The following is a 288,358-nucleotide window of genomic DNA, read 5'->3' on the forward strand; positions in this document are numbered from 1 at the left end:
TTGGGTCAGTTTATTTGTTTTATTTGTGGAATGGAAGTAGTTTCTGCTAAGTTTTCTCTTACATAGGCTTTTTGTCTTTGTAAATAATAAAAGGGCCTTATTTTTAGTTGCTAATTTTAGAATCTCATCCTGTTAGCCAATTTAAAGGACTGGAATCATTCCCTCTAGCTGTTATTATTTTTTATTCTCGTTTTTATAAAAATTATCTAGAGGGCTGCCAGGGGCCACCAGAGGTATACAACTGTGGTCCACCCCAACGACTGTTGTCTCTTTTCAGTGAGGCCTCACTCACTCCCCACAGCACTCCAAAGGTTCTCTCCTTGCCCCACAGAGGAGAATGAACTGCGACAGGGATGGCGCCCCTCTCATAGGAGCTTCTGTGTTTTTCTTGTATTATGTCTCAACATCTGTGAGAATTTTCCTAGTAAGGAGCTGTCTCATCTCCTTAGTGTTAACCCTGTATCTCCATCTTGGATTTTAATCTCCCAAGGAGGTTTCCTTCCTCCTGAATAAGTGTCATTAGTTTTTAGTGACCCAATTTTGCCTCTCTTCTTTCAAAAATATGGTCTGCTGATTTGTTAGTCACCTTCTTGTGACTCTGCCACTCTCTCCATAGCTGTCATCATCTTTATCTATTTACTGCTAAATTTCTAGAATAACTGATTTCTATTAAATCCCCTGTTAAATGCCTCTATTTTCTTATCATTCACTGTTTTCTTGTTTGTAAATGTCTTAATTTTTGTTGTTTAATGAATGTCTCCTATTATTTTTCCAATGACTGAATTCAATAGCCCTACCTTTCCATTATTCTGACACTATTTTGTGCTTTCTTGGAAATTTCAGTATCTTATGCTCATTTTCCTCTTTGAAATACGACTCCTCTTTGGATTCGATTTCTCCTACTGCTCCTAAATTTCAGTCATTCTTCTATGCTTCAGGACTGTGTTTTCCTTTGTTATATACTAACCCTTCAGAGAACTTCCTCATAGTCTTGATTTTGAGTGTTGTTTCTATGTTGATTTTAACTCCTAACAACCTATCCTTAGTCCTGTCCTCTACCCTGAATGGCAGGTCTAATGCATCCAGCACAGATACATACATGGTAAGCATGACCCTAGGACGAATTAGGTGACTTATAAAGATAAATACAGCATGGATTTTTATATAAATATTTGTTAGAAAGGCAAATTTTAGTGCCTAATCTGAGAAATTTTAGTAAAAGAATTACATTATAAATTAAATTAAAGGTCAACTTCATTTGGGAACTTTGTCAGAGAATAGGACAAAGGGCCACCCACTTTGACTTGAGTCAGAAATTTCTAAGTTACAATGAAATAGCTTCAAGTTCATCTTGTATTAGTTCCAGGATGGGTAAGGATATCAGAGGGAGTAGTACTCCAATTATTTTTTTTTAGAGTCTGGCTCTGTCACCCAGGCTGGAGTGCAGTGGCGTGATCTTGGCTCACTGCAACCTCTACCTCTACCTCCGGGTTCAAGAGATTCTCCTGCCTCAGCTTCCTGAGTAGGTGAGATTACAGGCATGCACCACCATGCCCGGCTAATTTTTTTTTTTTTTTGTATTTTAAGTAGAGACAGGGTTTCACCACATTGGTTATGCTGGTCTCGAACTCCTGACCTAGTGATCCACCCACCTCAGCGTCCCAAAGTGCTGGGATTACAGGCGTGAGCCACTGCGCCTGGTCTCCAATTTTTTTTTTAAATAAGGCATTTTTAAAATTTCCATCAAAGAAATCAGATTTCAAAATATCTTCCCAGAAATGTGAAGATAGGGGTGCTATCTTTTGATGTTTACATTTCAAAGAGATATCTCCAAGTACCAAGAATACTAATTTTTTTATAGTGATATTGACTCTAAAGAGTTAATGTTTATATTGTGTTAAATGTGAAAAGTCATACAAGTAATGGCAAGAATGTATACTTTAAAAATACTAGCAAGTTTTAAACTTTAGGGTTTTTCCTTGGTTTTAGGCATTCTGGGGTTTTACTATGATGTCTCTAGGTGTTGATTTATTTTTATTTATCGTGCTAATGTTTCTTTAGCCTGAGGACTCATGTGTTGGGGGAGTCGTTTTCCCATGAGCTTTTTACTTATTAAATGTGAGCCCATCTTTAGTGTGACTTGCTTTCTTCTGTGAAAATGTCTTGTGGCCTGCATTTTGGAAGCTTCTCTCCAGAATGGCCCTTCATATGCTCTGCCAAGCACCCCAGGGATAGCATCAGTTTTTACCTTAATTTTTCAGTTTAGAATTTTCTGTACCTCTGAGGAACTGTACATTTGGCCTCTAGATCCGTGTGAGGTACAGGGCTGGGCTTTCAATTTCCCACCAGAGTCTGTCTTTTTCTTTCCCAGAGAGAAGCTCATTATTTCCTTGCCTGCTTTGTTAGAATTTTTTTAGTGCCCCTTTCATGGTAGTAATAGTTCTTGGTGTGTCTTGGCTTACAGCCATGGTGTCAGCTGCAACAGCTGCAACATTCCTCTTCACATCCTTATCTCTTCATTCTTCCCCTAGAAGCATGGATGTTAACGCTCAGCCCCTAGTGACCACTGGATTTAATCTCTATCTCTACCCCTCACACTGGGAGTTTAGGATCTCCCTGAGTATTTTGGTAAAGGGAATATCAGGGAGAGACAGTATCATGCAATGGAGGTTTATTATTTCACTCTTTAAAATAACAGATCTCTTTAAACACAGGGGACAGGTGATCATTCTGTTGATCTAAACTAGTGTAGGAACCCAAATGTTGAATACAAATTTTTTATGTGGGCAGCAAGACATCAAAGCACAAGACAGTTATTCATGAGCTTCTCTAACTTCCTTCCTTTCTCACTTTCAGGCTGAAAGAAGTACAGGCCCAGAAGAGAAGAATTAATAGTCTAAGCATTCAAAATCTAATCTATTTTAGTAGTTCCATAAACTATAAACATACCAAAAGACAACCCTATGCCAGTTTCCTTGGTAGGAATAAAATCTGACTTAGAAAAAACAGGAACAATTAGAAAAAGTATGCATTCCATAGGTGGAGTGATAAACATAGGGGTTTGGTTCATAAGTAGCACTATAGCATTACTGTTGAAGTCATTGGCTCAGGAACAAGATGCCTAGATTTAAATTTTTATCCCACATTTCAAAAATGGTATGACTTTAGGTAATTAACTTCTCTGTGCCTTAGCAACTCATCCATAAAAGGGAGATTATAATATGACCTGCCCAAGAGTAGTTGTGAGAATTGTTATTGGATGAGAAGTACTAGGAATACCTGATACAAAGCAGGCATATGTAGTATTAGCTATTATATTGATGACAATAAGGGGGTTGATGATGTCCTAAAGCAGGAATGGTAAATGTAAAGGCATTCAACTTCAAATGCTTTTAAAACACAGTGGAGGCAAACCAAACACCTCTGTGGACTTGTATTAGTCAATGTTTATGACCTGACTAGTTTATGACTTCCATTAAGCATAGACATACACAATTAATCTAGAGCCATTATAGAGGATGATTGTTCAATTAAAGCAAAATAAGACAAAGCAAGCAAATATAGGAGTAATGGCACCCTTAAAATAGCGTGTCTATGAATCAATAGATATTAATTGAGTAACATGTACCTATTATTTATTTGAGTTAATTATTCATAGAGCTAATGAAACAAAAATGGTCAATTCAGTTGCTCATGTGGGTTACTTCATTCCTTTTTGGGGTCCCAAACTGGTCACAACCACATGCTACTTGGAGGGTTTGTCCATGGTTCTTACCATACTTTGGGGAAATAGAAGTAGAAACAAATTCTTTTCCCAACCCAGAATTCTCTCCATAAAGACAGAAGAGAAAGAAGACACTTTCATGATTGAACAAGCACTAAAGCAGAACATGATGCACATCACAGGCAAAAGATTGCAAAGGCAGAAAAAAAACTTCAGTCTTTTATATAGTCAAGTAAATACAACCTGTTACATATGTGTTTTAAAGATAAACAATAACTTATTCTAAAGTAGGAGGACTTGAAAGCATCATTTTTTTATACATAGTTCATCCTCAGTTTACCTGGTAATTGGGGTGACCACCTGTGTTAGCTAATTAATTGGCTTTACCCAGGGGAAAAACAAACTTCCCATATCTTTATGGCAGAAGGTAGTTTTGCAACTGGAGCAAGGAACTAACAATAGTTAGGCTCTTACCCTCCCACAGAAATGGGAAGATAGGGGTGCTATCTTTTGATGTTTACATTTCAAAGAGTTATCTCCAAGGTCCTTGAAAAGACATTCCTTGGTTATAGAACTGACAAATGGCCTATCTAGTTTTTAAAGGATTTTTATGCATTTCCAAGAGAGGATAAAGTAATTACAATTACAAATGTAAATTAAATGCTCAGAGAAAAAGGAGGGAAGGAAAATCTCCTTTTTTTGAAATACGAAGACTTAATTTTCTTATTTTTAGTTTGTATTTGTTCTTACACATACACCTGACATGGATCACCTGAACATGGTTAATCTCCATTTCACGGCTGAGTTTCTGAGGCACAGATAAGTAAATTACCTAATCAACAGTTGATGGTTCAAATTAAGGTTTTATACATTTTTAAAGCTGGCAATTCATGGTGTATCTCAGAAAAGAAATGAGTATACTCCAGATAACCTTTCATATTAGTTAGCATTCTTTCTTTATTACAAGAACCTTGGGGAGAAACTCTTGACTGCTTTAATTTAAAAAGAATTGCTTATTAATTTTTTCAATACGCAGACCATTTACTATGTTAAATCAGCCTGATGTTAGAAATGTTTAATTGTTAACCACAATCGGATTGGTAGTATGCCATTCTATCAGGAAGTTTTTCAAATATTCTCACCAAATGTGAATTTTAGATCAACTAAATAAACTGGAGGAAAATAAAAAGGAAAAGAAAAAGGCAGAGGAAGTAGATCTTGTGATAAATTCTCTTTATGTGCTTGATAGGAGCCTGAGGCTGCAGATGAGGAATAAAGGATTTCCATACTGGTAGCAATGATGGTGGTAGGAAGTGAGTGGTGTGATGAGGAGGATTTCTGCGGGACTTAACACTTGACATTCTTTTTGCCCTTATTTCATATTTTCAGTTGTGAGGGAGTATCTGCTTTTAGTTTCTGCTAAGACGCAATGAGGTTGTTGAGTTCAGTTGACTGATTTATGGAATCAAAGTTCAAATAAAGCTCCCTGATTACTCTCTTTTTTTAGTCTGACATTTTATTACATGGGCAGTAACCTTGCTCTGTGTGCTGTTTTAATTCACGGCCTTATCTCACAGAAACCTTTGCTGTGGACAAAGTGAAAACATTTATTTGGAATAAACAGTTTTCTCTTCTGCTCCAGTTTTTTTTTAAAAAAATATATATAGCTTTTATGACATTTTAAAGGCATTATTCTTTACAGACATCAGGCAGTTCAATTCAAAAGTGGCCGTAGTGACTCACAGACATGCTTTGCATCATTGCTGAGCTTAGGGTAGTGGAGCCTCCTGGCTTAGCAGATGTTCTTGCATCTTGAATAGGTCTGGTCAGAAAATTGGGAACTCTGGATCTATTTTTATAGCTTAAAACATTTGATGACCTTCTGAGGTGTATCCTTCTGAAAAAAATGTAAAGATTAGTGATTCCAAAGTGTAAAACTGAAAACTTGAATTATACGTTATTTAATTTAGATTAGAAGTGTGTTAGAGAACATAATTATTTATCTTGTGGCCAAGTGAGAGAGAAAGAAGAGCAGCAGCAGCTTTTTTAGTTTTGAAGTTGGAATGGAGCATGCAGCTTGGATCCAAAGACGCAATATGATGCCTCCTACTTTTTCCCTTGCTTCTAAGTCTAGGTCTTGTGACCCTCTTCCTTGGAAAGCTAGGTTAATTCCATGTGGAAAAACAAATGAGGAGTTGGAGTTGAAATTGTTTACTTTGACTTTGTTTCTTTTAGGGGGAGTTATGGAGGTGGAGGGGAAGACTCTTTAGAAGCCTAAGGAGTGAGAAGACAAGTGCCTTTCTTACTATAAAAATAATTAAAAGCAGAACACTTGTAGAGGAAACTGAACACACAATCTAAAACGCTTGAGACTTGCAGGGTTTGTATGACATACTACCTTTCTCGTTGAAAAATATTCCATCAAATTTAGGTTGAATAAAAATTGGTTAGGATTTGAGTTAATAAGTTTAGCTGTTCTTTGGTCATTTCTTATTTCTGTCACCATTATTAATTGTCCTTCAGTAGCCACAATGTCAAAGGCACGCCTCTGTTTCTTGCTGACCTCCGTGCGAAGAATGGCAAATTTACTTATATGTCTTACTCCTTATGTACAGAATTTATTTGAAGAATTGTATATTTCAAAGAGAAAAGTGGCACTAAATATGTACCTTGGTTTTTATGGTTGACAAATGTAAAAAACAGTATTTGCAATCCTTTGAGAATCAGCAGTGGTCAAGCTATGATGCAAGGCAGTATAAATTAGTTTTTCAGCCCTATTGCAGACATGAAAACAGTGCTCCTTGTTACTGTCTTTTTCCTCTGATTTTTTTTTTATTATACTTTAAGTTCTAGGGTACATGTGCACATCATGCAGGTTTGTTACATATGTACACATATGCCATGTTGGTGTGCTGCATCCATTAACTCATCATTTACATTAAGTATATCTCCTAATGCTATCCCTCCCCACTCCCCCCACCTCATGACAGGCCCCTGTGTGTGATGTTCCCCTTCCTGTGTCCGTGTGTCCTCATCGTTCAATTCTCACCTATGAGTGAGAACATGTGGTGTTTGGTTTTTGTCCTTGAGATAATTTGCTGAGAATGATGGTTTCCAGCTTCATCCATGTCCCTACAAAGGACATGAACTCACCCTTTTTTATGGCTGCATACTATTTCATGGGGTATATGTGCCATATTTTCTTAATCCAATCTATCATTAATGGACATTTGGGTTGGTTCCAAGTCTTTGCTATTGTGAATAGTGCTGCAATAAACATATGTGCGCATGTGTCTTTATAGCAGCATGATTTATAATCCTTTGGGTATATAACCAGTAATGGGACAGCTGGGTCAAATGGTATTTCTAGTTCTAGATCCTTGAGGAATCACCACACTGTCTTCCACAATGGTTGAACTAGTTTACAGTCCCACCAACAGTGTAAAAGTGTTCCTATTTCTCCACATCCTCTCCAGCACCTGTTGTTTCCTGACTTTTTAATGATTGCCATTCTAACTGGTGTGAGATGGTATCTCATTATGGTTTTGATTTGCATTTCTCTGATGGCCAGTGATGATGAGCATTTTTTCATGTGTCTGTTGGCTGTAGAAATGTCTTCTTTTGAGAATTATCTGTTCATATCCTTTGCCCACTTTTTGATGGGGTTGTTTGTTTTTTTCTTGTAAATTTGTTTGAGTTCTTTGTAGATTCTGGATACTAGCCGTTTGTCAGATAAGTAGATTGCAAACATTTTCTCCCATTCTGTAGGTTGCCTGTTCACTCTGATGGTAGTTTCTTTTGCTATGCAGAAGCTCTTTAGTTTAATTAGATCCCATTTGTCAATTTTGACTTTTGTTGCCATTGGTGTTTTAGACATGAAGTCCTTGCCCATGCCTATGTCCTGAATGGTATTGCCTAGGTTTTCTTCTAGGGTTTTTATGGTCTTAGGTGTAACACTTAAGTCTTTAATCCATCTTGAATTAATTTTTATATAAGGTGTAAGGAAGGGACCCAGTTTCAGCTTTGTACATATGGCTAGCCAGTTTTCCCAGCACCATTTATTAAATAGGGAATCCTTTCCCCATTTCTTGTTTTTGTCAGGTTTGTCACAGATCAGATGGTTGTAGATGTGTGGTATTATTTCTGAGGGCTCTGTTCTGTTCCCTTGGTCTATATCTGTGTTTGGGTACTGTTTTTTTTTAAACCAAAACAAAAACAAAACACAGACATCCCAATGTCCAATTCTGGGTCATGTTGATGACTTCAAGATCGGAGACTGGGGATATGGGGAAAAGTAGCCAGATCAAAGAAGATAGGAAGCTGGCTAATCCAAAATGAACACCTAGTTATGTGCAAATTTATTTTTCCATTTCCAGAAAATAATAGTCCATTCACCCACTTAGTTGTATTTTTATTCCCTAAATATTAAATCACATATAGACAGTTGTAGAAATAATAGATGAATCAACTAGCCACCTAACTAGTGTAAACTCAAGGATTTGACAACATTTCTCCTGCCTAGAATACTGGAACAACCTAAGGCTAATATTGAGTTGTTTTTCCTAAGATTTTCCTGTTGCAAAAATGAAAATGCACTTCGGACAAGCAATTTCCTTGGAGCATCACAAATTTAGAACTTGTTCTAAATAAATTTATTAGGCAATGCCCTGAAAAACTTGTTTTGATGGAATGGAGACAGAAACAATTTGAGGCCACCGTGGGTATCTAGAACAGAGGCTGACGGGTATCTAGAACAGATGGCTAAGTTTGTAGGACTGTAACCATCCAATGGATTCACCTTGCTCACTGCCTAGACAGAGCTGATTTATCAAGACAGGGGAATTGCAATAGAGAAAGAGTAATTCACACAGAACCTGCTGTGTGGGAGATCAGAGTTTTATTATTACTCAAATCAGTCTCTCTGAACATTCAGGGATCAGTGTTTTTAAGGACAACTTGGTGGGTGGGTGGAAGCCAGTGAGCCAGAAGTGCTGATTGGTTAGGTAGAAGATGAAATCATGGAAGCTTGAAGCTCTCGTGCTGAATCAGTTCCTGGGTGGGGCAACAAGATCAGATGAGCCATTTTATCGATCTGGTCAGTGCCAGCTCATCCATCAAGTGCAGAGTCTGCAAAATATCTCAAGCACTGAATTTAGGAGCAGTTTAGGGAGGATCAGAATCTTGTGGCCTCCAGCTGCATGACTCCTAAACCATAATTTCTAACTTGTGGTTAATTTCTTGTCCTACAAAGGCAGCCTAGTCTCCAAGCAAGAAGGAGGTTTGTTTTGGAAAAGGGCTGTTATGGTCTTTGTTTTAAACTATAAACTATAAACTAAATTCCTCCCAAAGTTAGTTCAGCCTACACCCGGGAATAAACAAGGACAGCTTGGAGGTTAGAAGCAAGATGGAGTCAGTTAGGTTGGATCTCTTTCACTGTCTCATAATTTTGCAAAGGTGATTTCAGGACAGAAATGACTGGAGATATAACTGAACTTTTCCACTATTTTATAAAGGACTATTTTTGTCCTCACAACTTTAACATATGCCAAATATTTAGCCATGCCAACATGAGTTTTCATGCTGATATTTATTACTTTGGCGCATCAAAGCAATGTGGTAATGTTATATAGATAGGGAAAGAAAAGTTCATATTAGTTTAGCCTGTTATACAGGTTAGCAAAGAAATGATTGGCAAGGGGGTGCTTTTGTATACTATCTGTCCCATAATCCTGTGGAGTGCTACATTGAAAAAAATTGATTCATATTTCCTTTTACAAAATAATAAATAAAAAGTACTAGGTGAGGAGTGGGATGTACGCCTCATATTTTATTTAGTGCTTAGATAGCATTTTTGATGTGTTCTGCAGTGAGCAGGTCTATACAAACCTACTCCTGAAGGCGGAGGAAACTGAGAGGCTGAAGGAAGAAGGTGACCAATTCAGTTTCTCAGAAATAAACATTTAATAGGATTTTATGAGCAGAAGCCACTTCTTGGCAGCCATGGGAGAAGATGCTGGATCCGCAGGCAGTTACCCCCACCCCCACCAAACCTAGGGCTTATATACCATAGGAAATTTGCCTAAGGGTGGGATTTATGGTAATTATGTGTTTATGATATCATCAAGGTTGTTTTGACCCAAGGGGCGTATTTACAGTATGTATGTGAAAGTAGAAGTCTTAGAGGCATTCCCAGAACAGGGGTTAATCAGAAGTCAGCATGGTGGATTAGAATCCAAGATGAAGTCGCTTTTGCCTCTGCAATATGCAATTCAAACAAATTAGTGGATAAATATTTTAAGTGAGCTCATAAAACAAGAAAACATTTTAATGAGTATTTAAATCCAATAAGTCCCAAACTTTTCATGTCATGACACACACAGAAAATTATAATATTTGGGGTAACTGGAGTAAAGGGAATAGACATTTAGGGGTCAAACGGAGTTGATAAACATCTCAGCCCCTAAAACCCATTTCAATGTCAGCTGCAGAAACTCTGCCTCAACAGTTGAGTAGAATAATATTGCTATATTTCAATCACACAATTTATAATGGTTTCCAATATTGTATCAAGTGACAATGATGCTTAGAAATTAAATAATAAATCTATTTCCATAAGATCAGAACTGTGAAACTAGAACAAAGCTAATATATTGTTTAGTTTATAAACTTTACCTTTAAAATTGTGCTTAAACAGGTTATCAGAATGAATGATTACCTTCTTTATGTACAAACAAATGATCTCTTTCAGACTATTGCATTACTACCTGGAAGTAGGTGGCTCAAACTTAATATGTCTAAAATTGAACTCCATCATCTCTGCGGATCCTGCGACTCCTGTGTTTTCAGTTTCTGTAAATAGCTCCACAATCTTTCCATTTAACCTAGTCACTCATCTGGCTACATGCTTTTATTTTTTGCACCCCTATATAGAATTTGTAATATAACAGGTCCTATTGATGTTCTACTTATTAAATTACAAAAACAAATACTTTAAAAAATAATAAATTTAAACTTTTCAGAGTGCGTAAAGTAAAAAAGGGAAAGTTTCTGGCTTGTCCCTTTGTTCCCTGTAAGATTCTGAGGGGCCATATGAAATGTGTCTCAAAACTGCATGCCACACGGAAGGGAGCTTAGGTGTACCCAGTATGGGCTGAAGTGAGGCATGTTCACCTTGCACCCGGGCAAGGCTGGTCAAAGTCTGCGGAACTGGCCAAGGCAGCAGTGTTTGTAAGAAGTGGGGTTGAGGCCACTGAAGGTAGCAAAAGAGGTGTCTAATAATATATCCTTATATAATTTTATCTGCATTCTGTACATATACAATCATGCATTTCTTTTAAACAAAATACTGAATTACATCTTTGTTCTACATCTTAAAAAATAACAAAAATATGGCTGGCAACTTTTCATGTCAATATTTATAGAATTATCTCATTCTTTTAAAGTTTTTTTTGGAGGGGATCTATTGCATTGATGTATAACAATGTTGAAACTGCCTTTTCAAAAATCATAACTGAGAACAGTATTAAAATGAAAGAGAGCTGCCTTAACCTACTCCATCTTGCTTCTAACCTCCAAGCTGTCCTTGTTCATGTCTGGATGTAGACTGAACTAACTTTGGGAGGAATTTAGTTTATAGTTTAACTTTGAAACAAAGATGATAACAATCCTTTTCAAAAACAAACCGCCTTCCTGCCTGGGAACTATACTGCCTTTGTAGAACTAATAAATTAGTCACAAGATTAGAAATTATGGTTTAGGAGTCATGCAGCTGGAGGCTGTAAGATTCTGACCCTCTCCAATAGCTCCTGGGAATAGCATCAGTATTGTAAAACCTAAGATCAGTGCTTGAGACAACCAATCAGCAAACATGACTCACTGGCACCTACCCACCAAATTATGCTTAAAAACCCCTGATCCCTGAGTTTTCAGGGAGACTAATTTGAGTAATAATAAAACTCCGGTCTCCCATACAGGTGGCTCTGTGTGAATTACTCTTTCTCCACGGCAATTCCCCTGTCTTGATAAATTGGCTCTGTCTGGGCAGTGGGCAAGGTGAACCCAATATGGTAAAATAGAATTTTTCTGCTGATGGAAACTGGTTTCCAATTTATTTTATTTTATTTTTTTGTTATTGCAAACATCAATACAATAAACATCCTTAAACATATATTTTTGCTTTTGTGTTATTTATTAGATTTTTAAAATATCTGTCTGTACATTTTTATAGTTTTTTTCATATAGTCTTGTATATCGTCTTACAAATAAACCAACAAAATGAGGACCTGATATGAGAACACTCACTATGGATACTGTAGAAAATCAAATGCCTCCATGACTGTTTTTGGTAAAAGAGCCCAGCAGTCTCAAGGTCTTCAAATTTGCCCTCTAAAGTCTCTTGTGGGTGTATCTGGTAAAAGCTAGTCATAAGTTTGTATACTAGGAGAAAGGATGCTGGGAAATATAAATTTTGGATTCAACCTGGAAAAAGTGGTAAAACTATCAAAATGGAGAATGTCCAAAAGTCTTTGGATAACCACAAATGACAGATTTCCATCACACCCAGTCTGCCATTTTGTGTAAAGCTTCATTTTTTTCTTTAAAAATTTCAAATATTCTGATATTTGTGTATTCATTCATTCAGTACACATTTATTGAGAGTCTATTATGTGCCAATCATTGTGGTTTTTAGTGGAAATATGATGGTGGTCCTGCATTCCTGGAGTTTTTAGTTTAGTAGAGGAGACAGACATTAATTACCGCAGAAATAAATTTAGCATCACAAATGTGATCATTGTGAAAAAGGTGAGGAAGTGGTGTGCTGAGAGGATATATCAGGGATAATTGATCCACTAAGAAAGGTCATCTAAGAATTTGCTCATGAAGTGGTGCTTGAACTGAGATTTGGAGGATGATTAAGCATTGATTCAATTCAGGCATTGAGGGAAGAGTGTTACAGGCAGCGCAGATAACATTTTCAAAGCCTGGAAGCAGGAGCGCACCTGCTAAATATGAAGATTTGAAAAAACATTATGGTGATTGAAGTATACAGAGCGAGAGAAAATGTAGTTCTGAATGCTCCTGGAAAGTTAGGTAGAGGCCAGACCATGAAAGGCCCGTGGCTAAGATTAGCATTTTGGTCTTTGGCAAGTCTCAGCCTCAGGATTTAGTGTGGAAAATAGTTTGGAAGATTTGAGTTACCTTGGATGTACAAATTTGGAGGTGATCACAGTTATTCAGGGAGGAAATACCCAGTGCTCAACCCAAAGAAATGTTTGACATATGTTGGCTGAATAAATGAAGGAACTAAATGCCAAAGGCAATACTGTACATTTTCTAAGCAATAATAAAGAAAAAATAAAGGTAGCTGGAGGGAATTCTGCAAAATTTGATGAACACATCCAATATAGAGTAGAGAATAAAGAGGCTATCTGATACAGATTAGCCAGGCATGAGATTTCTACTAACTGAAAATACCAAGTTATAACACAGAGAACATCTAGGCTGCATATAATTATTGTGTTTAGTTCAGGTTATTCATTTTGAGAATTTAACATTTTCATTGTCTGGCTGATGAGATTTCCTAGTAATAACATGTAAACAGCTCAGTAGAAATCTATTAATTTAGATCTTCAGGTTGTGTAGAAGCTTCCTTAAGAAAACACTCAGAGCCTACCAAATGTACTGTTAACTATGCTGGTTAATAAAGTCATTTGTAGAAAGGAAATAATCTGTCACGCCTTGAGTTTACAGGTTAATGGCCACTGAGGAGTCAGAAAGGAATTTAGTAGTGTAAACTGTAAATGTTTTTGTATGTCCCCAATATCTCAAAATGCTATGAATGTCAGTATAAATAATAACCTTGAATCAAAAGCTACCATAACAGCTACCAGCACGTAAATGCAACATTTATAAACATAGCAAAGAAAATATCTCTCACAAACTCCAAGTTCTCTTCATCAGCCACACAAACAAATTCAACACAAACCAAATGTTGTTACCTAATTTATTTGTAATTCTTCCTTGAAATACCATGCAGAGAGCCTTATGCTAGAGCCTAGAGGCAATTGACAAGATACAGCAAGTCTTATAGCTGAAAAAAATTCTGTTCTATAAATTCTTGTTCATTTTCTTTTTCTTTCTTTTTTTGTTTTTTAGTAAACTTTAATCCTTTTGCCCTCAAATTTTTCTTGTCAAAAGTAACATCATCCTCTAGTTTAACATCCCATTTTGTCCTTGTTTACTTACAAAAAAATGACTCTTAAGTCATAGTTTCTCATTCCCATTGAGTGGGCTAGATCCTCCTTGACGGAAAGAAAGGGTTAAGTCAGCACTCAAAGCAACAAACTCCCTTGGTTTTCAACAAGTCATGTCAGAATGAGTTCCTTCAAGTTAGTGATAAAGAGGAGAAGTGACATGGGTTTAGGATTTATCTGCATTTGATCACAGACATATTTGTGAAAGAGCATATATCTTCATTACTCAAAATTCCCCTAACTTACTGGGTTCTGCAACCCAGCCTGTTTCCTAGGCCTTCCACCACAATTTAGCTAAACCTCATATTTTCCCATTATTTCTATTTACCTCATTTGCATCTTAATATAATTAATGGAAGAGAGTAGTCTGTAAGCAGAACAGTAGGGAATAAAGCTTGTTTACAAGCTTTACTCATATTCATTAATATGTCTTTCTCCTGTCCTTCCAGTCACCTTGGAAATCTCCCACCTCATCTTCCTTAAAGTTGGGCAAATTAATTACCACAAATGGGTTGTGACTGGAGGTGATTTGAGCTGCTTTTGGGCCAAGGCATTGAATTTTCCAAGCAAGAGACTTCAGCTGTCTTTTTCCCTGCCACGTTGATCATGAAGACACAAGATCAAAGCAGCCTAATTGCTGAGCTGCCAGAGGGACGACACAGCCTTGAAAGTCACAGGGATTGATGGAAGACTTTCTGTGGGACATAAACATTTACTATATTATATCACTGAGATGGTGTGGAATTATTCATTCCTGCAGCATAACCTTGCCCATCCTCACCATTACACTGAAACGTCTAACCTAATTAAACACAACATTCTTGACTCACCTAGTTCTTTTAATTTACTTATTTTTAAAAATTTAGTGATCACATAGTAAGTGTATATATTTATAGGGTACATGATATGTTTTGATACAGGTGTGCAATTTGAAATAAACACATCACAGAAAATGAAATGTCCATCCCCTCAAGCATTTATCCATTGAGTTACAAACAATCCGATTACATTAAGTTATTTTAAAATATACAATTAAATTATTATTGACTATAGTCCCCCTATTGTGCTATCAAATAATAAGTCTTATTCATTATTTGTATTTTTTTGGTATCCATTAACCATCCTCACTTTCCCCCATCCATCCCCATACCATTCCCAGCCTCCAACCATTCATTCTTCTACTCTCTATGTCCATGAGTTCAATTGATTTGCATTTTAGATCCCACAAATAAGTGAGAACATTAGATGTTTTCACTTTTGTGTCTGGCTTATTTCACTTAAAATAATGATCTCCAGTTCCGTTCATGTTGTTGAAAATGACTGGATTTCATTCTTTTTATGGCTGAATAGTACTCCATTTTATATGTGTACCACATTTTCTTTATCCACACATCTGTTGATGGACACTTAGGTTGCTTTCAAATCTTAGCTATTGTAAACAGTGCTGCAACAAACAGGAGTGCAGAGATCTCTTCAACATACCAATTTCTGTTCTTTTGGGTATATGCCCACCAGTGGGATTGCTAAATCATATTATAGCTCCATTTTTAGCTTTTGGAGGAACCTCCAAACTGTTCTCCATAGTGGTTGTACTAATTTACATTCCCACCAAGTGTTCAAGGGTTCTTTTTTCCCCACATCCTCAACAGCTTTTGTTATTACCTGTCTTTTGGATATAAGCCATTTTAACTAGGGTGAGATGATATTTCATTGTAGTTTTGATTTGCATTTCTCTGATGATCAATGATGTTGAGGTCTGATGGGTTTTGGCGCTGGTCCCCACCAAAATCTTATCTCGAATTATAATCCCCACGTGTTGGGAGAGGGGCCTGGTGGAAGGTGATTGAATCTTGGAAGCTGACTTCTCGCTTGCTGTTCTTGTGATAGTGAGTGAGTTCTCATGCGAGCTGGTTGTTTGAAAGTGTGTGGCATGTCCCCCTTCACTCTCCTGCTCTGCCATGGTAAAGACATGGTTACTTCCTCTTCACCTTCCACAGTGATTGTAAGTTTGCTGAAGCCTCCCAGCCATGCTTACTGTATAACCTGCAGAACTGTGAGTCAGTTAAACTGCTTTTCTTCATAAATTACTCAGTCTCACGTAGTTCTTTATAGCAGAGTGAGAACAGACTAATACAAGTACCTTTCATATGTCTGTTTGCCATTTTTATGTCTACTTTTGAGAAATGTCTATTTGAGTCTTTTGCCCATTTGCTAATTGGATTATGAGACTATTTCCTATGGAGTTGTTTGAGCTCCTTAAATATTCTGGTTATTAATACCTTGTCAAAGGAGTAGTTTGCAAATACTATCTCCCATTTTGTGGGTCTTTTCACTTTGTTTCTTATATCTTTTTCTGTGCAGGAGCTTTTTAACTTGATGTGATCTTATTTGTCCATGTTTGCTTTGGTTGCCTGTGCTTGTGAGGTATTGCCCAAGAAATCTTTTTCCAGATTAATGTCCTGGAGAGTTTCCCCAATGTTTTATTGTAGTCATTTAATAATTTGAAGTCTTAGATGTAAGTCTGTAGCCAATTTTGATTTGATTTTTGTATATATAGAGAGATAGGGGTTGTTTTGATCTGATTTATTTATTTATTTACTTATTTACTTATTTATTATTATTATTTTTTTTTAAGATGGAGTCTTGCTCTGTCACCCAGACTGGAGTGCAGTGGCATGTTCTTGGCTCACTGCAACCTCTGCCTCCTGGGTTCAAGTGATTCTCCTGCCTCAGCCTCCCAAGTAGCTGGGATTACAAACGTGTGCCAACACGCCCGGCTAATTTTTGTATTTTTGCTAGAGATGGGTTTCATTATGTTGGCCAGGCTAATCTCGAACTCCCAACCTCAGGTGATCTGCCTGCCTCGGCCTCCCAAAGTGCTGGAATTACAGGCAGGAGCCACTGCACCTGGCCCTAGTTTCATTCTTTTGCATATGGATATCCACTTTCCCCAAGATCATTTATTGATGAAACTGTCTTTCCCCCAGAATATGTTCTTGGCATCTTTGTCAAAAATGAGTTCACTATAGGTGTGTGGATTTGTTTCTGGGTTCTCTATTTTGTTCCATTGGTCTATGTGTCTCTTTTTATACCAGTACCGTGCTGTTTTCATTACTGTATCTCTGGGTTCTGTAACCCAGCCTGTTTCCTAGGCCTTCAAATATAATTTGAAGTGAGGTAATGTGTCCTTTCATTTTGTTCTTTTTGCTTAGGATAGCTTTAGCTATACCAGGTCTTTTGTGGTTCCATATAAATTTTATAATTTCTTCTATTTCTGTGAAACATGTCATTGGTATTTTAATAAGGATTGTATTGAATTTGTAGATTGCTTTTGATAGTATGGACATTTTAACAATATTGATTTTGCCAATCCATGAACATAAATTAATTTTTCAATTTTTTTGTTGTTCTGTTCAATTTATAGTTTTCATTATGAAAACTTTCACTTCTTTGGTTAATTCCTAGGTATTTAACTTTATGTGTGGCTATTGTAAATGAGATTTTTAAAAATTTCTTTTTCACATTGTTCACTGTTGGCGTACAGAAATGCTCCTGATTTTTGTATGTTGATCTTGTATCCTGCAACTTTACTGAATATTTATCAGTTATAATAGTTTTCTTGAGCAGTCTTTAGGTTTTTCCAAAGATAAGATCATATCATCAGCAAACAAAAATAATTTGACATATTCTTTTCCAATTTGGATGACTTTTTTTTGTTTGTTTTTTGTCTGATTGCTCTAGCTAGGACTTCCAGTAACATGTTGAATAATGGTGGTGACAGTAGGCATCCTTATCATGTGCGAGATCTTACAAAAAAGGCTGTCAGTTTTTCCCCATTCCATATGATACTACATGTGGGTCTGTCATATATGGTTTTTATTATGATGAGCTATGTTCCTTCTATACAGCTTTTTGAGAGTTTTTATTATGAAGGGGTGTTGAATTTTATCAAACGCTTTTTCAGCATCAATTGAAATGATCATATAATTTTTGTCTTTCATTCTGTTGATATGATGTGTCATGTTGATTGGTTTGCATATGTTGAACCATTCTTGCATCTCCTTTATTGAGAATTTTTGCATGAATATTCAACCAAGATATTGGCCTGTAGTTTTCATTTCTTTTTCTTTCTTTGTTTCTTCTTTTTTTTGATGTGTCTTTGTCAAGGTTTGGTATCAGGGTAAAATTGGCCACATAGAATGAGTTTGGAAGTATTCTTTACTCCTTTATTTTTTGGAATAGTTTAAATAAGACTGATATTAGTTATTTAAGTGTTTGGTAGAATTTAGCAGTGAAGTCATCAGGTCCTGGGCTTTTCTTTACCGGGGTAGTTTTTATTATGGCTTTGATCTGGTTACTTGTTATTGGTCTGTTCAGGCTTTGGATTTCTTCCTGCTTAAATCTTGGTAGGTTGTGTATATCTAGAAACTTGTCCATTTCTTCTAGATTTTCCAATTTATTGGCATATAGCTGCTCATAGTAGCCACTAACAATTCTTTGAATTGCGGCAGTACCACTTATCATATTTCCTGTTGCATTTCTAATTTTATTTATTTTGATTCTCTTAGTCTGGCTGAAGATTTGTCAATTTTGTTTTTTTAAAAAACAACTTTTTGCTTCATTAATCTTTTGTATTGTATTTTTATTTCAATTTTATTTATTTCTGCTCTTATTTTTATTATTTCTTTTCTTCTACTAATTTTGGGTTTGGTTTGCTTTTATTTGAAATATTTCTTCTTTTTTGATGTAGGCACTTATAACTGGATACGTCCCTCTGAGCACTGCTTTTGCCGTATCCCACAGGTTTTGGGATGTGTTTGCATTATCACTTGTTTCAATACAATTTTTCAATTTCCTTCTTAATTTGTTCATTGACACACTGGTGATTCAGGAGCATATTGTTTAATTGTCATGTATTTGTATGGTTTCCAAAATTCTTATTATTGATTTCTGGTTTTATTCCATTGTGGTCAGAGAAGATGCTTGATATTATTATTTTTTTGAATGTTGTTAAGACTTGTTTCATGACCTTACATATGGTCTATTCTTGAGAATGATTCATGTGCTGAGGAAAAGAATGTGTATTCTGTAGCCCTTGGATGAAATGTTGTGTAAATATCTATTAGATCCATTTGGTCTGTAGTGTAGATTAAGTCTGATGTTTCTTTGTTGATTTCTGTCTATAAGACCTGTCCAATGCTGAAAGTGAGGTGTCATAGTCTCCAGTTATTATTGTATTGGGGCCTATCTCTCTCTTTAACTCTAATAATATTTCCTTTATATATCTGGATGCTCCAGTGTTGAGTGATATATGTTGAAAATTGTTATATCATCTTCCTGAATTGACCCCTTTATCATTATATAGTGACCTTCTTTGTCTCTTCTTATAGCTTTTGTCTTGAAATCTATGTCTAAGTATAGCAACTCCTGCTCTTTTTGGGTTTTTATTCGCACGGATTGTCTTTTTCCATCCTTTTCTTTTCAGTCTATGTGCATCTTCATAGGTGAAGTGTGTTTCTTGTAGGCAACAGATGAATGGGTCTTTTTTTTTTTTTTTAATCTATTCAGCCAGGCTATGTCTTTTGATAGTAGATTTTAGTTCATTTACATTAAATGTTATTATTGATAAGTAACGACTTAACTCCTGTCATTTTGTTATTTGTTTTCTGCTGTTTTGTGGTCTCTCTTTCTTTCCTTTCTGTCTTCCTCTAGTGAAGATGATTTTCTCTTGCGATATGATTTAACTTCTTGTTTCTTATTTTTTTCTGTATCCATTGTATGTTTTTTGATTTGAGTTTACCATGAGGCTTGCAAATGCTATCTTGCAACCCAGTATTTTTATTATTATTATTTTTTTGAGATGGAGTCTCACTGTTGCCCAGGCTGGAGTGCAGTGGCGCAATCTCTGCTCACTGCAGGCTCCACCCCCCGGAGTTTACGCCATTCTCCTGCCTCAGCCTCCCGAGTAGCTGGGACTACAGGCGCCCACCACCTCGCCTGGCTAATTTTTTGTACTTTTAGTAGAGACGGGGTTTCACCGTGTTAGTCAGGATGGTCTCTATCTCCTGACCTCGTGATCCGCTGCTTCGGCCTCCCAAAGTGCTGGGATTACAGGCGTGAGCCACCGCACCCAGCCGCAATGCAGTATTTTAACCTTATAACAGCTTAACAGTATTTGCATAAACTAATACAAATTCGCTTTAACTTTGTTCTCCAGCTTTTAAAATTTTTGTTTTTTCTATTTATATCTTATTGTACTGGCTATGTCTTGAAAAGCTGTTGTAGTTCTTATATTTGATTGGTTCATCATTTAGTCTTTCTACTTAAGAGTAGTTTGTACACCACATTCACAGTGTTTTGATATTCTGTGTAGTTACTACTACCAGTGAGTTTTGTACCTTCAAATGATTTCTTATTGCTCATTAACATCCTTTCTTTTTCACTGAAGTACCCTCTTTAGCATTTCTTGTAGGACAGGTCTGGTGTTGATAAAATCCTTCAGCTTTTGTTTGTCTAGAAAAGTCTTTCTTTATTCTTATGTTTAAAGAATATTTTCATGGGATATACTATTCTAGCGTAAACTTTTTTTTCCTTCAGCACTTTAAATATGTCATGCCACTCTCTCCTGGCCTGTAGGGTTTCCACTGAAAAGTCTGGTGCCAGATGTATTGGAGCTCCATTGTATGTTATTTGTTTCTTTTCTCCTGCTGCTTTTAGGATCTTCTCTTCATTCTTGACCTTTGGGAGTTTGATTATTAAACGCCTTGAGATAGTCTTCTTCAGATTAAATATGGTTGGTGTTCTATAACCTTTTTGTACTTGGATGTTGATATCTTTAGATTTGAGAAGTACTCTGTTACTATTCCTTTGAATAAACTTTCTATCCCTGTCTCTTTTTCTACCTCCTTTTTAAGGTCCATAACTCTCAGTTTTGCCCTTTTGAGGCTATTTTCTATTTCCTCTACGTGTGCTTCATTGTCTTTTTAAATTCCTTTTTTTAATCTCCTCTTGCTGTGTATTTGCAAGTAGCTTGTCTTCAAGCTCACCTATTCTTTCTTCTGCTTGATCTACTCTGCTATTAAAGGACTCTGATGTATTCTTTAGTGTGCCAATTGAATTTTTCAGCTCCAGAATTTCTGCTTGATTCATTGTAATTATTTCAATCTCTTTGTTAAATTTATCCAATAGAATTCTGAATTCCTTGTCTGTGTTATTTTGAATTTCTTTGAGTTTACTCAACACAATTATTTTGCGTTTTCTGCCTGAAAAGTTACATATCTCTGTTTCTCCAGGATTGGTCCCTGGTGCCTTATTTAGTTTAGTCGGTGAAGTCGTGGTTTCCTGTATGGTGTTGGTACTAGTAGATGTTCTTTGGTGTCTGGGCATTGAAGAATTAGGTATTTATTATAGGCTTCACTGCCTTGGCTTATCTGTAGCTGTCCTTCTTGGGAAGGCTTTCCAGATATTTGAAAGGACTTGCGTGTTGTGATCTAAACTGTTTCTGCTTTGGGGGCACCCCAAGCCCAGTAACACTGTTGTTCTTGCAGACTCCTAGAGATAACACCTTGATGGTCTTGGGCAAGATCTGGGAGAATTCTCTAGATTACCAGGCAGAGACTCTTGTTCTCTTCCCTCACTTTCTACAAAACATATAGGGTCTCTTTCTCTGTTCTGAGCTACCAAAAGCTGGGGGTGGGATGACACGAACATCCTTGTGTTTACCACCACTACAACTGGGCTGCGTTAGACCTGAAGCCAGCATAGTGCTGGGTCTCACCCAAGGCCTGTTGTACCCACTCCCTAGTTAATGCCTGTGTTCGCTTAAGGCCCTGGGGCTCTGCAATCAGTAGGTGGTAAAGCCATCCAGGTCTCTGTCCTTCCCTTCAGGGAAGTGAGGTCTGCCAGGCCCCAGGTGGGTCCAGAAGTGTCATCCGGGAGTCAGGGACTAGAGTACAAAATCTTAGAAGTATACCTGGTATTCTATTGTATTGCAGCTCAGCTGGCACTTAAACTACATGATGCAGTTCTTCCCACTGTTTCCTCCCCTTTCCAAAAAGAGAGGAGTATCACCCTATAGCCCCTGCCAACCCTGGCCACAAGCAGAACTCCCAGACTACCACTGATGTTCCCTTAAGGCCCACGGTCTCTTAAGTTAGCTTGTAGTGAATGCTGCCTGGCTTGGGACTCACCCTTCAGGGCAGTGAGTTCTCCTCTGACTTAGGGCAGGTCCAGAACTGCTGTCCAAGAGTCAAACCCTGGAACCGGGGACCCCAAGAGTCTGCTTAGTGCTCTACTGTGGTGGTGTTGGTACCTAAGGTGCAAGATGTCTCATTTACTTTTCCCTCTGCTTTTCTCAAGCAGGAGGAGTTTTGCCCCGTAGCCACCACACCCTATATTGTGCTGGGTCTCACCTGAAGCCAGCAAGTCTCAGAGGCTCACCAACGCCCTCGATCTAGTACTTGGGATGTTGCTGTTGGTTATTCAGGGCCCAAGGGCTCTTCAGTTAGCAGGTGATGCATACTGGCAGGAATGGGTTCTTTCCTTCGAGGTAGCTGGTTCCCTTCTGGCCCAAGATGTGTCTAGAAATGTCATCTGGGAGTTAGGGCCTGGAATGGGAGCCTCCTGACTCTGACTGATGCCCTATACTGCTGTAGCTGAGCTTGTATCCAAGATGCAGGACAGTCCTCCCTACTCTTGCCTTTTCTTTCTTTGAGTGGAGGGAAGGGTCTCTTTTGGAGCTGTGAACTGTGCAGCCTGGGGTTAGGGGATGGCATTTTGGCTCTCTGTGGCAATGTTTGCACACACTGAAGTTCAGACCACTGGGATTGGTGATTCCCCTCTGGGTAGGGGTGGTTTAAAGGCTCCCTTTGTGGGTGGGCATTAACTGAGTTTGGTCCAGTTTTCCCTTCTGCTCTAACAAGACAGCACTGAGTTCAATGCCTTATAATTGCTGTGTTCTCCCTCTCCTAGTGCCCAGAGATGCTCTCTGCACCTTGCCTCCACTGCTGGGGGTGGGGAGGGATGGCATGAGTGATTCAAGGCTATTTTTGCTATCTCTTCAGTGTCTCTTTCAGCGATATGAATTTAAAACCAGGTACCATGAGTGCTCACCTAATTTTTGGTTATTATGAAGGTATTTTGTGTGTGTGTGTGTAGATAGTTGTTGACCTGGTGTTTTTGCCCCAGGGGGACAATTGGTGGAGTTTTCTCTTCTGACATCTTGCTGGAGCAAGATGAAAATGTTGACTCAATTAGTTCTTAAGGTCACAGGAATATAAACCCTCTGCATGGGACTTGTTTCACTATCTGGTTTGTGTTCCCAATGTCCTGCCGAATGGCACATGCTTTCTAAAAATAGACAACACATTTTATTGCTGCTAAATAGACATAAACCCAAAAGTTAACAGTTACAAAATTTCTTCTACAAAATCTATTATCAAATACATGTTAAAAACTTGTTTCCCAATCTTATGTATTTTTTTTTATGCAATAGATTTTTTCTTTTAATCAAAACTGCCTACCAGTCATTAAAATTCTAAAACCTTTAAGGATACATAGAAATGTTTTGTCAACTATAAAGTTTGTATGCTACAGTGATAAATTAGTTATATTATTCATGTTTGTTTATAATTTTCATAGTACCCTGCAGATATGAGTGGCAAGTTATAGGAAAGATTTACATCTAATACCTCAGAATTTCCTAATAGAAGTTGATTGGTTAATCTGGCAGTATTAAGTAGCTGCCATGATCTCCTTCAGCTTCTTGTCCTCCCCAGCTCCATTTGATTAGGCTCCCAGCAGGGATAGAAGCACAGTGGTCATAGAGTAGGGATAGCAGTCACAGCAGTCTCCCTTCCTTTCTCAGGGAGAAGGAAGCTGCTCCTGGAGGATAATTATCAGAACTGATATTTGCATGGCTTTTGGCAAGTGTAAAGTATATATCCCACATTATCTTTAGAATAAACATAGCAGGTAAGTTGGGATGGTTGTTATTTTTGTCCTTGCTGATGCTAGTATTATTGTTATTCTTTATTACTTCTGATAGAGATAGAAATTGAGATACAGACAAAAAAGAAAACTATTTTAGAAAACTTACATGGGTTGCCCAGTGTCCCATACATAGTAAGTGGCAAAGCATAGACTTGAATCTTGATCTTTGAACTCTAAACCCTTTTATCTTTTCTATTGGCAAACCTGAATGCCCACTTAAGGCTAGGCATTAGACTAGTCCCCTTACCATAATTAACTGATAATTGTGAATTTGTGACATATTTCCAGTTTTTCAGAGTTAAAGCATGTTGAGTATCTTCCTATTCTTGATGCTTGAATAATAGCTTCAGTTGTAGCACAATCCACGGTACAATCTTATACTGCATATCTCCAGGTTTCTTTTTTCTTTCTTAGCTTTTATTCATCCTGATGGGCAAATTCCTATGTTAATCTTTCTCTCTTAGTGTTCTTTGTTGAGAAGTATTTTCACTGTGGGACATCCTCTCTCACTACTTTATAGGCAGCTTCTTTTTTCTCAGTAGTGAACACACTGTGCTAAGGGATGTGTCAAGTTTGTTTTATCTTCTTCAGGCATTTGAAGTTCTAGTAAAAAGACTGACTACCCAAGGGCATCACCCTTTCTGGTAGGGTTCTGTGTTGCTAGCTTAGATGTATGAGGCCCATTTAAAACCATCTTTACGGGGCTTCTCATGAAACGACTCTTACAATATTAAAGGTTCTAAAATTTTATTTTAAAACTCTCTTTTTGAAATCATTAAAGTTTTATTTTTATCAGAGAAATATATGTCTATATTACAAAGTAAGAAAGACAGAATAGTTTTAAATACATAATGAGTTTTTTTTGTCCTCACTCCATCCTATTCTCACACCTACTTACCACGGGCAACCTATTATTTTAATTGTATCTGTTTCTAGTTATTCTAGTCATTACCTTTATCACTGTAAATACTATGATAATTCCTTTATTTTTTGATTTATGATCACTAGAGAAGAACTGCTGATATTACCTGCATTCCTAAGGAATGCATTTGTCTCCCTTGCATAATTTCCACCACTTTGCCCCATTTTCCTTCTTTCCATTTCTTCTAATTTATAAAATTTCCTATTGGTTCCCATTCTAACTTCCAGTAATATCCATATATATTTATTATTTGACATTCACTTTATTTTATTTTATTTTTTGAGACAGGGTCTTGCTCTGTCACCTAGGCTGGAGTATAGTGGTGTGGTCACAGCCTCGACTTCCTTGACTCAGGTGATTCTCTCACCTCAGCCTCTTGAGTAGATGGGACTAAATGTGCACGCCACCATGCCTGGCTATTTTTTTTTTTTTTTTTTTTTTTGTATTTTTGTAGAGATGGGGTCTCTCCATGTTGTCCAGGCTGGTCTTGAACTCCTAGGCTCAAACGATCCTCCTGCCTTGGCCTCCCAAAGTGCTGGGATTACAGGCGTGAGCCACTGTGCCTGGCCAATTTTACATCCACTTTCAATATTCTCCTTTGAATCCCTGATATGTAAGATGGATGTTTTAGAGTCACTAACTTTTCCACACAACTGTCTTTCCATCACTCAACTTCTAGCAGTTATAACTCTACATTTGTCAAATTGAAAACATTTGCAATTTATTTTGTAATCATAATTAATCTTGTGCATTTCTATAGGCTAATTCTTAAATCTGAAAATTAATAAAAAGTGTTTACATCATTATATCAAAATTGTAATAAGTTACAAACTTATTACATCGTAATAAGTTTTTATTTCTGTCTCCTCCCCCATGCCACGTGGGGAAGAGTGTGGCATCAAGGCCAAATAAAGCATTTTTTCTTACACTTCAACATTTTCTCATAATCTTGCACATTTTAGTTAGCAACATTTTAGAGTCATGACTCTTCTGCATAGTTTTCATTTTCCTGGGTTTTTTTGGTTGCTTTTTCTTTCTTCAAGATTTTCTCCTTGTCTTTGATTTTCTGCATTTGAATATGACATGTTTATTGTCAAATTTTTAGTATTCATTCTGCTTGATGTTCTTTGCACTTTGTAGATTTGTGGTTTGGTGTCTGTCATTAATTCTGGAAAATTCTCAGCCATTATAACTTTAAATATTTCTTCCTTTTCTCTCTCTCTTTTCCTTCTGCAATTCTCATTATGCAATTTACACCTCTTGTAATTGGACCACAGTTCTTGGACATTTGATTTCATCTATTTTTCTTTTTTCTTTTAAGTTTGGGCTCTTTTACTGGCGTATCTTTAAGCTCCTTGATTCTTTCTTCAGTCATATTCAGTCTACTGATGATCTCATAGAAGGCTGTCTTTATTTCTGTTACAGTGTTTTTATTTCTAGCATTTCCTTTTGATTCTTTCTTAATTTCCATCTCTTTGCTTATGTTACCCATCTGTTCTTGCATGTTGTCCCCTTTTTCCCATTAGAACTCTTAGCAAGTTAATCATAGTTATTTTAAATCCCTAGTCTGATAATTCTAAAATCTCTGCCATATCTAAATCTGGTTCTAATGTTTGCTCTGTTTCTTCAAGCTGTGATTTTTTTTTTTCATTTTAGCATGCTTTGTAATTTTTTTTTGTTGAAAGCCAGACATGATGTATTGGGTAAAAGTAACTGAGGTAAGTTTTATGTTTATCTGGCTGGGAGTTAGGCTGTGAGTAGAAAAAAAAAACTTTAACATTTCTTGCATGTATAAAAATGCCATCTTACCATTCCCTTCCCTGATGGATAATTTGGGTATTCTAAGTTTAAAATAATTTTCAGTGTGGCTGATGAAGTCTGAGGCCAATATGATTATAATTTCTTTAGAGACGTAACTTTTTAAACTATGATGAATTTTTAGAACCTTCATTTTTACTATGGGTATTCTGAAATTTTACAAATAAGTCTTTAGGTGTGGGCTTTTCATTCATTTGCTCAGGGACCAAGGAGATCTTCCAATCTGAAAATCGTTTATCTCCAACTCTAGTAAGTTTTTATTCTTTCTTTGATAACTTCAAATCCTTTACTCTTCTGAAACTTGATTATTTTTTCATGATTAAGAATAAAGGGCACAGTTTGATTAAGCTAGTAGTCAATGTACATTTTCTTCTACTGTTGTGTAAGCAGAAGTGTTTTTTCTATGTTTCTCATCTAAATGAGAAGTCCGTGTTTGTGGGCAGAACTTGTTGACGGGCAGCTTTCTTTTCAGACTATGTAAGCAGAGGTGAGCAAGGGATTTTCTTTTTTTTTTTTTTTTTTGAGACAGAGTCTTACTGTGTCGCCCAGGCTGGAGTGCAGTGGCAATCTTGGCTCACTGCAACCTTTGCCTTCTGGGCTCAAGCAATTCTTCTGCCTCAGCCTCCCAAGTAGCTGTGACTACAGGCGTGCACCACCATACCTGGCTAATTTTTGTATTTTTAGTAGAGATGGGGTTTCACCAGGTTGGCCAGGATGGTCTCGATCTCTTGATCTTGTGATCCACCCACCTTGGCCTCCCAAACAAAGTGCTGGGATTACAGGCGTGAGCCACCGCACCCAGCCCCAAGGGGATCCTTAAGTGCCTAAATAAGTGCTTTCATCTGGGAGTACCAACCTGTACCCTGGAAGCTTATCTGCAGTTAATTGGATTGCCTTAGAGATGACCTCTGCCCTTGCTCTGCACGAAGTATTTTACCTGTGAATAGACACCCAGAAGAAAGCTGTGTGGTTGAGACAGGAACCGGAGACAGTAACCAGCAGAGGTTGCTGCACAGTTAAACCCCTTGTCTTCTGTCCTGTTCCCACTGCTAGCCTCAGTATGTGCTCACTTTCAGCTTCCGGTCTCTGAAGTTCAGTCACTGGGCTCAACTTTCAGCTTCACTACAGCCAGCATTTCCCCTAGTTTTATCCATCGACTTGCTTGAATCCACTGTTTCCTAGAAATTCATTGAAATCCTTTGCGAGCTGATGAGTATGCCTCATTCTTTGCATTGTTATAGTTCTATTCATTTTTTGTGTTTATTGTGTTGTTTCAACAGGCTGGTGAAAAAGAGAGATAAATGTGGATGCTTAGTCCATCTCTTTGAACCCAGAATCTTCTAATTTAAAATTTGTCTTAGTTATCTAAATAATATATGAAAAATTGTTACCGTAAAATTCTAAGAACACAATTATACAGAATAAAAAGTTAAAATCTGCCTTTATCTCTGCCCCACTTTCCCTCCAGCTGCTCATCATCAGTTGACCTTTGCCATATGCAAGCCCCACTTACCCACCTACTTACTTCCTCACATATAACTACTGTTGGTAGTTTGGTATATAACTCAGTAGACTTTTCTCAATGTATTTTGAATCAACTATAATTATAAAGGTTTGTTCCCTGTTATAATAAGTACATTTATACTCCATGTATCGTTTATGTAGCTTGCCATTATTATAGAATGACTACATTTCTTCCTCAAATTAGCTGAAATAAATTTGGATTGAATCCTTTCCCTTAAGATAGCTATTTTGGATATCGAAAGTTTGATATTAAGTCATAATTATCTGATAATCATTTTGTAATTTAGATTTTATTTATTTTTAATTAAATTATTCCTCTTAAGCATTTTTCCCTTTTACTATAAATTATGCAAAAAATAGAAGTTCTAGGCTACTTATAATAAAAGCATTTTGGCTTTTATTAACATCGTTTTTTAAAAGAAGAAATTGCAGTTCAGAAATACTGTGATTTTCACAAGGTCACATGGATAATGATCAGAGGACAAGAGTTTCCTGACTCCTATCACAGTGTTCTCCAGCCAGACAATGTTTCCTTCTAATTGAAAACTCTGCTTCTCCCAGGAGAAAAATAAAACTACTAACAAATATGAGTGAACCTTTCAACTAGAATAAAACAAAGACTCTATAAAAAAAACGTAAGGGGGCATTTGTATGAGAAATATATCCAGTAGCTCTTGGCACACGCACAGTTAAAAATTATCATATAGTAAGCAAAGATAATCTGGAGAGTGTGTGTAAATCTTTTCTGACAATTTTCCTGACAACCTGCCCCATCCTGCCCAGCCCAGATAGTTAAACAGTTAATCTCTCCCTTTTCTAAACTTTATTGTCCTTTTGACTCTGAATTATGACTTGTTTCATGTCCATATCCTCTCTTAGTAGCAAACTCCTTGATTACAGGGACTTTGTCTTATTCATACCTGAACCCCAGCACCTGGGGCAATACATGGAATGTGCAAGGTGCTCACTAAATGTTTCTTGAATGAATAGACACCTTGAATTACTATGCCAAATTCTTTAAATTTGACCCCTAAGGATAACTAACTGTGGGCTGTGACAAATATTAATTCTATGAATAATCTTATAGGAAGGAGATTCTAAGTATTTTTTATGATAGTTATGAGATAAGACAGTGTAATAGCCTCATAATTTAAAGCAAACTAGGAAAGAAGTTTGTATCTATTTTTTTCACTCTGAATTTGTAGACAGAAAACATTACAGTTTTAGAACTTGCACAAAAATAAGCGTATCACCCAATAAAAACATTCAACTATGTTTTAGGCTGACTATATTTTAAAATCTCCCTTGCTAATCAGCACCCCTCACCTATTGCTTAAAGTATGGGCTAAAGTATCTAGCTGAAATTTAATAATGTTTTGCTTTCATTGTTTTTTATTTAATTGCAATAACCTGCCATTTATGGTTAATGACAGCTTTTTATTCATAGTATTGGCATTAAATTTCCCTTTAATGATAAACTAATTTATATTTTAAAGGGGGCCAATTCAAAGAATGACAGTAAGGAAAGGATAGTACAGGGAGTGCCACATGATAATAATTGTGGCAGTTGCATATGAATGGCTAAAGCTTGGGCATACTAGGTTATAGTGTAAGGCCAGATCTGGTGTCTAATTCCAGTAACAGATCAACCAAAGCCAAATTTGTACAGCTAGAGAGTCTGACTCAGTAGCTTTAGTGTGACTCCTAAATGGGTTCTGGATGGAGAACTAGGATTTCTGGCCTAATGTGAATGAATGTGGAGTCTTGCCGAAGTCCTGTGAAGCTTTAGAAGACCAGGGCTGTGAGGGGCAGGCCTAGCTGGAGTCCTGAAGGCCACTTACAGTGGACTTTTTTCTCAATTTCTTCATCTCCCATTCACCTTTTTATGCAGTCCTGTCTGGCATCCACCCATCTCACATTACTCTACCAATACAGCTCTCACATAGTCAGTAATCACCTTCCCAGGGCATTTATCAATCCCCATCTTTCTTAACCTTTCTCTAGCTTTTAATATGTATTTTCTTTCCACCATTCCTTACACATTCGTTTTCCTTGGCTTCACGACACCTCATTCTCCTGGTTGATTTTTAATCATATGGTTTCAGGAAGGCAACCAAAGGGATAGAGTTTAGCTTTGCAAACTCATTCTCACTTGTTAAGCCACTCAGTGTGGGTTTCCTCAAAGCTGGAGCCTAGGCTCTCTTTTTTCCCCTCTGGACTCTTGCTCTGGACATGGAATCCACATTAACATTGAATTCTTACCCGTATGTAAAAGACTCACAAATAAATACTTCCAGCCAGATCTTATCTCTAGGACCTAGACCCATCTACCTAATTGCTATGCTGACAACTTTACATTGATGAGGTGTGAAAATTCTGTCCAAATCAGCTCTTGGATTGCCCTCCTTCTTTCTGCCTGTCTCCATTATCAAACCTAGTCCTTGTCTCCTGTCTTCTATCTCAGTGAACATTGTCATATTCCAGACATTACCAAAGCCAGAAACCTAGAGTCACCCTAATACCTCCTGGAACCTTACATTCTATATCCAAGCCATACCCAAGTTTTGGAAGCTTCACAACTTAAATATCTCTCCCTGTTTTCTCTCTCTGCCTCTAGATCATTATTACTGCCATTTCCCTGTTCAAGCTACCATCTTCTCTCCTGCATGACTACAATGGCTTCTATGTCCCCCTCTCTATTTTTTGTTTTTCATTTTCTTGCTACTTCCCTTCCACATTCTCTATGCTGTGCATTCTCTTCCTTTTTCCTGAGATGCTTCATCTGTTCTCCTCCAACCTTCACATCACACAAATTCAAATGTCCACCAAGGATCACTCTGTCAGAGAAACCTTAGCTCTTCTCCCTGACTACAGCAAATCCTCCCATGATAAACTAACATGACACTGTATGCCTTCCCTTCATGACACTTAATCATGGTAATGGTTTTACCTCTACTGTGTGTTTTTGTTAGTTTATGTCTATCTTCTCTGCTAAATCATGTTAGCTTTTGTTCACTTGAGTATTTGCTTTTTTATTTTTTTTTGAGACGGAGTCTCGCTCTGTCATCCAGGCTGGAGTGCAGTGGTGCGATCTCGGCTCACTGCAAGCTCCGCCTCCCGGATTCACGCCGTTCTTCTGGCTCAGCTTCCCGGGTAGCTGGGACTACAGGCGCCCGCCATCACGCCCGGCTAATTCTTTTGTGTTTTTAGTAGAGACGGGGTTTCACCTGTGTTAGCCAGGATGGTCTCGATCTCCTGACCTCATGATCCACCCGCCTCGGCCTCCCAAAGTGCTGGGATTACAGGTATGAGACACCGCGCCCGGCAGAGTATTTACTTTTTAGGAAAATTTCTGGTACATACTAGATACTTAATAAATAGGTATAGAATAAATGAAGAACCAAGTAAGGCCATGAAGTTGGTGTTGGAAGAGCGCAAAGGTCATGAGATTTGAGCACGCCAAGGGCAAATGGTCTTTTCACTATGTAGCTATGGTGAGCGTGAGTGGCTCTTCTGGCTACTGAATTGGAACTAGAGATACCAGAGAGAGTGAGATTAAGAGTAACTGGCGATATTGCTTCTTTGAATGTTTCTATTCTCTAATTTGCACTTCTCCTCATGGGCTAGGTTTTTGGTGTGAGAGTACATTTATAGGAAATGGTTAATTGTGGGATTTGGAATATAGAAGCTTTGCTGGATTAAAAGTATTTTCAATGGCTGGGAAGATTTTCCTAGGGTGAAAATACTTACTCAAAGGTCGTTTCTATATTCAAATAAATGGTTTTCTGATGGCATAAACTAGATATTTTGTAAGGTACTTGCAAAAAAAATAAATCTTTGTTCATTTAAAAATCATACATTTGTGTGCAAGTAAAATTGCCTGTCATGATTTGAAAGGATTATTTATGGTTTCTAAACATTCATCTCTCCCAACTTGGCTCATATATTGCCTTTACAAAGTGGAAACTGAATTCCATTAGAATGTTCTATTTTTCAATATATACACCTTGTTATATTGTATTGTAATATGATTACTTTCAATTTCCCTACTTGCTATATTAGAAACTGCCAAAGCACATTAAATGATGTTTAAGTTTTTACTATAAATGTACTGATGACTGTGACTAATACTCTTGGTGATCATTTCAAAGGTAATCTTTAGGAACAGTAATGTTTTGCATTGACCCAAGAAGAAAATAGTTCATAGTAATGTAGAAAATAATAATTATGAAAAATGGTTATACAATATACTCTCCAAGACCTTACAAGGTGGAAAGCAGAAGTGTAGCATTTACTTTATGTATTTTACTTTTTTGAGACAGGGTTTCACTCTGTCACCCATGCTGGTGTGCGGTGGCGCAATCAGGACTCGCTGCACCTTCAAACTCCTGGGCTCAAGCGAGTCTCCTGGTTCAGTTTCACAAAGTGCTGGGATTACAGGCATGAGACACCATGCCTGGCCAGAAGTGTAGAGTTTAAATGACATTTCTCCGAATTTGAATTTTAGAAATGATTTCTTTGGCTTACATTGAATTGCATTGTTTGATATTAAACAGGTATCATGTAAATAGAACATTGTATTAATATGATTTTTTGTGACTATAAAGTTCTGGAATTCTTGAACTCTTAAATTATGTTTCTCTGTCTATGAGATGGTGTTGCTTAGGGGTGAGGAACAGACTGAGATCTGACAAAAGAGTCTCAATGATGCCACGTCCCTAAGAAATTATGATAAAGAGAGGCAATCAGACTGAAGAGTACCCATCAGACTTTGGAAATTGTCTCTGTTGTTCTGTTTTGGCCAAATGCTTGCTTCATAGGAGGAGACACCATCTGCTTTAGGCATTATTCACACTGAGGGGGGCATGAGCAGTAATTAAGAGGAGATAGTGCATAGGCTGTTAACCACAGAGGAAGACTTCAGAGGAATTTGGTACTGTGCACAAACATATAATTAGGAAGGACACTCATAGTTAAAAATTTGAAGGGAAATGCACACATTTGGTACTGAAAATGAACTTATTTTTAAAGACCAGTTTGCACTTTTTAGACAAGAGCAGTCTGTATGATTTGAAATGTCTATGTCTTCCCATCTTTTTGTTCTCTTCCTCTACTGAATTTGAGGATAATTACTTTAGTATGTTGGTATGTTCTTTGACCATACTTTCAAATTAGAATATGTATGGTGGTTCTCCGTAGCTACTTCTCAGTGCATGAGCAGGTGCATTGGATGGGGGCTGTATTGTGTCCTGAGCATACACACTCATAAGGGGCTTATAGAGGTCATCGGCTTTACCTGGAATGAAGTCACTGATTGAAACTGTTAAGTTTTGATCCAAGATTTCCATTGAATTGTGACAGCCACACCGTGGAACTAATGTACTGTCATACTCTCTTTGTTTTTGTTGGTAGCTTCAAGAAAAATAATCTCTGCTGTCAGAGAAAAAAGCTTTATTTCCAGGTAAAAGGCACAACCATGGCAAGTGTCGGGATTATTAGAAAACTTGTCAAATCATGGCAGGCTTTATTATGATATTATGGTAATTTATCTTAACTCTCAGGAGATTTTGACAATTATTTCCCAATTTTAGTGACAGAGGAGATGTACAGTGATCAAAAACTTCAAAAGCATTGTTTGGCCTCCTGAGAAACTCATTGTGGTCTGTATATGTGCTTAGGAGATTTATTTTTGTAATAAAATGAAAGAGTTTTATAATCTTTCTTACTCTCTTTTTCTCCTAAACCATAGGGACAATTGGTATGAATGCTTGTATAGTTTTATTTTTGAAAACAGCCTGTGTGTTATGGGAAAGCAATTTATAATTTTAGCTGTTTGATGAGCTATACTTACTCAAGGAAATCAATCATAAATTTATCTTGGGTCATATTTTTTTTTCTAAGAACTAGTCTGTAACCTCAATGACGGCAGGAACTATGACTGTTTCATTCATCTACATAGCCTGGGACATACTGTGTGCTCAGTAAATATATGTTGTTTGGATGGTTAAATGAATAAGAAATAATGGCAGATTGCTGACTAGTATTATTTAGTAGATGGCATATGCAATGAAGACAATTATGGTTTTTCTCTGCATGTTAAGCATCATGTAGTGTGTCATGCAGATTTAAAATAGAGGGTCCTGCTGACCATATTAGACAGGAGAGGGAAGAAAAAAGGTACAATAATGTAACTTATCCATAATGATTGAACTGAAGGAAAATTCATTTCTATTGATGTCAAGTAAAAACTGATGAAAAGATTCTCCAGATGGTTTGCATACAAGTACTTTGCTTTGTGAAATAGATATATTTATGAAAAGTTGTGTTAGTTGATAACATATTTAATGCTGAAGGAGAAATTACTACATAAAACAATTCTTATTGAAGAATTCCTTGTAAATCTTTTGAAATGATGGAATTTATTCTTCATGTAAGTTAAGATTTCATCCTTTGGAAAAGCATAAAATGCGGAACAGTAGTACAAAGGACACACTGTTATTTATAATAAAACTAAAGATTCTTTTTATGCTGCCATACAATGCCTTCCATAAAAGAATTCTAGTAGAGTGCTATCCGAATCACACCTTGCTTTACAAGCAGAATGCAAAATTTGCAACATGAGGCAAAACAGACAAAAATAAGCCTAATGTCATCAGTTTTCTGTAAAATGACTTCTTTGTTTTTTCCATAAGAATCCTGATCTAAAGTCAAGTTGGGTCTACCCATCTACATATAAATATTTATATCTGAAATCTATATTTTACTCTATACCTACATCTACCTATGTATCTACGTATGTATTTATGTATCTTTCTGTCTATTTATTGGCTCATTTATCTATATATCTCTCTATAAAAATCCCTAGAGGTTTTTAAGACAGTGACTGAGCAATAATGAGAACTCTGCTCAATTTCTTATAGACATATGCAAACACTTATTAAAACCATCAATAATCTACCCTCCAAATACCAGGGGTCCTTTTGTGTATCCTACTCTGTCTTACCCACAGGGTCTACACTATGATGCCCACACTGTGATGTCCATACTGTGATGCTTTGGGCCCTTATTACTTAAGTGAGCTAATATGTATAAAGTTTTAAAAAGAGTACCTAGTACATTTTCTAGGTACTATTAAATAAAACAATAAAGAAAAGAATAACTCACTAAAAAAGATAAAATCCCTATGTCAAAATAGGTTTTGGGAGCAGATAGAAAAAAATCACTGTTGATTCAGCTGAAGGGCACTAGAAAGCAAGATATTAGTAAGTGTACATATACAGGATGGAACATAAATAAAATAAAATAAAATAAAATGAAAACCTTTGAAGGCAACTGCAAACCCTCTTACCAGGAAGATTGAGTTCAGAAAGTGATTTGTCAGCATCCATAAAACTGTAGCAGGCTGACTGGTAGCCCAAAGGTAAAGTAAAATCTCAGTCTCTTCACAGTTCTAGGCAGTCATCTCTTTATTTAGTTTATATTCCACAATCTTGATTTTCACTTACTAATATCTTGCTTTCTAGTGCCCTTCAGCTGAATCATCAGTGATTTTTTTCTATCTGCTCCCAAAACCTATTTTGACATAGAGACTTTGTCTTTTTTAGTAAGTTGTTCTCTTCTTTATTGTTTTATTTAATAGTACCTAGGAAATGTTTACATAGATAAACATGTGTCATGGTGGTTTGCTGCACCTACCAACCCATCACCTAGGTATTAAGTCTGACATGCATTAGCTATTTATCCTGATGCTCTCCTCCCACCTCTCTACCCTCTCCCGACAGGCCCCAGTGTGTGTTGTTCCCCTCCCTGTGTTCATGTGTTCTCATTGTTCAGCTCCTACTTATAATTGAGAACATGCAGTGTTTGGTTTTCTGTTCTTGTATTAGTTTGCTGAGGATAATGGCTTCCAGCTTCATCCATGTCCCTGCAAAAGACGTGATCTCATTCATTTTTATGGCTGCATAGTATTCCATGGTGTATATGTACCACACTTTCTTTATCCAGTCTATCATTGAAGGGCATTTGGGTTGATTCCATGTCTTTGCTATTGTGAATAGTGCTGCAATGAACATACATGCACATGTATCATTATAATAGAATAATTTATATTCTCGATTCCATTCTGAACCAAATTCTTCAGTTGCCAGCTGAAAAGCCTGTGAGAGATTCAGTTCAGGTGCACTACGGCTGTAGCACAGCAGAACTATGGCTTCTGGTAACATTTGGTAGCCACCCCCCCCTCCTATTTTTTCATAGTCCTCTCTCACAATTGGTTGGAGATTAGAGCTAGAGATTCAGCACCTTAGTTTTATGTGAAGGATTTTTAAATTTCCTCTTGCTCTCAGCATCTATTGCTTGCTTCACAATTTCTGGAACAGATAATCTGCTTTGACTCCTGTTTACCATTGGCTTTTGTTCCCTGTCAAGTTGGTAGAGATGTCTATCATGTATTTAAACCCATGCCATTTTTCTTTTTATATTTTATCCATCTCTTTGGAGTAAAAAGGATTAATTACTTGCCAAGTCACTGTACCATCTTGAGCAGTTCACACCCTGAGCTGATTTTAGAGCTGTGATTTTAGGCCACGGTCATCTACTCTTATTCTGTTTTGTAATGCCCATCAACAGTTCCATTTCCTAATTTGAGATGATGGTCTTGTGATTGTTGGATCAGCTGTAAGTCCTAGTCATAAGACAGTGCATTGAAACAGTCATTTTATGTTAACATCCAGCTGTAGTGGATTAGGCATGCATGTGCTTTTATAAAAATAATTTAAATAAAAAATACATTCTTACTATACTTCCTCCCACAATTGGAAAGTTTGGTTGTTTTTTATTTTCCATGACTCCAAAATAAAGTACCAACCACATATATTAGATTAAATACTAGGTTATCACATGAGAACACTCCTTAGGAAATAATCTAGAAAATGTTTGTCAATCCCACCCTGTGGCAGAAGGGACTAAGTAATTTTTTGATGTGTCTCACAGTCTTGATCTGTTAAATATGAGACAAAGGCAGAATGTTAACTCTATTTACCACACAAAGTAGATGTTATTTTCTCTGTTCACTTATTACTTTTCAAGGAGATGTTTACCAATGAAAGTTCAGCACCTGGTACAGTACACAGCTCAATAATGAATTCTTGCCTCAGTGAATCACAAGTTCAGTTTAAGACAATTATGGAAAAGGTTGAGAACTACATCAATTACACTTAGTGCACCTGTGGCATTAGTACATATGTTTATTCTAGAAACTATTATTTCATCTAGTTTCCAAAGGTTCATTTTGGCGAATTTCATTTTTTTAAATAAACAATATTTAATACAGCTTTAATAGTATGTTGATGACCTACACTTTGTTGTATGATTATAATGACATGTTTAACTACACATGGCATGTTCATATTTTCTATTTTTAAAATAGACATCAATCATTTACCACAGCCTCAACGAGACATTCTTAGGAACAATGTTGTCAAGGAAACATACTGAAACTGTTACATAAAAGAATGTCTCTGTGAGGAAAATCTTTCAAAATAGTATTTCTATTTTTTCCCAAATTATGTAAAATTATAATTTACAAGCAATTCAATTTAAGTAAATAATTTATAAGCAGTTTATGTAATGGTACAGCTGTGGGAATCTGTCAGGTAAAGATATTTTTTAATTTGAAGGTTAAGTGATTAGATGCCACTAACATAATACAAAGACCTAATCGGGAGGAGATTTTTAAAAGTGGTATGATGCCTGATTCCCATGTTAATTTAAGCATATAAAATTTCAGAGACATCTTTAAGATACAAATGACATAGTTCTTAATAGAATTAATAGATTAAAAAATGTTCCTCTATTTCCATGTTGATAGAGTGAGGGAGAGAAAAAAAAGAATGATTACCTTTGGAGGCATAAATGTCAAAGTCCATGGGAACTTACTAGGAAGTATCATTAAACAGCAAGTATATGTTATTTGTGTGTTCAGGCAGCTATGTTAGAAAATAGTAGTTGGAGACTAGGCTGGTCTCAGACTTCGATCATTAGCACTTGCTTGTTATCTATTTTACATTTATCATTTAGCATTGAAGGATATAAGTTTGAATGAAAAATTTGTAGGAAGATTTCCTGGAATATATATCACATATGTTTTGTTAAAAAGTATAGATTGTCCTACATGACATCATAGAATATTTGAATTTGAAAGAACTACAGAGATTTTTCAAGAGATGAGAAAATGTGCAAAGAAAGGCTATGAAAACTACCTAAAGTTACTTAGGAACAAAGCCAGAAATAGAACCTGGTTTCCTGATTCCTAGTTCAGTGCTATTTCCATGATATTGTTAGCTTAAAGAACTCGGGGTACCACTCCTTTCCTGTGATTCTTTCCCAGTCGTTAACACTACTGATTTTCAACTGAAATGTCAACTACATATAGCATTTTGTATGCTATTTAAATTATTCCTTGTGGGATAGAGGAAAGAATATAAAAAGTAAAAAAAATGTTTCCTTAAACATATAGGAATTCTCAATGGCCTTGATGATATATTAAGAAATAAAAGGCTATCCAGTAAGTGTCAAGGAACTGTAATCATTTAAATACATTCTCATAATCAAAATTAAAAAAAGAATAAGCTTTTGCTGGAGTCAAAGTAAAAAAAGATGTAAGCAGGAAGTTAAAGATTATGCTTTCTCCTTTCATTTATTTTTCATTCATTCTTCTACATTCATACTATAAAATATTACACAGACAAACCCTGTCTAAGATGATATTCTTACCTGGCTTGTCTCTGAGAGCACCAGCATCTTGACTGACATTGTCAAGTAGACTCATCTGGTAGATATCTACAACTGACAGAATGGCATTTATACTGCCGTTTTCAAGGCAGCAAAATGATCATTGAGTGCTAATTATCAATGATCAATTTTGGTTAATAATCCTATCCATTTGAAAAAGCATGTACTCGTTTTTCCTCTGGCTGTTTTATTATGTGTTAATTAAAAATTTTAAAAATCAAATAAATGTTCTCTTTGCTTTTGGTTTTCAGAGATTTACTAGTATATGTCTACATGCGATTTTCTTTGCAATTATCCCTCTTATTCTGTTCATAGCACTTTTTGAATCTGTGACTTAATATATTTTATCAGTTTTGGACACTTCTCAGCCAGTAGCTCTTCAAATACTGTTTCTGCTTCATTTTTTCTTTCTCCTTCTGGGTCTTCAAATACATGTATGTAATACCTTTAAACAATATGCCATTTGTTATTTCTACACTTGTTTCTGTATCTTCCATCCTTTTTTTTCCAGACTGTAGCTTGAATATTCTGTTTTAGATATTTCTTTTTTCTATGTCACTCATTCTGTCTATAGGCATATTTAGTACTATTGATACCAGCATACTGTTTCTAGAATTCCCATTTGGTTTATTTTTGTAATAATTTTGGTTAATTGCTCAATTCTATTTACTCAGTTCTATTAGGCATATTTATTTTAATGCTCTTGTTTCTGAATCCCTGGTGTGACTGTTTTTTATTACTTGTTTCTCTTGGGAGTTTAGATGAACTATCTTGTCTCCTATGTGGCCTAAGTATTTTTGATCAAGTGCTAGATATCACTCATCAAAAATTATGGATATAATTTGACGATCATGATACTGTTACCTTCTATAAGAGAAAATTTTTATTTGTTTCTGGCACAGTTAGGGACACTAACAATTTCAGGCCAAAATTTTCAGTCCATATGAAAATAGTTTTATTTCTAATTCCTACTTGTCCCCAGGATGTCAGTCTTTGTAATCTCAGCCCTGTCTTAGTTGTTGACCCAAGCACCTTCCCTGTCTCTGCCCTTGATTCATCCTTGATTTATCTTTTATTTTCAATCTTGTCCTCTTAGCCTCCTGAGTGTAATGAAGGCTTTCTTCAGCTTCTTTTTGGGCTTTTCTAGTAAAACGGGCAAAGCAGCTCTCAAATTCCAGGTTATGAATCTGTTTTTTTTTTTTCTTTTCTTAGATCTTATCACAATAAATCTTCACTGCCTTAGTAGTTCTTCGGTGCCATTACACAGATTTTGTTTTATTTTGTCCAAACTTTCTATTTTCTTTCAGCAGGAAGATAGTTCCAAAATATCTAGTTTTCTATTACTGGAAGCGAACATCTCAAATTTTATCTTTGAAATTTGTCTCATTTTTATATACTTGTGAAGTTTTAATTTTTCTACCAACAAGATTTTTTTGCGAGGGAGGGAGCTGCTGTGCATTTCTTTTTCTTTTTACTAGTGATACAAAGCTATAACATAGCTAAGAAAAAATTTAACTTAGTATTTTTACTATGCTCCTTTTAAGGTTTGCAGGTACAAATACAGTAGAATTGGTTGGGAGTGGAGGAAATGTAGCATGCTATATCTTCTTAGTCACTCATTTAATACCAACGTTGTTTCCGCTGATAACATATGTTTATTCCAGAAGTTTAAGAGATATTATTTTTATTTCCTGATTGAATGTTTGTATTGTGGAATATAATTAGCAAGTGTAGAGTTTTCTTTTATTGATGTACTATTGATCATTCTATAATGTTAAGGAAAAAGTTATTAAGAATCAACTTTTATGTAATTAAAACATCTCATTTCCAGTTTTCAGAACATTACAAATGAAAGCAAAAGTTGTCTGCTATTGTAAATAATTTTTTTTGCATATGAATATTATGTATACATATATATATCTTTTACTGTACTCTAGGTACACAGAATTGAATTGCTCAGAATATTTGATGCATTGTCCACTTTTTTTATTGATATATCATGGTCCTCTTTTATTTGTTTCATTATTTACTTATTTTTAATGAATTAACCTCCATAAAACCACCACGTGATCAGAAAACTAGACCTGAAAACATTAACAAAAACTTCCATCTGCCTATTTGTTTTCTCCTTTCCGTTTTTCTTTCTTCTTTCTGTCCTGATGTAACCACTTTGTGGGACTTGTGCTCAGTGCCTAAACAATATATTGCTTAATTTTAGTTGTTTTAAAATTTTTGTTTAGAGTCCTGACCTTTTGAAAGTATCAAAGTCTTCCTAAGTGTTTATTGCTAAGCTAGCCAAATAGAAGGCTAATGCCCTAGGCATCTCAGTTCTATTGCTGATTCCTATCCAAGAAAAAGAGAACTTTTACTTCTTGTTAAGGCTCACATCAAAATAGAGCTTAAGCATACATGCTTAATAAGCATTGGTGAGTGGGATAATTGTGCTGCTTTTATTGTATTTTTTAAAGCCAGGTTTATAGATGGTTTGTAAAGACAGCTAAGTCCATGTGGGCTACAAATAACTAGTATGAATTTTATGGCTGGCATACAAATGCAGTGTTTCATCGGTTGCCCCAAATTCCATTCCTATTTATGTTATTCTCAACTACATTCAGCAACAAGGGAGGGAACTGCGGGGGAGCTAACTGCTTAGAATCTCATGAATTGTGCACTCTTCCATCCAACTTCATGGACTCACATGGGTTCTGAAAATAATAATTATGTTAACTCTGACAGTGGTTTTTTTATTTCAGAGAGTCAGATTCTGGTTTTACCCATAGAAGTTGGAAGAACAAATAAAAAAGAGTAGATGCTCTTAGTACACAGTGGATAGTGCAAAAAATCAACAAAATTATTGTGAATCCAAAGCTTAAAATGGCAATTAAAATAGATTGTGCCTCCTACACTCTGTTTCTGGAATAATTTTATTTGGAATTTAAAAGGAATGTCTTGATTTAAAAATATGCTTTGGTTTTATTATTAGAATAAGAATTTTGGGAAGAATGAAAGAAAAATAAAGTAACATAGACAAATTCCATTGGAGTAAGAAAGACTTTTTCTTAGGAGAAATGTTAAAATCTTAGAGGTTTGACTAGCTAGATATGACAAATTAGAGAAAATAAGCCCCAGTTTATCTAGTTTTTAAAGTGGGACTATAAAAGAGGGGATTGTTTTAGTTCTTCTAGAATTAGGGAGGGTAAATGGAGCATAGAAAAACATGGTAGTAGCATAGTAGCAGGGTCAAAGAGAGTGTAGTGTAATTGTTATGTTGAGCAATCCCAGATCTAACAAGTTTTTTTTTTTTTTTAAAAAAAGAACGTTTGAGTAACCTTTATTCTAAACCTAATAATGAGATGTTTTAGGGACAGACTGACAATGTCAGGCTTTGTTTTGTTCTGTTTTCTCTTTCTACTATGTGGATCTAGAAGAAAAATAAAAGCCATTGATATAACTGACTCTACTTTAGGCTAATCCACTTATCAATTTCATTGTAAAAGAGAAAGATTTTTAGAAACTTTACTTAGTCTATAAATATACTTGTCTATAGACACCGTTATTATAGACACAGTTATAGACAGATGTTTCATATTTTGGTAGAATTTGTTTTTTTAGAATCACCTATGAAATTGTGGGCTTAACAGACTCTTGAAAATGTTCCTCTTAAAGTTGTAGATAAGGAGTCTTTAATGAGAACTAACCACACGGCTATAGAATATCTGGACAGATGTGAAAGAGAATGATTGAAATAGCAACCTACATTAAAAGAAGTACTGATGCAAGGTGATACACCTGTTGTAAGTGGGTGGGAAGATATTGTCTCTCTCTCAAGGAGAAGAAATATAAAATAAGGGCTTTAAGGGAAGTGATAGGAGCTACTATATATTGAAAAAGAAAGAAAATAATACATCTAATTCAGCCTGTCTCTGACGAGACAGTGATTGAGATGATTCAACCCAGGAGGTGAAGGTTGAAAATATTTTTTTAAACAGTGGATGTTTTGGGCAGCACCAGAACTCACTCACTATAATGATCTCAAGATAGGGTACCCTACCAGACAAAACCTGGAGAAAATTATGTCATTGAAAACAGACAACTGAGCTTAAAGACAAGGAGAAAGAGAAAGAGAAGCAGCTACTCAGGTCTTACGGATAGTTATGCCTAAGGTAGAGAAGGAAATTAATTCATTTAAGAAGCAAGGCAAACTATTGTGAACCTACTTTGAATAAGAGAATAGCAGACAGAAATAAAGCATTAGAGACCTTCCCTGTTGCAGAAAACTGTTAAGCAAAAAGAGATGTTGCTCAAAGCCTAGAACGTTAGAAAGCTGAGGAAAAGAAGGGCCTGCAGAGGGTGATTCTCCAGCAGAGACCAAGACTGGAGAGAGGGGAATCTTCCCTAGCAGGCAAGTCTCATGCTCTAAGACATTCCAGAGCAAGCAGCAATAGTCCCTGTGAAACAGGCCTGCATCCTGGACAGATCTCACCCTCAACTGCTATCCTGGAATGGGGGCAGCAAATTAGGCTCAAAGGGAAAATGAAATTAACAAGTTTTAAGTATGCTGCATAGGAGAGAAAGAAACTTCAATAAGACCTGCTGACTTGGGGCCATGACTACTGCAAATTTCAAAACTTTGTCAGGAGTTTTTCCCACTCTCTGGTTGAAGAGAGAGAATGCAAAAATGAACTCCTTTCCCCTTGATATTTGTTAAGCATAATTAATCTTATGGCTGACTTCACAATTCACTGATTTTGGACCCTGAACAAGGGACACTGACCGACTGGGAGTCTAGAGTAGCAGAAATCGTTTCTCTGAATTGACTCTCCTTTCATTAGATAACATTGAGCCTTTTATGGTCTTTGGGGACAGTGCATATTGGTTCCTAGTTTCTGGAGATCCTTTTCTAAAAAAATTGGAGATATTCACTTTGGAGCTGCAATTAAGTTGTTTTAAAACTAGGATTCTAATAATTTTCTGTGTTGTGTTAACTCTTTGGACTTTCTTAGTAGAGGAGCCCATGGGGAAAAGAATTTAATTTCTGATGTCTTGTACTATATATATCTGAATTTAAAGCCAGGTGTCTTAACATTGAGGCTTTAATTTCTTCCTGAGAACTTCATAAGGGAGTATATTTATATTCCCATTTCATAATTTTTATGTTGTTGATGCTATTATTGGAGAATAATTATGCCTCTATTTGACTTCATCGTGTAACCTCTGGTGAATTATGATGGAGAGTGAGGCTGGGCACAAATTAGAATGAGAAACAGAATAGGGAGTAAAAATAGAACTTAGTATGAGGGTAGAAGTAGAACTTTGGAATAAGTTTACTTAACATATGATTCTTTGGACACAGTGGAGCATTGGTTGGTATTTGCTGAGAAGCCTCATAAACAGGGCTGTTCTGAAGCTCATCTCTGTCCCTGGGGATGAGCTGAACCCATCATTAGCCATTTGCTTAGCTGTTAAACCAAATATGTGAAGAGAATGGAAACCAGAGGAATATGTATACATGTGTGGGAATCTTATTTACTACTCCTCATATTTCCACAAGTAGAAAATAATATATATTCAATCTCCAAGAAGGAAAATGGGCTAAAATCCTTCTAGACTTCTCTCTACTGACTTTACTCCTAGAAAAAATTCAAATGATGACTTTTGGGATTGATACATTGGGGAAAAGGTACTGAGCATGAATGGTTTTGATCTTTCTGGGTTTCCCTTTCTTTGGAGTCAACTTGACTGAAGCACACACTAGAGGGAAGCTTACCAGGGCAGATTCTGTCTCTGCAGCAGAGCAGTCAGCAGTCTTGGACGGGGTTAAATTCGGATCAAAGTGAAATGTATTAGGAGACCCATTTGGCCACTGATCCAAGCCATGTTCTTCAGTTTAATGTTATCACTAATACAGTTGAATTTTTATATTCATTTCCCTGACTCCCTATTCTATATTTTTACTCTGGGAGGCTATAGGCACAAGAGTGATTATCATTCCTAAAACCCCAGGAGATTTAGAGAAGTACCAACTAATGAAGGAGGCACAGTGAGTGCAAGAGCAGTCAGTGAGCTGGGAGAGCCCGTCACGGGGCACCATGTATTCAAACATAAGAGGAAGATTTGGGTCATCAAAAGCAGAATAAAAACGATGACTTGTGACTATGACCACTTTTTATTTTTTTATTTTTTTTTATTTTTTGAGACGGAGTCTCACTTTGTTGCCCAGACTGGAGCGCAGTGGCGCGATCTTGGCTGACTGCAAGCTCCGCCTCCTGGGTTCACACCATTCTCCTGCCTCAGCCTCCCTAGTGGCTGGGACTACAGGTGCCTGCCACCACGCCCGGCTAATTTTTTTGTATTTTCAGTAGAGACGGGGTTTCACCGTGTTAGCCAGTATGGTCTCGATCTTCTGACCTCATGATCCGCCCGCCTCAGCTTCCCAAAGTGCTGGGATTAACAGGCATGAGCCACCACACCCGGTCAACTATGACCACTTTTTTTTCTGAAGCAATGGTTATGATTTCACATGTCTACAAGGTGAAATGAAAAGTAACAAAGGGCTGGACTTATGTGTTTTTTGTGTGAGCAGAGGTGATGACTGGCAGATGTCTCCTCCAGAGTAGAAGTTCTTGTGTGTGTTAGCAGCCTGTAGCTATGGGGGAATTGTTGGGTCTTCCTATTTTAAAGAAAATGCCGATGTAAGTATTTTTATAAGAAATTCCCTAAGTTTTAAATGTTGGCTTAAATTTATAGGAAAAAATTCTTGGCCAATTAAAACAGGTCTATAGACTTGAAGTGGTTTCGGGACTGTTGTAATAGAAATGATATTTCTTTCAGCATGTTGGGGACCTGCCCCCTAATGCACTTAGATTTGAGTTTCTTTCTTACGAGTTTACTTTATTCCAATTGGCTAAGGCAGTTCAGTTTCCTGTCTGTTTGCTGTATTTATACTTCTGCTCTACCTTTTTTATTACCACTGATTTAAGAATTTATCATATACTGCCCTAGACCAAATGTAAAGTTTATGAGTCCAGTGTTCATGGGACTTGACTGGATCCAAGAAAGCACATATGGGGAAATGTGCCATCTCAACGTTTTGTCAATTATGCCAGTGTACTTGTGCCAGGGAAAGTGATTTCTCTCTCCTAAAGACATATGAGCCAGAAAGAAGTTCTTTGATTTCTTGTTTTATGTGACATTCTGTCTGCAATTAGCAGACTTCCAGATGTTCATGCATTTTATATTCAACTTACACAGTCATTTATGTTTCCCACCAGAAAGCAGAGTGGTTTATGTTCCAGAAACTCAATCGAAAAACATTTCTACTAACTTGAACTTGAAATGACTAAATATTTCATGGTGTAACTTCTAATTATAAATGTTCTGTGAGATTAGAGGACTCTTATTTTTATCTGGGTAAGTTTGAATTTTATCTGCATCCATTGAACAAACATTTGAAAATATTTCCTTCAGTTTGGAGCTGTTTACATCTTTCATTTTTTTCATTGATAGGATCTCTTCTGATAAAGCACTAAGACTTTGTAACTTTTAACCTTATTTTAAAAAATCATAGTTGTTCTGTGTTATAATTGTATATTCTATTTTTCATTAGGCTATGAAGGCCTAGAGAGGCCCTTGCAACACTTCATACAGGACTTTCTTATACTAGGTGCTCAAGAAATTTACTTCATTTGTACTAATTCACTTTCCCTAAGAATTCGGAGAAAAGGTATTTGTAGATCAGTGATTTAACTAAGGGTAGAGCCTTCATCAAGGTGGTCCCCTTTGCCAACCCATGTGGGATATGTGGTATGAACAAGAAATGGACTTTGTTAAGCTGTTATTTCAGGTCTGTCACTACAACATAAGCTAGTCTATTCTGACTAGTTGACTGAGGAAGAAAGGTTAACAGACACTGGCCAGGCAGCTAGCTGGATCTGCCACTTTCTTCCACAGAGCCTGTTTCCACTGAATCCTGCAAAACAGTGGTGGTCTTCACTTCCCTTCTAATTTAATTTTATTGTGGGAAAATTTTAAATAGATACCAAACCAGAGAGAGTGATATAATAACCCAATATACCCATCAACATATGACCAATCTTACCCATTTGTACTCCTCCCCTCTTCTCTCCACTCTGATTATATCAATCAACTCCTAGGCATCACATAATTTTATGTGTAAATATTTATGTATATGTCTCTAAAATAAAGAACATTTATAATTTAATCATAATATTATTTTCACAGCTAAAAATTAACAGTGTCCATAATATCATCAAATAGTGTTCACATTTCACCAATTGTCTTATAGAGGATTTTTTTTTTTACAGTTTATTTGTTCCAGTTGAGATCCAAATAAAGTTTATAATTGTGATTGTCTAACACATCTTTGAATTCTCTGTTAGTCTAAAGATTAGTCTAGATATTTCCCTAGTTCTAAAAATCCTGTCATTTTTTCCTGCAGAGTTTTCTGCAGTCTAGATGTTGCTGTGTGTTCCCATGGCGTCTGTTAAACGGATTCCTCCATTTGTTTTATTTTCTGATTGGATCTAGATCCAACTGGTCTTTAGATCTACACAATTGATCAGATTGCATTTTTTTCATAGAGTGGTATCATGTCCTTTCATCAGGAGACACATGCCTGCTTGTCTCTACCACTCTCCCTCTTGTCCTCTTTTTTAGTGCCTTGAACACCTTAGAGATAGCTTCTGTTTCTGTTAATGGTGATGCATGAAGCTTTCAATAGGATCCTTATTGTATTGGCAGGGCCATCTTCTCATTTTCAGCAAAATTGAGTGTTCTCTCACTTTTTGTTTAAATTCAACTTTCTTGGGGTATAATTTACATAAATAAAAAACATCCATTTTAATTAAATAGTTTCATAAATTTTAACAAATGTATATATTAATGTAACCCCCACCCCCACATTAAGGTATAAGACAATTCTGTTTTCCCCAAATCCTTTGTCTCCTTCCTGAACAATTCCCTCTCCCTGTCTCCAAGCAACCAGTGATAAACTTTTTATCACAATAGATTAGAATTTCATATAGACAATCCAAAGTTTCATGAAAATGAAATTATACAGCATGTACTCTGGTGACTGACGTTTTGCTCAGAAAAATATATGTAAGTTTCATCCATATTGTTGTGTGTATAAGCAACTTGTTCCTTTTTATATCTGAATACAACTCTATTGTATGGATATGCCAATATTTGTGTATTCATTCACAAGTCAATTGACATTTAGATTGTTTTTGGCTTTTGGCTAAGATAAAGTTGCTATGAAAATTTCTGTAAAAGTCTTTGAATATTTGTATGTTTTCATCCTCTAGGGTAAAACCTAGAAGTGAAATGACTGGGTTACAGGATAGGCATATATATAAGTTTGTAAGAAAATGCCAATTTTCCAAAGTTACAATTGGAAATGTTATATATTCATCAGAATGTATGATAGTTTTATTACTTTACACTCTTGTCAACATTTGGTATTGTCAGCCTTTTTAATTTAGCCAATCAAATGGGTGTGTAGTGGTATCTTTTTTTTAATATTTATTTCTCTGATTACTAATGATATTGATCATTTTTTCGAGTGCATATCTGTCAACTTTTTATTTTCTCTCTCATCTATCTATCTATCTATCTATCTATCTATCTATCTATCGTGTATCTATCATCTATCTCTATCATGTGTCTAATCTATCTATCATCTATCCTATTTATCTATCATCTATCTCTCTATCATCATCATCTATTTATTTGTATTGAGAAATAGAGACAGTCTGACCCATTTGTGTTTTTCCTTGATGTCCCAGATGATTCCCAAATGCTCTGCCCTCTGGAGGATTGGAATTTGAGTGTTTCTCTTTTGTTTGAGCTCTGGGAATTGTTCATCTTAAGACTCCTTGGTTATTATTTTCCCTGCCTCTTTTACATGCGCAGATTAGCACTCAGTTCATTTTTAAGGAACTTATGCAGTTTTTTTGATAACTTCCTCTTTCTCCTCCTTTTTCTTTTGTAGCTTCCTTCTCTGTTTCATAACTTCCAGCCACCTGATTGTACTGAAGCCCTAATCTCTGTCTTCTCACATTCTCTAATTTTTTGTGCTCTGCGTGGAGTTCTCTACCCCAGCTTCATGATCCAGAATATTGGATGACATAGAAGCCAAAATGATTGTGAGGCTCACTCATTTGTTTTTTTTATTCTCAGGATCATATGTCTGCACTATTTGTTGTGCAATGTCTGAAAACAATTGTCTGATATATTTTTTTCAATTTCTTATTTTGGTATGAGGCTAAATACATTTGTTGTTACTCCAAATGGTCAATGGCAAAAATCCTATGACTTCTTTTTTATGTATTCTCGAACCCCTTACACTCAGCTGAACCCTCAAAGGTTGGCTTATCAAAATTTACTGACTTTAAATTTGTTGAATCCTTTAAATTTGTTCAATTTCCCTCTGCCTACAGTGGGTGTTCCTAATCTTTACTATTCTCCCTATGCTCCATCTAATCTTTTCTAGATTTGTTTTTGCAGATTTCTAGAGTTTTTCTTCTCTGTGGAAATAGAAAGGATCAATCATAACCTCCCTCAATTTCACTCCAGCATCCCTCCAATGTCTGGTGAGGTATCCTGCTCCTTGCTTTAAAGTGCAGTGCCCAATCAATATTAATAAATTTCACTTTCATATAATTATATTTTCTTTACTCTTTCATTTTCCAAATTGACCTGTACATCAACATTTCTCTCCATCTATTGTTTTATCTTTATCTTGCCACTTGAAATTAATGCATGATCTTCATTCTTAGATTTCTCTCTTGCTATGGGTTGTAAGTTTTCTTCTTTGAGTTAGCACATTTATGAAAAACCCTGAGTGTAACAGTTATTAAGGCTTGATCCAGTTGCCAAGTCTCTTTTCTTATACATTTTTATCACTTAATTTCTTTGAGTATTCCTACAAAAGGGGCTTCTCAGCCTCAGCCTTACTGTCATTTTTATCTAGCTTAGTTGAGGGGGAAGTTTTTCTGTGCATTGCAGGATGTTTAGCAGCATCTGTGACCTCCACCAAGATGCCAATAATATCCATCCCTCCACCCAAGTTGTGACAAAATGTCTCCAGACATTGCCTGGGCAAAATCATCCCCAGTTAAGAACTCGTGACTTAGAACAATTTTCTCTGACCTAGAGATTTCCCTCAACTGTAAAATGAAGATAATGAAACCTATTTGCCAGGGCTATTTTGGGGACTCAACGATGATGTTCAGGAATTTTTAGCATAGTGCCTGTTCAAAAATTGTTTGCTATTATTACAATTATTATTAACTTTTCTGTGAATATACTGACTCCCCACTCTCCTTGCTTCCTAAATCTAATGTATTATGTGTATGTCTATAGTGTGTCTTATTTATTTATTTATTTTTCCAAGATGGAGTCTTGCTCTGTTGTCCCAGCTAGAGTGCAGTGGTGCGATCTTGCCTCACTGCAACCTCTGCCTCCTGGGTTCAAGCAATTCTCCTGCCTCAGCTTCCTGAGTAGTTGGGATTACAGGTGCCCACCACCATACCTGGCTAATTTTTGTATTTTTAGTACAGATGGAGTTTCACCATATTGGCCAGACTATTCTTGAACTCCTGACCTTGTGATCTGCCCACCTTGGCTTCCCAAAGTGCTGGGATTACAGGCGTGAGCCACTGTGCCTGGTCTGTCTTATTTATTATAATATTAATTATAATTTTTTCTGTTTCCTTTTTTTATTTTATGTTATTAAAAATTTTTATTTTTAATTTTTGTGGGTAAGTATTGGTGTATATATTTATGGGGTACATGAGATATTTTGATACAGGCATACAAGGCATAATAATCACATCAGTGTAAATGGGATGTTCATCATTTCAAGCATTTATTCTTTCTTTGTGTTACAAACAGTCCAATTTTACTCTTTTAGTTATTTTAAAATGTACAATAATTATTATTGACTGTAGTCACTCTGTTGTGCTATCACATACTAGATTATATTCATTCTAACTATATTTTTATTCCCATTAACCATCCTTACTCCCCCCCGATCGCCACCATCCTTCCCAGCTTCTGCTAACCATCATTCTACTCTATCTCCATAAGTTCAATTGTTTTAGTTTTTAGCTTCCACAAATAAGTGAGAACATGTGAAGTTTGTCTTTCTGTGCCTGGCTTATTTCACTTAAAATAGTAACCTGGGTTCCATCGATGTTGTTGGAAAAATGAAAGGATCTTATTCTTTTTCATGGCTGAAGAGTACTCCATTGTTTATATGTACCACATTTTCTTCATCTATTCATCTGTTGATGGACAATTAGGTTACATCCAAATATTGGCTACTGTGAATGGTGCTGAAATGAGCCTGGGAGTGCAGCTATCTCTTTGATATACTGATTTCCTTTCTTTTGGGTATACACCTAGCAGTGGGACTGCTAGATCATATAGTAGTCTATTTTTACTTTTTTACTATTCAGCCATAAAAAAGAATAAGATAAAATACAAAACATAAAACATTTTGAGAAACCTCCAAATTTTTCTCCATGGTGGTTGTACTAATTTACATTCCCACAAACAGCATACAAGGGTTTCCTTTTCTCCACATCCTCTCCAGCATTTGTTATTGCCTGTCTTTTAGATAGAAGCCATTTTTATTGGGATGCAATGATTTCTCATTGTAGTTTTGATTTGCATTTCTCTGATGATCAGTGATGTTGAGCATCTTTTCACATGCCTGTTTGCCATTTGTATGTCTTCTTTCGAATATTCTTTATTCAGCTCTTTTGCCAATTTTAAAAATTGGATTAAATTTTTTCCTATATTGTTGTTCATTATTTCTTTTTTATTCTCATTTATTATGGCATATGCATCAAATTTTGCATTTCTTACACTGATAACTTCTCTCTTCCTAAAAGGGTATGGAAGGTATGATTTCATACCTTCCTTAGACAGTTGTCTTTTCTTCTTCTTTTTAGATTAACTTTTAAAACAGTGAACCTGCATTCATTGTTATAAATTCTATTTATATCCTAGTATCTGGCCTCTATCCCAGTCACCTTACTGAAATTGCTCACACAAAGATCAACCATATCTTTTTGTTTAACATTTTGTAGATAGAAATTAAGTATGCAGATAGTTTAGGCAGTTTTCTCAAGGCTTGTAAAGAAACAAAAAACGAAAACAAAAGTTGCCATCCCTTCACCCTTCATCTGGCTCCACCTATCTTCGCTGCCCAGAAATCAAGCGTTCTGTATTCATTTAGATGATTATTCAAGTATTTACCTTCATATTTTTCAGTAACAGGCTGTGATGGCTAATTTTATGTGTCAAATCAACTAGGTCATGGGGTGCCTGAATATTTGGTTAAACATTAATTCTGGGTGGGCTTGTGAAAGTGTTTTGGGAAGAGATTAGCATTTCAGCCCATAGATGTAAAGCAGATCGCCCTCCCCAGTGTGGGTGAGCATCATCCAATGCATTGAGGATTTAAATAGACCAAAAAGGTGAAAGAAGGGGGAATTATCTCTCTCTCTCTGCCTAATGTTTGAGCTGGCACATTAGGCTTCTTCTGCCCTCAGACTGAGACTTAGAACACCAGCTGTCTTGGGTCTCCAGCTCACAGACAGCAGGTTGTGGATCTTTTCAGCTTCCATAATCATGAGAGCCAATGCCTTATAAGAAATCTCTCTATATATAAAATATAAAACATAGATAAACATACACATAATTATAAACATATATATATATATATATGTCTTATTGCTTCTGTTTCTGTGGAGAATCCTGACTACTACACATGCTTATACTGTACTGACAAAATTTCTTTTTTTTGGATTTAGATATTATCTATTGACTTCTTACCCTAGAAAATTGATGTTTACTTTTCTTATTCCCCCATGTGCTGGCATGTGAACACACTCCTTCTTTCTATCCATTCTTGTTACTTACATTATTATTTTTAATGTTTGCATTATGACCACCTAAGCTGAACTGACTAGGGTCTTTTATTGGAAGATTCTGAATTATCAATATTTCAATATTTTTACTTTTATATTGGTCTATTTCCTCCTGGGGGAACCCTCTAATTTCCTGGGAAGATATACACTTTGCTGTATTTCCTTTTTTTTTTGGCTGTATTTCCTCTTGGGGCTAAGTGAAGAGAAAAAGAACAATTGTTTCATCATTCATTGCACAAGAGTTTCACCTTATCCTCTTATTTTCAGTATGATGCACTCATCATCAGCTGGGCCTGTTGTTCTTGAGTCTACATCCCCTCTGTTTCACTTCTCCAAAGGAATAAACCATTCGGCTTCTATTGTATGGAGCAGGAGCAGTTGCCTTTCAGTGTGGAATAAGGGTAGGAATCTCAGAATTGAAGTGATTCTTGTAATCTCCAGCACAAACTACACCACCAGTTTTTAGGAATAGTAGTTCTTTTGATTCCTGAGGTGTTCTGAGATTCTGTGTCATGAATACATTTGCTTCTTGGCTTTTCCTACTTCTAGCTTAGGCTTTGGCTTTACTTGTTTTGCCGATAGTTACTAATCAACTGTCTGCTTTCTAGGTAGGTTCTTAATTTTGTTGCTGTCACTTCCTTTCATGTTACCTTAATCCTAGTATATTTATCCATTTCATCTATCTATTTCTTTCTTTCTTTTTTTTTTTTTTTGAGATGGAGTCTTACTCTGTCACCTAGGCTGGAGTGCAGTGGCATGATCTTGGCTCACTGCAACCTCTGCTGCCTGGGTTCAAGTGATTCTCCTGCCTCAGCCTCCTGAGTAGCTGGGATTACAGGTGGCTGCCACTGCGCCTGGCTAATTTTTGTATTTTTAGTAGAGACAGGGTTTCACCATCTTGGTCAGGCTGGTCTTGAACTCCTGACCTCGTGATCCACGCACCTTGGCCTCCCAAAGTGCTGGGATTACAGGTGTGAGCCACTGCACCCTGCCTTATCTATCTATTTCTTAGTTTTCCCCTTAATCTTATTTTAGTGAAGGTTTGAAGAAGAGCAGTTGCAAACCAAAATGTTCAATCCACGACATTTAACCTGAAGTCCACAGTGATGGCCTCTTTTAATCTTCATTCCTCTTGACGTATTTATAGAATTGATTAGTATTAGCCCTTTTTTGGTAAACTTTCTATTCTCCTGGCTTCTTTGATATTACTTTTATGCAGCAACAAATATTTCTTAGAAAACTACTATGTGCTAGGCATTCTATATTATATGATGGGACGCAAAGATGAATAAAACATAGCCTTTGCAATGTGTGTGACTGATGTGAAAAGAGGTGTTATTGTGTTCAAAGTGTTATAACAGGGTGAAGGTGATTTAATCAAGTTTGAGGAGTTGGAAATAAGTACAAATTCATCAGTTGAAATTATTGAGGAAGATAATCAATAATAACACAAATAACAATGGTTACAAGTATTTAAACTTATCATATGCCAGGAATTGGAGGGATCCAAAGCCTGGGTTTTAAATGACTGAACTATCCTGCCCTGTGTAGAGGGATAGTTTATTTAAAACAGTGACTCATGAAGGTGGTTGGCTGTCAGGACGGTGGTGAGCAGACAGTGGAGCCTCCATATTCATTGTTCCATTATCTATTGAGAATGTAGTGTTTGTTAGGCATTGTTCTAGGTGCTAGGAAAACAACACTTTAATTTCACAGTCCCTGGCCTCAAGTGGTTTAATCTGGGAAGGAGTATTGTAAGATTACCTGAAGAAGAAAGTGCTGCAGATGATGTGGACATGAACTAGAGCAGGTAAGGACTAGTGATAGAGGGATCAGGTAGGAGGGTCAATATAAATTTCTGTGGGAGATGCTGAAGGGTTAAATTAAGGCAATAAAAATGAATATGAAGAGAAGACATTAGATTCCAGAGACTCTTCTGAGATGTAAGTACAGTAATTGATAGGGAATAAAATAAGTCAAGAAAAACTGAAATTTCCAGTGGGAGAATAGATTGATAGTGATACCATTTACAGTGGCAGAGAGGCAATTTCTGAGCAGCTATTAGAGAGTATGTTATGTTTGGAATGCTCATGGATAACAAGGTATACTTGGGAACAGAAATCTGTAGCTCGAGAGGAGACCATCCAGAGAGAAGAAAAAGATCTGGGACTAAGCAGATAAGATGCAGAATTACTTAGAGACTGATGTAGGATTAGTCTAGCATGACAAATGAAAAGAAGACTTAGAATAAAGGAGTAGAGAATTAGGAGAATTAGGAATGTGAGGTACCCAGTGAGCTAAGAGAGAAAGGAATTTAGATAGAGTGGTTACTTTGTCACTTGGTTGAGGGCTGAAGATAACATTTTGATTTTTTTTTTTTTTTTGGAGACGGAGTCTCGCTCTGTCACCCAGGCTGGAGTGCAGTGGCGCTATCTCGGCTCACTGCCAGCTCCACCTCCTGAGTTCACGCCATTCTTCTGCCTCAGCCTCCCGAGTAGCTGGGACTACAGGCATCCGCCACCATGCCTGGCTAATTTTTTGTATTTTTTATTAGAGACGGGGTTTCACCGTGTTAGCCAGGATGGTCTCGATCTCCTGACCTCATGATCCGCCTACCTCGGCCTCCCAAAGTGCTGGGACTACAGGCCTGAGCCACCACACCCAGCCAACATTTTGATTTTTTGGTTAGGAGTCTTTGATGGTCCCAGCAACAGTAGTTTTAGAAGTGGGTTTTGCCAGTGTTCAATCTCTAATATTAATTGTATATTCCACTAGTCTTCAAATGTTCTCTAAAACAATTATATGACAATATCTTCACATTCTTGCAACATCTTGGCAGTATAATTGATCTGTGTTACGGACTTGAACTATATACTCTTTTAATGAAGACAACAAGAGATCATGTTTGTACACAGTTTTCAATTTCACAGCACTGAGTTTCTGGAAGATATAAGTTATGTATATCATTGTAGTCACAATGAACTGGGTAAATAAACAAGGCAAAGTGGTAACAATGCAAGCTCTTTATGATAACTTCCAGAAAAGCAAGCACTGACAGTAGGACAGCAAGGTATTTAGACTGATAGACTGGAAAGTTTATTTGCATTAGGTGTGAGCTCTAAAGGAATGGTGGGCAGGTACCATGCCCAAGAAGAACTCAAGCTCAAAGCAATTTACTTTGATCAATAACTCATATCTTCATTTATCTGATCTCAGATCTCAGTCATCCTCTGCACAAACCACTCCCCGTTCATCCCACCTTCTTATAATGATAAGAATGTCAGCACTATATAGTTTTCTTATTATCAGGACTTAGTCTTCAATTATGAGTGAGGCATTTTTGTTGATTAATTTATGCTATTCTTATTTGTTTTTATTTTTGTTAGCATAACACACCATATATTTCCAAATATATATTCAAAGTCCCTTTTCCAATGAAAGACATATCCTTCTGAGTTGGTGTAATAACCTCTTCTACTAAATTTAATAGATCTTCTTTTGGTCATTAATGATTCATACTCAACACTTCTTGCATTCACATACTGAATCGCACATCCTGGCCTTTGAGCTTCAATTACTTCAGTGTCTTGTTTGTTCTTCCATTTGCAGTTTTGAAGATTGATTCTTTGATAGAGAGGACAAAAGAAAAATAGGACTTGAGAAGTTCTGTGCTTTTTATTGCCATCTGTTAACGTTATACCATCTGCTTTAAATACTGATTTAACCCTCTTTTTCTGTGCTTTTAAAATGAATCTGTTTCTTTTTCTCCCTTGTGTTGTTTGTGATTGTGTTGTCAGAATCTCCCTCCTGCCAGCCTCCCTCCCTCCCTCTCTTCCTCTCTCTTTCTTTTTCTCCTTCCCTCACTCCTTTCCTCCTTTCATTCCTTCCTCCTTCCCTTCCTGAGAAGCTCATTTTCTTGGACTACTGTCTAGTATCTTAGACCAAGTGATTATACCTATTTTTCGTATAAAATGCTTGAAGGTATTTATTTAAAGTCTAGGATACCTGATTGTTATGCTCAGGGTTCTTTTCCTAAACTCCGTGTATGCATGCATATATGTGTGCTTGCTGGTATGGTGAGGTGGGATGGAGAAGGACTGGGCTGGCAGGAAGGCAGAAACCTGATCATCTCTGATTTGTCTTCTAAGTTACATAGCCTTGACTCATGACACTACCATCAGCCTAAAATCTCCAAACAAGAAATTCTCATGCCATCCTAGGCTCTTCCTATTTCTTATTTCTTGCATTCAATTAGTTCCATGTGCCTATTGATTCTACCCAGGGATAGCGTTTCAGATAGACTGCTACCTTTTACTTCACTGCCACCTCACTCCCTTAGTTTAGGCTCTTCTAACCTGGTCAGTTTCACAGCTTCAGGCTGTACAGTCCCCATTTCTCCATCTTCCTTCTCATGCTCGCTAGTCACCTGCCTCATCCCATATTCTCATTAACCTCATGATGACTCGTCATCACTGTTGGAAACTTCGACATCCACCTAGAGGATCTAGCCAGCACAAGGTCTCTCATTTCGTTAAACTCCTAAATTTTAATTTTTGTTTTCTGCATCTTCTTAAACCAACCACTGCCATAATAATCACCAATAACTATCCTGCCTCTATATTTTTGATTTCAAACATTTCATTCTCTTATTATCCCTTCTTAGCCTTTCAGCTTTCTTGGTCTAATATTCTCATTTGAATAATTCCCCAAACTTTATGAAGACTTCCATCTATTGACCTTACCTTTTCTTCACTAGACTTAATTTTTCAACTTTTATTTTTATTTCTGTATTATTATGTTCAGAGATAATTTTTCTAGTTTTATAATTGTAGACAGTAGACAATTTATTTCTTTAGAGTGTGTCTTTACCTACAATCTCAGACTCCCAGATTGCAAAGTTTGGGCAAGTTTTAATATTGCTGTTCCTTTTTGTGAGTCCTGGTGGAGCTGAAAAAAAATGATTTTAAGTCAAGAAAAGAATCTAAATATTACAATTCACTACACCAGCAGGCAAGACTTGGGCCATACTGACTGAAAGAGGCTGAATGGTTATTCTAAAAACGTTTAGGAAGCAGGTGCAATAACAGCAACATGGACCAAGTGTATATGTTTTAGCCTTAAGCTAGATGGTCATTCATACAGACCTCCCTTTCATGAGGTCAGCTGATTTCTGTCTCTTCCTGTTTCAGACAAGTAAGGGTTGTGACTCCCTTGGCAAAATTAATACGCCAAACCTTTTTCAGATACAGTTAAATTTCAGTTATATGCTTAAACTTCAAATGTATTAGTGGCTTCTAACTTCAAACAACTTTAGTACTATTGATGTTTATCTGCTAGCTTTATTAACCAAAGTCTACAAGCTTTAACTACATTAATAGATAATCTGGTGATCAAAGAAAGTTTCCCTGCATTATAGTATTTGCTTGAGGGGCCACTTACCAAGATGGGTCATCATCTTACTTGACTTGCAAGCATCATTTGACAGAAGTGACCCCTCTCTCCTTCTCAGAACACTTGCTTTTTTGTGCTTCTGTAATATCACACTCACTGCATTCCTTGCTACCTCACCAGTCACTTCTTTTAGTCATATTTTCTAACTTACCCTTCTCCACCATATACTGAAGCACCCCTTGACTGTCTTTGTCTTTTTTTCTGCTACCTAATGGGTTCACTAAATGATAACTTCCATAGCCATGACTTTAAATATTATCTATAGGTTGAGGTTCATCCAATTTATATGGTCAATCTTTACCTCTCCCCTGAATCCTAGACTTTTACATCTACTGCCTTATTGGCATCTCTGTTTCAATTTCTGATAGACAATTCAAACCCAGCATGGCCAAATTAGAATGTAGATCTACCTCCCACCCTGTTTTTTCCCTTCAAATTTTCCTCATCTCAGAATAGCAGTACTCTTCACCCAATAGTCTAGGCCAAAATTTTAGGAAACATCCTTGATTTATCTTCTTTCCTCATATCCCCAAACTCATTGATAAATAAGTCTTGTTGGTTTGAATTATGGAAAACAGCATGGAGATTCCTTAAAGAATGAAAAGTAGAACTACTATTTGATCCAGCAATTTCACTACTGGGTATCTATCCAGAGGAAAAGAAGTCATTATATGAAAATGATACTTGCACACACATGTTTATAGCAGCACAGTTTTTGCAAAATCATGGAACAAACACAAATGCCCATCAATCAACGAGTGGATAAAGAAACTGTGATATATATGTATAATCTCCACACACAATGGAATACTACTCAGCCATAAAAAGGAATAAATTAATGGCATTCAAAGCAACCTGGATGGGATTGGAGACTATTATTCTAAGTGAAGTAACTCAGGAATGGAAAGCCAAACATCATATGTTCTCACTCATAAGTGGGAGCTAAGCTATGAGGATGCAAAGGCAGAAGAATAATACAATAGACTTTGGGGCCTGTGGGGGAAAAGGGTGGGAAGCGGGTGAGAGAAGGCTACAAATTTGGTTTAGTGTATACTGCTTGGGTGATAGGTGCACCAAACTCTCACAAATCACCGCTAAAGAACTTACTCATGTAACCAAATGCCACCTGTTCCCCAAAACCTATGGAAATAAAATAAATATTATTTTGAAACTGAATACTTCTTATTACCTTCACCCAAAATATCCTAATTGTAAATGTCTATCATTTCTCAGCTATAATATTTTAATACCCATCTAATTAATCTCTTTGCTTTACTTTTGCCTCTCCAAAAATATCATAAGACATATCATGGCACAAATATTCTTTCCATGTATACGGTGGATTATGGCATTCTTTCTGTTTGAAAATCCTCCAGTGGCTTCCATTGCAACCTGAATAAAATGCAAATAAACTTCTTACCCTGATCTGTATTTTCTGGCCTTCTGCCTACCTTTATGACTTAATTAATCTGCATTCTTCTTATTCGTACACTCTGGCCACAATGCCTAGAAAAGTGCCAAGTTTATCTTTTTTTTTCTTTTTCTTTTTTAACCCTAACCCTAACAAGTATTTTCTTGGCTTGGAAATAGTTTTTTTTTTCTTGAGTGTCTCTATTTCACAACTTAGATATTATTTCACAGATCATGTCCTCCAAGAGAACATCCCTGACTGCTCTAATTATAGCAGGCCTCATCATTTTCTTATGGTTATAGGACTGAGGTTTCCATTTTCCTACTAGCTATTGGCTAGGAACTGCATTCAACTCCTAGCTGTTGACACATCTCCTATAGTTTACAGTATGGATGTTTGCTTTCTTACAGACTAGTCATATTGTGCCTGCCTCTATGCCTTTCTCTTCTGTGACAAGCTGAAGAAAACTTTCTTTTTAAAATTATACTTTAAGTTTTAGGGTACATATGCACAACGTGCAGGTTAGTTACATATGTATACATGTGCCATGTTGGTGTGCTGCACCCAGTAACTCGTCATTTAACATTAGGTATATCTCCAAATGCTATCCCTCTCCCCTCCCCTCACCCCACAACAGTCCCCAGAGTGTGATGTTCCCCTTCCTGTGTCCATGTGTTCTCATTGTTCAATTCCCATCTGTGAGTGAGAACATGCGGTGTTTGGTTTTTTGTCCTTGAGATAGTTTGCTGAGAATGATGGTTTCCAGCTTCATCCATGTGTCTACAAAGGACATGAACTCATCATTTTTTATGGCTGCATAGTATTCCATGGTGTATATGTGCCACATTTTCTTAATCCAGTCTATCATTGTTGGACATTTGGCGTGGTTCCAAGTCTTTGCTATTGTGAATAGTGCCACAATAAACATACGTGTGCATGTGTCTTTATAGCAGCATGATTTATAATCCTTTGGGTATATACCCAGTAATGGGATGGCTGGGTCAAATGGTATTTCTAGTTCTAGATCCCTGAGGAATCGCCACACTGTCTTCCACAATGGTTGAACTAGTTTACAGTCTCACCAACAGTGTAAAAGTGTTCCTATTTCTCCACATCCTCTCCAGCACCTGTTGTTTCCTGAAGTTTTAATGATCGCCATTCTAACTGGTGTGAGATGGTATCTCATTGTGGTTTTGATTTGCATTTCTCTGATGGCCAGTGATGATGAGTATTGAAAACTTTGGTTTTAAATAACTTACCAAATTACTTTTGGTCCATTCAGGATAAACACCATTTTGTCATATCATGTGATATAATCACATGAATGATATTTCATCATATGCACAGGTTCAACTCACGCTCAAGGGCATTATATACAGCATTTACACCAGGGAAAGAAATTTTGGAGATCATATTAGGATTTTGTCTGCCATAGTTCTATATTAAAGGAAATGAATTCAGTGTTAATAAACTTCCAACAACGAAAACTTCAGGCCTAGTTTATTTCACTGGAAAATTCAACCAAACATTTAATGAAGAATGAATTCAAATCCTACGTAAACTTCACCAGTAGAAGAAGATGAAAGTTGTTTACCAACTTATTTTACGAGTACAGCATTACCTTGATACTAAAACCAAAGATATTACAAGAAAATTACAGACCAGTATCCTCATAACCATATTTTCAAAAATCCTTAAGAAATATTATCAAATTAAACCCAACTATATATTAAAATGATAATACATCATGATCAAATGGGATTTATTGCAGGAATTTAAGTCTTGTTAACTTAAATCAAAACATATTTTCAAAAATCCTTAAGAAATATTATCAAATTAAACCCAGCTACATATTAAAATGATAATACACCATGATCAAGTGGGATTTATTGCAGGAATTTAGTCTTGTTTAACTTAAATCAATCTATAAAATTTACCATATCAATAGATGAAAGGTCACATAATCATCTCAATAGATACAGAAAAGTATTTGAAAAAAATCAGCATCCACTCACACTGACAGAGACAAAACAGCACAAAACTCTTAATGTACTAGGAAGTAATGGGAACTTCTTTAAACCAACAAAGGGAGTCTACAAAAAAACCTACTGCCAATATCATACTTTATGGTAAAGGGCTGATTGCATTCTCTTTGGGATCATGTAGATCTTAGTGCACTAAGGCAAGAAAAAGAAATAAAAGGCATACATATTAGAAAGAAAAATACAAAAACATCTCATTTGGAGATGACATTATTATCTACTTGGAAAATACCAAAAAATTCACAAAAAACTAATAAAAATACAATAGTTAATCATGTTTATATATTACAAGATTAATAAAGATAAATTTTATATATATATATATATATATATTTTTTTTTTTGAGATGGATGGAGTCTCGCTCTGTCACCCAGGCTGGAGTGCAGTGGTGAGATCTCGGCTCACTGCAAGCTCCGCCTCCCAGGTTCACGTCATTCTCCTGCCTCAGCCTCCCGAGTAGCTGGGACTACAAGCGCCCGCCACCAGGCCCGGCTAATTTTTTGTATTTTCAGTAGAGACGGGGTTTCACGGTGTTAGCCAGGATGGCCTCGATCTCCTGACCTAGTGATCCACCCGCCTTGCCCTCCCAAAGTGCTGGGATTACAGGCGTGAGTCACCGCGCCCGGCTGATAAATTATATTTTTATATATTGGGAATGAAAGTTTGGAAATTTAAATGTAACTATAATAGGTTCAGAAGGATTAAAAACATGAAAAGCAGGAATAGCTCTCACAAAATATTTAAAATATTTGTATTCTGAAATGACAAAATATTGATTCCAATTATAGAAATCAAAGGAGAATTATATAGATACACCATGGTCATGGATTAAAAGACTCAGTGTTGGAATAAATGTCAATTTTCCCCAAATCTATAGATTCCATGCTATTCTAATTAAAATTCCAGTAAAATTTTGTTTATTGGTTAGGGAATGACCAGCTCATTGTAAGATTCATATAGAAAGGAAAGAACTTAGAATGGCCAAAGAATTTTGAAAAATAGCAAAGTTGGGGGACTCATTACCTATTTCAATTCTTATCTTAAAGGCATAATAATGAAGTCAATGTCATATTGCTTGAAAGACAGACACAACAGATCAATAAATCAGAATAGAGAATAATAGAAATAGAGAAATTCAGGCCAGGCGCGGTGGCTTACGCCTGTAATCTCAGCGCTTTGGGAGGCTGAGGTGGGCGGATCACAAGGTCAGGAGAAAGAGACCATCCTGACTAACACGGTGAAACCCCGTCTCTACTAAAAAAATACAAAAAATTAGCCAGGCATGGTGGTGCGCGTCTGTAGTCCCAGCTACTCCGGAGGCTGAAGCGACAGAATTGCTAGAACCCGGGAGGCGGACGTTGCAGTGAGCCGAGATTGCGCCACTGCACTCCAGCTTGGGTGACAGAGCGAGACTCCGTCTCAAAAAAAAAAAAAAAAAAAAAAAAAAAGAAAAAGAAAAGAAATAGACACATTCAGTTATGGTTAATTTTTCATAAAGATGCCAAAGTAATTCAATGGAGGGTAGTGACAGCCTTTTAACATATAATGCTCAACTAATTAGACATCCATATGCAAAGGAATAAACCCTAAAATTACCTCACTCCATATACAATATTATCTCAAAATGTGTAATATACTCGTATGTAAGAGCTAAAGCTATGAAACTTCTCGAAAAAATGTACAATAAAGTCTTAAGGTATTCAATGAGATAAAGTTTTTAAAAGCAGGACTCAAAAATAGTAAACTATAAAAGGAAATATTGATAAACTTATGTTAATTAAAATAACACCCCTCATTTGCCCTCTGTGTTATCAAATGTTACAAAAATGAAAAGTTAAGACACAGACTTGAATATTTGCACAACATATAACTGACAAAATCAGTAATGTAAAAAACTCTCACAACTCAAAATAAGAGCAAAAAACTCAATTAAAATGAGTAAATGATTTGAATAGACACTTGACCAAAGAAGAAATATAATTGAGAAACAAGTGCATGAAAATATTTTCAAAATCATCATTCAATGTAATTTCAACTTATTCAACATTTTTGGTCATAGGGAAATGCAAACTAAAACAAAGAGAACTCATTTTTACATACTTGTTAGAATAACTAAAAGAAAAATACCTGATTTAGTATGCAGGACAACTAGAATGGTCATTTCTTAGTGGTGTGAATGTGCAATAGTGCAACCACTTTGGAAAATAATTTGGCAGTTTTTATGAAGTTAAAGAAATACTCATACCATATGACCCATCAATCTCATTCCCAGGTATTTGCGTGATAGAAATGAAGGCCTCCGTAGAGACCTTTTCAAAATCTTCTGTACAAATATTTATTTTGTCTTCATTTGTAATTGCCCAACCTGGAAACAACCCAAATATCCTTAAACTGATGCATATGTAAACAAAATTAATGTATAATGGTACAATGGAATATAATAGCAATAAAAGGAGAAAACTACTGATACATGCAACAATATTGATGAATTTTGAACGTATTATGCTAAATAAAAAGCCACACTTGGAAGGCTATGTAGTGTATGATTCCATTTATATAACATTCTGGAAAAGTCAAATTGTAGATAGTAAATAGATCCACAGTTGTCAGAGTGACATTTTCATCTGGTGTATTTATTACCTCAAACATTGTAGTTGTAGTTTTCATCTCTGTTGGTTTCATTTGGGTTTTCTGTGTATCTCATGTTTGTACCTTTTGAATATATAGAATGAAATTATAATAAATGTTTTAATGCTCTTGTCTTTTATTTCTAATGTATGTGTCAGTTCTGGGTCAATTTTGATTGATTTTTTCCTTTTCATTAAAATCATACTTCCTTTTTCCTTTTCATGCCTAGTACTTTTTAAATAAAATTTAGCTATTGTGACTTGCATCATTTCAGGTTTATATTTTAAGCTTTGTTAGGTTGGAAGCTTTGTTAGATAGCAGAGTAAAATTTATTCTGGGGCTAATTATTCTCCGTTATGGAGGCAAGTATACTCTACCCACTGCCCTGTGAATCTTGGGGCTTTTTATTTTGGCTGATATGGAGGCACACTCTCCATAGTCTTGTGTAAATCCTGAACAGTGAGCTTCTAATCATTCTAGGTGACACTTTCCTCAGTCTTCATAGTTTCTTAACACATAAACTGATTAGTGGGGACCCTTTGGAGATGTCTCGTGTTCTCTCACTGTACAGCTATGTTCTCTATCTCATGAACTCTAGCTGCCCTGGCATTCCTGAACCCAACATCTGTCTCCTTGACTTAGGGACTATACTGGCCCTTTTAGTGATTTACTGTGCCTGTGTTTTGGCCTGGAAACTCTCAGGTCAGTAAACAGACAATCTCAAATTTCACCTCACTTGTTTGCTGTATCTCAGGGATTGCCGCCCCTTTATTCTTGCTGTCCATTGTCTTAAAAACATTGTTTTATATATGTTTTACTATTTTTTCCAGTTTCTTTGATTAAGCCAGAAAAAGAAATCTGTTCCCTGTTACTCCGTCTTGGCCAGAAATAGAAGTCTACAGGATATGTTTTTCATACTATTACGGTTCCTTCCTCTGTCTCATCATTGAATGAAGTGAGTTTCAATACACAAGCACTTTTCAGGAAACTCCTTGAGAGGAGAAGATGAAGTTCAAGATAGCCTTCCAGTTTTACTCCTATTTTCAATTTAGAAAATCTTTCTTCTCTGCTGCTAAATAGTGGACTGCTGCATCTAATTGTAGCTGTTTCTTTTTTTTTTTTTACAATGTATTTATATATATATATATATAATTGACAAAAAGTGTATGTACTTTTGTGTATAACATGATGTTTTGAAATATGTATACATTGTGTAATGACTAAATCAAGCTAAAAACACTTAAAATCCACTTTTAGAAATTTTCGAGAATACGATACATTGTTACTAACTATAGTCACTATGCTGTAAATAGAGCTCTTAAACTTATTTCTCCTATTGAACTAAAATTTCATAGTATTTGACAATCTCCTCCATCCCATAACCCCTGATAACCAGCATTCCACTTTCTACTTCTATGCATTCAACTTTTTTTATAGTTCACATAAAAGTGAGATCATGTAGTATTTGTCTTTCTGTGCCTGCCTTATTTTATTTAACATAATGTCCTCCAGGTTTATCCCTATTGTTGCAAATTACAGAATTTCCTTCTTTTTAAAAATTGAATAGTATTACAACCTTTAAAAAGAAGGAATGTGGCCGGGCGTGATGGCTCACACCTGTAATCCCAGTGCTTTGGGAGGCTGAGGCGGGCAGATCACGAGGTCAAGAGATCGAGACCATCCTGGTCAACATGGTGAAACCCTGTCTCTGCTAAAAATGCAAAAAAATTAGCTGGGTGTGGTAGTGTGTGCCTGTAGTCCCAGCTACTCAGGAGACTGAGGCAGGAGGATCGCTTGAACCTGGGAGGCAGAGGTTGCAGTGAGCTGAGATGGCACCACTGCACTCCAGCCTGGTGACAGATCAAGACTCCATCTCAAAAAACATAAAGCAACAACAGCAAAAAGAAGGAATGTGTGTATATATGCCACATTTTAAAAATCTATTCATCTATTGATGAACACTTAGGTTGTTTCCAGAATTTGGGTATCTATTGTGAATAATGCTGCAATGAACATGGGAGGGAAGACATCTCTTTGACATACTGATTTCATTTCCTTTGTATGTTAACTTAGTAATGGGATTATTGGAACATATGATACTTCTATTATGAAGTTTTTGAGGAACTTCCATACTATTTTCCATGAGGGCTGCACCAATTTACATTCCCGCCAATAGTGTACAAAGGTTTCCTTTTCTAAACATCCTGGCTGTCACTTGTTATTTTTTATCTCCTTATTACCAGTCATTCTAACAGATGTGTGGTAATACTTCACTGTGTAGTTTTAATGTGCATTTCTCTGAGGATTACTGGTGTTGAACATTTTTTCATATACTCATTGACCATTTATATGTCTTATCCCTTGCCCATTTTTAATAGGGTTGTTTTCTTACTATTGGTGTTGAGTTCCCAATTTATTTTGAATATTAACCCCTTTTTAGATATGTGATTTGAAAATATTTTCTCCAATTTCATAGCTTGTTTCTTCACTCTGTTTCCTGCTTCCTTGTCTGTGCATAAACTTCCATTTGATGTAATCCTATTTGTCTGTTTTCACTTTTATTGCCTTGAATTTGGGGTCATACCCAAAAAGTCATTGCTCAAACAAATGCTACGTAGTTTTTCTACTGTTTTCTTCTAGTAGTTTTAGAATTTCAGGTCTGACTTTTAAGTCTTTAATTCATTTTGAGGCTCTTTTTATATATGGTGTGAGATAAGGGCCTAATTTTATACTTCTGTATATGGATATTCAGTTGTCCTAACAGCATTTATTGAAGAAACTGTCCTTTCCCCATTGCTTGTTCTTGTCATCTTTGTCATAAAATCAATTGAACATAAATGTGTGGATTTATTTCTGGGTTCTCTATTCTGTTCCATTGGTCCATGAATCTGTTTTTATGCCAGTATCTTGCTATTTTAATTAACATAGCTTTGTAGTATAATTTTTTTTTTTTTTGAGACAGAATCTCGCTTTGTTGCCCAGGTTGGAGTGCAGTGGTATGATCTCGGCTTACTGCAACCTCCGCCTCCCAGGTTCAAGTGATTCTCCTGCCTCAGCCTCCTGAGTAGCTGAGATTACAGGCATGTGCCAGCCCGCCTGGCTAATTTTTGTATCTTTAGTAGAGGAGGGGTTTCACCATGTTGGTCAGGCTGGTCTTGAACTCCTGACTTCATGATCCGCCCACCTCAGCCTCCCAAAGTGGTGGGATTACAGGCATCAGCCACCATGCCCAGCCTGTAGTAGAATTTTAAGTCAGGTAGTGTGTTGTCTCTAGCTTTGTTCTTTTTACTTAATATTGTTTTGGACAATTTGGGGTCTTTTATGGTTTCATACAATTTTAGGATTTTTCATCTATTTCTATGAAAAATTTCATTGGAATTTTGATAAGAATTGTATGGAATGGTGTCTTGCTCTGTTGCCCAGGCTGGAGTGCAGTGGCACCATCTTGGCTCACTGCAACCTCTGCCTCCCAGGTGCAGGTGATTCTCATGCCTCAGCCTACTGACTAGCAGAGACTACAGGTGAGCGCCATCACACCCAGATAACTTTTGTATTTTTAGGACGGGCAGGGTTTCACCATGTTGGCCAGGCTGGTCTCGAACTCTTGGTTGCAGGTAATCTGCCCACCTCGGCCTCCCAAAGAGCTGGGATTACAGGCGTGAGCCACCACACCTTGCCAAGTATTGTATGGAATCCGTAGATCACTTTGGGTAGTATGAACAATATTAATATTAATAATATTTATTCTTTCGATCCACAACAATGAAATATATTTTCATTTATTTCTGCCTTTTTCAATTTTTCATCAATGTTTTATAGTTTTCATGTCTTTCACTTCCTTGGTTAAATTTATTCTTAAATATTTTTATTTTTTGGTAGCTATTGTAAATAAGATTGTTTTCTTCTCATTATTAGTGTATAGAAATGCTACCGACTTTTGTATGTTGATATTGTATCATGCAAATTTACTAAGTCAGTTTATTAGTTCTAATGGTGTTTTAGTAGCATTTTTAGGGTTTTCTATATATGAGATCATGTCATCATTCTGTGAAAAATTTCATTGGAATTTTGATAATAATTGTACGGAAATTTTACAATTTAACTTTTCCAATTTGGATGTCTTTCATTTCTATCTCTTGCCTAATTGCTTTTGCTAGGACTTCTTGTGCTATATTAAATAGAAGTGGTGAGAGGTGTAGACGAATGGGACAGAATAGAGAACCCGGAAATAAAGCCAAATACTTAGCCAACTGATATTCAAAAAAGCAATCAAAAACATGAAGTGGGGAAAGGACACTCTATTCAACGAATGGTGCTGGAATAATTGGCTAGCCACATGTGGAAGAATGAAACTGGATTTTCATATCTCACCTTACACAAAAATCAACTCAAGGTGGATCAAAGACATAAATCTAAGACCTGAAACCATAAAAATTCTACAAGATAACATTGGAAAAACTCTTCTAGACATTGGCCTAGAAAGAGTTCATGACCAAGAACTCCAAAACAAATGCAACAAAAACAGAGATAAATAGATGGGGCTTAATTAAACTAGAAAGCTTCTGCACAGCAAAGGAAATAATCAGCAGAGTCAATACACAGCCCACAGAGTGGGAGAACATCTTTGCAAACTCTTCGTCCAACCAAGGACTAATATCCAGAATCTATAAGGAACTCAAACAAACCAGCAAGATAAAAACAAATAATCTCATCAAAAAGTGGGCTAAGAACATGAAAAGACAATTCTCAAGAGGAGATATACAAATGGCCAACAAACATATGGAAAATATGCTCAACATCACTAATTATCAGGGAAATGCAAATCAGAATCACAATGTTATACTATATTACTCCTGCAAGAATGGCCATAATTAAAAAATAAAATAATACTAGATGTTGGCATGGATGTGGTGAAAGGGAACACTTTTACACTGCTGGTGGGAATGTAAACTAGTACAACTATGGAAAACAGGGTGGCGATTCCTTAAAGAACTAAAAGTAGATCCTGTGTGTGTGTGTGTGTGTGTGTGTGTGTGTGTGTGTGTATACATATCATGGAGTACTACTCAGCCATAAAAAGGAACAAAATAATGGCATTTCCAGTAACCTGGATGGAGTTGGAGACCATTATTCTAAATGAAGTAACTCAGGAATGGAAAACCAAACAATGTATGTTCTCATTTATAAGTGAGCACTAAGCTGTGAGGACACAAAGGCATAAGAATGATACAATGAACTCTGGGGACTTGGGGGAAAAGGTGGGAGGGTGGTGATGGATAAAAGACTACATATTGGGCACAGTGTACACTACTTGGGTGATGGGTGCACCAAAATCTCAGAAGTCGCCACTGAAGAACTTATTCATGTAACCAAACAACACCTGTTCTCCCAAAACTATTGAAATAATAAAAAAATTAAAAAGATTAAAAAAAAGAAGTGGTAGGGGGAGGATTCTTGTCTTGTTCCTGATCTTAGAGGAAAATCTTTCACCTATTCACCGGTATGATGTTAGCTATGTGCTTATCATATATGTTCTTTATTGTATTGAGGTCCATTTCTTCTATGCCTAATATTTTGAGTTTTTTTAAATCATGAAAGGATGTTGAATTTTTTTTCAAATGCTATTTCTCAAACTATTGAGATGATTATATGGTTTTTGTCCTTGATTCTGTTAATGTGGTACACCACATTTATTGATTGAATTCCTGGGATAAATCTCATTTGTCATGATGAATGATTCTTTTAATGTGCTGTTGAATTCAGTTTGTTAGTATTGTGTTGAGGATTTTTGCATCTGTGTTCATCAGGGACATTGCCTGTAATTTTCTTTTCTTGTAATAACTTTGTTTGGTTTTGGTATCAGAGTAATGCTGGGCTCATAATATGAGTTTGGAAGTATACATTCCTTTCAATTTTTTGGAAGAGTGTGAGAAAGATTAGTGTTAGTTTTTCTTTTATGTTTGGTAGAATTCAGCAGTGAAGCCATTATGTCCTGGTCTTTCTTTGATGGGAAACTTTCTATTACAAATTTAATCACCTTTCTTGTTTGTGTTCTGTTTGGGTTTTCTATTTTTCCATGATTCAATCTTGGTAGGTTGTATATATCTAGAAATTTATCTGTTTTTCTAGATTATTCAATTTGTTGGTGTACTCATGTTCCTAGTAGCCTCTTATGATCCTTTGTATTTCTGTGGTATCAGTTGTGATGTCTTCTCTTTTGTTTCTGATTTTGTCTTCTCTCTTTTTTCTTTGTCCAGCTAAATAATTTTTAATTTTTTTTGATGTAGGCATTCATTGCTATAAACTTTCCTCTTAGAACTGCTTTTGCTGTATCTCATTAATTTTGGTGTATATTTTGCTTCTATTTTTCTTTGTCTCAGATTTTTCTAATTTTTTTTTTTTTCATTTCATTGACCCACTGGTTGTTCGGGAGCATGTTTAGTTTTCATGTATTTGTGATTTTTTGAAATTTGTCCTGTTATTGATTTATGGTTTCATATCATAATGGTTGGAAAAAGATACTTGGTATGATTTCAGTCTTCTTAAATTAGTTAAGACTCATTTTATGGATCAACATATAATTTATTCTGGAGAATGTTTCATTTGTGCTTGAGAATATGTGTATTCTGTTGCTGTTGGCTGGAATGTTCTGCATATATCCATTAGGTCCATTTAGCCTAAAATGTGGTTCAAGTTCAATGGTTTTTTAACTAATTTTTCTCTCTGAATAATCTGTCCATTGCTGAAAGTGAAGTATTAAATTATCCAGCTATTGTATTACAGTGTTTCTGTCTCTTCAGATCTATTAATATTTGCTTTATATATTTAGGTGCTCCAATGTTGGGTGCATATATATTTATAAATGTTCTCTCCTTTTCCTGAATTGAGCACTTTTTCATTATATAATGACCTTGTCTATTTTTACAGTTTTTGAGTTAAAGCCTATTTTATCTGGTATAAATACAGCTACACCTGCTCTCTTTTGCTTTCTGTGTGCATAAATATCTTTTTCCATCTCTTCTATGTGTGTCCTTACAGGTGAAGTGAGTCTTTTGGAGGCAGCAGATAGTTGAATTGTGTTTTTTAAATCCATTAAGCCACTTTACGTCTTTTGATTGGGCAATTTAATCCATTAAAATTAAGGTAATTATTGATAGACAATGACTTACTGCTGCCATTTTGTTAATTGGTTTCTGGTAGTTTTATGGAGCCATTGTTTCTTTCTTCCTTTCTTACTGTCCTCTTCTGTGATTAGGTGATTTTCTCTAGTGGTATGCTTTGATTTCTTAATTTTTATCTTTTATGTATCTACTATAGGTTTTTGCTTTGTGGTTACCATAAGGCTTACATAAAACATCGTATCATTTTAAAAGGCTTTTTAAAGCTGATAACAACTTAACTTTGATTGCATATAAAACTCTATATTTTTCCTCCTCTAACTCATCTTATGTTTCTGATGTCACAATTTACTACTTTTATATTGCATATGCCTTAACAAATTATTGAATCTATTATTATTTTTAATAGTTTTGTTTTTCAACCTTCATACTAAAGATATAAGTAACTGATATATCACCATTACAATATTAAAGTGTTCTGAATTTGACTATGCATTTAGTTTTGCTTATAAGCTTTATACTCTCTACGTTTATGTGTTAGTAATTAGCATCCTTTTCTTTCAGGTTTTTTCCAGTATAAAGAACTCTATTTAACATTTCTTGTAAGACAGGTATGGTGTTACTGAACTCTCTCAGCTTTTTTTTGGGAAAACCTTTATCTCTTTTTTATTTCTGAAGGACAGCTTTGCCATGTACAGTATTCTTTTTTGGCAAGTTTTCTCCTTTAGCGTTTTGAATATATTATCCTACTGTCTCCTGGCCTATGAGGTTTCTGCTGAGAAATCTGCTGTTTGCCTTATCAAAACTCCCTTATATATAATTTCCTTTATTTTGTTCCTCTTCCCACTTTCAGGATCCTCTCTTTTTCTTTTATTTTTTGACATTTTGATTATAATAGGTCTTGATGCAATCTTGTTTGGATCGAATTTTGTTGGAGACTTTTAACATTCCTATATCTAGATATTTACATCTTCCCCAAGATTTGGAAAGATCTCTGCTATTATTTCTTTAAATAAGCTTTCTACCACTTTCTTTCTCTCTCTTTTTAAAATCCTGTAACTCAAATATTTTCTCTTTTGTTGCTGTTCTGTAACTTGCATAAACGTTCTTTATTCCTTTCCATTCTTTTTTCTTTTCTAACTGTATATTTTCAAACAACTTGTCTGAATTCACTGTCTTCTACTTGATAAATTCTGCTGTTAATACTCTATTGTGTGTTTCATTTCATATATTGTATTTTTTAGTTCCAAAAACTACTGTTTGATTCTTAAAAAAACATCAGTCTTTCTGTTAACATTTTTATTTTGGTTGTTTATTGTTTTCTTTATAACACTGAATTGTTTCTCTGTATTTTATTCAAGTTTTTTTGAGTTTCCTTAAAACAATTATTTTGAGTTTGAATTACTTGCCAGGTAGTTATTATATCTCTGGCTCTTTTGGGTCAGCTACAGGGAAATTATTGTGTCTTTTTGGTGGTGTTATGTCTTCTTTGGTTTTCATGTTCCTTGATGACATACACTGACGTGTTTGCACTTGGTGGCACAGTCACCTCTGTCAGATTTTATAGGCTAGTTTTGGCATGTAAAGACCTCCCTCCATGGAGGAGCAGTATGAAAGCACTTGTTGGGTATGGTACAGCAGTTTTGGCACCAGTGAGGGTGCAGCTGTGTACTCTCTGTGTAGCTCTGTGAGTTGAGGTGGGTGTTGTCACAGATTGTAGGAATTCTCAGCAGTTAATACAGTGGATGTTTGCAGTGATGGTGAGGATTCTTGGGGTCTCTAGTGATTATGATTGCTAATGTCCTCTTGGTCTCTTTCTCCCACTAGGCAAGTTGGGTTCAGAGCATCTCTCTTGAAACTGGGCCTGGCTTATGGCCTGTTCACAGTGGTGGTAGTGACAGTGTCTGATGAGTCATGCCCAAAGGTGTGATCTTGTGCTGAAGCTTGAAACACAGGCATGTGTGGAGGGACTATAGTTCTGGGATATGAGGTGGTAAAGGTACTGATGTTTTGAGTGCAGGGACTCCTGGTGCTGTATTGGTAACGCTGTGTAAGGTACAGATGCTCGTAAAGTAGCCAGGGAATCAAGAATGGGAACATAGGCATGTGCAGAGTTACAGTGGCTTCAGGGTCATGGCAAGGCCTAGTTCTTTATGGAGGCTGAGCTAGTGCCCAGAGAGCAGGCACGCTCAGAGAGACCTTGTCTTGTGACCCAGATTGCAAACAAGCTCACTATGGCAAAGGCTCCAGTATCTGAGACATGGGTGGTTCGGTGCATCCACGTCGGGAGTATGTGCACTTGTGGTGCAGCCATCACTTGGCCGTCAGGGTGCATGTGAGGTTGTGAGGTGGTAGCTTCTTTCCTGAAACAACTCTATAGTAGCTGCTTCTTGTTGGATGAGAAGAAGGAAGAGGTGTGCAATATGTCTCCTTCTGGAGTTCCCAAACAAGAATGACTGTCACTTACCTCAGTGGTAAAATTTGCCAGTGTCCTCTGTGGAGCAGGCCACTGGGAACCATAATGGTTTGTTTTCTGGATAGCTATCTGCATTTATTTGTGTTGTGGGGGAATAAAGGCTATAGTATCTCCTACTCTGCCATCCTGGTGATATCACCCCAAGGGATATGCTTTTTGATCATCAGTTAGAACCTCTCACTTTTATAAAACACATTTTGATGGAAGTTTTGGGTAGGTGCTGCATTAGTCAAATTTCACCCCAAATTTTTATTCCAAATTTTCCTCTCTATCTACTTCCTTTACCTCAGCTGTTTTGGAAACACTTACGCATATTTTAGAAGTTGGGGATTTTTCTATCTGCATTGAAAATGGCATTTGCTTTATAAATTCTCCTTGTTGCTTTTGGATGATTTATACAAGGAGATGTTGAGATACTGATTTGTAAAACTTGTTCATCCTGGAAGTCTTGCATTTTTAAAAAAACAACTAAAAATTGAAAGTAAGAATTGCTTAATATAAAGGGAACTAATATTTCCAAATAACAGTATAAAAATACTTTGTTGATATGAAAGACATTTATTTAATATTATTGAGTCAAAATTTATGTTACAAAGTGTTTTTTATAGCAGATATTATTATGGAAAAAATAGTATAATATGAAAAGGAAAATGTGGAAGGCTATGCACCAAACTATGGACACATTTTGATGTTTAAATTTGGGTGTTTTAAATTTTCTTCATTTTGATAACCAGCTTTTAATGTTTTTTAAACAAAAAGCACTCATTTATAATGTAGAATTGCCATTTCTTCCAATTATAGTAAGCACAGAATTTATGTTAGAAACAGGGCAATTTAATTTAAAATGTAAACTAAACATTGTATCATCACTCTGTATTGCTATATCCTTCCAAGAATATGAATTCCAAATATACATACATATGAGCTTATACTACAATGTTGACAGCATGACACAATTAAATTAAAAATTAAAAATAGAAATAATTTTCATTTTTACCTTATAACAGGAATCATTCATTTTTACCAGTATAACCAATGAGACCATCCAAATCAGAGCCAGACTTAGTAGGGATCAAACTTCAATGTAGAACTCATTTTGTCCTTTAACCAGCAACTTGAATGGCAAAAAATTCACAATGGAGCTTCAAGGATTGATGTGGATGTAGAATTATGAAATATATTACTCCTATAGATGGCACAGAGACTTATTGTATGATGTATATATGAGTTTCAACTGCTGCAAAAAAGTATATTCTATAGATTAGTTACACTGTTTCACTTTCTCTATTTTGCCATCAGTTGGATTGGCTGTCTGCTTAAGTTATTATTGAGCAAAGAGTATGAATTTTCTCTTCCCTAAGTGCATTTGTAGACTGTAAAAATGGCATTGCACCAAGATTGCAATACTCCATGCCTTGGTTTCCAAGAGTACTGTGAGAACCTGGGAATATCCATTTAGATAGCCCTCTCTATAAAACGCACGCAAGATGATGCTTCTTTGATTTGTAGCAGCATCTGTCTTTGCAGTATCTGTAATATTCACAAATTTGTCATTTTAGAGTTTTATCTGAAGCCTTTGATTTACTATTATGCATTACTGCTATTGATGGCCAGATGCCCAGAACTATGATTTTTAAATTATATATCTTGAGTCTGCCTAATGCTGTTATACTATGTTCAGTTGGTATCTGTATGTCCTGAATTATTTTACAGACTGTAAATTTGAAAATAACCAGTGTCAGCCTTTAAATATGGTCAGGATATCTAGAACTAACTTGAATCTGAGTTTAATTTATTTGTTCAAAAAATTCTTGTGAAATGCCATAAGGTACTGGGAGTAAAGGGATGAATAATCTGTGTCAAATCTGTTCTAAGTCCAACACCATCACGAATATATCTATAGTCAAATGAAGTTAGATTTATTGACTTATGGCTATGAGAGAGACCACACACATGGTGAACCATGAACCTTCATAAGAGGAAAATGTTAAGAATGATTTACTATAGGATTTGTGTTTGTGTTAGGTATTTTTCAGGAGGGTCGAAGGAAATGGAGTTTTCTTTGGATTGGGTACTGTCAGAAAGCAGGGTGATTATTCAATTTAATATTTTAATGAATCTTACCTAGTGGGTGGGAAGAATAAATATGAAGGTAAGTCCATAACTAGCAAAACAGCACTTATTATTCATAATAATGAGGATGTTGGTGATTTTTGCTGTTTCCACTGTTATCTTGTTTTTGTATGTGCTTTGCCAAGGTCACGAAATAGTCTTTTTCTTTTTTTTTTTAATTTCACTTTATTATAGTCATAGAGCTACCCAATCTGGTGTCAATGCTCTGTGAGGTTAATTTTAACAGAAGAATGCCACAGCTTAGCTGAGAGTGCCAGGTCAGCTCCTAATAACACCAATACCTAGCTGTTAGTGTTAGATGAGTTCTTATGTTTCAGTGTATGGTTTTCTTTTTCTTGTCTGTAATTTTCTTGTAATGTCATTTTCTTGTTTGGGTATTGGGGTAATTATGGCATCACAGAATGATTAGGAAGTGCTCCAACTATTTCTGCTTTCTGGAGGAGATTGGGATGAGTTGGTATCATTCTTTCAATGTTTGGTAGAATTCACCAGTGAAAGAAAGCTGGTGCTTTCTTTTTTGGAAGGTTATTAATTACTGCTTTAATTTCTCTAGTAGATATAGAAGTATTTTGGTTATCTATTTCTTCTTGAATGGGTTTTGATAGCTCATGTCTTTCAAGGAATTGGTCCATTTCATCTGAATCATCAAATTTTTGTGAGCATAGAATTTTTCATAGTATTCCTTTGTTAGCTCTTGAATATTCATGAGATCAGTTGCAATGACTCTTCTTTCATTTATGATGCTGATAATTTGTGTCTTTCTTTTTTTTGGTTAGTTTGGGCAGAGATGTTTATCAATTTTTTTGATATTTTCAAAGTATAACTTTTGGTTTCTTTGATTTTTCTCTATTATTTTTCTGTTTTCAATTTTATCACATTTTGCTCTTTTTGTTATTATAAATTTTTTTTCTTTTGCTTGCTTTAGGCTCAAATTCCTTTTTAAAAAATTTTCTAAGGTGAAAACTTAAAGTTTATTGATTTTATATCTTTTCTATTTTCTAATATAAGCCTTACATTTTAATTTAGTTAAAATATTTAGAATTTTTTGAGATTTTTATTTCATGGATTACTTACAGATGCGCTATTTAGTTTCCAAATGTTTGGGGATTTTTCCAAGTATCCTTCTGTTTGCCTTTGTCCCCTTCTGGTATTCCTGTTATGTGTGACACATTTTGTTATTGTCTCTTATTCTTGAATGTTCTGTTTTTTAAAAAACTAGTCTTTTTTTCTCTTGCATTTCAGTTTGGGAAGTTTCTATTGATCTATCTTTAATCTCTCCTCAGCCATATTGGATCTACTAATTCTCTTTCTGATAATTTCAAAAATTATGTCACATCATCTGTGTCTGAGTCTGATGATTGCTTTGTCTCTGCAGACTGCTTTCTCTTGGTTTTGTCTTCATGATCTTTTTTGAAAACCAGATTTGTTGGATAGAGTAACAGAAGCTGAGGTAAATAGGCCTGTAGTGAGAGGCCATATATTATAATATGGTGAAGATCTCATCTGTATTTAATGTCTTCTGTAGCCATAGGAGCCAGATGATTCAAATTTTTTCTAGTTTGTTATTTTTGTCTCCCCTCTTGACTTTGGGCTTGCCTAAGTTCTCCCTGTCAGAGAAAGTCCATGTCTTATAGCTCTCTCAGTTGTAACCCACTATTGTTATACTGGAGCTTTGTGTGTAGTAAGATGCTGGAGAGGGAGAGTATTTTATAATTTTCTGATTAGATTTCTGACTTTTAGTGGGTCTGTGCATCAGGGCTGTGATCTCCCGACTGTTTCTCCAGTGGTAAGGTTCTCCCCTGCTCCCTACCACCTTCCCTGGCTGCAGCATATCCAGCCTGTTCTTTGACACCCTGACCCTTGTTGACCTTTATTCCTCTTAAGGGTAAGAGGGGTTAGAGGGAAATGGAGGGGGAGGAATCCTCTTCTCCCAGCTGTAATAGACTATGGCAATGGGCTTTTCACCTGACCAATAGACCTTGGTTATGGAGGAACCCCTTGTCATATTTCACAATGACTATCCTTCCCCTCCCTTAACAGAGATACAAGGGCCAAAGAGATCTTTCTAGGATTATCACTGTGAGAATCTGGTAAAGTTTCTGGAGGTAAGGTCTAAAATATTGTGAGGATCTCACTAAGATTGTGGCCCCAAGGAGTTTCTTACTCTGGAGCTAGTCCACACACAGCCTCCAGTAAGCCACGAAAATTACTCTAAGTGTTTCTACTAGTTACTGTCTTCAGAGATGTCTTTTCACAGTAAGAAGTTTTTGGATGTGTCTCTTTAATGGGATTATCTCTTCAGATTTCTGGGTGGTGATTTTTCCTGTGACTTCAGCTGCTCCGAATCCAAGAAAAGACATTAATTTCGGATTGTCCAGCTTTTTCTTGTTGTAAAGATGAGGGTTATGACTTGCAGGGTCTTTATATGTCAAAATGAAACTGTAAGTCCTCTTTCAAGCTTTAAAATAAACCAAACATGCCACTAAAAACAGAAATCACAAACTGACTTATTATAAATATTGGCTGGCATAAACTTTTTTGGTATTCAGTAGTTCTGTTTGATAATGCTATAACCATAAAATAATGTCCTTATCAGTATATATTATTTAAAGATGCTGATTTCCTATATTTTAATATTATATCACTATTAGAATGTTTTCCTGGAAGAGTAATGCAACTTTTGTAACTTTTAAAATGAGATAAAATCTGAACTGTGGTTATAAAAATATCCATGTTGGACTCCTTTTTTTTATTTTTTATTTTTTTATTTTTAATTTAAAAAAAAATTTTTTTTTCTTATACTTTAAGTTTTAGGGTACATGTGCACATTGTGCAGGTTAGTTACATATGTATACATGTGCCATGCTGGTGCGCTGCACCCACTAACTCGTCATCTAGCATTAGGTATATCTCCCAATGCTATCCCTCCCCCCTCCCCCCACCCCACAACAGTCCCCAGAGTGTGATATTCCCCTTCTTGTGTCCATGTGATCTCATTGTTCAATTCCCACCTATGAGTGAGAATATGCGGTGTTTGGTTTTTTGTTCTTGCGATAGTTTACTGAGAACGATGATTTCCAATTTCATCCATGTCCCTACAAAGGACATGAACTCATCATTTTTTATGGTGGCATAGTATTCCATGGTGTATATGTGCCACATTTTCTTAATCCAGTCTATCATTGTTGGACATTTGGGTTGGTTCCAAGTCTTTGCTATTGTGAATAATGCCGCAATAAATATACGTGTGCATGTGTCTTTATAGCAGCAAGATTTATATTCCTTTGGGTATATACCCAGTAATGGGATGGCTGGGTCAAATGGTATTTCTAGTTCTAGATCCCTGAGGAATCGCCACACTGACTTCCACAATGGTTGAACTAGTTTACAGTCCCACCAACAGTGTAAAAGTGTTCCTATTTCTCCACATCGTCTCCAGCACCTGTTGTTTCCTGACTTTTTAATGATTGCCATTCTAACTGGTGTGAGATGGTATCTCATTGTGGTTTTGATTTGCATTTCTCTGATGGCCAGTGATGAAGAGCATTTTTTCATGTGTTTTTTGGCTGCATAAATGTCTTCTTTTGAGAAGTGTCTGTTCATGTCCTTCACCCACTTTTTGATGGGGTTGTTTGTTTTTTTCTTGTAAATTTGTTTGAGTTCATTGTAGATTCTGGATATTAGCCCTTCGTCAGATGAGTAGGTTGCGAAAATTTTCTCCCATTTTGTAGGTTGCCTGTTCACTCTGATGGTAGTTTCTTTTGCTGTGCAGAAGCTCTTTAGTTTAATTAGATCCCATTTGTCAATTTTGGCTTTTGTTGCCATTGCTTTTGGTGTTTTAGACATGAAGTCCTTGCCCATGCCTATGTCCTGAATGGTGATGCCAAGGTTTTCTTCTAGGGTTTTTATGGTTTTAGGTCTAATGTTTAAATCTTTAATCTATCTTGAATTGATTTTTGTATAAGGTGTAAGGAAGGGATCCAGTTTCAGCTTTCTACATATGGCTACCCAGTTTTACCAGCACCATTTATTAAATAGGGAATCCTTTCCCCATTGCTTGTTTTTGTCAGGTTTGTCAAAGATCAGATAGTTGTAGATACGTGGCATTATTTCTGAGGGCTCTGTTCTGTTCCATTGATCTATATCTCTGTTTTGGTACCAGTACCATGCTGTTTTGGTTACTGTAGCCTTGTAGTATAGTTTGAAGTCAGGTAGTGTGATGCCTCCAGCTTTGTTCTTTTGGCTTAGGATTGCCTTGGCGATGTGGGCTCTTTTTTGGTTCCATATGAACTTTAAAGTAGTTTTTTCCAATTCTGTGAAGAAAGTCATTGGTAGCTGTATGGGGATGGCATTGAATCTGTAAATTACCTTGGGCAGTATGGCCATTTTCACAATATTGATTCTTCCTACCCATGAGCATGGAATGTTCTTCCATTTGTTTGTATCCTCTTTTATTTCCTTGAGCAGTGGTTTGTAGTTCTCCTTGAAGAGGTCCTTCACATCCCTTGTAAGTTGGATTCCTAGGTATTTTATTCTCTTTGAAGCAATTGTGAATGGGAGTTCACTCATTATTTGGCTTTCTGTTTGTCTGTTATTGGTGTATAAGAATGCTTGTGATTTTTGTACATTGATTTTGTATCCTGAGACTTTGCTGAAGTTGCTTATCAGCTTAAGGAGATTTTGGGCTGAGACAATGGAGTTTTCTAGATATACAATCATGTCGTCTGCAGACAGGGACAATTTGACTTCCTCTTTTCCTAATTGAATACCCTTTATTTCCTTCTCCTGCCTAATTGCCCTGGCCAGAACTTCCAACACTATGTTGAATAGGAGTGGTGAGAGAGGGCATCCTTGTCTTGTGCCAGTTTTCAAACGGAATGCTTCCAGTTTTTGCCCATTCATTATGATATTGGCTGTGGGTTTGTCATAGATAGCTCTTATTATTTTGAGATACGTCCCATCAATACCTAATTTATTGAGAGTTTTTAGCATGAAGGGTTGTTGAATTTTGTCAAAGGCTTTTTCTGCATCTATTGAGATAATCATGTGGTTTTTGTCTTTGGCTCTGTTTATATGCTGGATTACATTTATTGATTTGCATATATTGAACCAGCCTTGCATCCCAGGGATGAAGCCCACTTGATCATGGTGGATAAGCTTTTTGATGTGCTGCTGGATTCGTTTTGCCAGTATTTTATTGAGGATTTTTGCATCAATGTTCATCAAGGATATTGGTCTAAAATTCTCTTTTTTGGTTGTGTCTCTGCCCGGCTTTGGTATCAGAATGATGCTGGCCTCATAAAATGAGTTAGGGAGGATTCCGTCTTTTTCTATTGATTGGAATAGTTTCAGAAGCAATGGTACCAGTTCCTCCTTGTACCTCTGATAGAATTCGGCTGTGAATCCATCTGGTCCTGGACTCTTTTTGGTTGGTAAACTATTGATTATTGCCACAATTTCAGCTCCTGTTATTGGTCTATTCAGAGATTCAACTTCTTCCTGTTTTAGTCTTGGGAGAGTGTATGTGTTGAGGAATTTATCCATTTCTTCTAGATTTTCTAGTTTATTTGCGTAGAGGTGTTTGTAGTATTCTCTGATGGTAGTTTGTATTTCTGTGGGATCGGTGGTGATATCCCCTTTATCATTTTTTATTATGTCTATTTGATTCTTCTCTCTTTTTTTCTTTATTAGTCTTGCTAGCGGTCTATCAATTTTGTTGATCCTTTCAGAAAACCAGCTCCTGGATTCATTAATTTTTTGAAGGGTTTTTTGTGTCTCTATTTCCTTCAGTTCTGCTCTGATTTTAGTTATTTCTTGCCTTCTGCTAGCTTTTGAATGTGTTTGCTCTTGCTTTTCTAGTTCTTTTAATTGTGATGTTATGGTGTCAATTTTGGATCTTTCCTGCTTTCTCTTGTGGGCATTTAGTGCTATAAATTTCCCTCTACACACTGCTTTGAATGTGTCCCAGAGATTCTGGTATGTTGTGTCTTTGTTCTTGTTGGTTTCAAAGAACATCTTTATTTCTGCCTTCATTTCGTTATGTATCTAGTAGTCATGCAGGAGCAGGTTGTTCAGTTTCCATGTAGTTGAGCGGTTTTGAGTGAGATTCTTAATCCTGAGTTCTAGTTTGATTGCACTGTGGTCTGAGAGATAGTTTGTTATAATTTGTGTTCTTTTACATTTGCTAAGGAGAGCTTTACTTCCAAGTATGTGGTCAATTTTGGAATAGGTGTGGTGTGGTGCTGAAAAAAATGTATATTCTGTTGATTTGGGGTGGAGAGTTCTGTAGATGTCTATTAGGTCCGCTTGGCGCAGAGCTGAGTTCAATTCCTGGGTATCCTCGTTGACTTTCTGTCTCGTTGATCTGTCTAATGTTGACAGTGGGGTGTTAAAGTCTCCCATTATTAATGTGTGGGAGTCTAAGTCTCTTTGTAGGCCACTCAGGACTTGCTTTATGAATCTGGGTGCTCCTGTATTGGGTGCATATATATTTAGGATAGTTAGCTCTTCTTGTTGAACTGATCCCTTTACCATTATGTAATGGCCTTCTTTGTCTCTTTTGATCTTTGTTGGTTTAAAGTCTGTTTTATCAGAGGCTAGGATTGCAACCCCTGCCTTTTTTTGTTTTCCATTTGCTTGGTAGATTTTCCTCCATCCTTTTATTTTGAGCCTATGTGTGTCTCTGCACGTGAGATGGGTTTCCTGAATACAACACACTGATGGGTCTTGACTCTTTATCCAATTTGCCAGTCTGTGTCTTTTAATTGGAGCATTTAGTCCATTTACATTTAAAGTTAATATTTTTATGTGTGAATTTGATCCTGTCATTATGATGTTAGCTGGTGATTTTGGTCGTTAGTTGATGCAGTTTCTTCCTATTCTCGATGGTATTTACATTTTGGCATGATTTTGCAGCGGCTGGTACCGGTTGTTCCTTTCCATGTTTAGCACTTCCTTCAGGAGCTCTTTTAGGGCAGGCCTGGTGGTGACAAAATCTCTCAGCATTTGCTTGTCTGTAAAGTATTTTATTCCTCCTTCACTTATGAAGCTTAGTTTGGCTGGATATGAAATTCTGGGTTGAAAATTCTTTCCTTTAGGAATGTTGAATATTGGCCCCCCACTCTCTTCTGGCTTGTAGGGTTTCTGCCGAGAGGTCCACTGTTAGTCTGATGGGCTTCCCTTTGAGGGTAACCCGACCTTTCTCTCTGGCTGCCCTTAACATTTTTTCCTTCATTGCAACTTTGGTGAATCTGACAATTATGTGTCTTGGAGTTGCTCTTCTTGAGGAGTATCTTTGTGGCGTTCTCTGTATTTCCTGAATGTGAATGTTGGCCTGCCTTGCTAGATTGGGGAAGTTCTCCTGGATAATATCCTGCAGAGTGTTTTCCAATTTGGTTCCATTCTCCCCATCACTTTCAGGTACACCAATCAGACGTAGATTTGGTCTTTTCACATAGTCCCATATTTCTTGGAGGCTTTGCTCATTTCTTTTTATTCTTTTTTCTCTAAACTTCCCTTCTCACTTCATTTCATTCATTTCATCTTCCATCGCTGATACCCTTTCTTCCAGTTGATCGCATCGGCTCCTGAGGCTTCTGCATTCTTCACGTCGTTCTCGAGCCTTGGTTTTCAGCTCCATCAGCTCCTTTAAGCACTTCTCTGTATTGGTTATTCTAGTTATACATTCTTCTAAATTTTTTTCAAAGTTTTCAACTTCTTTGCCTTTGGTTTGAATGTCCTCCCGTAGCTCAGAGTAATTTGATCGTCTGAATCCTTCTTCTCTCAGCTCGTCAAAGTCATTCTCCATCCAGCTTTGTTCCATTGCTGGTGAGGAACTGCATTCCTTTGGAGGAGGAGAGGTGCTCTTCGTTTTAGAGTTTCCAGTTTTTCTGTTCTGTTTTTTTCCCCAACTTTGTGGTTTTATCTACTTTTGGTCTTTGATGATGGTGACGTACAGATGGGTTTTTGGTGTGGATGTCCTTTCTGTTTGTTCGTTTTCCTTCTAACAGACAGGACCCTCAGCTGCAGGTCTGTTGGAAAACCCTGCTGTGTGAGGTGACAGTGTGCCCCTGCTCAGGGATGCCTCCCAGTTAGGCTGCTCGGGGGTCAGGGGTCAGGGACCCACTTGAGGAGGCAGTCTGCCGGTTCTCAGATCTCCAGCTGCGTGCTGGGAGAACCACTGCTCTTTTCAAAGCTGTCAGACAGGGACATTTAAGTCTGCAGAGGTTACTGCTGTCTTTTTGTTTGTCTGTGCCCTGCCCCCAGAGGTGGAGCCTACAGAGGCAGGCAGGCAGGCCTCCTTGAGCTGTGGTGGGCTCCACCGAGTTCCAGCTTCCAGGCTGCTTTGTTTACCTAAGCAAGCCCGGGTAATGGCGGGCGCCCCTCCCCCAGCCTCGCTGCTGCCTTTCAGTTTGATCTCAGACTGCTGTGCTAGCAATCAGCGAGAATCCGTGGGCGTAGGACCGTCTGAACCAGGTGCGGGATATAATCTCGTGATGCGCCGTTTTTTAAGCCTGTCCGAAAAGCGCAATATTCGGGTGGGAGTGACCCGATTTTCCAGGTGCGTCCGTCACCCCTTTCTTTGACTCGGAAAGGGAACTCCGTGACCGCTTGCGCTTCCCAAGTGAGGCAATGCCTCGCCCTGCTTCGGCTGGTACACGGTGCGCGCACCCACTGGCCTGCGCCCACTCTCTGGCACCCCTAGTGAGATGAACCCAGTACCTCAGATGGAAATGCAGAAATCACCCGTCATCTGTGTCGCTCACGCTGGGAGCTGTAGACAGGAGCTGTTCCTATTCGGCCATCTTGGCTCCTCCCCTCTAGACTCCTTTAATAAATTTTATCTGTGGTTTTCAAAGCATTTATAGACATTCCCTATTTAACCTTCATTTTCATGATGCAAACAGAATGATGTTATGTATCTTTAGCTATTTTAACCTAAAAAATTGAGACACCAAAAGGTCAAGTAATTATTTAAATGTTAATGTAACATCAATTCCATGTACTTGATATCCTCATGATTCTAGAAAAATTTTGAGCCTGGCTATGAAAATTAGTGAAGTAACTAAAAGTCAGTTAGAATGTTCAGACTTTAAGGTTAGAAGTAAGAGAAGTTTTATATATGAGGACAAACAGAAGAAATTCTCTGGAATTAAATATAAAGCTGCTATCAGAACAGAAACTGTTCATAAGTCAGGCTTGTAAGTATTGGCCAATATAATTTGCAGTGATGCATACATGTTAGTCATCTTCAAAGAGATGTTTTTATTAACCTCACAGCATATGTGCTGTAGTCCTTCTTCCAATAAGCAATAGAAGTGAAATATACAAGTAAGACTATTGGCAAAGATAGGTAACCTTTTTAACTATTATAAATATTGGTGGTTTTCTTTTACTCAGTTGTTTCTCTGCAGCATATTGTGTACCTGTTTGTTTTTGCCTGGTTTGTCATCAACTCTTCAACCAAGGTCTGCTTCTTGATTACTTTACTTAAATTTCAGATCAATTTAGGATAGATAAGCGGGGCACCACCTATCTTGTAGGTAAAATTGTATTTTCAAGGTCACAAAGCAGTAAACATATGTGAGAGACTTATGCATTTTATTGTTCAGTATTTAGTTTTATACATGCTATAGTTAACTATAATTACCTATGGAAGACATCTCAGAGATGTAAAAACTGGAAACTCACCCTGCATCTCCTAGGAAGCTCTTGGGAAGTTTTTAATGAGAACAGTATGAAGAATTCCATGGCACAAGGAAGACAACAGAAGGCTAAGATGAAGCTTGTGATCCTGAGAAAGTGATGGGGAAGCTAGACCCCAGAGATGTACCAAGAAGAAAGGAATGGCTTATTGACTCACTATTAATCATGTCTCTCTCACTGCTCAGTTTGGGCTTAGTTTGCAGGCAGCCATCAATACCCAAGGCCCTCTCATCCATTTATAAATCTGCTTGCCTGGGTCCAGGGAGGTACAACAAATACCCACCCATAGTGTTGAACACAAAGTGATCTGTGGATAAGATAAGAAGGGTGTAAGAGTTAGAATACTCAAATCCCCCAAATGCTGAATGATAGCAAACTCTCCCAGACTTTGATACTTCCGTGGTCTTTTTCACTTTTCTTTTCTTCTCTTCCCCTCTTCCCAAAGCCAGATAATGTTGGATTGTCAAGGAAGTAGTTTGGGAAGGGTAGTGGTCATAGATTAGTGGGAAAAAGGGTCAAGGCATTATTTGCGTGTTTTTCCCAAATTAAACTTTTAATGTACAACTTCTAATGCTTTCCAAACAGCTGTGGTGGATATAAAACTGTTACCTTGCACCAGTGGTTCCCTAATTTTGCTGTACATTTTAAAACACCACCTGAGTATCTTAAAAAATATTTATGCCTAGCTCCCTCCCCAGACATTCTGACTTAATTGCCATTAGCTGTTATCTGTGCACTGGGATTTTCAAAAGCTCCCTAGGTGATTCTAATGTGCGGCAAAGTTTTGGAACCACTACTTTACTCTCTGAAATTTTGGTATAAATTTTATTCTGGCTTTGTAGGAATCAAAGATCCCCGTAGAGATTTTGTCACTATATTTCAGTTTGCTAGTGTACGAACTAATACGATGTTTATTTAGTTGTTATCTTTATATGGGCCCAATGTGACTTCTAAATAGTTATTTCCAATTAGCTAAGAGTTTACTACATATTTTTAATAGTGAGAAATTAGAACAAATTATTGGCACCCCCAACTTCTGATATTGCACAAATAATCTCAGAAGGATGGCAATTGTTCACTCTTTAAATTCTTCAGAGAAGTTACTCAAACAATACTGGTAATAAATTCAAAGAATTAAAAATTGTAAAATTGTTATAATTACTATTTCCTGGCTTCTGGGTTAGAGACAGAAGTTAGCACTTGCTGTATCCCTGGCATTATACTAAAAATCATATTTAAATTAGCTTTAATTTCTACAAAGTTTTGTGTACGTTTATTTCAATTTGCCAAGATGAAAGTGATATGATAGTCCGATCTCTCTCATGAATATTTGAACTTAAAATGTCAGGGAGAAGAAAATTCTAAAGCTTAGAATGGATATCTAATAATGAAACTTCAGGCATCAGGCAGAACAATATTTTTAGAAGAACTGACTTTACATTCTATCTCAATGACATTATCTGTTCTTTCATTTTTCCTGTCCTTATTTTGTCTGCAGCCAATTCTGATCCATCTTTTCTTAGTTTCAAATTTGAAATTATCCCATGTCTTAGTGTCAACGTGTTAACCTGGAGATAAAAACCTAAACAAAGCAAGACTCCTTGGAACACTACTTAGCCATTGCGAAAGCATTTTAAGTTCTGTATAGATGGCAATCATTTTTTTTCAAATGAGGCAGGAACACAACTAAATGAAATGTCTCCTTGAAAAAGGAAATTTGTGCCTTTATGCACGTTTCTGGCTTAGCAGGTAACATGACCTAGAATGGAGAACTGGCATCTCAGATTTTCTCTATCCTGGTTAAACATCACCAGTCACATGGTCACTCAAGTCTGAAGTCTTGAAGTGATTTGACAGTTTTACCTTAGCCCATTTTAATTGGTCACTAAGTCCTATTAGGGCTACGTTTGAAAACCCTTGATTTTATCCTATTTTACTCTTCCCATCTCTCTGCCTTAATTCTTGCCCTAATCTCTTATTTGAATTAAAACAATTGCTTCCTAACTGTTTCACATAGAAAACAGACATTTACCCCAAATATGATATGCACAGTAGCCTAGGTTCATGTGAGCTGTGAGACCTGAAAGTCATATAATATATTCAGGAGCAAAAATTCTGATCAAATAAGAGGAAGAGAAGTTTATGCAAGTTTTTACATTTTTTTTGAAAAAATTTTTTATTATGAAGTATAATCCACATATATAAAAGTGTATACAACAAATTTGCAGCTCAACGAATTACCCTCCCCCCCGCCCCCCCCTACACACACAAACTCATGTAGCCACCAGCCCAAGGAAAGAATATGGGTGGAGAGTTGCCATACTCCAGAAACTCCCCTTCTGGTTCCTCTCAATCAATACTGGTAATAAATTCAAAGAATTTATTTTTCCCTCCCCAGACATAGCCTGTTATCCTGACTTCCACAACAGTTTAGTTGTGCCTGTTTATGAACGATATGTAAATGGAATCATACAGTATGCTACATCTAGAGCCTTTTACTCAACATGTTGTGTGTGTTTCACCATTCTTCCCTTGTCGTGCCATCACGTTCAATGTGGGTATGAACCGGGCTAAGAGTTGCCTTTTCTCAGGCCTGAGAGCATCTCACTCATATGTAATTCCCTGTTCTTTTATTATTCTCTCTCCCATCAGATTCCATGTTGACAGTGAAATTCACAGAAAAAGAGGCTCTTTTTCCTTCCCCTAGGGTTCCAGCAGGGCAGGAGGCAGCCTGATGGAAGGTGCTGAGGAGGGAAGGGTTCTGTGACCTACTTCCCCATGCAGAGCTTCTACCTTCTGAAAGCTTTCACAGATAGGACTCATTACCTGAGCCCTCATTAACTGACTTCTAGGTGCCCTGAAAAGGCAATCACTTGTTGCATTTACTATCATTTTATGTTCATTTAAAAACAAGGTAAAATACTTTTTCCTCACTATAAGATGGCAATATAAAAATAACTTTCATGTCCTTCTAGATAGAAAGAAATTTTCTAGGCCATTTGGGGCATTGTACAGTAGGTGCTCTTATGCATGGTACATTTATTCCTAAAATCAAATAATATTCTGATGAGATATGTAATAGAGGTGTACAGAGATAATAGACAAACGCAAAACCTTCTGCTATATTTGATACTTTTTTTTTCTTTTTTTTTTTTTTTTGAGACGGAGTCTCCCTCTCGCCCAGGCTGGAGTGCAGTGGCGCCATCTCTGCTCACTGCAAGCTCTGCCTCCCAGGTTCACGCCATTCTCTTGCCTTGGCCTCCCAAGTAGCTGGGACTACAGGCACCCGCTACCATGCCAGGGTAATTTTTTTGTATTTTTAGTAGAGACGGAGTTTCACCATGTTAGCCAGGATGGTCTCGATCTCCTGACCTCGTGATCCGCCTGCCTCGGCCTCCCAAAGTGCTGTGATTACAGGCGTGAGCCACTGCGCCTGGCCTATATTTGATATTTTAATTACTATTAAGATGATTTAAGAAAATGCACATAGATTCCTTCTAGTTATGTGCATTTTCTTTTTAAAATCTTCTTTTATTAAAATTTATAATATAAAATTGTATGTTTGCAGCTTCTGTTGCTTACATTTCCTATACCTAGCTACTCCATGTTTCTGTATCTTTTATCCTGCTGTTCCCTTTGCCTGCAGTGCCTTTCCCAGCTTCTCCTTTTCAAGGCCATGTTCAAGTAACGTCTTCCCAGGAAGGCATTCCTAACTCTAGTTTGGGAAGATGACACTCCTTTATGCTCTCATAACACCCTGTCTTGGTCTATCCTATCATTTAATTGTAGTACATTGAAATCCTTTATATTTTCTGTTTCTCTCATGAAACTTAAGCTCTTCAAAATCAGTTACTTTTTGTATTATTTATATATCCCAGCACAATTCCAATCAGAGAGCAGACACTTGATAATTGCTGAAGTAAGTTAGTGAATGTGATGTAGTGCAGAGGTTCTCCCAGTGTGACTCCAGACCAACATTATCACTGTCATCTGGGAACTTGTTTGAAATGCAAATTCTCCAATTCCACTCCAGACTTATTGAATCAGAAACTTTGGGCCCCAGCAATTTGTGGATTAATAAACCTTCCAGGTGATTCTGATATTCAGTAAAGTTTGGGAACTATTGATCTCAGATGGTTTGCTTGACTTTTGGATGATGGGCAGGGTCTAAATTCCTTTTAATATGCCTTCTAATGATAAAATCCACGATCATATGAGAATTCCTGCAACTGCCACTTCCAAAATAACCTCATTTATTCTTCCTATATTTAAGTTTACATTAAGTTTAGGAGGAGAATCACGTAAAAATTGTTTCGTTTTCTTGATTTTGATTAGTTCAGTGATCCAACAAAGTTATTAGGAAGCAGAACATTTATTGGGCATCTTTACTGTAAATACAGATTAGATGTTAAATGAGTATTTCACAGCCAGAGGCAAGGGTCTCCAGTGCCCCTTCTTATCATCTATACCCCATGTTCCTCTAGACAGTTGCAACTTTCAGACTATTTGAAATAGAAACAGTACAACTTCAAAGTCAAGAGACTTAGGCTGAGACAGCTACTTTCTAATTCCCCCGTAAAAACTTGACAGCGCACCAGATTTCCAATAATTTTCTTTATGCTGATTCCTTGAAAAAGCAACTCGCCTGTGAATGTTAATGTGGTTACTTGTCTGTCTTATGATTGTTTTCCCGTGTATTGAAAAAAATCCAATTTAGTGCCAACCATTAATCATATCTTAGGCTATTTGTACCTGAACATGAAAGGTGTACATCTTAAGAAAATGCTTCATGATTACAGTGAAACACAGACAAAAAGCCATGGTGTTAATATGATCAAGGACTTTTTGACTATAAATTTTGAGATCAAAATTATTATATACGACCCTTCAGAAAGCTACATGGTCTCTGAGCACTCTAGCTAATGAACAATTCTATGGTGATATTATGCTGTGTGTGTTTAATAGCATCTAACTTCTTGTTACTTTGGCATATTATTAAAGGTTCCTAGAGACATGCCAACAGTGAAAATGCCACTTTATCATTCTGTATTTTTTCCTCCCTCTACCATTAAAATAAATTATAAATATACATATAGCTTTTATGGTTATGATACTAACTCATCTTTTAAACAATTCTTCTGTTGTAATTTATAATGGCAAACTGTATGTTTACAAACTCTGTTGCCTACCTTTGCTGCTAAGAGGAATTCAGATAATAAACTTTATAAATACAGCAGTCTCCTATTATCTTTAGGGGAGATGTTCCAAGACTCCCAGTGGATGTCTGAAATTGAAGATAATACCGAACCCAATTGCCCTCAGTCAGAACAGGATTCTGTTCATGTTTTCCGCTCACAAATTTAATGACTTTTTCATCGTAAATAAGCACTTATGCACTGTGGGCATTTTGCAGTTTGAAGTGCAACAGCAAAACTAGCACAGATTTTATTTTTCCTTTTCACAATTTCATGGATAGAAGGTTTGTTCTTATTGTACATCTTAGCAACCTTGGCATATGATTTTTCTTTTCTTTCCTTATTAAGTTGAGAACTTTCAGTTTTCACTTAAAGGAAACACCTTATGGCTTCTCTTTGGCGTAGCCAAAATGCCAGCATCATTATTCTTACACTTTGGGGCTATTTTTGAGTAAAATAAGGGTTACTTGAATGGCAGCTTTGCAACATTGTGTCGATCTGATAACCACAAAGGCTACTAAAGGGCAAAGAGCATCTACAGCATGGATCCGCTGGACAAAAGGATGCATGAAGCGGGACAGAGTGAAGTTTTATCATGCTACTCAGAACAGTATGCAATTTAAAACTTATGAATTATTTCTGGAATTTTCTATTTAATATTTTCATACTGTGGTTGACTGCAAGACCACTGTATAAGCAATTTTAGTATGTATTATTTCTGTGGTTATATATGAAAATAAAGCATGCTGTCTTTTATATTCAAAGGAGTCGTTTGTTTAGTTTAACTTAACTAAATTTGCAAAACGCTTTCTATATGTAGGTACTATGAGGACACCGGAAATACTAAGACAGTAAAACCTAGTTCTTGTAAATGGCCATTTTTCTCCCTGTGTTTTTCTTTGATCCTTCTCTGTGCATATCTACATCCCAATCTCCTCTTAATAGGAAGACAGTTATATTGGATTGGGGCCCACCCTGATGTCTTTATTTTAAGTTACCTTTTTTAAAGACCATATCTCCAAATACAGTTATATTCTTATGTACTGAGAGTCATAACTTCAACATGTGAACTTTTGAGCGGACATAATTCAGTTATAACGTTCATAGTTCTATCACGTCTAAAGTCTTCTATTCTGATACACCAAACACTCACTGCCAACTTCTATCTCTTCAGTTCTATCACAAAACATCATGAAGCTCTCCAATGTTGAACTGCTTGTTCTCCAGAGCCATCAATTCTTCATGGCTTTATATATTCTGTACCCACCTGACCTCCATAATGACTTTAACCACTAAAATGACAAGAGCTGTAACATTAAGTTCCAAAGTCTTTTCCAACTACCTACCCTATACATTATTCACTGAGTCACAAATTGGCTTGAAGAAATCACCCAAATATAAAAGTGCTGCTGTCAATTCACAGCCTTAGTTGTAAATATCCAAATTCATTCTATCTCAGTAGACAACTTTGCCTTTTTACATTATTTTTCCAAGAGATGGGGTCTTGCACTGTTGCCAAGGGTTGGTCTCAAGCTCCTGTGCTCAAGTGATCCTCTCACCTCAGCCTCTTGAATTGCTGGGGTTCCAGGCATGTGCCAATGTGCCTGTCTATCTATGCCTCTCTTTAAAATAGAAAATGGGTTGTTGAGTTCCTTAACTTCCTTTCTTTATATGCATATTTCCTTATGTTGCAGAACATTTATTTCTGTAAATAAAATTTATTCATTTATATTTACTCGTATCTCTTACCTCTAAATGCAAAAGAAGACTGTACACTTTAATAGTTTTTTTATTCCCTTCCTATTCTTTCTTTAGCCTTTTCTTTATCAATTAATTACTCATTTAGCTTTTGTTTTCCTACTAATTCTTTTTTTATCAGTATAGAAAGATACCTGACTAGTATAGTCATGTATTGCTTAATGAAAGAGATCTGTTCTGGGCAAGGTATTGTTAGGTAATTTTGTCATTGTGTAAACATCATAGAATATACTTTCAAAAATCTAGATACTATAGCCTACTATACACCCAGGCTATATGGTATAACCTCTTGCTTCTAGGCTACAAACCTGTATAGCATGTTACTATATTGAATACTATAGGCAACTGTAACACAATGGTAAGTATTTGTGTATCTCAACATATCTAAACATAGAAAAGGTACAGTGGGAATATGAAATAAAAGATAAAAAATGGTACACCTACATAGAGCACTTACCATTACAGGTAGTTGGAAAGGCAATGAGCAGGTCAGGGGAGGGCTTTCCCCACACCCACTAGAAATGTCAGGTGCTGGTTTGGCAATTATCACATTGCCTCTCTAACAAGAGTAATTCGGCAGCCAAGGAAAGATAATCTCCTGATGGTCTACACTTGTTAACATTAAAAATGCTAATTGAAAGCAGGCCCCAGGGAGAAGCAACTTCCTGGGCATGCCTGTTAAGAGACAAAAATGGTGAAGTATGATCTTCCCGGTCACATTCCACCGGAAAAGTGAAGAAAGCCTCAGATAGGCATGCATATAAAACTCCCTGAACACACTGTGCTGTGCGTGCTCAATTTCCAAAGGTAAGGAGGGCACTGCGCTATGCAGAAAGCCCATCCTAAGGGAAGAATCATGGGAAAGAAGGGAGTTATAAAGTGCTAGGATCAAGGTTAAAGGTGCTTTTTCTCTGCCCATTTTTTCTCTTGGACCTTCAGATGCCCACTTTAATCTCCTCGCAGGGTGCTTTCCTTTCTCTCCTGTTTAAAGCCTTTTAAATAAACTTCCACTTCTTCTCTGAAACTTGCTTCAGACTCTTTTTCTTCTTTATGCCCCTCAGTCGAATTCTTTCTTTCTTTTTTTTTTTTTTGAGACGGAGGCTTGCTCTGTTGCCCAGGCTAGAGTGCAGTGGTGTGATCTCGGCTCACTGCAACCTCCACCTCCCGGGTTCAAGTGATTCTCCTGTCTCAGCCTCCCAAGTAGCTGGGATTACAGGTGCCTGCCACTGGGCCTGGCTAATTTTTGTATTGTTAGTAGAGACGGGAGTTCACCATGTTGTCCAGGCTGGTCTCGAACTCCTGACCTCGTGATCCACCCACCTCGGCCTCCCAAAGTGCTGGGATTACAGGCGTGAGCCACTGTGCCAGACGAATTTGTTCTTTTGAGGAGGCAAGGATGGAAGTTGCTGTGGACCCAGAAGAATATACCGCTGGTAACTTGGGGTAACTCCTAACTCTGCCACCACTAACATTTCTCTACCACGATGATGCTTCTGCTTCTGCTCATTATTCTTATCAAATGGGAATTTTGTAAGAGTTTCGGTGAGAAATTAGACAGCCTTTACAGTCCTGATTTGGCTCCTTCTGACTTCTCTTTGTTTCCTAATTTTAAATAGTTTTTAAAAGATGCTCATTTTTCTTCAGTTAATAATGTAAAAAATACTACATTGACTTGGTTAAAATTTTGAGACCCTCAGTTCTTTATGGATGGAGCAAATGTCTGGTATCATTACTTAGCAAAATGTTTTGAATTTGATAGAGCTTATGCTGAGAAATAAAATTTATATTTTTAAATTTTATCTTTTGATATTTTTCCACAACCTTTTTGAAGGGCCTTTGTATAATCTTATATAATGTATATATGTATTATACATGTGTATAATGTTTTTTGCCATTTCTGCTGTTGAAGAAATGTTTAGGAGGCATTGTATGTCTAAAATGCTCCCCCAGATAGAATCAACTGGTCATTTTATATTTCTCTGTAATTTGTTTATGCTGTAAATAACTGAATCATATTTTAAAAGTTATATCTATCAACCTCATTTTAGCTTCAAGTGAGAATTTGTATGAAAAATAACACAATACAATATTGTATGGGAAACAATAGCAGTAAAATGTGGCAAAGGTAGCAGAAGATTGGCAATTTGGATAAGCAGCAGTTTTTCTATTCTCCAACACATAACATTATGAAAATAAGCAAGACTAAGCAAACATATGGGAAGGACTGTGAATATTAAATTATTTATCATAAAAGTCAATTCATATGATTGCTTTTCTTTAATAAAATGTTCAGAAACATAATAAAATATGCATAAATACAAAATGAATGCTCCATTTCAAAGAACGTCTATAGGACTTATAGGAATAATGTAACAGATAGACATAATTAATGTGATAGCTGCTGAATAACTTAAACTCAGATATAGCAGATAATGGTAGGGAAAAGGCTTTAGCCCAGTCATGGTTTATGTTTCAAGTGGTGTTTGGAGAAATGAATATTTCACAGTGGAGAGTGAAAAACAGACTCTGACCATGATTAAATAGGTAGAAACGTGAATAAATCCAACCAGCTATCTTCTTCATAAAAACATTTCCTTTAATACTATAAAGAAAGAATGAAACATTTTAAGTTTAGTTATTCTTTATTAACTACATCCTGAAGTATGGCATATTTTTTTCTGCTTTTTAAAAGTATTCTCTTTAATGTGCTATGACATCTAATTTTTTCATTTCATTAAAATTCATTTCTCTTACCTCATATAATTAGAAAATACAAACATATTTTATATTTAAATGTAATTTGTGGTTTTTAAGGAGAAATCCAAGATATAAACTGGACAATTTCATTATTGCCCATAAGATCCATAGATCCTAGTAAAATGGAAGATCATAGATAAAGCAGGGAGCAGAACAGTTAAAGGATTTTCTTGAAGTCAAATAGGATCAGAGTCACAAGCTGATGGAAAGGCATCATTCAGGAGTTTCAATAACAACTAAGCTTCACAAGCTGAACGGTTTTGCATTGGTGGCATGAGCACATTTTAATCATTTCGATTAAACTTGGTAGCTTCTTTAGTGGTAGATTAATCTTGTGGCATGGTGGCAACCTCTGATGTCTCCTCTTATTTACTATCCTAGGAGTTGGAGAATTTTGTGAGGAAATTGTATTTGGAGCTTGGCTACTCTTTTCTGGGCTACTTTCTGTTTAAACTTGCCTATGGTAAATGCGGTTCTAAAAGTCTGAACTTCTGGATTACTGAGGAATCCTCCTTATTATGAGCAAAGAACTAAACTCTATAAGGAGTGAAAGCTTAACAAAAATCATAAAACCAGTTCGAATAAATTCAGCCCCTGCTCTATCTCTTAGAGATGCATGTGTCTTATTTTTCATTCTGCTTTCCCCAGTCTTTATTTTAACCCTAAAAGAAGTTTTTACTTTGGTTTAAGAAGTCAGAAGGAGGTTATAGGGCAGGAACTGGTAAGAAAGATGGCCTGTGTTCTATAACTTTATAGATCCCAGTCCTTTAAAATCCTCATACTTAACATAAACAATGAATCATTCTTTAGGACAGCAACTTCTTTTGTAAAGTTTTATAAGAAGGAAACTTGGCATAATTTTAAGTACATGGGCTGGACATTATATTATGTGTATTGTGCTAATGGTTTCCAGTATTTAATACCCTCCATAAAACCCCTGAGAAGTTGGTAATGATAATGACCTTATAGCACAGTTGGAGCAGCTGAATCTAAATGGGATATATAAACTTGCCTAAGATTTCTTAGCTCTTAAGTGGCAGAATCGGGATCAAACCTAAGTTTGTTTGCTTTCAAAAATCACACCTACTTTTAGACTTCCTGAATCTTGATATCTATGTTCTTTCTCAGATTCTGGAGATTTTTACTCATTATTATTATTTTTAAATAAGCCGTCTTGTCCTTTTTCTTTCTCTTCTCCTTCTGAAATTCCCATAATGTGTACATTGGTCCACATGATAGTGTCCCACATGTCCCTTAAGCTATCATCTTTACCCCCCTTTTTTTCTGTTTTTGAAAATCTGACTGATTAATTTTCAGTAGCTTATCTTTGAGGTCATTGATTATTTCTTCTCCTTGATTTAGACTGCTTTTGAACCCCATCTTTTGGATCTAATTCTTCTATTTGGAACATATTTTCCTGTTTCTTCATTTTTCTTGACTTTCTGTATTGGTGTCTATGAATTAGACAAGATATCTGCTGTTCCCAATCTTCACAAACTGGACTTGTACAGTGGAAGACCCTGATCAATCAACCTGGCCAGAGATCCTGGGCCTCTCAAAACTTTATGCTAGTCCAAACCACCATCTTTGTTATTTGCAGCTCCCATGTGTTCGGTATCCCAAGCCCCATTAGTTCTGAAATACAGGCAAGTTAGAAGCCACATCCTTGGGTATCAGCCAGAAAAGTTGGGGCAGTGAATACGTGGTCAAAACCCTTCACTCCTCAGAAAAAAAACTAAGAAATTCCCTCCTGACCATATGGCCCTGTACCAGGAGTGGGGATTTTGGTGAGAGTATGTCCAAGTTTTTCCTAATGTGGGCAGTTTTGCACTCACTCAAGGTACAGGAGACTCTCAGACAGTTGCTACGTTTCTCATAATGAGAATTAATCTCTGTCGCCATTGGGTCTGTGTGTCCATGGAGGGAAGGAGAGTCCAGAGCCTTCTATTCTACCATCTTGCTAATATTATTCTCCGACCTGTTTTTATTTGTTATTTTATTTTATTTTACTTCTGAGACAGGGTCTTACTCTGTCAGCCAAACTGGAGTGCAGTGCAGTGATGTGATCATGTAGTCTCAACCTCCTGGGCTCAAGTGATTCTCCCACCTCAGCCTCCTGAGTAGCTGGGACTACAGTCATGCACCACCTCATCCAGTTAATTTAAAAAACTTTTTTGTAGAGACAGGGTCTCACTATGTTGCCAGGCTGGTCTTGAACTCCTGGCCTCAAGTGATTCTTCTGCCTTAGCCTCCCAAAGTGCTGGGATTATAGGCATGAGCTGCTGCACCTGGCTTACACCTGTTTTTAATTGCTATGCTGTACTGCATATTAACCTTCACTAAGGTGATTTACACTTTAAATCATTTGAACAGCAGCTCAGATTTACCACTGGATTAAGCAAAGCAAGTGACTCCTTGATTTTCAATGTTCTAGTCTGGAAAATGTGCATAATGGAATCTAACACATAGGGTTATTTTTAGGGTTAAAGTTGTTAATATATATGGAAAGCTATTAATAGTTAAGTCATATCCTAGCTATTAATAGATATACTATTAACAAAGTTCATGCTTAAGAAATGTTAGTTCTCATCTTTCTTTGTCACTTACCTGTCCAATCTATAATGCATATGGGCTGAAATTTTGTGCAATTCAAAGGAGATAAACCAGTAACTGTCATGACTAGTCTTACCCACCCCATTTAAAAAGATAAAACATATTTTATTGAGGATTTTTTATAAAGAAATTCTCAGCATGTCTGAAGACAATCATGAGCAAAGTGTTGTGGATTCATGGAGAAAAAAATGAGCTTTTATCCTTAGAACCAGGAGGCAGAGAAAGAAATTTGGGAAAGTCTCATGGAGGGGATGGCACTTTCATTTAAGCTTTACAAAAAAAAATTCAGGAAAAAAAAAGTGGAGAAGGAAGTAACTGCATTTTTTTTTTGACATAGAAACTGCATTAGCAAAGGCAAACAATACACTGCAGGATTGGTGGATCAGAGGGAAGAACAGCTACGCCTGGGAGTGGTTTCAATGTAAGAGGCAGGGAGGAATGTAACAGGAGATGGTAATCTCATGGTGGGAGAGAACCTGATCTCCGAGCATCTTGAGTGCTTTGAAAATTAGTGTTCCTTGTTTTATTTAAATAATACTGCATAACCACTACAGGTTTTTTCATCTTTATTGCTTTTGAGTAGCGAAACAACTGTTGTGAATTATTTTGGCATTGATCTCACCAATTATAAAGAAATCATTGTTTCATTAAATGTAGCAATGCCTAAATTTATGATCTAATACCAATGGTCTGAAAGACAATGCATGTTGAATGATAATCAATTGGATTAAAAAAAACCCTGGCTGCATATGGCCTTGTTGGGGTCACTTGCTTTTTCATGAAACCAAGAGATTTAATACTGTTATTTGTGTTAATTCCACTGTCTTTTAAAGTTTGGGCATATCAACTTTTTAAGAACAGCATCAAGGAGAACTCTTAGAAGATATTTGGTAAAGTTCCCTATTTCATAACACTTGAAAACTGTTTTGTTAGAACAATTTATCAAAAACCCCTAAAAATACTTGCTGACATTGAGTAAATCATTTGCTTCAAGTGTTGCAATTCATAAAACTATACGTGAATCCACTGCTTTAAAATATTTATTAACTCTATAAAATGCTGGTATACCTTCTAAAGCTTTCTCTTCCTGAGTTAAACGAGAACCATGGGATTCTGTGGTTTATAAGGTCACATATTTGAACTGAAATCTTAGAGGGAGAAAATAAAACATAGATGTTCAGAAAGGATACTTTTGTTTGTCTTTGACAAATACTGCATTATGTAACTAATTAAAATAGTTCATAGATGTTGCATTTCAATAAAAGCAAATGTACACAGTTTATGTATGTTTATGTGTATGCCTTTAAAATGAGAATTACCTTGACTTTCAGGTGTAACTTTTTTCTTTCATTGCTAGAATAAAGGCAAACTGAAGTCTGCTCTCTGTTCTGCAAGCATTCGTAGCTTGGGATATTTAAAGGGTGTTCTTGGGGTCCAGCTTCTTTTGCTGAAGAAATTTGAAATCAGACAAGAGTGTCAATTCAAGTGCCCAGTTTCCAGCTGGCTTCCTTTTAGCCAATGAATTTTCTAGGCCATACAATAATCCATTTTATGCAGCTTTGCATTTATGCAGAATTTTTTCTTTTAATCAAGTTGATGTTGGTAAATTCATTTTATGGGAGTGGGTACTCCTTTATGCTCTATTTTCTTCCTGTTTATTGTCCTGGTACTAACAGAACAGTTGAGTGTTTATTAAATGTCTGATGAAGTGCATTGGAGTGATTATAAACTTATGTTCCTTTCATAAGCACATTATTTATTTATACAAGTTATGGTCTTTATAGTTTGGCTCTCACTTTATAATATGCACCCATTTTTAGTATATATATGTGTGTGTATGTACATATATATATATGTATATATGTGTGTGTGTGTATATATATATATATATATATATATAACACTTTTACCCAGCCCTTCTCCATACCTAGTCAAACTCTTCCCATTATAAATTAAACTATTTTATCTTTATTACATTGAAAAGATGAAAAAATGATTAAAGAAGAAAGATGGTCAAGCCATGAACATATAATATTAACACATATTATCTGACATTCCCTTAGTTTGCCCTTCTTTGTAAAACAAATCCTAGCCTAGAAAAGGTACTTAAAATTTATTTAAATAAAGAGTGCAGAAAAATATTTGGAAATATGCACACCAAATTCTTATTATAGTGATTATGTCTGAGGAGTGGAAGTGGAGGCAGACAATGGGAAAATTCTTTCTCTTTTTCAAATATTCATAACCTACTTTTGGAATGAAAAAAGGCATTAAAATGTGTTATGAGCCAATATTTTCATAAGTATAAATTCATAAGTATAAAAAAAGAAGCATTATGTATACTGAAAACTTTAAAACATTAATGAAAGAAACTGGAGCAGACACAAATAAATGTAAAGATATCATGTGTTCATGTATTAGGATAATTAATATTATTAAAATGTCCATGCCATCCAAAGTGACCTATAGGTTCAATGCAATCTTTATTAAAATTTCAATGTCTTTTTTTTATAGAAATAGAAAAAAATACTAAAATTTACATGGAACCATGAAAGAGCTCAAATAGTCAAGGCAATCGTGCAAAAAGAACAAAGCTGGTGGCATCACACTACCCAATTTCAAACTACAAAGTGATGGTAATTAAAATAGCAGGATACTGGTGTAAAAATCAACTCATCAACAAATGGAACAGAATAGAGAGCCTAGGAATGAACCCAGAGATGTATGATCAGCTGATTTTCAACAAAGGTGTGAAGAATACACAATAGGAAAGGATAGTCTATTCAACAAGTGGTGTTGGGAAAACTGGATGTTCACATGCAGAAGAATGAAATTAAATGTTTATCTCATACCATACACAAAAATCAGGTCAAATATGGATTAAAGATCTAAACATAAGACTTAAAACTGTAAAACTCCTAGAAGAAAACATCGGAGAAAAAACTACAAGACATTGGTCTGGGTAATGATTTTTTAGATTTGACTCCAAGAGCTCAGGCAACAAAACTATAAATAGACAAATGGAATTACATCCAACTAAAAAGCTTCTGCAAAACAAAGGAAAGAACAGAGTGAAGAGACAACCTATAGATTGGGAAAAAATACTTGCAAGCAATACATCTGATAAGGGGTTGATATCCAAAATATATAAGTAATTCAACTCTACAGAAAGAAAATAAACAATCTGATTAAAAGTTAAGTTAGGGATCCAAACAATCATTTCTCAAAAGAAGACATACAAATGGCCAATAGGTATATTAAAAAAATGCTCAACATCACTAATCAACAGGGAAATTCAAATCAAAGCCATAATGAGATATTACTTTCCATTTATCCAAATGGCTATTTTCAAAAAGATGAAAGATAACAAGTGCTGGCAAGGATGTGGAGAAAAGAGAATGCTTGTATACTCTTAGTGGGAATGTAAATTAGTACAGCCATTATGGAAAGCTCTATGGAGGTTCCTCAAAAAACTGAAAATAGGATTACCATATTATTCACAATTGTACTTCTAAGTTAAAGATTTGAAGTCAGTATGTGGAGGAGATATCTGAGCTCCCATGTTCATTGCGGCACTATTCACAACAGCTAAGTTCTGGAATCAACCTAGGCAGCCATCACAGATGAATGGATGAAGAAAATGTGGTGTATATATACACAATAGGATACTATCCAGCCTTAATGAAAGAAAGGAGTTTTGTTAGTTGCAACGACATGGATAAACCTGGAGAATATCATGCTAAATGAAATAAGCCAGACACAAAAAGATAAATATTGCATGATCTCACTTATACGTGAAATCTAAATAAATCAATTTTAAAGAAGCAGAGAGTACAACAGTGGTAACTAGAGTCTGGAGAGGAGGGTAACAGGGGAGATGATGGTACAGGGATACAAAGACTCAAATAGGAGAAATAAATTTGATTATTTTAAGATACATTGCACAGTGTGGTAAATCCAGTAGATTATAATGTACATTATGAAATTTGTAAGAGAGTGAATTTTGAATGTTCTCACCACAAAAAAGAATAAGTTAATTAACTGGATTAAATCTTTCTAATTATATGCATAAATTGTAACATCACATTATACCCCATAGAGATATAAAACTATAATTTGTCCATTTATATTTTAAAAAATAAAAATTTGAATAAAAGAACTAATGGCTAAATAGAAAATATAGTCTACAGAAATTTTCTTTAAGGCCAGATTTGTTGATCTAATTTTTTGCAATAAGAGAATCTTAACAAAGAAAACATTTAGGACGCTCCCAATAATCTGTATTCCAGATGCATTAATATTCTATGCCTCTCTATAATGTTTTAAGTTTGCTGTTTGACTTTGAGCATGTAACAAACTCTGAGCCTTAAAAATGATGAAATTTGAGTGAGATTATTTCTAAGATCTCTTTGAATAATATTATTTCTAGATCTTTTTCTAAGATTTCTAAGCTGATTATTTCTTCAGCTGTAATATTTTATGACCACAAAATTAGTGCATTAGAAACTGATTAAAAATTTAAAAGCAATTAAAAGCATGAATTGTGGATAGGCCAGCAAGTACAACCACACTGGGTTGAGGTAGTCAGAATTCACACAGAATGAGCTGTTTGAATAAAAAAAATTATAACATTAATTATTGAAATATATTAAAGTATTGCAACTGTGTTGAATATTTACTATATGCCAGGAAATATTATACATTTATTATCCCATTTAATCCTCATATCTATTGTATAAAGTAGGGATAATTATTATCCTCTTTAACAGATGAGAAAATTGTTGTAGAGAGAAATTTATCTTCTCAGTAAGTGTACACAGCTAGTAAGTGGTGGGTCAGACTTTGAACTCAGGTGATCAGATTCCAGAACACATACTCTTAATTACTACTTTATTCCCTCATAGTGATTAGTTGGCCAGAAATACCCTTTTTGTCTTCAGTACTGGTGGTTGAAAATCTCCCTAAGATGATTTCACTTTTGTGCCTCAATTTTTTGAGTATAACTCAATTTTGCCTCTACTGAATAATTTTTCATGTGTAAAGTTCATGTCTAGACATCTTTTCTTTTATAGAAGACACATACATAGAAGATTAAGTTGACTTTTTACTTCCATCAGCAGCTATCTTGGCAACTGGATTTTAAAATAAATTTCCTAATACTTTTCCCCTAAAAGTAGAGTTCTTAGGAAAAAAAAATTGAGGATGGTCCTATTTAGATAGGTTCTTGCAAATGTGTTTTGAATTCAATATTATGTGCCCTTCCTAAAAAGGAACTCAAATCACCATCAACAATATATATTTCATAATCTGCTATGGTATGAACATATTGAAATATATATTTGCTTTGGAAGTAGTGGGAAAAATTGGTCAACTGAATGCAACCCAATAAACATTAATTTTTAATTAAATTTCAGAGACTTGTAATCTGGAAATCTCTATAAAAAGAACTGGAGGAATGATATGGAATTTGCAAAATTAGGATAATTACAATTTTGAGGCTACATTCAACTCCCATTGAAATTACTTTTTGGCATATTTCTGGGCTAGATTGCAATGATTTCTTTATTGATTTTAAGTTTACAGTCTAAGACATAAAAATTATGATTGGAAGTTAAGATATAATTGGAAAATTTTACTTTTAAAAGTGGTGAAATATAAAGTTAACGTTTTTTTCTTTTAAGAAAATAAATAGAGACAAGGGTCTTGCTATGTTGCCCAAGCTGGTCTCAAACTCCTGGCCTCTAATTATCATCCAGCCTTGGCCTACCAAAGTGTTGGAATTAAAGGTGTGAGCCACCATTCCCGGCCACATTTAAGTATTTGTAAATTAAATTTAAATAAAGTCTGAAAAACAGTAGGTAAAATTGGAATCCCCAAATTAGAAAAGTGCATGGATTTCAGTGTAGATTAAAATCTTACTCAGATTTTTTTTAGTACACTTTAAGTTTTAGGGTACATGTGCACAACGTGCAGGTTAGTTACATATGTATACATGTGCCATGTTGGTGTGCTGCACCCATTAACTCGTCATCCAACATTAGGTATACCTCCCAAATCTTACACATTCTATGTAGTCACATGCAATAAAAATTGAAAAAGAATCTACTGTATAAATGAGTCTACGGAACATTGAAAAAGCAAAAGGAAAAAAAGAGTAATTGCTGTGCTTGTACTTAAAATGGTTCGTGGAAGTCTTAAGACTATCTTTTTTCTTATAGTACTTCTCATTTTCGAAAAGACTGCCAGTTACACTTGTCGCTGGTGCTCATTATTGTAGTATGTTTTTGTGATATGTTTATACAGCTGTATAAAAGCAGTATAGAAAAAAATCAAAGACTCATATTGAAGGGAAACACCTTAAGTATCACATTAACTGCTTAATTGGTTAATAAATGCAACAGATGCAAGTAATGATTAAATGGCATCTGAATCAAGAATGCTATTGTTAATAATTTAATTAGCCACATTTGTCATCCTGACCACTAATGATTTAAAAGTGAGTTTATGGTTCTCCAGAGCAGTTGCTGAGACAATGAATCCAGACTGGGTCTTTTTGTTTTTACTAGGCATTTGCTTTTTAAATATCATAGCATTTACAGCAGGGAGTGCTTCCTGGTGTAATATATGGAGAATATAATAGATGATTGCAGGATTAACGGCTAGAAATAATTAAAATGACGCTACTAAGCTCTGCCTTTTCAGGGAGAGAACTCCAATTAAGCCACATTTCCTTTCCATTATCACTCTATTGCCAATTAAAGTCTGATGTATTTTGTCAGTTTTATAAAGATGAAGCTTTTAGTCTTTAATATACTCAAGAATTTACATTTTGGCAGGATTATAAAGGGCTCTGTCATTTAACTTTTATATCCCTATAAAAGACTCCACTCAGACCTTCCTTTTCCAACTTTGCAACTTCTCTCATTGTCACCAAAGATATCAAAAAATGCCTTTTGTTGTCACAGCAATATGATGCTTGTTAACATTTAGCATTTACATTTTCTCAGAATGCAATTATGTAACCAAGGAAAATTCAGAATCATTAAAGAGACAGTACATAGCATACCCATAAGATTCTAATTTATATAACCTTTTAGGCATCACGGTTTTGTATAGGACAAGAATAAGGCAGAATTGCCTTTAGGCTACAGTCTTTGAGGCAATGGAAACATAGAAGGATAGATATATTGTTAGGGGTTGAGATAATTGTTTAATGGTCATCTGCAACAATGGTAGAACAGCTTTTGGGGGGAACATATACAGTAGGAAAAATATGAAGAGTGATCTCTTTTAGAATTATATGTAGATTTAACCTACTTAATTGTAGAAAATTGATAGTAGAGAGGTAGCATGGCGTGTTGGAAAGAGGTGAGTTCTGGTACAAAGCAGTCCTGAGTTTGAATCTCAGTTCTATATCTCAGTCAATTGGAGTATTAGTCAATTGTTTATTCTCTGCAAGTATCAGCTTCTTCATCTTTTATATGAAGATGATAATGTGTAGTTAGAATTTCTTTTCAAGAGTTAGAGACTATGCTTGGAAAGCACCAATCATTGTGTGGAATAAATATTCAGATATTTGGTGAGTGCAAATTGTTATTGTTGGGGTTATGGTTGTCATTCTGTGGTTTTATTACCTGAGTTATTCCCAGTCTCAGATGCCCCTATTGTTCCCACCCTTGTCCCTAGAGAAGCAAGCCATATGGGTTCTCAGAAAGACATTTGTATTGGCTTTCACATAAAATGATAAGCTACTCATTAAGAAGGCTCTTGAAAAAAGATAAGCATTATAAAACCAGATAAATGGTTATTTACATCACGGTTTTCCTTTTTCTTTGATTTCTTCCTCTCCCTTAGTCATTGATGTAGATAATGAAAAACTGTGAAAGACAAAATAGAGCACATCAGTTCCATTATTCATTCAGTTTTAAAGAGATTGATAGTGGAGGTGAAATCTGTATGTTGCCTTAATATTGGAAAATGAATGATTTTATCCTTGTGTTAATAAAATGGATACAAATCTTTGAAACTATATATGTCTGGTCTTTTTTGTTGTTGTTATTATTGTTTTTCTCATTATTGTTCTGCAACTAAAACCTTAGTACCTAAAAGTCAGTGGCAGAATATTGTATTTAAGCACACCACGCATATTGGATATTAGGTCACTGGTAAATCTTGTAAATGGTCCTGTTGCTACAGAATATTCATTCCTTTATTCCCATTAGCACATAAACATTTTTATTAACTCGCTTATTTAAAGAGAAACTTTCTCTTGAACCCACAGTTTCCTCCAGCCACTTCTATCTCTATGTCTCTTTAGAACAAGGTTCATCAGAAAAGGTGGTCAATAATTTAACTTCTCCACTTTTCCCTCTTATTGTTCTTTCCTATCTAATTATCTTTTGGCTGTACATCTCCACCAAAATGGCTCTTATAAACATCACCAATGACCTCCACGTTGCCAAATTAGATGTTGTTTCTTAGTTTTCACCTTACTTGACCTATTAAGTTCATTTGACATAGTGATCACTCTCTCCTACTTAAAAATTCTTTCTTCACATAGCCTTCAGGATATCAGTCTCCCTATATTCATTTTACCAGCCATGTCTTTTCAGTCCCCTTTATGGGTTTCTCTGCATCTTCCTAAATAAGGGCTCAGTCCCAGGGCTTCATCTCTTTTCTGTTTCTACTCCTTTCCTGGGTAATCTCTTCTAGGATTGCTGCTGACTCTCCAATGAACATCCATCCTGGAAATCTCTTTGTTTACACAACTGCTTAATTGATGTCACTTGAATACTATTAGATATTCAATTCTACATTCTATGCTTCTCCCGTGCTTTCTCCTTCTTTTACAGTATTCACCATTTTAGAAATGGGAATTCCATCCTTATAGTTACTCAGATCAGAAAACTTAGAGACAATCTTGATTTTTGTCTCTCACACCTCACACCCTATCTATCAGTAAATTCTGTTCATCCTACCTTCAAAATATATGCAGAATCTGACCTCTTCTTGCTATTTGGAGTCAGGTGTAAACCACCATCATCTCTTGCCCTGTGTATTGCAGTAAGCTAACTGGTCTCTCTGCTTCCACAGCTGCTGCTATTCTCTACTTTTAAACACAAGTCAGGTTAAGTGCTTTCCTCATACCCTCCTTCTTCTGCCCTCAAGGAGTGGAGTATCTAAACGCCTTACAGTGCTTCCAGGACCCCAAATGATCTGCAGCTCCCACTCGCCCCCCATCTCTCTGACCTAATTTCCTCTCCCTTGCTTACTCTGCTCCAGCCTCACTAGCTTCCTTGTTATCCTTCAAATAAGCCAAGCAGCCAAGCACTTCACCACCTGAAGGCCATACCAATATGCTCTTCCCATTGCCTGTAACTTCCTTTCCTCAAAACTCATCTTGCTCACTGCTTCATTCTTTCATGTCTCTATTCAAATGTTGTCTTCTCTCTGAGGCTCTCCCTGACACCCTATAAGATAACATCACACCCCAACTTAACACATTCTGTTCCTCTTGTTCTGATTTCTTTCTTGTCCAAGGAACTTATTCCCATTTTATATATATTAATTATTTATTCTTTAGTTTTCTGCCCACTCCATTAATAAGTTCTTGGCGAGCTTAGGCTTTATCTGCATGAACTTATCCTGGAGCCTAGAACAGAGTCTGGTAAGTAGTAAGCCTTCAAATGTTTCTTGCATGAATAAATGATTAAATAAAGTGTAGATTGCTATAATCACTTAAAGACAGGACATAATCCAAATTTAGGGGATCTGGAAAGATTTTTTTTTTAAGTGACTTCTAAGCTGAGACCTGAAATATGAGTAGGTGTTAACCAGCTGAGAAGAAGGAAAAAAGTGCTTCAGGTGGAGGAAAATGACTATGTTAGAAAGAATGGCATGTTTGAAAAGTTAAAGTAGTTGATTGCAACCGGTGTGTAATTTGTATTTGGGACAGGGTGTGTGGGTGGGAAGCGGCAATGGATATGACGTAAGTACAGAATGACTTGCCAAAAAGGCTTTATATACCATGCTAATAACTTTGGAATTTTATCTGAGGAAAATAGCTGCCCCTCAAGGGTTTCAAAGAGAGAAGTGACATACATTTTAGAAAGATCACACCAGCTGCCGCACATAAAATTGATATGAGAGAGGGAAGCGAAGGAGGGAGGACTAGTTAAGGAGACAATTATAGAAATCTAGGTGACTGCCTAAACTGGGAAGTAACTGTGGAGTTGGAGAGTAGTGGGTGAAGTCTGAAATATTTGGGAACTGGTAACTGGTTGGATGGGGGATAAAGAAAATGGAGGGATCCAGAATGTTTTATAATAACTAAATGGCATATTTATATTTAAGCAGATAAAATTGTGGAATTCCCAACGTATCTTTGCATGTCTGAATTTCCTGAGATAAATGTAAAATATGTTCTTGCATTAGCCTTAGCATATTTTCCTCATAGAAATTTATAAAATTATGAAGGACTATTTCATTATAAAGCATTGATGAATTATGATTTATTTAGAATAAAACCCACCAAAATTTACTAAGCCCTTGATTTGTGCAAAGTGTGGTGTTATTAAACTACAAAGATCATAAAACCTTATGTTTTTTCTTATTTTTTTGTTTTTGAGGTATAATTGACAAAAATTATATATACTTACTGTGTATAATGTGATATTTTGATATATGTATACATTATTAAATGATTAACTCAAGCTAATTAACATATCATCACCTCACATATTTATCTTTTTTCGTGGTAAGAACATTTAAGATCTAATCTCTTAGCAATTCTCAAGCATGCAATATGGTATTATTAACTACAGTTACCATGCTATACAATAGCTCTTAAGAATTTATTCATTCTAACTGAAACGAAGTCGTTGTTAAATTTAAATTACATCTCTTTATTCCCCTACCCTCATCCCCGTCAGCCCTTGGCAATTATAGTTCTACTCTCTGCTTCTATGAGTGGACTTTTTAAGACTGCTCACATAAGTGAGATCCCATGACATTTATCTTTATGTGCTTGGCTTATTTCACTTAGCAAAATGTCCTCCAGGTTGATCCATGTCACAAACGACAGGATGTTCTTCTTTTTTTTGAGATGGAGTCTCGTTCTGTAGCCCAGGCTGGAGTACAGTGGCGCGATCTCGGCTCACTGCAACCTCCGCCTCCCGGGTTCACGCCATTCTCCTGCCTCAGCCTGCCGAGTAGCTGGGACTACAGGCATCCGTCACCACGCCTGGCTAATTTTTTGTATTTTTAGTAGAGACGGGGTTTCACCGTGTTAGCCAGGATGGTCTCGATCTCCTGACCTCGTGATCCACCCGCCTCAGCCTCCCAAAGTGCTGGGATTACACGCGTGAGCCAGCGCACCCGACCGGTGTTCTTTTTTAAGACTGAATAGAGTTCTGTTGTGTGCGTAGACATGTGTGTGTATGTATCCACATTTCTTTATCCATTCATCTGTTGATGAAATCGTTAATGAATTTAAATGATAAAATAGTTGTACATTGGATCACTCCTTTCTTAAAGATTTTAGAATTGCAGAATATAACATGGATCTAGTAAGTGCTATCATATTCCTGATTTGGCTAAGAGTGTGTTTCTGGAATTTGAAAAAAACCCCAACAACCCCAGTGTTACTTTAGTAATGGCAGGTGTCATTTATTGAGCTCTATGTGTTAAGCATTCTGCTGAGCACTTCACATGAATATTATTCATTTAATGTTTATTACAATTCCATGAAGGGAAAAAACTATTACTATCCTATTTTTGTGAGTGAAGAAACCGAGGCCCCCAAAGGCTAGGTAACTTGCCTAATGTTACACAATAACCAAATTGTAGATCACAGCCAAATTTTCAGTTTTCTGTTTCTCCAAAGCCTGTGCTCTTCCATTGAGCCTATTGCCTTTCTGTCTGTGTGATTTCCAGGCTTTTTCAGAAAACTTGAAAATATGAATTTGCTGACAGCTCTTAAGAAAAGTTTGGAACTTTGCACGCATCCATCAGATTTTATAATAAGTGTCCTCTTAATGTTTCTAATTATAACTCATCTCACAATTGTGCTCAATAATATTTTTTCATTGAATTTTGTGCCCTTCACAGATTTATGAGTTCATATCAGCTTCCTCAATTGCTGCATAGCTAAGCAATACTAATTTTATTCCTTTAATTTGACAAATGCGTAATGTGGAAATCAGCAATGGTGTGGGGATCCTTAATTTACAATATTCCCTGTGTTCATTCTTTTAAGTCTCCAACTCTTACATTTTCATTGCATTTAATATGCATCATAAAAGTGTCACTTTGGCTAGCTCATTACATATGCTTTTTGATTGCAGTTAGAGCCTTTGGAGCTGCTATTAGGCACAGTGGAAATAATTAAGAGCTTTGGTCCATGCTGATTTTAGAGCAAATAACTGCAGTCAGTTAGGTTCTTAAATAACTTAATTACTGTAAATCAGTGTAGTAATATATACTCTATAGCAATGGAGTGAGTGGATAACAACTGTCCACTCAGCACTCTGTGGGAAGGAATAAATTAATGTCTTTTACAGATCAGAGCTGATAAACATAAACTTTTGATGTGTCTAAAATTTTAAAAAGAAATATAGTAGTGTTATTGGAAAACTTTAAAGGAAATTGTTAAAATTCATTTTTGATCATTCAAAGTTGCTAGATAATATTGATAATATTGGTGAACTGTAAGTGACAAATAGCTTCTATAATCATAAAAGTACCTTGAGGTTTTTTATATTCATTTATTTAAAGCATTTCTTTTTCAAAAACCAGGCATATAACAAATTTAGACAAAGGAAACTGCAAGCATTTCTACCGAATAAACAAAATTTTAAGAATAGATTGGGAGATACATTTGCATACATATAACTGGTAAATGAACAATAGCCATAAAATACAAACTGTTCCTACAAAATGATAAAAAAGCATTAATGATACCATGGAAAATAAATATAAAAACACAATTCATACAAAAGAAAATTACCAGTAAATTTATACTCAGTCTCACTGTGTTCAGGGAAATGAAAATTAAAGTAACAGTGAGCTCTTGTTTTCATCTCCATCAGATTGGCAGATAGTAAAATTAGTGATAATTCTTTCTGCTGGTGTAAATGTTAGGGGAAGTGTACACTCATATAATTGTAGAAACATGAATTGTTATAGACTTTAAATAAGCAATTCAGCAGGATCTGTAAAACTTAAATATATACCTAATCTTCAAGCCAGTGATACAACCCTTGGGAATTTATCCTAAATAAGTTACCTCTCTACCATTTAAAGATGTGTCTAGTGCTATGTAGTTGGTGACAGCAACTAATTAAAAATGAAATTAATGCCAATTAAGGAGGAGGATGACTAAATAAATTGCAGTACCTCAATTACACAGAATGTTATGCATCCATTAGAAGGAGTGGGTTAGAGTTTTACTTGTAGACTAGGATAAACTTTTACCATGCTTTGTTATGTAGGAAGTGCAAGTTGCGGAAAAGTAAGCAATGTCAAAACGCCCTTTGATTTTATTAGATATGCTTGTAAAATATGAAAATAAACACATAGAATTATTAGCATTAGTTATCAATATGTGTTGGTCAGGCAAAGAAAAGAAGGGAGAGGCCAAAAATAAGACTATAAGACATAGAAACTTCAAAAATTAAAAAAATTACATTATATACAATTCAATGTATGAAAATGCAAAAGTATAACCATATGTGTGTAAATGTGTATATACATGTGAAAAGGGGAGAGAGTTTTAAAATTATTGTCACTGTTATGGACTGAATTTTATACTCCCAAAATTCATACAATAAAGCCCTAATCCTTGATGTGACTGTAGCTGAAAATAGAATCTTTAAAAAGGTTAATAAGGTGAAATAAGGTCACAGGGTAAGGCCTGAATCCATTATGACTAGTAAGAAGAGAGACACCAGGAATATGTGTGTACAGGGAAAAGACCACGTGATGATACAGAGAGAAGGTGGCCATGCAAGTCAAGGAAAAAGGCCTCAGGAGAAGCCAAACCTCTGGACCCCTTGATCTTAGACTTCCAGCCTCCAGAACTGTGAGAAATAAATTGATATTGGTTAAGCCACCTGATTTGCAGTATTTTGTTATGGCAGTCCTAGCAAACTAATATTGTTATCAAAATAATGTGAGTCACCTCAGCATTTCAGGTGACTTGGTACTTTTTTCCTTAGATGTGTGCACGCTATATGATCTCTTTTTCAACAAGAATAAATTATTTACAGTCATCATTTAAAAAATATTTTAAGTGATATAAAAAGAAAATGAATGGAAGGTAATAGGCACTGGATATGAAAGGTCATGTAAGTTTAGGACCAGGTTCAGCACAACGGAAAACTAAAGTCATGTATCTTATTGTAGCAGAGAGGAGCAGTGACACCCCAAGGAAATGTATAAATAGGTGTACAAGAGTGAGACGACAGGACAACTGGTCAGAGAGAAGCAGAGATGAAGACTCAATAACCCTGGAGGAAATAAAATAACTTGTTGACTCCTTGTGGATTGGCAATGCCTTATTGCTATTTTTAGATTTTCATAAGATTTCTTATATATTTCCAAGACATTCCTTTTCTGATCCTTCTGATAACTTGAGTTGAATCTCGATGCCTTGGATTCCAGTGTCTTCTAGAAAAATATTCAAGACTTATCTATGTTCAGTGGCAGAGAAATCTGATTATCATTGCTCAAAAAGTTTGGTAGACTTGAGAACCTGGATTGTAGAGCATCGAAAGTGTTTCCAAACCAAAGCGTCTCAGTTCTCTGAAATCTTCATATTAAAGATCTGTACCTTCACTACAACATGGCCACTGTAGGAATCTATCATTATCACCTTCTATTTGGCCTTGAGCTTTGAGCTTGTAGTACAACCAAGGAGGTAGTGACCATCTTAATTGAAAGATAAAGTCAATTTTTATTTTAAAAAAGATTTAATTGAGAAGAGATTTCAGAGCTGATGTTTTCTGTCAAATTTGCAAAATAACTACATTCAGCATATTCAGGGTTTCTTTGATAGACTACAATGAATCAATCAAAGCCTCAGTGGCTTGCTGTCACTGTTATCTAGTTTGTCTCTTAACATCTCTCCTGGTTCCTGCCTCTTTATCACTAATATATCTTGCAGTCTCTACTAATCTGAAGCAGCTTCCTCAAGGTTTTTCCTGCCAAAGACTCTAAATGGCTCATAGTCTTTGGTGTCCCATAATGGGTTTGTCATTTTGTGTTTATCTTATCCATTAGTTCTCCCAACAACTGCTGATGAAATTGTGTCACACTTTGCTATTCCCTTCACATGCCATTAACATTTTGCCTCTACGTATTTTCATGTGTTGTTTAATCCACAGAAGTCTCTTTCCCTCCTGTCCTTTATATACATAAATTATTCCCTGCTTTAGGGTCAGCTTTATGTCTTTTGCTTGCCCTGTAGCATTTTCTGATCACTCAACATCATATTTAAGCCACTCTCCCTTTAATGTTCTCAAGTACTCAGTGTTTATTCACACAGTATAGTCAGATATTTGGTTGTGAAAATAATAGAATCCGATTTATAAGACTGTCGGCGGGGTGGGGGAAACACCTTTAAATCTTGATAAAGGGTCCCCATGCAGACCTATAGTCGCTATTCATTGGTCTCAAAACCACAGCTTTTGACATATTTGAGTAGTCACACAAATATGCTACCCAAATCCTCCAATTCTGTGCTAGAAAGAAGGGAATTGATGATATTCTGACTGCAGACATCTCTTATATTAGATCCTTAAGATGGCTTTGTTATCATATTTTCTTTTTAACAAGACTGTGCCCTCAGGGACATATCATGATTGCATATTACATTGGAATCCGTAAATACTTAAAATGTCCCTTTTTATTTGACAGTCTTAGGGGTAAGAGTGCATGTAGAGTTAATTACCGCCCTTCCCTGAAACCCAACTCTTAAATATAAAATCTGAAAAACAGGGAGGGATTTCTATCCTAATAAAACTAGATAACTGAATCTTAGAGTTTGTGACAAAATTTTGCCAGATACAGAAACATGCCTCAAATTGAAAAGGAGACTGAAAAGTGATTATAAGGCTTCAGTTTTCTAGTACACATATGTTTCTCTGAATATAACTGATAGTGTCCTGAAGGGAGAAGGAAACTGGGAATATGTTAGACAGCTTTGAAGATATATGTGAAAACAAATGAAGAAATATAAATGATCCCATATGTCTGAACTTGCTAACTGCAGGACTTTCCTGTGAGCTATGGGACCACCTACAGATTAGGCAAAGATACATGTAAGTCATATATGACTGTGTATATGAGTCTATGTGCATAGGGCCTATGCAATAACCAAGAGTACACACCTGAAACAGTTATTGACTATTTAATACAAACCATGTGCACACATGCATAAATATATTTAACAAAACCCCAGAAAACAATTTTGTCTTCTGTGTATGATAGGGTGTGTGTGTGTGTGTGTGTGTATGTGTGTGTGTGTGTGCACACACATGTGTGTATAGTGTTGTTGAAGTAGGGAGGGAGGAGGCAACTGGGGAGGCAAGAGTTGAGGAATTGCTGACTGCCTCTTTAAAAAACATACAATAGAAATCCATCACTGCTAAGGTGGTCTGGGAATCAGCATTACGAGTACAGATTCTGGTCTCTTTACAAAAAAGTAGTGAACCCATTTCTGAAATATGTTTTATTTGAGAAACAGTGTCTTTTGTGGTTCTGATATAAAGTGTGACTTAAGCTTACAGCTATGATGTTAAATTCCATGGAATTTTTCCACAGGAGCTTCTTGAGGAAAGCATGTCCCTCAAGAATTTTTTTGTTCAAGAGCCCAAAATGGCCCCTAGTTCCCCTTAATGGCAAATGCCCCTCAATAAGCTTATGCGATAGAAGCAGACAGACATGCACTTGTCAAGGCCCACTTTGAGGTACAAAATTTAGGCTGCTTTGAGGAACAGTTACTGAAGCTAATGGACATCTATGAGTTTGCTCAAGACTACGTAGAAACTTTTTAGACTTAGCAGAACTCTTGCCTTTCTTTCAATTAAAATTAGGTATAGTTCAGTGGTCTTGTTTGAAGATGTTTGTAGGTAATATATATTTACATTATATTTTGCACATATACAGTGTATATATTATAATATTGAACATATATAACCTGTGCTAGCCGGCTGGGTGTGCTGGCTCAAGCCTGTAATCCCAGCGCTTTGGGAGGCCGAGGCAGGCAGATCACGAAGTCGAGATCAAGACCATCCTGGCCAACATGGTGAAACCCCATCTCTACTAAAAATACAAAAATTGGCAGGGCATGGTGGCGTGTGTCTGTAATCCCAGCTACTTGGGAGGCTGAGGCAGGAGAATAGCTTGAACTCGGGAGGTGGAGGTTGCAGTGAGCCCAGATCGCGCCACTGCACTCTAGCCAAACAATTTAAATTGCCTTACCATTTCTTCTTTTTGAATTTCCTGCCTCCTTCCCCAGAATTCTTTTGCCTCTTTTAATATAAATCAGTATATAATCAGGCATAAGAACCACTGGCTTAGATATTCTAAGACAGTGATACCTTTCTGTTGGTTAGGTTGAAGAATAACGGAGATTGTTTTGTGCCAATATGGTGCTTACATATATCACCTTTTAACAAGATCCAGAAGAATGTGTGAAGTGAATGTCCAGCTATGCATTTTTAAGATGGGATCTAAAGTCTGTGATTCCAAACTCTCTCATCACACTCACTCCGACTTTCAAAAAAAAAAAAAGCTCCATTTATTTTTCAAACAACATAAAGCTTTCAGCAGTAAATGAAATAAAACACAACAGATTTTTACTCAAAGGTTGCAGATGCTGTGTGTATTTTTTTAGGTGTTCTTTTTTATTTCAATTTGTAAAAGCTCAACAGTAACTTAAAATCATTTCTTTTGTAAGTATCTTACCATATGGTGATTGGAAGAAGATAAGTTTGTCATAATTTAAATTTATTTATTTATTCATTCAATGATATGTTTTAAGCGCTATGTATCATCCAGGTTTAGGAACAAGTACTAAGGATAGAGTGATAAACACGACAGGCATATAGTTTATTGGTGTATAGAGCTACTGAACAAGAAATTATGAATGCAATGAGAAATGAGTACTATAAAGGTCCCATGGAAACACAGAGGAGTGGATTATGACCTGATCTGGATTTCCAGGGAGAGCTCGTTTGAGTAGTAGTTTGATACTTATATTAGTTTCCTATTGCTGCTGTGACAAATTCCCACAAACTCAGTGTCTTAAAACAAAATAAATCTGTTAATTTATAGTTCTGGAGGTCAGAGTGTTCAAAATAGGGCTTAGGGGGCTAAAATCAAAGTATCGGCAGAGCTGCATTCATTTCTGAAGGCTCTAGGGAAGAGAATGCATTTTCTTGCCTTTCCTAGTGTCTAGAGAGTTCTTGTGATTCCTTGGCTCCTTTTCCCCTTCTGTCTTCAAAGACAGCAGTGGCTGCTTGAGTCTGTCTCACACTGCATCACTCTGACTCTGTCTCTTCTGCCTTTCTGTTTTACATTTATAGGACCCTGGTGATTACACTGGGCTCGCCTGTATAATCCAGGATAGACTCCTTATCTTAATGTCAGCTGATTAGCAACCTTCATTCCTTTTGCTGTGTAACATAACATATTCACAGCTTCTAGGGATTAGGAAGGACATGGACATCTTTGAGGTGGGGGTACTGTCATTTTTTTTTTTTTCCAAATACTTGAAGAATGAATAGGGACTATCTGGACAAAAGAACATGAAGAGGATTTTAGCTTGAGAGAACAATATGCATGAAAGTCCTGAAGTGAGAAAGACCATGCCACACACAATGAGAACCCCTGTGGCAAAGCCTGACAGAAGAAGGAGGTACATTTTCAGTGAGTTCTACACACATCTTGCAATATCAGTAATCTCCATTCAGCTCACAGTTTCTTAGCAGGTGCTCTCTGTCATACCTTGCAAAGTCTTTTCCTAAACATGAGAAGCTAACTTTTTTGGTCAGTGATTCAAGGGGAAACCTAAGCAGTTTCCTGGGGTGCTCCTTCTTTGAATTTCTCCTTCCTTTCTGGTGCCCAGCTCTTCAAATTTTAGCCACTTCAGAAGCTATAGGCATGAGGATACTCCGCAAAAGAGGTACATGCCCTAATGTTTGGAACCTGTGAATATATGACGTTACGTGGCAAAAGATAGTCTGCAAATATAATTAAGGTGGCAGAGTTTACATAGGGAGATGATCTTGCATTGTACAGGTGTATCCAATCTAATCATACAAGCCCTTAAAAACATAGTGCTTTCTCCACTTAGAATCAGAAAGATGTAACAGAAGGGGAAATCAGAGAGATTTGAACGTGAGAAGTGCTTGACATGCCCTTGCAAGCTTTGAAGATGGAAAGGCAATATGATAAGGAATGCTTGTGGCCTTGAGATGAAAGAAGCTCCTAGCTGACAGCCAGCAAAGAAACAGAGACCTTAGCTCTTTAATCTCAAGGAACTAAATTTTACCAAAAACCTGAATGGGTTTGGAAGTGGATTCTTCCTAGAGCCTACAGAAAGTAACGTTGCCCTGCCAACACTTTGGTTTTGGTCTTATGAGACCGTAAGTGGAGAATTGGCTGATTCATGCAGTACCCAGATTTCTGATTCATGGAAACTGTGATACAATAAATGTGTATTGTTTTAAGCCACTAAACTTGTGTGAATTTGTTACAGCAGCAATAGAAAATTAATACAACACTCATAAATTCCAATATCTTTTCCCAGAAAGACTACTGCTTTGTTTAGGCTCCACTTCTCTGTGCCATGGTTTGAAAAGTGCCCCCAGGAAGAATGTGGCTTTTGCCTCATGTTTTTCTTTTCTCTCAAGGATTATAGCTTCATATTACCATTGCCTAATGTCTGAATATAGATACTTCATATACTTTGTTCAATTTTGTAGTTGTTTATAGCAGGATGGTAAGTCTAATTTCACTTACTCCATCATGTCTGAAACTATGAATTCAAATAGATTTCTGATTCATGGTATGGTATTTATTTTTGTTTGTTCTTTGATTTGTTTCTGAGAGCTTGAGAGCTTTTAGAAACTGTCATTTTGTTTTGTTTTGTTTTGTTTTGTTTTACCAGAGGTTTGAAATTTCATGATAACATGAGTTAGTTTCGGTCTTTTCCCATTTGTTGTGCTGTACAAATGCCCATCAACTTAGAAACAAGTTTTTTAATTCTGGGCAATTTATTTAAACTATTTCTTTGACAGTTTCCTTCTCTCTGTACACTCTTCTATTTTTCTTGAATATATGTTGCAGTTGGTCACTATTGTTCAAATCATATAAATCCTTATTGATTTTTTGTTCTTCTATCAATTAAAAAGAGATAGGTGTTAAAATATTCAACTTAATGGATTTCCCTATTTCTTCCTTTAGTTCTGGAAGATGTTTCTTTGAGTATTTTGAAGCTCACTCATTAAGCTCATATACATTTAGAAATGTTACTATTAAGAATTAATATTGCCTATTAAGAAATTTCCCTCTTTATCTCTAGTAATACTCCTCGTCTTGAAGCCTACTTTATCTAGACTCATGTGCTTTAGATGAATTTATTTACTATTTTTTGTAGTGCAGGCTGGCTGATGATGAATTATCTTAGCCTTTATTTAAAAATGTCTTTGTTTTGTACTTCTTGAAAGATAGTGTTATGGGCTGACTGTTTTTTTTCTTTTAGCATATTAAAGGTATTGTTCCATTGTATTTGGTCCTTCATTATTTTTTGATGAGATGCCAGTCATCATTTATATCATTGAGTCCCTAGTAGTGGGTGTGTGGGTTTTTTTTTTCTTGCTGTTTGTTTTTAAGATTTCTCTTCTTTGGTTTTCAGCATTTGACTATGATATCCCTAGGTATGTGTTTCTCTGTACTTTTCTTATTGCTAAGCTTCTTCCATTCATGTGTTTATATTTTCTTCAAATACCTTTTCTGCCTCATTCTCTCTCTCACCTCCTTTCGGCATTTCCATCATGCATATACTAGACTTTAATATTGTTCCAGAGTTCACTGAAATTCTGTTTATTTCAATACTTTTTGTCTCTTTCCTTCAAATTGGATAACTTAAGTTGCTTGAACTTCAAATTTGTTGATGTTTTCTATTGCCATACATAATCTTGTATTAAACTTCTTTAGCAAAATTTACATCCTCAATACACTACTTGTGATTTCTAGAATTTTTATTTTGCTTATTTTCATAATTTCCATTTCTCTGCTGAGATTTCTGATATGTTAATCTTTATTACTATACTTTTCCTGTAAGCCTTTGAACATATAGAATTTTTGATGTTTTAAAATTTTTCCCTGATAATTTCATTATCTGTGTCATCTCATATTCCCTTCTTATTGATTTTTTTCATAATGATAGATCACACATTGATTTTCTAGGGAAAGTCTCCAGGAAAGTGGAAGTGTTTACCAAGCCCCTCTAAGTTGGGTAACTCCAAACCCTGTCTCCCTTGTGGTGAGTAACATCTGGAACCGACACTGAATTCTTTTAGCTGATGTTTAGTTGATGTTACCCACGCAATCCTCTTTCAATCTTCCATGTGGAGATGTAATCCTGGGAATTAGTCAAGATTTGAATTGAGTTATATGTAGACTTAGTTCTCTGCTGTGCTTACCTCCTTTTGAATGTTCTTCTCTTCAATTTTCAGTCTGGGATTCATCTTCTAGCATCTCAAGCTCAATTCTAACCTCTGCATCATGAGCACTGCTGAATGTATTTCAAATTAAAGCCATGTAATCATTCATTTCACTCAGGATGCTTCACTTTCTTCAAAGGTCAAATCCCTCTAGGATCTCTCAGCTTTTGGCTACTCTCTTTTTTATTTTTATTTATTTTTAAAACAAATTTGGGAAAGGGATAGTAGAGTACTAAATGCTGACTTTCACAATAACATTTTTAATTATGATCTAAATGAGTGTCACTAATGTGTTAAAAGTCTTTTGTATATTAATTTTAATTCCTACAACATTGTAGTTGCTTATTCTAAAAGTTTATTCATACATTCTTTGGGTTTCTCCATAGAAAAATATTATATGTGAATAACTATCATTTATTTCATCCTTTTTGTTTTTTAAATGTCTTTTAACAATCTTAATGATTTTAAATGTTTGATCTTAATGCATTGCTAAGAACAGTCACATAAAAGTAGTGATAGTGCATAAATATTGTTTTTGATGTTAAAAGAAACAATTTAAATAGTTCAACATTGTGTTGCTGTAGGTTTTTATAGATATTCTTTAAGCAAGCTTTCTTCTTTTTTATCGTAATGTTAATTATATTTTGTTATCTATAGAATTAATTACTATTTTTCTACTTTTAATCTTGTAAACTGGCAAATTACATTAATTGCTTGCTTAATGTTAAACCAATTTTGCATTCTTGGGAAAATCCCAATTAGTTCACAATATAGTATCTTTTTCATTCATTGCTAAATTAGGTTTGTTATTATATTTTTAGAATTTTTGCATCAGTGTTCCTGAGTGATTGTTCTTTGTAATTTTCTTTTTGTGTTCTCTTTATTAAGCTTTGTTCTCAAGGTTATACTTGCTCCTTACAATGATCTGGAGACTGCTTGCTTTATTTCTATACATTGTCATAGTGTGTATAAAACTGCCATTATTTGGTTTTGGCTTGCATTCACCAGCAAAATTGTCTGGGAAAATATTAAACCATTAGTTCATTATTTCTTAATGTTTATAGGATTTTTGTGGCTTCTCTTTATCTTTGACAAACTTGTTATTTCATCTAAATTTTTGTGTTTATGGACATAAAGTAATCATATCCTCTTATCTGCTTAATATCTGCTGCACTGATTTTTATGTATAGTTTTCTTTTTTATTTCTAATACTGTTCGTTTGTGCCTTGTCTTTTTTTTACTACGGTAAGTTTAGGCATGAGTTAATTAAATTTATTATACAGCTCAAAAGACTAGTTATACATTTCTTATGTTTATCATTTCATTTCTTTTTGGGGGGAGGTCTATTCTTTGTTGTGTGTTAATCTCTTAACTTAAATGCCTAATGTGTAATTTTGAATGTCTCTTATTTCCTATTACAAGCATTTGAAATATACATTTTTTTACAAATATCTGTGATAGCTGTATTCCATGAATTTTTTTATGTACTATTTTTATTATAACTCACTTCTAAAATATTTAGAATTTTAAATTATCATTTTTCTGTGATTCGTAAATTTTAAAAAGTGTTATCTTTGAAATTTTGATTTTTAAATTGATTTTCTTATGAACAGAAAACAACAACAACAAATTGTCTTTATGATACAAATCTTTCCAATTTCTTGAGACTTGCTTCATGACTCAGTGGTCAGTTTTCATAATATTCTATGCATCCTTGAAAATAATGGGTATTTTCCATTTGTTATATGCCATTACTTCACATTTACATCAAGTTGTTTGTCCTCTAATTACTGATTTTGTATTGTTCTAGATCTATAAAAGTTAAAGAAAAATGTATATGAAAATCTAAGCACATTGGGTGATTTTTCAATTCCTTTTTAAAAAGTATTTCTCAGTTTGTTTCATATATTTTGGAGCTAATTTGGATGTATCCAAGTTTAGAAATGGTAAATCTTCCTGACCTATATTTTCTTTACAGATGCTTTTTGACTTAAAGTCTATATATTCTTATATTAATAATGGCATACATGGTTGATTTTGAGTAGCAATTTCCCAATATATATCCTGTATTTTTCTTTATTTTTATATTTAAATAGAAGGCAATCATCAGAATTTTTTTTGGTTGCTATTTTTGTATAGGTATATATTTACTTCAGTCAGGTAAACTTGTCTTTACTTACATTTATTATTAACACTCTTATTTTGGATTTGTTTCTATCATCTTATTTCATACTTTCTATTCATTCTACCTTTACTAAATTTGCTTTTCTATTTTTCTTTTTGTCTTTTGTTTGTATGTGTGTGTTTGTTTTAAACTTTCAAACCCCTGGTCTTATAGAAGCTATATTCTCAATGGGCTTTTTATTTATAGTTAACCTAGACATTTTAATATCCATTCTTTGTGAAATTAAATACTTTAAGCCTAAAGCTGTTGGAACTTTGAACTATTGAGCCTTGAGAAAAATGTGACTATGTGGCCTGAGTCACATAGCATAAGCTCCAGCTTCTGCTTCTACAATTATAGATTAATTCCCTTTCTTATTCTTGTACTGTGGATGATTAGGAAAGACTGAACTGTGCCAGGGGTAAGAGCCCCCTTGAGTCCACTACCCCTCCTTATGGAATGTTAAAGCAATCTTCCTTGGAATGTAGCAAACTGTAACTGATCAAATTGCTGTAATGTATGTATTGGCCTTGTGTGGAAAATGTTGCAACCCTGTTAAGTTTCTCTCTCTTTGCTTATATAAGCGAAGCCTTAACTTCCCTCCTTAGGAGCACTGACTACATTTGTTTGGAGTCTATGTTATCCAGGTAGCCATGATCACATTTTGTAATCTAATAAACTCTATACTTAATCATATTTTCTAATTTTCATTATTTAAGGCTGACATTTTATTTGAAAATCAAAAGTCAGTTAACAATTTTACATTCTTCTTGAATAATTTGAAGGTCTTAGAATCTGTTAACAGTCATAACACTTCTCCACTCTTTTGTGACATTTATTTCTATCCCATTTGTTTTTAACCCCACATAACAGTATTGTTTACATTCAATGTTTGTTTAAATTAATCTTCATATTTCTCTTATTTTCATTTCAGTATTCCTTCATACATTTCAGATGACCATTTTGGATTACTTTCCTTCTGCTTGAAAATTTTTGAATTTCTTGGTTCTATTCATGCCAAACTTAAGTTTGTGTGTGTTTAAAAAATTCATATATTTTACCCTAATTCTTGGAAGTTATTTTCTCTGTGAATACAATTCTAGAATGACAGTTATTTTCTTTAAGGACATTGGAGAGACCATTTATTTGTTGTCTGGTTTTTATTCCTGTTATTGAGAAACCAGCTTTCAGTCTTATTTTTATTCCTATGTAGGAAATTTGTCTTTTAAATTTTTCTTTAGTGTTCTTAAATTCTTCTTTGTCTTTGGTGCTGTGTGGGTTTTTTTGTTTCTGCTATATTATCCAGAGCATGGATTTCTTTTTATTTATTGTGCTCTGCATTAACTAGATTTATTATATCAGCAGGATGATATCTATCAACATATTGGAAAATCTTCAGTAATATTTTCTTGAAAATTGCCCTTTTTTTACTTTGTCTTTTCACCCTTTCTGGAACTCTCATGTGAGAGTTCCTTTCTCATGTCTCTTAAATTCTTTTTTATATTTTGATTTCCTTATCTCTCTGTGCATTACATGCACACACGTAGACATGCAATGGTGATATATATCTAGTATTATATATACCTCTAATATATAATCAATTGTTTAATCAAGTGATGAATTTGTAAAATTTTGATCTTTTTTATTATTATTATACTTTAAGTTTTAGGATACATGCGCACAATGTGCAGGTTTGTTACATATGTATACATGTGCCACGTTGGTGTGCTGCACCCATTAACTCGTCATTTAGCATTAGGTATATCTCCTAATGCTATCCTTGCCCTTTCCCCCCACCCCACAGCAGTCCCTGGTGTGTGATGTTCCCCTTCCTGTGTCCATGTGTTCTCATTGTTCAATTCCCACCTATGAGTAAGAACATGTGATATTTGGCTTTTTATCCTTGTGACAGTTTGTTGAGAATGATGGTTTCCAGCTTCATCCATGTCCTTACAAAGGACATGAACTCATCATTTTTTATGGCTGCATAGTATTCCATGGTGTATATGTGCCACATTTTCTTAATCCAGTCTATCATTGTTGGACATTTGGGTTGGTTCCAAGTCTATGCTATTGTGAATAGTGCCACAATAAACATATGTGTGCATGTGTCTTTATAGCAGCATGATTTATAATCCTTTGGGTATATACCCAGTAATAGGATTGCTGGGTCAAATGGTATTTCCAGTTCTAGATCCCTGAGGAATCGCCACACTGTCTTCCACAATGGTTGGACTAGTTTACAGTCCCACCAACAGTGTAAAAGTGTTCCTATTTTTCCACATCCTCTCCAGCACCTGTTGTTTCCTGACTTTTTAATGATTGCCATTCTAACTGGTGTGAGATGGTATCTCATTGTGGTTTTGATTTGCATTTCTCTGATGGCCAATGATGATGAGCATTTTTTCATGTGTTTTTTGGCTGCATAAATGTCTTTTGAGAAGTGTCTGTTCATATCCTTTGCCCACTTTTTGATGGGGTTGTTTGTTTTTTTCTTGTAAATTTGTTTGAGTTCATTGTAGATTCTGGATATTAGCCCTTTGTCAGATGAGTAGGTTGCAAAAATTTTCTCCCATTCTGTAGGCTGCTTGTTCACTCTGATGGTGGTTTCTTTTGCTGTGCAGAAGCTCTTTAGTTTAATTAGATCCCATTTACCAATTTTGTCCTTTGTTGCCATTGCTTTTGGTGTTTTAGACATGAAGTCCTTGCCCATGCCTATGTCCTGAATGGTATTGTCTAGGTTTTCTTCTAGGGTTTTTGTGGTTTTAGATCTAACATTTAAGTCTTTAATCCAACTTGAATTGATTTTTGTATAAGGTGTAAGGAAGGGATCCAGTTTCAGCTTTCTACATATGGCTAGCCAGTTTTCCCAGCACCATTTATTAAATAGGGAATCCTTTCCCTATTGCTTGTTTTTGTCAGGTTTGTCAAAGATCAGATAGTTGTAGATATGCAGCATTATTTCTGAGGGCTCTGTTCTGTTCCATTGATCTATATCTCTGTTTTGGTACCAGTACCATGCTGTTTTTGTTACTATAGCCTTGTAGTATAGTTTGAAGTCAGGTAGCGTGATGCCTCCAGCTTTGTTCTTTTGGCTTAGGATTGACTTGGCGATGCGGGCTCTTTTTTGGTTCCATATGAACTTTAAAGTATTTTTTTCCAATTCTGTGAAGAAAGTCATTGGTAGCTTGATGGGGATGGCATTGAATTACCTTGGGCAGTATGGCTATTTTCACGATATTGATTCTTCCTACCCATGAGCATGGAATATTCTTCCATTTGTTTGTATCCTCTTTTATTTCATTGAGCAGTGGTTTGTAATTCTCCTTGAAGAGGTCCTTCACATCCCTTGTAAGTTGGATTCCTAGTTATTTTATTCTCTTTGAAGCAATTGTGAATGGGAGTTCACTCATGATTTGGCTGTCTGTCTGTTATTGGTGTATAAGAATGCTTGTGATTTTTGCACATTGATTTTGTATCCTTAAACTTTGCTGAAGTTGCTTATCAGCTTAAGGAGATTTTGGGCTGAGACGATGGGGTTTTCTAGATATACAATCATGTCGTCTGGAAACAGGGACAATTTGACTTCCTCTTTTCCTAATTGACTGCCCTTTATTTCCTTCTCCTGCCTAATTGCCCTGGCCAGAACTTCCAACACTATGGTTATTGCTGTCTTTTTTTTGTCTGTGCCCTACCCCCCAGAGGTGGAGTCTAGAGTCGCAGGCAGGCCTCCTTGAGCTGTGGTGGGCTCCACCCAGTTCGAGCTTCCCTGCGGCTTTGTTTACCTACTCAAGCCTGAGCAATGGCGGCACCCCTCCCCCAGCCTCGCTGCCGCCTTGCAGTTTGATGTCAGACTGCTGTGCTAGCAATAAGCTAGGTTCCGTGGGCGTAGGTCCCTCCAAGCCTTGTGCGGGATATAATCTCCTGGTGTGCCGTTTGTTAAGCCCGTTGGAAAAGTGCAGTATTAGGGTGGGAGTGACCCGATTTTCCAGGTGCCATCTGTCACCCCTTTCTTGGACTAGGAAAGGGAATTCCCTGACCCCTTGCGCTTCCAGGGTGAGGCGATGCCTCCGCCTGCTTTGGCTCATGCATGGTGCACTGTACCCACTGTCCTGCACCCACTGTCCAGCACTCCCCAGTGACATGAACCCAGTACCTCAGTTGGAAATGCAGAAATCACCCGTCTTCTGTGTCACTCACGCTGGGAGCTGTAGACTGGAGCTGTTCCTATTCGGCCATCTTGGCTCCATCCCCAGAATCTAATTTTCAAAATTTTGATCTTAAAATGTTTTTATAAGTTTCATTTACTCATTTTTATGATTTCTTATTTCTCATTCTGTCAGTTTGGACTTTTATTATTTAATATTAATTTTGTTATTTTTCATGTTTGAATATTTTATACTTCATATTTTAAAATATGTCTTACACTATTTCACACATATATTTTAAAGTAAAATTTATGACATGCCATTGTTTTGGGCTGAGCTTGTGCAGTAGGCTCCAACAGACCAGAGCAAAATACAATCACTAGTGTCATATAATCAAACTGAAGCCTTAAAAAAGATATAAAGAAGAATCCTCAACACACCAGCTTTTCCTTAAAACAGGATATTTACAGCAACTAATAAAAAAGGGCCTAATTAACCTGAGCCAGCATGATATGGAAGTCCTCTCTGTTTGAAATCTATCAGGAAAGTGTCTTTAGAGTGACCAACCTTTTTATTCCTTGTTTCTGCTTTTTCAGCTCTTTTCTGCCTGTGAAGCCCACCTCCTCTGCTCTGCTCATCAGAGCACCTTTTCTAAATCCTTAAAATGGATGCTGCCTGACTCATGAACTTCTAGTAAAAGCAATTAGATTTTATAATTAAATTTGTTGAAAATTTTTAAACACTGTATTTCTACAAACTTTATTACTATTATTACTATCTAATAGTTTTTGAGGAACGAGTGGTGTTTGGTTAAATGTATAAATTATTTAGTGGAGATTTCTGAGATTTTGGTGCACCCATCAACCAAGCAATGTGTAGTGTACCCAATGTGTAGTTTTTTATCCCTCACGGCCTCCCCACCTCCCGCTCAAGTCCCCAGAATCTATCATATCATTCTCATGCCTTTGCATTCTCATAGCTTAGCTCTCTCTTAGTAAGTGAGAACATATGATGTTTGGCTTTCCATTCCTGAGTTACTTAACTTAGAATAATGGTCTCAAACTCCATCCATGTTGCTGTGAATGCTATTATTTCATTCCTTTTTATGGCTGAGTAGTATTCCATAGCATATATACTCACCACATTTTCTTTATCCACTCATTGGTTCATGGGCATTTTGGCTGGCTCCATATTTTTGCAGTTGCAAATTGTGTTGCTATAAACATGTGTTTGGAAGTGTCTTTTTCATATAATGACTTCTTTTCCTCTGGGTAGATATCCAGTAGTGGGATTGCTGGGTCAAATTGTAGTTCTACTTTTAGTTCTTTAAGGAATCTCCATACTGTTTTCCATAATGGTTGTACCAGTTTACGTTCTCACCAACAGTGTGAAAGTGTTCCTTTTTCACCACATCCATGCCAACATCTATTTTTTTTAATTTTTTAATTATGCCATTCTTGTAGGAGAAAGGTAGTATTGCATTGTAGTTTTTGACTTGCTTTTCCCTGGTAATTAGTGATGTTGAGCATTTTTTCATGTATTTTTTGGCCATTTGTATATCTTCTTTTGAGAATTGTCTATGTCCTTCACCCACTTTTTGATGGGATTGTTTTTCTCTTACTAATTTGTTTCAGTTCCTTGTAGATTTTGGATATTCGTCCTTTGTCGGATGCATAGCTTGTGAAAATTTTCTTCCACTCTCTGGGTTGTCTGCTAACTCTGCTGATTATCTCTTTTGCTGTGCAAAAGCTTTTTAATTTAATTAAGTCTCATCTATTTATCTTTTTTTTTGTTGCATTTGCTTCTGGGTTCTTGGTCATGAACTTTTTGCCTAAGGTAATATCTAGAAGAGAGTTTCCCATGTTATCTTGTACAATTTTTATGGTTTCAGGTCTTAGATTTAAGTCTTTGATCCATCCTGAGTTGAGTTTTGTAGAAGATGAGAGATGAGGATCCAGTTTCATTCTTCTACATGAGGCTTGCCAGTTATCTCATCATCATTTGTTCAATAGGGTGTTCTTTCCCCACTTTATGTTTTTGTTTGCTTTGTCAAAGATCAGTTGGCTGTAAGTTTTTATCTTTATTTCTGGGTTCTCTATTATGTTCCATTGGTCTATGTGCCTATTTTTATACCCATACTATACTGTTTTGGTGACTATAGCCCTGTAGTATAGTTTGAAGTCAGGTAATGTGATGCCTCCAGGTTTGTTCTTTTAGCTTAGTCTTTCTTTGGCTGTGTAGGCTCTTTTTTGGTCCTGTATGAATTTTAGGATTGTTTTTTCTAGTTCTGTGAAGAATGATGATGATATTTTGATAAGAAATTCAGTGAATTTATAAATGGCTTTTGGCAGTATGGTCATTTTTACAATGTTGATTCTACCCATCCATGAGCATGGGATGTGTTTCTCATTTGTTTATGTCATTTGTGATTTCTTTCAGCAATGTTTTGTTGTATTCACTGTAGAGGTCTTACTCCTCCTTGGTTAGGTATATTCCTAAGTATTTTATTTTAATTTTCAGCTATTGTAAAAGGGGTTGAGTTCTTGATTTGATTCTCAGCTTGCTTGCTGTTGCTGTATAGCAATGCAACTGATTTGTGTATATTAATTTTGTATCCTGAAACTCTACTGAATTCATTTACCAGATCTAGGAGCTTTTAAGATGAGTCTTTAGGGTTTTCTAGGTATACAATCATATCATCAGCAAACAGTGACAGTTTGACTTTCTCTTTACCAATCTGAATGTCCTTCATTTCTTTCTCTTGTCTGATTGCTGTGGCTAGGACTTCCAGTACTATGTTGAATAGAAGTGGTAAAAGTGGGCATCCTTGTCTTGTTTTGGTTCTCAGGGAGAATGCTTTCAACTTTTCCCTTTTCAATATACTTACTGTTGGCTGTGGGTTTGTCATCGATGGCTTTTATTACCTTAAGTTATGTCCCTTCTATGCCAATTTTGCTAAGCGTTTTATTCTTAAAGCAATGCTGGATTATGTCAAATGTCTTTTCTGCATCTATTGAGATGATCGTGTGATTTTTGTTTTTACTTCTGTTTATGTGGTGTATCACATTTATTGACTTGCATATGTTAAACCAACCCTGCATCTCTTGTATAAAACTGACTTGATCATGGAGTATTGTCTTTTTGATATGCTGTTGGATTCAGTTAGCTGGTATTTCACTGAGGATTTTTGCATCTATGATCATCAGGGATCTTGGTCTGTAGTTTTCTTTCTTTTGCTACATTCTTTCCTGGTTTTACTATTAGGGTAATGCTGGCTTAATAGAATGATTTGGGGAGGGTTTCTTCTTTCTCTATTTTTTTGGAATAGTTTAAGTGAGATTGGTACTAATTCTTCTTTGAATGTCTGATAGAATTCAGCTGTGACTCCATCTGGTCCTGGACTTTTTTTTTTGGCAATTTTTAAATTACTGTTTCAATCTCACTACTTGTTATTGGTCTGTTTAGAGTTTCTGTTTCTTCCTGGTTTAGTTGAAGAGGGTTGTATATTTCTAGAAATTTATCCATCTCCTCTAGATTTTCTAGTTTCTGCACATAAAGATATCCATAGTAACCTTGAATGATCTTTTGTATTTCTGTGGTATCAGTTGTGATATCTCCTATTTAGTTTCTGATTGAGCCTATTTCAATCTTCTCTCTTCTTTTCTTGGTTAACTTCTATAAAGGTTTATTGATTTTGTTTATCTTTTCAAAGAACCAGCTTTTTGTTTCATTTATCTTTTGTATTTTTTTGTTTGAATTTTACTATTTCTTTTCTGATCTTTGTTATTCCTTTTCTTCTGCTGGATTTGGTTTGTTCTTGTTTCTATAGTTCCTGGAGGTGTGAGCTTAGATTGTCTATTTGTGCTCCTTCAGACTTTTTGATGAAGGCATTTAATGCTGTGAACTTTCCTCTTAGTACTGCTTTTGCGGTATCTCAGAAGTTTTGATAGGTGTTGTCACTATTATTCAGCTCCAAGAATTTTTAATTTCCATCTTGATTTCATTGTTGACCCAGAGATCATTCAGGAGAAGGTTATTTAATTTTCATGTATTTGTGTAATTTTGATGGTTCCTTTTGGAGTTAATTTCCAATTTTATTTCACTGTGGTTTGTGAGAGTATTTGATATAATTTTAATTTTCTTAAATTTATAGAGACTTGTTTTGTAGCCTGTTATATGGTCTATCTTGGAGAATGTTTCCTGTGTTGATGAAAATAATGTATATTCTGCAGTTATTGGGTAGAATTTTCTTGTAAATATCTGTTAAGTCCGTTTTTCCTAGGGTATAGTTTAAGTCCATTTTCTCTTTGTTGACTTTCTCTCTTGATGACCTGTCTAGTGCTGTCAGTGGAGTACCAAAGTCTCCCACTATTATTGTGTTGCCGTCTATCTCATTTCTTAGTTCTAGTAGTAATTATTTTACAAATCTGGCAACTCCAGTGTTAGGTGCATATATATTTAGGATTATATTTTCCTGTTGTGCTAATCCTTTTATCATTATTTAATGTCTGTCTTTGTCTTTTTTAACTGTTGCTGCCTTAAAGTCTATTTTGTCTGATATGAGAATAGCTACTCCTGCTTCCTTTTGGTTTCTATTTGCATGGAATATCTTTCTTCTACCCCTTTACCTTAAGTTTATGTGAGTCCTTATGTGTTAGGTGAGTCTCTTGAAGACAGCAGATACTTGGTTGGTGGAGTTTTATCTATTCTTCCATTCTGTATCTTTTAATAAGTGGAGTATTTAGGCCATTTATATTCAATATTGGTTTTGAGATGTGAGGTACTGTTCCATTCTTCATGCTAGTTATTGCCTGAATACTTTTTTTTTCCATTTTGTTATTATTTTACAGATCCTGTGAGATTTAAATTTTAAGGAGGTTGTATTTTGGGGTATTTCAAGGTTTTGATTTAAGATTTATAACTTATTTTAGCATTTCTTAAAGTGCTGGCTTGGTAGTTGCACATTTTTTCAGGATTTGTTTTTCTGAAATTTTTCAGCATTTGTTTTTCTGACAAAGACTTCATCTCTCCTTCATTTATAAAGCTTAGTTTGGCTGGATACAAAATTCTTGGCTGATAATTATTTTGCTTAATGAGGCTAAAGATAGGACCCCATTCCCTTCTGGTTTGCACCATTTTTGTGGAGAAATCGACTGTCAATCTGATAGGTTTTTCTTATAAGTTACTTGATACTTTTGCCTCATAGCTCTTAAGATTCTTTCCTTTGTCTTGACTTTAGATAACCTAACTATGGCTATATGCCTAAGTGATGATCTTTTAGGGATGAATTTCCTTGGTGCCTGGCTTAGTTTACCTAACATAATGACCTCCAGTTCCATCCAGATTGTTGCAAATGACAGGATCTCATTTTTTAAAAGGCTGAATAGTATTCCATTTTGTATAAGTACTACATTTTCTTTATTCATTCATCTGTTGACAGACACTTGAGTTGCTTTTAAATTTTGGCTATTGTGAATAGTGTTGTAGTAAACACTGGAGTGCAGTCTATGAGCTTCTTGTATTTGGATGTCTACATCTCTAGCAAGACCAAGGAAGTTTTCCCCAATTATTCCCTCAAATAAGTTTTCCAAACTTTTACATTTTTCTTCTTCTTCAGAAATACCAATTATTCTTGTATTTGGTTATTTAACATAATCTCAAATTTCTTGGAGACTTTGTTCATTTTTAAAAAATTCTTTTTTCTTTGTCTTTGTTGAATTGGTTTAATATGAAAGCCTTGTCTTCAAGCTCTGAAGTTCTGTCTTCTACTTTTTTGATTCTGTTGCTGGGACCTTCTAGTGTATTTTACATTTAAGTGTGTCTTTCATTTCCAGAAGTTGTGATTGTCTTTTCTTTATGATACCTATTTCTCTGAAGTCTTTTTCACCTGTATCCTGTATTTTTAAAAAAATTTATTTAAGTCAGTTTTTAGTTTTCTCTGGCACTTCCTTGAGTAGCTTACTAATCAACCTTCTGAATTCAGAGATTTCTTCTTGGTATGGATCCATTGCTGGAGAGCTAGTGATCTTTTGAAGGTGTTATAGAACCTCATTTTGTCATATTACCAGAATTACTTTTCTAGTTCCTTCTCATTTGGATAGACTGTTTCAGCGGAAAAATCTGGAACTCAAGGACTGCTGTTCTGGTTCTTTTGTCCTTGGGGTAATCCTTTGATGTGGTGCTTTCCCCTTTCTCCTATGGATGGGGCTTCCTGAGAGCTAGACTGCAGTGATTGTTATTGCCGTTCTGGGTCTAGCCACCCAGCAGGGTTACTGGGCTCTGGGCTTACTAGGTCTAGCCACCCAGCTGGGGAATGTCTGCAAAGAGTCCTGTGATGTGATCCATCTTTAGGTCTCCAAGCCATGGATACCAGCACCTGCTTTGGTGGAGGTGGCAGGGGAGTGAAGTGGGCTCTGTGGGAGTCCTTAGTTGTAGTTTTGTTTAGTGCACTGGTTTTCTCAAATGCTGGTTATGATAGCAGTAGAATTGTCACATGAACAAACTCAGGTCCTGTGGTTAGTCAAGGTGTTGCAGGCAGTGGAGTTAGCTATTGTTTTCTCCTTCTTTGGAGTAGATTTGTTTGGTTATAAGTTGCTGTAATGGCTTGAGTTGGTTGGCCTCCAGCCAGGAGGTGGCACTTTCAAGAAAGCACCAGCGGCAGTAGTAGAAAGGGGATATAATGTTGCCCTATGTTGGTCACAATAAGTACTTGAGTTTCTCAGGTGATGGGCAGGGGCATAGAGCTCCCAAGAGTTTATGTCTTTTGTCTTTGGCTACCAGGGCAGGTAGTGAAAAACCATCAAGTGGGGGCAGGGTTAGGTGGGTCTGAGCTCAGACTCTCCTTGGGCAGGGCTTGCTGTGGCCACTGTGGGGGATGGGAGGGTGGTTCTCAGGGCAACAGAGTTATGGTCCCAGGGGAGTGATGGCTGCCTCTGTTGTGTCATACATGTTGCCAGGGAAGTGGGGTAAAGCCAGCAGTGTCAGACCTCACACAGCCCCCATGCAGCCAGCAAGGCCAGTGTCACTCCCACTGAGAACCCCCAACTGCACTGAGTTTATATCCAGGCAGCTATCGAGCAGGGATGAGATCTTTCCCAGGCTACAACCCTCCCCACTGAGAGAGCAAACAAAGCTCTCAGGCCTCACCCCTCCCCACCTGCCTGAACCTTTAGCTTTGGCTTCTGTATTTATATCTGTACTTCCTATTCACCCCCCATCCCCCGGAATCTGCTCAGGAAAATTTGTGCTTAGTCAAACTTACTACAATTTCAGCTAGCAGCTTCCGTCACCCTGTGGCCCCTCCTGCCTTCCACTCCCAAGGACCCCTGTGAGAAAAGGCCAGGAATGGCTTCCTTGAGTTTGAGCTTGGATCAGGAGTTCCTACAGGTTCCCACTGCTTTTTCTACTTTTTCGCTCAGCTCCCAAAATCCATTTCAGCTCTAGGTAAGGTTAAATCTTTCTCCCATGACTGGGATTTTCAGGTTCCCCAGTGGGGATGTTTGTTTGGAGGTAGACTTTTGCCCCTCTCACACTTTGGGAACTCACAGTTTTATGGCTGTCTCACAGAGTTTATAGCAGCAATCTGCTCCTTTTAAAGGGTCTGTGAATTCTTTAGGTTTTCCTGGCATGTTCCTGTGGTAGTTCTTGAAGCAAAAGTTCACTGTGTGAGTCTCCACATGCTGTTCTGTCCGTCTGAGTGGGAGCTGCACATTAGTTCTGTCTCCTATCTATCATTTCCCTCAGATGTCTGTTTATACAAACTTCTTGATGACAGAGAGTTTTCTTTGTTTTATTCACTAATGTATTTTAAGAATATAGGACAATATTTGCCAAATAGAAAACACTCTGTGATACTCTGTTGTATAAATAAATGATACACTATTATCTGTCTGATTTTAAAGTATTTGTGTGTCTCATTTCTTGCCTGCTTTTTGCTCTTGGTTCTTGATCGTGGTGCTTTGTTTCCAGGTATGTTTTGTTATTTTTGATTTAAGCTCATCTTCTTTTAACTTTATTTATGAAAATTGTGTTCATCTAGAGAAGACTTATGTTTATTTCTGCCAGTTTCTTGGATGCACTGCAAAGTTGGAGCTACCTGAAACTTAATTACTGGCTTTATGGTTTTTAGACTACCTAGGTAGATTAATTCAGGCTGCAGCAAATAAAAATCTGGATTTGGGAAGTTTTTGTTTGTTTTTTTCCTCCTCTTCCCATCATTAAAGTTCAAGGCAGACAATTTTCCTTGCTAGTGGTGTTTGGTAAACACATTTTTAGTCTACATGTACATTGGGCATTAATTTGCTAGGCCAGCACTGTTCAACAGATATGTAACATGTGCCATATATACATAATGTAAAATTTTCTAGTAGCAATATTAAAAAATAAAAAGATACAGGTAAGATAATTATAGTCATATATTTTCTTTAATATTATTTTAATATGTATATAATCGTATAGAAATTATTAATGAGATTTTTACATTTTTTTCATACTAAGTCTTTGAAATGTGGTTCTTCATACAGAGCACAGATCAGTTCCAACATTACAGTTTTATTGAAAAAGTATCGGTGTTTATGTTTTAAAAATGTTACAGTTGAAAAAGTAGTTTTGAATGCCTAGGTTGTCCCAAACATAGCTAAAATTTTCAAATAACTGAATTGAGTATCAGTTTTTAAATTAAAATTAATTAAAATAAAATTAAAATTTAGTTTTTCAATATCATCGGACAGGTGCCAAGTACTCAATATCCATATGTGGCTGGTGGCTACAGTATTGGACAGTACAGATCTTGGGTCCAAATAAATGGGGGCATCTTATATTAGATACTCACATCTTGGGCAGGCCCTGCTGCTTTTTCATGTGTTTTCTGAACACTAAGAGACCATTGATAACCACATTTCACAGCCAACCATGAATGGCAAATGTTTTTATCGAGTATTTGTATTCAGTGTTCTTCTTTCCACTCATATTTAGTCTTTCTCTTCTTTTTTGTCTTCAAACTTCTATGTTTGCCATCCTTTTAATATGTATTTTATGTAATGTTTTCAATACTTTATCCTACATTTAAAAAATTTAGTCAATGGGGCAGTCAGCTATGTTACCCAGTCTTTGTTTCTCCCTGAAAAGGAAGTCCATTTGAATCATTTGATCCTGGGGAGAAAATACAGAAAAGATTATTCTTCCAAAATACTTAACCCCCTCAAATTCCTCTACAGCTTCAGGGAAAAAACAAAGCAGTGATTTAAGTAATAAATGTAAAAAAGGGCTTACAATTTAAATGGGCTAGTTCATACCAAAGTTTATTGTTTGTAAAACAGTATAGTTCTCCTGATATTATTAAGATTAATAATGGGTATCCTATTCCTTGCTCTTGAAATATAAGAAGTAGAAAATTGCAAATGTTTCAAAATAAAAATAGCATCTACCGTGAAGGGTTTATTTACTCTCTTTGAGAAACAGTACAGAAACAGTCTTAAGGGCAAATTTCTTATAATCTCTCTCATAGTTCTCAAACTGATTGCTATTTTTCTTTATGTTTTAATACTAACATTATTTTGCTTCTCATACTCACAACTCTTCTTTATTTGCAACACATAGTGCACAAAGAGACATAGAAGTCTGTGTTTTAAAATGAGGTTAGTTGTCTTTTCATCTGAATGAAACAAAAGTTGAGAGTTTTATTATAAAGCATGGTGAAACAAAAAGGTACAATTCCTGAGCTGTTGAACAACTAGTTTTCTGAGTAAACACATGGAGTTCTTCTAAGTTAAAGAGGAACTAGGAATATGTATCATAAAACATTTGACAACTGATTTATTGCCATACAAGTTAATAGCATAAATAAGTGAATATCTACAATAGAAGCATACAGTTTCTTGGTACACGTTGTGCTATTTATTTATACCATCAAATAAGTGTTCCATGAAGTAGGTTTACATTAGGTAGTTCATCAATTTAGCAATGACTTATTGAGCAACTGCTACAGGCAAGGTGCCTTTTTGTAAGAAATACATAAATGAAAAGACCTTTTTTTGTCCTAATGGAGCAAACTGAAAATGTGCATTTTAAGTCATGATTTTCTAAGCACAAGAAAGGCCATTAACACTTATTAATAACATAAATGTATCCCATAAACTTTTTGTGTTTTTTTCCAACATTTGGTTAAACTAAATGACCAAATTCTTCTCATCAGCTAAAGCCATATGCAACTGATTTCTGCTATATATGTACCTTGATTTGCCCTCCATCGAACCATAGCCAGAAACCATTTTTATTCTTCTCTAAACTTTTAGAGAATGGACTCATGTCTCTTCTGTGCTATATTTCTTATATTGCTTTATATTTTGTCTCAACCATACTTAATTTTCTTAGCTTGTTTTTTTATCTTAAAGTCAGAATCAATTTCCCGCCTTGGCATAGTGCCCTATCTATATTAGGTTTTCCAACACTGAAAAAATGAAAAAGCAAAATAAAAACAAAATGTATTTTATATATTTTCCTTTACATATAGGCAAGAAACATTGTTCTTTACTTTGAATAGTAAAAGCTTATCTAGCATTTTTATTAGCAGGAAAATTCTAGAAGCTGGAAATTCTGGTGTAACTCAATACCAACTTTCAATCCAGTATTAGATAAGCTTAAGGAAGTTAATAGTAAATATATGTAACTTATTGTATTCAGAAAACTATTATTTACTATTTCTGCAGTTCTTTAGTAAAATGGTTAAGACAATGCCCTATAGAAATTTTAGAAATAATTACAGTATGTAATTACTACAACACTGCCCTGTTAGTCACTGAATGATTTCTAAGAGGTAGTGAAAGAGAATTGCTTAGAAAAGAAAGCCATTTGAGACAAAAAAATTAAATTTTGGAAACAGTCTAACACCAGTATTTCATTTTGAGGAAGTGACTTTTAAAAACATCCAACTTTTTTTCTGATTGATTGGCGCTTAATTAAAAATGTGATTTTTATTGTAGTTTTAAAAGACACTGAAAACTGAGTTACATAGTAAGTTGTAAGATCTCTGGATAGATTACAAAATAAATAATTTTATGTATTTTGGAATTGGGGCATCATCAAAAAATACATTATTAACTTAATGTAAATAACACACATTTATACTTCAAAATTTAAAATTTTAAAAAGCTTGTACCTAGACTTTGGCTAAATTGTACTTTTCATGGATAAAGTATTGTTATTTTATCTGAAACTTTCTTCTTCTAGCCATAAAATATCATTTAAAATCAGAAGATGTACTTTATATTTGCTTATTCAAATTTCCTAATATTGGTCAGATTTAAGAAATATTGTACAAACACTTTAGTTTTGCTTTAAACAATGTGTCATTGAAAAAGCAGTTTTTCTCTGATTATCAGAATGTATTTTTCTATTAGTATAATGACTGAGCTTTTCAAAATATTCACTGGGAGGAGAAAAAATTTACATGTTGCTGATAATAGACCTATTCTTCAAAATGCCAAAGGAAGTTGTGCTATCTGATGAACATTTTATTAAAGAGTTGAGTGGAATAGTAATATAAGTGAGGTTTTTCTCTCCACCCTGAATTTACATTTTCTCAGTTGGCTCACTTAAAATCCCAGGGGGAAGTACTTACCTTGGATAACCCTTTTTTCCCTGTCCTCTTTACCTTGACTTTACACATAGAGGCAAATATGTTTTGTCCAAGAGTTTTGAATTCCCAGGTATTACAAGTTTTTATTAGATTATGGAATAGTCTGAATTTAGCCATTTTGGAGAATATATCACGCATGGTTATGATGATAAAAGAGTCAAGGGCTACATGCTGACTGAGATAACAAGCCAGCTTCCAAGTAATTTTGAACGTAAATGTGTTTGTAAGAATGGTTTTTGGTTTCAGTAAGATCTCTGCTACATTTTATTTATTCCTACAGACTGCTGTATTTATCATAATATGTAGTCACTAATTAGAAATGTTTGAAAAGAAAATCAACCTGATATGAAACTAATCTAATATCACAATATTAAAACTAACATTGCATATCATGAACTTATGTGTATTTTTAATCTATGACATTTAAGGGTATAAATGTTTTACATGAAGATGTGGGAGAGTTACAAAAGGTACATAAATATCAGCCTTCCAAAATTATTTTAAATCAATATAATAAGGATTTTTTAGTGTAATGCTCTTTGTAGCATTTTTGTAATTATTGCATTAAAAACTTAATATAAAATTTATTCGTTACTTAAACTATTTTTGAATGTAAATATTGCTTTATTTTGAAATATTCAACACATCCATGCATTGAAGATGAAAAAGTTTTTAAAACTTGAAGGAAAACTCAGTGAATAATAAGATTTAAAAAAATTTATTGTAATTTCTCTCTTTTTAAAAATGCATTGCTTATCAATATGGAACAAGGGCTTATTTCATTATTAAGCAAGACGGCTTTAATCTTAAAAAATGAATCAAAATTTGTTCTTTGCCTGAAACCATTCAACACTGAAATAATTTTGGATATCTTATTTCCACACTCCCTATTTTCGACTTTGCCTTAACAATAGGTTCCACAGAAAATAGTATAGAAATTGAGCTTATTGCTTAGTCAAATGCATATGTAGGGCTGATTTAAAATAACAGAAAATATCTATTTCACTTTTCTTTGATATTATAATTATTATTTTTCTTATATTTTAGGTTCAGGAGGTACACGTGCAAGTTTGTTACATGGGTAAATTGCATGCTTTAGCAGTTTGGTGTACAAATTATTTTATCACCCAGGTAATGAGCATAGTACCCAATAGTATTAGGTTGGTGCAAAAGTAATTGAGGCTTTTGGCATTAAAAATAATGGCAAAAACCACAATAAGTGTTCCCTTTACTCTGCAATCTTACCAGCATCAGTTATATTTGGACTTTTTAATAATAGCCATTCTGTCTGGTGTGACATCATATCTCACTGTGGTTTTGATTTGCATTTCCCTAGTGATTAGTGATATTGAGCATATTTTCATATGCTTGTTGGCCACATGTACATGTATATCTTCTTTTGAGAAGTGTCTGTTCATGTCCTTGGTGCATTTTTTAATGGGGTTGTTTGTTTTTGTGTGTTAATTTGTTTATGTTCCTTATAGATTCTGAATATTAGACCTTTGTCAGATGCAGAGTTTGCAAATATTTTCTCCCATTTTGTAGGTTGTCTGTTTACTCTTTTGGTAATTTCTTTTATTGTGCAGAAGCTCTTTAGCTTAGGTGCCATTTGTCAATTTTTGGTTTGTCGTAATTACTTTTTGGCATTTTTTTCAAGAAACCTCTGCCATGGCCTATGTTCATAATGGTATTTCCTAGGTTTTCTTCTAGGACTTTTATAGTTTTATGTTTTACATTTAAGTATTTACTCCATCTTGAAGTGATTTTTATATATGGTATAAGGAAAGGGTCCAGCTTTATTTTTCTGCATGTGTCTAGCCAGTTATCCTAGCACTATTTATTAAATAGGGAGTCCTTTCCCTATTGCTTGTTATTGTCAGCTTTGTTAAAGATCAGATGATTGTAGATGTGTGGCTTTATTTCTGGGTTCTCTAACCTGTTTCCTTAGTCTGTATATCTGTTTTTGTTATTATAGTCTCATAGTACAGTTTGAAGTCCAGTAGTGTGATTTCTCAAGCTTTGTTCTTTTTGCTTATGATTGCTGTGGCTATTTGGGCTCCTTTAAGATTCCATATGAATTTTAGAATAATTTTTTCTTATTCTATGAAAAATGTAATTGTTATTTGATAGGAATAGTATTGAGTCTGTAAATTGCTTTGGACAGAATGGCCATTTAAACAATGTTGATTTTTCCTATCCATGAGCATGGAATTTTTTTATTTGTTTGTGGCATCTCTGATTTCTTTTAGCAGTGTTTTGTAATTCTTACTATAGACATCTTTTACAAATCTGTTTAGCTTGTGTTCCTAGGTATTTTATTCTTTTTGTGGCTGTTGTGAATGAAATTGTGTACTGAACATTGATTTTGTATCCCAAAGCTTTGCTGAAGTTGTTTATCAAATCTAGAGGCTTTTGGGCAGAGACTATGGGGTTTGCTATGTAGGGAAAAATATCATTCATGAAGAGAGATAGTTTGACTTTCTGTCTTCATATTTGGATGCCTTTTATTTCTTTCTCTTGCCTGATTGCTCTGGCTAGAACTTCTGAAACTAAGTTGAACAGGAGTAATGAAGAGTGGTCATCCTTGTCTGGTTCTGGTTCTCAAGAGGAATGTTTCAGCTTTTGGTTATTCAGTATGATGTTGGCTGTGGGTTTGTCATAGATGGTTCTTTTTATTTTGAGGTATGTTCCTTTGATGCTAGTTTGTTGAGGGTTTTTAAAATGAAGGGATGTTGAATTTTATCAAAAGGCTTTTCTGTGTCTGTTATAATGATCATGCTTTTAGTTTTGTTTATGTGATGAATCACATTCATTGATTTGCTTATACTGAAACAATATTGCATCCCAGAGATTAAGCCTACTTGATCATGGAAGATTAGCTTTTTGATGTGCTGGCGGATTTGGTTTACTAATATTTTGAGCATTTTCACATCTGTGTTCATCAGGAATATTGGGCTGAAGCGCTTTGTTTTTTTTTTTTTTTCATTGTGTCTCTGCCAGATTTTGGTATCTAGATGATGCTGACCTCTTAGAATGAGTTATCGAGGGGTCCCTCCTCCTTGATCTTTTGGAATAGTTTCATTAGGACTGGTACCAGCTCTTCTTAATACATATGGTATAATGTGGCTGTGATTCCATCTGGTCCAGGGCTTTTTCTGGTTGGTAGGGTTTTTTTTTTTTTTTTATTACTGATCAAATTTCAGAACTCATTATTGGTCTGTTCAGGAATTCAATTTCTTCCTGGTTCAATCTTGGGAGGTTGTAGTTTCCAGGAAATTATCCATTTCTTCTAGGTTTTTTAGTTCATGTGTGTAGAGATGTTCATAATATTCTTTGAGGGTTTTTTGTATTTCAGTGGGACTGGTGGTAAGGTCCCCTTTGTCATTTCTGATTGTGTTGATTTGAATCTTCTCTCATTTTTATTTGCTAGTTTATTTAGTGGTCTTTCAATCTTAGTTCTTCATTGATATTTTGTACAGTGTTTCTTTTCTTCATTTTGTGAGCTCAGTTCTGATTTTGGTTATTTCTTTTCTTCTGTTAGCTTTGGGGTTGGTTTGCTTTTGTTTTTCTTTTTCCTATATGTGTGATGTTAGGTTGTTAATTTGAGATCTTCCTAACTTTTTGATATGGGCATTTACTGCTATAACTTTCCTCTTAACACTGCTTCAGCTGTGTCTCAGAGATTCTGGAATGCTGCATCTTTGTTCTCATTAGTTTCAAAGAATTCCTTGATTTCTGTCTTAATTTTATTTTTTACCCAAAAGTCTTTCAGGAGCAGGTTGTTTAATTTGCATCTAATTGTATGGTTTTGAGAGATCTTCTTAGTATTGATTTCTATTTTTACTGTGCTTTGGTCTGAGAGTATGATTGGTATGATTTCATTTTTTTTTAATTTGTTGATAATTGCTTTATGGCTGAGGGTGTGGTCGATTTTAAAGTATGTGCCATGCGCACACGAGAAGAAGGTATATTCTGTTGTTCTTGGGTGGGGTTTTTGGTAGATGTTTGTTAGGTTCATTTGGTCAAGTGTCAAATTTAATTCCCGAATACCTTTGTTAGTTTTCTGTCTCAATGATCTAATACTGTCAGTGGGGTGTTAAAGTCTCCCACTATTACTGTGTGATTATGTAAGAATTTGTTTTATGTGCTTCAGTGTTGGATGCATATATATTTAGGATAGTTAAGTCTTGTTGAATTGAACCCTTTATTGTTATGTAATGTCCTTCTTTATCCTTTTTGATTATTGTTGCTTAAAAGTCTCTTTTGTCTGAAATAAAAATAGGAATCCCTGTTCTTTTTTGTTTTCCTTTTGATAGGTTTTTCTCCATCTCTTTACTTTGAAGCTATGGGTGTTACTGCATATGAGATGGGTCTTTTGAAGATAGCATGGAGTTGGGTCTTGGTTCTTTATCCAACTTGCCACTCTATACCTTTTAAGTGGGGTGTTTAGTCCATTTACATGCAAGTTTAATATTGATATGTGTGGAATGATCCTCTATCATTGTATTATTAGCTGGTTGTTATGTAGACTTCATGGTGTAGTTGCTTTAAAGTGTCAATAGTTTATGTACGTAAGCGTGTTTTTGTGGTGCTGCTAATGTTCTTTCATTTCCATGTTTAGCACTCCCTTAAGGACCCCTTGTAAGGCAGGTCTGGTGGTAACAAATTCCCTTAGCATTTGCTTGTCTGAAAATGATTTTATTTCTGCTTTACTTATGAAGCTAAGTTTGGCTGGATAATTCTTGGTTGGAAGTTCTTTTCTTTAAAGATGCTAAATATAAGCCCCAATCTCTTCTGGCTTCTAGGCTTTCTGCTGAAATGTTCACTGTTAGCCTGATGTGGTTCTCTTTGTAGGTAACCTGCCCCTTCTCACTAGCTGTCTTTAATATATTTTCTTTAGCATCGACTTTGGAGAATCTTATGACTGTGTGTCTTGGATTTGGTTTTCTTGGATAGTGTCTCACAGGGTATCTCTGAATTTCCTTAATTTGACTGTCAACCTCTGTAGTGAAGTTGTGGAATGTTTCATGGACAATATTCTCAAATTTGTTTTCAAAGTTGCTTGCTCTCTCTCTCCCTCTCATGTATGGATTCCAGTGAGTTGTAAATTTGATCTCTACATAATCCCATATTTTTTGGAGGTTTTGTTCATTCTTTTTTCTTGATTTTTCTCTGACTTAGTTCAGATATCCAGTCTTCAAGCTCTGAGGTTCTTTTCTCCATTTGGTTTATTACACTGTTAATACTTCCAATTGTGTTATGAAATTCTTGTAGTGAGTTTTTCAGCTTGATCAGATCAGTTTGGCTCTTTCTTAATATGTCTATTTCATCTTTCAGCTCTTGTATCACTTTAGTTAATTTGTTAGATTTCTTGAAGTGGGTTTCAACTTTCTCCTGAATGTCTATGATCTTCTTTGCCATCCGGATTCTGAATTCTATGCATGTTATTCCAGCCATTTTAGTCTAGTTAAGAACCATTGCTAAGGAGCTAGTGCAGTTTTTGGCAATAAGACATTTTGAGTTGCCAGAGTTCTGATATCAGTTCTTTCTCGTCTGTGGGGGCTGATACTCCTTTAATCTTTGAAGTTGCTTTCCTTTGGATGGGGTTTTATTGCTTGTATATTCTTTAATGCCCTTGAGGATCTGACTGTCGGTTCAGTCAACTAGTTTAGTTTCGATAATTTCAGTGGACCAAGGCTCAGCTTGTTACTCCTGGGTTGCCTGCTGTAATGCTGGGGGGCTGGGACCAGGCCCAGCGCTTTGTTCTCTGGCCCTTGAGGTTAAGCCGCTGCTTTGCTAGAGGGGCCAAGACGTAACTGGTCCACTGTCAACAACACTCTGATGGGGGTGCTGGAAAAAGTACTTTATCAGAGTGGTGGCAGTGGGGTCCATGCTTGGGCACACATGACAGCAGCAGGAGGAAATGTTGTTTTTTAAATTTTTATTTTATTCATTTAAGAGAATAATTCCTAGTCTTTCACAGTTCTCTTTGGAGAATGTGAATCCCCCAGAGGGCTCTCCCTCATTCACATTTCCCATGTTGGAGAGGTTCTCCTGGCGCCACGCTGAGTCTAGATGGGCTGGTACCCAGCTTTGCTCCTCCCTTGCTCTCTGTGTCACCCTGCTGCCTGATGGATCCCAATGTGGTTTCTCAGATGACAGGCCTGTAGGATCTGTGTTCACTAGCCCTTTTGTTTCCTCTCTGTGAGAGCAGCACGCATGAGCTGCTTCTAGTCTGCCATGTTGACCTTTTAAAATGAATTATATAGTGTGTTTATTAACTTATGTAGAAATAGATTACTTTCTGTCATTTACATTTTTGATTCTTTCCAAATTGCTTATAATATGTTAGTGGAATAGAATAGAATTAAGAACAGAATTACACAGTTTGGTCTAATAGATTGGTAGTTTGATAGATAGATGTAAAAATGGATGGAATGCATGGTTAGTACAATATCTGGTATGCAGTTTTCCCTCAATAAATATAAGCTGGGTATCATAGAGGTTTGTTGTTAAAATTATTGTATACACCATGGGGAGGTATTAATCTTAAAAATAAAACAATTGTTGAGAAGTAGCGTCATTAAACAGAATATTTTGAAAATGTCATATTATGTTCTTCATTATGATTTAATTTATTTGCCTGAACAATCAAAATTGTTCATAAAAGAGGACTCAGCCTTGGACCTTTTAAACAGCTGCAATATAGAGCACTTTACTTAAAATACGTATGCTGCAAGATACTTCTCAATTTAGGATTTGGAAAGGTGGTGGCAAAATTATAGTTATCAAAATGGTGATTTTCAATAAGTACTGTAATTAGCATGCATTGCTTCTAGAAATTATACTTTTTAGCAATGGGCCATGACTCACTTGTATTTGCATATAATCAGTGCATGTTAGAAATGAATGTCCATTTATCTTCAGAATACAAAGAATGAAAATGTGGCCTAAAAAGTGATGTTAATTAAAATACCTTATCAGATCCTACCCATATCTTATATGAAATGTTATTTTTGTGTTCCTCAGAGAACTCTGTTAATGTTTAGTTATGTGCTCTTTCAAATTTAGTCTGTGCCAGGCTGTGAAAGCCACTGGAGAGCTCCTTCTTTTCTCTGATTCCTGGACAAATAGACCAAGAATTCTCTTGAAGCATTTGGTAAATATGTGTAACTCCTCTTGAAGCCACCTGCCACACCCACGCCTGTTGTAAAGAAAGCACCATACTTCATCGCAACAGATTTTTCAGAGTGAACTCTATGGAATAAGTCTAACAGTTGTTCAGAACTCGCAGTGGACATCATTTGTTCCTTTGCTCTCAGAAGCTTTGGCTCAGATGCTTATCACTGTGCCTGAGCTTTCATATCTGCCTTTGGGTTCCTCTGATCTGGGGACCCTTCTTGACTCCTTTCCTGTCTTTTTTGAATCTTGTCTCTCTGGCATGATTTTGGATCAGCACCTTGTTTTAACTTCAGTACACCAGATTTGCTGCATTCAGAGAATACTTCCATCTCTAGATCCAGAAAACAAGTTACCTCCTAGGAGACCAGCTTCCAATCTTCTCATGACAAGAGATATAAATACTGGGAATTCTTGTAATAAGAAATTTAATTTCAGCTTTTCTAACAAGTGACTCTCAGCAACTTACCATTCCCACCAAATATACATATTCTAATCTTTGATAAAAGGTCGATGATATGTTCTTGCTTTTCTCTTTACATATATTTTATCAAAGTTTTCAGGTCATTGATTATTCTTTTATGTGCTCAAATATCCAGCTTAATTTTAAATTCCCCCAAACAGGAACTCCTTTAAAAAAATCTCTCTGTTTCTGGGCAATATGGTGATGGAAAAGCTTGTAAATATCATCAGTCTTATCCAGCTCCTTCATTATCATGTAAGGAAATGAGCAGATTATCTTTATTGAAAGTATACTTGTTAAAACCTGATTGGGTGAGCACAGTTAGCATTGATTTCATTCAAGATTTCAGAAGTACTGGCATTTGTGAAACACTCATATTTAGATTAGACATTTAATAGATGTGTCTCACTTGCAAAGAAAATATTTTGCCAGACTTTCAATAAAAGTGTATATGGAATCATCTAGAGATTATGACATTTAGTATGACTAGCCAAGATAATTCTTATGAATTTCTTTGAAAATGGGGAAAAATGTCCAGTTGCATCCTTCTAAAGCTGGTTTCTACAGATAATTTTTTTACTAATATTTTAAATAAACTACTTCTGATTGAATCTGTATACCCAAAAGTATGTGCTACTGCATTAATTTTCAGTTTAATTCAGGATATCACATTGAATAATATTATGTAGTATTGACAACTAGTATTATATTTAAAGCAGCCTACAGGACAAATGGATTCCTGTAGACATTTATTTAAGAACCTATACTTTTTCTCAGAGAGAAGTTAATTCTGACTGCTGGAAACAGAATGAAATCTTGTTCCACTGACTTAGTTTGCCTTCTCTATTTCCCATGTGGTGATTCTAAATTCTCTGCATTGTGTGTCACTGTTCTCCAATTGATAAAGGAGTTCTGGTCCTTAGTTACCTTTTGCCCAGAATGTAATGTTTCTCCAAAGTGCTATCATAATGAAGTTAATTTTGCTCTCATAGTCTCAGGCTCTGTTTGTTGGCAACTGATAGGTGTGCTGGATATATCTTAGCTTCTTGAGTATGGCTGAGCAAGTGTGTCCCTGGCTCTATTTAAGTGCTTTTTAATATAAGAAAGTGATGCTTAAAGAATGAAAGTGATTTTTTAAATGATGTTACTTAACTCCTGAATCTATACTCAATTTACAATAATTTATTTTTCAAATTAGCAAAATGGTATGTTATTTTAAAAAATCAAACATTGCTGAAACTTATAAGGTGAAATAGTAAAATTTCAATTCCGTAGAGTAATTCCTTTAACAAACATTTTTCTATACAAGTTATGTATCTATTAAGCTTGATAGTAACATCTAAGTGTGAAGCAAACTTTTTTTTCCTCTCATAGCCTTTTAATTTGCTCAATGTGATTAGTTTATTCATTGTATGGAAATGTAGGAAATTCCATGAATTTTGGTTTTATTTAAAGTAAAAAGATCAGTCTGGATTCAAAATACCCAATTTCATGTAATAGTCAATATATCAATATTCATTCAGAGATTAGATGTCACGATACCTGGCTCCAGCTAAGGCTGCTGTGGAATAAGCCTAGAAAAACCTGGAGGAATCACGTCAGCTTATTCTCTCTCTTTCTTATGAATGTCCTCAATCAATCTCTCTCTAGCTTCTGCTACTGATTTCTTATGGTTTTGGCATTTTTGGTGGAGGAGTTAGCGGGGTTAAGGAAAATAAAAAAAAAAACATATTTGACAGGCACAGTTGTAAGCTAGCTTCATTTATAAAGAATTTTTTTTAAAATCATCTGTGACTTCTTCAGAATTTCTCCACCCCCATAGCTGGGTGTTGAGAGATAATTCTCCATGGGTCTCTTACATTTCTGTCCATCTTGTAAACAGAGGCCCTGTATTAATATGTTCTGGACATCTTTTTTGTTATTGGACATCACATTTGTATAGCAAACAGCCTTGGAAGAGAGAGAGAGCATCTATCTTCAGAACAAACAAAAGACATGCTTAATTCCTTTTATAAAAATGTTGGATTCCTTAAATTCAGAGACCTGTTCAAGGCTGGGTATGAATGTACTCTATCCATAATAAAATAGATTGCTTGTTCAACCTCTGACATTATGACTCAATAGAACTGTTTTAATAGGCACCTCAGATAACAGTCACTTCATGCATCATGGTCAGGTGCTAAGTCTCTACTAAGGCCCATATGTGCTCCAGAGTTGTTCTCCAGTAAGGAGAGCATCACCGTGCTTCAGAAACTGGGGTAGTGCTTGCAGTTTATGTAGTTATTTAATTACTCCAACACCATATAAAGCTCTCTTTCTCTGATGAATTTCCTTTGTACCCTTGTCAAAAATGAATTGACTATGTATATGCAGGGCTATTTCTAAACTCTGTTCTATTCTATTCTGTTGATCTATTTATCTTTATATCAATATCATATCATGTTGATTATTGTTACTATTACTATATATTAAGTTGTTCAAAATCAGATATTGTAAGAAATCCAATTTTATTACCTCTTTTCAAAGTTGTTTGACTATTTTAGGCCTTTTGCATTTACATATGAATTTTAGGATTGGCTTGTCAATTTTGACCAAAAAATTTGCTGAGACTTTTATTGGACTTCTGTTGAACTTACATTTGTAAATAACGTGATAAATAGTGACAACTTTATGTTTAGTATTTTGATCCATGAACACACCATACATCTCCATTACTTATATCTTTTTAAGTTTCTTTCAGCAACAATTTGTAGTTTTCAGGGTGTAGATGTTTTGTCAGATTGAGGCTTAAGTATTACCTACTTTCAATTCTATTATAAATGATATTGCTTTTGTAATTAAAATTTCTGACTGTTCATTGTTAGAATATATTAATCTTATATATTGATACAATATTGTATCAATGTAGCCAACATTGCTAAATTAATTCTACTTTTTGTCAATTTTATAGGACTTTCTATTTAGATGATTATATCACATGAAAGTAAAGACAGTTTTACCTCTTTTACAATCCTAGTGCCATTTATTTCTTTTTCTTGCCTTGTTACACTGACTACAACCTCCTGTCAAATGTTGAACAGAAGTGATTGTTCCTAACCTTAGTGGTATAGGAGCAAATATTTTACTATTAGAATGATATCAACTGTGAATTTTTTATAGATGCTCTTTGTCAGTTGAGACAGATCCTTTATATTCATAATTTGCTGAAACAATTTTAAAATCAGAATTATATGTTGGCTTTTGTCAAATGATTTTCAAACATATTCAAGAAGATTGTATTATATGATCTTTTAAAACTCAATATGTAAATATGGTGAATTACATCCATTATTGAATGTTAAACCAACTTTGCATTCCAAGCATAAACTCCACCCTTTAGTGTTGTGGTACGTTTTTACACAATGTTGAAATCAGTTTATATAATTTTGTTAAGATTTTTGAATTTATGTTTATGTGAAATATTGGTCTATAGTTTTCTTTTAATATCTTTTCTGGTTTTCATAGCAATGCTGGCCTCAGGGAATGAGTTGGAAAGCAGTCATCCTATTCAATTTTCTGGGAGAGTATGTTTAGAATTAGTATTATTTTTCTACAAATGTTTTGCTGAATTCACTGATGAAAACATTTTTACCTGAATTTTTTTCAAGATAGTTAGCTACAAATTCAATTTCCTTAAGAGATATAAAACAATTCAGGTTATCAATTTCTGTTTTAGTGAGTTTTGGAGATTTGTGTGTTTCGTAAAATTTGCCTATTTTATCTAAGTTGTCACATTTATTGGCACAAAGTTGTTTATACTGTTATCTTATTATTCCTTAAATATTTGTATAATCTGTAGCAATATCATGTACCTCATCCTAACACTGGTAATATTTTTCCTCCCTTGTTTTTCTGATAAGTCTAGCTAGAAGTTTATCAATGTTATTTGTCTTCTCAAAGAACCAGCATTTGGTTCATAGATTTTCCTCAATTGTTTTTGTTTTCTATTTCATTGATGTCTTCTCCTGTTTTTAAAGTGTCTTTTCTTCTGCATATTTTGGGCATGTTTGCTCTTATTTTCCCAGTTGTTTACCATAGAAATCAAGCTCATTGATTTAAAAACTTGTTTCTTTTCTAATGTAGATGTTTCTGTTATAAATTTTCTTCAAAGTACTGCTTTAGTGCTACTAAAGTATGTTTTCAATTTTCTGGAAGAGTTGTGTAGAATTGGCATTTAAAAAAACATGGTATGTTGTGCTATTATTTTTAATGGATTCAAAATACTTTGTTTTCTTTTACCTGTGTGTAACTTAGAAAAGTGTTATTTAGTTTTTAAATATTTGGGGATTTCTCAGACATATTTCTGTTACTGATTTCTAGTTTAATTCTGTTGTGGTCAGAGAAAATACTTTATATGATTTGAATCTTTGAAAATTATTAAGACTTATTTTATGTTTGACAATATGGTTTATGTTGGTAAATGTCCTCTGTGTACTTGAAAAAAATATATTTTCTGTTCTTATTTTGTTTTATTCATGTTAATTAGGTCAAATAGAAAATGTTGCTCAAGCCTTCTATATCTTCACTGATTTTGAACATAACGCTCTCTATAAATTATGGTAAGAGAGGTGCTGAAGCCTCCAATTATATTTATAAGTTTATTTCTAAAAGTATTTCTGTTAGGTTTTCTTCATAAATTGGAGCTATATTATCAGGTGCATAAATGGTTAGGTATATTATGTCTTCTTGATAAATTGACCCTTTTATATTTATGACATGGCCTTCTTGGTCTCTGGTAATATTATTTTCTTTGAAATATATTTTGTCTAATATTAATATACCATTCAAACTTTCTTTTAATGTTAGCATAGTATTGTTTTTTCAGCCTTTTATCTTTAACTTTTTTATGTCTTTATATTTAAAATGGATTTGTTGTAGGCAAATAATGAGTATTGCTTTGTTACACAATCTCATAATTTCTACCTTTTAATTGCGGTGCGTTTGGACTATTTCATTTGATATGTTATTGATATGATTAGGTTTTAAGCCTACATTTTGCTATTTGCTTCATCTCTCCCTTGTTCCCCTTTTTCTTTTTTCTGCTTTTTTAAATTAATTGAGCATTTAAATTATTTTATATTATCTCCTTTGTTGACTTATAATTTAAAAGTACATCTTTTAAATATATGAATTAATTCTTTATCATTGGCACTTAGACAGCATGGGTAGCTACAAAATAAAATTTTGTTAGGGCAAAAATATGACATGCTGTTTCTTACAAGGCCATAGGGGTATTGAAAGCCTCTAACCTGCTTATTCAAGATCCACATGATTCCTTTCTCTTCTCTCCAAATTCCATGATTTTAATTGCCTAATTAAGATGAACTTCATTGCCTAATCAACTTTCCCAGGATGTCTGTGGGTTGATAATAGTTCTTGTTCTTGTCTTAACATTCCAGGTTTGAAAAATGAGCTGGGCAACTAATGTTAACTGCTCTGATACTCATCTCTTTTACCACCTTTCCCCAGCATCACTAGTATCTGAATTGCCAAAATTCAATTAAAACTAAAATTTATTCTTTTTATTCGAGTTGTTGCTTACAGTTTGTAGTGGACATTTTTGCCTTGTTACAGCTTAGATTCTAGTGATGATATACTATTTTACATATAGTATAAGAGTTTTACAACAATATGCTTTTATTTCTCATCTCCTAAATATTGTCTTAGTTTCATGTCTTTCCTTCTACATTTTGTAAACTCCAGACATATCACATCTTTATAATTTTTGTTTAAACTCTAAATTATATTTTAAACAGTTTTAATAATTCTTAAGGAAAGTTATGTTTATTCAGTGAGTTACCATTTCTGGTCTTCCATATTCCTTTCTGTAGAGCATTCTGACAGGATTACTTTCTTTAACATTTCTTATAATACTGTGTAGTTCTGCTGATGCTATTTCCATTTAGGTTTTGTATTTTATTTCCCTTTTGTTATTCAAAGAGATTTTAGCTGTGTTTAGAATTCTTGGCTGACAACTTTCCTTTCCTTTTAGTATTTCCAAATGTTATTCCAATATCTTTTGATTTGAATTATTACCTATTAGAAGTCTTATATCATTCTTATCTTTCTTCTTCTGTACATGTTTTTTCTCTTTCTTTAAGATTTTAATTTTTCATTAGTTTTACTCAATTTGATTATTAAGTGCTATTGAGTACTTTTCTTCCTATTTTTATACTTGGAGGTTTCTTGCAGTTTCTAGGATTCATGATTTATGTTTTTTATCAGATTTGTAGTGTTTTGACAATGATTTCTTTAATTTTTGTCTTCTCTCATTCTTCTTTTCTTTGGAAGATTCCAATTTTGAAGGATTCCAATCCTTCTTTGGAGGATTCCATATGTTAGGCTGCTTAATATTTTCCTAAATGATCTGATTATTTTTTAAAGTCTTTTTTACACTTTGTGCTTCATTTCAGATCCTATCCTATCTACTGCTATTCTTCAATTTTATTCATTTTCTTCTGCATTATTTCATTTGATGTTGATTCTATCTGCTGTATTTTTCACCTGCATTGTGGTTTTCATCTCTAGAAGTTCAATTTAGGTCTTTTTACATATTCCATGTCTCTACTTAACAGGTTTAATATTTTATGTAGCTTTTAGATATATGTACATATTCCACGTCTCTACTTAACGGGTTTAATATTTTATTTAGCTTTTAGATATATGGAATTCAGTTATTAATGGGGGGTGTAATGTTTTTGTCAAATAATTCAATCATGTATGTCATTTTAGGGTCTGCTTTTATAGATTGATTTTTCTTCTAATAATTGGTCTTATTTTCCCATTTTTTTGATTGCCTGGAAATTATTTATTAGATGCAAAAAATGTAAACTGTACCCTGCTGAGAAATGGATAGTTCTGTATTCTTATACAAAAAACAAATGTTGACCTTTGTTACCTGACCTGGTTAAATATTAAAATAAAATAAAGTTAAAATAGATGGATTATTTTGAATCTTGCTTTTAAGCTGTTAGGTGGAACCAGGACAGCATTTATTTTAGGGCAATTTTGCCCCACAATTGAGGCAATTTCCTTTTGTGGCTTTATCTAGTGCTTGATGAATTATGAGGATTTCTACTCTGGCTGTTGAGAATGGGAAATATTGCTGTCTCTGTGTAAGTTTCATAGCTTTCAGCGTCTAATTCTTTTTGTTGATTGTTTCCTTAAGCAGATTAATCACAAGTGTGTACTGATTAGTACCAAGCTGGAGACTTGCATTTAACCTCTAAAGCTCTTCCAAACTCTCTCTCCTTTAAGTTTTCTCTTGTCTTATACTCTGTTATTTTTGAGCTAGTTTTGCCTCCTTATATTTCATATTTATTCCCACAACTCAGAGAGATCCAGTGGTCTCTGTGAATCTCTTCTTGGGTTTTCTGGCCCTGCACTGTGGTCTGTAAATTATCTGTAGGTAGTGAACTGGACAATTATAATTTTCTCATAAATTGTTTCACATCTCTTGAGATCACTGACCTTTTATGCTTGTTGCTGTAGTCTGGAAAACCATTGCTTCAATTACTCTGTCTGGTATTTAATTGTTTTCCGGCAACAGAGTAACTCTGGTTCTTGTTACTCCATCTTGACTAGAAGTAGAAGTCATGGAGTTTGTACGTGGAGTCTCTTATTGGGTCTTGGTAAGGAACCAATTCTTATCCATTCCAGGTATTTCTAGCATCATTGAAACCTCATTGGCCCAAGATATAGGGAAGCTTCCACCATAGCTAGTCTTGTTGCAAAGTCTTTTCTTACTCTTTGCTCTACTCAAAAGAGATAAACTTGTGGGTCATGCCATAAGTGGATCAAAGCAATATTCCCATGTGCAGTGTATTCTACCTCAAAAATGGACTCAGGTCCACCAAATGCTTTGCCACTTTTGCAATGGTAGGAAGCATGGCTTGAATAATTTTCTGCTTTTCTTTATGAGGGGTATTTTGGCATTCTCCAGTCAAGTGGATCAATACACAATTCACTGATAAGTCAGGCTCATGAGTCTTCATAGTGTTTAATCTCAGACCCTCTAGCTTGTAAGCACTAGGGCATATAAATTACTTGACATTTGTTGCTCACTACATCCAATTAGCCTGATATCATCAACATAATGGATCAACCTGATGTTTTGAGGACTATCAAGTCAGTCAAGATCCCTATAGACTATGTTATGATAGAAAACATGACAGTTAATATAGGTTTGTGGCAAAACAGTGAATGTGTACTGCTGTTGCCTTGAAAAAACAAACTGGTATTGATTATCTCTACCAGTGGGTAGGAAAGTAAGCATTTGCTCAATTAATAGCTGTATGCTGATCACCAGGTGCTGCATTAAACTGTTTTAGTAAAAATTCCACATCCTGCATTGTAGCTTTGCTTGGTTGATTGAGGCTACTAGTTGATTATATTTATGCTAGTTCATTATCTACTCAAAGTACATTTTTTCAGGGATAAAATACAATAACTATACAATGATTTGATTGAGACTATCACTCCTACATCCTCTAAGCTTTAATAGTAGCTCTAATCTTTGAAAGTATGCTCAAGATGCAGTTTTGTTTTTGATTTATTCTTTTGGCTCCAGTACAGAAAGTAGTTTTGGGGCCAGATACATAGAGTATTCATTCCAATTAGATATGTGGGGACTAGTATATGATTACAAAGTGAGTCCTTAGACCTGTTGGACCTATTGTGAGACAAAATTGAACAAAAACTCCATTTATTACCCATCCTCTATAAACCTAATACATGATGTGAAGAAGCATGATGACATTTTGAGTGCTTTGGTACCAGTGCTAGCTCAGTCCTGTAGCGTGTAGTTCTGTGTCTACAAGTCTGTCTCTACAGACTCACCATACAGAGGTTACCTGGGAAATTTCAAGAATATAAGCCCGAGATTGAAGTTATTTGAAAAACCTGGAGAATGTCTTACTTTTTCCCGTGTTGGAAAATCTCCCTTTGTCTTCTGGTGCTTCTCTTAGAAGCAAAGCTATTGACTGATAGTATTGCCTGACGGTAGCTCTTTAAGATAGTATTGAGTGAGAGCTATTGCCTGACAGTAGCTCTTTCAGACTGTTTGTCACATAGCCATGTTATTCTCTAATTGTGTAGGCTAGAAGTTTTTCTGTCTTGGCGGCACCTTATAGCTACTGTTGGATTACTAAGAATATCATTTTATTTTGACTATTTCTGCATGTCCTGAACTTAGAACTGAGTGCCTTTCTTCTTGCCATGACTTCTTGGTTTGAGCCCACTCATTTTCTTATTCTTTTATTTGCCATTCCAGCAACCTCTTCACTGGTAGCATCAATCAAAGATGGAAACTAATAAAAACTATAGTCCTGAAATGTGCCTTTCACTTTCTCTCCCTACTTCAACTTCTACCATTAGCCTCTTTCTTTTGGGTGTATCTAGAGACTAAGCCACTTTTATAGGCATTCAACACCGCATTGGTTTGGGGTCTTTTAAAGATTTCATTATGCATAAAATTCACGTATTGATATAATGTTAACTCAAAAGATTATAACATATTGTGAGTCCGAAAGAAGAATCATGTAAGATGCAGTTTGATATTGTCTTTGACATTCTCCATTTTCAGGAAAGTCATTTTACCTCCTAGACCTCTTTTTAAAAATCATCTTACTTAATTGATTATTTTCAGAAAAAAATTAATATATTTTGAAAAATTAATTTTATTTTAAACAGAACCATGTATTGTGATACTGAGGATGTTTTGATTAAGGTTACTAAGTCTCAAAATAATACAAATCAAAGATAAATACTCAGATTCCGTTAACATTCATATAATGTCTTTCATGTAACTTAGCTCATTATTATTATTTCTAATGATTATTGTTACTTAGTGAACTTGAACAGGTTTTTTTTTTCTGTTAAATAAAAGTGATACCTGTCTCCCAGGTGTACTGGGGAATTTAAATGTAAAATTGCTGAGCGCATTAAACAGCATGCCATAAGATTTCAGTATATGTTACCTTCCTGTTTCTCTCCGTCTTCCCTCTTAATATCCAAAATGAGATCATCAATCCTGAGAGCTATTGTCTTAACTACTCAGCTTATGTTACCAGATAGTTGCATAAGGAATTTGATGATGGACTGAAAGGCATGAATGTGAAGCCATTAAAATAAATCCCCAAATGTGCAAAATAGAAAGCAGAAGAGAGAGAAGGGAGAACTAAATTATTTCATCAATGGACCATGTTATCTATGTGATTGGGAGTCAAGTTTATTTCTTTATAATATTATAGACAGTTCATTAAGCCTCTTTATTTCTGTTCTGCTGGACTATTCACTATTAGGCTCATAAAGTCACTACCAGAGCTTTCTAATTTTTTTTTCCAAAAAAAGGCTGCAGCCAGCCTTTTTATTCTATCTACATTAATAACAAATTTAGTTTCCCTGGAGCAGTTCTTCCATATACAATTCCCGCCCACCCAAACATTTATTGGTCCTCCATTCCCAATAGAATAAAATCTAAATAAGTTAGCCTCAAGACCCTCCTAGAACATCCTGGTGATGTCTACCTTGTATTTGCTTCTCTAGATCCATTCTCCACTCTTTTTCAGTTACTCTTTGGCTCTGGGTGACTGATCTGCATAAACTCCACCAATGAGACCTCCAGTGGGAAATAGAAACAAAGGAAGAGGGTCAGGTCAGGGAATTTATTTACCTAGCTTCCTCTTTTCTACAAAAAGTCATGCATCTTGTCAGGCACCCCACTCCCCAAGGCTCTCTCCTTCTGGGGTCTGGAAATTCCCACACCTCACTCCATCCTTCAGGCTGAGGGGTGGAAATGGTTTTTCCTAGCACTGGAATACTGCCATATTCTTGTGGCTTTCCTACACTCTGCACATACCTTTGTAAATGTTCCCTGTATCAAAACTCAACTCGAATAACCCAATTTCAATGTACCATCTGTTGCCTGGCTGTTATACCTTCCAAATTTATCTCATGCCATACACTCTTTTCTTTAAAGGCAGATGGTTTATTTATTGCAGGCATAGTGGTTCAGAGCACCCAATTTGGAATGATAAAGTATTGGGTTTGAATTCTCATTTTGCTACTTATCAGTTCAAAGGCTTTGGTCAAGTTATTCAGCTTCTCTGAGTCACAGTCTCTTCATCTATAAGACAGGATTAATAATGGTAGTCACTTTAAAGAGTTATTGTGAAAAATAAAAAAGTTTATAGATCTTTAATAGAACAGATGCTGAAGAAATATGGTTTTGGCCATGAACGTTTCTTGAGCATGTATACCTCATGATTTTTGCTGCCACATCTCTTTTTCTATTTTCTCCTCCACTTAAGTTTATCAGTTTTAGGTCTAATTAAGAGCCTAGTTATTCTATGATCTCTTGTGTTTCTCAATTTTTATGACCCTTGCTCCCTGGAACTCTCCTTTGTGTTTTGATTTGTATAGGTCTCCTCTCCCTAATTACATTGTTAACAATCTGATGACAAAACTTTTCATTTCCTTGTATCACCTCTAACTAGCTCAGTGTTGGGAACATAGCAGCAGCTTAACAAATATTTGCTTGGTTATTTAATTTTAATCATTTAATTTCAATTAAGGCAGGTAAATTTTATAATGCAATTAATTTCAATTAAGGTAGATAGGCAAACTGCATAATGCAAATCTCCAGAATAGATTTTTTGATTATCACAGTGCCCATTTCAGGGTAGGTACTTATTTAATATTTGATGATTTTTGGTAATTATTATACAGATAAATTATCTGTAATACCATCTAAGTGCCTCACTGATTACTGTGTAGACATAACCTATACCTGTAATGAGATCCTTTTTATTAGCTATCAAAGGTTAATGATCTAAGCAGGTTAAAAAACACAAAAATGAAATAGTATTAATGTCAATATATTTGTTATTAATTCTTTTGTCATCTTTTAAATATACCAGATTGTAGTCTCATTAGAATACTAGAACTTTGTTATATTTTATACTGTACTCACTGTGGAGTACTTATGGGTCGCTCAAATAACATTAAACTACCGAAGGGCTCAAACACAAGAATCAACTTTAGTTTCTTGTGAGCAGTGTAACTTACCACCTCTCTTTAAATATTGCATTTAATCTTGTCTTAATAAAAAAATTAAATAAAGTTATAGCCTGTAGGTGGCATTTGAGTCCACTAATCACTGTCCTGTGCTTATCTTGAATCTTTATATTTGTGATTCCAGTACAGCAGCATGTCTGTAACTAGCGTTGGCTTCTCAGTATGATGATGAAGTTTAGTGATATCTTAGACCATAAGCTACTATAAAAAATCTCATTGAATCTTGCCAGATTCCTGTTGGAATGCGGCAACTGCCCAAACTTCTGTCCTGTTAGTAGAAATGAAGTATAGTACAAAAAAGCAATGAGGCCTGCCTGACTGATGTACATATCCCTGACAGTGATCTTGGTGGTGTTTCATGGGAATTAAATGTAAGTTGATTGTGAACAGTGAGTTAGCTGATGATTAGAAAGAGTTGGGGTTGGTTTCTTTAGAGGCTAAGAGCTCAATAAGATAAGTCTTGTTTGGTTTTTGATGTAACACATGAAGAGATTTAGGACTTTTAGAATTAGGATATTAATTGTCCTAATCACCCAAGGTAATATTTTTAAGCAATTGTTCTAATCACCCAAGGCAATTGCTTAAAAATATTACCTTGTCCTAATTGTCCTTATCACCCAAGGTAATATTTTTAAGCAAAAGTAAATGAAAAAGTAAAAATTAAGAGATGTATTTATGTGCTGAATGACTTTATGAAGATAGTTTATTTTGTTCTTTTTATTGACATGACTTATTTTCTTCTCATACATAGCCTTTATATGAAGGAGGGTGAGAGATGCCCATTTTGGAGTATTTATAGGCCTCCAAAATAAAGTTAAAGTATAGGGGCCCAAGTACAAAAACCAGCTTTAGTATCTGGTAAGCAGTATAAGTTACCACCCTTATTTAAATGTTGCCTTTAATTGTTTTGAATCTTGAACCTAAAAATCCTCAGTCAGTCTTTTACCTACTTTTCAGATTCATACAAGATGTAAAGAAGAGTCTTTGGGCAAACTCACTGTTCATTTACTTTCTGTTGTATTCACATGTACACCACTAAAATTACCCTTCTTGGAAGTTGGGGAGAAGTGGGTTCATGTATAATACCCTTCCCTCTTCACCTCTCTACCTGTCAGTGTAGAAATATTGCAGGTACTCTCAAGTATGGATATTGTCTGTTTTTGTTTAATCAACTAGTACTTGTGCTGTTTTGAATATAATCTTTGGGTTGTATTGAATGCAGAAAATAATTGCTTTTTAAAGATCCTTCATAATTGGAACCTTAGATATTTAGATCAAAATCAGTATAATATTAATCTATCCACTTTACTCTCAAACTATCAAACACTTAGTTTGTCTTTGTTTTTTTGGTACCAACAATATGAATTACATTACTATTAGTTGATAAGGTTTTTCAGGTAAACAATTTGAATAAATATATGAGTTTTCAATTTCTGATGATATAGTGGTCCAAAGACCCTTAACAAATCTTTCACTTCAAAATAATTAGAACATTGAAAAAACATTAGCAAATATATTAAATTAATTATTTTTTTTTACTTTGAAGTTCAGGGGTACATGTGCAGGTTTGTTACATAGGTAAACTTGTGTCATGGGGGTTTGTTGTATAGATTATTTCATCACCAAGCTATTAATCCTGGTACTCATTAGTTATTTTTCATTATCTTCTCCCTCTTCCCACCTTCCACTCTCTGAAAGGCCCCAGTGTGTGTTGTTCCCCTGTATGTGTCCATGTGTTCTCATTATTTAGCTCTCACTTATAAGTGAGAACATGTGGTATTTGGTTTTCTGTTTCTTTGTTAGTTTGCGAAGGATAATGGCCTCCAGCTCCATCCATGTCCCTGCAAAGGACATGATTTCATTCTTTTTTATGGCTGCATAGTATTCCATGGTGTATTGAGCTGACAAGAAAATAAGGAAAATATTCAGAGACTAAAAACAGAATGTAAGCAGAAGTTCAGAAAGTTCAGCAAGCACAGAATAGCTGGCCATACTGGGGCAATTATCAATTAATGATAACTCTGAAGATCCATTTTCAGAGGTTGGGGAAAAGAATGTAAACCCGGCCTGCATGAGTTAGGGAAACTGAAAGAAGATTATTCCCCAGAGCCAGGACCAAAAAAACTATATCCTCAGTAGAAGAAGACATTCACCCACCAATGGAGATAGGAAGGACACTCCCTTGTTTCAACCATGATGGTGTAGAAAGAAGAAAGTTTGTAACTCAAATCCTGTCCCCACATGAATTTATGGCCCAAATTCACACTCTCAATCTGGAAACATTCAACTTCATCTAAAACTTTATTTTAGGTGATATTTGATTAGGAGTATAGCTGAAGACCTGACAGAAACAAGAACAGATTCTTTAGTAAAGAATGCAATTTAAATCCAGGCTATAAAATTTACCAAAATGAAAGTCTACCTGAAATTTTGAACAGAAAAAATCTACAGTAATAGTTGGAAACCTCAATACCTCATTCTCAGCATTGGAAAGAACATCTAGAGAGAAAATTAGCAAAGAAACATTGGATTTAAACTGCAGGTTAGATTAAATGGATGTAACAGACATTTACAGAGCATTTCATTCAACAGCTGCAGAATATGCTTACTTATAAGCACATGGGACATTCTCCAGGATAGACCATATGTTAGACCACAAAACAAGCTTCAACAAATTTTTTAAAATTGAAATCATGTCAAGTATCTTCTCATACCACAATGGAATAAAACTAGAAATCAAAAACAAGAGGAAGTTTAAAAACTGTACAAATACATGGAAATTAAACAATGTGCTCCTGAATGAGCACTGTGTCCATGAAGAAATTAAGAAGATGAAAAAATTTCTTGAAACAAATGAAGATGTAAATACAACGTACCAAAACTTATGGGATACAGCAAAAGCAGTGGTAAGAAGGAAGTTTACTGCAATAAATACCTACTCCAAAAAAGTAGAAAGATTTCAAATAAACAACCTAAGGAACCTGAAGGAACTAGGAAAGTAAGAATAAATGAAACTCAGGAATTAGTAGAAATAAAGAAATAATAAAGGTCAAGAAGCAGTAAATGAAATAGACACTAAAAAGAAACACAAATAAATAAAATAAATGAAACTAAAAAGTTATTCATTTGAAAAGATAAAAAAAATTGATAAACTCCTAGCTGGACTAAGCAGGAAAAGGGAGTAGACCCAAATAAGCAAAATCAGAAATGAGAAAGGAATTATTACAGCTGATACCACAGAAGTACAAAAGATCATCAGAGACCATCATGATAAACTACACACTAACATTAGAAAACCAAGAGGAAATGGATAAATAAAATTCAAGATTGATACAAGAGGACAGAGAGAATTTGAACAAGACTAATAACCAGTAAGGAGTTGGATTCGGAAGTAAAAGATCTCCCAACAAAGACAAACTCAGGACAGGATGGCTTTAGTGCTGAATTCTACCAAACTTGTAAAGAAGAACTAACACCAAATCTTTTCAAGTGATTCCAAAAAATAAAAAATGAGAGAATTCATTCTAACTCATTCTATGAGGCCAGCATTAGCTTGATACCAAAACCAGAGAAGGACACAACAACAAAAAAAGAAAATTACAGGCCACCATCCTTGACAAACATAGATGCCAGTATCCTCAACAAAGTAGTATCAAACTGAATCCAACAACGTATTAAAAAGATAATACACCATGCTCAACTGGGATTTATTCCAGAGATGCAAGGATGGTTCAACATATGCAAATCAATATATTGTGATTCATCGCAAAACAGAAGTAAAAACAAAAACCTTATGATCATCTCAATAGATGCAGAAAAAGCTTTTGAAAAAATTCAACACCCCTTCATGATAAAAAAAAAACCCCTCACAACTAGGCATAGAAGTAATATACATTGAAATAATAAAGACCATATATGACAAAGCCACAGCCAACATCATACTGAATGGGGAAAAGATGAAAACAATCCCCCTAAGAAATGAAACAAGACAAGGATCCTTAAAAAAAGGCACAATGACTGGGTGTGGCATGATGGCTCATGCTTGTAATCCCAGCATTTCGGGAGGCCAAGGTGAGTGGATTGCTTGAGTCCGGGAGTTTGAGACCAGCCTGGTGACATAATAAGACCTTGTCTCTAATTTGAAAAAAAAACTGCCAAAAGAGAATACATATAGTGTTACTCCATTTTGTTAAGTGTAAAATTAAATAATGTATTATTTGGAATGCCATAATTTTGTAGTAAGCCTACAAAGATTAGTAAGGGAATAATAAATAAACAATTCAAGTTGATGGTTACCTTAAGTGGCAAGGAGAAAAGGAGCTGGGGTTGGGAATGGGTACACTCAGGGCTTCAAAGACATTTGTAGTGATTATTTCTTAGGCTGGGTGGAGGGTATGCAATATTGATTTTTATTGTTACTTTAAAAATGTACACATATACATATATTAAACATGTACAAATATTTTCTTTATATAGTTAAAAATATTTTTTTCTAACTGAAAATGGGAGCAATGCTGTGTTATTCCTTCCAAGACTGATAAAGTTGGGGAATCATTTAACGTGGGCTTACAAACAGCCAACATGACGCATTACTGAGAATTCTTAGTTATTATTGGAGATTAAAAGAAATTTAATGTCCTATTAATGGATATATAGGGGCCAAGAAAATATTTTTAATTTTTTAAAAATAGTAAAGATGATATATAACCTCGAATATTTTATATCAAATTGCTAAATTTTTTAGCTTTGGCTGAAAGTAGACAAGAAGAATGGCTGCAATCATAACAAAATAAGGGGTGAGTTGTTTGTTGGTTTATCCTTCCCACTATTTGGAACGTCACACTAGATCTATAACCTTCTGTGCTTAAACCAAGCCGGAGATGGCTGCTCAGGGCTCTCTCATCAGCAATCAGTGACCTGCTTTCCAATTGCCTTCCCCAAATACCTCCCTACTGTAACTATTGCTCCAGGGAGAGCTGTGTCTTTATTGAGCCCAGAAAGCACTCATCTGGCCAGATTGGAAGTCTTCAAAATGTCCCCAGTGGGAAGCTACCTAAGGAGAGTAGGTACTCTGAAATAATTGTGTAAGCACCAGGCTACACAGGGGTGTTAGCTGTACCAAAGCCAAAGAATGAAAGGACATTTCCAGAAACACATTTTCCAAGCGTTTGAATGGCTTTGCCATAACAACCCAATCAGCCTCATATTGTCTGTCTGAGAGAAACCACTGTCATTAGCAGAAAAAAATGAATAGGGCTTATACTTTCTCTGTATTAGAGTCCATTCCGTTTAAAATTATCAATTCGTTTGGCCATTTGCAAATAGTTTCTCTGATTCAATTTCTTCTCTGGCTTGCGGGAGTGGTGATTGCTGTAATAGATAACTCCCCTCCAAAGAGCCTGAAATAACCTCGCTTGGGATCAATACTCAGTAAAATTAAAATTGAATTTCTTTGGTGAGGTTTAAATTAGATTGATGTTTGTAAGGAAATTCATGTATTCCTGCACGGTATGTCATAGATATTGAGTATATTTTTTATTTTAATTTTTCAACATTCTGATATTATTAATAAAATATGTGTTTATCATATATGGCAGCTTATATAAAAATATTTCTCTATGTTTTCTAAAAACATAAATGGAAAAGTATACAAAATAAAATCAGAAAAAAAGAAAAAGAGAAAAAGGCATCAAGAAACAATATTGGAATCTTTTCCATTAACTCATAGAGAAAATAGCCCCTCCCCACAGGGGATTAAAATAGTTTTCAAATAGACCTCAAGACATCCCAAATCCTTATGAGGAAATGTTCTATAATGATGGATTACCACATCCTTTCTGATTTATTATATGATTGTGGATAAGCCATTTAAGCTATCCTCTGTTCTCTCTGCTGTCCCCTTGAACAGGGTCTAAAATGTATTGACATAGATGTTTGACAGTTGAAAAAGAGGATGAATGATTTTATAGTACTCCTTGGTCCTTTTGATTTAAAGGGAAATCTTAAACCTCTGTTAAGCTTTAAAATCTTTGTCTCTCAGTTGGTTTTTATCATTCCTAACTCTATAGATCTAACCATCACAATATTAAGTTGCTGATATCCTCACAAAAATTATACATATTTCTTTCTTAGGAAACACAAATGTTATTATGTATCTTTTGCAACATATTTCAAGAAATAAAAGAGATATCTTAAACACTGAGTTGAGGATTCTATAAAAGCACATACATGAACATAGTTTAAAAGCAACTTTGTAATTTATGAAGATTTATATTAATACAAATTGTGCAGTATTGTCAGAGGCATTTGAACCAGAGCAACTCCATCTTAAATAGGGGCTGGGTAAAATAAGACTGAGACCTACTGGGCTGCATTCCCAGAACATTAGGTATTCATAGTCACAGGATGAGATAGGAGCCAGCACAAGATTCAGGTCACAAAGACCCTGCTGATGAAACAGCATGCCATAAAGAAGTCGACCAAAACCCACCAAAACCAAGATGGCAATGAAAGGGACCTTTGGTCTTTCTCACTGCTCATATGCTAATTATAATGCATTAGCGTGTTAAAAGACATCCCCACCAGTGCCATCACAGTTTACAAATGCCTGGAGGTTATCCTATAACCTGGAGGTTATATATCCAATGTTACCCTATACAGTCTAAAAAGGGGAGGAACCCTCAGTTCCAAGGAAATTCCCATCTCTTTCCTGGAAAACTCATGAATAATCCACTCCTTGATTAGCATATAATCAAGAAATAACTATACATACACTCAGTCAAGCAGCCCATACCGCTGCTCTGCCTATGAAGTAGCCATTCTTTTATTCCTTTACTTTCTTAATAAACTTGTTTTCACTTTACTGTGTGAGTCACCCAAATTATTTCTTGCACAAGGTCCAAGAACTCTCTCTTGTGGTCTGGATCGGGACCTCTTTTGAATATTGCTTTCCTGTATTTTCAGAAAAAATGTGTTTCACTTTAAATTTATTTAATAGTGATTGCTCAAAAATAGGTATTGAGCCCTTACTCTCTACTAGTCAGTCATTGATAGATTCTGAGGGAAAAATAAATACAACATATTATTTGTACCTTCAAGAAGTTCATCGAGTCTTGAGGAGGTTAAACAATGACAATAAATTAATGATATAATAAGTGTGTTATATTAGAGTTTATTCAAAGCTCATGAGAACACAATTGGGGAAAGCTGTCTTCCTAGAAACCAGAGAATCAAGGAAAATTGTAGAAACTTGAAGTTTGCAGTTGGTCTTCAAAGACACAAGCAAGAAATTGTGGAGGAGTTGAGGGGCAATCACAAAAGACTTTTTTACATTTTTTTTGCTTTATTTCATTTGCAAGTGGACACGCCAGAATAATGATTGACAAAATGAGTGGAAGCTCCTTGAGGCTCTGCAGAACTCTTCATTTATATGTGGTGCCATTGTCCCCACTCACAAAAGGGTTTAGTGTGGTTTGGTGTTTCTGACTCTACCATATGCAGAATTTCCACTCTAATTAGCTTCTTAGGTTTGTGATTTGAACTAGTAAGAGACCTTAAACTATATTTTTTAACTTATCACTATATCTACATGATAGAATACATTGTACTTTATATGACCTAAAAGAAATACTTTTTAACAAGTAAGCCAGGTATCATTAAAATGTAGTCAGTTCAAAAAATATTTATTTTAGTAACTGAAAAAGTAGAGTATAATATTTCATATTTAGTATATCAACCATGTAAAATATGTGTAAAACTAGAAAGAAAAATGACAAACTAGTAGTGGTTGCCTCTGGGATGTAGGATTATGGTTTTTTTTTTCCATATTTTTCTGAATTTTATGATTTTTCTACTAACAACACTAATTTCTTTTAGAGTAATAAAAACTATATTTTAAACATAGAAACTTTTCAATTCAACATCATCTAATTATTTCTCTCCTGGAAGTGGAGATAATTATTTTACACCTCCATTAGATGGGAGCAGCAGAATTTCGGATAGTCACAGGCAGCATTGTTTTAAATCATTTTGTTTTCTCTCATTTGCAAAGACAAGGCTACCGTCCTTGGCTAGTTTTGTTTTTTCTTCCTTCCTCTGGGCACCTGAAGATTGTTTTATGTTTAAAGTGTTTAACTTTCTAGTCTGTTATCACGTATGAGCTAATATTTAGACCCTGAGCTGACCTGCAGTGTGGCTCAAAGAGGCAGCTACATTCTGGAGCCTGCTCTACAAGTCTGTTGGTTACAGTGGTTATGCAGCCAGCCTACAATTATGCTTCGGGCATTGTTTTTGCAGCCTTCCCTTCTGCAATTGCACCTTTCAACTTCATTGTGTATCAACTGCTTTGGTGCTCTTTTACTTTCTACCCTTTGCCAGTAGGCAAGCAAGGCCAAAGTAAGAACTTTCCCCATTTTTTGTTTGAAGAATTCTCTGCGGAAGCAGCTAGTTAACATCTCACTAATGTAGTAGTGCTTAGGAAGTAAAACTGAGAGCCCTGCACTTTGGTATGCATCTTGATGTCACAGTCTCTTTTCAGAGGTGCCAGCCTCCTAGTTTTAATTCTCTCCCTCTTTGATGATTAAAACACCATCTGGCCAGTGTATAGCTTTAGTAGCTGAATTCTATAGCAGCTTTCCTCATAGGCCTTGGATAAAATTCTTCAGTTGCATGTAGGTGTTCTTTAGTGTGGGCTAGCATAGGCTGATTGCTTCAGTACCTGGTAATGAAGCTATGTTTAAGGGGCAGAGAAGGAACACTACCCACCAGTGGAAAGTCATGTAATTGCTCTGGGGGTCTTACTTCATAACATTGCTGCAAAGAAAATAAGGCAGAAGCAATGTATGTTGCTGAAGAAGGCATACAGAGAAGCGATTTCCTCAATCCTTCTAAGGCTTATCTGACCTCCCAATGTGCTGTTGGATGTTAGGTGAGACAGGAGTCTGGGTGAGCATAGCCCATTCCACAAGAACTCCTGGAGAAAGAAAACAAAGATTCATAACTTGAGTCAGATGTGGTGCTCTCTCTCTCTTTTTTTTCTCACTCCATATATATGTATAAATTAATTTATATATAAGATATATTTATTTATGCATTCAATTCAAAAGATCTGTTTTTGACACCAAACGCCATGCCAAGAGAAGAGCTATAAAATGAGAACTGTAATTTAGTTATTTTTTATGAGTTAGCTCTCTAGGCAGACCCTCTTCCTATATTCACACAAGTGATAGGAACTTTCCTAAGTTGACAAATATGCAAAACTGGAGTGAAAACATATTTTCACAGTTTTTGAAAACTGATGATAAAAGCTGCTCGTGGGGTAGAGACTTTCATGTGTGAAACATATGTTAAAACAAGCACTGGGGGATGGGAACAGAATAGTTTATTTGGGAGACCTATATAGCGTAACTGTTGAATGACGTATGTGCTGTTAAACTTGTTTTTTATTGTAATAGAACTGAGAATTTCCTGAGCTGCAGCCTCATTATTTCCCTCAACCATGATGGGTTCTGACTATGTTTTCTCATTAATCTCAAAGTGTTTTCTTTGTTTCTATAGGAAGATTTGCAATTATGAATATATTCCTTAACTAAACCTTTTAATTGTCCGCTGATAGAGTTCTTTGTTAGTAAATCTTTCCAATCTGATGAATTTATTAACTTCTTTGTTTACACACAGTTGGAAAGTATGCAGACAGGAGAATTCTGTGTTATTTCAAAATATTTATATTTTTTATCTTCTTTGTAATTGATACCATCAAATTATAGGAGTAATTTTTAAAAGTCGCCTGTAAGATAGATAAAATGTTAGCCTGTGGTCATGAGCACTATTACATTGACCGTGTCTATCCATTCCCCTGCCTCCTTCATCTTGCCAACCTTGATGGCCATTATATTTTTTGGGAAATGCCAACAGGATGGGCTACTACACTGCATGGTATAGTTTTTAGAAGTTAATTGTAGCTTAAATTCCATCACGCTGAAGTAAGCCACAATGCCCATGGGCAATTCTCTGTGGTGACTTCTTGTGGCAGTAGTAACATTGGTTGTCTTTTCTCATTGCCCAGACTATGATGACAAATCCCTCATGGCTCGTGTCCTTGTTTATCTGAGTTGCCACGAGAGAGTAAGCCTTTTCTGCCATCTCTCACCAATTGGAATCTCTTCCCTATGGTGCCTGTGGACCCCTGATCTGGTCCTCCTTTTTGTACCCAGACTGTTCCATGATACCCTCTGAAATGTCTTCCTCGTCATTAGCAGGATTCTTTTAATTCTCACATTGTCACAAAGTATTATCTTGACTTCCCTGCCTAAACCAAAACCTGACTATCTTCAGAGGATATTGGTTTTCTTACAGTACTCACAAGTGGAAGCAGTTTTCTCTTTCACAACCCCAAATCTCAGGGCTTGAAAATAGTTTCACTATCTACTTTGCTGCTCATTGTCACTTCCAAATTGCTATCCAACAGTCTGCTCTTCAATCCTTATCCTGTGACCATATTTCCATGTCAAGTTCTGAGCAGGAGTAGCTGAGGATGTGGTGTGCACTTTGGACAAGGATATTTGATATATATTCATTGTAACTTGAAACAACAGAAAATAAGGGTTTTTATAACTAAATTTGGCTGGGATGAACATAACAGTAGGTGCAAGAGAAAGTACTGAAGGAGGCATGAATTAAGGAAGATCAAAACACACCGGTTGACTATTATTCTCAAATATTAATTTTCCTATACAGGCTTTTGATTGGAACCACATGGCTGTCAAGTCAACACTGAAAGCTTTGTAGAGTGCTAAATATAGGTATTTGGTGTTTTGAATATTTAACTTCAGGATCAGAAGTATAGGAGGACAAATTTGGCATTTTTAGAATGCAAATTGACATATCTGACTTACCATGGAGAGCCATGTATCTCTGCATGAAGATAAGCTGAAGGAGCTATTGGCAGGGTTGAGATATCAGCATTGTATAGTATTTGGATTTATTTTGGCAGGCTTTTGCCACATTTTAAGGCTTAAAGTCCATCCCTAACTACCTTGCCAAGGGTGGAGGTGTAATTACTGAATGCATATTATGTCTTCAAGTGGCCATTTGGTAGAGCTAAACAGAGAACAGTGTGTGTTTGTGTGTGTGTGTGTGTGTGTGTGTAATTGATCCTAAAGCACAGCATATGAAAAAAATGCAGTTTAATTGAACATGAGGACTTCAGAGCACAAATCAGGATTCTGCCTGTTTTAACAAATTTATCTTCTACTGTGCCTTAAAGTGATACATGTGTTATCATACTTTATCATTACTGTGTGGTTGTGATTTTGGTATTACTTTCATTTAACAGATGACAAATCCGAAGTACAGAGAAGTTAAGTAAAATTTTCAATGTATGTTGGTAGCTGAAACTTAGCCTTTGTCTGCCAGTTCCAACTCCAGTGTTTTTTGTGCTGTCTGAATTGGAGGGCTAGACAGGATAAACAGTTCTACAGAGTACATTTCTACAACAGATGCTGAAAGAATCTGAGACAAATTACAGAGTGGAAAAATTGGTATCCTATCTATCCTGAAGTTGAGTGAGAGATCAGATAATTTGGTACTTTTCTGTTATAGATTTCATAGCTATATTGATGTCTGGAGGTGTTTGCTATAAAGCATCAGTTATTTAAAATTGGATGCACTAAGAGAATGGCATTCAAGTCTGTCAGTATTTAGAGAGGAGGCCCTTTTGGCTAATGATCAGAAATTGTTTAGACTTTGAAATAGACTAAAATAGAATAAGAGAGACTAAGATGCCAATGGTGTAGATTATGTGATTCCATGTACATGATGCCAATGCTCCTGAAGTGGTTCAGTTCTCAGACTCAAGTCCCATTATTTCCTAACACCAGAATAAACTGGGAGAGCAGATGGCTTTGAGTACTGAAGCTGATCTGTGATTCTGGTGTAGAAGAAACAAGTCATTTATATTTCTTAATACATTATTTGATCATCAGTTACATATTCAGGCCTTGTTTTTGGCCCGCTTGATATTACAATGCATATAATCATCCCATGGTGTATAATAAAGGATTTGGCTGGATATTGTCCCTGATTCTGGGAGGGAGCCTCTAAGCTCTTGAGATTTTCTGAATAACAAGAGTGTCCTTGTTACTTATGAGCCCCTTGGATCATGCCTAAGTTTATGCTAATGAAGTAACACATAGTGGTACCCTGGATAACTTCAGGATGAAGGCTGGCCACAGAAAATCACATGATTAGAGGGAGGGAACTTTGATATAACCCAACCACCAAGGAGGTGGGGAAAGCTGGAGACTGATTTTAATTTTGTGCCCAAAGAATTAATGAACCGCAGTAAAAACTCTGGATGCTGAAGCTCAGTGGAGTTTCCTGGTTGATGAGCACATTAATGTGCCAGGAGGAAGACACACCCTGACTTCACGAGTTGAAGGCTGTGGAGTTCTGTGTTTGGAAAGCACTAAGACCTTGTCCTGTGTGCCTCTTCATTTGGCTGCTCTTGAGTTGTATCCTTTATATTAAAAAAAAAAACTGTAATTGTAAATAAAGTACTTTCCTGAATTCAGCAAATTAAGTGTGAGTGGGCTCAATATGGGGAAATCCAAATTTGTAGCCAGTTGTTCAGTGGTGTGGATAGCCTGGGAATCACTTGAACTTGTGACTGGTGTCTGAAGTGGGGGCAGTTTTCAGGATTACTGAGCCTGTAAATTGTAGGGTCTATGCTAATTCCAGTACTTTGTGCCAGAACTGAATTTCAGTATACAACTTTGTGTTCAATTAATTTGAGTTGAAACAGAGGATCCCTAAAAGGAAGAAAGATGTATTATTAAATTACCCATTGGCACTTTTTTTGTTGATAAAGAATGACAACATGCTTACCATACATAGCTATTTTCCAAAGCTTCAAACCAATTAGGAATTATCTTGTAGAACTCCAATCCCAGTTATTTACTGGTGCATTTTTTTGATTACAGGCTTAACCCTCTCTGAATATAGCTATGATAATTTTATCTGCACTGTCTGACTCCCTGATAACCATTATGAGTGTACCATCATAGGTTATGTGCGTATATGAACTTGCTGTGATATTTAGTGACCAAGATGGGGTGCCAATGGTAGAAGGTTGGTCCATAATGGGATTGTATGATTGATCCTCTTTACTATCAAGGTGAACAAGAATGCCTAACATGATAGATACAGGCCACACAGTCTACACATACATGTAGGCTGTACTATGGTGACCTCCATTGTTATGTGTTCAAACTCAGTCAAAGTTCAAGAAACCTGAAATAGACTTCTGCTCAAAAGAAACTGCCCCATGTTTAACATCTGAGTCTAAGATGGCTTTTTAACCTATTATCGATTGCCAGAGATCCAGGGAATGACTCATAATCTATGCTCTTCTTTTGTGTTCTCTTTAAGGAAATTCTTTTTTCTTTCTATAGGATGGAAACCTCTATAGCGGTTGCTAACTATTATATTTTGAGTGACTTGGCCACTCAAAAATAATAATGTTTTTGCTTAATATTTTATATTTATTATAAAAGATGATGATAGTTTTGCCTTATTTATAGAAGGTTTACAGTTATGTTTCTTTGTTTAATTCAGAGAGGATTCATGAGGATGAAAAGTTTTGAAAGATTTGGAAGAAGAAATTTGAGACATTACTGAGGAATATATAAGAAGCTAGAAGAATAAAAACGGATGTTCTTAATGTTTTACCACTTATCCTTCATGAACTAAATTGGGAATCTGATTTAAAACAAACATCCTCCCATCCCCTTCCCTCTACTCCCCTGAGAAAAGAAACTAAGTGAGGAAATGCAGAGCATTGTATAATCTTAAATGGTTTAAAGACTGCATATTAGCTTGTCCCTTCAGCTGTGTACAAAGATAACCATAACCTAAAAGTTGTCCCTCCAGGTTGTCACACTGTAACCACTATAATTTTTTTCTGAGACACTGTTTGATGGATATCAGAACTTCTGAGTCATATGACACTTGTTTGTCTTACATTTTTTCAAGAAAACACATTTTTCATCACATTCATGTGAGTCTTGAAATTAGCTGTTTTGTAAGTGTGTTATTGAGAATTCATTTCTTACAGGTGCTGACTGGAAAAACATTTAGTTGAACATTCAGATTCACTATTTGCTCTCTGAGACTACTTAATAGTAAAGTATATTCTAAGTTCTTGTGTACTGCCTCATTGTGTTTTGAGGGCTATGGAATGATCTGGAGCAGGGCTAGAGTTGAGCAAAGGGAATTAAAATACTGAAATCTTACTTGTGTGTCAGATGGTATATAGTCATTATCTCATTTTACCTTAGTAGCTTAGTGCTAGGTGGTCATATCCCCATTTTATACATGAAGGACCTGACTCTGAATAAATAACTTGCCCAGTGTACAGAATTGCAAAACAGAATTCCTGACTCCATATATATGTTGTTTTAATTTATCACATGCTGAAGGCTGCTGCTCCTTATCATCATCATCCTCCACTTGTTTCTCTCTCTCTTTTTTTTTTTTTTTGAGATGGAGTCTCGCTCTGTCACCCAGGCTACAGTGCAGTGGCGTGATCTGGGCTCACTGCAACCTCCGCCTCCCAGGTTCAAGCAATTATCCTGCCTCAGCCTCCTGAGTAGCTGGGACTCCAGGCACGTGCCACCACTCCCAGCTAAATTTTTTTTTTTTTAATTTTAGTAGAGACAGGGTTTCATCATGTTGCCCAGGGTGGTCTCGAACTCCTGAGCTCAGGCAATCCGCCTGCCTCGGCCTCCCAAAGTGCTGGGATTACAGACGTGAGCCACTGCGCCCAGCCCCTCCACCTGTGTTTTTTTTTACTCCTTCTCTGGTTCTTTTTTCTTTTTTTCACTACATATGAAACAATCAAAACCAGCTAATAATGTCTGCTAATCCAAAGAATCAGTAGAGAGAAGAAAAATATACTTGAAATTTCCTAATGTTCCAACTGAAATGAATCACTGGCATGTTTGATTGCTGAGTTTGTACAATATTACTTTGTTTATGCTTCACCAGGCTATTATTAACATTTTTATTACCATACAGAAACTATGTTGAAATGTAATTAGCAATACTGTCACTAATTATCTAATGAGTGGTAATTATTAGTTGGTTGGGTTTTCATGCTACATATGAGCCAGTGTTCTATTAAAGGCTCTAGCATGCAATATTCATGTGATTTTTTTTACATTAATAAAATTTTCATGTATGAGAAAAGTATGCACTTTGAGTTCAACAACTGTGTGTTCAGAATAGTAGTAGTTCCGCAGTGGGCTAGTTACTCAACTTTTCTGATCCTCAGTTTCTCCATCTGTAAAACTGGGGAATGATGATAATACCTGTAAAAGATTAAAAAGATGAAATCATGACACACACAAATATAAAATAAACGTGTCAAAGATTTAATTTACTCATTAATTATTGAGGAAACCAGAAAGATATTACAACTTTAAAGGATAATACAAAATACCACACAAATATAGTAATCAGGAGTATTTAAATGAATTTAAAATTACAAAGAGTGCTCACCCCTCCCTGCCCTCCAACCCCCAACTCACAAGTGGTACGGAAGTCAGTTGTCCCTCTATGGGAATAATTAATTTGCCTGTCTATGATCAACAATTACTTCTTGAGTTTTTCTTTGTTAAGAGAATGTTTGTTGCTGATTTAATCTTGTTACTTGTTATTGGTGTGTTTGGATTTTCTATTTCATCCTGATTCATTGCTGAATTCTACAAAAATTACAAAGAAGAACTCATGCCAATTCTCCTCAATATATTCGAAAATATACAAAAGGAGGAGATTCTTGCTAAGAAGTCATTCTATGAAGCCAGCATTACCCTGATATCAAAACCAGAGAAGGACACCACAAAAAGAAAACTATAAGCCAACATCCGTGATAAACATAGATGCAAAGTCCTCAATAAAACAGTAGCAAACTACTCACTTTCAAAGCTTTTTTTTTTTTTTTTTTTTTTTTTTTTGAGACAAAGTGTTGCTCTTGTTGCCCAGGCTGGAGTGCAATGGCGTGATCTCAGCTCACTGCAACCTCCTCCTCCCGGGCTCAAGCAATTCTCCTGCCTCAGCCTCCCAGGCGCCCACCACCACACCTGGCTAATTTTTGTATTTTTAGTAGAGTCGGGGTTTCACCATGTTGGCAAGGTTGGTCTCGAACTGCTAACCTCAGGTAATATATCTGCCTCAGCATCCCAAACTGCTGGAATTACAGATGTGAGTCACCGCACCCGGCCTCCACTTTCATCACTCTTATTGAACATAGTACTGAAAGTCCTAGCTGAAACAATAAGGCAATAGAAAGAAGAAAAAAAAACAAACCCCAAGCTGGAAATGAAGTAGTCAAATTGTCTATCTTTGCAGGTGATATGATCTTATATTTAGAAAAACCTAAAGACTCCACCATAAAAGCCATAATAAACAATTTCATTAAAGTTTGTAGGATACAAAATCAACATGCAAAAATTAGTAGCATTTCTATACACCAACATTAACTAGTGGAAAAATAAATCAAGAAAGTGTTCCCACCTACAATAGCTACAAAAAAAAAAAAATCTAGAAATAAATGTAACCGAAAAGGTGGAAGACTTTTACAAGAACAACTAGAAAACACTGATGAAAGAAATTAAAGAGGACAAAAAAAAAAAAAAAGGAAAACCATCCCATGCTCATGGATTGAAAGAATTAATATTGTTAAAATACTATCCAAAGCAATATGCAGATTCAATGCAATCCCTATCAAAATACCAATGATATTCTTCAAGAAAGACAAAGTTCTAAAATTTGTTTGGAATCAAAGAGCCTGAATAGCCAAAGCAATCCTAAGCAACAAGTACAAAACTGGACACATCACACTACCTGACTTTAAAATATACTGTTAAAACAAAGCTATAATAACCAAAATGGCATGATATTGGTATAAAAACAGACACATAGAGCAATGGAGCAGAACAGAGAACATAGAAATAAACCCTTGTATTTACAACCAACCAATTTTCAACAAAGGTGCCAAGAACATATACTGGGGAAAGGATACTTTCTTTAATAAATGGTGCTGGGAAAACTAGAAATCCATGTGCAGGACCTAGGTCGCTAGATCTCTATCTCACCATACATAAAAATCAACTCAAATTGGAATAAAGACTTGAACATAAGAGCAAAACTATAAAACTACTAGAAGAAAACATAGGGTAAACCCTCCAGGATGTTGGTCTAGGCAAAGATTTTATGGCTGAGACTCACAAAGCATAGGAAACAAAACAAAAAGTAGACAAATGGGGCTACATTAAATAAAGACCTTCTTCACAGCAAAGGAAACAATGAACAGAGTGAATAAACAACCTGCTGAATGAAAGAAAATATTTGCAAAATATCCAGACTATGCAAGGAACTCAACACAAGAGCAAAACACACAAGCAAACAAACAATCTCATTAAAAAGTGGGTAAAGAATCTGAATAGATATTTCTCAAAAGAAACCATGCAAATGGCCAGTAGGTATGTAAAAAAATGCTCAACATCATTAATCATCAACGAAATGAAAATCAAAATAACAACAACATATTACCTTACCCAGTTAGAAAGGCTGTTATAAACAAGGCAAAAAATAACAGAAACTGGTGAGGAGGAGAAAGGAGAACTGTTACACACTGTTGGTGGAAATGTAAATTAGTACAGCCATTATGGAAAACAGTATGGAGGTTACTCAAAAAACTAGAAATAGAACTACCATGTTATTCAGGAATCCCACTACTGGGTATTTATTCAAAAGGAAGATTATCAGTATATCAAAGGGATAACTGCACTCATATTGCTGCAGCATATTGCAGCACTAGTCACAAAGCAAAGATATGAAATTAACCCAAGTGGACTTACATGGATGAATAGATAAAGAAAATATCATTAATGGATAAATGGATAAAGAAAATGTAATATAGTTACACAATGGAATACTATTTAGCCATAAAAAAGAATGAAATCATGTCCTTTGCAGCAAAATGGATGAAACTGAAGGTCATTATGTTAAGTGAAACAAGCCAGGCACAGAAAGACAAATATTACATGTTCTCAGTCATATATGGAAGCTAAAAAAGATGTTCATATGGGAGTAGGGAGTGGAATGGGGGTTGCCAGAGGCTGGGATAAAGAGAAGTTGGTTAATGGGTACAAATATATTGTTAGATAAAAGCAATAAGTTTTAATGTTCAATAGTACTGTAGGGTGACTATAGTTAAAAACAATGTATTGTTCATTTCAAAATAACAGAAGTGATGACTTGAAATGTTCTCAAACATAGAAATAATAAATGCTTATGGTAATGGATACCTTAACATCCTGACTTAATCATTACACATCCTATGCATGTAGTAATATATCATATATACCACATAAATATATGCAAATATTATGTATTGTTAAAAAAACTCAGAAAAATAATTATTTCCATTTTGATCAGTTATTTACAATATACAGAGTAGTAAACAGTTCTGTCAATGAAAGGCATGCATCTGATAGATAATGAGGAAGGGTGTATCCTAGGAAATGCCTAGTTTTTCACTGAGAACTCCCACAAGCCTTTTGTGTTCCATTTCTAAGTCTTTCACAATTTTTCTCTAAATACCTAATTTGAGAGGTTATTGAGAAGTTTGTAACAAAATCACATAATGCTTTTTCATTTTAACTATTATATGTACACACACCCCCCCAAACAGTAGAGTAGATTTGGTCTCTTTTAAAATTCCTCTTGTTATAAATTAATAATTTAAACACCTGAAACAAAAATTTATACCAATTCACCCAGATTACTGATATCAAGATTCAGGCTGATGTATTTAAGTGGTTTGCTGATTGAATGTAAAAACTTTGGCTAAAGGTAAATGTTGGCATTATGAATCATTCTATAGAGGAGAGTATATTAAATAAGCAAAACCAAAATGAGCCATTGCTTTGTTTGCCAAGCAGTCACAAAAATGTTAAAAGGCTCATTAGATTTTTACACTCTATCTTTTGCATGAACAAACTGACAACAGATTTATCAGACTTATCGTACTTTTTAATCATCAAGAATTGTATTCCTTTTGACTATGAATTGGAGCAGTAAAAGAGAAGCAGAAATGCCTCAAAATGAAGGCTTACCCTTCACTGATCAAGAACCCAGAAGATAACAGGTGTGGCACAGCTATCAGACTAAGTCTGTCCCCCGCCGAAAAAAGGACTTGGAATAGATGGAGAACTGAGAATGGAGTCCAGTGAGCAAAATAAAGGGTCTGGCCTAAGTGTAACTATGAGGAATACAGGGTTTGATTTAATTATTCAGTTATAATTTAGGTTGGATAGACTCTGTTTAACCCTCCAACCCCCTGATTGATTCTCTGCTCTTCTCTGCCCTTGGAGAGCCTGTCCATGGAGGATGATTCCCATGGACTCCAGCACCTTGGCTGTACAGTTCTTTGCCCTCTAGCTTTCTGTTGGCTTTAGTCAGTTGAAAATATAAATATTTCTCCCCTTCCCTTTGAGTACTGTAGTTCCGCAACCCTTTATGATCACCAGGTTGGCTAGAATTGTCTTCCCCTTGCTTACCTCTACAGATCCTGTTGTAATGATGGCTTCTGATTGTTGACAGTCCTGGGTCTTTCAGTATCTCTTATTGGTCCCTACACCTCTGAAAATAGCCCCAACATTAAATTCTCTTCATAACCTTAGCTGAGTTTTTTCTGTTTGTTCTCAGGACCTGGATGAATCTCGAAAGAATAACAACAAACTGTTGAGAAATAACTACTCTTGACAGTTATATAGCTTATATATTAATCATTTAATCTTTAAATATTGCCATTATTATTTAACAGAAAAGGAAATTGAGGCACAGAGAACTTCGAAGACTCACTTGAAGCAAATCTGACTAAAAAAAGCCATGTTGTTACTGAGCATGCTGTATTTTGTAATTAAGGTTCAGACAACCTTTTTAAAGCACAGTTTCTTTTTTTTGCATGATGTATTTTTCTCTTCTAAACAGGCCTGCACTCCTATTTTAAATTATTTTATATTTTTTGAATGGGGGTCAAGTGTGGGCTGTCCTACCTGTCTTTAATTGCATAAATCATCTCATTTTGTTCTACTTATAATGCTTCAAGTTACAGAACTCATAACATTATCACATTTATTACTAGCTAAGAAAGCATTAATCATAGATGGCCATAAAAGCTAGAGAAATTAACCATAAAGTTTGCTGGAAATTGCATTAATCATATGGAATCTTGAAAATGTCAGATTACAAAAATGCTTTCTTGTTAATACAAGTAGAAAAAATTGTGGAAGAGAAAAAGAGATCAAACAAAATTAATGTTATTCTTTAAAACTAGTCTACCCAATTACATTCCAGGCAATTTATATATGCTATCTTTTTTAACCTTCCCAATGACCCTGCAAGTTATACACAACCATCCATTTCTCATATATGGAAACTGAGATCTCCTAACATTTTCAAGATCACATAGCTATTAAGAAGCAGAGCTGGAATTTTGACAATGTCTGATACTGAAATCCTATTGCGCCTCATTTAAGAAAAATAAATTATCATAAAACTTTGATTTGTAGGTTGGTTAGGTTACATTTCAATTCTTAGTGCTAATATTTGACTTCACTTGAACTATTTGTCCCTTAGGCATAGGCCAGTCCTAGTCAACATCCTTTTGTGGCCTTTGGAGTTGAGGACTCTGCTTCAGAGAAGGCTTATAAAAACTAGCAGTATTGTGTATCAGTAGGAGGTATGCAGTTTTACAGGCCTAAATTTATGAACTATTTGTAGGTCCTTTCAACATTAATATAAAGAGACCTGTGCTTATGACTAAAAATATAAAACACATTGGCTTTAAATGCAGACCTATATTTGTTATGTAGAACCCCATATGTTCTTTTATTTTGATTGTTTTGAAGTATAAAGCTTGCTGGTGGCAATTTACCCCAGTGTGACTATCGGGAGCACTGAAATCAACTGGAGAGAAGCCACATGTACATTTTTCTCAGTAAAATGTAAGTGAATTACAGTGCATTTCATTAGATTTTCTTTTATATTTTCATTTCATAATTAAAAACATACCCTTGTGTGTACTATAAAGATTCCCTGCTTCATATTTTGAAAAGAATTTTCTAAAGCTAACCCCACTTTCATGACCACTAACAAATGGCGAAAGAAGTGCCTTTAGGGAGAAAATTTGCTAGAGCAGAGGATAATTCGTGGTCTTTATTTTAAAGTAATGTATGATAAGACTGAAAGGTTCTAGATTATGTGATGTTTCTCTTCTTAACTTTCTGGCTGCTCCTTATTTATGTTCTTATTTTGATTTCATCATGTTCTGTTGACTTCACATCCGGATGATTTCTAAAATTCTGTTCTTGGCTTTTTGCTCTTCTTTTTCCACTTCTTTCTTCATGTTTTTATCATGTCACCAAGTATACATCCAAACTGAGTTCTAGGTCTCATTTTTAAATCCCTGCTACAAGTAGAGACATCTCTTCCATAAGTACATCCAAAATGCCACACTACCTTCCTCCTCTCCAGCTGTCCTTCTATTCTGACTGTTTTGCCACTCAAACATCCTATTTTACCTCAGGCACTCAGACCTGAGAACTTGGAATCCAACTTAATCCTTGCCTTTAATTCTCTCTCCCATATGGTTATTCACAGTCCTATAAGTTATTCATTACTCTAGATTGGCTCCTGCCTTTCCCTCTTCTCGGCTTCTATTCTAATTTAGGGATCTGCAACCTTGTAGTTATATAGGAAGACTTTTTTTTTCTTATTTTGCATATCATTTAGGACTAAAAACCCTAATCAGGATCATAAATAAATAACCTATTGTAGCTCTTGCATGGTCTTTGTACATCTACTCTCTCTAATCTCAACTCCCTTATTTGTGCTCTCTTAACATTTTATGAATAATCCCCTCTAGCAGTTGCCAGATATTTTGTAGTGGTAGAAATAGGGGTGACGAGGTGGGTTGGGGAACCCTTTAAACTCTCCTACCCATCACAGTGAGCTCTTCAAAGTCAGGGTCATGTCTCACTCATTGTTGCTTCTCCAGTGTCAAGCATGGTGCCTGGCATATAATAGAGGACTAAGAAAAGTTGAATTGAATCTACAAATGTGAAATCAGATTTAATTTATCTAAGAGAAATAGTATCTCCCAGAAAAACTGGTGAGGCTTTTTGGGCTATTTCCTTGTGTTCAACCCATAGGAAACCACCAAGGGCGAAAAGGTGGTAGAGTCTAGGTTGGGGAGAGACTTTGATACTAGGCTGAATAATTTAGCACTGATATTTTTAGAGATAGCATTTTAGAGGGATTAATTAGGTAGTGCTCTATTAAATGTCCTAGAAGAAAAAAGACTTTACGAAGATAGTAGAAGTATTGAAGTGATTCTGATGTAAGGTTACTAGAGTCTGGAGTTTGGTAATGGAAGAGAAAATAGAGATGTGTTAGGAAAAGGAAGTTGAGTCAAGGGAAGAAAACGTTTAAAATATGAAAAATAAAAGTTGACTATAAGATTTGAGGCAGAAGAAATCAGACATAGGAAATTAGAATTATCTTTGGGATTTATTCTGAGCCACGCCAGTATGACTGCAGATGGAACTATTCCCAGTAAAGTGTAAGGATGGACTTTTGGAACTTTTTCAGCTATCTAGGATCTGATGCACATGAGTTGTAATCCTTGAAAGAGTGTTGGGGACTGAATTTACTTTGGAATACTTTTCATCAGAATTCCTTTTCTTCAGCTGTTTTCATTCCCTCAGAAGAATAGGATAACTTACATTTCAGCACTTATTTTATTTTTTTTCCCAAATGCCAATGTCGTTTGAGAAAACAAAACAAAACAAAAAACCCAAAAATCTTCCGTGTAAATTCTGTCCTCAGAGCAGTTAGAAGATAATATTTTGTGATATTTTAGGCATTAAGTAATTTGTTGATTTTGTCCAAGTTCCACTGATGATTTTACTTAAAATTCTTCAAGAAATATTTTCTAAGAATCTTTGTCCTTACAGAGTCTCCAGGAGCAAAAAGTTCTTAAAAGGATGATTGTATACAATTCCAGAGAGTGAGTTGGAGGGATTCACTCTTCAAGGTGTTATATAACTTTAAAGGATTTGTTTAAAAAATAGTTTAAGTCCTGTGCCATGAGCAAAATGGGGTCAGAATATATTATTCACTCTGCAGCTTGGATTTCAGAGAAAATGCAATTATGCATTTTTGCAATTTTCTTTTTAAAAAATCTAGTATTCCTCTTGGTGCTCATTTGTTGGGGTTGGGGAAGAGAAAGCAGTGAAATAATTAAGTATAAAATTCAGTGTAAAGCACGTATGATGTGGCCATGTAAACTGGTTGGGTAATGCTTTGTACTCAGATTGCTATCCTTATTGCTCACTACTCTCCCTAAGACAGTATTGCTTTTATGGGAGAGGAAAGGGTACAGCATCCAATATTTTATCATGCAGAGAAAGATATGCTGTTTTTGAAGTAATTTTTACTTGTTCCTGGTCCTTGTCCACAGTGCAGGGCCAGCTTCATGAACATGCAGTTGTCTAGGGCCCCATGATAGAAAGGTTTTATGCTTGATTTCATGCTCTGCTGTTACTAATTTGAACTTCATAATAATTTTACATTCGGATCTGTGTTTTGTAAGTGAATTCTGATGGGATGATGGTGCATGTGTGTAAGCAAATGTGTGTAAGCATCACACAATATGCGTGTCTGCACTGTTCCTTCTTGCCTTATTCACATATAGCAACTGCAGTGCTCCATAAGCACACAAGTCCAGTGGACCCAAATATTAGTTTTGTACACTGTGTAATAATTTGCCACAAACTGAGTGGTTTAAAACAGTACACATTCATTACTAACACTTTCTATAGGGCAGGAATTTGGGTATTGCTTAACTGGATCCTCTGCTTAAGGGTTCATAAGGCTGTATTCAAAGTTGGCTGGGCTGCATTCTCATTGGGAGGCTTAGAGAGGGAACGATCTGCTTTCAAGCTCCCTCCTGTTGTTGGTAGAATTCATTTCTTTATGTCAGTAGAGTTCATGGTAGCTTGCTTCTTCAAAGTTTTAAAACAATAGTTTGATGGTGGGAGGGAAAAAGGAGGAGTGTAGGGAGATGGAGAGAGAGTGTCTCTGCTGTTGCTGGGAGTTTCTGATCTGTAGTCTCTCTTTTAAAGGGTTCATCTGATTATATAGGGCCCACCTAGGATACTCAATCTTTTTATTAACTTCAACCAACTGAGTTGGGACCTTAATTACATTTGCAAAGTCCCTTCACCTTTGCCATATAACATAATATAATCACGGGAGTAATATCCCATCACATTCACACAGCCCACTGCATTTAAGTGAGGGAATTGGAAAAGGTATGCACAACAAGGGGAAGAACACTTGGGGGCCATCTAAGCATTCTATCACAGTCATTAATATGTGGAGGTTCAGTAAGACTCAAAGGAGTACACAGTAAGCATGTTACATCTACCAATGAGAAAGTGGGGATGTGAACATCCCTAAAGGCCATGCTTTCTGTTTCAAACATAATTTGCTTTGAATGTAGAAATATGTAAATGACCACTAAGAAGCACAAATGACCAGAGGACCCTATCATGGCCTTTTGTAATTCCCTGCATTACCCAACCACTTACACTAAAAAATGATGAAGGAGAAGGAAAAGGAAATAGTGCAACCCATAATTCCTTTTCTTGTTAGTCCTTCTTACTCATCAATAAGGCAAAGTTAAAGACTATCAGTAGATCTTGCATACATCAAGAAGTGAAATAAAAGCAGTTGTGTTAGTTTTCTGCAGACTTTCCACTCTTCTGGTAAGACTATAATATATATTCAAATATGAGCTGCAAAAAGTGAAGCCTGAAATTTTGTTAATTCCATGCATGAGTTAAATGCTCTTATATTTGCTTTTAAGACTGGTATTGAACAATATAAAGATGAATGGTAAATTTTTACTAATAATTTAAATGTACTTAGATTAACATTACATAGCAAATGAAAACACCATAACAAATTGAGACAGAGAGACTGTGGAAGGAAGGAATGGCTTTACATTTTAATATTTTTAATGTCACTTCTTTCTGTACTGTGGGACCCACATTTTCATTTTTCACTGAGTCTTTTAGATTATATAGCCTGTTCTGCACTTGGATGTTGCTTGTTGGGAGCTCTGCTAGCCTCCAGAAACATCTGTGACTTGTAGAGTTTTGGTCTATTTTTTTTTTTTCCTTGAGTCGTATTCTCAGTGGGATTCCCTGGCTGATTTGGCTTTCACTCTGATTATTCTGGTTCTATAGACTCTCCTGAGATTGGGCTGTTATTTTTCTCAGAGCTCAGAGATCCCTCTCTGTATTTAGTGTTATCATCGTTTATCCAACCATTCCAACTTCTGAGTTTCTTTTTCTATCTCATTTATTTATTTATTTATGTGTGCTTGGACCAGTATTACATGGGTTCTCATCTATGGCTTTGTGGTATTTCTTAATGTATGGTAAGTTAAGTATTATTTGCATTTCATGGTTGACATTGCTATTTCTGAACTTCTTTTTCTCAGCATATATTTTAGAGAATATGTAAATTTCCTTACCAAACATTCACAGAAGAATTAACACCAATTCTTCTTAAACTCTTCCAAAAATCAAAGTGGAAGGCTTACTTTGAAACTTATTTTATGAGGCCAACATCACCCTGATACCAAAGCCAGAAAGATACCACAAGAAAAGATGGTCCAATTTCTCTGATGAAAATACTAGCAAACCAAGTTCAACAACACGTCAGGAAGATTGTATAGCATGATCAAGTGTAGTTTATTTCTGGGATGCAAGATTGGCTTTACCTATGCAAATTAATCACTGTGATCTATCATAATAACATAATGAAAGATGAAAATCACATAAAAAAAGCATTTGATAAAGTTCAATGTTCTTTCATGGTAAAACCTCTCTATAAAATGGGTAGAGAAGAAAATTTCTCCATCAAAATAGAGAGCATTGATGAAAAGCCCACAGCTAATGTCATAATCAATGGGAAACTATTGAAAGTTTTTTCTCTAAGATCTGGCACAAGGCAAGAATGTCGGATCTCATCACTTATTCAACATCCCTGGAATTACTAGCAAGAGCAATTAGACAAGAAAAAGAAAAAAAGGCATTCAAATCAAGAATGAAGAAGTAAAATTATCTCTATTAGAAGATGACAGGATTCTACATGCAAAAGCTCTAAAGATTTCACAAAAATACTGTTAGCTATAATAAATAAATTTAGTAAAGTAGAAGAATACAAAATTAACACAGAAAAATCAGTTGCATTTCTTTACATCAATGGCAATCTATCCAAAAAAGAAATAAAGAAGACAAGCCTAGTTACAATAGCATTGAAAATAATAAGTAGAAATCAATTTAACCAGGAAAGTGAAAGATCTGTACAATAAAATTATAAAAGATTGACAAGAATAATTGAAGAAGAGAAATAAATGGAAAGATATCCTGTGTTCACAGATTGGAAAAATTAATATTGTTAAAATGTCCATACTACCCAAAGTAGTACACAGATTTAATGTGATTCCTATCAAAGTCCCAATAGTATTTTTTTTACAGAAATGAACTAAATCTTAAAATTTATATGAGACAATAAAAGACCCTGGGTAGCCAAATCAATCTTGAACAAGAACAGTTAGAGGCATTATACTTCCTGATTTCAAAATATATTACAAAGGTATAGTACTCAAAAGAGTATGATACTGTCATAAAAATAAACATTGAAACTAATGGAACAGAATAAGGAGCCGAGAAAAAAATCCATTTATCTACAACTAACTGTTCTTCAAATAGGGTGCCCAAAACACACAATGGTGAAAAGATAGTCTTTTTCATAAATGGTACTGAGAAAACTGGATACCCACATGCAGAAGAACGAAATTGAACGCTCATCTAACATGATACACAAAAATATTAATTCAAAATGGATGAAAGACTTAAATGTAAGACATGAAACGTAAAACTTCTAGAAGAAAACAGAAAAGGAAAGCCCCATGACATTTGTCTGGGCAATGATTTTTTTGGATATGACCCGAAATGTACAGGCAGCAAAAACAAAAAGTAAACTAGTGGAATTGTATTGTACTATAAAGCCTCTGCATAGAAAATGAAATAATCTAGAGTGAAAAGACAATCTATAGAAAGGGAGAAAATATTTGGAAACCACATATCCGATAAGGGGTTAATGTGTTAGTCTGTTCATGCTGCTAATAAAGACATACCTGAGACTTGGTAATTTATAAAGAAAAAGAGGTTTAATGGACTCACGGTTCCACATGGCTGGGGAGGCCTCACTATCATGGCGGAAGGCAAAAGGTGTATCTTACATGGCAGCCTGCGAAACAGAATGAGAACCAGGCAAAAGCAGAAACCCCTTATAAAAACATCAGATCTCGTGAGTCTCATTCGCTATCACAAGAACCGTATTGGGGAAACTGCTCCCATGATTCAATTATCTCCCACTGGGTCCCTTTCACCACATGTGGGAATTATGGGAGCTACAATTCAAGATGAGTTTTGGTTGGGAACACAGCCAACCCATATCAGTTAATATACAAAATACATAAGAAACTCAAGCAATTTAACAACAACAACAACAACAACAAATAGGCCAGGCCCAGTGGCTCATGCCTGTAATCCCAGCGCTTTGGGAGGCCAAGGTGGGAGGATCACCTGACAGGAGTTTGAGACCAGCCTGGCCAACATGGTGAAATCCTGTCTCTACTAAAAGTACAAAAATTAGCCAGGCATGGTGGTGGGTGCCTGTAATCCCAGCTACTCAGGAGGCTGAGGCAGGAGAATCACTTGAACCTGGGAGGTGGAGGTTGCAGTGAGCCGAGATTGCGCCACTGCACTCCAGTCTGGGTGACAAGAGCGAGACTCCATCTTCAAAAAAAAAAATCCAAATAACCCAATTAAAAAATGGTCAAAAGACTTCAGTAGACATTTTTCCAAAGAAGACATAGAAATGACAAATAGGTATATGAAAAGGTGCTCAACATCACTAATCATCGGGGAAATGCAAATTAAATAAAACCATAGTGAGATACTGCCTCACACCTGTTAGAATAGCTACTATCAAAAAGACAAGAGATAAAAACTTTTGGTGAGGGTGTGCAGTAAAGAGAACTCTTGTACGCTTTTGGTGGGTGAGAATGTAAACTGGTATAGCCATTATGACAAACAGTGTGAAGGTTCCTTGAACAACTAAAAATAACACTACCATAAGACCCAGCAATACCTCTGCTGGCTATATACCCTGAGGAAATGAAATTAGCACCTTGTAGAGATAGCTGAGTTCCCATGTTTACTGTAGCATTATTACAACAGCCAAGATATGAAAACAACCTGTGTTCATAGATGAATGAATGCATAAAGAAATTGTGGTATATATGTACGATGGAACAATATTCAGAGTTAAAAAGGGAGATAGTGCAATTTGTGGCACATGGATGGACATGGAGGATATTATGCTAAGTGGAATAAGCTACACAGAAGAAGGCAAATACTGCACGATTTTAGTGAAATTTTAGGGAAAAAAAGTCAAATACTGTATGTAGAAACAAAGAGTCTGACAGTGATTACCAGGGGCATGGAGGGGGAAGAAATGGGGAGATGTAGGTCAAGTTATATAAGATGAATAAGCCTAGAGATCTCATGTACAGCATGGGAACTGTAGTTAATAATATTATATACTAAAAATTTGCTAAAATGGTAGATTTTAGGACCTCTTACCTACCTACCCCCCACAAATAAGGTAACTATATAAAGTGATAGATATGTTTATTTGCTTGACTGTGGTAATCATTTCGCTATGTGCATATATAGCAAAACATCATGTTGTATACCTTACATATATATAACAAAAAAGTTTCTAAAATACTCATTTAAAACTTTTACTGGAATTTTATAAAATTAACACATTAATTTGGAGTTAATTAAATCTTCAAAAGAGCATGGAATATTTTCCCATTTATTGTAATTATTTTCTCACTTGAATACTTTTCTGTGAATACTTTTCAAAGTATTGCTATTTCTATATATTAGGGTTTGGGTTTTTTGGTGAGGATGGTGAATCTAAAGACCAATGGAAAAATTTTATTCTCTTTAGTTAGTAGCCTTCATGTAAAAATTGTTCTGAATATATGAACTTTTCTAGATTGCAAAAACCTTTTGTTTACTCAAGTCATATAAGTTAGAGAGACTAAATTAGGGTTGTGTGTAAAATTACTGGTTATACCAGAATTACTATATTATTATTTATTTGAAATGGCAGAGACAGAATAATATTCTTGACATCTTATAATAGAATTAAGAATATATGTGATTTTACTTTTTAAATATAGATTTTATTGACATGAGTAAAATGACTCAGAATGATTATTTTTATGAAGATAGGTATATGCATCTATTCAAGACATGATAGAACTTCTAAATATATTTTGTTAATATTTTGGGAATAAACATATTTATTCTCTGGTTTATACTGAATTTCTCAGGCTAAAACTTTATCTTTGATACAGATTTTATTGATGCAATTAACAGTTTCTCTTATATCAAGGCATTTGAAAATTGGTAGCTATTTAAGAGTAGAAACTTAAACATGAACTTTACTCATTATATGACATTTTTCTTTTTAAGAAATTAATAGACAAGGGAAGGATAAAAAACTGTAGTATCATCTTGAGAATTAAATGATTTGAAGAGCTGATTAATGTAGCTATTACACATTCTTGTATAAGAAATATTTTTAGACTTCATCACATGTCAAAATAGGGAGATGCTGGTCTTTAATCACCTACTACACATTTTGGCTGCCATAGCGGCAAGAAATGAACTGTTATCAGTTAGTGTGATAGACCAGCGTTATCTCAAAATACATTTTTTAAATGTGAATTAGAAGTAGTAGATGGTGTAGTTTCTACTTTTGTACAGTCAAACTTCTAAAAGTGTTTTGTGAATTTTTTTGATATGAGATCAATGTCTTTAATTTCTGTTGCCTTGAAGAAACCTTTCATTAGTGTCTGCAATTTATTTTTATTCTTCATCCAAGACCTTGGGATGTATTCTTCACTGGACAATAACAGTGATCAAGCACGAGTGTCATTGTATTGAGTTAACCTAATTCTCTCTATTTTTTCCATCTATTCACCTTACCTACTTTCCTTAAATTTTTGATTTGATTTTCAGCCATAAAATTATAGATTTTAGATTTAAGATAAAGCAAGACATTGGGATTACATGAAGAATTCTTCAGATTTTTCAGTTTTATAATGTGTGCTGGAGAATTATCAAGCCCGCAAAGAACTGTGCACAATATTCTATTCCAGTGATCCCTCTCAAGCTATGGGTTTCTTTACCTTCATTCCATAATTGAAAGTATTTCCTGGAAGACCCTTTAGGATTGAGGCATGCTCAGGAAATTTCTGCATTAGGTCCATATTGTGTTCACAAATTTGCTATGGTGCTCATAAAATCCCACGGAATGAATGGGACTTGTCAATTCTGTATAATGGGATGTGTCAATTCTGGATAGCTTTGTGGGTTTCAAGATGCTTTTGGAGGGTTTTTGCTTACATGGAGTTGGCCATTTTCTTAAATGGTAAATAATTTGTGGTATATGTCATCAGATCTGTTTTTTCTCCACCTCACCTCTCTAAGTGCATATTGGGTAACTTGACCTGTAATTTAGTAATAATGCTCTACTTTTCTGTTACCCTTGAGGATTTATAATGGCATTCATGAAATAGTTTTCTGTTTCTACTTTATCATCATTCACTCAGGAAAAAATTAAAACCCTCTTTTGTTAAAATAGTTAAAGAGCAAACAAGCAAACAAACAAACAATAAACCATTCTTCATTCTATATCCAATGCACATGCATTGGATAACATATAGAATAAGAAGCACTGTGCTAGTACGAGAATGATATAAAGCACAGTTCCTGACCATTCGCAGTTTAAGAGAAACGTTAGGAAATTTTTTCTTTGATTTTTATTTAAATTTTATTATAAGTTATTTAACTTTTGTGACATAATAACATAGTCCATCATGAGAATACAACATATTTCCCAAGTATTAGGTTAAATTGGAGAACATTACAGCATTTGAAGATGTTTTTTGGACTTTGGCATGCTCATTAGTTTGAACCTAAGATAGAATGTGAGTTATGTTGTATTTCCTGGCCAGCAATTTTAAAAATATTTTAAATTGAACATCTTTGGTTGAGGAATGCAGTCTCCTGTTTTGCAGGCTTTACCACTTCCAGCTCTCTTGTGCACTTCCTGGCTTTTAATTTCTGCCTTGTCCTGTAGCATGTGAGGTTGTTACTCCAGTTTACACTAAAAATGTCAATGAAAATTACAGAGTTATAGAATTTTCTGCTTAAAAGTTGTCAATGACCTTGTCATTGTAAAGTAAATTAGTAATGAATGGAGCAATTATATTCTTCAAGGCTAATGCAATCAGATGTATCAGTATAGCTCTACCAGCAGGTTATTCAATGCTCATTCTGATTAGACATTGCATTCATTCTGATGGTTGGTGCCCATGCTGCCTCTACAGTTGTTACATATTTTGAATATCAACACTGATTAACATAATTCCCAGCATGGAGTTTTGTGTGTGTGTGTGTGTGTGGTGTGGTGTGTGTTTTTCATTTTCATCTATTGCAAGCACCTTGCACATGAGGTTTTCTATGACCCAGAGCCCTTCAACATCAGTAGGCTCCTTGTTTAACTTTGACTGCTTCCTGCACTAACAAATGACTTTTTGTTCAAGGATGACAAGAGATCAATTAAGGAGAAAGAAGAATGTTAATCCAACATGGAAAAGGCCCACCCTAATTGAAGAATGGTGAACAGGATTCTCGTCAATGAATTATAGCCTCATTTTAAAATTCACTCATCCATTTGATAATTAATTATAATGGCATCTTACATAATCATCAGGGGCTTTCTCTGAAAAATACATGAAGGTAAATGAACCTTTACTTCAAGCTTGACATCTATCTTTGACTCACTGTTGAAGAACACATTATAAGGAAAGCAACAGACAGGATGCCTGATCATTCAAGTTAGGTGAAGAAGTCAGAAAGATTAATAACACTGCTGTGTAATGAAATAATTTCAAAACATGAAACACTGAAAAGAGCTCTTTAAACCTGTGGATTTAGAAATATTTCATTTTCATTTTTGTGATTAGAAAAATATTAAATTCTCATCTGAGTATGATTTCTAACTTTAGTAAAAATAGAGGGAATGGATTAATAGAATTTTTTGTTACCAGAATAAATTTGTTGTTCAAATTACTGCTTCACTTGGTTAGAGTTCATGAATAAATTGTGACAATGGAGGATTTCACTCTCAGAATGTAAAGTTGACCCATAAATGGGAGTCAGGAGCTGATCCAAGGGAGTATCCAGACAAGCCTAACCATATATAGGAATAGTTATTGCGTCCTTTGAAGTCAGTCCCCATTGCTTACAGAGCTTCCTGTACTAATAGAAGCTCCCTGGGGCATACAGGACTCTTTGTGGTTACTTATCATTAGTTAGACTCAAGGAACTAAAATACTGCTGACCTCCCTAAGATGTGCTACCAAAAATTAAGTCGTAGTCCTAATAAGGAGTTTAGAGGGTGCTTCAAATATTCTAATCATGGAAGCTTCCTCTTTCAACCTCCCTAAAGAAAACTGTTTAGGCAAACTGAAGCACTCACTTTTCTCAGTATTTGAATAAGACTCTTTCTTATTGGATTATGGATGTTAATATCCAGAATTCAAAATGGGAACATCCAGTTTGCTACTTTTCCTGTAGTAATGAATCTGTTTCAAGCAGAGGCCAATGGTCTTCATCTAGGAGTCATGGGAATAGCTCTGATAGTGAGCAATTTCACTGGACTGGACCTGTCTTAGTGGGTCATGGTCCTAACATTCATTCAAATGTGGGAGAGTTGTGTTGGATCTCCAGCAAGCTCCAGACCAGCAGGATGGGCCCTTTGGTGCAGTTCCTCTCTTCTCACAGGTTTTGATCTTCTTGGACTATCTTTTTTCTACTTCAGTCACCAGAAGTGGTAAATTTATTTTTTACCAGCTCATTAACTTCTGACTCCTTAGCAAGATAAAATACAGTCACACTTGAAATAAACACATTTTTATTGTCAGCAATTGTTGACAAATACAAGCTTATGCTTGTTTTCTTAAAACAATATATTCAATGCTAAAATCAACTTGACAACTGAAAACTCCCATCTCTTCTTTCCCTAAGGCAAGATATTTGCAAACAAACATTTGTTACATAAATGTACTTGACAACTAGCAACTCCCATTTCCTCTGTTCTGAAAGCAGAGCACAATAATCACAACAAAAGTTGTAAAGAAAATCCCCATACATTCATTTGAGGTCTAAGCATTGCCTTGCATGCTAGAGGCAGATTGGATCAGCAGAACAAGGGAAGAAGGAAATGGGTGCAAAGGACTGGGGTTTTTCTGTTCTTTGAATTATTACAAAAATTCTTGACAACCCGGAATTATGCTTTGATCATTTATTTTTCTGTGTAGTTCTTTCCTTGTAACATTAATGATCTTTGCTGCTGCCTGTGTCTCTTACCTTTTTAATGTGATATCTTAATATTTAATGTTGAGATAGGCTTTTGGAGAGATGGTTCCAAGCTTCAGCTATAAAATTATCATTCAAAGTATAGTGAATCATGTGGTTAAATCCCAAGGCATTAAATAGAAAATGGATTAATGATATAAAAGAAACCAAAAGATGAAAAACCTGACCAATGGCTTTTATTGACAATAAATATGAATGATTTCCTTTATTTTATTCTTTACTTAAAAAGATCATAATTATTTAAAATAGACATATATATTTAAGATAGATATATTTATGAACCTAATAATTTAAGATAGATATACAGACTTATATTGTATAGTGAAGTACAAGTAAAAAACTCATGTAGTCCAAATCTGGGACTTCTAAAATGTGTTAAAATATTGGTTCCTCTTTTGCAGGGTTTTGTGCTATTATCACCAGAGCCAGCAATTCAACCTAAATTCTGAGTGTAATGGAAGCCGTTAATCACTATCAAGTTCATCATTTTTTTTTCATGGCAAGTAATATTCATATCAGTGATTGCTATTCCACTAAGAAATTCTAAATGTTTCATAAAAATGAAACACCACATAATAAGAAACTAAATCATATGAAACAAAATTTTGACTTTTGAATGTATAATCACTCAAGGCCAATGGATGATAATTTCTCTTTATGATTCTACAGGTAGCTCATTTATTTCTTTTCTCATATATTTGACTTATTATAGGGCCCTGCAGCCCTTTCTGAGCATCATTAACTATATTTGTCGCATCATTAATCTAAAAATTAAAAGCTATTTAATACTTTTGTTTCATCTGCTTAACTAATTACACAGAAATAAACCACATTTTTCTATTACTTTTCTCAGTGCCTTCTGCATTTATATAGCCTTAATGCATTGTGCATATGTATAGGTCTTTCTCTTAACCCAAACCCCTGCTGTTGTTCTTTCTGCACCCATGTTAATGACTCATGATCACTATGACCTCACTAATCTTTTACATCTTCTACTCTAATGACCTTGATCAATTCATTCACTATATAGAGCTTGTTGTCATTTGGCTTTGACTTACCAAACTTCAAAGTTTCATCCCTGACTACTCTTCTATTCTCATTTTTTTTCCTCTTCTTCCTTAAGTGCATGATGACATCATTCCCTCCACCTCTCTGAATATTTTCAAGATGTTTCTTTCTATCATTGCTTGCTCCTCTCTATATATTCCGAACCCAGTGGGCAGATACTGTACAGTTATGCTCATTAATCATAAAAATCACAAACATATAGTTTCAGCTTAAACATCTCTCCTGGGCCACAAACATATTTTTCCAGCATGTTTTCTCAAATACACTTCCAAATAAAAATCCTTAATACATCTTCCCCATCTTGTGTTCTTTATTCTACTTAAAGCCATTCAGAATACAAATCTTGTCATCTCTATTTATCTCCTTTCTCATAATTTTATTCAATCATCAAGACTTGCTATCTCACTTTCTATGACTATATCAAGCTTATATCCTTATTAAAAAAAAATCCTACAGCATTGCCTAGTTAAGTACCTCACAATCTCTCACCTGAAAAATTGCAACAGCTTTTTAGAATAGTCTCCTTTTTTCCCTTTTCTCCCTACTCTAGTGAATCTCTCCAGTCCGATTTTATCCTTTCTGTGTTTAAAATCCTTTATTAATTCCATACTGCATGCAGAATGTTGTCTAAACTTTGACTCTAACATTAAAGCACATTGACTATAAATCCCACTCCATTTTCCAGAGTTTTTCTCTCAATTTTTCTACTCCTGAAGTTTACATTCTAGTCAAACCAAACTACTTTTCCCTTTTTCTGTCTTTCATTAAAATAAATTATCATGATAGTATAACTTTGAAAAGCTTTGGAGTTTTATTTTATCTTATTTTAGATTCAGGGAGTACATGTGCAGTTTTGCCACGTGGGTATATTGTGTGACGCTGAGGTTTGAACTTCTAATGATTCCCTTACGCAAGTAGTGAACATAATATCTGATAGGTAGTTTTCCAAGCCTTGGCCCCCACCTTCTTTTCCCCTGAAATGCTTTTCACCTCTTACATAAATTCTGTGATTTTGACTGTGCTTTGTTTGCCAATTTTTTTTCTTATGCTGGAATATCCTTCTCCATTCATCATCACTTAACAAAAAATTCTTACCACCTTGTTAAACTCCATTGATATTCTACCTTTTCATAGTGCTTTACTCAGTGCTTCTAGGCAGAAATAAAATCTCCTTCATCTATGTCCCTGAATATTCTACTTACCCTCTGCTCCCCCCGGCCCTTTTCTTAAAAAAAAAGAACAGATGTCACATTTTGCTATATTTTTATGGATCCCAGATTAAACCCAATTGAACAAATATTTATTGTGCATATAATATATGTCAGGCACTGTTTTGGAAGAAGACTATCAGCGAATAATACAAAAATCCCTGCCCTTCTGGGTAGGGAAGACAGACAATGAGTAATACTTATGATAAATAAGTTAATGATATAGTAAGTTAGAAGATGATAAATGTTATGGAAAAGAGGACACATGAGAGCAGGGCAAAGGGAATCAAGTTCTGGGGTGATATTCAGGTTACAGGTTGAATTTGGAATAGAATGGATGGGGTATGCCTCACTGAGGAGATAATTTGAACAAAATCATGAATAAGGTGAGGGGAATAGCCATGTGGAAATCTGGGGAATGACCTTTTAGAGATGGAGGACAAACTGTGCAAAACCCTAGTCTTGAGTACACTTTGCTTATAAAAAGGGGGTAAAACTAGGAGATGAAGCCAGAGAGTTAGCAGGGGTTATATCAGGTATTGTAGGTCACCAGGAACTTTGGCTTTTGCTTTGAATGAAATGGAGAACTGTTGGATGGTTTTGAGCAGAGAGATGATAGTTATTATCTCACTTACTTTTTATAAGAAGTATCCTGGCTGTTGGGTTGAGAATAGACAGTAAGGGAGCAAAGAGGAAAATAGAAATCCATGCTAGGACAGATGTTGAATGGAACTAGAGTGGTAGCAGTGGATGAAGTCAGATATAGTCAGTTTCTGGTTATATTGTGAGGGTAGAGCCAATGGATTTTCTGGTATTTTGAATGTGCGGTGTAAAGGAAAGGTAGAAATTAAAGATCATGCTAAAGATTATGACCTGAGCAACTATAAGTATGGAATTGCCTTTATCAGAAAAAGGAAAAATAGGGGATAGAGCAAGTTTGGAGGGTAAAATTGGCAGTACAGTTTTGGACATGGTAGCTTTAGACAACCAAGTGAAGATGTTAAGAGGATTGCTGAATATACTAGCCTGGAATTCAAGAGGGAGATCTGAGATATATATACATACACACAAATACATACATACATACATACATACATACATACATACATACATTTATGTGTATGCACACACACACATAATTTACAGCCATGAAACTAAGTAAAATCACCAAGAATATGAGTGTTTATAGAGAAGAGACCTTAGGGCTCTTCTACATTAAGAGATCAGTGAGAAGAAAAAGAATCCTTACAGGAAATGGAGAAAAATGATCAGTGATGTTGGGGAAAAACCAAGAGAGAATGGTGTCTTGGATGCAAATGATGTAAGTACATTCAGAAAGAGAAGTTATTCACTCCGTCAAGTGTGGCAGAGAGATGATATTTGATGAAGAGTAGCAATGAGCGCTGGATTTACTAACATGGAGGTCATAGGGAAAATGGGGTAGAGTAGCCATGAGAACAAGAATCATCTCCAAGTCCAATACTATAATGACCGTTGGAAGAAAGGAAAATCTAATGCTTGAAAGACTGGGAAGGGAAAAAGTATTTTGAGAGGACAATCAGATGTTTATTAGAGCCAAGAACTGAGGCAAACATTCAGAAATTTTCAGATAGGGAATTTTGATAATGATGAATGATGAATTTCACAGGGCATAGTGAAAGAGTTTTAGAAGTTAAGAAGGGTATTGAGGAAATAATTAGGGGATCCGATTTGCATTGTTGGAATAAAACAATTGTGACAAGAGTGTGAATTTGGGAGATAGGGAGTGATTGAATTTTGGGATTCCCTGTTGGAAGGTCAAGAGGATTTGACATAATCTTGAGATGTGGTCTCTGTCTCATTATACAGTCTTCCTCTTGACCTTGGATATAGGAGGGAGAAGGCCAACAGGAGCATGATCTCAATTCATTTTGTTGAGGAATGGAGCTTACACCACATGTGGAGGCGCCACCTTAACACTTTTGATTAGACTGGCAGCTCTGGGGAAGCTGAGCATCCCACTGTGCTGGCCCCCTTTAACTCCTGGCGACAGCTGTAAAAGGCCTCGGGGTGTGTGGTCAGAATAAACAGTGACCACCTATGCTGTGTTCAGCCAAGCGTAGCCCACCGATTAGATGATGGGACAGCATGCACTGTTTGCATGCACCTTGAGGTTCCTCTTTGGAGAACACTGATGCCAAGGAAAGAAGGAGTCAGGTAAAATCAGCTAGGTGCCATAGAAAAGCAGGGTGCCAGAAGAATGGGTTATAAATAAAAAAGGAAAAGAACCATGTTCGCTGTGTGAGATCACAGTGCTTGTCAGAAGCTAAATAATACCAGTATCACCTGGGAGGAACAGAATAGAGCACCTGGGAGACACCATTACAGAAATATTTGTGTGGATTCAGGGTGAGGTGGAAGGCTATGCTTCAGCAATCAGGTAAAAGTTAGGAAAATTAGAGTTATTACTGTTAATATGAACTCTATTTATTATCACTACACTAGTGAGGGCTGGATACATTTGGATTACATAGTAATGAAGGCACATGTTTCATGTGCCTGCTGGACTGTAGACTTGAATGGAAAAGGCTATGCCAATATCCTCCACAGCATACAGTTTAACAAATTTGTTGACTTGTCTATATAAACTGGTTATGATAACTTCTACTTCTAATGCTGAGATGTGATGTTGCAGGTGCTTTGTCAGTGTTCTGACATCTCCCATAACAATTTTGAATCAGAAGGGAAGAAGAAAAGAAAACCAAGTTATGTTTATGGGATAAGCAGCTTTACAGGCTAATTCAATTTCTATAAAAAAGAAAGATCCTGGTTAGACAAGAAATTCAAAATAAATGGTTACAGAATATGCTTGTTTCACATCTTAAACAGCGTTTTCCAGTATAATGTGACAGTTATGAACATGAGGTAAATAACGATTGAAGAGTTTTGACTTAAATTTCCACATACCAGAGAAAAATGGTTGATTTCCTTATGAATTTCTTCCTGAGAGGCTCAATACACATTGACCACAGTAAGATGGGGCAAAGAGATTGGAGTAAATTAATAAGGAAATCAAATAAATATGAATGAGAAAGAAGAAAATGCATAAGGTTATGACACTTAAATTAGAAATTTGAAGAAATAAAAAAGAGAGATAATCTAAGGATAGCGAAAAATGGAGCAAGTAGAGACTTTCCCTGTAGGACTTAAATTTTACCTTCTCTAAGGGCCTCCTTTGACCATTTTATCTAAACATGTCCCCATTTTATTTTCTAGTGGCTCAGACTATAGCTTTGCACCTTATGTTTGTTTACTTGTTTGTGGTCTATCTCCTTCACTAAATGGAAAGTTTTATCAGGGCAGAAGCCACAGTGTATTTTATCATTGTGTCCTTTACACAATGCCTAGTACATAGTAGGCACAAATAATGGTTGGAATAAATAAAGAAAGAAAGAAACGAAAGAAAGGATAGAAAGAATATATATTTCAATTTCATGATTTTTCATATTGGCAGTGAATCAGTAACAAAGATAATTCTCAAAGGTAATTTGCTCAAATACTGTTATGACTCTGTGCCAGGAATAAACACCAATAGTCTTGGCATAACCTGAGAATTTCTGATAGGCTTTTAGGGAGAAATTCACACTTATTTATAGCACCTGGGTATGGGAGATGATCTGAGACCCTGTTGGGTATATCAGACAGAGATATAACCCTGGGTTACATAAATAACCTTAATGATAGCGTCCTGGTGACACAAAAAGCTCTGTAGTGTAGGTAATAAGGTAGAAAATAAATTTTATTTAAAATAGATAATTGGTAAATTATACTAGTCTAAATTCTCCCAAGCACCCCCAAAAGTCACAACTTCTAGATAAGTGAGTTTGCAAAAGTCACTCTTGTATAATCTGTTATTGCTTTAACATGGCATGATTGTTTTAATTATGGGATTGCATGTTTCATGGGTCATTGTCATCCTCACCATGAACTATGAAAGCCTGTATGCTACATATCTGCATCCGAGGGAGGTGAACAGTGTGTGGGAAGTAAGGTGTCAGATCAGGTCTTTTTCGTTCTTCAGTTGCTCTAGTAGTTTAAACAGGTGAGAATGCACAGGGCTCAGCCACGAGCTCTACACGTTGTACGTGTCTCCTCATGTTGTATCACCATCCTCCCCTTCCTTTGGATTTGTGTTTCTGCTCTGCAATTTAAGAGAAGCAAATATCCTAGACTCTGCATTCAGTGACCTTGATTGAAAACTCAGCTAGGGTGACTATAAGCTGCTGCTTGCTGGTTTATAACTCTTCTTTTGGCATACTTAGCAATGATTCCCTTGTTTAGTCTCAAGAGTGTTCTGCACTAGAGTATAAATTAGCCCTAATAAGAAGTTGTTCCTCAAGATATTGTTCTGGTTTCCAAAATCTGGAACAGAATCACCAACTAAATACCACCAGAATTTAATTCTGGTAGGCCCTGACAAAGTATGCAAAAAGGACCCAGGAATATCAAGGCAGGTCACCAGCAATCATTTCTGGTAAAGCTTTTTAAGCAGATTTCTAAATATTCATGACAGAGGATTGCTCTGACTGCTCTTACGTACCAGAGAGGGTGGAAGCCAAGACTTATGGGTAATACAAGTGGACAATTACTAGGAGGGGTTAGAGGTTTCTTGACACTCTTGGAGATAACTCTTCATAATCTCCACATTTGTAAATATAATCATGCCATATATATCTCTCTAATAAAAAAAAGGGAATGTTCAAGTAGTTTTTGAAGTTTAATATTAGATTTCTGCTAGCAAAACCCACCTTACAGTGTCTTAGATTTCTTCATTTTTATAATATTAACCTTTAACCTCCTTAAATATACAAGATGAAAGCAGGGCTGATGAGTGACAGGGCAGTTGCTCTGGAGCACATGGGACACATGTGAGTGTTTGAGAAGACATTTCCCTCCAACAGATACGGGGCACTGGTTCTGGGCCACACCCATCATCTTCAATTAGTTTTCTCAGACTGAAAAAAAACAATTCTGCAGAAATGTGATTATTACATTCTACTTTTCCAGTCAACTTCATATTATATGCAACACAAGTATTTCTTTTTTCTTTCTCATTACCTGTGTTAATGGTTAGTTTGCCTATGTTTGCCTCATGAAAAGAATTTGTATAGGCACCTGGCTTTCTAAGATTCACATTTTTTACTAAAGGCACATGTGACCTGTGTATATTTTCACATTATAAATTCGTCAGATTTTACCTTTCATCAAAATTTTCGTTCTTGATGAGTAAGTAGGGCACTGGTGGAATAATTTTATGAATCGTTTTCATTTGTTTGTTTTCAGCTGAAACAAATACAGATAGTAAGCTTCAAAGGAGCAAGAATCATGCCTATTTTGTTCTGTATTTAGACTTAGCACCCATTACAATACCTTGCACATGATGGGTGCACAGTTAATATTTATTCAATGAATCAAGTGTCTGGTGGTTCTAAAAATCAGATCTAAGCCATAGTCATTTCCTGGACTGCAGCCTTTGATACTTCACATTTTTTAACTTTTATTTTTTAAATAAGAGTGATATTTCCTTAAACCATTTTACAAGAGTTACTTTCTTTCTTTTCTCATTTTTAAAAATTATACTTTAAGTTCTGGGTTACATGTGCAGAATGTGCAGTTTTGTTACACAGGTATACATGTGCCATGGTGGTTTGCTGCACTCACCAACCCGTCACCTACATTAGATATTTCTCCTAATGTTATCCCTTCCCTAGCCCCCTACCCCCTGCAGGCCCCGGTGTGTGATGTCCCGCTCCCTGTGTCCATGTGTTCTCATTGTTCACCTCCCACTAATGAGTGAGAACATGCAGTATTTGGTTTTCTGATCTTGTGATAGTTTGCTGAGAATGATGGTTTCCAGCATCGTCCATGTCCCTGCAAAGGATGTGAACTCATCCTTCTTTATGGCTGCATAGTATTCCATGGTGTATATGTGACACATTTTCTTAATCCAGTCTATCACTGATGGACATTTGGGTTGGTTCCAAGTCGTTGCTGTTGTGAATAGTGCTGCAATAAACATACGTGTGCATGTGTCTGTATCGTAGAATGATTTATAATCCTTTGGGTATTTGCCCAGTAATGGGATTGCTAGGTCAAATGATATTTCTAGTTCTAGATCCTTGAGGAATTGCCACACTGTCTTCCACAATGGTTGAACTAATTTACACTCCCACCAACAGTGTAAAAGTGTTCCTATTTCTCCACAACCTCTCCCACATCTGTTGTTTCCTGACTTTTTAATGATCTCCATTCTAAATGGCGTGAGATGGTATCTCATTGTGGTTTTGATTTGCATTTCTCTAATGCCCAGTGATGATGAGCATTTTTTCATATGTCTCTTGGCTGCATAACTGTCTTCTTTTGAGAAGTGTCTGTTCATATCCTTTGCTTATTTTTTGATGGGGTTGTTTGCTTTATTCTTGTAAATTTGTTTAAGTTCTTTGTAGATTCTTGATATTAGCCCTTTGTCAGATGGAGAGATTGCAAAAATTTTCCCCCATTCTGTAGGTTGCCTCTTCACTCTGATGACAGTTTCTTTTACTGTGCAAAAGTGCTTTAGTTCAATTAGAGCCCATTTGTCAATTTTGGCTTTTGTTGCCATTGCTTTTGGTGTTTTAGACATGAAGCCTTTGCCCATGCCTATGTCCTGAATGGTATTGCCCAGGTTTTCTTCTAGAATTTTTATGGTCCTAGGTCTTAAGTTTAAGTCTTTGATCCATCTTGAGTTGATTTTTGTATAAAATGTAAGGAAGGGGTCCAGTTTCAGTTTTCTGCATATGGCTAACCAGTTTTCCCAACACCATTTATTAAATAGGGAATCTTTTCCCCATTGCTTGTGTGTGTCAGGTTTGTCAAAGATCAGATGTTGGTAGATGTGTGGTGTTATTTCTGAGGCCTCTGTTCTGTTCCCTTGGTCTATATACCTGTTTTGGTACCAGTACCATGCTGTTTTGGTTACTGTAGCCTTGTAGTATAGTCTGAAAACAGGTAGTGTGATGCCTCCAACTTTGTTCTTCTTGCCCAGGATTATCTTGGCTATGCAGGCTCTTTTTTGGTTCCATATAAAGTTTAAAGTAGTTTTTTCTAATTCTGTGAAGAAACTGAGTGGTAGCTTGATGGGAATAGCATTGAATCTATAAATTACTTTGGGCAGTAAGGCCATTTTCATGATATTGATTCTTCATATCCATGTATTGGGGGGACCAGCCCCCAATATTTCAACGTAGGTTCTTTTCTATTTTCCCTAAATGTTGGCTGGTCTGAGAAATAAAGAGAAAGAGTACAAAGAGATAAATTTTACAGCTGGGTCTCTGGGGGTGACATCACATGTCGGCAGGTTCCGTGATGCCCACCTGAGCCACAAAACCAGCAAGTTTTATTAGGGATTTCAAAAGGGGAGGGGTGTAAGAATAGGGAGTGGGTCACAGAGATCACATGCTTCGTAGGGCAATAAAAGATCTCAAGGCAAGGGGGCAGAGCAAGATCACAAGGCGAAGGTGAAATTAGAATTACAGATGAAGGTCCATGTCCTGCTGGGCACACATTGTCATTGATCAACATCTTAACAGGAAACAGGGTTGGAGAGCAGACAACCGGTCTGACTAGAATTCGCCAGGCTGGAATTTCCTAATCCTAGCAAGCCTGAGGGCGCTGCAGGAGACCAGGGTGTATTTCATCCCTTATCTTCAACCGCATAAGACAGACACTCCCAGAGCGGCCATTTTAGATACCTCCCCCTGGGAATGCATTCCCTTCCCAGGGCTATTCCTTGCTGAGAAAAGAATTCAGTGATATTTCTTCTGTTTGCTTTCTGTAAGAAAAGAAATATGACTCTGTTCTGCCTGGCCCTGCAGGCAGTCGGACCTTGTGGTTATCTCCCTTGTTCCCTGAAAATCACTGTTATCCTACTCCTTTTTTAGGATGCCCAGATTTCATATTGTTCAAACACACGTTTTACAAACAATTTGTACAGATAACGCAATCATCACAGGGTCTTGAGGCAACATACATCCTCAGCTTATGAAGATGACAGGATTAAAGGATTAAAGTAAAGACAGGCATAGGAAATTATAAAAGTATTAATTTGGGGAACTAATAAATGTCCATGAAATCTTCACAGTTTATGTTCTTCTGCTGTGGCTCCAGCCAGTCCCTCCGTTTGGGCTCCCTGACTGCCTGCAACACCATGAGCATGGAATGTTTTTCCATTTGTTTGTGTCCTCTCTTATTTCCTTGAGCAGTAGTTTGTAGTTCTCCTTGAAGAGGTCCTTCACATCCCTTGCAAGTTGTATTTCTAGGTATTTTATTCTCTTAGTAGCAATCGTGAATGGGAGTTCACTCATGATTTGGCTCTCTGCTTGTCTGTTATTAGTGTATAAGAATGCTTGTGATTTTTCCACACTGATTTTGTATCCTGCAACTTTGCTGAAGTTGCTTATCAGATAAAGGAGATTTGGGTCTGAGACGATGGGGTTTTCTAAATATACAATCATGTCATCTGCAAACAGAGACAATTTGACTAACTTTCTTCCTATTTGAATATCCTGTATTGCTTTCTCTTGCCTGATTGCCCTAGCCAGAACTTCCAATCCTATGTTGAATAGGAGTGGTGAAAGAGGGCATCCTTGTCTTGTGCCAGTTTTCAAAGGGAATGCTTCCTGTTTTTGCCCATTCAGTATGATATTGGCTGTATGTTTGTCATAAATAGCTCTTATTATTTTGAGATACATGATACATTGCATTGATACCTAGTTTATTGAGAGTTTTTAGCATAAAGTGCTGTTGAATTTTGTTGAAGGCCTTTTCTGCATCTATTGAGATAATCATGTGGTTTTTGTCATTGGATCTCCTGATATGATGGATTACATTTATTGACTTGCGTATGTTGCACCAGGCTTGCATCCCAGGGATGAAGCCAACTTGATTGTGGTGGATAAGCTTTTTGATGTGCTGCTGGATTCAGTTTGCCAGTATTTTATTGAGGATTTTCACATAGATGTTCATCAGGGATATTGGACTAAAATTCTCTTTTTTTAAATGTCTCTGCCAGGCTTTGGCATCAGGAGGATGCCGGCCTCATAAAATGAGTTAGGGAGGATTCCCTCTTTTTCTATTGATCGAAATAGTTTCAGAAGGAATGGTTCCAGCTCCTCTTTGTACCTCTGGTAGAATTCGGCTATGAATCCATCTGGTCCTGGACTTTTTTTGATTGGTAGGCTATTAATTATTGCCTCAATTTCAGAGCTTGTTATTGGACTATTCAGAGATTCAACTTCTTCCTGGTTTAGTCTTGGGAGGGTGTATGTGTCCAGGTTGTATCCATTTCTTCTAGATTTTCTAGTTTACTTGCTTATAGTATTTTCTGATGGTAGTTTGTATTTCTGTGGGATCAGTGGTGATATCCCCTTTATCATTTTTTATTGCATTAATTTGATTCGTCTCTCTTTCCTTCTTTATTAGTCTTGCTAGCAGTCTATCAATTTTGTTGATCTTTTCAAAAAACCAGCTCCTGGATTCATTGATTTTTTGGAGGGTTTTTTGTGTCTCTATCTCCTTCAGTTTTGCTCTGATCTTAGTTATTTCTTGTCTTCTGCTAGCTTTTGAATTTGTTTGCTCTTGTTTCTCTAGTTCTTTTAATTGTGATGTTAAGGCGTCGATTTTAGATCTCTCCTGCTTTCTCTTGTGTGCATTTAGTGTTATAATTTCCCTCTACACACTGCTTTAAATGAGTCACAGAGATTCTGGTATGTTGTGTCTTTGTTCTCATTGGTTTCAAAGAACATCTTTACTTCTGCCTTCATTTTATTATTTACTCAGTAGTCATTCAGGAGCCTGTTGTTCAGTTTCCACGTAGTTATATGGTTTTGAGTGGGTTTCTTAATCCTGAGTTCTAATTTAATTGCACTGTGGTCTGAGAGACAGTTTGCTGTGATTTCTGTTCTTTTGTATTTGCTGAGCAGTGTTTTATTTCCAATTACGTGGTCAGTTTTAGAATAAGTGCAATGTGGTGCTGAGAAGAATGTATATTCTGTTGATTTGGGGTGGAGAGTTCTGTAGATGTCTGTTAGGTCCACTTGGTCCAGAGCTGAGTTCAATTCCTGGATATCCTTGTTAACCTTCTGTCTTGCTGATCTGTCTAAAATTGAGAGTGGGTTGTTAAAGTCTCCCATTATTATTGTGTGGGAGTCTAAGTCTGTTTGTAGGTCTCCAAGGACTTGCTGTATGAATCTGGGTGCTCCTGTATTGGGTGCATATATATTTAGGATAGTTAGCTCTTCTTGTCAAATTGATCCCTTTACCATTATGTAATGGCCTTCTTTGTCTCTTTTGATCTTTGTTGGTTTAAAGTCTGTTTTACCAGAGACCAGGATTGCTACCCCTGGTTTTTTTTTTTTTTTTTTTTTTTTGCTTTCCATTTGCTTGGTAAATCTTCCTCCATCCCTTTATTTTGAGCGTATGTCTGTCTTTGCACATGAGATGGGTCTCCTGAATATAGCACACTGATGGGTCTTGACTCTTTATCCATTTTACCAGTCTGTGTCTTTTAACTGTGGCATTTAGCACATTTACATTTAAGGTTAATATTGTTATGTGTGAATTTGATCTTGTTATTATGATGCTAGCTGGTTATTTCACCTGTTAATTGATGCAGTTTCTTCATAGCATTGATGGTGTTTACAATTTGGCATGTTTTTGCAGTGGCTGGTACCAGTTGTTCCTTTCCATGTTTGGTACATCCTTCAGGAGCCCTTGTAAGACAGGCCTGGTGGTGACAAAATCTCTCAGCATTTGCTTGTCTGTAAACGATTTTATTACTCCTTCCCTTATGAAGCTAGTTTGGCAGGATATGAGATTCTGGGTTGAAAATTGTTTTCTTTAAGAATGTTGAATATTGGCCCCCACTCTCTTCTGGATTTCAGGTTTCTCCTGAGACATCTGCTGTCAGTCTGTTGGGCTTCGCTTTGTGGGTAACCCAACCTTTCTCTCTGGCTGCCCTTAACATTTTTTCCTTCATTTCAACCTTGGTGAATCTGACAATTATATGTCTTGGGGTTGCTCTCCTTGAGGAGTATCTTTGTGGTGTTCTCTGTGTTTCCTGAAGTTGAATGTTGGCCTGCCTTGCTAAGTTGGAGAAGTTCTCCTGTATAATATCCTGAAGAGTGTTTACTAACTTGGTTCCATTCTCCCCGTCACTTTCAGGTACACCAATCAAACATAGATTTGGTCTTTTCACATTGGAGGCTTTGTTTGTTTCTTTTCACTCTTTTTTTATACAATCTTGTCTTCTCGCTTTATTTCATTAATTTGATCTTCAATTACTGATATCCTTTCTTCCGCTTGATTGAATTGGCTATTGAAGCTTGTATGTGCTTCACAAAGTTCTTGTACTGTGTTTTTCAGCTTCATCAGGTCATTTAAGCTCTTCTCTACACTGGTTATTCTAGTTAGCCATTCATCTAACCTTTTATCAAGGTTTTTAGCTTCCTCGCTATGGGTTAGAACATGCTCCTTTAGCTCGGAGAAGTTTGTTATTACTGACCTTCTGTAGCCTACTTCTGTCAACTTGTCAAACTCATTCACCATCCAGTTTTGTTCCCTTGCTGGTGAAGAGTTGTATTCCTTTGGAGGAGAAGAGGCATTCTGGTTTTTGGCATTTTCAGCCTTTCTGCTCTGGTTTCTCCCCGTCTTTGTGGTTTTATCTACCTTTGGTCTTTGATGTTGGTGACCTATGGATGGTGTTTTTGTGTGGATGTCCTTTTTGTTGATGTTGATGCTATTCCTTTCTGTTTGTTAGTTTTCTTTCTAACAGGCCTTTCAGCTGCAGGTCTGTTGGAGTTTGCTGGAGGTCCACTCCAGACCCTGTTTGCCTGGGTATCACCAGTGGAGGCTGCAGAACAGCAAATATTGCTGCCTGATCCTTCATCTGGAAGCTTAGTCCCAGAGGGGCACCTGACTGTGTGAGGTGTCTGTTGGCCCCTACTGGGAGGTGTCTCCCAGTCAGGCTACGTGGGGGTCAGGGACCCACTTGAGGAGGCAGTCTATCCGTTATCAGAGCTTGAATGCTGTGCTGGGAGGACCACTGCTCTCTTCAGAGCTGTCAGGCGGGGACGTTTAAGTCTGGAGAAGCTTTCTACTGCCTTTTTTTCAGCTATGCCCTGCCCCAAGAGGTGGAAACTAGAGAGGCAGTAGGCCTTGCTGAGCTGTGGTGGGCCCCACCCAGTTTGAGCTTCCCTGCCCCTCTGTTTATGCTGTGAGTATAGAACTGCCTACTCAAGCCTGAGCAATGGTGTATGCCCCTCCCCCCACCACACTCCAGCATCCCAGGTGAATCTCAGACTGCTGCTTTAGCAGCAAGCAAGGCTCCATGGGCATGGGACCTGCTGAGCCAGGCACGAGAGATGTTCTGCTGGTCTGCCAGTTGCTAGGACTGTGGGAAAAGCTCAGTATTTGGGCAGAGTGTAGAATTTCTCCAGGTACAGTTACTCACGGCTTCCCTTGGCTAGGAAAGGGAAATCCCGCGACCTCTTGCACTTCCCAGGTGAGGCAATGCCCTGCCCTTCTTTGGCTCTCCCTCTGTGGGCTGCAGCCACTGTCCAACCAGTCCCAATGAGATGAACCAGTTACCTCAGCTGGAAATGCAGAAATCACCAGTCTTCTCCTTTGATCTTGCTGGGAGCTGTACACCAGAGCTGTTCCTATTTGGCTATCTTGGAAGTGACCTCCGACTATCTCACAAGAATTACTTTCTATTCCACCTATGTGTAAAGAAAAATCAAGATCACATGTGGATAAGGATATTGAATAATTTGTTCTCTCATTTGTTAGCTAATGTGATTCAAATTCTCGATTCAGCAAATCGTTACATTCCATAAACCTTCACAATCATTCAGTAGTGAGAATTACTTTCAGGTTCATGAAACTTATGATGTAGGTATTTACTATGAATACTGGCAGAATGCTTCATTAGTGGTTTTTTGGCAGGAGTAGGAGAGTAACAGAAACAAACTGATGCTAATGTTACCTGACAAAATTTAACTTTTGACAATTGCACCAAGATGCAATAGATGCTACACACAAAATGTGCTATATTCAAATTTTTAAAAAAGTAAAGTTAGTTTTTAGACACTTGGACCACCCTCAGGGACCATGACCCATATCAATTGTATAAAAGGCTTAAGAGAAGAAAAAAGAAAAGAATTTTTAAGCTGTTGTCCTGATTCCTGCTTCTCCTTGAGAAAGAGAAGATAAGGGTGGTGCTACCTCGATAGGACAACTCAGAAAACATGAGATGTATCTGCTGGACTAGGTGAGAGGCTGTTGCTATCAGCAGGTGGCAGTGGGGCAGAGAAAAATCACAGGACTGTTCTAGATGTACCCTCACACTTAGGGACAGTTGTGAAAAAAAGCATGCTTCTGTGCACCAAGGGTGGGCCTCACAGAGAAAACAGACCTGGCAGGGCCATTTATAATGCTGTCCAAGAGAACCCCTTGGAGAACTTGAGTATTCCAAGAAGGAGTTTCATGAGGCATGGTTTATCATATTATAGAAATTGTAGCCAGAGGGACTTACCATGAGGTGGAAGGGATTTCTCTGGAAAGTTCACAAAGTTTCTGATGAAGCATCTGAACATCTGTCACTTAGAGGGGCCCATTGAAGATGAAACCTGTACCAGCCATGTAAGACTGCCCTTGACCCCCCTAAGCCCTGCCCCTTTCCTGGATTCAACCCTGGGGAGGTCAGAAGCTGCAGTTAGCAGAGGGGGAGACATGCTAAGAAGAGAAAGAAAGTTGACGAAGCCCTTTTGTTTCTCCCCCTTTGCATTTGTGAGCAACAAACCTTCAGTAGTAGCCTGAGAGAGGAAAGTTGCATTTGGACTATTATCTTGGGCTGGACAATTTTAATTAGATACAAGATGGCCTTTAGATTTTAGTGACTGGAGGTTATTTTAAACTTTAAATGAGAACAGAAAGCTTACAGGGCTTACTAGAGAAAGAATTTTATCTGAAGGCAAGAGAAAAAATTTTCCTTTACTGAATACATTTTAGAAGTATAATAGGAGGCAAGAAAAAATATATTTTGATTATATCCCACAGGCCATGGTAGGTCAATTTTTCTGTTATTATAGTTTAGATTAAAAGGGGAATATACAAATGGTTTCTTATTGGAACTCAATGTCAGGAAACGTAGATGTATTTTACACAGGAAGATTACCAAAAATTGGAAAGCTATTAATACATCATTTACTTTCTCTCAAATCATTTTTTATCTCTCTGCATCTCTGTTTTACTCTCCTTTCTCTGCAGATCAGCTTTCTCTGCTGTTCCATGTGATCACTACAGATAGATATATAGGTCATTTCAGTTCAGGTACCAAAGAAATTGATGAGTGTCTCCAAGTCCCATTCTAAATTTCTGTTAGGAGAGAATCTTCTGGGTCCATCTTGACTTATATGTCTACATCTTGTGGGTACAAGGGTGTGTGATTCCGACATGACTGTAGGGATCTACTATTGTGAGTGAGCAACAGGTTCTCTGAAAATGGGGCAGTTGCTGGTCAGAAATTCCACCTTTGTTTACTGCAAAAACATAATAATAAAAAGTCCACAGGAAGAATTCTGAGAGTTCAGATGTTGGCACTTTATTGGGATGTGAGTGTATTGGGTTTTGCAGATTAAAATATCTTAAGCAATATCAGCGGTTGATATACCTATGATATTTTGCTTATGTATTATATATTATTTTCTGCTAATTAAACATCTTAATAAAATTTCCTGGGAAGTGTGCATATTTCAGATATGTCTTGGATTTCTGGGAAAGGAGAACACACCAGCTAGTAATTATCTGAGAAAATTCACATGTATGTGCTTGAATTGATGCATACCCTTTTTTTTTGTTGTTTGTTTTAATGACATGGTCTTGCTCTGTCACATGGACTGCGTGTAGTACTGCGACCATAGCTCACTATAGCCATAAATTCCTGGGCTTAAGACATCATCCTGTCTCAGCATATTTTAAACAAATTTTGGTAGAGATAGGGTCTTGGGATGTTGCTGAGGCTGGTCTTGAACTCCTGGGCTTAAGCAATCCTGCTGCCTTGGCTCCCAAAGCTCTGTGATTACAAGTGTGAGCCACTGCACTTGCTGTTGAGAATAATCTTGGTCAATTTGACCCTCTTACTGCATTTTGTGAATGTAATCTTCTGCTCCTAGTTGTAAATATTTTAAGCTGAGGAGAGTTAGATTTGAGATTTCAGGAGGGCCAACATGGCTAGGGTTCTCATGGAAAAGTACTGAAAGGAGAGAGCTACAGAGAGATAGAGAGAGAGCTACCAAGAGAGAAAGAGAGAGACAGAGAGAGAGAGAGAGAGAAGAGGGGAGAGAGAGAGAGAGAGAGAGAGAGAGAGAGAGAGAGAGAGAAAGACAGAGAGAGAGATTGATCTAGACATCTGACAGAGTTCCCAGAGTTGGCTGACTACTCAAGGTTGGGAAAAGAACCACCCAAAAAGAGCAATCAGAACAAATTCCTGAGCACACACAGGGAAAGATGTTGTTGATATTCTCACCAGACAGATGGGGGTGGGGTAGGGTGCTCAGAAGGGTATTTTTTGCCTCATTAGTAAGGCAAAATTTGCTCTAGATGAAGACTGCTTTGGTTTCTCCTAACAAAGCTTAGAAAAAATCCTTACAAAGATCAAACTATTTCAAAGTAACATAATTGTTTCTCAGAATAGAGATTAGGATTATTTTTAAATGCAAGAATAGCCAGTTCCCAATAAGTTAAAATCCACAACTCCATTTTGCCACTCATTGTGTTGCATCCCCCTTGCTTCTAAAGTATTGCATTCTAACCTTTATTATTTCAGGATTGCAAAATCTCTACTGCTAGACCAAACTGTACAGCATCTCCAACAATTATCTATGTCTTAGAAAAAACAGCCACCAATACATTTCTCACTGTTTCTGGCACTTATTTCACAAACACATTCCTCATTGCTTCAGTAAACAAAGAGTTGTCTCATAAGCCCATCTCTGAAAAACAGTAGAGTAGTGGTTTTTGTTTGTTTGTTTGTTTTAAATTTTGCCTTATCTTACAATGTTGACCCTAGCACTTTAACTTTTTTGACCATCTTGCTGTTTTCTTTCCTTTTTTGTTGAGATGGAGTCTTGCTCTGTTGCCCAGGTTGGAGTGCAGTGGCGTGGTCTCAGCTCACTGCAACCTCTGCCTACCAGGTTCAAGCAATTCTCCTGCCTCAGACTCCCAAATAGCTAGGACTATAGGAGCATGCCACAATGCCTGGCTAACTTTTGTATTTTTAGTAAAGTCAGGTTCATATTGGTCAGGCTGGTCTGGAACCCCTGACCTCAGGTGATCCACCCGCCTCGGCCTCCCAAAGTGGCGTGAGCCACTACGTTCAGCCGTGCCTTTCTACTGTCTCAGATTTTCTGACATTTCTGGCTTTCTTAGTGTAGATAATTTCTTTTTCCGGGCTTCCGAAAGCCATGCTAGCAGTGTGTTAGCACCCATCTTCCAGGGTTCTTGCCAAATTATTAATTCCTGTGTCACTGGACAGTGCCCCCTTATTGATAAAACCTCCCTTACCCAAGTTTATGTGCTATACTCCTGATCTAGCGCCCTAGGGATGTTGTCCTGCACACGCTCCTCTGGTTCTTGCTGAATCTTGGTCCCTGGGCCCTGCAGCTCCTCCTGTGTTTCTCTTCTCTTAGCAAGCCCAGTGCATCCTTGGCTGGGTTATGCTGTAATTTGACCCTATTTATTAGTCTTGTGGCCACAAATGGAGGTGGGGTAGAATCTGAGAAGGGCATGTGTTCTTTTTCAAGGCCTTGGAGCATCTTCAAGTAAGGGCAGAATACCAAGCTTTATGGGAGGAGAGTGAACCACTTGTGCAGAGCTACAGCGTTTAGTAGGATCTGAGGGTTCAAGACTCTTGAGTATCTCAACCCACATGTCCCCATTCTGAGTCTCGGGGTCTCACTTTGGTGGCATACCAGCTGGGGTAGAGAATTCAACTTCTTTTCTCTGGACCTCTGGTTTTCTTATACATTTAGAGTGGAGTCTGATCTTAAGCTATTTCTGCTATCTGGCTGTAGTGGATGAGAATCTCTTTATATGCCTCTAAGGAGGCCCTTGGTCTTTTATACTTCGCCTTAAATTTGAGTTTAATACCCCTCAGAGTGCCATTAAATTCCTGCAATGCATCAGTGGTAGCCAGCAACAGCTATCTGATTCTATAGTTCTTATAACTACTTTTTCCCCTAAGCCTTTCAAATATCTAAGATACTGAACCTCGTAGTGTTTTCTGACACACTGAAGTCTTCTCTCAATTTACCACCGGTAAAAGTTTTATTAATTTCACCACTATCGCATGCCAGGAATGATCAATCTTACAGTTATCACCAGCAAAGGGATCCTTATTATCAGGTCTCCAAAATTCCATTCTATAATTTGCTGCCTAGGACCATATGTAGTACCAGCTATCTGAAGTTGGATTCCCTGGGAAATTACCTGAGTTGGAGATGGGAGGATATTGGGCAACACTTTTGGATGCAACAGTTAGAATGGAGAAAGGGAAGCAGAATTGGGCTGAGGGAGGAGTTGACCTCTATTACAGTTGCAGCAAACTTCAGTGGAATCCTTAGGATACTTTGCAACTAGGATGGTCTTTCAGCATTGTTCAAAACTGAGGCAAGAGGGCCCAGCCTCTGTATCTCTAAAGTGATCAGCAGATGGAGGCTGTTTCTTGGAAATAAGTTGCCAGTCAGATTTCTGCAGGTAATTCATTGAGAGGGACTCAGCTGTGAGCCATTCAGAACACCAGCTGTGAGAATAAAGACTTCGGTTGTATCTGATCAGGGCAATACAGGAACCCCTATAAAATGATACATACTAATGCAGTTTATGGTCAATTGTACCCCCTATTAGTTTCATTTCCCATAAAGAACAAATCAAATGTGGAATTACTGAGTAATATGCCTTGAAAGAAACTTAACATCACATCAAGTTCAATACTCTTGGTTTTTAGATAAAAACCCAGAGGTACCATTAAGTTCTTTGCTCAGGGGCACAGTGTATGCTGATGTTGGGTCTGGAAGTCAGGTTTTCTGCCTGCAGCCTGGTGTTCTTTCACTTTTAGATTCTTTTAAGTGCTAGAGAACTATAATATTAACTGCTTTACACGTTTGAAACTATTAAAATGTAGTCCCCACTGTAACATGCTATGGTGTCAACCTCTTCTCTATAGTTTACCCCCAAGGACTATTTATTCTTTCTCCCTCATTTTCTAGAGTCATTTTACTTTTTGTAGGACCAAGACATTAAATATTAAATAGATTGAGGTTTTAAGCTCCAGCAGGAGATTGATATTTATATATATTGTACTTTTTTGCTGAAAATTTTTGGCGCAAAGTTGCTTTTCTATTGCCTGAGTTTAAAAACAAAAAGCAACTAGATAGAAGTGAAGGATCAACAGCATATCACACAGGTTCTCTTCCTTTGATGGTGATTCTTTCTTGGACTGTCACAAGGTTGGACATTAGGCAAATTCCAGTTAAAGCATGCTCCTCCCACAGAGTACACTTGTTTCACCTAAGAGGCTGTTTTAAATCTACCTGCTATCAACAGAGGGGATTTTTTTCATGAGCTGGGAAAGGCTTCAGATCCTTGACCTCACTGCCTGTTATTTCTCTTATTAGTTTACTCTTTCCTGAAAGAAAGAATTCCCTCTGAAATGCAATTTCTGGTTTTTGGCTGAAATGGTTCCAATTTAACAGTTTTCAATTTGACAGTTCAGTTCAGTAATCCTTTACTAAGCATTTATAATGTATGAGGTATTGGACTACATCTAGCCAAAGATTTAAAGAAATAATTACACTATCAAGTAATGTGTGTTACAAAGGTGTGCACAGGAGCTGTAGGTTCATAGAGGAAGTTCAGGAATAACTTTTCTGTAACTGAGGCATTAGACAAAAAGCCGTACTATTGCCCTCAGAAGGCTGTAGTTAACACGTGCATGGAGTGGTCATCTAGTTCCCCTAATTAGCATACTAAGCAGGAATGATTTACAAGGCTAGCTAGCAAATACTTTGGACCATGAAGTAGAGGAATAGAGAAGGTAAATTTCTGTGCAATGCTGTGGGAATCAGGGAGCAGAGGGTTGACTAAAGCAGGCACATGGCAGAGATAAGCTTTTGTTGGTGAGGAGAAACAAATTGAATAAATAAATATGACCATCTGCTTTAGATGGCAATCCATCTGAGCTGCGGGAATAGTCTAAAAGTGAGGAGAGAATCCTGGAATGAAGGTTAAACTTGCCCATGTTGCATTTTTTTTTACCTGAGGCAAGCCCGGCTTAGTTTAATTTGACAATTTCCTGGCACGTATGTTATGTAACATTACCTAAATCACCTTTGGAGTTTGGAGAAAATGTTAATGTCTTGTTAAAATTATAATTATTGTGTGTTTAGCATGCCTTTCTATAGAGACTGCTTTTAATTAGGATAGTGTTCCAGTTTGTCAAACAGACATTTAAAATATCCTGCTATTACAATATTTACATTTATGTTTGAAATGGTATCAAATGTCAACTTCATTTCCCAGGAAATCAGAAAATTTAAAATTTTTATTTTAAAATGGAATAGTATTTTAGAACACATTATCCATCGTAAACTGTAGATGGAGTTCTGTTTGCTTTCGTCAGAGTAGGTAATTTCCTTTCTTTGGGGGAATGTAGGGGTGAGGAAAAGGGAGAAGGAGAGAGAGGCAGGAGATAGCTCTGTGTCTCTCACCATATAATTTCCTTTCTTTGGGGGAATGTGGGGGTGAGGAAAAGGGAGAAGGAGATAGAGGAAGGAAATAGCTCTGTGTCTCTCACCATGTATCTGCTCCTTGCTTTCCACACTCAGCTTAATTATTTTTTACCTTTTCCTCATTTTTTTTAAATTTTGAAAAATTCTAAAGAGCACCTGAATACCTTCTCCTAGACTTTCAAATTCTTGACATTTTGAATGTTTGCTTTATGCACATGCACAGCTTCTGTGCTCTCTCTCTTTCTTGCTCTCTCTCTTAGTTTTCTTTCAGTATCATTATGGACTCACAGATTTTAAAAAATATTCAGTGTGTTATCCATTACTATCATAGCAAGTTTTTATGCTTTGAAGAATTACAAACAATATGCATGTATACACTTACATAAACAAACAGGTACATTTTTCTAGATCATTTGGATATTGAACATATCATGATACTTCACTTACTTCAGGCAACTCCTAAATATCAGGGCATTCTCTTATCTAACTGCGATATAACTGTAATATCATGATTACAAGTATAAAAATTAGTGTGAATTAAATATTTAATACCTAATCCATATTTAAATTAACCCAATTGCTGCCCCAAATGCTTTTTATTTGTGTGTGTGTGGGGAGGTCGGGGAGACACAAAGGCCCAGGATTAAGTTGAAGTTCACAGATGGCATTTGTCTATATTGTCTTTTTAGTTTTATCTTTCATCAATCCCCTTGACTTTTTTTCTCCCATCAGACATTTTTTAAGAACCTAGGGGAGTTTCCTTACAGAAAGTTTCATAGTTTGGATTTCTCTGGTTGTTACCTCATGATTAGTTTTAGATTAAACATTTTTCAAGGGCTGGGCGTGGTGGCTCACACCTATAATCCCAGCACTTTGGGAGGCCAAGGTGGGTGGATCACGAGGTCAGGAGATTGAGACCATCCTGGCTAACATGGTGAAACCCTGTCTCTACTAAAAAAAAAAACAAAACAAGCAAAAAAAAAAAAAAATTAGCCAGACGTGGTGGCACGCATCTGTAGTCCCAGCTACTTGGGAGGCTGAGTCAGGAGAATCGCTTGAACCCAGGAGGTGGAGGTTGCAGTAAGCCAAGGGCATGCCACTGGACTCCAGCCTGAGTGACAGATTGAGGCTCCATCTCAAAAAAAAAACAAAAAAAACCAAATCATTTTTGGCAAATATGCTTCATAGCAGTATAAATGCTATATATATATATATATACCTATATATAATCTCAAAATATATATAGGTATATATAGCATTATATGTATTTTGCTACTTCATACCAGAAGGACCTAATCTCAGGCTGTACTAAATGATAAATAATACTAAATCTATTACTTAGTTAAGGTGGTGACCAACATATTTGTTAATTTGAAACTAAATTGTCTCTGAGCTGATACTCTATCACTGTATGAATTTCCTGCTCCTCCAAACCATTTTACTTAATAATTTTAGCATTCATTAGTCATTCTTCCATGGATCTATTATTAGACTGGGATTTTCAAAATGCTTTCTGTCATTCCTACGGTTGTTTATAGAAGAATTTCAGTTAATAATAGCTTTTCTCCTTTCTTTGTCCTTCTGTTTCTTTCAGTATAATCAAAGACTCAGATTTTTTAAAAAGTGAATGTTTTATCCATTACTGTCATAGTTATTTTTGGTGCTTCAAAAAGTTACAAATTTGGCCATTAGGGTCCTTGTTAAACTGGCTCTTATGTCATTTTGTTGTTATCCCACTAGTCTTTGAAAATATTCTTGAGTCTGGTACAAGATGTTTTAGAATATTCTTACACTTTTTCTGCTTAGACCTGGAGTCAGGCATTTCTTTAGAAATTCCTCATTTCTGTTGGGGAATATATATAGAACACGAAGTCTGGGTACTAGGTCTGCTTATTGCTATAAAGCTATTATTATTTCTAGGCCTTTCCAGTGTGTAGAGCAAAAAAAAAACATATCTATGCTTTCAAGTCAAATCCAACCCCACCAGGTTAGAAAAGATTTATTATGATGCTAATGGGATCTGTTCAAGGTTTTATACCTAATTTTATATTTCTAATGTTCCTTTAAGAGAGACTCCAAAATTGCATAGGCTTCCAATCCCATAAAAATGTATTTATCCAGTACTCCTGCGTTCCAGCATAGGATCTTCCTCATATTCTACAATTTCATGTTAGTAATCTGCCTTTTTTTTTCACAGAGAAAACTCTGATTCCCAAAAAGAACAATATGGTAACTCACTTGCTTTATCCTATGTACAGAATAGTTTCAGAACTATAATACTAATAGCAATACCTACAACAAAACAGCTGAGTAAACTGTAAGATTTTATTGCCATTCTACCCTTCAAATGTTTTCCCCAAAGAGTATGTTTAATTACTTGAATTAAATTTTGCTTTGTGTGGTTGTGTTATCAATTTGATAACATATTAGATTCATTTGTATGTGTTTATATTTAATTTTATAGTGTTTTTTATTCTCTTAACTTAATTATTCTGATTATGTAAAATATTGACATGACCCCAAACTCAAAATGTTAAAAATGGGAATATCTCACACATCTCCTTATTCCCTCCAATCTGTTCCCACCCATCTTTAGGCCACTGCTCAGTGTCACATTATCCCTGACTACTCCTAAGGGGAAGAGCAACCGTATTGCCTTGTTTCTCTTTGTCATACTCAAATAACTTGCTTTGTTTTCCTTAATACTACCTCTCACTCCATGATGTAATTATGTATATTTTATTATCTGTCTTCTTCGCCTAGAATAGGAATTCCATGACAGTACTTTGTTTCATTCACTGCTCTATCACTAGCACTTAGAATAGTTCCTTGCCTACTAGGCACTCAAAACATGTTTGTTGTGTGAATTGCATGGATAACATTTTATTTATACAGATGGGAACCACCCTATACAGACTGTTGCAAAGCTTACCTTTTTTACACAATACCTCCTGGTGATCGTTCCATGTATGTTGCTCCTTAATTTTTAAATGGCTGTATAATATTCCATGGTAGGGCCATACATTATTTAACCTGTCCTCTATTGAATGGTATCTAGGTTATTTTCAGTCTTTTGCTGCTACAGACGCTGCTATAATGAATGTCCTTTTACATATAGTTATGTTCATTTTTATATTTAATATATTTCAAATATTAATATTCAACAAAAATTGGTGTTTAATGAAGAAGAAAAAATTAGATCTATTTTAAAGAATAAACATGATTTCAAAGGCATTTCCTATGTATGATAACTTGTTAGATTAAGCCATTTAGTTATAAAAGTACATATGGGTTTCATGCATTTTAAATCATAGTGCATATGGGTGCAAATGCTTGTGAAGAATAGAATTAAATGATTTCTATGGTCCTATATCAGTCAAATAATTTTATAGTACTCTATGTTCTTTTGGCTGTTAGAGAATACACTCGGCTTGTTTCAATATTCTTTTCACTTGTCTTTTAAACTATTAATGTAGAAAATGATAGAAGTTGTTTGCAATGGAGCATTTATATCTACATTTAGTATTATGTATTTTTAATTTACCCAGATGTGTATGGCAACATTAAAATATTATTATAAATTTTAGTTTTGGAAACAGTGGAATAGAAAATATTCTCAATTCTCTGTTGAAGGCAACATTCTTTACTCAATTAATTTAATTTAGATATGAAAATACCTTTCTGTGAATAATTAAAAAGGATTAAATTATGGTATTAATGGAGTTAAAAGTTTTTGGATTCTGAATATTTTGAAAGACATTTGTGGAAACTTTTGTTCCTGGAATATTTGTATAGTATTGTTGGAAATTTTGCTAAATGATTCCTAAGATTTCACCAAGTCCTATACATTTAGGATTGTCATTTTAGATTTATTTTACAGGTTACCATAATTTGGAGGCTATATTGTTTTTTAAAAATGGCCTTTTTGAGGTATAATTTATGTCATAAAAGCCATCAATTTAAATATACTTTGGAGGTTATGTAGTTTTAAAACCTTATCTTACAGTTTTCAGGTAAAAAAAGTATTTGATTACACTATTATACTAATTTCTGGTTTCATTATTACATACTTGTAAAATATTGTATCAATATATAACTATAGCCAATATGTATTTTCATAAACTACTAATGGACATAATTTTATCAAGAAAAAGAATGCCTATTTTGTAATGTATCTATTTCCTCTTGTGAAATATGAATTCTAGTCAGCAATACGGCAATGTCTCCAGAATTAATGTTTTCAGCAGTTTTCCCTCCCTCCCCCTAGAATTTGAGATGATGTTTATTTTTAACACTTATTTTTTCTTGTTTAGTTTAATGAAATTTCCTTTGTTTTTAATATTATTCTACCTCAAACAATTTATAATTGCATATTCCTTTTCTCTTTAATTCATAACAGTTGACACTTCATGTTTGCAATACAAAAAGATTGAATAAATAAATACATTTTTAACTTTTGTTACTATGGAATTTTGTAAATGTACCTACACATGTTGTATTGCTTTAAAACATATTCTCTTTCTGTTGTAAAATTTAGACTGCTTTCTTACATTCTAACTGGAATTTAACCAAATCTACAGCTGCTATGTTTGTTTCAGAAAACACTTTATATATTGGGAAAGAAACTCTATTCTTTGAGTTTCAATTGACTGTAAATTTTGTCTTTAAGCTTTTTTAAAAACACCATTTTTAAGTATTTGAATACTCAGGATGATTCGTGTCTCCTTTGTATATATTGACTACACAGAAATTATTTTTTTTGTTTTCATCTCCAAAGAAGAATTAACCAAGTTAATGAGGTGATGAAAGATCACTGTAGACATTAGATATAACACAGACAATGGCATGAAAATTGGTTGCAGTGTTCAGGAAACCACAGCTACTGTATTTGGGGAGGCTCAAGTGCAGGGGTGTGTGTGGTGGGGTGTAAATAGGCAGAAGAAGAGAAATTTTTTGATAATAGATGGGACACTGTTGATAATTTTAATCAGGGAAGACATAATAATGGGTAAGTGATTTGGAAGAGAATGAGGTCAAAGTAAGGATCTCAACAGAACAACTGTTGGTTTTATTTTAAGTAAATATTAATAAGAAATGAAAGGACTGGCATAAGGTAGTGATCATTGATGCGGATTGGTACAAGAAACATTGGTTCAAGGGATAATGCGTATAAGAGATAGCAATGAGAAAGTGACAGATAAATGTCTCTAAACTTCCCCAGAAGCATTTTGAAAAATATAAATAACTTAGGACAACATCCAGCAATATAATAAACTAAGAGATATGCATAGGAAACTTTCCTGCTACAAACACGTGAAAACAGTAGATATAATACAGCAATTGAAAATATGTAACTGAGCTTCAAGAAAAGAAGGAAGGCATTAAAAAGACATTATGGGAGACCATTGTTTTAGACAGAGCTCCTGTACTAGGCCCCAACAGACCAGACCTAACCAAAATGAAGTCACTCATGCTAAATATCACATATTAAACTGAAACTTTAAGGAAGCAGATGGATCCCCAAACAGACCAGGTTTCCTGAAAACAGGAGGTTGCAGTCTACTTGAATCATCAAAATAAGGAGGTATATGCTTTAATTGTTACAAAAAAGTAAGCTGAAGTAACTTGAGGTTAACCAAATGGCTTTTTTCCTATTCTGTTTCCTTGTTCCCATCTTGCAAAACCCACTACTTTGCTATTGCCTAGAAAAAGGTTCTCATTCTATTTTATAGAATGGAGACTTCTCTGATTTCTCAATCACAAATAAAAGCCAGTTAGATCTATAACCAACTTTGTTGTAATTTTGTCTTCTGACACCTGTGAGTGGTTGCTGTGTTACTCAAAGAAATGTGGGCCCTTAAACTTTTTGTTCAACTTCACAATATATATTCATATTCTTTAATGCTAGTATAAAGCCATTGTCCCTAGGCAATATTCAACTTATGTCAAGGGGACATGTGTCAAGGAGAACTGAAGGCCTGATGATCAACGTGGCTTGGTCAAATTGGGGAGAGTTGAAAAATTCTCATGAAAGAAATGCTACAGAGATGGACTAAGACTGAGGTGCATAACAAAGGGTACAGACAGCTGGTTGCCTGTGTTTCACTGCAGAACTTACCTTGGTTTTCAGAGAATTCATAAACTGGTGAAATTGTGTGTGTGTGTGTGCGTGTGTGTGTGTGTGAATATCCTCTTTGGTGCTCTGCAGGCTACTGTTTACCTAAGCAAAAGAAACAAAGTTTACTGTTTACAAATCATCTAGTTTGTCTGTTCACAAACTGTCTTTTTTACTTCTCTCCGTTTTTGTCTTTGATGAATGGATTTATTCTATTTAGTGGTTTTACTTCTAAATAGCATGCTAATAATTAATAATAGGTCTTAAAATTATTCTTTGACATTTTCTAAATTTGTTTTAAATTCATGATACTCTATTATGTCTGAAAACCAGTTGTGCTAGGGAAAATAGGCTTGAAAGAAAAACCAAAGATGCTGCAATAACAATAATCACCTTCCTTCCTTTAAGGACTTTTTTTGAGAATTAATGACTAGCTGGGTTAATGACCTTAAAATTTTAGGACCATAAGTTTTCCCATTTAATCCTTCCAAAATGCCGAAGACTAAAATAATTAGTATTCAAATAAAAGCAGAAATAGTGGGATCCAATAGGATGTTGGCAAGATGTCAGAGATAGTGTTTGGAGTGAAAATTATGAGAAAATGCTGAATGTATGTGATAAATTGGTTGGCATATAAAAAGAACTGAAAGCAAGTAATTACTGGAGTAAAAAGAGGAGGGGAACAGAAAATAGCAGAGATTGTCCAAAGAAATAATGAATGGGTAGTTCAGTGTCATTCAGAGTGGGTAAAAAAATGTTCACTTAAAATAATATTGGGAGCATAAATTTATTCCTGGTGGAAATTTCAGCAAAGTTTCAATACTGCAAAGCTTTTTAACACCATTTGGAATTCAATGCAGGGCTTCAAAATACAATGTTACCCCTGATTAAATGGACCTATAAATTAGAGAGCAATAAAGGATAAAATTCTGGAGAATTATGTAACTGTGAATCTTGACTGCTATTAGAGCCTCATTTTCAATTGCATGATGGTAAATTAACATGAACAGTTTTTGTATGTATGATAGACCCGAAGGAAAGTAGATACATATACTGTTGAAAATTCAGACAATTTAGAGAAAATACCGGATAAACTATCCTCTCATTCCCTCAAATCCAATCCATTACAACACATCAAACTGAAAGAAACATGCATGCAACTTCTTCTCAGGAAAACATACTGCATAATGTAGAGTAAAACTGCATTAGCCAGGAGTCAACAATTTGTGAAATTTGAAAAAAAGTCTTTAGTTGATTTACTTATGCTGGACTTGTCATTAGGAATACGAAAATAATCTAGTAATCTGTAGAAATTGTCATATTTTGAAGAAGACTATTGGAAAACTGCCTAGACCTCTATTTGATTGGTGTATAAGAAAATTGGGCATAGACTATAAAGGGAGCCTGGAGTGCAATTACGTGTATAGATTGAATATTGTCACAGAATTGTACTGAATCACTCCTTAGCACTCAAGCAAATGATTACCAGCAGACAACGATGCATTTGGAATTCACTCCATGTTATTCTGGAACACAGTTCTGAGGGAGGCCATAAATTTTGTGTGTATATCTAATATAAGCATGGGTCTTTCATTTTTATTTTTTGGCATCACCTTAGTCATTCTTAAGTTACCAAATCATAAAATCAGAGTTGGAAGGACATCTAGGGAAGTCAACTAAATCACTTCTCTGCATCAAGTTACCTACCTTCTGTGTAAACATTTCCAGGAAAAAAACATTTTATGACTCCCCTAAGGAGATTGTTAAATCATTCCAATGTTTATAAGCCCTAACAGCCAGGAGTTCTGTTTCCATATAGGCATCGTATTTGCCCTCATTGTTCTCTTCCTTGCTTTCTTCTCTTCCACTCCATCCAGATTCTTATTTTTTGCATCTATATTTCTTTATTGAAGTAAATATGTTTTCTTTCTTTCTCCACCCCTATTGAATGTTTTTTCCTAATGTCTCAGTGCTGCATTTGTTTTTCTTGTGTTTCTTCTCAGTGTTCCCAGATCTTTGATATTTTGTCCTGAATCCTCTGTAAGTTTATTTTATTTTGGATTGAAAGCAAAGAAACCAAAATGTCATAAATCAAGTGGAGAGAAAAATGAGGTATTGGGAAGTGTGACTATCTAAAGGGCTGTTTTCACCAACTGCAAGATTTTAAGACATTCTGGGAGGCTTAGGAGAACCTCAGTGGGGATGGCTGCCAACGTCTCTTTTAGGTTTAGTAACCTAGGCAAAATTGTTGGAGATACTTGCTGGCCAACATCTTATTAGCATATATAAAGCTCTCTGTTGGAATTTTTACAGAATCAATTAGAGTTTAGAATACTTTTTTTAAAACGTGGTTGAGGGATTCGTTTAATGAATTGAATTTTAGGGTGTTTTTGTTCTTGTAGGGATTTGCCTGTAAAATAATAGCAGGTGGCATGTTAAGTCCATGGGAGACTTTGCACTTAAAGAGACATTCATTTAGGTAGATGTTTTCTATATAGAAGGTTACCACATCAGTTTGGAGGTTGTAGCACACCTCAAATCCTAATTTTATAAGTTCCATGGAATTTTCTGAAGAATAATCTTTATTCAAAAAATCTAGAATCACTGTTTAAGTCAATTTACAAACAAATCCAGTGATTCTTCTTTTGTGCCCTAAATTCTTGATTTTATTTAAGTTGATGATACTTCAGAGTCCTGCTGAGATTTCACCATCAAGGCAGTCCCTTGATTTGCTTAGCATAAGTGGATATTTTGGTGCTAAGTGAGGAACACAAGTATTCTCAAAGTCTCAGCTCCTGATAGCTATAGGATTATATTCTAAAAAGGGATTATACGTATTCATCAATTTTGTGGATAAAAATAAAAGCAGTATTTTTAATTTAGCATAGTTTTTGTTAATATAACTTACATAGACTATTTGTGCTTATGGAATTATTCATTGCAGGATGCATTCAGGAAAATATCAGTGTCTGTCAGACAAGAATTTTATGATAGAACCACTGCAGAAAGACAGATTACTGTTTTAGATGACCCAAGAGTGAGAGGATTGAAAGTTTGAAATCAGAATTCAATCACACTGGACAAAGGTTTTAGGAAGTATGCAAATAAATCAAGAGGCTAATTAAAAAATTCTTTATAGCTAAAGAAATAAATGTACTATTTAATTGGAGTGTGATGAGGTTAGCTATGATGGATATCAGAATGAAAGCCACCCCCTTTTTTTCTAAAAGTGTGCAGTGCATGTATGTATGTGTGCATGCTCTATCCTACAAAATGAGGAGTTATGATGAATATGAAATAAGATAATGAGTGCTATAGTTACACACATGCTTAAAGGAACAATCTTTTTTATGCTGTCAACCCATAAAGTCTAAGTTGAAAATGAAAGCTGTAACCTATTGTTCCCGCCTTGGTCCTTACAAGTCTACCTTCTACATTAGGAGTCGGAATTTTTTTTCTGTAAAGATCCAGATAGTAAATATTTTAGGCCTTGTGGGCCATGTGGTCTCCATGCTAACTACTCCTCTGCTGTTACCGTGCAAAAACAGCTACAGACAACACAGAAATGACTGCTACAATGTTCCAACAAGATTTTATTTTCAAAAACAAGTGGCAGGTGGGATTTTGCCCAGGGACAGTAGTTTGCTGACCCCTGTCCTAGGTTTTTGATTTCTGTTCTTTAGATAGCTCTGTCTTTTTTACAGACACCTAGATTATTTCAAATTCTGCTTTAAGGATATTTTTAGAGGAAATTTTCCGTCCTTTTCAATCTATGTCCAGCCCAGAAGAGCCTTATTGCAGTAAGTTTTCCTTCAATGCCAGATAGTATCTCACTGGGAGAATGAGGTACTACTTTTTTTCCTTAAGTGCTAGAATTACTCCCAGAGAAGGCCTGCCAAGAGTGGCAGAAAGAGGAGTGGCAAAAGATTCAGGAAACTTGAGAACCACAGGCCTTGGTTTCCTCCATGGTAAAGGAAGATACTGGGACTAGACATTCTCCAAATTCTCTAACAGCTCTAGGATTTTATAATGTTAAATTAAGATTTGCCGCAAAGCTGATTCTGTACGCAGTCTTGGATCACTGTGTTTCACTTTTGAGCCACTTTCCTCAGACTGAACAAACAGTAGACATTGGTAACTTTTGAAGTGGAACACATTTCTTGTTTCTACCTCAGGAATTGATAAGAATGATCACATTTGTTGGCAGGTTTTAACACAATTTTTGAGTTCATCATATATGTTTTACTTACCTGCATGAGGCTGACATCTCCCTTGAGGATACCTGTAGGTGGACTCAGAAGTGTTTTTCTTTTATTTATTTATTTATTTTATTATTATTATTACTATTATTATTATTATTTTTTGAGACTGCATCTTGCTCTGTCACCTAGGCTGGAGTGCAGTGGCACCATCTCGGCTTACTGCAACCTCTGCCTCCTGGGTTCCAGTGATTCTCCTGCCTCAGCCTCCCAGGTTGCTGGAATTACAGGTGCTGGCCACCATGCCCAGCTAATATTCGTATTTTTTAGTAGAGACGGGGTTTTGCCATGTTGGCCAGGCTGGTCTTGAATTCCTGACCTCAGGTGATCTGCCCGTCTTGGCCTCCCAAAGTGCTGGGATTACAGGCATGAGCCACCATGCCCAGTCTGCATTTTTCTTTTTAAAATGTGTAGCTATAATGCATATTTTTAAAAAGTTGGCTTACACTTTATAATGCGATATATTTTATCATTTCTAAGGAGCACATTTATTTTTACATTTTAACATGTGAAAAATCAGAGTGTGTCATACAATTGCTGTGATTTAGGTAGATATTGTGATGTAGTTCTTATTGCCTATACATAGACATAGAAACTGTGTGTGTGTATTTATAAATTTTCTGCAGCTTGTAAGAGAATCCAAGAGACAATAGTGAAGCACAATTCTTACAAATGCCATTTCACTAAGGCTCTTGATAGCTCAGAGAATAATTTTATATAGAGAATTATGGATCTCAGTTACTCCGATTTATCAGTAATTTGGATTCTGAACATGAGAAAATTTTAGAAATATTCAACCAATTTATTTTGTTCTTATTTCTTTTTACATACATGCTTGTGAGTGATGTATGAAAAAATATATGTTTAAATAATTTCAAATGAGCATTTTTAGTAATATAAAGTTAAACTGCAAGTGATACAAAGTATTATGACATAACTTAATCGGCATTATTTTGTCATTCAGTCATACATAAAATAATACTGTGTTTTTATAATTGATGGCATGTTAGATTTATAAACACAATGTTATTGAGTATAGTGGGAAATGTTTGACAAGAATTAGCAAAAGAAATACAAATTAAAAAAAGAAATAAGTAAATTACAGCAGAAAACATATTTTATTTTTTACTTCAGCACTGAGAGAGGTAAAAGATGATAAAAATAAATTGAAATCTTTATGTATGTCTGAGTTGTAAAAAATTATAACAACTCTGGAAAAATGAATTTTCCTCTGCTCTCACACCATAGCAATCAACAGAGAAAAGTTCTGTGACCATATATATGAGGCTTTTTCTGACCAACAAGAAAGAAATCAATTCTGTAGCAGATACTAGGTGGGTATTCTCTAATTCAATTCAATTCTGAAACTTCTACCTGAAGATAGTGTGTGATCCCCAAAGTTAAGCGTTCATCCCCAAGACTGCCCCCTCAGTTCAGATGCCAATCAGAAGGTCCAGGTTGTTTTGCCTGTGCTTCTAACCAGCTGGCTATAAACTGAATTTTCAGTGACCCCTTTCCTTGGGTGTGACTGATTTGTTAGAGCAGCTCCCAGAACTCAGGGAAATGCTTTTGTTTACTGGTTTACTATAAAGGATATTACTAAAGATACAAATGAAGAGATGTGTAAAAGTAAGTAAATCAACATTAAAGCTGTTGGAACTTTAAATTATTTTGAGTCTTAAAAGAATGTGATCAGGGGACCCGAGTCACATGACAGGCAGCTATAACCTACACAGCTGTATCTTTTTTTTTTTGAGATGGAGTCTCGCTCTGTTGCCCAGGCTGGTGTGCAGAGGTGTGATCTCTGCTTACTGCAACCTCTGCCTCCCAGGTTCAAGCAATTCTCCCTACCTGAGCCTCCTGAGTAGCTGGGATTACAGGCACCCGACACCATGCCTGGTGGCTAATTTTTGTATTTTTTTAGAAGAGATGGGGTTTTGCCATGTTGGCCAGGTTGGTCTTGAACTCCTGACCTCAGGTGATCCACCTGCCTCGGCCTCCCAAAGTGCTGGGATTACAGATGTGAGCCACTGCGGCCAGCAGCAGCTGTAACTTTTGTTCCCCTGAGTATAGATTAGCCTTTTCTTTACCTACATTGTTTTTTAAAATGTGGTAAAAGACTAAGGAGCCCCAGACAAGATCCTTTTTCTCTTCAGTGTTGATCCTCATTATAGATCAACTTCCCTGTTCCCTTACACAAAGACCTTATGACTTTCACATTGTTTAAGATGGAATGTTAAATATACTCTTTTAAATTGGAAAAGGAAAACAGCTGTAACTAATCAAATTGCTGTAACTATAAATCAGGCTTGTATGAAAAATGTAGTATAGTAATCTGGATAAATTTATTTGTTTTCTGCCTATATAAGCAAGATCTTAACTTTGCTACTTTGGAGCACTGACCCCATTCCTTTGGAGTATTTGCTACCTGAATGGCTATTCTCAGATTTGCACTTGAATAAATTCTTCTAAGCTGGATTCTGATCCTTTTGATTATTTCAGGTTGACAGATGCATAGGGTGAGGGACAGGAAGTGGCACAGAGCTTCCATGCTCTTCCCAGGGGTGCTACTCTTCAGGAAACTTCATGTGTTTGGCTATCCAGAAGCTCTCCCAACCCTGTCTTCTTTGGGTTTTTATGAAGGATTTATTACAAAGGCATGACTGATCAAACCACTGACCACTGGTGATCAATTTAACCCTCAGTCTCTCGCTTCAACCTAGATTTTGTGGGGTGGGGCTAAAAGCTCCAACCCTCTAATTATACCTTGGATTTTTTCAGGGACAAGCCTCTATCCTGAAGCTACCTAGAGGCTGCCGGCCACCATTTACACACATTAACATACATAAAAATATCACTGGAGATTCTAAGAATTTTAGGAATTGCATGTCAGAAAAATGGGGTCAAAGACCAAATATGTATTCTACAATATCACAGAATGCCTCTATCAATGAGAGACAAATAAACTAAGATTGCCAGAATTATGCAATGAAGCTTCCTGAAGAACATGCACCTTGCCTGTGTTTGCATCAATGTCCTGAGTGTACAGAACAATGCCTGGCACAGAGCTGGCTGCCCATTATTTTTTGTTGAATGTGAATGAGTATAAGAGGACCTCTTGAGCAAAATTGGTACACAGGAGATGATAAATCTGTGCAGCCCTTCATGATGATATGAAGAGCTGGGGAAAGAGCCCTGGTCACAAATGTAAGTCTTCTTTTGGCTCTGAAGGATTAAGAAGGTTTATAAAAACGTTACTCTTACCCTTGAGCTCTGAATTCACATTTGACAAAGAAACATGAGTCAACAGCACTGATATTCAGAATTGTATGCATTGGTACTGAAACTGTGGCCTTCATAAAAGAAGTTATCTAACTTGAATTAGATGAGAACCAAATATGAGTTAGCATTGAACTTTTAAAAATAATTCATCAATTCAAATCTGAGCAAAACACTTTCTAATGGTATTCTATGATTAAGCAACCCTTTACACAGTAGCCTTAGAGAAGAATTAAAAAGCTTCAGGATATCAGTTTCGATATCAATTTTGATAGAAGCAGATGCTAACTGACAGCATTCTTGTAGAACTTTTTCCATATGGTCTCCAGTATGTTTTGTTCCTGCAATTTTTAGAGTCTGGAGTACTTTGGGAAGCTTAGGTGTCATCACCACCCAAGCAAAACGAAATTCTTACAAAATTCACAAAAGAATATATATATATAATAGATAGATAGATAGATAGAATATAGAATATAAAGAATATATATAATATAAAGAATATATATAATATAAAGAATATATATATAATATAAATAAAATATATATATTTTGCTAGAGCAATAAATTTACTTTAAAAAAGATGTTAAGGTGTTGAGATAAAGTCTTGCTGGGGTATTCAGAAGTTTAGTATGTACATATAGGTCTTAGCTTCCTCCAATATAAAATTATCTAATTCTAAATTTTTATTAAGCTTCTGTTTTGACATTGTACACTCTAGGAATAAATACATAAAAACACAAAAATATGTACTTAGGGTTTAGTTGAGAAGATGATGGTAATATGCATTTAGAAATTAGAATATTGTTCTATATATAAGGATTAACAGTTTGTGGGAGAAATTTTAAGTGAGATAGAAATGCTAAGGCATGAAAGATTAGTGAGGGCAAGCGTTTTCACTGAAGTCTTGGAGGAGGTGAATCTTCATCATAATTTTGGTAGACCAAGATAGAAGGGTTGACTATTTTATCAAGGGGGCTGAGTGAAATATCACAGATGGAGATAGTTTACATTGATGTAAATGGCCTGAACGCAGTGGAGGAGAAGAATCTGGGAGTAGGAACAAATATTTAGGTGAGTAAAATAAAACCGTTGATAGAATAACATTCCACCAATAGCAATGACATGCATACCAGCCTCCCCAGTGCTGGTGAGTCAATGGTGGACAAGATAGATGTAATCCCTTTCCTCATGCAGCTTATATTCTAGTTGGGTTCAGCAAACAAAGCAAAACAAAACAAAAACCCAGTAAGCAAAGAACCAACGGAAGCAAGTTTGTGGTAAGTCATTGTAACAATATCAAAAACAACTAGATGCTGCAGCAGTCAGCATTGGAGGTGAAGGACATTTTAGGTAGGGTGGGGAAAGCACCTCCAAGGAGTTGACTTTGAACCAAGACCTAAAGAAAGAAAAAGAGCCAGATAAGGAAAGCAGTGGGTAGGGACGAGGTATCAAAGAATTTGATGGGTTCTACAAACTAACAGAAGTTGAGAGCCTGGAGTAAAGTAAGAAGGGGACACATGATTCAAGGTGAACTAAAAGGGCATTCAGGAACTAGATCATGCAGGATACTGAGAAGCAGAGGAGAGAATTTAAAATTTGTTTGAAGTGAAATGAATGGGAATTTTTTGGACACCAAATATGACCACACATAATTTATGTTTTTAAAAGGTTACTTTGGTTTTTATGTGTAGGAAATGAGGAGATAATGTTTTTCATAACCACCACCCATCATCAAGCTACCTACCATACCATACATGACAGCACTTACCATGTATCACATAATATTCTATGTACTCAAAAAGTGCTGACCCATTAATCCTTATAACAGTCCCATGAAGTAGGTACCATTATTGTCCTCTCAATTTAGAGATAAAAATAGAAGGTCACTAGGAGGTTAATTATTTTGTTCAGATTTACACAATTAATAAATGAAAAGTCTAAGCTTTGAACTGAGGCAGTTTGTGCTCCTAATCACTGTGGTGTTCTACGAGCAAAAACCAGGAAATAATATAGGCTTGCTGTAGTCTATGAGAAATACATTAGTATCTTGAACTTGGCAGTTGAACGGACAGGACTTGGTGATAGATTAGACGTTAAATTTCTAGGCAGGGGTGGCAATAATAAGACAGAAGTCCAGAATGATGCCTAAACTTCTCAAGCTGGGTTACAGGAAACCCTAAAAGTGAGACAGAGAAGGTTTGTGTTGATGAATAGGAATATGGTGAAACATAATAATTTTGAGAAGTGTAGTGACAGAATACGCTTGTTTAAGAAGGATGCATTTGACATGGGGTATAATGAATCAGAATTTTAAAGGAGTGAAGGATATGCCGTCTCAATGCATGATAATTGGTAAATTGATTATTTTGAGTTGAAAACCTTGGAAAAATTGTAGTTACAGAAACAAGTAGATGACCTGTCTTTTCTTTGACACAGCAAGCCATAAAGATTCCTCTGGGAGGTGTACCCTCACAGAACCAGGGCAAGAAAATAGCCCTTATCATAAGAGGCTGGGAACTGGGGGGCTACAATGGACCTGGATAAATATACTTCCCAAAGTACCCCTTATCTTTCAGGAGTTTTATACCCTTCTGTATATCTCCTTGTGACTACCCTAGAAATTTACTTCTTCTAGTTAGATACCATTTATCCTGTCATTTCTTCTCAAATTTATCATTCTTTGTCTAAGAAGTATAAAAGCATCTTGCTTTGGCTACTCCAGACTTCACTCTCTTGTGAAGATGCCCATGTACATGTAAAACTAATAAACTTTGTATGTTTTTCTCTTGTTAATCTGCCTGGTGTTAATTTGGTTTCTAGATTCAGACAAAGAGCCTAGATAAGAGCTAAAGGAGAGATTGGAGGTGATCTCTCTCTCACTCCCCTACCATTACAAAATCTGAGAGTCAAGACGTTTTGGAAGGAGACTGCTGCAAATAACTCTTCTGTTAGAAGTTGGGGGGCTTGCATCGCGTAATTTATATTACATAGACAATTTCCGCAAACATCCCTTAAACGTCAAGCCAACAAAGTAAAATATCCATGGCCTCTATCTTAAGAGGGGGCCAGGTTTAGGATAATTTTTCTAACAGTCTCTTGAGATTTATTCCCGTTTGCATTTTGAGCAAAATGATTTCAAAACATGACATTAAAAAGCATCAAATAGCAACAAAAATTAAAATGTTTGCTTTCCTTTATTTAACACATATTGAGTGTTAATTTTCTGTGTTCTACAAAGTACAGATAATTATGCTTTGTCACTGCCCTGCAGGAGTTTACTCTCTGCAGCAGATAACATTAACATGCCATTTCAATTTCACACAGGACTAGGTCACATAAAGTCAGAAGCTGAGAAAAGGTGCTTTTTTGAGGGGGACTTTAAATGTTTAAATAAAGCAGATGCAGAAGAAGCTGGAGGCAGCTTGAGGGGGGTGTGTGTGAAATGAAATGCATATGTTTCCATATCAGATAGCTCATGAAACCTCAGGGCGGGGGCCGGGTAGGACCAGAAAAGGGGAAGACTGTAAATGAGCCAATAATAAACTAAGTAGGAGTGGTCAGACCTGAGTGGGGTGGCACAAGACACATACAATTCAGAATCTTTTTAATGGGACTCTTGGGAAAAAGAGGCTGAACATTTTGGCTATGATCCTAAGAGCTGGGAGCTCTCAGAGAAGAGTGTGACATGGTGAGAGTGCTAAATGGAGAAGAAAGCTATGCTCCCTGAGACTATTGCTGTCAGGTAAAGAGAAATTGTACCTGCCTAGGTGAGAAGTGGTCAAGTTTTAGGCGAAGACAGTGGCAGACAAAGGAAAGGAAAGGAGGGTATGCAGTTATCCAACTACAGCATTTTAGAGCTGGATGATGCCTTAATCATAATCTTCTGGATGAGAAATTGTTATTATATCATTTACTATTTGAGTGACATTGAGCCAGTTTCCTAATATCACTGACAGCCAGTTTTACTAATTTGTAAAATAGTGTCCTGGGAATGTTGTGAGGCTCCACTGAGATGATGTATGTGTGTTGTAAACCACAATAGATAGTAGATAGGAAAGGTATAATTATAGGAGTCATTTTGAAAAAAAAGAAGTGATAGATTTTGGCAATAGATTCCATGTGTGGAGTGAAAGAGATGAGTCAGAGTTTAGTCATTAACACATTCTGTTCTATTTTGGCCATATGTATTTATGAGACTATAAATGAAGATTAGCATTCACTAAGAGGCTTATTGGTAAAACAGTTTTCTATGTTGGCCTTTTGTACTATAACTCTCAAACATTTCATAGCTGGAAAATCAGTCATTTTAATTGTGTTTGATTACTGGGTTCTATCAGTTTATCACAAACTGATATACATAGGGTTTGAATAAGGTATTTGATTTTGTATGAGGACCTTGGCCTTGCTCTTCAGTGTCATCCTTGGATACTCTTGTCACCTTCAGCAGCTATGGTTTACTAGTGATTGCCTTGCGTAAGGAGTTTATTTATTTATTTATTTAATTTATTTTTGAGACAAAGTCTTCCTCTGTTGCCCAGGCCGGAGTGCAGTGGCTTGATCTTGGCTCATTGCAACCTCCGCCTCCTGGGTTCAAGCAACTCTCCTGCCTCAGCCTTCTGAGTAGCTGGGACTACAGGCATGCGCCACCATGCCTGGCTAATTTTTGTATTTTTGGTAGAGACGGGGTTTCACCATGCTGGCCAGGCTGGTCTCAAACTCCTGACATCAGGTGATCCTCCCGCTTTGGCCTCCCAAAGTGCTTGGATTACAGTTGTGAGCCACCATGCCTGGCCAGGAATTAATTTATTTTAGCAGAGTATTTTATAGAATCATTATGTAGCTCTTGTTTCAGATCCACCATTACAAAAAGAGTCCAAATACTGCATTACAGTTTGCTCAAAGAAACCGTGAAACCGAATCTCTCCCACAGATAGGAACAAGAAGACAAAGTTACCTATTTAGGTACATGCACTGGTGCCAATGTAGCAAAAGGATGTTTTATTTCCAAAAGAATACAAAAAGAAATTCCAGTTTATTGGCTGATAAGCCTGTTCAAAGTTTACTTTCACTTTTGCTAAATATATATTTAAGTTTCATCAATTCTGAAATCTTCTGTATTCATCCTCACAAACCCCTACTACCTACGTATCATATTCTTACAATCTTATGGCATCATTCCTCTTGAATAGGCAAAAAAGAAATAGAAGAGTCTTGTGACAACTATTGGTACCCAGGTGAATATCCTTTTAAGGCCTAACTGGAAAGGACAGATTGTAAGAGGCAGATATACTCAAACAAAGCTGTATGTGCCCACTTCTTAGATTTAGAAGCGAGGTTAACAGGTTCACATGCACCACCCTGCAAATCTCACACAGCATCCTGCCTCTGTGGCATTTTAATGAACCTGAGTATTTTGACTCTCCCAGTTGGATATATGTATTTTTTCTGACTTATTGTAAATTTGTGGAGGCAGAAGTATTGTTAGGAAAAATAATTTTGTTAAGTAACAGTAGCAGTGGAGCTCCCTGGTGCTCTCTCCAAATCTACAAAGGAAGAGTGCACCTAGTTTGGGGACTATTTAACAACACCTCTTAAATATTAAATAAAAGAGCAAATCATTCTGGCTCCTATAGAAACCTCAGATTGATGGAAGACCTTAAAGTTGAGCTCAAAAAAGGGCAAACTTGTTTCTCTTAGCTACATCTAAGAAACTGATTTGCCTGCCTGACACAGTACTGTCTATCAGGATCCTGTCACTTAACAAAATTATTTTTCCTGACAACACTTCTGCCTCCATAAATTTAATACATTCATAAAACGCTTCTTCTACCCTCCCTGCCTGTGATTATTCTACTTAATTTCATCATACAGATATGCTCGTTTGTTCTCTCAGCAATCTCTCTATCATCTAAGAGATTTTTTTTAGTTATTCATTCAACAAACATATGCGTGTTCCCTCTGTGAGATTCTCTGTTAGACTCAGTGTTTAAATTATAATTGGCTCATGATGCTAGATAGTAAAATAGGAACCATCTGCCATAGAAGCAGAGAAAAAAATCGAACTGTACAGTTGTGAATTTGTAATTTGGAAAAGATGGGATCCGTTCATGAAATGGAAAGGGGTCCAATACAAGTACATTGTAGTTATCGAGTGACCAGGGATGAGTTTTCTGATTTCCGTGCCAGACCATGTGGGTCTTGTGTGCCATGTAAAGCAAACTCTCATCTTCCATCGGCCTTTCTGAGTTCGCCTGCAGGTGCAGAATGAGACAGTTTCTGTAACATTGACATCTTTCCACCTTAGAAATCTCTGCTTCTCTCTTCTCTGCCTGAGATCTTTCTCTAGTACCTTGGGAAATGATTATGTTTCAAGTAACACAAATTGGAAGTGGTGTTAATATGACTAAGAGCACTCTCAACAAATGGAGTTGGGAGTCAATGCTCCAGCCACAATGCAATTGTAAGGTGTGTTTCAGACACAAGGGCCTATAGCGTATTTAGCTGCAGTTGCCTGTCGTATTAAGCTACTTACTAAGGCAGGATTTATAGACTTTTCTCCCTTCCCTGTCAAACCTTTTTCATGCCATCATTTGTACTTCCGGGATCACCCTCAAAGAACCAACCTGCACCCAGATCATTGTTTCAAACTATGACATTACGATAGAGTATGGGCCTAATCCTTAGGCTATTAGGAGGCAGTTATGAATTTTAAAGCAGGGAAAGATATGAACTGATTTCCATTTAGAAACAGAGAGTTCATGGTCTGAAGTGTGGAGAATCTATTGCAGCTAGACAGGACTGGAGGCAAGAACAGTACAAAGTTGAGTAAATCTGGGCAAGAAATGAATAACTGGGAGAAGAAGACAAAGAAGATAATTCTTTTTTTCTCCCAGCTTCATTAAGGTATACTTGCCAAATAAAAATTGTATATATTTAAGGTATACTATGTCATATTTTGATATCCTTACACATTGTGAAATGATTACCACAATCAAGCCAAAGGACATATATGTTACCTCAAATAGTTATTTTTTTGTGGTAAGAACACTGAAGATCTACTCTTAGCAAATTTCAAATGTAGGATTCTGTATTATTAACTGTAGTCATGCTGTACATTAGATCTCTAGAACATATTGATCCTGCATAACTGACACTTTGTATCCTTTCACCAACATCTTCACATTTCCCCCACCTGGCAGCTTCGGCCAACTAACATTTTCCTCTTTGCTTTTATGAGTTCAAGTTTTTTAGATTCTACATATAAGTGAGGTCATTCAGTATTTGTCTTTCTGTGTCTGGCTTATTTCAATTACCATAATGTCCTTCAGGTTCATCCATATTGCCAAAACTGGCAGGCTTTTATTCTTTTTTGAGGCTGAATAATATTCCATTTCTTTGTGAATGTGTATACATCACATTTTCTTTATCCATTCATCCATTGACACGTTGTTTCCATATCTTGGCTATTGTGAATAATGCTGCAATGAACATGGGAATGCAGATATCTCTTTGACATATGGATTTCATTTCCATTGGATATATACCCACAACAGGGATTGCAGGATCATACAGTAGTTCTGTTTTTGTTTTTTTGAAGAATCTCCATACCATGTGCAATAATGGCTGTACCAATTTACATTCTCACCATCAGTGTGCAAGGGTTCTCTTTTCTCCACATTCTCACCAACACGTGTTACTCTTGTCTTTTTGATAATAGCCATCCTAATAGCTGCAAAATAATATCTCATTGTGATTTTCATTTGCATATCCCTGATGACTAGTGATGTTCAACATCTTTTTATATACCTGTTGGCCATTTTTGTTTCTTCTTTGGAAAAATGTCTCTTCAGGTCCTTTGCCTATTTTTAAATTGGGCTATATTTAAATTGGGTTAAATTTGCTATTGAGTTGCTTGAGTTCCTTATATATTTTGGATATTAACACCTTATTAGATATATGGTTTGCAAATATTTTCTCCCATTCTATAGGCTGTCTTTTTAACTGGATTGTTTCCTTTGAGATGTAGAAGTTTTTAATGTAATACAATCTCTTCTTTTGACACCCATGCTTCTGATGTCATATCAAAAAACTAGTTGCTCATACCAATGACAGGAAGGTTTACGCTATTTTTTCTTACAAAAGTTTTATGATTTCAGGTCTTATATTTAAGCATTTAATCAATTTTGAGTTTAATTTTGTATATGATGTGAGATAAGGGTCAAATTTTATTCTTCTGCATGTGAATATCCAGTTTTCCCAGTAACACTTCAATATGGTTTGTGTCTCCACCAAAAGCTTATCTTAAATTGTAGCTTCCAAAAACCCCATATGTCATGGGAGGGATCTTGTGGGAGGTAATTGAATTATGGGGGCAGGTTTTTCCCATGCTGTTCTCATGATAGTGAATAAGTCTCATGAGATCTGGTGGTTTTATAAAGGGCAGTTCCCCTGCACATGCTCTCTTGATTGACGCCATGTAAGATATGCCTTTACTCCTCCTTCACCTTCCACCATGATTGTGAGGCCTCCCCAGCCATGTGGAACTGCGAGTCCATTAAACCTCTTTCCTTTATAAATTACTCAGTTTTGTGTATGTCCTTATAGCAACATGAGAATGGATTAATATAGTAAATTGGTTTCAGTAGAGTAGGGTGCTGCTGTAAAGATACCTGAAAATGTGGAGATGACTTTGGAACTGGGTAACAGGGAGAGGTTGGAACAGTTTGGAGGGCTCAGAAGAAGATAGGAAAATGTGGGAAAGTTTGGAACTTCCTAGAGACTTGGAGAGCTCAGAAGACAGAAAGGTGTGGGAAAGTTTGGAACTTAGAGACTTAGAGACTTGTTGAATGGCTTGAATGAGCTTGGAGACTCAGAGACTTGTTGAATAGCTTTGACCAAAATGCTGATAGGGATATAACAATAAAGTCCAGGCTGAGGTGGTCTCAGATGGAGATAAGGAACTTGTTGGGAACTGGAGTAAAGGTCACTCTTGCTATGCAAAAAGACTGGTGGCATTTTGCCCCTGCCCTAGAGATCTATAGAACTTTGAACTTGAGAGAGATAATTTAGGGTACCTGGTAGAAGAAATTTCTAAGCAGAAAGTGTTCAAGAGGAAGCAGAGCATAAAAGTTTGAAAACTTTGCAGCCTGACAATGCAGTAGAAAAGAAAAGAAAAGAAAAAAAACAATTTTCAGGGGTGAAATTTAAGCCAGCGTTAGAAATTCGCATAAGTAATGAGCAGCCAAATGCTAATCACCCCAACAATGAGGAAACTGTTTCCAGGGCATGTCAGAGACCTTCGTGGCAGCCCCTCCCATCACATGCCCACAGGCCCAGGAAGGAAAATTGGCTTTCTGGGCTGGGTCCAGGGCACATCGGCTGTGTGCAGTCTCAGGACTTGGCGCCCTGCATCCCAGTGGCTCCAGCTGTGGCTAAAAGAGGCCAAGGTACAGCTCAGGCCATGGCTTCACAGGGTGCAAGCCCCAAGCCTTGGCAACTTGCATGTGGTGTTGTGTCTGCAGGTGCACAGAAGTCAAGAATTGAGGTTTGGGAACCTCCACCTAGATTTCAGAGGATGTATGGAAATGCCTGAATGTCCAGGCAGAGGTGTGCTGTAGGGGTGGAACCCTCATGGAAAACTTCTTCTAAAGCACTGCAGAAGGGAAATGTGGGGTTGAAGCCCCCCATACAGGGTCCCCACTGGGGGACTGCCTAGTAGAGCTGTGAGAAGAGGGCCACCATCCTCCAGACCCCAGAATAATAGATCCACCGACAGCTTGCACTGTGCGACTGGAAAAGCCGCAGACACTCAATGCCAGCTTGTGAAAGCAGTCGGGAAGGGGCCTGTACCTTGCAAAGACACAGGGGCAGAGCTGCCAAGGACCATGAACCCACCTCTTGCATCAGCGTCACCTGGATGTGAGACATGGAGTAAAAGGAGATCATTTTGGAGCTTTACAATTTGACTGCCCCGCTGGATTTCAGACTTGCATGGGGCCAGCGGCCCCTTCATTTTGGTCAGTTTCTCCCATTTGGAATAGGTGTATTTACCCAATGCCTCTACCTCTATTGTATCTATTAGAATGGAAGAAATTAACTTGCTTTTGATTTTACAGGCTCACAGGCAGAAGGGACTTACCTTGTCTCAGATGAGACTTTGGACTGTGGGCTTTTGAATTAATGCTGAAATGCGTTAAGACTTTGGGGGACTATTGAGAAGGTGTGATTGGTTTTGAAATGGGAGGACATGAGATTTGGGAGGGGCCATGGGCAGAATGATATAATTTGGCTGTGTTCCCACATAAAACTTATCTTGAATTGAAGCTCCCCAAATCCCCACGTGTCATGGGAGGGAGCTGGTGGGGTGTAATTGAATCATGGGGGCGGGTTTACCCATGCTATTCTCATGATAGTGAATAAGTCTCATGAGATCTGATGGTTTTACAAAGGGCAGTTCCCCTGCACACAATCTTTTGCCTGCCACCATGTAAGATATGCCTTTGCTCCTCCTTCACCTTCCACCATGATTGTGAGGCCTCCCCAGCCATGTGGAACTGTGAGTTCATTAAACCTCTTTCCGTTGTAAGTTACCCAGGTTTGGGTATGTCCTTACAGCAGCCTGAGAATGGACTAATAGACACCTGTTGAACAGACGATTCTTTCCTCACTGTGTGTCTTGACACTCTGGTCAAAGGTTAGTTGAGCACAGATTGATTTATTCCTAGGCTCTCTGTAATGTTCCATTGGTCTATATATTTTATATCAATACCATAATCTTTGATTGCAGTAGATTTGTAATATATTTAGAAATCAGGAAGTGTGATGCCTACTTCTTTGTTCTTCCTCAATATTATTTTGGGTGTTTGGTGTCTTTTGTGGTTCCACGTAAATTTTTGATTTTTAAAATTTCTATTAACAATGCCATTTGTGTTTTAATAGAGATTGTCTGATCAGTTTGGAAAATATGGACATTTTAATAATTGTAATTATTTCAGTCAATGAACATGAAATATCTTTTCATATATCTGTGCCTTTAATTTCCTTCATCAATGTTTTATAATTTCCACTGTAGAAGTCTTTCACCACTTTGGTTAAGTTTATTCCTAGGTCTTGTATTTTTTGTGCTATTATGAATGGAGTTGCTTTCTTAATTTCCTTTTGGAGAGATTGTTTTTTGTGTATAGGAATGCTACTGAGTGTGTATGTTGATTTTATATCCTGCAACTTTACTTCATTCATTCATTAGTTCTTTTTTTTTTTTTTGGTTGAGTCTTTAAGATTTTCTACATATATGATGATATCATCTGTGAACAGAAGTATTTTTACTTTTTTCCAATTTGAATTTTTTCTTTCTTTCTTTCTCTTTCTTTCTTTCTTTTTCTTTCTTCCTTTCTTCTTTCTTTTTTTCTTTCACTGATTGTACTGGCTAGGACTTTGAGTACTATGTGGAATAGAATTGGTAAGAATGAGCATCCTTGCCTTTTACCGGATCTTAGAGGAAAAATGTTTAGATTTTTCTTATTGATTATGAAGATTGCTGTTATCTTTTCATATATGGCTTATATTGTGCTAAATTCCTCTTTGCCTATTATTCTTTTTTACCTATTTTGTTGGGAGTTTTAATTATGAATCAATTTAAATTTTGTCAAATGCTTTCTCTGTGTCTCCTGAGATGATCATGTGGTTTAAAATTTTTTTAATCTCATGTATCACATTTGTTTGCATATATAGAATTAATGTTGCATCCCAGGGAAAATCTCACTTGGTCATGATGTATAATTATTTTAAGGTGGTGTTGAATTCTGGCTGTTAGCATTATATTGAGGATTTTTGCATCTATGGTAATCAAGGGTATTGGCCCACGATTTTCTCTTTTTCATGGTGTCTTTGTTTTGCTTTTCTATCAGGGTGATAGCAGCCTCATAAAGTGAGTTTGAAAGTACTCCCTCTTTTTCTATTTTTTGGAAGAGGTTAAAAAGGATTGATATTAATTCCTCTTTGAATGTTTGGTAGAATTTACCCATGAAGTCAGCTAATTTTGAATTTTTCCAGAAGGTTTTTGGTGACTAATTCAATCTTCTTGCATTGGTCTATTCAAGCTTACTATTTCTCTTTGATTCAGGTTTGGAAAGTTGTATGTGTCTAAAAACTAATCATTTCCTCTAGATTATCCAAGTTGTTGGCATATAACTGTTCATAAAGGCAGTGTATGGTCCTTTTTATTTCTGAGGCATCTGTTGTATTGTAATGCATCCCCTCATTTCTGATTTTATTTCATTTTAATTTGTTAACAGCTTTATTGAGATATAAGTCACATAATATTTTCCTATTTAAAGTGTATATTTCAATGATTTTTAATGTATTCAAAGTCATACCATCACTAAAATATAATTTTGGAACATTTTCATCATCCCTCACCCAAAGAAAACCCATATTCATTAGCTATCATTTTATATTCATCCCACCCCAGTCCCTAGCAAGCACTACCTTACTTTATGTCTGGAGTAGGATTTGCCTACTCTAGACATTTCATATAAATGAAATACTATATGTGGCCTTTTGTATTTGGCTTCTTTCTACTCACCATGTTTTCAAGGTATATTCATGTTATATTTGTACTTCATCCCTTTTTCTGGCTGAATAATATTTCATTGTATGGTTATACCACTTTTTTTTCTTTCTTTAACTTTTGTTTTAGGTTCAGGGGTATATGTTCAGGTTTGCTATATAGGTAAATTGCATGTCGCAAGGGTTTGGCATACAAATTATTTCATCACCCGGGTAATAAGCATAGTACCTAATAGGTAGCTTTCAGCCCTCATCCTCCTCTCACCCTCCACCCTCAAGTCAGCCCTGGTGTCTGTTTTTCCCTTCTTTGTGTCCATATATACTCAATGTTTAGCTTCTACTTATAAGAGAATATGTGGTATTTGGTTTTCTGTTCCTGCATTAGTTTGCTTAAGATATGGCCTCTAGCTCTATCTACGTTACTACAAAGGGCCTGATCTCATTATCTTTATGGTTACAGAGTATTTTATGACATATATGTACCAGATTTTTCAATCTAGTCTATCATGGATGGGCATGTAGGTTGATTCCATGTCTTTGCTATTGTGAGTAGTGCTGCAATGAATATATGCATGATTTTATTTATTTTTTTGAGTCCTTTCCTTTTTCCTACTCTAGCTAAAGATTTTACAATTTTGTTTAAATTCTGAAAAAAAAAAACCTAGCAGAGGCACAATGAAAAAAGAAAACTTGAGGCCAATGTCTTTGATGAAAATAGACACAGAAATTCTCAACAAAATACTAGCAAACCAAATCCAGCAGCACATCAAAAAGCTAATCCACAATTATAAAGTAGGTTTTATTCCTGGGATGCAAGATTAGTTCAACATATGCAAATCAATACATGGGATTCATCACATAGACAGAAGTAAAAACAAAACCATATGATCATCTCAATAGATGCAGAAAAGGCTTTCAATAAAAATCAACATACCTTCATGTTAAAAGCCCTTGACAAACTATGCATTAAAGGAACATACCTCAAAATAATAAGAGCCACATATGATAAACCCACAGCCAATATCATACTGAATGGGCAAAAGCTGAAAGCATTCCTCTTGAGAACTGGAACAAGACAAGGATGCCCACTTTTACCACATGTATTCAACACAGTACTGGAAGTCTTAGAGAAAGCAACCAGGCAAGAGAAAGAAATAAAAGGCAAGAGAAAGAATAGGAAGAGAGAAAGTCAATCTACTTCTCTTCACAAATAATATTATTTCATGCCTAGAAAATCTCAGAGGCTCATCCCAAAGGTTTCAAGAACTGGAAAAACAAACACAAACAAAACTTCAGTAAAGTTTCAGAATACAAAATCAATGTACAAAAGTTGTGGCTGGGTGTGGTGGCTCACACTTGTAATCCCAGCACTTTGGGAGGCTGAGGCAGGTGGATCTGAGGTCAGGAGTTTGCCACCAGCCTGGCCAACATACTGAAACTCTGTCTCTACCAAAATTACAAAAATTAGCTAGGCATGGTGGTGTGTGTCTGAGTTAATTTTTGTATAAGGTGTAAGGAAGGGGTCCAGTTTCAGTTTTCTGCATATGGCTAGCCAGTTTTCCCTACACCATTTATTAAATAGGGAATCCTTTCCCCATTGCTTGTTTTTGTCCAGTTTTTAAAAGATCCAATGGTTGTAGATGTGTGGCATTATTTGTGAGGCCTCTGTTCTGTTATATTTGTCTATATATCTGTTTTCGTACCAGTACCATGCTGTTTCAGTTACTGTAGCTTCATAGTGTAGTTTGAAGTCAGGTAGCATGATACCTCCAAGACTAAAACAGGAAGAAGTCGAATCCCTGAATAGTCCAATAACAAGTTCTGAAACTGAGGCAGTAATTAATAGCCTACCAACCAAAAAAAGTCCAGGACCAGATGGATTCACAGCCGAATTCTACCAAAGGTACAAAGAGTAGTTGGTACCATTCCTTCTGAAACTATTCCAAACAACAGAAAAAGAGGGACTCCTCCCTAACTCATTTCATGAGGCCAGCATCATCCTGATACCAAAGCCTGGCAGAGACACAACAGAAAAAGAAAATTTCAGGCCAATATCCCTGATGAACATTGACGCAAAAATCCTCAACAAAATACTGGCAAATCGAATCCAGCAGCACATCAAAAAGCTTATCCACCACGATCAAGTCAGCTTCATCCCTGGGATGCAAGGCTGCTTCAACATACGCAAATCAATAAATGTAATCCATCACATAAACACATCCAGTGATGAAAACCACGATTATGTCAATAGTTGCAGAAAAGGCCTTCAATAAAATTCAACATCCCTTCATGCTAAAAAACTCTCAATAAACTAGGCATTGATGGAACATATCTCAAAATAGAGCTGTTTATGACAAACCCACAGCCAATATCATACTGAATGGGCAAAAGCTGGAAGCATTGCCTTTGAAAACCGGCACAAAACAAGGATGCCCTTTCTCACCGCACCTATTCAACACAATATTGGAAGTTCTGGCCAGGGCAATCAGGCAAGAGAAAGAAATAAAGTGCATTCAAATAGAAAGAGAGGAAGTCAAATTGTCTCTGTATGCAGATGACATGATTGTATATTTAGAAAACCCCATCGTCTAAGTCCAAAATCTCCTTAAGCTGATAAGCAACTTCAGCAAAGTCTCAGGATACAAAATCAGTGTGCAAAAATCACAAGCATTCCTATACAACAATAGCAGACAAACAGAGAGCCAAATCATGAGTGAACTCCCATTCACAATTGCTACAAAAAGAATAAAATACCTAGAAATCCAACTTACAAGGGATGTGAAGGACCTCTTCAAGGAGAACTACAAGCCACTGCTCAAGGAAATAAGAGAGGACACAAACAAATGGAAAAACATTCCGTGCTCATGGATAGGAAGAATCAATATCGTGAAAAGGCCATACTGCCCTAAGTAATTTATAGATTCAATGCTATCCCCATCAAGCTACCATTGACTTTCTTCACAGAATTAGAAAAAACTACTTTAAATTTCATATGGAACAAAAAAGAGCCCATATAGCCGAGATGATCACTTTTTCGTCTTTTTAACTTTTGATAATTTAGTTATAAAGTGTCTATCCTTAATATAATACCAGCAGCCAGAATTTAACCTCACCTTAAATGGATTATACATCATGAGTAGTTAGGATTGATCTCTGGTAAGACTAAATCTAGGATATGATCGAGTAGAGCTGGAGCTGAGTCACAGGGCTGCTTCAGCATCTGTAGTGAGGTAAAGGTCTCCAGGCTTATTACTGGGGACATGAAGAGGTGTGTCTCCCGCCAGTTTCCTGGGTTGGCAGGACTGACTCTGGACTATGGTAGTGAGGACCTGCTTCAGAATCCCGGATTGTGTCTGAGGTCAGAGGGCCTGTTATTAGGGTACATGAATTGCAATGGTGGAAGGAGCTCGTTTAGAAACTACAGCCAAGTAGGGATGAAGCTGAGTCCAGAGGGAGGTGGGACTACTTTTGATCTGCAGCCAGAACTATGCTCAGCAAGCCTGCCACTCGTGTATGGGTCTGCCTTCTCCATATGGCTGTCCTCAGTATTGGGCTTCAGGAGGGTTTCACAATCTACCTGGATTCAAATGCTCCCACACAGGCACTTTTGCCTCTGATGGCTGTAGTTTGTCATTCGTGGGGGGAGAACATGAGCTGGGAATCTTCCATTATCTTGCTAAAGTCACTCTGAGAATATATTCTTTAATCCTTAACACATTAGCACCACTGACCAGTTTTGGGCACAGCCTTTGTCATGGTTGTGAATAATCCAGCTTTGTTCCTTGGTTAAGTCTCAACTCCTTTACTCTCATTTACCATCATTCTATTGCTTATTCATTCTCAAAATTTTTATATGATTTGTATTTGTGTCTAAACAGAATGATCAATGCTTCAGCAGAGTCCTAACATGCTTGCAATCCCACATAGAGCAGAAAGAAGGGTTTGGCACACCTTTTCCAAGAGGTTGCAACCTGGTTATTAGAAGATCATGGCTCCCTTACTAGGATTTATTCTCGGGAGGTACTCATTATGCTTGCAAATTATGTAACCCCCCCTAGATTACTAGTGCCGTTTGCTGTCATTTTCTATATTTACATTACAAAATTATGCTCCAGAGGCTGTTTATTTACTTGGAGGACCATGGTCTGCAATTTAGGTAAATTGCCACCCTAAAATTTGGGTAAGTTGGTGGTGTTCAGGCTATGACTACTGGTTTTAAACAGCTGTACTTGTTACCAGGTAAGAAGGAGACCACAGCTGTGATGGGAACATGTTGACTCTGTCTCAGGATGGAGTCTATCCAGTGTCCCAAATTACTTGGTAGGTGGGTTCCAGAGGTGTGGAATGTCTGCAGTTAATGTGTTTTCCAACACAGGTATATGTTTTCTCTTTGAAACACGAGCTGTATTTAAATAGCCAAATATAAAAATAGCTAGCATTTAAAAGATACATTTTAAGGGATACTATATGTCCTAGAGTAAACTTTTCAACTATTTTAAATCACTGCTTAATGTAATCATGACTTTCTCATGGTTTAAGTAAATTCATTTATCTTGAAGTTTTCTTGACACTTTCTTAGAGTTTCTTGGACATTACAAAGATGAAGTATCTAGTATATTCTTTTCTTCTTTGATTTCTCTTTGGAGTTGCCCATAGCGTTTGGATATTAAGCAACTTTGCTTCTGTTGTTTTTTCTTTAATGCTGATGAAGAGAAAATAATATGTGAATCTCATAGTTCACAAAGGCTTTCTCCTGCATCAGAAAATAATAAGTAACTTGCATTTTTCTGGCCTAACTCTTCTGTGACCAAGATCATGCTGAGTTTACATAAGCTTCCTCAATATGCCTGTGAAAAGTCTTGTAGTATATAACAAACAAATAAACCCTGTACTGCCCCCTTTCTACATATTTTGCCCACTTATTTATTGTTTCAGGTGGGAGGATAAATACAGTTTCTGTTACTTCATCTTGTCCATACCTGGAAGTTCACGTTCTCTTTTCATTTAATCGAAATCAGGCTTTCGTCTACCAGTCCACTGTAACTATTTCAAAGATTCAATGAGCTTCACTTTGCCAAATCCAGTGATTAGCTCTCAGTCCTCACCTAATTTGATCCATGAACAAACCTGACCCATGACAAGTTTTTGTCTAACTTGTCTAACTTGACCCATGACAAGTTTGATTATTCTCTCTGCTTTAAATATGTTCTCTGCTTGGTTTTTAGGATATCATATTTTCCTGTTTTTCTCCATAGCCCAGTGGCCACTTCTTTTTAAACTTCTTTACTTGTTCCACTTCATCTTCTTGACCTCTAATGTTGAATTGCCTCCGAGCTTTGTCCTCACTTCTTTTCTCATTTCTCTTCTTGCTCTGTAGGTCTATTGTGTTAGGCCCAATGCCCCTTCGTATAGTCAATATTTTGTGACTCTCTCTTTAACGTTCTGAAATTAAGTTCATGGATAATTTGATCTAATCTATATAGGTACTTTCAAAAGAAGCTCTGATTCTTAAATGAAGTTGAGAAAAAAACCAAAATATATAATAAAATCTTATGATTCAATTGTAAATTCTCAAGCACAATTATATTAGAGGACATAATAAAATATTCAGATGCTTGTACCCATTCTAATAAATGCAAGCTAATAAAGTCTGTTGTGCTGTTAGCTCAAAACCATGTGTTACCTGCTATTGGTGACATGGTTTTCCAAAATTGGGATCAATGGTAATTTGCTGAATAAAATAAAATTTTATCTTCTGTTGATATTCATAGTAGTTGCATTTATGGAAGAAAATAAATATATAGTAAACCTGTACAAAAATATTTCATGTATATAAGTGTATTAGTCTGTTCTCACACTGCTCATAAAGACATATCTGAGACTGGGTAATTTATAAAAAAAGAGGTTTAATTGACTCATAGTTCCATATGGCTGGGGAGGCCTCACCATCATGGTGGAAGGCAAAAGAGGAGCAAAGTCACGTCTTACATGGCAGCAGGCCAGAGAGCATGTGCAGGGGATCTCCCCTTTATAAAACCATCAGGTCTTGTGAGACTTATTTACTATCATGAGAACAGCACAGGAAACACCCACCCCACGATTCAATTACCTCACACTGGGTCCTTCTCACGACATGTAGGAATTATGGGAGCTACCATTCAAGATGAGATTTGGATGGGAGCACAGCCAAACTGTATCAATATCTAATTATGATTTGGATCTAGGAAAAAATAATTACAAACAAGTTTTCTGCTTATATGGCGTTTCAAAGTCGAGTAATCCTTGTCATCCACTAAATTTCAGGAGCACTCTTTAAATAGTTTAAGATCCTAAAACTTCTCCACAAATTTCCAACATCCACTAAGGATGCAAATACTCCAATTATAAAACATAGCCCCCTACATGCTGATGACTCCAAAATGTGTATTTCCAGCTCTCAACTCTTTGTTGAATTCCAGATTAGAATATCCACCTGATCACTGAAAATCTCCAATTGATCTTTAATTGACATCTGAAGATTAATAAATCGGAAATCGATCTTTTGATTTCGTTCCCTAAATATGCTTTTCCTATAGATTTCCCCAACTCTGAAACAGCATCACCATATATCCAGTTGCTCAAGACAAAAACCATGGAATCATCTTTAATTCATCTCTTTCTCTCACATCTCACCTTATCAACAGCATATTTTTTTCTACACTCAAAATATGAATTGGCTCTACCTCAGAGCCATTATGTTTTGTGTGCACTATTGCATTTTTCTCCTACTTGCAGTCTGTAATTCCATTATTGCCCTAATGAAGCCTATTTTTTTAAATGTACAGCCAGAGTGATTTTTTTTAAATGTATAGCATTTTGTTTCTTCCTTTCAGCTCTTCATTTCCTGCTTCCAAATACACTTGGAATAAAATTTCCTACTAGGCCCTATCTGATCTCTCTTTTTTGTCCATTTCTATGAATGCCCTTTACACCACTTTCCCCATTCTTTACTGAGCTTCCACCATATTGGATTCATTGATGTTGTACAAACATGCCAAGTCCACTCCCTTCTTAGGGTCCTTGCCTTTTCTGTTCACACTCACTGAAATATCCTTCTAAGGAAAAGTCACATGGCCCTCTCTAATTGTCACATCCAGAGAGCCTCTCCTAACCATCCCATCTAAAATAATACTTCATTATTCTATATTCCTTTATCCTACTTTTAATTTTTTATAGTCTTCCTATGAGATTACTCATTTATTGATTTGCTTACTTTGTTTTCTAACACTAGCTCCAAGAGAGAAGTCTTTGTTTTGTTTACTGATTTGTCCCAAGACTTAGAGCCATATGTGGTTCATTGTAGGTACTTAATATTTGTTGAATCAATGAATGGATGATGCCTGTGTTAGGGCAACAATAACAACTTCAATAAACAAACATATGTGTGTGTATATATATATATATATATATATATATATACACATAGGCTTAAAGAAAAAATTACTTCTTGCTCATAAATTTGAAAATGTATACAACTATCAGTGGTTCCTCTCTAAGTGGTGATTTGTGGACCCTCTAATTTGTAGCTCTACTGGCTTCCACAAAAGGCATTCACGGCCATCTGCTCATCTATAGACAGAGCATGAAAGAACATACTTTTTATTTGTGAGCCAGGCCTGGAAGTGACAACCAACTTCCTCTCATATTCCACTGGCTAGATACTAGAACTCAGTCACTTGGACACGTTTGACTGCAAGGAAAATTTGAAAACATAGTCCCTTGCTGAGCAGCTGCTCTCCAGTAACAATTCTACATTAAAGAATGGAATGCAACATATACTTTTTGGACAGTGAGTTGCCTCTCTGAAAGTGAATAAATAAAATGACTTAATGAAAATAATTCCAAGAATATGTTATGTTTTATATTTAAAAGACACTATGTTGCTATTTTTGGAAGTTTTGTTTTCCTATGCCTTATTATTTTATTTAATTATTTGATAACATAATTATCCTTTGGGTAATTATACCCATTAATTATATTCATGTGTAATTATACTAATAATCTTTTGTCTTCTATAACTTATCTGAGATGTAATTGGAAGCAAACTGATGGGATTTATGTGGTATTCTGAGAAATTATGTGACCGAAAATTGGCAATATAGATTCCTTACCTTGCTTTGTGGTTAACTCTTCCTGTATTAGTTCCCTTCCCTCCCCTCCCCTCCCTTCTCCTTTTCTTTCCTTTCCTTTTTGGAGAGGGTCTCACTCTGTCATGCAGGCTGGGGTGTAGTGGTGCCATCACAGCTCACTGTAGTCTCGACCTCCTGAGCTCAAGCAATCCTCCTGTTTCAGCCACCCAAGTAGCTGGGACTACAGGTGTGCACCACTACACCTGGCTAATTTTTTTTTTTTCTTTTTTAGTAGAGACGAGGTCTCACTATGTTGCTTGGGCTGTAGTTTTCTTACATTTTCCAGATTCTGGAGATATGTTCCTTGGCTCATGGCCTCTCCTTCACTCTTCAAATCCAGCAGCAGAACATCTTCAGATCTTTCTGTTTTCCTTACATTGCCTTCCTCTCTGTAGTCAAATATCCCTTTGCCTCTCTCTTATAGACTCTCATGATTGCATTTATGCCCATCCAGATAATCCAGGACACTTTCCCCAAAACAAGATCATATCAACATAATAAGATCATATCCCCAATCTCTCTGTTGCTACATAAATTTGCAATTACAGGTTCTAGGAATTAGGATCTAGATATCTTTGGGAGTCATTATTCAACCTACTACAATCCCTTTTCTCATGTAATTCCTCCAGGCTACAGTTTTTCTTAATCACAAATTTTGATGAATCAACTAAATCTTCTGTCAGTTTTTAAAATTTGCTGAATTATGTGTTATGTGGATGAATAAGATAAATTATTTACAGTTACAATAACTTTTTGCTGTGTTTTCAAATAATGGCACAAACACTGTCTAGTTTCATATGGTGAAAAGAGCTCAAAATTTTGGTTGTAAGTTAGAAATGAATTTAAATCTTCCTTCATCTTTTTTTTTTAGGCATGTAAACTTGGACAAGTTACTAGGTTAATCTGAACTTATTTCCCATATCAACAAAATGTTAATAATACCTCACAGGGTTGCAGCAGTAATTAATCAAGCCAATAATACATGTAAAATACTTTAAAATAACGTGTTAGATAAATGTGTTCTGCACTATTTATTGCAGATGTAAAATTAAAGGTATTTTATCTATAATATTTTAGTTCCTTTGTGACAGTAGGTAGCTAGTCAGGTATAAGCAAGGCAGATGAAGTCCCCCTTCCACACACCGGGAGTGCTGGGTGATCATCAGGTGGTGGTCAGGTGGTTGTTAACTGTTTCTCTAAAGTAATAATTGGCCACAGCCGGTGCTAGGAAAAAACATAGTCTCCTAATAGATAGAAAACACCTGAAACCAATCTGCGGCTTCCCAGTAAGATCTCAGGAGTGGGGAGAAGTAATGCAAGATCCCGGAAGTCGGCCAATGTATAAGGCTGCAAGTCAAGAGGTCAAGCTGCGCACTTGGTTTTTCACGTCACCCGCTTAGCCGTCTTCCAAGTTGTACTTTCCTTCTTTTCTTTCCTTTTCTTCCTGTTCTGAAGCTTTTTAATAAGCTTTCACTCCCTCTCTGAAATTTGCCACGATCTCTCCTCTGCCTTATGCCCCTCAGTTGAATTCTTTCTTCTGAGAAGGCGAGAGTTGAAGTTGCTTGAGACCTGTATGGACTTGCCGCTGAGGTAAATCAGATCTCTGCCACCGCTAACACCTTTATGCACAGAACTTCTGAGGAGAAAGATGATTCAAAGAAGAAATGGCCCTGAAAATCTGATGAGTCCCCAGTAGGTGTGGCTGTTTAAAACTGCTTCATAGGCACTGCTGACAACAAAGGTAAGTTTGAGAGCACACCTCTAGCTTGCTCTTTTTATTTACAATACTTGCGGCTGCTCAGAGAGCAGGGTTTTTTTTTCTCTGGTTTGTAAGCTTGAGTTCTTAAAGTATTTGAAATTGTGTGCAATGTGGTGGGTCTAAATTGTTTTTTTCTTAAAGTTCTCCTTTTTTACTAACATTTATGCCATTAGACCTTGGTGAATGGGTAGTCAGAATATATACCAATACAGGCATAAAAAAAATGTGGGCATTGTTCCACCATCCTGCTTGCTGGGCCATTCCAGTGTTAGGATTGGTGTATTTGAGATGAGCAGAGGGACCTGTTGAATAAAGACTGTGTATTCTTTCAGGAGAAAAATACTGGGAGTTTGAATTTGGATTTGAGTTACTTCATTGGGCAGGAGGAGCAGAGAATCAGTCATTAAAATGTATTACTTATGTATTTGCTTTAAAGTTTCATAAAAATTCCTCTGCTAGATGTAAAATCCATGAGAGCAGGGGCCTTGGCTCTGTGGTTTATAGTTCCTTATAAGCTACCTGGCTCAATACCTAGCTCATAAATATATTGATGAACAAATCATTAAATATTTGTTTAATGAATAAATAGTTGGAAGAATTCAGCTCTTAGTGGCCCTCTGTTTCATGAAAATAGAGGTGCAGATGCTGGATCATTATTCCTCTACAAGGAATGTTATATGTAACAGCATCTTCTGCAGTCTCTATGGAAGTGTGAACAGTCAGGACTTGTGGCTTCATTATGATTCTCTCAAAATTGTCTATGGTATAGGATATTGCTCAGTTTTAAATTTCCTTTTTAACTGTAAGCTTACACACTACACTATGCTTTTATATTTCTATTGTTCAGATACATTGCTTTATAATATAGTATATTTTTTGAAAATGACAAGTATAAATCTGTATCGGTAAACATTGATCATAACATAATACACTCATAAGGCCACAATTGCACTCTCTGTATTGCACAATTGTAGAATATTTATGGAAATATAAAAACATCGTTACATATAGGCTATTTGCTTAGTTTGCTTAAAACAGAAAGGAAATAAGTGACTTCTCCAGGGTTGATCTCTTGTGGTACAGGTACCCGTGATCAGGTGAAAGAAACTCCCTCAGAAAATAGGCTGTGTGTTCATGATGAATGTGAAGTAAAACAGAATGAAATGAAATAAATTTCCCAACTGCAAAATACAGAACTTCCTCTATTTCAGGTTCCTTTTGCTATTTGGTCAAAGAATGACAGTCATCTGTCATTATTTGCTTTCTCTTCCTCTGAGAAATTTAAATCTATTCATGAATTACTATTTCTTTCCAAAGTGCCATAGATTGAGATTTATTCTTCTGTATAAAAAACACACACATACACCCTTAAACATATCATATTCAAATGTTTAAAATAAAAAATAGTGAATATTTTGACGACAGCCATAAAGAAAGGATACTTTACATACTGAGGCAAAACCTAACAATAATAGCTGGCTTTTAATCAGAAACTGGAAAAACTAGAAAAAAATAGAGTGATACCTTTAACTGGTTAAAAGTCAATGATACATCTGTAATCCTAGCGCTTTGGGAGGCTGAGGCAGGCGGATCACAAGGTCAGGAGTTCGAGACTAGCCTGGCCAATATGGTGAAACCCCGTCTGTACTAAAAATACAAAAATTAGCCAGGCGTGGTGGTGGGCGCCTGTAGTCCTAGCTACTCAGGAAGCTGAGGCAGGAGAATCGCTTGAACCTGGGAAGTGGAGGTTGCAGTGAGCCAAGATCACACCACTGCACTCCAGCCTTGGCGACAGATGGAGACTCCATCTCAAAAAAAAAAAAAAGAAAAAAAATTATATCCAGGAAAAAGACCATTCAAAAACAAAAAAATCCATGAACCTACATAATTTATACAATTGTATAGAAGTTAATATACACGCATAGTCATACACACAGACATACAAATGAGTATGTAGTAGCCCAGGTGATGGTAAGATGATCATTAAATTGAACTAATTTGATGGAATCTGAAGCCTAGAGCCTGAGGTGAACAAGAAAATAAACTTCGAAATGCATGGTTTTAGTTTGGTTTTAAGAAGTATAGTGATATCAGCTGACATCTGGCTTAAATGAGGATAATAATAATAATAGAAAACTATATGAAAAAAGTAGATTAAATTATTTTACATTTTTATATAACCTGCAACATCAACAAAATTAAAAGATAAATGACAAATCTGCTGTATTTGGCAGAATAATTCTCATAGATTATTGTTGACAATAATAAAAACCTGAACATTGCAAGTGAACAAATGGGCATGGAATATGAAGAGGCAATTAATAAAAGGAAAATTACAAATGTATAATGAATATTTTGGAAAATTTTCAGTTTGAATAAAAAAAATGCAAATTAAGATGATAATGGATACCATTGTCACTTACTTGACCAAGATTAAAATAAGGATAATACACAATTTTAGACTGAATAGACAATTTTTATAATGTTGGAGGAGTGTGAATTGATATGCTTAAATTTGTCAATGTGAATATCAGCCTTTAGCTGGAATTTATACTTGAATCACCTGGGGAACTTTTAAATGCAAGGGAAATTGGGTCCTACCTGAGATTGATCAAACTAAAACTTTAATAGTGCACACTCAGGTAACATTTTTTAAAAGCTTCCGAAATAATTATGTGAAGTTAGGATCGAAAAACGTCAATATATATGCCAAACTTTAAAGTATCTATTTACTCATTATTTCTAATTTTCCAATATTATAAATATAAAATTAGTACACAAAGCTTGATGTGTAATAGGGTTCATTAATATTATAACTGTGCAAATTAATTAAATTAATTAAAATTAAATTAATTAATTAAATTAATATTCAAGTTAAAATTTAAATAAATAAATTAAATTAAATTAAAAAATATTGTGCCCAATAATTATTATACTATACACTAATGAAAATCATATTAAGAAGCTATCACATGCAAATCTTCATTATTCATTGACAGTGAATACAAAACTGTATGTAGAGCATGATTCAAAATCTGTGAACCATTACATACACATTCTATTCTTTACTAGAAAAAGTATTGAATGACTTATTTTACATACTTAATATAATTTATCTCTGGGTAAACTGCAGAAAAACTTTACAGTGTTATAATATTATAAGTATGTAATTAACATAGATGGGTTTAAAATCTTGCATTGGGATTCATTGTACAAGGGGTGTGCAACCTATGATAAAGCCAGACACGAGAAATGGAAAAACATTTTTTTGTGTGTGCTAAACACTTTCAGTGGATCAGTAGTCCAAATGCTCTTATCAGCTCTTTCCTCTTTTCATTTATCCAGCCTAAGTGTTCATTTCAGTCCTGACCTCTAGATTCTGTTCAGATAGATGACTTCTTTAGCCTAAAAAAATGAGAGCCAGGTTGCTGAGCAAGAAATTGTAATATGCCCCAGTTTTTGAGTAACTTAGGGAGGTGGAAGAAGCAGAAAGTATTTCTGGTTGTCCAAGATGAAATTTTTAATATACTTCCTAAAGAGAAACATGCTTACACATGATGGATAGTTTGTGGAGTGGTCTTCCTAACAGATTTCTGTACATTGTGATTCAAATAGGCTTGTAGTGACTGGACTGGCAACCCAATCATTACTGTAATGTCTATTTGATGGAGAAATACATTTGCTGATAACACATGTGACATACAGTATGTTTGAAAACTGAGAATTGTTTTTAATGAATTTAAGATTTTTTTGACACAGTATTGAGTTTTAGGAGACATTCAATCACTGCCACTAATAGTAATCTGTGATGTTGTCTGTGTAAATTTGGTTATATATGAGAGTTAGAAAGCCAGCTCGCTTTTCTCTCACTTTATATCATTCTCTTTCCTTTTCCCTTTCTTTCCCTGAGGCAAGGGAAAGTCACATCCAGTTTAGGCTTAAGTACTTTCTGCTGTCACATGGTTAAAGAAAAAGATTTGTTTTGAAATTCTATTCAGATTGCTGATCCAGTTTTTAGATATCTGGAGGTCAATTAAGGAACTGAGAAGAAAAATCTTTATTTCACCTTAACATCTTTATCTACATAGTCTCAGGATTTCAACTGTGTGTTTGGTCAGGGCCAATGACATTGTAGTTCCAAGAAAGTTTAATGACGGATATTATCACTGCTTAGTTTAGAATGCCTGGGTAAAGAGAAGTGATGCAGAGTTGCATTGTTAGATATCACAGAACCTCGTTCCAGAAATTGCATCTTTAGGAGACTCTTTTCCTGAGGATGCCATTTTTCATTATGAGACCATGGTGATAAGTAAGTTTTACCAGATGTTTTCTTCACTAGAAATGTATCACTAGAAGATGTACTAGGCAGGAGCAGTTTTTCGAAGCAAGATTATACATGTGATATCAAAGAATGCTTGCTGATTTTGCTGTTTACATCTCTCCAAAGTGACTAATAGATTGATAGGGGAAATGATATTTTAAAAGCTATTGAATTAGTTCCATACTTCTAAGGGAAATTTGTCAATTTAACACGTGTTCTTTACACATTAGGTGATTCAAGATTGGTTTGATCAGGACTTAGAATTAAATATGTTCTTGTTTCCATAGTATGCCTAGATGTATTCATTACTGTAACAAAAGTGCCTAGCCCAGCCTTGAGCCTACCCAATTATGTTGCCAGATAACCGTATTTAAAATGGACAGCAAGCTATGAGCATGAGATCATTCATTTTTAATAGTTAACTTGCCAGCCTAGGCAACATGGCAAAACCTTATCTCTACAGAAAATACAAAAATTAGACAGGCATGGTGGCATGAGTCTGTAGTCCCAGCAACTCAGCAGGCTGAGGTGGGAGGATGGCTTGAGCACCGGAGGTTGAGGGTGTAGTAAGCCATGATCGCATCACTACACTCCAGCTTCGGTGACAGAGAGAGACCCTGTTTGAAGAAAAAAGAAAGAAAAAAAATAGTTAATTTGGCTTTCATATACAAATATAAAAAAGCAAGAATAGTTCAATCTTTATAAGACCTAAGGACAGAAATGCCATTCAGCCAAGCAATCCCATTGCTGGGTATATAACCAAAGGAATAAATCGTTCTACTATAAATGCAACTGTATGTTCATTGCATACAGATTTTTATCTATTCATTTGCTATCTATTATCATTTGCTATTCATAATAGTAAAGACACGGAATCAACCTAAATGCTCTTCAATAATAGACTGGATAAAGTCAATGTGGTACATATACACTGTGGAATACTATGCAGCCAAAAAAATGAGATCATGTCATTTGCAGTGACATGGAGAGAGCTGGAGGCCATTATCCTTTAGGAAAATAACACAAGAACAGAAAACCAAGTATCTTATATTCTCACTTGTAAGTGGGAGCTAAATGATGAGACCACATGGACACATAGAGGGGAGAAACACACTGGAGCCTATCAGAGAGTGGAGGGTGGGAGGAGAGAGAAAATCAGGAAAGGTAACTAGTGGGTACTAGGCTTAATACCTGGGTGACGAAATAATCTGTACAACAAACCCCCATGACACACATTTAGCTATGTGACAAGCCTGAACATATACCCTGAACTTAAATTTTTTAAAGGCAAGAGTGTTAGAAATTAATGATATTTGCATTTGCTTTCCAATCTGACTACTTGAAAATTAGATGTAAAATGCTGTGGAGAATGCCTTCATATAGAGTGGGTACAGCTGTTTCCATGTGAGACTTGGGGTTACATGATTCCCTAATCTCAAATTACTAGCACTATAAGGATAGAATGAGTAGTCCAATTCTCTGTGTGTGTGTGTGTGTGTTTGCCAAAATATAGAATCACTTGTCCTAGGATAATTCATCTGAGGAGAAAAAATTAAAACTAAGTAAACTAGATACAAAAATGTGTTGTTTATATGAGAAGAAAACAAGGTTAGAGACAGACTGATTTAATAGAAAAAAACACTGAAATCTGAGAGCTAAATTATCTTGGCCTAAGATGAGAGCAAAAAGCAACTGGGAAGAAATGTAGGGGAAAACTGACAAGATTGCTGATGGTATCAGTTGGAAAGCAAGTGTTGAGTTAGGTTTCCTCAGGTGAATCAGAGTCTCAGTAGGTGCATATTTGGGGCTGCATTGGACAAGGACGGATACAGATGGAAACCTTTAGGAGAAAAGGGTAATGTCAATGTCAATATGTAAGGAGACACAGTATTAAGCATTAGGACTTGTTGATGCATTAATGTTTGATTAGATTTTTTTTCTGATGGAAGATGTTTCCTTTAGATAACTTAAATGATATTTTAAAAATAACACAAAAATAACTTATTGCACTAGCCTAAACTAGCTGCTATGTGTATTTTGGTATGTGTCCTTCCAGAAATTTTGTAATTTATAAATAATAAACACATGTATATTATATACATTGATTTGTATTTCAATGTATACTATCTTATTTTTAAAACAAATTTAAAATATACTATTTGTAAAGTTTTCATCCCCTTTTAATAAACATTTTAGCAAGTAATTAAATATTACCCAATGAAACATAATTTTAATTACAAAAATTATTTCAACATAGGGAAATTCATATTTTTATGGATTATTTTAGTTTTTAATTATAAAATAAATGATTTGGAGTTTGTATCTGTCATTTTTAATATGAATTTCTAAAAATAGGCACATATGCACAGTTTTAAGGTCCTTAATATTTTTTACAAATTACCTTCCAGAGAGTTAGTTCCATGTTATACTTCTACCATCAGTTTTTTTATGAAATATTTCAAATATAGAAAATATATTTTATTATTTAATCTTGGGTATATTTTCGAAGAAGGTCAAGAGCTATTCCTCAACTAACTCAATTGATATTTAAGAAACTCTTTCATAGAAGCTATAATGCATTTTCCAAGTTTACCTTGTTGAGTTCACAAGGTGATTTGGGACTTTATTTAGCCTTACATGTTAAAGTTGAGTGAAATAGGACAATCAGACTGTAAAAACTTCCGTGTCAAACAGTCTGATGGGAATAATCTCAATATGTTACTTTCATAATAACAAACGATAGATTAAGAAACATTGACAGGATCTTTTGAATACTAGGAATATATTAGAGACATCTTTTTCAGTGTAGAGTCTGATTTACTATCTATATTTTGATTCTTTTAAAAGACTTATGATACCTATTCAACTTTTTTTATTTTCAGAAAAAAACAGACTTTCAGAAGCCTTCATGAGTATGGCTTTAATTAATCTTGGTCAAAATTTAAATGAATTAAAAATGATAAAAATGGATACTGATGTTCATAATTGACCAATGTATTTACAATGTTGTTGGGTAAATGCGTTCTGCTTTATAATTCTGCTCAGCTTTCTTTGAGCTATACTTCCAGTTTTCTTACAATTTAACTTATTATAATTCAACTTTAACATAATTCAGCTTTTTAATAATTGCTTTGTAGAGGATAGAGCAATTTCTAATATTTATATTGGAAAATATGTATGAACTTTGATAGTTTTAGAGTGAGCAAGATATGGAAAGAATATTAACATTACTCAAATACAAGTGTTGCTACTTACGTTTTACATATCCCTTAAAGACAAGTTCATTATTCCTGAAAAGGGGAAATGAAACACAAATGAAATATCAGTAGGAAAGCAATATGAGCAATGGTAGGTTGCTGTAATTAGCTGGAATACCAGTTTTATTGCTTCCCTCTTCATTCCTACATCTGAGGATCTCTAGATTCCTTTGGCTCTGATCTTAGAGGTATAAACTCAAAAAAGATTTACTGAGAATTGTTCTACAGAGTAATTTGATGTAAAAAATCTTGTGTTGAATAGGGAGGAATTTGTTTTATCTGCACAAAAGGAAACAATAGAATTCTAAGAAAAAACTCAGGACTTTGAATTATAGAGGTTTTAACAATGTCTAATATCTGGTAATTATTTTCTTTCTGTACATAGAGAAAAACAGGATATTCTCCCTGAAGAATACTACTGCATTTTCTACATCATTAAAATAGTAATAGTATGTACATTAGGAAATGGAAGAATGTTATGTAATTGGATAGTCTCATAGATGAGAAGAAATAAAAACTTACAAGAACAAATTAGGGCAGGGATATGCAAATTTTCCCAATTCAGGGAACAAAGGAAAGACAAAGAGACTAAAATATATAAATATAATATTTACAGATGGATCAATAAAAATATTCCATGCTTTATAAATATTTTAAAAATATATGTTGTAGTTACTTTGGCTGAAGTCATAGCTGAAATAATGGCTTTATCTTGTTTTATTAGCAAGACATAGGAAAATGCTGTACTTTTAAGCAGAACTAGTTATGTAAAGTAGGCTTTTTTGAAATCCCTTTTGAAATCCTTTTGAAACTTTTGCTGCTGCTTTTATTCACACCATTATGAAACACAAACTAGATTGTTACATTTTATAATGTTCTGCCATTATTATCTGTGTAGGTTTTTGGCTCTTTAAGATGTTCATTTGTCTCATCTGAAAAATAGAATTAAAATTCCTATCTAATAGGGTTTGGGTAAGGATTAATTGAATTAATACATTTCAAAGCACTCATACTAAAATTTTCAATAAATATGAGGTATTGTTATAGGTGTCAGCTTCTAAGATGGCTCCAATGATCCCACCTTCTGGTATTCATACTCTTGTGTGGTCTCCCCCAGCATCATACACCAGGGACGGTTTGTGTGACCAATAACATTGTGCAAAAGTGATAATATTTTACCTCTGAGATTATGTATGCAAGATCCTATGGCTCTGATTTGATGATTCTCTGACTCTCTTGGATTACTCACTTGGGGAAAAAGAAACCATCATATTGTGAACATCTTTAAGGAATCTTCTACATGGCAGGGAACTGAAGCCTCAGGTCAGGGTCCAGCCAGAAATGGAGGCATGACAACCATGCGAGTGAGCTTGGAAGCAGATTCTCCAACTCCAGCCAACCTATTTGACTATAATCCTGGTCCACAGCTTGATTGCAACCTTCTGAGAGATTGTGAGATGATAAATGTTTGTTGTCTTTAAGATGCTAAATATTTGGATAATGTTTTATGACCAATTTGCCTACTGTTTCAGATACAAAGCAGGCATATTTTTCTAAATTATTCCATATAGTCAGTCTCCCTTTCCCAAAAAACCCTATCAAGGTTTAAATTATTAAGCCAATATTATGGGTGAAGAAATGGAAATATCTCAAGAATACTCAATTATTTGGGTATATAAGTCATACTTCCTTTCGTCCTCATGTCATAGTATAAAGCATAAATAACCTCAACATGTTGCTCTTGCCCCCTTAATATAGTAATACTTTGCAGAGCCTTTAGTAATAGAGCAAAGGTGTGGCTCGACAGCTATTGCTTAGAAGCTTAGAAGAAAATGCAGGGGGAATATACAGCTTTTCTCTGTGTAGAGAAAGGAAATAATTACCAGATGTAAGGTGAAGAGAGTATTTTCCTAGGATGAAGAGAGATGGATTTACATGGAATTCTGCACTTGGGAGAATAATCAAAGTCAAGTGACATCAGTTTTTTGTTTTCTTCAATATCTCCATTCAGAGAGGTTTGTCAGGTAGTAAGGTGTACAGCTGCAGAAAAGCTTCAGGGTTTCAAGCATTGTAAATAATTTTATATAATTAGTGTTTAGGCTTGATCTTTGTACACTAAAAAGTATGGAAAGTGAGATCCCTTTGTAAAATGGTATCTTTCTTTATTAATAAAAGGAAAACCTTAGAGATGCCCTTATAGCTCTTAAATGTGACCCAATTCTAATTACCTCCCAGTAAAATCAACAGCCCTTTGTTTTATTTGAAGAGAAACAGGGAAGATAATGTATGTTGCCACTGAAAGAAGTAGGAGGGCATAAATAAGGCAAGATGATTTATTCTAGTTTTTCTATAATGGAAAATCTGTCATGAAGCAGAAAGAACATGAAGGTGAATAATTTTTAGTTTCTCTCTATAAACTTTTGTTATTTCTATCAGAGGAATGACAATTCAATTACATTATTTCAAATAAAAAATTATTGTTCAAATTACACACAGCACAATTGTATAACCCACTTGCCCTTGACTTTAGAAGTGAACATACTAGAAGTCAAAAACAATTCGCTTGAATATTTACCTATTGTTAATCATGTGTTTTATAAACTAATCATTTTTAAAAATTTTATACACCAACATACTCAGACGTGAAAATAAAACAGGAAAAAAAGTAAAACCAAACTTAAGTAGCTAATGATTTTTTGAGTACTTTCTGTCTGCTGGAAACTGTAAAAAGTGGCAGACTGCTCAATAGTTCAGTAAAATAAATACAGATTTGAGAGTTGCCTCAAATGTCATAGCCTAATTTTGGCAAGGAGAAAAGGTATTTGGTTTTCAAATACTACATAAGAACAATTTCCAATATTAGAACAAGTGTTCATTGACTCTAGGGCAAGTGTACTTAAAATTACTTATCTGTCTATTCCCTCACTATAAATTTTGTTGAAGAATTACATAGGTCATGAAAAGTGCATATGTCATTTGTTTAAAAGTTAATGAAATGTATAAAGTGAGCACAGTCATGTAAATGGCACTAAGATTAGGACTATAGAAGTTACCACTATCCCAAATTCTAACTCTATAGTTTTGCGAATCTTTTAAATTAATGAAATACACAGTATGCAATGTTCTGTTTCTTTTTTCCTTTCAACATTAAATTTGAGAGATTTATCTTTTTCTTTTGCATATGAGGATAGACATTAGTTTGCTTTATATATCCCACTTAGGAGTAGAATATCTGGATGATAGAACATGCATATTGTTATAGTAGAGATTTCTAAGCAGTTTTTCAAATGGATTGGACTAATTTATACTCCAACCAGCTATGTATGAACATTATAGTTTCCCTAAATGCTAGCCAACACTTGATTGTATCTAGCTTTTGTTTTAGATATTCCAGTGGTTGTGTAGGGTACCTCATTGTGATTTTAGTTTGTATTTTCTTGTTATTTACCTGGATTGAGTTGCATTTCTTATGTGTATGTGCCACTTGGATATTTTCTTTTGTGAAGTGCCTATTCAAATATTTTATACCTTTTATACTAGTTTGGTTGTCTTTTTTTCCCTATTGGTTAGTAGGAAATCTTCACATATTTTGAATCTTTATATATTTTTGAGTTCTTTGTCAGGTACATATGCATACACACACATAGTTAAAATCTTCAACTCTATGTGTTGCAATTTCACTCTTTTACTGGTATCTTTTGATAACTTGAACATTTTAATTATAATCTTATCTAATTTACTATATTTTTCTTTATCACTTTTTGTCTTATATAAATCAAGAAAGCTTTGTTTATCCCAATGACATAAAGATATTCTTTTTCTCTAAAAGCCTTATTGTTTTATCTTTCACTTTGAAATCTATAATCTTTTTCTTTTTATTGTATTCTTTATTTTTTCCATAAGTTACAGGGGTACAGGTGGTATTTGGCTACATGAATAAGGTCTTTAGTGGTGATTTGTGAGATTTTGGTGTGCCTATCACCTGAGCAGTATACACCGCACAATATTTGTAGTCTTTTATCCCTCGCCCCCCTCCCACTCTTCCCCCCAAGTCCCCAAAGTCCATTGTGTCATTCTTATGCCTTCGCATCCTCAAAGCTTAGCCTCCACATATCAGTGAGAAGATACGATGTTTGATTTTTCCATTCCTGAGTTACCTCACCTAGAATAATAGTCTCCAATCTGATCAGGTCACTGCAAATGCTGTTAATTCATTCCTTTTTATGGCTGTGTAGTATTTCATTATATATATATCCAATATATATGTATCCTATATGTATCCTATATATATCCTATATATATGTATCCTATATATATCCTATATATGTATCCTATATATATCTTATATATGTATCCTATATATATCATATATATGTATCCTATATATCATATATGTATCCTATATGTATGTATCCTATATGTATCCTATATATATGTACCCTATATATGTATCCTGTATGTATGTGTCCTATTTATATGTATCCTGTATATATGTATCCTATATATGTATCCTATATATATATCCTGTATATATGTATCCTACATATATGTATCCTATGTACATATCCTACATATATGTATCCTACATACATATCCTATGTACGTATCCTATATATACATATCCTATATATGTCCTATATATACGTATCCTATATATATCCTATATATACGTATCCTATATGTATCCTATATATACATATCCTATATATATCCTATATATACGTATCCTATATATATCCTATGTATGTATCCTATATATATCTTCTGTGTGTATCCTATATATAGCCTACATATATGTATCCTATATATAGCCTACATATATGTATCCTATATATGTATCCTATATATATGTATCCTATATATGTACCCTATATATATCCTATGTATGTATCCTATATATATCCTATATATGTATCCTATATATCTTACACATATGTATCCTATATATGTATCTCATATATATCGTATATATGTATCTTATCTCTGTCTCTCTCTCTCTCTCTCTCTCTCTCTCTCTGTTTCTTTATACACTCATTGGTTGATGGGCATTTGGGTTGGTTCCACGATTTTGCAATTGTGAATTGTGCTGCTATCAACATCCATGTGCAAGTGTCTTTTTCAAATAATGATTTACTTTCCTCTGGGTAGATACCCAGTAGTGGGATTGCTGGATCAAATGGTAGTTCTACTCTTAGTTCTTTAAGGAGTCTCCACACTGTTTTCCATAGTGTCTGTGCTAGTTTACATTCCCACCAACTGTGTAGAAGTGTTCCCTGTTCACTGCATCCACGCCAACATCTACTGTTTTTTTATGTGATCTTTGACACACCTGACCAAAACAAGCAATGCAGAAAGAACTCCCTATTCCATAAGTGGTTCTGGGATAACTGGCTAGTCATCTACAGAAGATTGAAACTGGACCCATTCCTTCCACAATATACAAAAATTAACTCAAGATGGATTAAATACTTAAACGTAAAACTAAAAACTACAAAAACCTTAGAAGAAAACCTGGGCTATACCCTTCAAGACATAGGCATGGGCAAAGATTTCATAATGAAGACACCAAAGGAAATTGCAACAAAAGCAAAAACTGACAAATGGGACCTAATTGAAGCACTTCTGCACAGCCAAACTATCAACAGAGTAAACAGACCACCTATAGAATGGGAGAAAATTTTTGCAATCTATGCGTCCTACAAAGGTTTAATATCCAGCATCTATAAGCAACTTAAACAAATTTACAAGAAAAAATGAAACAGCCCCAAAAGCAAAGGACATGAACGGAAACTTTTGAAAAGAAGACATACATGCAGCCAACAATCGCATAAAAACAGCGCAACATCACTGATTGTTAGATGCAAATCAAAACCACAATGAGACGCCATCTAACACCAGTCAGAATGGCTACTATTAAAAAATCAAAAAAATAACAGATGCTGGAGAGGTTGTGGAGAAAAAGGAATGCTTATATACTGTTGGTGGAAGTGTAAATTTGTTCAGCTATTGTGGAAGACAGTGCAGCAGTTCCTCAAAGATCTAAAGACAAAATACCGTTTGACCCAGCAATCTCATTACTGGGTATATACGCAGAGGAATATAAATCATTCTATTATAAAGACACATGCATGTACATGTTCATTGCAGCACTACTTGCAATAGCAAAGACATGGAATCAACCTAAATGTCTACTAATGATAGACTAGAAAAAGGAAATGTGGTACATATACACTATGGAATACTATGCAGCCATAAAAAGAGATTGTGTCCTTTGCAGGTGCATGAATTGAGCTGGAGGCCATTATCTTTTGCAAACTAAAAGAGGAACAGAAAACCAAATAATGCATGTTCTCAAGTTTTTATTTTATTTTTAATCAATTTTTGAGATATTTTCATGTCTTCCATTATGATTGCATATTTGTATGTTTATCCTTATAGTTCTGTTAATTTTTGCTTTAACCATTTTAAAACTTTGCTAATTATTCCATATAGACTTAGAATTGTGATACATTCATCATAGATTAAACCTTTATCATTATAGAATATCTTCTTTACCTTACAAAATGCTTTTTGCCCTAAAATCTGTAATATATTGATTTAACTATACCACCATTCTTTTGGTTAGTGTTTTAAATTACATATTTTCTGTTCCTTTCAATTTCTCTAGTCTTTAAGGTGTATCTTTTGTATTCAGTATATTATTAAGACTTTTATATAGTATGAAAATCTTAATTTTTTAATTGAAATACTATTTTTTATGATTCATATATTTTAGTCTATATTTATGTAATTGTAAATCATGCTTTCCATTTTACACACCTGGGTCTTTCCTTTTTTCTCTTTTTTGTCATCTTGGGATAATCTGTGATTAAAAATTTATCAATTTTCTCAATTTTATTTACAGTACTTTTTACTTCTAATGTTTCTACTGAACTTAGTGCACAGCTTTTTACATGGCCAAGTTTTTTTTAAATAGTCTAAAAATACATCTTTTCTACTGTCCTCAAAATAGTTAACATGATAAAAGTTTCCATACAACAAATGTTATAGTTTTCCAAAGCATTTTGTATAATTATATGTACAAAACTAGAACAGAGAAAATGAGGAAGATTTCAACTTCAAATTCTGCCTGTGATCCATGATACCCTGGGATAGAACATGTTTTAGAAATCAGAAATACACATAGGTAGCAATATATAGTAGGAATCAGGACTATATATATGTGCGTCTATATGTGCACATATGTGTTACATATAATCTGTACTCAAAAGGAAAATACTTATATGTGTGCACACACAGAGAGATTGAGAGAATGGAAGAAAAAAATAAAAAATACCTAATTGGAGAAAAAAGACATTGTGAATAGAGATAATTTAGACTTATAACACATGTCATGTTAAACTGTGTGCATAGTACAGTACACAAACTTAATACAAAGCTAAATTTATCATCTTTCTTGAGTAAAAGCCACAGAGACACAACTGGCATAACACTGTTATTCTTTACTATAAAAAAATAGATTTTCATTCTTTTATATAACTGCTGCCACAATAAACTCATATAATTTTTATAAATATAGGCATCTAAAATTGATTATTTTCATTTCATATTAATATTATATAAATTTAATATGAAATAAATTTCATGTACCTGATGCTTTTTTATAAATTTATTTTCAAACTCTTTGATTTCAGTGTCATTTCAGAAGTCTTTTAATTTCATGCTATAATATTAATAAGAATGTCAGTTTCTTTCAGAAGTTGTCACCTAAGCTATATAAAAATCTTGGTTTCTGAAGCAGGAGAGCTTAAATTAATAGTAGTTTTGTTTGTTCAACCAGTCAATGAACATCTTTATAATCTCAGTGAAATATATCATCAGCCCCTCTTTCCTTAAGAGAACAAACCTGTTAGTAAAATACATTTTTAAAGGCATTATTTGTAGCATTACATCTTAATCTGACCCAAGGGTTATGTTAACGGCCTATTACATGTCATTTCCGTTCTTCATCTTTGCCAGTTCATTCTTACTAAGTAATTTCTTTAAGTGGAAACTTCCTATGAAAGATTGTCATTTTGAGTTTATGGGAATTTAGAAATTCTCTATAACTGAACATCAAGTTGTCAGTTTGTCAAAACTTCCTATCTCTTATCTATCAATCATATGCTTTTGAATCAGTTTGAGATAAAGCTTTTTCTGGCTGTGATGACTTTCTGATTTATTATTATTTCTGCATTGTATATCTTTTGTTAGTAACCATGTGACTTGATATGGGAACAGACTCATTTTCAAAAACGTTGAAAAGATCTGTTCTGGAGAATTGCATCTTATTTTTCACAGTGACAACCCTGAGATTGTGGGATTTGCCTTTGGTATACAAATAAAAATTTAACTTTAGGCACCCAATCCAACATGGCAGAAATACAAACATCTTCAGGGCTATGCTGACTGCTGCTACTCATCTTAAACTCATAGAATGAATTGAAGCCAACCATTATGTGAATGGCACTCAAGAGCTGTGGGGACTTGTGATAGAACCCAGGTGACATTTTTGTCTCTCTATGTAGAAATTAATAGAAATATTCCACTTATGATTCCTTTAATCAACAATGAATATTCTTTACCCCTGTGCTATAAGAAAATGATTAAAATTTGAGGGAGCATGCCATTTAGAATCCTTTGTAGGGCAGAAATGAGACTCTCTTTCTTGGCACCATGAGATTACCTGAGCATCCCATAGCCTCCTTAGAAATGACAAGGAAAAGAAAAGACAGTTTAAACCATTGGGGCTTTACATAAAACAGTCTGGAAGAAACAGTTTTAACTGGAGAGGACTGCAAAATCTTGTTAAGCAAACTTCAATTCCATCCACCCATCCCGGGGGAAGAAGATTAGGTCAGTTACAAAAAATAAAGAGGCTGCATTATTCCATCTTTCCTGCACATTTTCATAAATACATGTTCTTTTATCCTGTTAACACATTACAGAACATACAAACCCTTTCATTAGAGATATAGTTAGTTACCCACCAGGTGCAGGAAAACATTTTTGGGGGTTTTCTGCCAATGTCTATGAAGTGTTGGACCCAAACAGTGTCCTGATCTCCAAAGTCTTGGAGTACATGGTGTACTTCAAACTGTAGGGTGCTGAATGTTCCGCTGCACATGTCTATGTCCAAGATTTTATTTGCCATGTTCCTGGAACTTTCACATTTCTGTCAGACACTAGTTATTCATTTGTTTACTTTTTTGGCTGTCTTGAGAAACTAAATTATGTTTATATTGACAATCTACTTTTTTCTCCCTCCCTTCCTGCATGTCTCTCCCTTCCTTCTTTTTTTTCAACTTAAGTGTTGTCACTGTTTCTATCTTTCCACTGAAGAGAGCTATAAATATGCCTGGCTTTTTCAAAGAGCAAAATGCAGACTTATGTCTTCAATGTAGTACAAACTTACCAGAGCAAATTTTAATCTAGATAGGGGTGTAAAGACATGAGAATGTTCAATTCTGTAAGAACATTCAATGTTAGTAAAACAGTAGGTTCCCTAAAATATTTGAGATTTTTCAGATACAAGATGTTTGGCAAAATTTATAAAAGCTGATATTTCAAATTCTATAGAACTGAATTTCATCGTTATTTATTTGAAAGCAATATTATTCAAATTAAGACTATTATACATTTCCTATTCTATTTTATTTATAGATTTCAATCAGTAGGTCTTCGTACTGCCAAAATTGATCTCAGAGTAATATGAGAAAAATGAACATGTTCTTAGTCCAAGAATAATAAGGGTATTTTAAGCAACCGGAAGGCCATTTGGGACAAATGAAATATGAGCTTCTGTTCCTGGGTATTTTGTCAAAGGAATTAGGCTGAATAAGGCAATAACCAGTTTCTCTTATCTTTGCTTAAAATCAGTACAAAATAACCTTCTGGTGAAGGATAACAACAAAGCAAGTTTTAGTTTTTCAAAATTTCCTTTATCTGCTTAGAACAAATTCTGTCATAATTTTAGCTTAAGTTCATATGGACAACTAAACGTGTTAAAAAATAACATTAAAATATTTATAAAAATTTATCCACAGATTAAGTTAGTAATTAAATATTATAAGTATTAAAATACATTTGCAAGGGTGTTATTAGTTTTATGTATAATTTAGTATATTCCAGAAATACGTGTGACTGTTGAGCATTTGTTAATTTCAGAGACATCTATACGGTGCTAGTAGTTCTAGTTCTAGCAGTTCTGCCATTAGCTGATGTACAGTAGCGTCACTTATTATTTTATTCATCGTAGGACTAAAAGCAAATTTCCTAGCCATAGTTATACAGATGAGGTTTTAAAATATCCTGATTTGTCTGGGCACAGTGACACATGCCTGTAATCCCAGCACTTTGGGAGGCCGAGGCGGGTGGATCACGTGAGGTCAGGAGAGTGAGACCAGCCTGGCCAACATGGTGAAACCCTGTCTCTACTAAAAATACAAAAATTAGCCAGGTGTCGTGGTGCACACCTGTAATTCCAGCTACTCGGGAGACTAAGGCAGGAGAATCATTTGAACCCGGGAGCAAAGGTTGCAGTGAGTGAAGATCGCACTACTGCACCCTAGCCGGGTGATAGAGTGTGACTTCCGTCTCAAAAAACAAACAAACAAAAAATAGTAATAAAATAAAATAAAAGTAAAATAAAATATTCTGATTCCCAGGCTGCGTTCCAGACCAAAGAGATCAAACTGCTGAGTAGTACCCAGCAGTAGGATAATGACGTTTTATCAACTTAATCTAACTTTCAGAATTGTTGATTTGAATCTTCAGTTATAAATAGAACATTCTGATTAATACATAGAATTCCTTAATCACATGGAAATTTCTCATCACTTCTTCCTCTATAACCCACAAAATTAGTAAAATATACCTTATTGCCATTACGGGAAACTGTAAAATTATGTGTAAATTATTTAAAAACTGTATAGAACTGTGTAAGAACTGTGTAGAGAGTGTTAAAGGTTATGTCTTAGGCATAGTTCATTTTCATAAGCTTTAAATGCTGTGATACTACTTTTGGCGTTTAGTAATTTCCAAAGATTATGAGAAATGTCTGAGCCCAATGTTTGTGATCAAGATAATTTTCTTTAATAAACCAAGAAGTTTGAACCAAGAAAATTCTGTTAGTTTTAATGACTAAGACATTTAATTTTCTCAGACCTCTGTAAAATTTATCACATATAGTAAAAGAAGACTAATATCATCCAATACAATTGCATGCATATCCACTATGGTATACTGGAAAATCAAACTGCCTGAAATTGGATTATAATCTGTTAGCAGATTAATACGTTATTTTTTGGTACAGAAAAATTGATAGCATTGATAGAAGAGAGGAGAGTATTTTCATTTTTCATGGTTCTTCAGGGACAACTGGTAACGGCATAGTAGTTTCTTCAGCCATATTAGCTCAAACAGATAGTAATCACTAAAAGCCTCAGAATTTATATCAGCGTTATATTTTTATAAAAACACAAGTGTATATATACACAGATATTTGCATTGTGTCCAGGCCTGGCTACATAATTTATGGGACCAGTACAAAATAAAAATGTGCATTACTTAGTTCAAATGTTACTAAGCATTTCTTGATGGCAGAGTCAGAGCTTTAAACTAAGCATAAGGCCCATCTGCGCAGGTTCTTGTGAGACTGTACTGGTTACAAGCTCATGACGTGAACTGAGATCTTGGTTGTACCTTCTACTGTGCAAAGATCTGAGATGGCAAAATAAAAAGTAGAAGGATATGGGCTTCAAGTGCTTGCACATTAGTAAAGCTACCATGGCATCACTAGGGAGCAGTGTGCAGTCATATATACCTCTGAGATAAGCTCTACAGTACTATCTAAAATGACAGTAGAAATTTGGAGTTTGGAGAAATGAGTATGAGAAGTCACACACATCCTGAGAAATGACATTGGTTCTTTGCAAGAGGGTGAACTGTGGTGTCTTGTGCAAGTAACTTATCATGGACTATCCTTATTTATAAATCTTTGTAATTATTTTTGAGGCTGCTTAGGGCCTGCTGGCCATTAATTATATTCTCCAATACTGAGAAGTGAAAGTTCTGCCATGAAGCTCTGTATGATAGATATATACATTCAATTATAGTTGATATGTTTATATTTCTGCATATTCTCATCAAATAGTATGGTTTGAATTATATAATATTTTGGTTTTAGGCTAAATTACAATAATACAGTAATATAAGAAACAGAAAATATTTTATCCTGTTAGTGGAGGTGATGGAAAAGTCTTATATCATATTTGAAAATTTTACTGTGTTCCAAATTTCTGAATCAAATCCAGGGTATTTTTGAGCTGGTAATGTCAGTTAAATGGCTTGTTGAAAAATGATGACAGCTTAAGGTGTAGTTTGAGTTCTTTGTTGGCACCAGATACAGAAATTGCAGTTACTTTTTTGACAATTGTTAGTGCCACTTATTCTATTATTCTGTGTCCTGGTACCGTTGGTAGAAGGGAATGAAAACAATAAACAATTACCTTTAGAAATTGTGTGCACTGATTTTGCAGGGGTAGAGAATGTAGTTGTCATATTTTCTGGAGGACAAAATCTCAAGGGCCTCTTCTGATGTTTTCCACAATTTTATAGGATAGCTTTAGTACTTTGCAGTCGCTATCACAGTTTCATACTTAGCTAGGAGGAAAAAAAATCTGCATTAAGTAGTCTTGGATACAGAAATGATTTTCCAAATGTTGAATTTCTTTGGATGTAAGTGTCCAAAAACATTCTTCATAACAGAGTAAGAAGTAGTTCGGTGAAATTCTAATTTCTTTTATTTTTTAAAAAAGTTTTAAATAGAAAAATTAACATCTGCTTATCATTAAAGAATTAAGCAGAATAAAAGTGTTTATGATTAAATATAAGTATCATTCACCCCACTCTCCACTCCCCAAAGCATTTTATTTTCTATACACATACGCATGCACGGGCACACATACACACATTTTGATGTTGAATTGTTTTTCCTACGTTTTTTGAATTTTTAATAAACATTTTAAACTGAAAATGAAGTATTTAGCTTCTAAAGACATATGCCACAATATTATCGCTGCTGGTTTATGAAAATTAGCAGAACTAGTCCATCAAATATCAAACGCAAACTCTTACCTTCAGGGTATGTAAGAGGAGACTTGACTTTGACAGATGATGGGAGATAGTCTATATGATACAGAGTAGAGAGATTTAGGCCTAGTAAAGAATGATGCATCTTTTCTTTGTCCTCCTCCTGTGAGGAGGGAAAAAGCCTCTCTACCCAAGCCTACTCGTGTTATTTTGAGAAGACCTCTCATACTTAATGGGGGGAGTCTGCAAGAAGGGGAGATCAGTATCTCACTCCCCTGCTGGATGTTTCCTAGATAGGACCTGGTTCTGCCATGGGACCAGGCTTAAGTTTGATAAGAAAGTTTATATGGCAAATCACCATTTATCCCCTGAAGACAGGAAGGACACACACACGGACCCAAAAGCTTGATTCCTGCCTGGAGCATCCCAAAGGCAGATTAAGGAGAGAGAGAAGCTGTAAAACAAGCCCACACTACTGCCACTTGGTGTGGGAAGATATGTGACACTACAGGGGACCCTATAGAAGGTAACTTGGCTTGAAGTGTATCAGTGAACTTTTCCCCCAGAATCAGCTGGGCATGGTGATAAGAGGATTCTAATAATGGGATGTCTGGGGACACATCAGTGGGGCAGCAAGTGAGAATGTTTCACAGGAGGCAACTGGAGGAAGCAAGGCTCACGTCAGGGGTGATGTAATGGGAAGGTTTACTTAGAAGAACCACAATTCATCCCAGATTACTTCTAGCACTTGGCTACCTGCTATACTGACAGTTGGTATGGATAGATTGCGTCAACTACAGGAGATTTTAGCCTCTTTTCTTCCAATCCCACCTCTGACAGTGGAGGAGACCCTAAAGCAGCGGGGTGAGAGTGGAAGAGGAGGAGATCTGATAGAGCAAAGTAGAAGCAGAAAAGAGACTTACCCTTCTAAGCCCCATTGTATGTCTCTAAGCCATCACCCACACCTGGGGTGGGGGATGGGGAAATGTTGCAGTAGATGTGATTTGGAGGACTTAGAATGGGATTGATTTTTTTTTAGTATCTGAAAATGAAAAGAGACTCACCCTTCCATCACCATTGCATGTCTCCAAGCCATCACCCACGCCTGGGCTGGGGGATGGGGAAATGTTGCAGTAGACATAACTTGGAGGATTTAGAATGGGATTGATTTTTTTAGTAACTGAAAATGAATCATAATTATTAAAAGAAAAGACTGTTCTCATGAGTTGAAAGTGACCCAAAAGCCATGGGCTCTTTCCTGTGATGGGAAAGTGCAGTATAAAGTCAGGAACATAGAGCCAAAGCCAATTTTATCCAATGTTAAACTCTCAATAAGTAATTTATATGTAAGAAAATTGTGTATACTTTGTGAGCAAATGTGAACAAACTACTTGTGATGCTCTATAATTTTACCCCTTAATATATGGAATATATTGAATATAATTGGATATATAATATATATCATATATATAATTCCATATATACTGAATATATGGAATATAATATATGGAAGGAATATGTTGGATATTCCTTAAAGGAGTATACTATATTAGTTAGGGTAATGCTAGCTGCTGCAACAGATAAACCTCAAAATCACAGGGGCTTAGCTGATTAAAAGCTTATTCTTTGCTCATATGATCAGCAGCAGGCTTTTCTGCAAGTGGATATTCAAGGCTCTGGGCCTGGGCTTTTCCTTTTAGAAGCTTTACATCTTGAACATAACAGCATCCAAGCTAGCTATGTTTCTTTTCATTAAACAGGGGGAAAGAACACAGAAGTGGAATTTGAGAAGTTTTTGTGGGGTTGGCTCAGATGGCCACACACTATTTCTGTCCACATTCCACTGGCCTCTATACATCACCATACCTGCCTGCCAGGGCAACTTGGAAAATAGTCTACTTCTGTCACTACTATGAAAAATAAAGTGCTTTTTTTTTTTAACTACCTAAAACCTAATAAGCTAGTATATCTACATTGACCTTCATAATAGCTACAGAATATTCTCTTTTATGGCTACTCCATAATTTATGTGAGCTGATCTCCATTGATGGGCATATACATGTTTCTAGCATTTGTTTCTGACTTCAAGCAATGATGCCAATAAAATCCTAATTTGGGCACATATATATCATTCTTATGTAAGATTCATTCTTAGAAGTGAAATTGCTAGTTAAAAGGTTTATTAGTTCATTTTTACACTGCTGATAAAGACATTCCCAAGACTGGGCAGTTTACAAAAGAAAGAGGTTTATTGGACTTACAGTTCCAGTGGCTGGGGAGACCTCACAATATGGTAGAAGGCAAGGAGAGGAACAAGTCACATCTTTCATGGATAGCGACAGGCAAAGAGAGCTTGTGAAGGGAAACTCTAATTTTTAACACCATTAGATCTTGTGAGACTCATTCACTATCATGAGGACAGTGCAGGAAAGACCCGCCCCCATAATTCAATCACCTTCAACTGGTTTCCTCCCACAACACATGGGAATTGTGGGAGCTACAATTCAAGATGAGATTTGGGTAGGGATGCAGCCAAACCATATCAAAAGGATATAAGCAATTTTAATTATTTTTTAATAAATAAATTATTAATTTTTTTGCCTTCCAAAAAGATATCAGACATCTAACAATAATAGCTAATGTTGTTGTTTGCTTCCCCTACAACCTTGCCAACACTGTATGCATATTATTGATGATACTTGTCAGCCTTATTGAGGAACTAGTGTTTCACTAGTGATTTGCATTTCTTCCTTTTAATAAATGAATCTTTTATTTATTTGTTTTTGTTAGTTGCAATTATCTGTCAATGTATCCATTACGGCTAATTTTCTCGTATTAAAGCAGTGGGTAGCAGATTCATAATCTGCTACTTAAGCATAATCTGCCATTCTGTGGCTTTGGATAAGTTGTAACTTGACATTACTTATCCAAAGTGCTTACATTTCTCATTTCGAAAGTTAGAATGCTAGATTTGTTTTTTAAAATAAGGATCTCTACAATATCTACAAAAAAAGTTTCATAAGCAGTGAGGCTTTATGACAGGAACATGCCACTTGCAACGGATGTCTTAATGAAGTGAAAGACATACCACTGGAGGCATTCAATGCATTTAAGAGTTGAAATGTTTCCGAGAATACTGGTGTAACACTGTATGGTGTGATACCTAGTAATCCAACCAAATCCAATGATTCTATAATGTTATACAGTGAAAATCTTTAAATTCCAAAAAAAGAAAAAAGTAATTGAAGTTTCCAGTTTGTTATTATCTGCTTTTATATGCTTTATATTCTTTTATGTTCTTATAGATCTTTCTATTGGACAAAAACATTGAAAAGTAAAATATTTAAACAAATTTTTGACAAAAATAAGCAAGTATAAAACCTAAAATAATTTGTATTGATGTTCATTTCTAAAGATGTTTATTGCTTAATTTGCTTAAACTAAAATTTAATTTGCATATTTCTATATCCAGGTTCTTAGGACTCAATTTGCATATATAGGCTTAATTTACATATGCACACATATATGTATATTGTGTTTGTGTATATCTATTGCTTTGGATACATGAGAAATAATTTGGGTTGTTACCAAAACTCCTTGGTATCAGTTCAACGTAGAGCTTGGTTTGTTAGAAGGCAAGTATGATCGAATGGTCAAACTTGAAGATCAGTGGTTAAGGTTGAGTATCCCAGTAAGAGAACTTCTAAGCCAGAGTGTGTGTGTGTGTGTGTGTGTGTGTGTGTGTGTGTGTGTGTTTGTGTTTGTGTGTGTATGAGAGAGAGAGAGAGAGAGAGAATGAGAACTAGGGGTGAGAGGATCCTCTGTCTTAGAGGCTCCTGGTTCTGAAGTCCACTGGGAGCCAAGATTCGCCTCACAGGTGAGGAAGGAGAATCCAGAGAGGAGTCTGATCAATCAAGACAATGAAGGTTTCAGGCAAGTTTCCAAGGGAAATTGTAACCATCTTTGCTTTATGTGGTCTCTACTGGGTTCAGAGGTAAAGCTGTGAGGCACACGGGGTTCATGTTTGTGATTTCTATTCCCTAACTCTTACTTCACTTCCACCTCTTCATCCACTTATGAGGCTAACAAAGCTGAAGTAACTTCAGGGCTTAAATTGGAGAGCAGTGTTGGTAACATAAGGGAGATCTGATTTCAGTGTTCTTTTGCAACGTTTTTGAATTAAATTATTGTCTTTATATTCACCTCTCATTTCCCTGACTTAATTCCGTGCAGATGGTGGGTATTTAGCACTTTAAAAAAATGAGCCAAGTGCAGTGGCTCATGCCTGTAATCCTAGCACTTTGGGAAGCCAAGACAGGAGGATCACCTGAAGCTAGGAGTTCGAGACCAGCCTGGGCAACAAAGTAAGACCGCCCTGTCTCTACAAAAAATAAAAAAAAAAATTTAGCTGGGCGCTGTGGAATATACCTGTAGTACCAAATACTAGGGAGGCTGAAGTGGAGGATCATTTGAGCCAAGGAGTTCGAAGTTGCAATGAGCTATGGTCACACCACTGCATTCCAGGCCAGGTGACTGAGCAAGACTCTTGTCTCTTAAAAACAATGTGAATAAACAAATAACTGAGGCCAGGCACAGTGGCTCACACTTGTAATCCCAGCACTTAGGGAGGCTGAGGCAGGTGAATCACCTGCGGTCAGGAGCTACCAAAATTGCCAACATGGCAAAACCCCGTCTCTACTAAAAATACAAAAAAAAAAAATTAGCCACATGTGGTGGTGGGAGCCTGTAATCCCAGCTACTCAGGAGACTGAGGCAGGAGAATTGCTTGAACCTGGGAGGCAGTTGTTGCAGTGAGCTGAGATCGCACCAGTGCACTCTAGCCTGAGCAACAGAGCAAGACTGTCTCAAAAAAACAAGATAAAACTGGATCAAGAAAGTATAAACCCCACTCTTTAACCAGTAGGCATGAATTGGTATCAATCTCTTTAATACATTATAAAATGCATTAATGCATTATGTAACATTTTTATGTGAAACTGAAATGCAAATATTGAGCCTAAAATAGTCCTGAAATTATGTTCAATAAGCATCATATCTAAACAAAACCAACATATATAATAGTACTTCATGTCTTAGAGGTTTTAATAATCAAATCTGTATTTTGCATAGTGGCTTTTGTACATGTTTAAGTGTTTCCCTGTGGATTGTCTTAAAAGCTAATGAATTCAGTGGCCATTGGGAATGCCAGACAGTAGCTTTTCATTAGATTGCACTAATGCCACAGGCATTTAAAGTGAGCATCACCGACATCAACGTTCAGAATTCCTCTTGCCACAAAACAGTCGTAAGCATTGTGTAGAAAGAAGAAACATAGTTTCTATAAAAGAGACCAATTAGAAAACAACATTCTTATCTCAAGAGAACAACATTCCCAGATGGTTTCTCAATGGTTCGAAATTGGTTGTTTATTAAATGAACCAAAACTGTCACCTTGTCACTGAAAAACAAATTGCCAATGAGGTGTACAGGCAAGTCTTCATTAAGTGACTCACAGAAGGGAGGGAGGTGATACTGCATGATAGCTATTTACTTAGTAAAGGTGAAGAAAAATTCAGGAAGGTTTAAAAAGAGGGAGATTAAATCTCACATTATTTCTTGTACAGAAAACAGCAATGACTCCTGAGGCTGGTGTCATCTCCTGAGTCTATCTTCCTTGCAATATACTCTCCATGGCTGGTGAGGAAAGAATGGCAAAGCTAATCATGAGCATATACTCCTAGTTCTAACCACAATATATATCTTGAGTGTGACCACTTATGACCACTGCAAACACTCTAAGCTAAGTCAATATTATCCCTCCTCTGGATCACTGTGATTGGCTTCCTATTTATCTTGCATCTATTTTTGTCCCTTTGCAATCTTTTTGCCCTACTACAGACAGAATGGTCCATTTAAACAAAATCAGGTGCTGCTAGTCCCCTTCCTTTTCAGGCCTTATATGATCTGACCTTGTTTCTTAACCTCTTACCAAACTTCCATTCCAATTTCTCACAATTTCAGGAAAAGTGTTCTCTTTTGGTCATCTCTGTGCTTTGCTTATTTTCTTTTTTTTAACCTCAAATCCTTTTTCTTGTTTTTGGCTTCCTTCAAAAGATGAATCTGAGCACAGTTTATTCCTATATTGAAACTGGTGACTCTGCATGCCAAGCTATTGTAACTTCATGATTTCTAATGCAAAACAAAATTCGGCCACAAACACTACTACTGCTGCTGCTGCTGCTAGTCTCTACCTATTTTAACCTTCTATTTTCTATACAGCAAATAGAGAAAAGTGGTCAATTTTAGACCACAGCCTTGGGCTCCCAAACTCTAAATCACATGTGTTTGGCTTAAAAAAGGAAAGGCCCTATTGGCTGAATTTCAGAGACTGAGAACTAAAATTAAACGGTTTATCAAAAACTTTGCCCTATTTTACTGAGGTTAAAACAACTACTTTCATGGGGATAACACCTTTACTGATTATCACTAAGGGACAGAGTATGCACCCTTGCCGCCTCACTCTCCCAATAAAGGAGGGACCCATTACTTTTACTTATTCAAATACTCTAATAACCATTCCAAATACTGAAAGTATATTAAATTAATTGTGTTTAATCCTTACTTTTCATAGGCTTTTAAAGATGCTATGTATATTAGTTTTCTATTGCTGCATAAAAGATTACCCAAATTTGGTGACTTAAAACAACAGTTGTTATTATCTCCATTTCGGTAGGTGGGAAGCCTGGGCGGGGTTGATTAGGTTCTCTGCTCAGAGTCTCAAGGCCAAAATCGAGATGTTGGGCTGGCTGTGCTTCCATCTGTGGGCTTGGGGAAGAGTGTGCCTCCACGCTCATTCAGTTTGTGGGCAGAGCCTAGTTCCGTGTGGCGGCAGGTCTCAGGTTCCTGTTTCCTTGCCGGCTGTTGTCTGGTAGCTTCTCTCTGTTCTTAAAGGCTACCCACTTTCCTCTTCATCTGGCATTGAATCTATCTCATGTTTCAGATCTCTTAGGCTTTCTCTTCCATCACCAGCTGAAGAAAGTTTTCTGCTTCTAAGGCTAATGTGATTACATTGAGTCCACTCAGAAACTCTATCCTAAAGCAAACTTGTGCCCAGTTTCCAGGGATTAGAGTGGGACACTTCTGAGGGATTATTTCAGAAATTCTGCCTTCACCACTAATCTAACACAGGCATTCATTACCATAATTCAAGAGATAATTCAAGAGATATTCTCTCATTGTCACTTAGGGTTTTTTTTTTTTTTTTTTTTTGAGACAGTCTTAGTGGCACGATCTCAGCTCGCTGCAACCTCTGCCTCCTGGGTTCAAGTGATTCTCCTGGCTCAGAGCCTCCCAAGTAGCTGGGACTACAGGCGTGTGCCACTACGCCCAGCTAATTTTTAGTAGAGACGGAGTTTCACCTTGTTGACCAGGATGGTCTCGATTTCTTGACCTTGTGATCTGCCCGCATCGGCCTCCCAAAGTGCTGGGATTACAGGCACCACTGTGCCCGGCCTCATTATCACTTCTTATACTAAATTTCTGTCAATACACAAAATACATCGATTCCAGTTTTCAGGCCTTTCCAAAAATAATTGCCTTTCTTAACTAATCACCAGGGAAAGTATCACTGAGTTCCTTGTCAGAGTTAAAATGGCACTTTAAAAGAGATTTCCCAGTTTTAACTGAGAAATGTCCTTTTCTTATTCATGTGGCAAATAATCTTTCAATGATGGTTCACATGTGGGAGATTTCTGCATTTTCTTTAGGCAAAGATAAAATCTTTGCTGTGTTCCCACAAAGCCTACTTCATGTCTCTTAACATTTTGGGCTGTAATTTATAATTCTATTTTTGCTTCTATTAGTGGGTTTGAATTCTCCGAAGGTAGGCCTATAGCACTGAGGCAATTCCTTAGAATATAGTAGGTGGTTAAAATCTTTGCTGAATGAACAAGCTGAGATGGAATGGTATACAAGGGATGGTGTCACAGTATAAAACAGAAGATCAGGGGACTTTATGGGGTTTGAGAAATTGGCAACTTTATTTTTATGGTAATGATATTAAGTTAATATCATTATTCTACAGGCCTAACTTGTTCTTTCAGGTACTATACTTCATTTTATTCTTATATCACCTCACTGGAGTAAGCAAGTATTACAGACCTTTTAAAGTTAAGAAAAACTCATCATAAATAAGTTCAAGTTCAAGCACAGCCAGTACTTGATCTCCAGCTGGGAGGTAACATGACAGAGCAGAAAAAAAAAAAATGAGTTTTACAATCAGACACGCATGGACTTTTAGCAGCTGTTTGAACATGTGAGGTTAATTACATTTTCTGAGATTTAAATTTTTCTTTTACATCTCTAAGATGCAGATATTTTGTACCTTAGATGATTATGAAAATATTAATTCATTTATATATTTTAATATGAAAATTCCCTAGAAACATACCTGTCTTATATTAGAAACTTACTAAATGTTTTATTTCTACTTTTGATTTTAAGACATGTGTAGCAGACTTTGTAGTCTTTGGCACATCTCTATGTATACTTTTTCTCCCACTTTCTTCATTTTCATCTTTCATTTTGTTCCCACCACTGTATGCCAAGAGATCTCATGTTGCCCTAAATTCATCCAGGAAGCAAGAATAGAAAACTAATTCTCACTGAGGTGTTAGAATGCAATAACAGTAATAATAATAGCTTCAATTGACTGAGTAGTGTATATTCATTACAGTTTATATACATTGCCTATCTTTACACCACATTTACAAATTAGAGATGATAACCTCCAGTTTTTGAAAAAAGAAACTGGTTTAAAAATGTAGTAACTTGTCCAAAGTTACACAGCTAGGAAGAAAAGCAGCTGAAATTCATAGCCAGCCAGAACTGACTTTAGCGTTACACTTTCTTCATTATACAGTTTTCTCTTCCTCTCAAGAAGTATAACTGGTTGGCTGGCCTCTGGGATTGGATGAGAATATTCTTGGCTGAGGAAGTCCTCTAAACCTTTTCAAGTCTATCATTCAGGTAATTCTTGGAGCCCCTGCTCTTCCATGGTCCCTAGACCCTATTATATTAAGATAAGAAACCCATTTTTTCCCAAGCTTTCCCAGAATTGCCCAAGAGAGTTTTAGCTGCTATGAAAATTTGTCAGGTAGCACTGAGGAGGATTAGTTGGGGTTTTCCTGGAATTGGTAGGGGTAATCGTGGGCTTGGACAGGAGGAGAAAAAAGAAGATCCTAGAAAAGAATCTGAACTCTGGACACAGGGAAGATAGAACAAATTCAAGTCAAGTACACAAATATCTTGATGTTTCATTTGAGATGTTATATAGTGAGGACTCTGGACTCTGGAGAGGGAGTGTTGGTTTGGGAGTAGATGCTCCTGAGGATAGAGTGGTGGATTAGAAGAGTGGAGATTATTTCAGTATAAATGGCTGTGTGCATCTGTGTTCTGGGCTTTGCTAGTAGGAACATAATGAATGTGGGACAAGACAATAATTAATATAAAAATTGTAATGAACTTTCTTAATGAGTAAGATGCAAGCCAATATTGAAAATAAAAATTCTGAGTCGGGCGCAGTGGCTCACACCTGTAATCCCAGCACTTTGGAAAGTTGAGGTGGGAGGATTGCTTGAGGCTAGCTTGGCCAACATGGTGAAACCCCATCTCTACTTAAAAAAAAAAAATTCTGAGTAGCTTGGTTCTAGACATGTTACATGTTTCGGTAGTTCCGATTCAGGGGCTTATAAGAGGGCCTTATGAATGGAGAGGGGCCACCAGAGGAAATCTGATAGCAAGGAAATTTCCTTTTTGAAAAAGTAGTCCTATATCCAACATTTTCCTTCTAGCTGAGTCAGGCAAACTCCTACACATTTAGAAAATATATGTTGGCTAAAAATATATATACTTTGTATTTGTAGAACTGTGCAGAATGTAGCAAGAGTGAACAACTGAATACAATCAGTCATAACATATTTTTCCCATGATGAATAAAAATGCTACCCATAAGGACTATTACGAAGGGGTGTGTGTGTGTGTGTGTGTGTGTGTATGTGTGTGTGTGTGTTTGTGTGTGTGTTTCATTTAAGGCAGTTCTATTAGGATAAATAAGATGTCATTTATTGTTAAATAAACTTTATTTCTTTTTTTTTTAAGTGACGTAATCTCACTATGTTGCCCAGGCTGGCCTCAAACTCCTGGGCTCAAGTGATCCTCCCACCTCAGCCTCCTGAGTAGCTGGGATTAGAGGTGCACTGTTTTTTTAGCTAAAGAATGTCTGGAATACCCACCCAGTAGCCTCATTTTAGTAAATATGTCTTTGCTGTATTATGCCAATTATGTTTCTGGCTTATTCGTGATCTTTTTTTCTTATAGGAAAGAGGACATTTTATTCCTTTTCATTTCAACATTATGTGGTGCCATTCCTTAGGTTGCAGTTACCCCTTTCTCTTAGATCTTTGATCAAATTAAGCCAAAAATAAGTAGGAGACAAAATGATAGGACCATTTTTCTAGGGAAAAAGGCTTTTTGAGTTTAGTCTCTTTAGAGCACATGTATGCTTCAATCAACTTTATGCTTGTCTTTTCAATTTCCATACCCTACTGGGCATCCATTGAAGGCCCTTGGCAGGACAGAATGGGGTCAGAGAAACATATGCCGGAAGGATGCAGGATAGTGTTCAGGTCCAGCAAATGTTGCTGTACTTTCTATAGAAAAAGGGAGCTGACAAATGGTTATTGAAATAATTGCCTTAAATTCAGGAGATAGTGCTTTCAGAAATTGATAAAAACAAGTTTGAAATATGTGTTTTGACAATTATTCTGTTTTCTTTTGGAAGTGCGACACGTCAGGAGAATTGATAACTTAACTTGCTTTTATATTAATTTTCCACCCTGCAGTCAAAAGAAAGCCAACATCTATTTTGTGCTAGATAATAGGGAATGATTTAATATTTGAACAAAGAAATGAAAGTCAAATAATGTATGATGACCATAAATGTGTCACTTGCTGTAGGTTGATGAAAGAACTTGGTTCTGTTTGCTCATTGAGAAGATGAACTGGAATTATCTGCTATAAGAAATATTTTAGGTCCTACTTAAATCATACTAATGCAATGAGAAAAAATATCATTAATTTAATTTATGTTCTAGTTCAAGGCCTAGATTGGATATTGAACTTGGATAACTTTTTTAAAGTTCATTGATAGTGATGCAATTGAACTCAATTGCTATTGGAAATTGTATTCAGTAAATTAAATTGAAATGACTAAATTTAGACAATTTTCTTGCCCCAGTTTTATCTCTTTAAGTTATTGATCAACTCAGACGAACTGTAAATCGGACTAGAAGATACAAAGTAATAACTTAGAAATTCAGCTATAAAGTAAAAAAGAATCTACCTTTTGTGTTATGGAGAAATTTCATTGGATTAAAAATATATTTAGTCTCATGCAGAAAACTCTATCTTCCCCTTGTGCTAGTGCCTATGCACATAATCTGTTTTGATTGATTGCTGACCCTGCAACACTACCAGGAATACTCGTTAGCCATTCTAGAGAATAATTTAAACCTTCAATAAGGCAAAATACTTTGAAACGAGAGAAGCAATTAACATCCAATATCCAGAAATGAATTTGTGAATTCAGAAATATGAAATTTGTTTTTGTTGTGAGAGACTTTCAATTTCAAAATTTCACTTGTATATTTTGGTCTAGAACTTAACTTCCATTCCTCAAAGAAAATAGTCACTATATCCAAATATAACATATACTTGGAAACCCTGAAATGTTTTATCTCCTGGTTTCTTAACTTGGATCCTGGTTATTTTCCAACCAGTAACTTGTTTCCTGATAATTCATATGATGTAAATATAAAGTACTTAATTCTCCTGTATTTTTAGCTAGGTAACATTAGCTTGAAATTTTATCTCCGGTTTTGGGTGAAAGAACCACTTAGAAAAAGAAAGACATGCATGTGAAAGCCAGCATCTAAAAATAGTTTCTAAATATGAAGCAAAGAAGGTACTGTAGTCTTCCTTATAATTAGACATGTGCCAGAATGTTGATGTGGAGGCATGAAACTCAGTTATGAAAAGAGGAGGAAAATATGAACAAAAAATACCGAGAAAAAAGGGTTTTATAATTTTATTTATGAGGATTTTAAGACAATTAAATACTCCTAAGTAGTCTTTATTTCTACTTCATTTAAAAGATTCCAATTTGAACACACACACCCTGAGAAATTAAGACAGTATGATATTTCTAAATGTCAAATGTATGTTTCCTAACAGAAAAATTAAACATGCAGTTGGTTTGATATAAAATAAGAATCATCATGAAATTATGTGACTGATATTTGCAATTTTATTCAGTAAAACATGTCTGTGTTACAGATATAGTGTATACAATTAACACAGTAATTCTCATGTGGTATAGAATGAGTAGTTGTATATTTATATACTTGTTCTCCTTCTGTGAGTGTTGTAAAGATTATTAGTTCTTGACTTTCAGCCTTCTGAGAAATGCATGTTTTACGAAATGTAAAAATTCACTACAAAATCCATAAAATCTACTCATTTAAAAATGTATTTAAGTCCTTTAAAGTTCAAAAAACAAAACCAATCCTTTTTATTGGCAAAGTTTTTCAGCTGAGGGGCATAAAAATGTAGGAGCTATACTAAGACTTGTTTTTATTTTTTAATGCAAATGAAATTAATAAATTTAGTATTAAAATATATTTTGTATTTCTGTGAAAATATAAACAATTATGAACAGTTATGCCTGTCTATACACGGGTGGTGCTGAATTTAAAATAGGGGTAGCAAAATGGTGAATTTGGGGAAGAATCTAGTCAGCATATGTATTCTCTGAGTCTAGAAATTTCAAGAAAAATAGCATCAATTTGTACTAGCTGTTTCTTGGAATCTTATTCCTTTAGAAGTTGTCTATTCTCTTCCTCTGTACAATGCTTTCTTTTAAAACACTAAATGCTTTTCTTTCCCATGAAACTCTTAACTTCAGTGCTGTTGGCTAATCTTTGGACACTGAAGCCTGTTAGCCTCTTTTAGAAGTTTTCAGGATAATCCAGTGGCAATGGAGTGTCACTATGAAATGTGGTCAATGGCCTGTGAATATAGAATATAGATAATGGGATGCCATCTACATCCAATCATTTGATTTCCAAATCAAGGACCCATACTGATTCCCCCATACCATTCCTTATTAAAAAAAAAGATTTTCATGGCACTGAAATCTCAAAGAAACTTATTATATTCATATTTGACTAAACTTATGGGTATAGTGTATATTAAAAGGAAGAATGTCTTACAAAAATAAAGTATATTTCACATAGGTACTTATTGTAATTATCTTTGAAAACCAAGAACCTGCCATTAAAGTACATCATAATAAGGGTGACTCCGTCAGAGGATAAAATAAAGGTAGACTTCTAATCATCTAAGTTATTCAATTCAATAGTAGACAGTAGAACAACTACCTACAGCCAGAACTTATTCTGCATTTGATAAGCATAATCCCTTATCCTTCCATTTCTCTTTGTTTTTGCTGAGAATCATAGAGATAAATATAATTTATTAGATAGATGATTAATAAATGGTTTGGCCCAGGTGATTTAATTGTTCTTTCTGTCCTTGGTCCTTACTTTAAAATTTTACTTTATTAGACTTACTATATCTGTGCTCTTTGTTGTCTATTATCTAAAAGCCAATTTGGAATTAGGCAGGGCATAAATAAATATAATTTGATGATATGGAGTATATTGGAATAAAATGGAAACTTATTCCATTACCTTAAAAATTCAAAAGCTAGGCTGGGCATGGTGGGTCATGCCTGTAATCCCGGGACTTTGGGAGGCCGAGGCCTCAGGCCAATCACCTGAGGTCAGGAGTTTGAGACCAGCCTGGTCCAACACAGTGAAATGCTGTCTCTACTAAAAATACAACTATTAGGTGGGTGTTGTGGTGTGTGCCTGTAATCCCAGCTACTCAAGAGTCTGAGGCAGGAGAATCACTTGAACCTGGGAGGTGGAGGTTGCAGTGAGCCGAGATCATGCCACTGCACTCCAGCCTGGGTGACACAGTGAGACATCATCTCAAAAAAAAAAAAAAAAATCAGAAATTAGTTGTAAAAAGAAAGCCCAAAAAGTGATGTCCAGAGAAAGGAGTTCTCAGGGTTCAAGGAGCTGAAACGTTGGAGAAGAGTAGAAACACTATAGCTCCAGATGCTAGACTTTTTGTTAGTGTAACAGTTGCTGCACATCTGTGATTATTGTAATTTACAGATGTCTGGAGCCAGGGTTATAGAAGTTGTTCACACTGTGTATCAAGTCTTTTTGCCTAAATTCATAAAAATGCTGTAAAGGTGAGATCAGGTGAATTTGAAAATAATGGTTTTTTAAGTAAAAAAAAAAAAATCTGTGTTGTTTATGCAATTCAGAAAATCTGATAGAAGCTTTATTTACAGCTGCCCTGATTGAGGATCAAACATTGCCTTGCCATATGGGAAACCTCTAATCCAAATGAGGAGTTTGATCTTTGAGCTCCTTGGGCCATAGGAAATTGAGAGAGAGGCAAACAGTTATCTCTTGTTTAATAAACCTTGAATATGACTGATTTTTCTTTCCAAAAAGTAAAACTCTATGTTTCATTAAAATATGTCAAATTCCAGGAAGATCTGACTGACATGGGAGTGAGATGGGCATCTATCTGTCTTTAATTTTTCTGAGAAAAATTATTTGACCATAAGCAGTGCCAAAGAGAACATCCTAAATCTTACTTTGTGGAAAACTTGTGTCAATCACTATCACACAGGGCTGCCCAAGATTATGGCAGTTTGGATAAAAACACACTGCTTCTGTCTCTGTTGCTTGTGAATTTCTTGGCCACTCTGTATGTTTTCTTTTTTCCTTTTATTAAATGTTCTCATGAAAAAGGCAGAGATCTGACTATATTTGTAGACTAGTGCAGTCATCCCTCAATTTCCCTGGGGGAGTGTTTCCAGGAACCCCATGAATACCTAAATTTATGAATACTCTCAATCATTGTTATAAAATGGCATACTATTTGCCAATAATCTTTGCACATCCTCCTGTGAACTTTAAATAATCTCTAGAATACTTATAATACCTAATACAATGTAAATGCTGTATTGTTGAGGGAAAAATTCAACAAAAAAGTATGTACATATTCAGCACAGATGCAATTTTTTTCCAAATATTTTCAATCTGTACTTGGTTGAAACTATAAATGTAGAACCCACAGATTCAGAGAGCCAACTGTACTTGGTCCATGACACATTATTACAAAATTGCATTTTTGGTGTAATTTTTCTCTTCTCAAAATTTGGCCAGTGAAATTTCATTTCTGAAATTTGGCTTTAGGAAATCCTTTTTACTGTAACACCTAAGTCACTTTCTCCAACCTGGTCTTTATTAGCAACAATTCTGATATTTTGACATCTTTTGTATGCCTTTTTCTATTGGTTCTGAATTACTTTGAATTGGTTCAATTCTGTAAACACTTATTCCTTAACTTTTTAGAAAGATAAGGCAACTTTTTCTTGATAATTGTTTCAAGAGAAATGTTTCCAACTAGTGTAACAAGTTAAAGGAAGGGTAAAATCTGAGAAAATTATTCAAGTAGAAGGCCCTATCAGTTGATCACAAGCTCTGTTAAATTCACAGCACTTTGCACATGTTCTCACACTGGAGATCTGCCTGACACGTAGCACCAGCTGTGTGCACTTTTCTCCTAATTGCTGATTTTATCAGACCTCATTCTCATGTTCTTCACATAGCTGGTCTGTGTTGTGCTGTGTTATGAGCCATGTCAAGTTCCCTTTTGCTACTGATGCCTGTGACAGATGTTATAGGTACTTGGGGACTTTTTATAATCCCTAAAAGCATACCTATCCAGGACCCTAGTATTATCAATTCATGAAAAATATCCAGTGTCAGAAATTACATTTCTAATGTGTGGCTCTATTTGAAATTTTACTTTGCCATTTTGTAAAGTAGCTGAATACCTTGCGAGAATTAGCTTCCCATTTCGTAGCTAGGTGATGCGTACCATAGCAACAAGATATGTTTATATGAATGAGTAGTTTATATGAATGAGTAGTTTTTATTCTGTTGCATATCTACAAATCATTAATTAAGTTACCAATAGCTTTACTGGGCTTGTAAAGGTCAGTGTTGTTATAGTTACCTATTAATATGGTTTGGCTGTGTCTTCACCCAAATCTCACCTTGAATTGTAGTTCCTATAATCCCCACATGTTGTGGGAGGGACCTGGTGAGAGGTAATTGATTCACTGGGGCAGTTTCCCCCATACTGTTCTCGTGATAGTGAGTAAGTTCTCATGAGATCTGATGGTTTTACAATGGGCTTCCCCATTCCCTTGGCTCTCATTCTTCTCCTTCCTACTGCTCTGTGAAGAAGGATGTGCTTGCTTCCCCTTCTGCCATGACTGTAAGTTTTCTGAGACCTCCCCAGTCCTGCAGAACTGTGAGTCAATTATACCTCCTTCCTTTATAAATTACCCAGCCTTGGGTATTTCTTAGAGCAGTGTGAGAACGGACTAATATAACTATGAAAAGAGCTTTTAAAAATCTTATTTATTTATGTAGCTATTCATTTATTTATTCAGTCAAAACTAGTGGTCAGTCTTTTAGTTAACATATGATTAGAGTAGGAGGAAATAGGATTCTGCCGATTGCTGAGTAGAAGTATACTAAAGTTCCAACAAATTAAAAAACATGCTGTATGATTTATAAACCAGAGCTGAGTTGGACTCAAACATCAAAAGTGTTTGAATCTCAACTATTCTCACATTTTATAATCTTGGGAAGGTGATTTAAACCTTCTAAGGCTCACTTGTGTATAAAAATAGTAGTAAAAATGTTTTTATTTCTCCACGGTATTTTTACATGGCAACGTGTCATGTAGTTATGTTATTTTGTGTTTTGATTGAGAAGACCTCTTCCTTCTCCCCTTCCAAAGACAGAGAGTGGGAGTCAAGTAGAAGAGTGTGTGTCAAAGACTTTTAAGAGGTCAAGTGAGGTGAGGACCGAACAGGTCTTATTGGCTTTAGTAACATGGAAGCAAGTGGTGACCTCAGTAACATGGAGGGCAATGGTAATTTCAGCAGTAGGGCGAAAAGATGGAGTGAATGAGAATTGAGAAATTTGAGACAATTGGTACAGATAACTCTTTTGAGGAGCTGGCAGTGTAGGGAAGGGATAATTAGAAAGGTAAGTGGACAGGAACATAATTCCAAGGTCAGTGGTTTTCATTATTATTGTAATTATTGTAGTGGTGTGGTTTTGTTTAACGACAGAATATTTTTAAATGTCAATAGGAATGACCAACACAGAAAGGATCAGTATACAGGAGAGACAGGAAATAATCAATAGCATGTGACTTCTGAGAAGACATACACTGTAATAGAATATTTGTGGAGAAACAGGCCTCTATTTCAGAAGGATGGAAGAGAAGTTGAGTGTAGACTCAGGTAGGCTTGTAGATCTGGTAGCCTAACTTTAAAGTAATTTTATAGAATGGCCTATTTTCTTTGTGAAGTAGGAGGCAGGTCATCTGCTAAGAGCCTGATGTCGAGGAAGCAGGAGAGGTGAGGTTGGAGGTCTTAAGGCTGTGGCTATTTGTGATTCAGGAAATTAGAATAATCAGTTTAGTTGATTTTCATGCTAATAACCCCTAATATGTGTAACACCTTATTTTTAAATAAATGTTTTCACATGCGTTGTCTAATGTACAAAAAATTACTATTTTCTTCTTTTTAGACATTCAAAATATCTCTAAAATTATCACATGCTACACAAATATGTGACCTATTCTCTTTGCTAGGGGTTATGATTTTTGTTTTAAAGTGTTCCTTGTTCATTTATAGTTT

General features: G+C 35.8%; 1 long non-coding RNA gene across 1 annotated transcript; it reads left to right on the top strand.

Annotated features, from left to right (window-relative positions):
* Positions 1-48,076: 48,076 nt before the first annotated feature.
* LOC129533622 (uncharacterized) lies at positions 48,077-196,502 on the top strand. The gene is made up of 3 exons (XR_008679893.2): positions 48,077-48,142; positions 189,599-189,794; positions 191,837-196,502. It is a non-coding gene; the product is annotated as an uncharacterized lncRNA (long non-coding RNA).
* Positions 196,503-288,358: the final 91,856 nt, after the last annotated feature.

Source organism: Gorilla gorilla, chromosome 4 (genome assembly GCF_029281585.2).
Source record: "Gorilla gorilla gorilla isolate KB3781 chromosome 4, NHGRI_mGorGor1-v2.1_pri, whole genome shotgun sequence".
Classification (NCBI taxonomy): domain Eukaryota; kingdom Metazoa; phylum Chordata; class Mammalia; order Primates; family Hominidae; genus Gorilla; species Gorilla gorilla.